This window comes from Ovis aries, chromosome 18, assembly GCF_016772045.2.
Source record: "Ovis aries strain OAR_USU_Benz2616 breed Rambouillet chromosome 18, ARS-UI_Ramb_v3.0, whole genome shotgun sequence".
NCBI classification, from domain to species: domain Eukaryota; kingdom Metazoa; phylum Chordata; class Mammalia; order Artiodactyla; family Bovidae; genus Ovis; species Ovis aries.
In genome coordinates, this window is record NC_056071.1 from 25134789 (window position 1) to 25423146 (window position 288358).

Consider the following 288358-nt stretch of genomic DNA (forward strand, 5'->3'; position numbering starts at 1 on the left):
GATTATAAAGACCAAATTCTGATTATCAAAAGAAAGTTAAAAGGGAGGGATAAATGAAGAGTTTTGATTAATATATAAACACTAATATTTATCAAACAGAGAATCTAATAGGACCTACTGAATAGAGAAGGGAACTCTATTGAAAAAACTGTAATGGCCTATATGAGGAAAAAAATGGAAAAAAGAATAGATATACTTCTATATAAAATCGAATCAAGTTCCTATACACATAAAACCAATGAAACAATGGAAATCAACTCTAGTCCACTATAAAATAAAAATTAAATTACAAAGAAATTAGCTGAGCTTGGTGAAGGGGAAATCAGATAGTAGTGACACTATGAATTAGACATGTGATATGCTATGATATTAATATGACACCTCCAAAGGTTTTCACTCAGCAGAACACACAGCAGCAACCCACTAAGGTGCCTGACCTCATGAATGCAACAAGATGAAGAAAAAGGACCACAGGTTAATCAGGGCAACACCCTCAATTCAGATGTTGGGAATATCAGAGGGGACAGGACACACTGCAGATAAAGACCAGATATGTGGTCTCAGGTACAGGATCTTGTCCCATGTGGAGGGGGTAAGACCACACAATCCCCAGACTCTGCACCTGGTGTCCCACGACCCTTGGTTAGGACACCAGGTCTCTGCTTGTTGGGCCCCTAAGGTGAAAACAAGTGGGCTCCTGTAACCTCCTGGGAAGACGTAAAGTAGTGTAGAGTCAATCTCCTCTCCCCACGCTTGTCCCAGGGAAGACCTCCTCTTTTCCTTTTGGTTCTATATGATATTCACTGTTTTTATGGCTGTCATGATAACGTTGAACACACTGCTTTGTTTCTGGCAGGCTCAGTCCTTTCTTGTTCTACTGAGGTGTTGAGAAGACAAACACGAGGTGCAGGGCTGGAAGACGAGGGGTAAGTCTGGTCTCTGCTGAATAGGGATGGCCGATTGGAAGGAGATCACAGCAGCAACCTCACCTGCTGCCCATTGACTTTTTGCCTGATCCGTGCGCCCTGGGATCAATTCACCAGGTGAACCTGCCTCCCTACTCAACCTGAATGTGCTGGAACATTGGAATGATTACCAGGTAGCCCACCTGAGGGGTCTCCAGGAGGTGAACCCTGCAGGGGACAGACTAGGAGCCCGACTGCAGCACTGACCCTCGGGAGGGCCAGGGAAGCCCACTGAGGAGGGCACAGTTCCCAGAGAAGCCCACCCAGCCCCAGAGTCCAGACATCTGAGCACTGACGCTCAGACGCAGGCACGGAGTTTCCCAGACAGAGACTAGGCCTGCACCCGGGTCTCCACGTCCCAGCGCACACAGAACAGTCAGGCCTAAATGTTCTCATTGTAAAAAGTGCATGGTCAAGTCTCAACATCATCAGTGTAGACTTAGAGAGGTCTAAACCTACCATAGAGAAGGAAATGGCAACCCACTCCAGTATTCTTGCCTGGAGAATCCCAGGGATGGGTGAGCCTGGTGGGCCGCCATCTATGAGGTCACACAGAGTCGGACACAACTGAAGCGGCTTAGCAGTAGCAAACCTACCATGTAGATGGAACTTGGTCAGGTTCAAACTAGTTTAGGGCTGGTCTCCCAGGAGGCACAGGTCACACACATGCAGGGTCTCTCATCATTGGAGAGGGGGCTTACCTTCTTGTGGGAACTAGGATGTACATTTCTTGAAGAAGAAATCATCACGAGGCTCCACACTTCACCCACACCAGGAAAGAAAGAATCTTGTCATTAAACATCTCAACAGGCAAAACAACATTACCAATTTCTCTAGACACATGATGGTCAGGATCCAGGGGAGATCCAGGAATTTCTTAGAGTGCAGCCCAGTGTCCTGTAAAGACAGACAGGAAGTGACCTGATTCCAGCATCCCAGGCTTCCAGCAGGAGGCGACCACACTAGAAGCCTCTGAAAAAGTATATTCTTTATCAGAATAAAAATATATTGTTGAAATTGCAAGCATACTAATTATTATTTGCAAACCTAAAATATTGTTAAGAGCTTGGCACCCTAATCATTGCAGTTCTCATTGGTTCCTTTGTATTCAGATTTTCTGGGTAGAAACAAGCCATCATTTCAATAATTTGAAATTTCTTCTTATTCTGTTATTTGTTGTTATATGAATGAAAGGTAAAATTTGAAAAAAAAATTAGAATTTTTCTGCAAAAAGTACTGACTCAATGAGCCCATAAGCTGCATGTACTTTGCCTTCTAATAGTTTCATTTTCCTCCCTGAAGAAACCTGAACAAATAGCCCTCCTGATTTTGTTAAAATTTATTTATTTTTTAATTGAAGGATAATTGCTTTACAGAATTTCGTTGTTTTCTGTCAACTATCAACATGAATCAGCCATAGGTATTCATATGTCCCCTCCCTCTTGAACCTCCCTCCTACCCCCCTCCCCTACCTCTCTAGGTTGTTACAAAGACCCTGTTTGAGTTCCCTGAATCATACAGCAAATTCCCATTGGCTATCTGTTTTACATATGGTATTGCAAGGTTCCATGTTACTCTCTTCATACATCTCACCCCTGATATTTTTGCTTCTCTGTTCAAACTGAGCTAAAATGAAACTGATATACCTATCAACAATTAAGAGTTTTTCAGTTTTGAGATGTCATACCAGGGTAACAGGGACTGGAGAAAATGGAACGCTCCTACGCTACTGGTAAGCAAACCACATTGTTAAAATAAACTTTTGGGTGTTGGTTCAAGTACATACCAGAATATTGTCTGAAATGTTAGTCACTTAGTCGTGTCCAACTCTTTGTGACCCCCATGGACTGTAGCCCTCCAGGCTCATCTGTCCATGGGATTCTCCAAGCAGGAATCTTGGAGTGGGTAGCCATTCCCTTCTCCAGGGGATCTTCCAAACTCAGAGATTAAGCCCAGGTCTCGTGCATTCCAGGCATATTCTTTACCGTCTGAGCCACCAGAGAAGCCCAGAATATTGTACAGACCCCAATTAAAACTGTCTAAAATTCTCACTGACAGGGTCACCACCTTTGGGCATAAGGATGTCCTGCAGTCTTCTGGAAATTCCCCACAGCAGCAACCTTAAAGGTTTTGCTTCTGAATACTTAATATTCACAAAAATTGCTGGGCTCTAAATGACACTTGATATCAAGAAGTCTCCAGAGCTAAAGAATAAAAGATGCAAAAAAGGTCAAACTATCAGAAGAAAATACCAAGAGGTAAATACAGTCTATAAGTTTTTCTTAAGAAAGCACAGAAAAAGGTTCTCAGGTGAATAATTAGACACAGGAAAATCAAAATGACAACAATGTATGGCCGTAGAGAAGTCCAAAAGATCACTCTCAAAAATTCTAGAGACAAAGAACGTGAGAGTCAGGTGAAGAAAAAAGACCCTTAGATAGTGCTGGTGAATGTTTACTGGTAATGTTCATTGGAGGACATATGTAGATGTGCATTTTTAACAGCTGAGACAGACAGACCCTATAATCTGGCAGCCCAACTGCTGAGAGTGTATGTGGAGAAAACCAGACTTTAGAAAACTTGTGCACACAAGCACACACTGCAGCAGTTCACAAAATAGCCCAGATATGGAAGTAAGCAAATGTACATGGACAGACGAATGGATAAAGAAAAAGGAATACACGCATGCAAAGAAATACGGTTCTGACTTAAAAAAATGAGATAATGTCAACTGCAGGGACACAGATAAATCTAGAGGCAATATCATTAGGTAAAGTCAGTTAGATGGAGAGAGGGAATTATTATATGATGTCATGTACAGGAAATAGGTACTCACTGCATGCATGCATGCTAAGGTGCTTCAGTACTATGAGCTTATTGACATGTGAAATAAACAGTCTTAGGCAATAAACTTATGGTCACCCATGGGGAATGGTGGGAAAAAAGGCATAAATTAGGAGGGAGAAAATAATTCATACCCACAAATACATAAAAAATAAGTGATCAACATGGGCCTACTTGAGAAAGTGTTGGACTAAACACACTGTAATAACCTACATGATTTTTTAAAAAAACCCAAAAGATGAATATATACAGAAATAAGTATAACTGAACAAGATTTTGTACACCTATAACACAACCTTGTAAGTCATTTTTAGTCCAATTAAAAATACATATTATTAGGGGAAACAAAAGTATTAAAGAGACCCAAGCTTTGGGTGGCTTCTTCTCACATATTCCACTCTAGTTTACAACTGGGCTCTAAGACTACAGCTCAGGCCTTGGATCCCATAGTAATAAAACTTGGGCATGAAGGTGTTCCTCTGCCTTGTGTCCATTTTTCAAAACAGCAACCTAAAAATACTGCTCTAAGTTACTTCATATTCACAAGCAGTGCTGGGATCTAAATGATACATGACCTTAAAAAATTTTCAAGGGAATCCCATCAAAACAAGTTAAAAGTTGGCAGACTTTCAAGAAAAATACTTTCAACTGTAAATTCTCGTCATACTGTTTTAAAAAATACCCAAGTTGCTGAACATCGTGATCTATGAGAGATGTGTGAGCCAAGAGCATAATGAGGGATCATTCTGCACCAGTGTGAAAGGCCATTGTGAACATTCTGCAGAGAAGAAACAGTGAAAAGGCAGAGACTATGGAACCCATTTATGGTGCTTGTAGCAGGTAAAAGATAAAAACAGCATAGAGATGAAAATGGAACTGCCTTAAAAAAATAAAGCTACTATCAGATCCTGCAGAAGCACTCCAAGGAATATTTGAGAAGAAGACAACATTTTGAAATGCACATGCAACCGAGTTTGCACTGGACTACACTTTACAATAGCCAAAAAAATGGAAATAAACATATTGTCAACGGGGAGATAAACGGATAAAGAAAAAGAGACCCATGTACACAATGGAACATAACTCTGCCAGAAGAAAATGAAATAATGTAATTTTCAAGGACACTGAATTTGTTCAGACACATGTCCACTGAGTCGGTGATGCTATCTAACCATCTCTTCTACAGTTACCCCTTCTCCTTTCACCTTTGATATTTCCCAGCATCAGGGTCTTTTCCAATGAGTCGCTCTTCGCATCAGGCGGCCAAAGTAATGGAGCTTCAGCTTCAGCAACAGTCCTTCCAGTAAATGATCAGGTTTGATCTCCTTGCTGTCCAAGGGACTCTCAAGAGTCTTCTCCAGAACCACAATTCAAAAACATCAGTTCTTCAGTGCTCTGCCTTCTTTATCATCCAGTTCTCACATCTGTACATGACTACTGGAAAGACCATAGCCTTAACTATACAGACCTTTGCCGGCAAAGTGATGTCTTTGTTTTTTAACACACTGTCTAGGTTTGTCATCGCTTTCCTGCCAAGAAGCAACAGTCTTCTAATTTCATGGCTGCAGTCACCATCCACAGAGATTTCAGAGCCCAACAAGAGGAAATCTGTCACTGCTACCACCTTTTCCCCTTCTACTTGCCATGACGTGATGGGACTGGATACCATGGTCTTAGTGTTTTTAATGTTAAATTTTAAGCCGGCTTTTTCACTGTCCTCCTTTGCCCTCATCAGGAGGGTCTTAAGTTCTTCTTCACTTCCTGCCATTAGAGTGGTATCATCTACATATCGGAAGTTGTTGAAATTTCTCCTGGCAATCTTTATTTCAGCTTATAACTCATCCAACCTGGCATTTCTCATGATGTGCTCTGCATATAAGTTAAATAAACAGGGTGACAACAAAAATAGCCTTGCCATACTCCTTTCTCAGTCCTGAACCAGTCAGTTGTTTCATACAAGGTTTTAACTGTTGGCTCTTAACCCGCATACAGGTTTCTCTGTATGTGGAGACAGGTTAGATAGTCTGGTATTTCCATCTCTTTAAATAAGAGTTTTCCACAGTATGTTGTGATCCACATAGTCAAAGGCTTTAGCATAGTCAATGAAACATAAGCAGACGTTTTTCTGGAATTCCCTTGCTTTCTCTATGATCCAGCGAATGTTGGCAATTTGATCTCGGGTTTCTCTGCCTTTTCTAAATCCAGCTTGAATATCTGGAAGTTCTTCACATAATGCTGAAGCCTAGTTTGGAGGGTTTTGAGCATAACCTTACTAGCATGGGTGTGTGTGAAGTTGTTCAGTCGTGTCCAACTCTTTGCGACCCTGTGGACTGTAGCCCACCAGGCTCCTGTGTCCATGGGATTCTCCAGGCAAGAATACTGGAGTGGGTGGCCATTTCCTTATCCAGGTGATCTTTCCAACCCAGGGATCGAACCCAGGTCTCCTGCATTGCAGGCAGATGCTTTATCCTTTGAGCCACCAGGGAAGCCAGGAGATGAGTACAATTGTCGGGTGGTTTTTGAACATTCTTTAGTGCTGACCTTCTTGGGGACTGGGATGAGGATTGACCTTTTCCAATCCTGTGGCCACTGCTGGGTTTTCCAAACTTGGTAATATTTTGAGTGCAGTACTTTAATAGCATCTTTTAGGATTCTAAACAACTCTGCTGGAATTTCATCCCCTCCACTAAGCTTTATTGGCTAAAAATAAAGTGCTTAGTGCTTCCTAAGGCCCACTTGTTGACTTCACAATCCAGGATGACTGGCTCTGAGTGAGAGACTACACCATTGTGGTTATAGGGGGTCATTAAGATCTTTTTTGTACAGTTCTTCAGGGTATTCTTTCTATCTCTTCTTGATCTCTTCTGCTTCTATTAGGTCATTATCACTTCTGTCCTTTACTGTGCCCATCTTTGGATGAAATATTTCTTTGATATTTCCAATTTTCTGTGTCTACTGACTAAAAAAAAATCACCTATCTATGTACCCACTAGATTAGGCACCAAGTTTGCCACAAAACTTCCTGTTTATAATCTAGCACTAGCCCCCAAAATAAAGAGCTTGTGAACATGCACTGCTACAGAAGAACAAAATTCTGAGCTCAACACTCTTTTTCCCTTAAACAGTTTGCTCTAAAAAAATTCTCTATAGCATCCTTAGGAAGCCCTTTGTCCCAGATATATAGCCATGTGGCTGTCAGGTGTCCTCTCTGCCTCTATCCTGCCCCCCTTTCCACACAGCAGACACACTGTACTCAACCCCATTTCAGAACAGGAATAATTTATTTCTATGAATATGACTTTAATAGTATTCCATAAGTATTCAGTAGTCAAAGTTTTCTGCAAATCAAGAAAAAAGAATCCAACATAATCAGCAAATATTTTGTGTGTGTATACATGTATATACACACATATAATTTTAAAAATCTCTTTCCGTAATTTAGTTCTGACTTCTAAGTGACAGAAGCAGTGAAGGACTCGATGTTGAAGCATCCTGTGATAAGGCTTTTTCAGGATGATCAGTTTCTTGTGAATTATTCATCAGGCTTGCTCCAATTCCACAAGGACTCCACCACAGTCACCAGGATGCAGAAAGATCACTGGTTTTCCATGTGCTCCTATTTTGGCCTCTTCACTTAAAATACGAATCTTCTTTTCTTTCAAATCCATCACAGCCACATTTATATTATCCACCTCGAGAAAAGGAAATAAACAAGAACACATTTGAGATCATAAAAATACCAATCTATAGTATCTTAAGACATAGAAGAAACTTTGCAAACGTGTGTCTAACTCCTCTGCCATTGGGCAGAACCATTCTTTTACCATCACAAAAATAAGAGTTTGCTAAATTTTCCTAGGTGAGCAACCACAGTGCTTAAGCATTTTCTCCATTAGTAAACATTTCTCCTTAGGACCTAAATGATGTCTGCTTCACTTCATAGCATATTCTTGTTGCAGCACTATTGATGATTCTTCACAGGTTATTTTTCCTAAGAGTCTTGGCTTCCTCATTTACAAGAGAGAGATGAGGTCCACCATATATATAGCTAAGAATTCAAAATGAGATAACAGATGAGAAGCTGAGCACAGTTTGTAAAAGGTACTCAACAGATATGAGTGCCTCCCTGATCTCCAAACCTCCCATCTGCCTAACTGTCTGGTTATTACTTTTATTTTGGCCATGCAGTATGACATGTGGGATCTTAGTCCCACGACCAGGGATCAAACCTGCGCCCCTTGCACTGGAAGGGGGATTCTTAACCGTTGGACTACTAAGGAAATCACTGGTTATTACTTTTGAGATCAGAACTTCATATACATGAAAATCACTATTAAACTGTCACCAAAATATCTTTCACCATTCTTGAAAAATCCAGACATGTATAATTTTGCAACTCTCTTCTAAGCCATTTCTATTTTCTTCATATTTATTGGTAGTCTAGAAAGGAGCAAATATGTCTCTAAATACTTGATGCAAGAGTGATTTTTCTCATTTCTGAGGGCTTTTCAGGTGGTTTTAGTAAAAAGAACCCACCTGCCAATGCAGGAGACATAAGAGACACAGGTTTGATCCTTGCGTCAGGAAGATCCCCTGGAGGAGGACATGACAACCTACTCCAGCATTCTTGCCTGGAGAAGGTCATGGACAGAGGGTCCTGGAGGACTACAGTCCATAGGGTCACAAAGAGTCAGACACAATAGAGCAACTTAACACGTACCTGTCTTGGAAAGTCATCCTCCTAGACTGGGAACCCAGTAAGTGGATAGAAAGGGATAGTAAGAACCCCTACATTCTGAGGCAGTCCTATCACCCTGGAGTTTAATGATCTAATAGCTTCACAAACAATTAAAAAAAAATACAAAACCCCAGAGAGGATAAAATCCATGTATCCAAATATAGACTTAACAAATGTTCACATTTATACACACTTATTTTCAAAGAGCCAAGGATTACATACTGCCTTTAACTGGTTGAACATGAATGAGGATACCAAATGTTACTAAAAATAAACTATAATTTCTTTAAACAGATTACATTCTTTCTGAACACAAGCACTCAGTAGAGGATACGCAGTAGGTTCTCTAATATGTTTGCAATGTGAACTGAATAAATACTTGTGTTCACGCTGGAATCCAAACCCCCTCTTTCCTGGACTGAGAGTGGAGCCTAGCTATTAATTATGTCATTTTTTTAAAATCAAGGGACCTATCCTACCAAAATAATGTAAATCAAAGCATAATTAATACTGCTGATATTCCAAAAACAAGTTTTCAAAACATGAACATTTATGGATAAAGCCTCTCTAAAGAGACTATTCTTGTCTAACATTTTTTTTCCCAGAAATTGTTAGCAGATGCAACTAAGAAGATGTGAGAAATCACAGTTGGTAACTGAAAATGTATTGCCTTTGTAATAAGGGTCAAGTTATTAAAACTTTAAAGACAGAAAATAATTATAATACTTAGCATCTATATGGAAATTCTTACTTTATAAAGTCTTGTCACTTGCTTCTTCTAATTGCCTTGTGAAAAGGAAAACAGTGTATTCCTACTGCACAGAAGGTGCACATGATCAGTAAATACCATAGCAAAAACGCAAATCTGCTTTGGCCAACTTCAGCAGATACTGACAGTTAAATCCAAACTTCAGTGAGACATATTTTCATTATGATTTGCAGTTTTCTAGAGGGAAAGAGACTATATCTATAGATCCATCTTTGAAGAGGACCAATATTACTATGATTTTTTCCAGTACTCATGTACAGACATGAGAGTTGGACCATAAAGAAGGCTAAATGCTGAAGAATTGATGCTTTCGAACTTGGATGCTGGAAAAGACTCTTGAGAGTCCCATGGACTGCAAGGAGATCAAACCAAATTGAAGAAATTTAAAAAACATAAAAGATATTTTAAAAGAGAAATTTACACCACCAAGGATTAAAGTAACTAAATACCTCAATGCAGACATGGTGCATCCCTCCAGCCTTGTTTTTCTTTAGGAATCCTGCAATTGGACTGTCACTTCCCAGTGGATGCAACAGCTCCATCTTGGTGTTTCCCAGGTTGACAAAAACGACGGACACTCCATGCTCTGGAAGAGGGACTGGCTCACCCACCTCGGCCCCCAGAACATTTTTATAAAATGCTCTGGCCTTTTCCAAGTCTGGCACTGCGATTGCAACATGGTTGAGTCGACCCAGGTTCCATACAGGGCCAGCCCCTGGATGCGAGGACAGCGACGCGGAAGTTCTTACTGTTGAAACTGGAGTCCGAAGTCTGAGGAAAAGCCCTGAAAAATTGAACTGCCATTGACATCCCTCTTCTGAGAACTGATGTCTTTCTAAAATTAATTTTTAAAAATACATGTAAAAATTATTTACTCATTCTTTTTAATTAGGGAAATTAAATCAGAGGAGATAAATGAAAAACACACATCAGAATTATTCATCCTGCTCTGAAATAACTGTCTGGAATTAAAAGGCTAATTCTGAACTTTTTATTTGCTGTTGCTTTGTTTTTGGCTGCACCATGCGGCTTTTGGGATCTTAGATCCCTGACTGGGGACTGAACTCACACTCTTGGCAGTGAAAGCAGAGAGTCCTAACCACTGGACCACCAGGGAATTCCCTTCTGTGCTTTTTAGATTCAGGACAAAGGATGACATTTTTCATACTAACATATTTATCAATAACACTTAAAGGAAAGCTGCACATCACGAAGAATCATTCATTACTCTCTGTATTTCATAAAGCATAAGTTTGAATGTGACAGTGAAATGACATGCATTTAATGATGCGAGCAAGGAATTTTCTTCTCTACCTACAACCAATTTTTTTGTCTTATATTCTGTAGTAAGTTAATGAAAGTCATAACTATAAGTACCTTTTAATGTGTACTTTATTTGGATGATTATCAACTAAAGAAAATAATCTCATTAGGGGAAAAAACAGGCAAAGATCAAGAGGGTACTTAAACCTATGAGAACTTTCTCTGAGTGAGTTTATGCCAGGGTCCAGCCCCGGTGGATCCAGGGAATTCGAAGGGTGGACGGCGTTGGCGTGGAAAGACTTGTTTATTTATTAATGAAAGATTAGATTAAGAAACTATAGTGTAGTAAGAAGATTAAGTGGAGGAAGAGGGCTGAATAGCTTGGTTTACGCGGAAGGCCAATAAAATTCCAGACAAGGAATTTGCACCATCTACGTTGGACCACCGGCGCCCGCTTGAATATCTAAGGGTGCCTCGCCTTAAGCTCCCTTTCTCGCGGATCTTAACAGCCGGGGCAAGTAAGTAGACCTGGTGAGCCTCCGCGCTCCAGGTGGAAATTCAACCCGAAATTAAAGTAAAGAGCAGAGAGAGGGAAAGAGAGAGGAGAAGAAAGAGAGAGACACGGGGGGAGCCAGAGTGCCAAGAAACCAGGCCGGGAGACTAGTTAGAGAAGCTGGTCCAAGAAGCTGGCCCCCGGCCCCAGAAGCTGGCCCCATCCTTTATTGTTCAGAAGGCCTTTTATACTTTTGATAAAACACAGAGATCAATGGGTAACACAAGATTATGTAGCGTTCACAGCTCAGGTTCTTTCTATACATCATTTGGTATACAAAAGGTCTCAGGTGATTTACATTATCTTCTGGCCAAGAGGCTTGTTAACACTTTTGGCTCTCTTCCTTAATGAATGTTAATCTTGTTTCCCCTGAAGTGTTTTTCTTTAATCTACATCTCCTTAAAGCATTAACATTAAAGTTACATCTCTATAGAACAAAGGTGCAGTGGGATATAACAAAGAAGGTACTTAACTCAAAGATCTAATGTTGCTAATACAAGGTCTACTACTTGTTATTCTAACTATATCTACAACTAAAGGATGTGAAAATTTGGCAGCAAATATTGACTCAACAAATGAAACCTTTAATCAGTCCTAAAAAGATTTTGACTCCTCGGAAGCTCCTACATTCCTAGGATGTTTTAAGCTTCCTGTGCCTCCTGCGGTCAGGAGGCCTCAAACAATCACACCCGCAGCTGTACGAGTCCTGCAGGCAGGCTAGAAAGCCATCAGAGGGTTTTTTGGATTGAAACACTCTTTCAAATGCAGAAGACTAAAGCCCTGAATTGACTTTTTCCAGAAAATGTCAGAAGAGTGGAAAAGCAGAGCACAAAAGCCGGCAGATTTTTGTTGGGGTACATGCTTAGGAATTTCCAGAGGGGTCCCTGAAGTCTGAGCACGCCTTGCGTATGTCAGCTTCCTTCCTCATGACCTTGTCACGGGCGGGATTCCTCACACTGGCTCCCGGCAAGTTTAATTGTTCTTTTTATAATTTTGAAAGACTAGAAGCAGAAATGCCTCTAAATGTGAAGAAACTTTGCAACTGGAAACAGAAGCAGCCTGCAATGTGTTCTTCCCAAAACACTGGACTTTAAGAACTGGACTCCCCCCAAGAATGAAAATCACATATAAGTATGAGGTCTAAATATAATCTTGCAAAACTACATCACTTAATAAACAAGTATGAAATAGCAAATTGAAGAACACATATTTTATTTTTATTTACTAGGCTGAGCCAGGTCTTAGTTACAGCATGCAGGACCTTTCGTAGTTGCAGCATGTGGGATCTAGTTCTCAGACCAGGGTTCAAACCTGGGCTCTTTGCATTGGAAGCTTGGAGTCTTAGCCACTGGACCACCAGGGAAATCCCAAGAACACATAACTTAAACAAAGGGTTGTTAGTTTTTAATGAAAAACACTTTAAATAGTACCTAGTATCACAGAGCTTCGGCTAACCTAAAATTATTAATAATTTCCCTTTACTAAAATTTTTGATTAACAGGGAAATTAAAGTGGCACCATTTGATTTGATTGAGGACTGTACGGTCTTCCTAGTCAGGAAGGCAGTCTCCTCAGCCGCAGGGGGAGGGGCCTGGGCCTGGAACACTTCACCAAGAGACACAGAGCCCACAGCCTGAGTCACTCATATCACCTTGTGGGGCCTCTCCCTCACTCAGGATCCATGACTGCTCCTTTGTACCTGCTTAAAGCGTGACTGTCACACCTGTCCTCCGCAGGGAGGGGACAAGGTTCCTTGCACTGTGGCACTGTGGCAAAGGGGAGCGTGTACAGGCAAAGTGTCCTGCCCTAGCCATAGGGAGATAGACCTGCTGGCCGTGGGGGACAGACATCCACTATTGATGTCATCTTGCTGTGTCTTCTCCACACACTGTCCCAACTGGTGCTTGTGTTCTCCTTGGCGACTCCAGTTCTTTGGACTCAGTGTATCACCATGAAATTTAATTGTGCTCCAAGCCAGTACACACATAAATATACCATTTAAAGCAAATTTCATAAAAAGAATACCTAATCCTTACTAGATGGGATGTGTTCTAATGTTTTCTCTTCTATTTTATTTTAATTAAAAAAGAAATACTGGTCCTACCCGCTAAATATCTGCCTTGCTAGTTTCTTGTAAAAATTAGGTATTTGATGTAAAAAAATATACTACTACAGTGCAAGACATATATAACTGGCAAACAATAAATTTGGCCATTCTTACTGTTAATGACACACAGTGACTGCTGGTTCAGTGGCAAGCAGGGTTCTGTGGAGACCAAGAAGCCACATGAAGGGCACAGTGAATTTTAAAAATGCTAACAACCAAGAAAATCATCGGTCAGACTGCAGAAACGGCCCAGTCTCTACACCTTCTCCACACCGCTGGGATCTTTCACCCATGGAGGACAGATCCCATGGTGTAACACCTCACTCATTTGACCTTTCTCCCAATAAAGACCTACAAGTTATCTTAACATTAGAGTTATGCAACAATACTACCACACAATCTTGCTTATGCAAACTGTGATCACGAATTCTGAAACGGGAGCGCACCGTGAGGTGGTCCAGCTCTGCCTATTAGTTTTGATGGCCATAAATTAGAGAGAATAGTCATAGTTCAAGGGAGTACTTTAATAATCTTCCCACTTAGAGGGGGAAAAAAAAAACTGGTCTGATTTTCTTCCAGGTCACAATGAGTGGCAAAGCTGGGTCTCAAGTCCAGGTCTGTCTGACAACAAAGTTGATGTTGTTCAACCATGATGTTTAATTTTCCCATTCTACTAACATTATGTACCTTTTTTTTTTTAGCTGAGCTGTATGGCATGTGGGATGCTAGTTCCCCAACTAGGACTCAAACTCATGACCCCTGCATTGGGAGCATGAAGACTTAACCACTGGACCACCAGGGAAGTCCTTCTTTACCATTCTTCGATTCTCAGTTTTTAATATCTTTAGGGTAAATCCTATGAATAATATCTATTTTCTAAGAAATAGCTTTCTACGAGATGAGATGACTGTTTTGTGAGTATTTTTTCATGTATATATCACCTCTTTAAACTGATCCAGGGCTGAGACAGTTACAACTATTACGGTGCACTTTGTATAGGGCCCATCACTTAGATTTGGTGACTTGCAATGATAGATGTATAAGACATTTTCTGACTGTAAGAAAGACTATGTTGTTGTTGTTTAGACGCTAAGTAAGTCATGTCTGACTCTTTGCAACCCCATAGACTGTAGCCTGCCAGGCTCCTCTGTCCATGGAATTCTCCAGGCAAGAATACTGGGGTGGGTTGCCCTTTCCTTCTCCAAGGGATCTTCCGAACCCAGGGATGGAACCTGTGACTCCTGCTTGGCAGGCAGATTCTTCACCACTGAGCCACCTGGGAGCCAAAAACAGTGATCAATAAAGTACTTGTTCAGTTAGAGAGAGGACTTTAAAGGACTTCAACTGTAAGTTTCAAGACAGCATTTTCTAGGAGAAAAAACTAACATTATTTAGGGTTCATGCCTTTGAACACTTTTTGAAGGTGCTCAGCTTAAGTATTTGTCACGAATGTTCAGGAGTAACTCTGAGATATCACCACTTGGCAACTCGTTCTTATCAGGGAATTTCAGATTAAGAGAAATAGTTACCCCTGATGAAGGATGAAGAAAAAAGAAAGAGGAGAAAGTAGATGAACTGGGATGTCAGAGAACTTGAGGGGTTTTGCTTCTTTTTTAATGGTGGTGTAGAGAACTCAAGAAACCTTCCACATCCGTCTGCTGCTTTCTTCCCTGGCTTTATACAAGACCATGAATATCTTAGAGTACGTGGGAAGAAGACACACAGCTTCCATATTCTTTACACAACTGACCTTCCAGAGTGGGCCGGAGTTCAGCCTGCGTTTTCAGTGCTTCTTCTGGTTCCTCCCCCGTCTCTCACTGTCCCTCTGCCATTTACCATATTTGGGTCTGGCTCGGCCTGGCTGCCCCTTAGCCGGACGACCCCGCCTCCAGGGCCACACAGAGAATTGCTGACCATCAGATGCAAACACAGAAGGAAATCCCCAGGCTAACCCGAGGAGTCCCTGGGAAGCTCTAAGGGCTCTGACAGCAGCCAAGGAACGCGCCTCGGGAGCAGACCGTAGCAGACTCAAGTGTGCTGACCACACGCGGCCTCTTCACGCCCCGGCCTCCCTTCCCGCGGGTCCCACCCCTCGGACAGCCCCGATCCCGGAGTATTCACCTGCGGCGCTCGCGGCCGCCACCTTCAGCACTCGTGCCATTTTGGGAAGCATCAGCTGTTTCCAGACTTGCAGTTCCGTGGGAGGGGCGACTGTGCCGCACGGGGCGGGACAATCGTGTTAGGGGCGGTGCGAGAGGCCGAAAGGGCGGAGCAAACGGGGCTAGGGGCGGGGTGAGAGCCCGGAGGGGCGGGACAACCTGGCTAGGGGCGGGGCGGGAGACTGAAAGGGAGGAGCAGACGAGACTAGGGGCGGGGCAAGAGCCCGGAGGGGCGGGACAGACGAGGCTAAGAGCCGAACAAAAACTCCGAGGGGCGGGGCAGAAGAGGCTGGGGTCTGGCGAGTGTGCAGCGTTTGTGTGTGTGAGGGGGAGCAGGCCCTCTGTTTTACAGCACAACGTACTGAAGTCACCTAGAGTGCATCTAAAGCAGAAACTTTAGGAGGACTCGACACCTCCTGTGGGCCCCTCGGGAATACAAAGCAAAAAGTTTGGAGACGTTTCATCGAGCTGACCAAAGGCTACTTTCGGTTTCCAGCCCCACCCCCATGCGCAAAACGGGTTAAAGTTCTCGGGCCGTCATTGGCTGAGGCTGGAGGTGGATCCGGAACCTGTGCGCCGCGGAACCTTCGTTTCCTGGCTTCAGTCGCGCGGGGGCGAATCTTTGAGGCCTGGTTTCCGGGCGGTGGCTCACTTCCTTTGCATGCGGCACTGTCCCGAGCGGCAGTCAGCCATGGCCCGGCCAGCCTGGCGTCGGCGGACTCTGGAGCGGTGCCTGAAGGAGGTCGGTAAAGCCACCGACAGCCCAGAGTGCTTCCTCACGTAAGTGCCCAGATCTCGGGCTCTGGTGTGGCGCAGGACTCGCGTGAGCGCGGGCTGCGGGCTCCCGGCAAGTTCCAGATTAGGAGAAGGGAAGAGCTCTTTTCCTTACTTTTCCGGTAGTTTGCGCTGTCCTGGCCTGTCACACTTCTTTAGATAGTTAAGAGCTGTGTTCTGTGGGTCTCCCAGTTCTGTGCTGCTGAACTCAAACTAACCTGGGTTATTACAGTCTCGAGGTCTTCATGCCCTCGTCCTTCGCACAGACGCACCTGGTGGCGTGCTCTTTTTCACATCTGTTCCCACAGCACCCAGTGCTTACTTACTCATCATCAGACTTTATTGAAAGTACTAAGTTGCTTATCTATCCACCCCACGACTGAGCCTCTTGAAAATTAGAATTGTCTTTAATCTCTTCCCAGCACAAGCTCTTGGTGTTTTTGTTCGAAGACGTATAGAGATCTTGTATTTCACGCCCGACCTTTCCCTTGAACTCCAGGCTCACAGTCAACTAAAGCCGTACACTCAGCATCTTAGATTCAGTCTGTCCAAAATAAACTGTTGCTGTGTTTGCTTCCTATCCTCTGCCCTCCCTGAGATCCTTTCCCCATCCTTTCCACCTGCCTTCCATATCACATTGTATCTTTACAGTTTTTCAGATGCAAACCAAGCCACTTCCTCAGTGTCTTCCTTTTTCTCGATTCTACGTCCAGTTCGTTAGCAAATCTTGTCAGTTACATCTCCAAACCATATTCTGAATTTGATTATTTGTCACCATTTCTGCAGCTCTGATCCCAGCACAGTTGTGCATCCTTTGTCTGCTTCAGTCTCCTGATCACCTTCATTTCATTCCTTCTTCTTGGCAGGCCATCTCTCCAAGCATAAGTCAGGTCATTTTGCTTCTCTGCTTTAAAGCCTTAATTTTTTTTTAAGATTTTAAAATATTTGTACTGTTTCATTTATTTACTTTTAATATTTAGTGATTTATTTGGCTGCACCAGGTCTTAGTTGCAGCACTCGGAATCTTTAGTTGCTACATGTGAATTCCTAGTTGCTGCATGTGGGATCAATTCCCTGACCAGGGATCAAACCCAGGCCCTGTACATTGGAAGTGTGGAGTCTTAGCAAGTGGACCACCAGGGAAGTACCCAAAACCTTCGCTTATGAAAATGACAGCCTCTTATCTCTGAGGCCTGCATGATCTGGCTCCCACCCAGCTCTCTAACCTTCTCTTCTGCCTCCTTCACCACACTCAAGCCAAGCTGGCCTTTCTGCTCCTCAGAATCACCAGCCTCATTTCTGTCTTAGGAAGTTTGTTCTTGCTGTTTCTTCTGCCTGAAATATGTGTCTCCAGATTTTTTGTCAGACTGTGATCTTATAGATAGGTATCAGCTCAGGTATCACAGCTATTCTATGACCACTTTTGCCACAGCAGGTGGACTGACTAAATGGAGAGGCCTGTGATATAGCAGAGTTGAGAATTTAAGGCTAAGATACACTCCATCCATGCTCAGTCATGCCTGACTCTTTTGTAACGCTATGGACTGTAACCCGCCAGGCTTCTCTGTCCATGGGACTCCAGGCAAGAACACTGGAGTGGGTTGCCATTTCCTCATCCAGAAGATTCACTCTTTATCTTAAGGCAAAGAGGTTTGTAATGGGTTCCCTGCCTGAAATCTAGCAGATTCAGAGATACTGGGTTGTCACCTTTTATATACTAATGTAACTCTTGGGCAAGACAGTACACTCTTGGGGGCCAGAATCTATACTTAAAATGGAGATTTCATTGTGCTATGTGCCGCAGCCTGGAAGGACCTAGAGAATATTATGCCTGTTGCAGTCAGTCATAGAAAGACAATTGCTGTATGTTATCATTTACGTGTGGAATTTTAAAAGAAATATAGATGAATGTATATAGTAGAACAGAAACAGACTCACAAATATACATAACCAAAAAAGTGTTGCTGGGGGTGGGGGGCCAGGGCAGAGGATGAAATAGGACTGTGGGATTAAGAGATACCAACTACCATGTGTAAACTAGATGAGCAACAAGGATATATTGTACGGCAGTGGAACATTCTTGGCCATTAGCTTCTAATAACTTAATGGCGTATAATCAAAAATACTGAATCACTGAAATTAATATATTTAAAGCAGTACTTCAACTTTTAAAAATTTTGATTTTGCGCAAGAGTTGGGCCTTTTTTTTCCTTTCATTTCTGAGTGCTGTGAACTTGTTAACTATAACTATAAATCTCATAAATCTCATTTAACTCCTTCTCCCTGCCTCTTAACAGCATTCAAGGTGAACTGGCATCAAAGTTTACTTCTTTAACAAAAGTACTTTATGATTTTAATAAAGTACTAGAGAATGACAGGAAACATGGGAGTCCTTTAGAAAAATTGATGATAAATAATTTCGATGATGAGCAGATTTGGCAACAATTGGAACTACAAAATGAACCAATTTTACAGCACTTCCAGAGTACAGTTAGTGAAACCATTGAAGATGAAGACATCAGTCTTCTCCCAGAGAGTGAAGAGCAGGAGTGTGAAGAAGATGTGATGGAGCTGGAGGCTGCTGGCCAGGAGGACCTGGAACAAGATTTAGAGGAGGAGGTGGAGGAAGCAGAGGAAGAGGAAGTGTCAGACCTGAGTGCTGATGATCCTGAAGCAGATGAGAGAGCCAAAAACTCAAGCAAATTGGATCTGAGGAAAAGCCTAGATTTCAGCGATGAGGACTCTGATCTTGATTTTGATATCAGCAAACTGGAACGTCAGAGCAAGGTGCAAAGCAGAGTGCCTAGGAAACCAACAGAAAAGTCCATAGTAGATGATAAATTCTTCAAGCTCTCTGAGATGGAGACCTTTTTAGAAAACATGGAAAAGGAAGAGGAACACAGAGATGACCAAGAGGAAGATGATATTGATTTTTTTGAAGATGTGGATTCCGATGAAGATGAAGGAGGACTGTTTGGAGGCCAGGATCTTAAGGTAAAGTTTGGGGAGAGGACAGAGTGTTCTTTCTGCTTCATCACATGAGATGGGGTTCTGTTTCTCCAGAAGAGGGTTAAAAGACTTCAAAATTCACCAGAGGATCAGTGAAATATTTAGATCAGTTTTTTTTTTTAAAAAAAGAAAGGGACTGGAGAAATTAAAGCAAAGCCATCATTTCCTTATCATGAAACACTCCTTTGTAGCTTCAGAATCACAGTCATCCATGTTACGGAGATTCAGAATTTTCCCTCAAACATGGATTTTCACCAAGCACTAAGAATAAGAATGAAAGAAGATATTTGTATACTTTATGTAGTCAGGGATGTTTTGGAATTACTTGTAGTTAGAAGATTTTGAGAGAAGATTGTGGTGCTCTGTCTTACCAGTTATAAATGAATCTGTGCTTCTGTTCAGTTTGCTGTGGTCTAATAGTTCTTAGGGTTTTGTAGTAGTGTTATTGTTGCCGACTTCCCCTATACAGTATGCATACACATTTATGCGTGATTTAATGTATTTTTCTATCCTTGATTAAAGGTTTTAAAAGTATTTTTGTTTTAGTCAGGTAAAAGTTCCAGAAACCTGAAATACAAAGATTTCTTTGATCCAGTTGAAAGTGATGAAGATGTAGCAAGTGTCCACGATGATGGGAGTGAACTGGCTTCAGATAAAGAGGAAGAGATTGCTGAAGAAGGAGAAGAAAGCATTTCTGAGACGTGAGTATTTTGAGTCCTTTACGCTGTAAGCTGGAGCTGCCCAGTCATCTGTGTACTACTAATCATCAGATGTGATTGTCCTTAGAAGTGGGATTCTCTAAGGTCAGACAGTCTCAGAATAGCCAGAGGAAGTCTCCAAATTTGAAGGGACGTCAGAGACGACCTAGTGCAAATCAGTGTGACTGGCAGTAGCAGGCAGACCTTCCTTACCAGGAGCTCTGATATGTTTTCTGTGCCAATAAAAATACCCTGTTGTTACTTAGGTGAGATAAGTCTGTATTATAGATTGATAAATAATTTGTTTTCTAGATATTGGATACTTTGTTCTATTTTACCTAAATACTGGAAGTTCTTAGTATTTAATTGCATTGTCTACAAAAGAAATTTAACTGCTAAGTTTGTTTCTTTTTGATATTCTAATGAAAACTGGTATGCTTCCTTTCATAAGTGTTTTGGTCTCATAGGGATGAAGATGATGACCTTGAAGAAAGTGGAGACAGTAAACAACATAAAGAAACCTCGAAAAGAGTGACCTTTGCTCTGCCCAATGATGAGGACACTGAAGATACAAATGTCTTAAATGTACAGAAAGACTATGATGAAGTCAAATCCTCTTTTGAAAAAAGACAAGAAAAGGTAATAATTAGCAAATTTAAGGGACTTTTAAATTATGTTTAACAGTGACTGTTGAACTCAGACTACCAACTAATCTGCCCTGGTTTTCTGTGTGTGTGGATGGCAGGGGGCTTGTTTTTTTTGATGGTACACCTAATTATCCTTTAAAAAAAAAATCTTGTTGCTCTCTGTGGCAGTGCTTCCACGTGGGAAGCAGCCAATTTACAAAATTCAGTGCTGCCTTTCCCCACCTGTCGCTTTCAGTATGGAGCCCATGTGTAAAACTTGTTTCTCTGGCCTTGCTGTCTTTATACCTGAGACAGGTTTTTTCCTAACTGGCTGTCCTATGAGCCTCTCCTGGTAACCGCTTCAATTGCTTGTATCGGAGAAGGCAATGGCAACCCACTCCAGTACTCTTGCCTGGAAAATCCCATGAATGGAGGAGCCTGGTAGGCTGCAGTCCATATGGTCGCACAGAGTCGGACATGACTGACAGGACTTAGCAGCAGCAGTGAGGTGCCGTGCAGCCAGAATTCTAATTAATAACATCTCAAACACATTTTCCAAAGTTGATAAAAATTATTTCCTTATGACATGCTGTCAGACAAACAAAATGTTGTTTGAAAATAATAGATATAGCCTGGCTCCAGACATTGTGCTTTATCATTTAACTGTCTTAAAATTATATCACACAGCTTGAAATGAGAATAAGTAAATAACCAAAGATATCAAGGATATCAAGAACATTATTTTAAAAAGAGAATCTGAGTTAAACCTATGATTATCAGATTGTTCCTGAAGAGAAAGTCTTTAAGGGGAAAAAAGTGAAAGAAAATGAGAAATTTGTCCTTGAATTAGTGACCTTCCCTTCTTACACTGCCACAAAAAAAATAAATAAAGTGGCTTTAGTTTACTGGGGAATTGTATCTGGCCTTCAAGAAGTGGATAATTTAGTACTGTTTGATCATTTCCCTCATATGAAGAGTGAAGCTTCCAAATTGTCTTCTTGTGAAACTATGATTACATGAATACCCAAACCTGACAGGTAACCTTGTAACACGCACAGTCTCATTTGTGAATAGTGATGTAGAAACGCAAAATAGTGCAATGAAAGAGTAACGTTACCACAGCTGTGTGGGCCTCATCCTCTTGATTCAGGATTAGGAAATCTATTAATGTAACTTAATACTTGTTACAGTGGGTTAAGGAGAAAAATCATGTAGTCACCTCCATATGTGTCAAAAAAAAAGACATTTAGTAAAATTCAATATTCATTCCTAATTTTTTTTTTTTTACTTTTAGTGAAATATAAGCGTATCTAGCCAAAATCTGCCATCCTGCTTACTGGTAGAATTCTAGGAACGTCCCTTTAAAATCAAGAGTTAGACTTATTTCCATTACCACTGTTACTATTTCCACTGTTACTTAAGATTCTTATAGAAGTGTTACTCAGCCAGGGCAACTATGAAAGAAAACACTAATAAGAGATGAGAAAACCGAAATGAAAGCTTTCATATTTGGAGAGAGAACTAGAAAAACCAAGCAGGTGAACTAGAAAGCTATTAGGAAAAATAATTTGGTATGGTTACTGAAAATGCTATCTTCTTGTACACAATTAAGTCATTATAGATGCCACCTCTTTAGACATTAGAGATAATTTGGATTGTGGGTGTGGATCAAGGGGGTAGTATATACGTGCTCAGTCGTGTGTGACTCTTTTGCCACCCCCTGGACTGCAGCCCGCCAGGCTCCTCTGTTCATGGCATTTCCCAGGCAAGAATGCTGGAGTGGGTTACCATTTCCTCCTCCAGGGGATCTTCTCAACCCAGAAACTGACAGGTGGATTCTTTACCACTGAGCCACCTGGAAAGCCTGGAATCAGAAGGTTCAGGCTCCATCAGATACTGATGCTTTGATAAAAAATTACTTAGTCTTGGAATGCCCTAATAATTAAGTTGATAGTGGCTTGTGAATAAATAAAATAGGTCAGTTTCACTAGAATAGAGCCCAGAAATACACCCAGATGCTTCTGGGAGAAGTGAGTAAATACTAAACATAACATTTCAAATGAGTGCGGAAAAGAGGTCATTTACAGCTCCTTATCCTACCTCCGGATAGGTGTAGAAGTCACTATTGCCATCCTTAAAAAATGCAAAGACAAAGCGGGATTTTTTTCAGAAACAATGCATTTCTTGCTCTCCCGCTAGTAAAAATATTAGTTGCTTTTACTCACCTGTATGTCTGTTTCCAAATGTGTGGTAACTCTTCCTGTCTCTTTCTCAGATGAATGAAAAAATTGCATCTTTGGAAAAAGAGTTGTTGGAGAAGAAACCTTGGCAGCTTCAAGGAGAAGTGACAGCGCAGAAGCGGCCCGAGAACAGCCTCCTGGAAGAGACCCTGCACTTTGACCACGCCGTGCGCATGGGTGCGTGTGCCCACTGGGCTTCCATGGGTGTTCACGTACCCTTTTCAGTGGTCTTCATAGATTTGGAGTAATATTTATTTCCCCCAAACTTTTTATTTTAAAAACTTGCAAACATACAGAAAATTTGAAAACTAGTACAGTGGACAAATGTGTGCCATTCTCCTGGGTTTGCCGATTGTTAACCTTTGGCCATGTTTGCTTTCTCCCCCTGTTCATGTGTGGCTGTGTGTGTGTGCTTTTTTCCCCCTGAATCATTTGAAAGTAAGTACCCAGGATCATGACACTTTGGTCTCGAGTACTTTTACTATTTTTTGAGAACTAGAACATTCTCCCGTACAGCCACAATGCCACTGATCCATCAGAGAGTTACTACTGTACTGGTGATGCCTAATGTGTCACCCATAATTAGAGTCCTGCTGCTGATGTGTTTACAGTGCCAGCTGTTACTGTCCAGTGATTAAATTGTGACTCCAGCCAAAATCCCTGACCATCTCATTGAATTCTTTCTTATACCCATTACATCAGAACAAATTTTCATTGTATTTAGTGCAAAAAGGAGTGCATCCCCAGGTGCACAGGTTAAAAGTGTTAGCATTTATCACTGTGTGTACTTTGTAGCTTTGTGGTTCTCAAATTGCAGGGAACATCAGAAAAGTTAGCTAACACACACATTAGTGTCCCTTTCCCCCCATTTCTGATATGGGAGGTGTGGGGTGGCCCAAGAATTCACAAAACCACGGGTTCATTTCTATCTACCTAACAATACACGTTCTGTATCCTTTAGCACCTGTGATCACAGAGGAAACCACTCTCCAACTAGAGGATATCATTAAGCAGAGGATAAGAGATCAGGTCAGTAAGAATGAAATTTAACTTAATTCAGAGTTCACTGGCATTTTTAGAAATAGAATATTTTGGGAGTAGGAATAACACTCTGTTTTCCTAGAATATTTGTTCCTATCAAGTTTTTGTTTAAAAGCCCTAAGTCTACCCCAAAGGTATCCTTGACCTTTGTTGTGTGAGGTACTGTCCTTGCTAGCACCCCAGAAAGAAGGGTGTCCTTCCGAGGAGAGCAAAGTAGCCAGAGCCCCTGCCATCCCCCGCAACCCCCAGCCTTGCTAACCTTTCATGTGGTGTGGGATGAAGCTCTGGAGGGCGACTGGGGTCTGGTTTGACATGCTCACACCCAGGACCCTTGGTCTAGGCACCGTGTCTAGTGTGACATATGAAGGGTCTAGTTTTCAAGTGTATAAAACCTACCAAAGAGTTTTTGTTTAAAAACTGATCTTATTTTGTAAACTTAGAGTAAAACTTGGGTATGGGGCATGTATAGCAAGAGATGACTTTGTAAGATGTGTATGTTTAAAATAGGAATGGTTTGAGGGATGGGTATGATACACAGAGGATCTTTTCCTTTGAACTCTTGTCTTGACTATTGGACAAACCACCATGGGGAACTGTGGAATTCAAATTGGTAACCAGCATTTAAAACAAAAAAGGACACTTGAGTGATGCCTTCTCTGCTTTGAGAAAATGCCTTCCTTTTGGCTGCAGTTTGCTTACTCTGTGATGATAATTGGTATTCCAGAGGAAGAGGCCTAAGGGACCCTAGAAAGAAGTTACAGATTTTGTCTGTCAATTTATGTTCCATGTGCCTTTCCTGTTTCAGGCTTGGGATGATGTCGTACGCAAAGAAAAGCCTAAAGAGGATGCATTTGAGTATAAAAAGCGTTTAACACTGGACCACGAAAAGAGTAAACTGAGCCTTGCTGAAATTTACGAACAGGAGTACATCAAACTCAACCAGGTGAGGAGGCCAGTATGGCAAAGCCATTGCCGTTCAGGGAGGAGATGTAGAGAACAAGTTCTGTGGGTTCTACCTACTGCTCGAGAGGTGAGAGAGACAGAAGTCCTGAGCTGGGGTCACATTGTGTAGTGTGAGGCAGCGTGGCTATAGGAGCAGAGGGTAGGTGCTCCCACGGAGTATCACTGGCTAGGGGTGGTTTGCAGTCACTCTTGGTCCCCTGGTACTCTCACAACTAATTATTAACTTTCCAGCAATTATTACAGCTGAATAATGCTCTGTTGTATGTGTGCCACAATTTATGGATCCAGTTTCAACAGTTGATGAGTATTTGGGCTGTTTTTGCCTTTTGTGAATAGTGTGTCCGTGGACATACATGTATATGTACTTAAATAAGTGTATGAGTGAGTACCTCCTTTAATTCTCTTGGGCATATATGTAAAAGTGGAGCTGCCAGGTCCTGTGGTGATACTCTGTTTAACTTCTGGAGGCACAGGCAGACGTGTTCCTACTGTGACTGCACCATTTTACATTCCCGCCAACAATGCCTAACTATTAAGGGCACTAAATTGTAAGTTCTAAATGTTAGCAGTTCGGTCCTGACAGTGACCTTACCTTGGGAAGTGTCTTTTAGCTGAAGTCTGACGACGAGAAATTGGTGATGCCCTCATGGGCCTTGAGTGTTTTGTCCTGTGTCGCCGCTTTAGTCTGATGATGTTGAACTGATTTTCTCAGCAAAAAACAGCAGAGGAAGAAAATCCAGAGCATGTAGAAATCCAGAAGATGATGGACTCCCTCTTCTTAAAGTTGGATGCGCTCTCAAACTTCCACTTTATCCCCAAGCCAGTAAGTGTGTGACATCTCGGGGAGTAGATGACAGATGAGAGACTCACTGTTTGTTTGGGTTCAGAATGCACACCTGCAGGGTTTACCATGAACCACACATTGGGCCTCCCATGGGGAAGGCTCGTGTCTGGTCCCAGGACGGATCTGGACCCCCCAGCTGGTCCAGCCTGACTTCCATCTCCTTGGCGGTCCCTGCCAGACCCTCAGTCTTAGCCACAGGCTCTCCTCCTTTCCCACCCTCCTCTCTGTCTGGTCTCTGGTTGTGTTTTCACTGTGTGATGGACTTGGGGGTGTGGGTGGTGTCTGTGCCTGGCATGCGTCACTGCCTGCTACCTGTCGGGTTAGATCCTTCATGTGCACTAGCTCAGCCAACAGACTTCGCATCTCACATCTTTAATAATCTCCGTGAAGTATGTTATACTTCTTTAGGTTCACAATTTAAGTGTTTTACATGAGGACCACTTCTTACTTCCTATCAAATGTGTTGTCTCTTTCCTAGCCTGTTCCAGAGATTAAAGTGGTATCAAATCTGCCCGCTGTCACCATGGAGGAGGTTGCCCCCGTGAGTGTCAGTGACGCAGCCCTCCTGGCCCCAGAGGAGGTCAAGGTGAGAAGCCAGTGTCAAAGTGTCTGTTTATAAATTGGTCGTTTATAGTCAGATCTCTATTTAACATCATTTTCTTTGAGCTTATAGTGTTTATTCTAACATATCTGAGCAGTTCCCACCTATAATCAAATTAATAATATTATAGAATATTCAAATACAAGTTTGCTATAATCAGGTATTATTATGAGATGTAGGTTTGAGAAATATTGTAAATGCTGATTACAAATATCTAGCATCAGTATCTTGTTATAATTCAGGTTGAATATTAGAAGTTTGAGGTTGTTAGATGTTTGCTAAGATGTTAGACTTGAAACAAATTGCATATTATTTAGCAGTGCTTTGATATTAGCATTTTTCCCTTTTGCTGTATCCAGGTAAGGCTTATCAGTCCTGGAACCATGGTCTAGAACAGAGTGTGTGGGTCTAGGAAGAGCTGGGCATACCACACACAGGACACCCCTGCCTTGTGTACTTGGGAACCCTCGCCTGGCGCAGGGGTGGTGGTTTCTGCCAGGGCCTCATCCCTCCGGCAGCCTGGCAGCAGAGCCCTCCATTTTTGTGCTCACTTGCTTTGCTCCACCCATACCCCCCCTTCAGAGCCTCTTCCTCCTACCCTAGGCTGGGCTGGAGTGAAGGAGAAAAGAGAAAGTGGACCTTCACCAGCTAGATTTCCTGCCCTCAGCGGCTCAGAGCTGGGCAGCCGTAGGCAGGTCCCTGGAGCCTAGGATGGGGTCTGCCTGCCTCTCCAAGAGGGGAAGCCTCACACCCATGCTCTCCAGGCCACCTTCGTGAAGCAGTATGCAGACCGAACTGTTACCGTCAGAGCGCACGTCACAGGTCTTATAGTGTATCCCGGGTCTTACACCGCTTCCCAGCTCTTACATTGCTGAGTGGCCAGAGCCCCTCAGAGCCCGCGTGTGCTCGGGCTGCTTCTCACACTTGGGCCACAGTCCGTGCAGTTGCTTCTCTTACAGTTTCCGAAGTCATTAGGTTAGATTAATGAGTGTGTTGGTGGTGGTTTTTCAATAGGAGAAAAATAAAGCTGGAGATATAAAAACAGCTGCTGAGAAAACAGCTACAGACAAGAAACGAGAAAGGAGGAAAAAGAAATATCAAAAGCATTTGAAAATAAAGGAGAAAGAAAAGCGGAGAAGACTTCTTGAAAAGAATAACCCAGACCAGGCAGGGAGATACACCAAAGCAGCAGCCTCTGAGAAGCTGAAACAGCTGACCAAGACGGGCAAAGCCTCTCTGCTAAAGGTGAGGATGGGGAGGAGAGCTGTCAGGAGGCTTGAATACAGGGCCGATGGCACTTTAGGTGACCTGGGTGTCTAGTGACCAAGCTCACCCACAAAGGGAAAGGGAAGGGAGGAGAGGGGAGAGGCCGTGGGCACTGGCTGTGTTACAGCCTAAACCTTGGGTTTCAAGTGCAGGGGCTCATGGTCACCTGACATTGTGAGACCAGTGTAGTCGTATAAAATGTGTATAATACTTCTGCTCTAATTGGTGCAAGCTGTCATAATTCTGTCTAGTTCTTTTCCACATTTACACTGTGATGCCCTGTTGTAGTCATTTGGTTTTGTTCATCTGTAAGCATAATACCTTACAGCATGACTTTGTGTTATTTCTAATTGCAGGATGAAGGTAAAGACAAAGCCTTAAAATCATCTCAGGCATTCTTTTCTAAACTACAAGATCAAGTGAAAATGCAAATCAGCAATGCAAAGAAAACAGACAAGAAAAAGAAGAAAAACCAGGATATATCGGTTCATAAATTAAAGCTGTAATATATTTTGCATATAATGTAAATACTATTTACATGTGTAAGCTTATATTCTGTCATGGTTCAGTTTTGTAATAAAATGTTTGAGAACTTTTCTTCACACAGACTACAGATGTTTGAGAATAGCAAGCCTTCCTCTGGGTGTGTGAGGGCACCTCTCTTCCCAGCGACCCCGCACAGTAGGCCTGGCCAGGGAAGGGGCCAGTCTGTCACAGCCAGCTACCCACAGCAGAGGTCCTCGCTTGTCTTAAGAGGGCCTTGGTTTTCTTCTCCCACAGCCCTGCCATCCTTCCACAGGACAATGGGGTTTCCATGCGTGTATCTTACATCCTTCTCCTTGGGAAGTGATCTCGTGTTGCGTGAGCAGAGGCTTATGAAGGCTGGGGAGTCCCATCCCCATTCAGGTGGGAGGAGGTGGGTGATATGGCTAGGAGAGAAGTGAGTGTGTCGGGAGGGCAGACTGGTGGCCCTCAGAGCCTTCCATGACCACTATGGTGCTCCCTGTCTTGACCTCCCATCCAAGGAAGACAGTCTTTCATCTGTTAGGGCCTCACATTACCCTTTTGGGAGTAGAGAATGAGAACAAAGCTGACACTGAAGCAGCAATGAGCAGTGTAGGAGGGTTCCTCTTTCTCCATACCCTTTCCAGCATTTGTTTAGTAACAACACTCTTAACCCCACTTAACCCCTCAGTTCTGCCTCATCTCTCTGCTCTTCACAACTAAACCTCTTGAAAGAGCCGTCTAGATTTTTAGGTTTAGTCCCTGAGGGCTGTGAATTAAACTGACAATAGAAGACAGATTAACAGGAGAAAGTATTCATGTATTGTAGTATTACAAAAGAAGCAGCTGGGTAAATGGTTAGAGATTTATACACCTAACTTGTCAGGGAAAAGAAAAGCAGGTAGGGGTCTAGAAGAACAAATGGGAGATAAGTTTGTGATAATGTTTGCAAATTCAGGTGCCAGGGGTCTTTCCATCTTCATAGCCATAAAATGCCCCCAGAGAGGGAATTTATGGGAGGTTTACTCTTGGTCTCCTTCCTGGTAGGAAAAGCTGCCCCAAAGAGGGAATTCCTGGCAGCCTTCTTCCCCTCTGACAACTGTCACCTGTTAGAGGTCAAGGCACAATTACATATGGTTTTGAGACACAGATCTGTACATTAAATGCTGTATCATTGACAGTTTACACATCTAGATTTATGCATGAGAGGGAAGTGGGTCATGGACCATCATGATTGAGAAGGAAGCTTATCTCCTAAGGACTTGAGAAAAAAGGTCTGATTAATGCTGATACAGAACACACAACACTAATGCAGAAGCCCAAACTGGGAAAGACATGTTTAAACTTTTCTCATCTTGCCATAAAACAGGAATTTCATTTAATCTGTACTTGCCTTTTAAACTCTCTATAATTTATGTATATTTTTGTTTTTTCCTCTATCTTCCTTCATCAGAATGTATTTGCCACAAAGGCAGGATTTTTTCCCCCTCATTTCTCCATTTGTTCTGTTCACAGCATCAAGGGCTTTACCAGGCATGAGGTTGGCACTCAATGCCATTCAATTTGTCAGTGAATTCCCTGTTCACGTCCCTTTTCTCTTTATTTATTCATGCATTAATTCTGCACACATTTATGGAGTAATCACACAGTGCTGGCTGCTGCTGTAGGCAATGGTAAGGGACCACAGACAGGCGCCCCATTCTCAGAAAGTTTACGTTTGGGTCTCTTGGGGTGTTAGAACCAGCTGATATCAGCACTCAGTTCAGTTCAGTTCAGTTGCTCAGTCGGGTCCAACTCATTGAATCCATGAATCGCAGCACGCCAGGCCTCCCTGTCCATCACCAACTGCCAGTCTACCCAAACCCATGTCAGTTGAATCAGTGACCTCATCCAACCATCTCATCCTCTGTCATTCCCTTCTCTTCCTGCCCTCAATCTTTGCCAGCATCAGGGTCTTTTCAAATGAGTCAGCTCTTTGCATCAGATGGCCAAAATACTGGAGCTTCAGCTTCAATATCAGTCCTTCCAATGAACACCCAAGACTGATCTCCTTTAGGATGGACTGGTTGGATCTCCTTGCAGTCCAAGGGACTCTCAAGAGTCTTCTCCAACATCACAGTTCAAAAACATCAATTCTTCTGTGCTTAGCTTTCTTTATAGTCCAACTCTCACATCCATACATGACTACTGAAAAAACCATAACCTTGACTAGACAGACCTTTGTTGGCAAAGTACTGTCTCTGCTTTTTAATATGCTGTCTAGGTTGGTCATAACTTTCCTTCCAAGGAGTAAGCGTCTTAATTTCATGGCTGCAATCACCATCTGTAGTGATTTTGGAGCCCCCAAAAATAAAGTCAGCCACTGCTTCCCCATCTATTTCCCATGAATTGATGGGACCGGATGCCATGATCTTAGCTTTCTGAATGCTGAGCTTTAAGCCAACTTTTTCACTCTCCTCTTTCACTTTCATCAAGAGGCTCTTTAGTTCTTCACTTTCTGCTATAAGGATATCTGCACTCAAGGGCTGGCTGATAAACTTTCAGTAATTGTGTTGTTGTTACACATAGCCATTATGTTAAATTATGTAATCTCATTATATTAAACTATTAGCACAAAGAAAAACTACATTTACAAACTACATTTTAATGTAAAAAATATGCAAACTCACCATTCCCTATTACCTATCAATACATTTATTCTTTTACCTTTTTTAATTGAAGTATAGTTGATTTACAATATTTCAGGTGAACAGCAAAGTGATTTATAGATACAGATATATATGTGTGTGTGTATATATATATACTTTTTCAGATTCTTGTCTATCGTAGGGTATCTCAAGGTATTGAATATAGTTCCATGTGCTACAAAGTAGGTCCTTGTTGATCTACTATTCTTTTGCTCTTGATGAGATGGGGTGCGTTCAGTTCAAGGTGGTATGGCCCTGGACTCCTGTGCTCCTGAGGTTTTGGCATCTCTTGCATCCGGCAGCAAACAGCATCTCTTCCAGGAACCTCAGCACACGCTTGCTGGCCAAGTGGAGTCTTCGCCTGTCTCCTCCCAGGAGGCGGCTTCCTTGGTCAACGAATGCTCCGAAAACAGCAACTTGCCCACCTTCCCGCCCGCCGCCTCCACCAGGTTGTGAAAGGCAGGAGGTGGGGAATCTGGGCAGACCTCCTCTGGCTCAGCCCCTCAGAACCGCTGGATGCCTTTAAAGTTAGAGGGAAGACCGATTGATTGCTCGAACCTCCTCTGGCCTAGTCTGTGACGGCCGAGCCCTCGGGAATCGGCTGGGAATGCCTGGCGCGCGTAGCCCGTAGGAGGCGTGGAGCTGTCGGGCCGGGGTTGTGGGCTATGAGAGGAGAGCTGGCTGCTGGCGCCGGCAGGGCCAGAAGAGCGAGTTGGGGGGACAGAAGGAAGGGAGGGAGAAGGGCGGCCTGGGTGACGGCGCAGCCCCAGGAGCACCTCCCAGGTGCGTATCCCAGGTGTGCACACGATCCCAGGGGAGGGCTGGCCTGGCAGAGCTTTAGCCTCAGGAGGTTCGGCGGCCAGAGCTGCGGGATCGCGGGGAGGCGGGGCAGAGGGTGGACAGATGTCCGCGACTCCCGGAGGCGCTTCTCAGTAAAGGCCTGTGCCGGCGGGATGGGCGTTCTCTGCCCGGGAGAAGTTCCTCGTGCAGCGGTTTTAAACGAAGACCTCGCGTAGTCAGATGTCCCTTTTTAGGGTGGCTGATTTAGATCTTACAGAAGAGTCTTAGAACTTATCCCCGCGGCTGAGGGACACCCTGGGGTCGCGTGGACAGCCGGAGGATGGCCTTAGGCTTTTCTTTCCAAGGCCAGGGTCTATACAGGGCCGCATCCCGTGAGATACTATCGTTGATCGTTTCCCGCCTCTGTTGTTGAATTCATAAATAAGTTCTTAATCCACGTTTTGTTTCATAGGAAGAAGAAACTAAATGAATAACATGAAGTCCAATAGGATCCCATTTTTTATGATTTCGAACCAGGGAAGTAAAAGTAAACGACTGGTATCTTTCCCAGGTCTTACCCTGTGTTTTACTACTTAAAACAACACCCAATTTTGCTTTTTTTTTTTTTCTTCTTGGCTGCCCATTGGGGCATGCAGGGGCTCGCAGTTCCCAGACCAGGGATCAAACTCGGGCCCCTTGCAGTGGAAGTACAGAATCTCAACCACTGGACACCAGGGAAGTCCCCACCCAGCTTTCCTAATAATACTCATGATGTCTGTAGGCAAATCCTCAAAAAAAAGGCCTCGTACAAGTTTATCAAGTAGCAAAACTAAAAAAAATGAATCTAACTCTATTATTTCGTTTTTTAACAATGCACCCCCTGCTAAACTTGCCTGCCCAATTTGTAGTAAGATGGTGCCAAGATATGACCTGAACCGGCATCTTGATGAAATGTGTGCTGACCACAATGACGTGAGTCCAGGTGGCCCCGGGCACGTTGGCTTAAGTTCAAACGTGCCCACCATAGATTTGACCAGTATTGCCTTAGAAGATATAACGCCAGAGAGGTCATCACCATCAACGATAAATTTAACCCCTGGCCAAAGTGATTCAGCAAAAATGGGCAAAAAAAAGCAGACCAGCCCCTACTTTAAAAATAAAGGTGACTCGGTGTGCAAAAATCAAGACGAGCTGAGACATCATAATGTAAAAGTCATTTCTCTCGGAAGCCTGTCCTCTAAATTGTCCAGAAGATACATAAAGGCTAAAAGATCCCTGAATCAGAATGAGGGGTTCACTTACCAGAGTCTACAGAGGTCCTCATACACAAGGGTTAAGAGCCTGGTTGATCATTTGGAGGTGGAGGGCCAGGATCCACTTTTGGAGAACAGCTCTCAAAAGGAGAACGTGTTTACTGGTGATTCTCAGGAGGAGCTGAGCACCCCAGCACATACAGTGGAAGGCACTAAGGTGGAAGAAGCTGAAGGCCAGACAGCTGCCCAGGAATGTGAGCAATCAACCCTAACTCCTGCCTTCACAGGTGATGCACCTATGTTGTTTTCATCAGATTTAATTCTCGGGCATAGAAAGTCTGCTTCTGGGGACCATGTTGCAAAGCAGGAGAGTGTCAAAGGAGTAGATGGTGAAGTTACTGAAAAATGTGAGACAAGTCATTGCGAAGAAGTGAAGATGACTATTGTTTCAGAAGTGACAAATCAGGGCTCACATGGGGAGGCAAAACCTCCAAGTTCTACACTTGGTGCTTCTATACAGACCAACAGCCAAACACTTCCTCCAGAGCCTGACAGTGGCTTAGAGGATGAAATCACTCATCAGACGCCTTTGGAGAAGAGGTCAAGCTGTGATGTGTCCTGGGCCACAAGTCCAGAACTGTCGGACCATCCTTACTACCTTCGGAGTTTCCTGGTGGTGCTGAAAGCTGTGTTCGAGAATGAAGAAGACAGGATGCTCTTTGATGAACACGAGAAGGGCATTGTAACTAAGTTTCATCAGTTATCAGGTATTTTGAGCCTGTTTGCTTTCGAGGCTTTGTTTGCCATTTGCTGCCCTGAGTTGGTCTGGGATGTGATGGGCAGAAACCTGATGACCCCGAGGAGTCAGTGGTTTGGGGAGCCCCCTGGGAGTACTCAGGGGAATCAGAGCCAGTGATGGTGTTCAGCTCAACAATGATGTGCCTTTAAAAAGAGATAAGATTTGGGGCCAGGTGATGCCTGCTTCTGCACTGTCATCCTTATAAACTGTACTTTGCTTGTAATGGAAGCAGTTGTTTGTCCTTTTTATGTTTATTTGATGGTTGTAAAACAGCCTTTCCCAGATTAGGGGAAAAAAATAGTGTGACTTAGAAAAGTGTACCTTGCATTTCAGGCATGTAATCAAGCTTGCTGTTGTATTTGGTGGATTTGTTGTTTTTGCGGGCCATTTCCTCAAAAATGAAAATAAAATACAAGCAAATAAACAAACCAAGGGGTACTGAGGCATATTTTTTTTCTCCAATAACATTTTAGTTGCCTGAGCTCTGCCTTTTAAAGTAAAGGTGTGCAGGAAATGGAAGCTTTCAAGCTAAATGGGTACATTAATTTTTTTCTTTTTTAAGTTTGTGAATTGGTACATTTAAAAGCATACCTAAATTCCTTGGCAGCCAGCTGTGTGGCCCAAAGCAAATAGCACAGGTTTAGAGCAAGAGCTGCGCACTCCCCCGCCCACCCCATCTCCACCTGCCATCAGCTGCTCATCCAAAGGACCCTGATGGCTATGTGCACATGAGTCCCTCTCAAGCAGGAAAAGCTTCCTTGGGAGCCATGCTGACCACTAGTAATAGTAGCAGGTCTGACTCCTGGTCCAGTTACAAAAAAGAAATCCTGAACATTACCAATAATGGGTAAGAGAAGGAATTCAGTTTTACGTTCACACAGTGTAACTATGGCCCTGCCTGTGTGAATGACACCCCATCGACTCTTGTATCCAGGGTGGTCCCAGATCTTTGGTTGGTGTACGAGCGTTTATTAAAGGAGTTAGTAACCCTGAGCTGTGGTGTGATTGAGAAGTAGGAACAGTCTCCTAGTGTAAGCTCTGCAGATTCTTGCGGGCTGCCCTCCACAGAGAATCATCTTTAGTGTCTGTTGTGAAAATAGCTACTGTGAATCGATTTTGCCTCTTTCAAGAGAAAAGGGAAATAACTGTAGAAAATTTAATAAATAAGGTCATATCATTTTATTTTTCTAAATTTTTGGCCATACCATGCAGCATACAAGATCTCAGATCCCTGACTAAAGATGGAATCAGTGCCTCCTGCATTGGGAGAGCAGAGTCCTAACCACTGGATGGCCAGGGAAGTCCCGATACCACTCTAGAATTGGAAATTGAAGGATAATTTTAGGAAAACCTGAGACCAGGTTAATTAAATAGCTTGGTGGAGATCACTGAGTTAGAGATGGCCATTCTACCAAAGCCAGACTTTTTTTGAAAAATCCTTTTCAGATGATTTTCAGCCTAAAATAGAATATTGCATATGAAACCAAAAGCAGAGAACAGAATAACTGGAACTCTCGGTGAGGGGGTAGGATGTGTCTCTATTGAGGGACTAGAAATGTTGGTTAGAAAGTGGGGAACCTGGATCTTACACTTTTATTTTTTAAAGATATATATTTAAATAGATGGTGTTATTTCTCTGTTTATTTATTTAATTTTGGCTGCACCACACAAGCATGTGGGATCTTAGTTCTCTGACTAGGGACCCTGCGGTGGATGGGCAGATTCATAACCACTGGACCACCAGGAAAGAAAGTCCTTTAGGTTTTTAAATGGCTACTAATCATTACCAATTTTGGAACGGTTTATACACTCATCTCATTTAATCTTTTCACAGGTTTTGGGAGGATGGTGTTACTGGCCCCCACTCCCACTTTTCATAACAGAAGAGAAGAGGGAGGCTTAGTTCCAAAGCCTGTCACAAAGGCTTTGTGTCCTCTTGCTCCTCCTGTCCTGCACACAGGCCAAGGAGACATTCCTATGGGACTTTGTATTTGAAATAAGTTCTGTCTTCCAAAGGAAGAAAATGATAGTCTTGGAAGATCAGTTGAGTCCGCCTGTGTGTATTTGTAACACAGCATGTTTTACTCCCTTTGGTTTACAAAGGAAGTGATAGCGTATGTGGTTTTCGAGAAGAAATAGAATGTTTTTCACTGATATCTTAATTTTGTCACAGCCAATGGTCAAAAGTTGTATGTAAGACTTTTTCAACGTAAATTCAGCTGGATTAAGGTGAACAAGCTGGACTATGAAGAGATCTCTGCTGACTTAACCCCCGTGGTTGGAGAGCTGACACAGGCAGGCTTCTTGCAGACAGGTACGGTTCATCCAGGGGAACCAAAGTGGAAACAGGTTGAAGGGAGTTTCTGCAAAATGAGGGTGGTGCTGGTTTCGTGTCATCTCCTGATTGGTGCCTGAGAAATAGTGATTGTGTGTGCATCTTTTAAATTGTTTTGTTTTTGTTTTTGTTTTAAATTTATTTGGCTGTGTTGGGTCTTTGTTGTGGCATGTAAGGTCTTTGTTCCCTGATGAGGGATCAAACCCAGGCCACCTGCACTGGGAGCTCAGAGTTAACCACTGAACCACCAGGAAAATCCCTAAATTGAGTTCTTAATCTTAGGACAACAAATAAACTTTCTTCTTAAAGTATCAATCAAACTGGAAAATAATAAACTTATTTAAAGTACTTTTTTTAAATTTTTTAATATTTCAGAATCTGAGTTGCAGGAGCTCCCTGAGGTGCTGGATCTCCTTTCTGCTCCGGAACTGAAAGCCCTGGCAAAGACCTTCCACCTGGCGAGTGCCCATGGGCAGAAGCAGCAGCTGGTGGATGCGTTCCTCAGATTGGCCAAGCAGCCTTCAGTCTGTACTTGGGGCCGGAACCAGCCTGGCATTGGCGCAGTGATCCTGAAAAGGTTTTGTGGATCTTTTTTTTCAATCATTTTATTTATGTATTTATCAACACCAAAAACATTTTGCATTGGGGTGTGGTCAGTTAACAGTGTTATGGTAGTCTCAGGTGAACAGAGAAGGAACTTGTTACAGTAAGAACATTTGAGTTGTTGGTTGGGCTTCCGTGGTGGCTCAGTGGTAAAGAATCTGCCTACAATGCAAGAGACCTGGGTTCCATCCCTGGGTCAGGAAGATCCTCTGGAGAAGGAAATGGCAAATCACTCCAGTATTCATACCTGGAGAATTCCATGGATAGAGGAGCCTGGCAGGCTACAGTCCGTGGGGGTCACAAAGAGCTGGACATGACTGAAGGACTAACACACACACACACACACAGCACATACTAAGGTCTTAAAACGAATGGTACGTGTTTCCAGATTGTGATTGTTTTTGCAATTGCTGTCAGACTGAAAAGGCAGAGAACCTTAATGATCAGGTCTGGATTCTTTCTTGGGTTAGCTTTCATAATTCTTGTCATATCACACTGATTTCTAGGACAAGAAAAACCAAGAGGCAAGAGGTTAGGGGCACTGGGCCCTTGGCATATTCTAGTATTTTATTACTCAAGAAAAATGCAGTTTTAACTACTCTCCTTAACGAGAGTTAAACATGAACTATCCAGCCAAATTTTTATTTCAGTAGACTTTTTATTGAAACATAATCTGTCAGCAATAATATGCAATTTCTCTTGAGTTGAAACATAAAAATTTACCAAAAGCTGTGGATAGTTTCTTTTGTCCTTATAAAAGTTCCTGAACAGTTTCAGGTTGGGAAAGATCATAAAAATCTCAGAATTTATTTCTTCTGCCTATGTTATGTCTAAAGTATAACTATATCAGCCTTAGTCTGGGAATCCACTTTCCAGAGTTATTGAAAATGAGATGAGATAATGCTTTTGGCAAACAGTTTAAAGCAACATCATTGTTTTTATATAATGTGTGTGTGTGTGTGTGTGTGTGTGTGTGTGTGTGTGTGTGTAACTTTGAGCTGTTAATGTGCCAAGAGCCCATCCTCATTGAGAAGATACTACAAATATTAATCTTGGTAAAACACAGGAATAAATAAGGCATACATTATTAAGAAAAATGTCACTGTCAACACTTCAAAAAGTTTATACTGTAGATTTTCCAAAAGTATTTAACTAGATTATGTATTTATAGTTAATTGATTTAGGGGTATAAGATCCTCATCCCTGTGGTTAAATGTCTTCTAAGTCTTTAATTTTATTTCTTAACTATTTCATGGTATTCATGTGTGTAATATTTTAAAAGTAAGTGAACACTAAATTAGCTGTTTCTTAGTGTAAGCACTGAGCATGTAGGAACAGAAATGGAAGAATTAAGATGAACATTTTTTATCACTGACATGAGAATTATAGAAAAATGAGAATCTTAAGACTATTTGTATATATATAATTTTATTTATTTATTTATTTTTGGCTGTGCTGGGTCTTTGTTGCTGTGCAGACTTCTCTCCACTTGTGGTGAGCTGCTGCTGCTGCTGCTAAGTTGCTTCAGCCGTGTCCGATTCTGTGCGACCCCATAAGACGGCAGCCCACCAGGCTCTGCCGTCCCTGGGATTCTCCAGGCAAGGACACTGGAGTGGGTTGCCATTTTCTTCTCCAATGCATGAAAGCGAAAAGTGGTCCTCATGTACATGGTGGTGAGGTGGGAACCCTACCCCTGTGTCTTCGAGACTGTACTGGGGGCATTGATCTCTGGACTCCCCAGGGAGCCAGCTCTGCTTTTGGTTTCATAGCTTCTGGGCTGGTAGGAAGGGTGAGGTCCTCCACTGGACTCCAGCTCTCCCTGGGGGACCTTGACCTCCAGGCATGCCTGGCATCATCTGGAGGCATTCTTGTTGTGACTGAGGTGGGTAGTGGGTGCCACTGACATTTAGTGAGTGGAGGCTAGGGACACAGCTGAGCATTGTCTAATGCACAGAATGGGCACCTTGCCCCTACCCCAGCCCCCAGAAAAGAAATCACAGCCCAGATGTCAATAGAGAAACCCTGTCGTGCATGGTGCCCAGGTTGTTAGAGCCAGAAAGCCCTGGTTGTGACCTGCTGCCTGACCAAGAGCCTTTGATAATGACATTCTAAATAAATACCTGTGGGGCTTCCCTGGTGGCTCAGTGGTAAAGAATCCATGTGCCAATGTAGGAGATGTGGTTTCAATCCCTGCTCTGGGAGGATCCCACATGCTGCCAGCAACTAAGCCCATGTGCCACAACTGTGGAGCCTGTGCTCTAGAGCCCAGGAGCTGCAACTACTGAGCCCACTCACCCTAGAGCCTGTGTCCCCCAACAAGAGAAGCCACTGTAATGAGAAGCCTGTGCACCACAACTAGAGAATAGCACCCACTTGCTGCAACTAGAGAAAAGCCTGCACACAGCAACAAAGGCCCAGCACCGCCATAAATAAATAAATAAATAAAGTTATTTTAAATAAATAAATATCTGTTAGTTAATCTAAATTGTCACTGGAGTCGAGAATTGGGAGTTGCTAATGTCAAACAGATAACACTTTGAGTTTCTCTGGTATTTCACGTGTTTGGGACCAGCATAAACCTTATCCTGCTCTTTTACTGAGGCAAACACTATGTGAAATCGTCTGCAGGTTTAATTTCATCGAATCTTCACAGTGTTCCAAAGTGGGGCTCTGAGCTCCAGAGAGGTTAACAAATGCTTTAACATCACACAGCTAGAGGCCAGAGGTTTGCTTCAGGCTTGGAATAATGAATGCTGTTTAGCTTGAAATAATCTATGAAATCTGATGTCCAAATGCTTACAGACCAGCAAGTCTCATCCATAGTGTGTATTTTTCAGAGCTAAAGACGTGGCGGGACGTTCCCTGAGGGTCTCTCGAGGCCCTCGGGCAGTATTTTCCCGGGCCCTGCTGCTCTTCTCATTGAGCGACATGGTGGAAGATGAGGAGGCTGCCTGTGGGGGCCAGGGTCAGCTCTCCACTGTGCTGCTGGTCAACCTGGGCCGCTTGGAGTTCCCCAGGTACACCATCAATCGAAAGACCCCGATCTTCCAGGACAGGGATGATCTCATTAGGTAAGAGAGTGATTGCTCACTATAACATCTGTGTATTTATAAATTTATGCAGAAGGATCTATTATTGTTTTTTGCCATCCACAAGAGAAATATCTGCTCAAAACCATTTTTTAGGTTTTTGCTTCTTGTTTAGTTTTTTGCTCACTTTTATACTTTTCCAGGACTGTGAGGAGAATGTAGAAATGCAGTTTGATTAAGGTTGCCAAAACCCCCTAGTTTTGAGTTAGAGCTACACAGTTTTCCCCTGGTTTATATTCCCAAATAGCTTTGGCAGGGGGAGCATTTTTAAAATATAGACATTTGAACAAACCTGCCTTGTGAGTATGTTGTTGGCATGAACAAGGCTGAATATCTTCCTGGTAATGATGCTTTAAATAAAGCTAGTAACTGATTTGTGGACCATATACCAGAATCATGCAGCCAATAGAAGTTTTCATGAATCTATATTGATGCATGGATTTAGCCAGTGTTTAGCAAAAGTGGATTTTGATTTTTAAAAAATTGCATAGATGTTGCAGGTTTGTGTTTCAAAGTTAGCTGAAATGGCTTCTGATATTTGATTTTAGAAAAGATGTTTAAGTGTTGTCTAGTATGTGCTTTAAAAAATAAGCTATTGAAATGACTGGATCAAAACAGAGTCAGTATAAACTGATTTTAGCCCTTTTTGCCAATGGCAACCCACTCCAGTACTCTAGCCTAGAGAATCCCAGGGATGGCAGAGCCCGGTGGGCTGCCGTCTATGGGGTCGCACAGAGTCAGACACAACTGAAGCGACTTAGCAGCAGTAGCAGCAGCCTTAGTTATTAGGAAGGTCAATATCTTATTTGTATTCAATAGGAATAACTTTTTCAGTCAGATCTTCTAATTAGAATGTTTTCTCCAATTCCATTTTTCATTGCCTTAGAGCTGTCCAGTTGAGTATTAAAAGAGAGCTAGATGGAAGCATGTATGAGAAAATTTTTACACTTAGGGGGCTCTGTTTTTCGCTTATTTGACAGTTTCTGCACACAGTGCCAGTGTGTGCTCTTCTCTCAAGGGTGAGTCCAGAGCACAGTGTTACAGAACACGTACAGCACTCAGTGTTACAGAACTATGGGCCCATGTCTTTGTTTTGGTATCTAAAGACATGCTGAGAAGCTGTCTCTCTTCAGTTACATGGGTTCAGAACATTTTAGCATCGCCATCTCCCAGATACTGTCCCTGAAGTTGTTTTTGAAAATCCCAAATAATTCTCTTACCTTGGGCAGTATCCCTCTGGCCATCTCTGACTTAGTGATTAAATGACCAAACCTACACTTCCATATAATCCTGAGATTGGTTACATGTTGTCATAGTTGCTCCTAGATTGTTGAATGGATGAATGAGTGACTGGGCACCGGAGGTCAGGGAGGAAGAGTTGGTCAGTGTTGCATCATGTAATGTGACGTGTGATATGATGGTAAGGTGTGTGTATCTTCATCTTTCTTGCTGGGAGGCCTGTATGAATACTTACTTCTAGGCCATTCATGGAGTAATAGTCAAATGATTACTGAGATAAAACGTAACCCTTGTATTTTCAAAAGCAGATCTGAATGTGTTGGGTGGGATGTGAGGATGTGAGGTTCTATACGTCAGTGCTCATCCCCCACTGAAACCTGAATGTTGTGGCTTCCCGCCTGTCCCCCCACAGGTACGCGGTGGCCGCGCACACGCTGAATGACATCTCCACGGCGATGGCCAGTGGGGCCTGGGAGCAGGCTAGGGAGCTCGCTCGGTGTGCAAAGCAGGACTGGGATGGACTGAAAGACCACCCGTCCTTGAGGTGAGGTGGTTCTCTGGTGCCTGTGAGGGTTACCGACTGACCTAGTTGTTCTAACTGCGTAAGATCATCTTTTTCATGAGGAACATGCTCCTTTGGTTCTGTGGTGAGGTCATCGTGTGTAGTTGAAATTCCTCCTCGCTTTGCATGGAGTCAAAAGTACCGGGTGAGTAGCAGGGAGTATCTGAAAGTTTGGAGTGATTTTTATACCCCCGGTCCGTCTGTGGCAGACAGTGGCTTGCCACCTGCAGGGGGACTGGCCCCTCTGTGGTTTGGTCAGTTGAATTACAACCACGGGAGAAGCCTGGCCGCAGGACAGAAGCTGTCTTCTGGTGGAAATTCTAGGGGCTGTTGTTTTGAACAAGAAAATGAATCATACCTTAAAAAAAAAAAGAAAATTAAATTGAACATTTACTTCAAGAGTTCAAGTACACAGCACATGATCCTTCATTATTTTTGGTTTAATAAATGTTCAGCATGTTCCATAGGGTTAAGAAACTTTTTCCTTCCTTAGTACAAAGTGATGAAAAAAATCAGTAGTATTGGATATATCTTTCAGAAAAACATTTAGGACAAAAGTCTACACAGAAATAATACAAACTTAAAAACCATAGCCAGAAAAATAGCCTTTACTGTTAAGAAAAACAACTGAATATTTTCTCCATGTTTTGTTTGGGAGTAGACAGAGTGAGGCATTTACTTACGGGTCTTTGTAGGAAGGAGACAACCAGTGTTTACAATGAGTGTTAGTCCGTGATGTGCATGGACCCTGGAGGATTGTCTTTAAGTAATTGGGCAAATTTGTAAACATTTCTCAGACTAGACAGGAAAGCAAACGGTTAAAACAAGTTAATGGATAATTTTCTTGGTTAAAAAAAAAGATAAGACCTCATGGACTGGAAGTTGGGTTCCTATAGGACAGAGATCAGTAGCCTCTTGGGTGGAGGCCTAGTGGGGCAGCAGTCAGGCTCTGCCAGCGAATGGGTGGAACTGTCCCAGTGCAGGCGTGTTCTCTGACACCAAAATGTATGTTTCTTGTAATTTTCATGTGCCACACAGTTTTTCTCCTTTTGACTTCTTTTAGCCATTTATAAACATGGAAACCACACTGGACTCGTATTAAAATCAGGTGGAGGTCCTGAGTCCAGCCTGGGGGCTGGCGTCTGCTGACCTCTGGCTCTCATTTCACATTGCCTTCTGGTGACTTTAAGCAGGTGGCCATGAGAACATAGATTTGTGGTATAAAAAACTGCACATGACAGGCAGTGTTCAGAATGTATCTTCTTAGGAGAAAGCAATTCAGTCTGCTTTGTCACCTCTTCAGTTCAGTTCAGTCGCTCAGCCGTGTCTGACTCTTTGCAACCCCATGGACTGCAGCACTCCACGCTTCCCTGTCCATCACCAACTCCAGGAGCTTGCTCAAACTCATGTCCATTGAGTCAGCGATGCCATCCAACCATCTCATTCTCTGTTGTCCCTTTCTCCTTCTGCCTTCAATCTTGCCCAGCATCAGGGTCTTTTCCACTGAGTCAGTTCTTCCTATCAGGTGGCCAAAGTATTGGAGCTTCAGCTTCAGCATCAGTCCTTCCAATGAATATTCAGGACTTATTTTCTTTAAGATTGACTGGTTGGATCTCCTTGCAGTCCAAGGGACTCTCAAGAGTCTTCTCTAACACCACAGTTCAAAAGCATTGAATCTTCAGCGCTCAGCTTTCTTTATGATCCAACTCTGACACCCACACATGACTGCTAGAAAAAACATAGCTTTGACTAGACAGACCTTTGTTGGGAAAGTATTGTCTCCGCTTTTTAATATGCTGCCTAGGTTGGTCATAGCTTTTCTTCCAAAGAGCAGGTGTCCTTTAATTTCATGGCTGCAGTCACCATCTGCAGTGGTTTCGGAATCCAAGAAAATAGTCTCTCACTGTTTTTCATTGTTTCCCCATCTATTTGCCATGAAGTGATGGAACCGGATGCCATGATCTTCGTTCTTTGAATGTTGAGCTTTAAGCCAACTTTTTCACTCTCCTCTTTCAGTTTCATCAAGAGGTTCTTTAGTTCTTTTTCACTTTCTGCCATAAGGGTAATGTCATCTGTGTATCTGAGGTTATTGATATTTCTCCTGGCAATCTTGATTCCAACTTGTGCTTCATCCAGCCCTGCATTTTGTGTGATGTACTCTGCATATAAGTTAAATAAGCAGGGTGACAATGTACAGGCTTGACGTACACCTTTCACAATTCGGAACCAGTCTGTTGTTCCACATCCAGTTCTAAATGTTACTTCTTGACCTGCATACAGATTTCTCAAGAGGCAGGTAAGGTAGTCTGGTATTCCCATCTCTTAAGAATTTTCCACAGTTTTTTGTGATCCACACAGTCAAAGGCTTTAGTGTAGTCAATGAAGCAAAAGTAGATGTTTTTCTGGAATTCTCTTGCTTTTTCTATGGTCCAACAGATGTTGGCAATTTGATCTCTGGTTCCTCTGCCTTTTCTAAATCACCTCTTAGGATTGTCTTATAGTAAACACACCGAACCAGTAAACTGCTGGTGGATGTCTTCGTTTTAGGTACCACGAGAATTTACCACTCTTCCTCCGTTGTTTTACCGTTGGGTGGGTTTACACGAGGATTTTGTCCCGAAACGTTGAAATACTGCAGAGACTTCACCTGTACGAGGTGAGTGCACCAGCCCTCTGCCCCTGGTTCTTGACTTCTCCCACCAACGTGGTCTGCAGCCAGACCTGAGCTTCGACCCCGTGTGATGGGGAGCGTCTCCCCACATCCCTGAGGTGGAAGCCTCGCCTCTGCTCAAGTTCCCAGGACAGCAGTCACGGACAGTCTGGAAGTAACCTACAATCAGGAGTGAGGGCTCTGGTCATGCTCCTGCTCATACTCGGAACTGTGAGGTTGCCAGGCTCAGCTTCTGCTGTGCAGACAATTCTGGATTGAAACTCGGCATCTTACAAAGAGGCTATGCTAGAGCAGGGCTTCCTCACCTGGGTCCATGGACCCTGGGCAGCTCCGTGGGACTGGCTTCAACAGAGTCTGTGGACCTGCAAGTGCATCTCTGGGATTTGTGCATTTTTCTCAGGAGAATCATTAGATTCTTCAAAAAGATTCAGGGACCACAAAATATGAGCATGAGACATGAGCCATGAACGTGGACCACAAAGTCCGCCTGTTGAGGTGGGGCCTTTGAGTGGAGACATTGCCTTATACCTGTCCAGCCCCCTCCCCAGTTCCTCGCACCCTTGGCCATGTGGCCAGCTGGGTTCCCAGAAGCATGTGGACCTGGAGCCCAGCTGCTGCTCCTGCCCAGAGCCTGGCCCCGTGTGGCCAGTGCTGCTGACCTGGTGCACAGAGAGTGCCATGCGGTGTCACAGCTGCATCCACATGAGGTGGCAGGGGCCCTGCTGAGAAGTGGGGGTGCCTCTGGAGCTCAGGCCACTCTCGGGGGATGTCCCAGGGCCCCCTCCTGGCATTCCCGGGCCCTGGGCCTTATTTTTGAGTGGCAAGGATGCTGATACCCTTCGCCAGTTTTGCTGACAACTCAGTGTAACAGCAGCCTTAGTGTGCAAGAGTCTAATGCATGTTCTTTCTTGTTGCTGCTGCAGGAAGCTGTGAAAGAGCTTGAAAACCTCTTGTCCCAGGACGTGTACTGTCCCGACAGCAGGGGCCGGTGGTGGGACCGGCTGGCCCTTAACTTACACCAGCACCTGAAGCGCCTGGAGCCAGTATGTAGCTTCTAGGGCCACCAACCTTTCTTCAGCTTTACGTACATTTAAACAGTAAAGCAAACTGTTAATACCTTAAGAGTCTAACTGTCGTTAGGATGTTGATCTCTTTCTTTCTTTTTAAGTTTATATTTTATATTGGACTATAGTTGATTTAAAGCATTGATTTCTTAAACATCCCTCTTTCTCTGTGTTCTGCCAACCACACAAATAGGAGGGGTGTGAGCACAGGGTGACTGTGGGTCAGCAGGTGGATCATGTCGGGAGCTGGAGGGTTAGGTGTCCCCCACCTTCACACAGGTGCGCTCTCTGGTTGGGAAACGGTGATTTTATTCACTCACTGCCCAGGGCCTCCTGGTAGGAAGATGGGTGAAGACGTGGCACCTGGCTCCACAGGGTGGCCACCATCCCATCTGGGCGCTGCCCTGTCTGTCAGGGACTTTGAGTCTGAGAACACTGTCAGCTGCCAGCCACTGTGGCCAGCAGGGCAGGGCCTCGCAAGGCAGCAACAGTGGCCCTCTGTGTGGCTGCCTATGGTCCCCATCCCTGCCAACCCCATGTCTGCGTCCAGCAGAGGGCACTGGTGCCCTGGGAGCTTTTATTCTTCCAGTGGCAGGTCACATGAATCCGGTGATGGAGCGTTGGAAAAATTGACTCTGGGCCTGGACAGTGACACACTCCATTTACTGCCTGAAACTAAAAGGCGCCTTGTCACCTCAAGTGTTTCGAGCCAGGGAAAATTGTTCTCCTGGAGGTGAGCATGGCACTCCCTGCCCAGCATCAGGAGTGGCCCCCGCTGGCCCCCACCCAGTGTGGACAGAGGGCGTGTGCACACTGCCTCTCTCTCTCCCCGAAATAAAACTTCAGAGGAGTTTATAGACTTTCCCATCATTTGGGTCTGCTGAGAGGAGTGTTCTTTAATGCTCAGAGGTTATTTTTGACGTTGATGGAGCGTCCTGGTTTTTTTTAGCCTTTTCCTAGAGGTCTTCCTGGCCACTCATAACCTGTGACTTTGTCAACATTCCTTCCCTCTGTATGTCAGTTTCTAGAGCAGGCAACGGCCAGCCTAGCAGAGGCTCATGTCCACAGTTGCCCAGCAGCCAGTCTGGCCAGGCCGAGCCCAGGGCTACCCCTCCCTACAGCCAGCCTGGCTCCATTAGGGCTGCAGAGTGGCCAGCAGGGCCTCATTCTCTCTGCTGGATTCCTCTGGGCTGCTACACTCTGATGGTCTGATCTTCACTGACTTCTGGGCTTTTTTTTTGTTGTTGTTACTTTTTATTTATTGTAGTAATTATATATAACAACCAAAAAAAAAACTTTGCCATTTTAACCATCTCTAGTTCAGTGGCATTAATTATATAGCTGACCCTAGACTAACTCAGAGGTTAGGGGTTCTGACCATCCCCTCACCCCGACATGGTCAAAAATCCACATATAATTTTGCAGTTGGCCTGAGCACCCCTTGGGGCCCCAAGCGCCCTACCCCAGGTCCCTATCTCCAGTCTCCTCTGTCTCCTGAGGCAGTGTGTCCACACGTGTGACCAGGACGTGGTGTTGGGAACATGACTGCTTCTGCCCCACACCTTTGCCTCAGGGTCTGTGCTTCATCTATGCGCTGAATGTGTCTGCGTGAGATGTACAGGAATAATGTCCTTGTCCCTGGAGGGCAGCTTTGCCCACCGCTGATTAGCAAAAGGAATGATTAATTAATGATGGGGTTTCCCATCCCATGAAATGGGGGTGCCGCTGTCTGGGCCTTACTGACACTGACAGTGCCATGCTCTCCACAGGCTGTCCAGTGCATCGCTGCAGGGCTTGCGGATCCTCACGTCCGGACAGGCCACCGCTTGGCACTGTACCAAAGAGCCACGCGCCTGCGGGCCTCTCCCAGTGGCCAGAAGTACATGCACGTCCTCCGCCAGCTCCCAGAGTTCACCGTGGAGGACGTCAGACATGTGCGTGAATATTCTGGGGGCACTGTGGGTGCATTTCAAGGGTTTTTCCTGAACGCAGCCTAAGAGCAGTTTCCAGCACACATTTCTCATAGACTCAGAAAGCCCTCTGGTTTGCTGTGGGCAGCGACCCACCTTTGCTCCGACCTCAGCCTGGCATCGAGGTATCAAAGAGACCTGGTCAGCAGGGGCTGTGACTCTACCCCTGAGTCAGCAGCTCACAACCCTGCCAGGCCTCCTGCCCGCAGCCCAGTCAGGACCCTGGAGAGCAGCTCGGAACAGCGCTCCTGGGGGCCAGGCGATGACCTGCCCACATCCTCACAGACCAGCCCGGTGCTACGCTAAGGACAGGTGGCCTTTCGAGGGCAGAGGAGAGTTTGTCTGGGGCTTCAGGGCTAGAGCAGGAGTGGGGCTAATGGGCTGTTCCTCTCCCCACCCACCCACCCAGGTGACCGTCACAGGCCGGCTGTGCCCGCAGCGTGGATCAGGGAAGTCTGTCTTCGTGCTGGAGGCTGGGGGGGACACCCCCACCACTGTCCTGTGCTCTGTGGAGGAGCTGGCGCTGGCCCATTATAGACACTGTGGCTTTGACCAGGGTAACTTGGCCATGTGGCCACACTAGGGGGTGTTGTCACTCTATCCTGTCCCTGTGGGAGGCCCTAGAGGGCACAGGAGAGAATTTTATCACTCCAGTTCATCAGGGCTGTGTGCTTCCTCGTGGCCAGTGTTCACACCTGCCACCATGAGAGTGGCGTGTTCTGGTAGGGACATGAGGAGCAAGGGTGGCTGGATTGCTCTTGGAGATCTTGGGTCAGGCAGGTGGACAGGATTGGAGAGGACCACAAGATGCTGCCCATAGCCAGCTGCTCAGAGGTACTGCAGTGTGTGGAGGAGCGCCGGGGTCTCGGGTCGGGGCATCAGGTGTGCCAAAGGGCCAAGAGGGGCCCACTCAGAGAGGCCCCAGCCCTGGGGACCCTGCTTCACTGTTCACACGGCCTGGAACTGGGCTGGGCCTCTCTGAGGTCACCACCCCATCTTGTGGTCTGGATGTGGGGTGGGGATAGGGGGCCTGGACTGGGTGGTCTCTGATGTGGAAGTTTTCTGTAAAACCCCAAGTCTTAAAAACCCCGGCCCTATGTGGTGTCCAGGTCGAGGCAGAGGAGTGCTGTGGAAGGAGGCGAATGGGGTCAGAAGGCAAAGGCTCCTGGGCGTTCACCCTCCCCCGTCAGACTATTTGTTTTTAAACATGTCCCTTAGGTTTTTCCACTCTGAAACATGCATTTGAATTTTGTCATAATTACTAAGACTTTCATCCTTAAGCAAGGCTTCTGTATATAAGCAATCTAATGTTAAGAAAATGAGCAGGGGATGGCACAAAAACAGCCTTTGCCTTTGAATCTAAAATATTTTTGCTAGTTTCTTCCATTTGAGCTGGCAGTAGGATATGGTGGTGTCTTTGGAGAACAGAAGAGATGGATTTTTCTCGTGTGTGCCTTGTCTCAGGGATCCATGGGGAGGGGTCCACCTTCAGCACCCTGTTTGGCCTTCTGCTGTGGGACATCATCTTCATGGACGGGGTGCCGGACGCCTTCAGAAATGCCTATCAGGTAACCCTGGCCGTGTTCAGGCTGCAGAGATTGCACACACACGTGAGTCACTCCTACCCTGGGACCCTGAGGTTGCTGCCCCAGAAACCTGCCCCCAGTTATACTCTTCTGGATCCTAGTGCTAATTTCACTGTAAGAATGGCTTTTAATTTTTAAATCTGATTCATAGAATTTAAAATGTAAGCTACTTTACTGGAATCATTCCTCTTGAAACCTTTAGTGTCAGTGTCTAAAACAGCTTCACCCTGGTGGGGCCCATGTACATTCCTGTGCTTAGTCATACATGTCTGCTAACAGCTCCACTGTGTGGTGCATGTTCAGTCGCTCAGTCCTGTCCAACTCTCTGTGTCCCCATGGACGGTAGCCTGCCATGGAATTTTCCAGGCAAGAATACTGGCGTCTGTTGCCATTCTTTCCTTCAGGGGATCTTCCTGACCCAGGGATCGAACCTGTTTCCTACATTGGCAGGTGGATTCTTTACTACGGCACCACCTGGAAAGTCCAAGAGCTCCACCAGTTTAACCTAAGAACTCTTTTAGCAAATTGTGCTTGTCTTTGCAAATTAGTTCTCTAAAAAACCAGTGTCATAAATTGCTTTTATATCAGATTACTTGGGTGATTTTTATATATCTTTTGAGAAAAAGCCTGAGTCCACTTCATCAGAGTGGCCAGTTTCCAGATTTGATGGGCATTGGCTCCTCTGATGACCCCAGCCTCCCAGGCTTAGTGTGCGCTTGTTCTCCCTGCACACAGGCGGCCCCGCTGGACCTCTGCACAGACAGTTTCTATGAGAGCAGGGCACCGGCCATGGAAGCCCGGCTGCAGCAGATTCACAGCGCCCCTGAGGAGAGCCTGCGGGCCTGGGTGGCAGCCGCGTGGCAGGCCCAGGAAGGCAGGGTGTCCTCCCTGGTCAGCTGGGATCGCTTCTCTTCTCTGCAGCAAGCCCAGGTGAGAGTCTGCAGGCGGGGTTTGCTCAGGAAGTGCCTCCAGTGTGGGTTTCCTTTTGGCAATTATAACAGAAGACACGTGTGCACACATTCACATATATGTGTGCATGTGTGTATGCACACACCCATGTACCTGTGTGTACCTGTCCATGTATATATGCAAGCACACACATACACATGTGCATGTGCTTGTCGTACCCCTGCCCACAGGCCTCTGTTCCTGAAGGGACAGTCCCAAGTGTGAACAAGCCCCAGTTATGCCTTCTGCCCATTTGGTTGGCAGCCTCCTTGGCCTGGCCTGTCGCCCCTGGAGGGAAGACACTCTCCCTGTCCTGTGACCATTGGCCTCCATGGTCCACTGTCTCATCCTAAGTGCTCACCCCAAATCCTCTCTTTTTAGCTGCTCCCTGGATGTTCCCGAACGGGTGAAAACTTAGTAACTGACCAAGGAGAACGCATCCCCAGAGGCCAGGGTGCCAGCACCAGGGGCAGAAGGGTGCTTGGTGTCCTAGGACCCCATCTTTGCTGAGTGACACTTGGGATCTCCCCCGTCTCACCATTACTGGGGGCTCCAGGGTCTCCATCCCAGGGGAGGGCTGACCATCTCTGTCTCCTGTCCAGGATCTTGTGTCCTGCCTGGGGGGTTCCATCCTCAGTGGCGTGTGCCGGCGCCTGGCTGTGGACTTCCGGCACTGCCGAGGGGGCCTCCCTGACCTGGTTGTGTGGAGCTCCCAGAGTCATCATGTCAAGGTCAGTTGAGCTAGAGCGGAAAGTCATGTTTGTAATTTTATGATCAACTGAAGGCCGCAATCCAGGCATTTCTTGCTTGGTGATTGACAAGATTGAATCCCTCAAGAGTTGCTGGACTGAGGGCTAGGATTGTTCGGTGGCTGCTGGTAGGGGCATCCACGGTGCTGACACCTGGGCCTCTCCCCACGCGGCAGCCTATTTCATCCGAGCAAGTGAGGGAGAAGGGCCAGGCTGTAAGCAGGACGGAAGTCAGTCTCTTTTTATAGCTTGGCAGCGACGAGCCATTGCTTGTGCTGTGTCCACTGTCGGAAGCAGGTCAAGGGCAGGGACTCAGCAGGTGTGAGCACCAAGAGCCTGGGATGGCTGGGGGTGATTTTTCTAAGCTCTGAGAGTGAGCGCCTGCTCATGTGCTGTAGGCTGGCCACCACCCTTTCCTCACCTGGTCTCATCCTGCCTGTCACAGGCTGGTGGTTTTCTTAAACTACTGAATTTTGAGATGAAAAGAAAAATTATGGTACAGGTTCTTTATCAGATACATTTCATTCAGTGTGTGACTTGACTTTTCATTGTCTAAATATTGTATTGAACAGTTGAAGTGTTAAGTTTTGATAAAGTCCAGCTCATCTCTTCTCTCTGGGTCATGCTTCTGGTGTCATGTGACACCTCTGACTACAGTTGTGGATCTGGGTATTTTTCCTTTCAGTTTTATCAATGTCTGCTTTATATATATTGTGAAACTTTATTATTCAACATATAAACTTAGGATTTTCATGTCTCTAAACTTGCTTTTGTTTTTATATTTGAGTTTCTTACATTCTGTAGGCAGCATATATATAGGTCTTACTTTTAATCTAATCTGACAATGTGTGCTCTAGTATTTGGAATATTACATTTAATGTGATTATTCATGTTTGGCTTTACACCTTCTGTTTTTTTTCTCAGTTCTTCATTTTGTCTGAGGTCGCATTTTATCCTCTGTTGGCTTGTTAGCTCTCACTCTTCATGTGTTTTAAGTGGTTGGAGTGGTGTTTACAGCGTGTACTTAAACTTATCTACTTTCAAGTGATGTTGTACCAGTCCACATAGAATATAAAGAACCCTACAACAGTATATCTCCTCTCTCAGCCCTTGTGCTGTGTTCATACATTATGCCTCAACATGTTATAAACCCTGTAACACATTATTTTGCTTTCTACAGTGGACTAATGAGCCTTTATAGTTATTCATATAGATACAAATTCTAATGGTTAGTCCTTTATATAGATTCAGATTTCCATGTACTATCATTCTCTTCCTGACAGAACTTCCTTTCACATTTCTTGCAATGGCAGTGTGCTAATAATGAATTATTTAGGTTTTATATATTTTAAGACTTTTAGTCTTCTTTTTTGAAAGATAGCTTTTCCTAAGCAAAGAACTTTTTTTTCAATGCCTTAAAGTATTTGTCCACTGTCATCTAGCTTGTATTGTTTCTGGTGAAAGTCTGTAGTGTCTCCCCTCTGGCTTTTGACAATTCTGGCAGATTCCCCCCGCCCTGCCTTTTTTTTCTTTTTCAAACTTATATGTAATTTGTTTCTTAGAGTCATGTTCTTTAGGGGTTCACCAAGCTTCTTTTGGTTCACCAACTTCTTTTGGAGTTCACCAAGCTTCTTGGATCTTTGGGTTTATAATTTCCATCAACTTTGAAAATTTTTTTAGCCATTATCCAAATATTTTTTTCTCTCTGTTCTGCCTTTTGGGATCTCTGTTAAGATCTCTCTAACTCCTGTTAGGCTGTGTAAATGCTTTATTAATTAAAAAAAAATTTTGTAGTTCATGTTGGTAGTCTCCATCGCTGTTTTGAATTTTGGTGCTCTGTAGTAGACAACACTGACACAGTTCTGGTTCCATGGAGCTGATGTGTGATGAGCAGTTTTATCTTACGATACGTACAGTAAACAAGTACACAGGCAAGAGAAGGACCCTCCTAGAAATGAATCTGAGCTGAGCTTTGAGGGGGAAGGTGTCAGACATGTGAAGAGCAGGGAGACATGTCCTAGGCAGTGGGACTGGCAAGCATGGTCAAGGGCCCTGCTTGCGCAGGGAAGACACCAGGCCACACAGTTTTGTGGGTCCTGGCAAGGAGCTTGGGTTGAATTGCAGACACAACAAAAAAGTGATTGAGGGGTGTTGAGCAGGAGAGTAACAGTGCTATGTGTGGTGGAAAACTATTTCAGCTGCCATATTACGTATGAATCCATTTCCTAATTCTCTGTGGAGGACAGTCTGATTTCTACAGAATAGGGGACTTTCTCACTGAATTCATATGTACATGTTTAGTTGCTATAGACATCTAAGTACAGCAGTGCAGCTGGACAAGCCTTCTAAATAAATGGTCGTTATTGGGAACTGCCACAGCCCACCTGAATAGCCCTTCTGTCTCCCAGCTGGTGGAAGTGAAGGGACCCCACGACCGGCTGTCGCAGAAGCAGATGATCTGGCTGGACGAGCTGCGCCAGCTGGGGGCGGACGTGGAGGTTTGCCATGTGGCTGCAGTCGGGGCCAGGAGCAAGGGTCCCGACTGAGAGCTGAGGGCTCAGAAGCATCTAAGACCATCAGAGCATAGAATGTCACTACGTCCTATTTAATTTTGGTCTTGTTGTTGTCACAATAAACCTGGCACCTTAAGAACTCATCATCGTACAGTGTCTGTATCACGAACCTCAGTGATTGGCTTCAGGACACTTACTGATCCCACACATTAGTAAAGAACTTCCAAAAAGATCAGAACCTTGGTGGCTATTTCAGGAGCTGGATGCATTATGTTATTAAGTTATATTTACAGAAAACTGGAATACTGCAGAACGAGATGATTCACAGCTTTCAGTCTTTTATGAAAGTAGCATACACAATGTTTCTTTCTAAAAAATAGAAACAGATTCTTGAATTTGTTTTCTGATTTCTCTGATTTCTTTAGGAATTAAGAAACACATTGTCATCAAGTGCCTTGTTATTTCTGTCAACACTTGCTCCAGTTGGGCCTGTATCACCATGGGGAGGGACACTCTCTACCAAAGGCATTTAGCTGTCCCTTTCCGTCTTGACCCTTGGGGATGTCCCCGATGACTGAGGCAGTCTCCCACACTGGCAGAACTCGCTTTAGTGCAAGAACACACTGGCAGAACTCGCTTTAGCACTACTGTGTAGATCCAAGGTCTGGGGCAGCCCTGGGTCGGGCAGGTCTGTCAGCACCATCCTTCCAGCAGTGCTCACTTTGGGTCTTGGTCACATTCCAGTGATTCTCACAGATTTCAGACTTCTCTGTTGTTGTATTTGTTATGGTTTGACTTGCAGAAGGTTCAGATGATGGTTAGTATATTTCAGCAGGAAAGTATTTTAAAATACTTAAAAGGTGTGTACACTTCTTTTAGATATAATGCACATTTAATAGACTATAGTGTACCAGAAGCATCACTTCTAAATGTACTCAGAAACCAGAAAATTCACATGACTTGCAGACTGTGATGACACTCACTTTACTGTGGTTATGTGGAACCAACCTGCAGTGTCTCCAAGGTGTGCAGGGCCCTGGGCAGGGTGGGGAGGGTTTGGACACAGGAGGGGACTGATCAGGATGGGAGGCCTGGGCAGCTCGGCCAGGATCCTGCTCCCACAGACCTGCTCCCTGATCTTAAGGAAACATCACTCCCCAGCTTTTTAATGTATACAGTGCAAGGCCGAGTTAGGGCCTGGTCCATGAACCCCCATGGCTGTGATGACAGCCAGTTGAGAACTGAGGTTTAGAGCAGGCAGAGCAGCAGGGATGAGACACAAGCATAGCTAGAAGAAAACATCTCACCTCTCACATCAATAACAAAGGCAACCATTTCTAGGACATTTTATTAGCACTCAGCACTTCCTTCACATTCATCACTCTGGAAAACAGAATCTCTCACCTTCCTACCCATCCTACTTTAATGCAAGTCACAATCAATTTTAGGCACAAAGGTTTTCATTTTCTTTCAAAATCAAGTTTCAGCTACTCGAGGTTACTGCTATAGCAAGAAGAGTTTGTTGAAGTATGTGTTGAACAGTTTTCACCTTCTGTTAGCACAAATTAATATACTTTCTTAAATAAAGTTAGACACTTTTGGTTTTAAAGTTGGTTTCCATCACGAACAACAGTAAGACGCTTTACACCTTGAAGTCCGATCCGAGAGTCTGCCCGCGTGGCCCTGTCAGCAGAAGCTGGGCATCCATGTCCGGTGCTGCCCTCGGACCCTGTCCCCACATCCTCGGCCAGCAACGGGCCGGTGGCTCTGCAGGGGCCAGAACTTAATGCTGGGATAGTTGTTGTTCATATTATGCACGATAAACTGTGGCACAATAATCATGATAAAACAACTGTTCAGCAAAAATAAAACACTGTATTACATTTACATTTGATTCTCATACAAAAATATGCACATTTTCTACTTTAAAACAGCATTTAACAGTACCTAATCATTTTAAAACTTGCAAGTTAAAAACATTTACTAAAACGGTTGAAATAAATGTGATAGGGAAGAAAGTTATAGAGAAATAAATGCTCAACCCGAAAAAACAGTAACAAATTAAGACAATTTGTAATAATTAAAAAGCAGCCTAATGGAAAATGGGGAAGAACTGTTACATTTTCAGTGGCAAGATGGGATTTGGGGTTTTCAGGGGGCTGGAACTGGTTCCAGTCAAGGACTATAAAAGTCCTTGTGGCAACAGTGCTACTTACATAAACTTATATAAACTAAAAAAGCCCTTATTTTCTAGGCAGGTTGGGAGAAAACACTGAGTTTACCACAAGATGGATTTCCTTAGACACTGCATAGGAGTTTCCATCCTTTTAAATCTAGAGACATTATCCAACAATTTTTAAAGGCAAGTAATTCAAACAGAAATACCTATTTGTTACATATGAAGGTAAAGCACTGTTTTGAAAAAAATTTGTTTTAGAAAAAGACATAATCTAACTGCACACTTTAAACATGTTTTGAAAAGCATAAGATGGCAGTTTAAGACGATATGACAGTCACATTTCAAACATCCATCCTTTCCCAAAAGTGAAGTGTGTGATGACTCTGACCGGCACAGCTTTGGTGCAGCTCCCATGACACACGCGCCATCAGGAGCTCAGACAAGAGCACACCTGTCTTCGTCTCCTCAGCGCTGCTGTCACAGGCAGGGCGGGGCAGGTGCTCGTGGTTAAAATGGCAATATCCTGAGAGAAGTCCACCTCTACTCACCTGTCCTCCCTCCCCAAGTGCCAGGCACTCTGTCCTTCCCTGCAGGTGACCTGACTCCTGAGCTCACCACCCCTTTTCATGGGCAGGTGCCCAGAGTGGCTGGGTCTCGGTAATACTGCCAATGCTGGCTCTGCTCCCCGCCCCTCCCCAGACCTGGGGTGTCCAGGTGACTCTCAGCTGGAGGCTTCGTGACTAGCCTCCTTCTGATGTGTGGTAGGACTCTGATATCCTAACTCAAATTGTTTTACTCTGAGTTATTCATATCTTAATAGTTAATAATCAAAGGCACTTCTAAGTTTAATTATATTATCTACAGCAAATGCTTTTGAAGTCAACAGTGCACACCATTTTAAAGTTAGCCCTAAGCAAACTCATGATTTTAAAACACAGTGATCTACGGTCCCAGACAGCAATCTATAATAAATTACAGTGTGGGAACACACAGCTCTCAGGTGAGTTCAACTAGAGATAATGAAAGTGACCAGAAAAATGCACAAATACCCCTGAATACCCACTGGGGTCTGCTGGATGCTTCTTGAAAATACACCAGACACTAGTTCTTGACTCCCCTGATGGTTGGTGCTCAGGCTGCTAATCCAACCAAGGATCAGGGAAGCTTTAGTAGGTGGTTAGAAAGACAAACACCACACACAAAACCTGATTAGTCTGATCACAGTAATAAAATCATGGGAATGTCTGCCTGCAAATGACCTAAAAATGAGCCAGATCCAGCATGACAGAAAGAGAACATAAATAACAAAGGTTAGGCCTGTCTTTTAAAAAACCGTGAAGGAAACAATTCAACATGTTTTTAAGAATTAGTGCAAATTTCAGTTGTTACAGATAAATGATGAGTGTGTCCGACGTCTAGGGCAGCAGTTCTGCTCACCCCTCAGGACGTGCAGGAAGACCCCTTTGGTCTCCACATGTGAGGGTCTCAGTGGATAGCCATATCTTGGCCCCACGTGGGTCAGCAGTCCCGCTCGTCCCTTAGGATGGTCAGTCTTCATTGGCGAGGGTCTCAGTGGACAGCCATATCTTGGCCCCACTGAGAAACTTGCTCAGCGGTGTCCCCGAAATGCTCCGCCTGCACAGATTGCCCACTGGGGAGAAGGGGAAGGAGGATGAGAGGAAGTCCGGAGTGCCTGGGGCGTCGTGTGGGCCGCAGGCACGGAAGTACAGCCTGCTTGGGGCCAGCTCGGGGCCGGAGGCTGGCATGGGGCCACCCCGGGGCTGTCGCAGTGCCCTGCTCAAAACGTCCACCTCGTCAGCCAGCAGCGAGAGCTTGTGGAAGACCGTAATGAAGCCCCCATGCTGGATCTGGGCCTCGGGGACCCAGCGGAAGTAGCAGAGTTTCCACAGCTTGATGTGCGCCCCTGAGAGATGTGGCAGGATGGTCCCGTGCAGGTCAGCCGGCCTGGAGGCCCATTCTCGGAAGAACTGCTCCGCGTCCCAGTCCTGGCTGTCCCTCGGCTCCAGAGACGCTGGCTTCACCTGCAGGATTAGTGAGTTTCTCCTTGGCCGTAACTCCTCCTCACTGATGATGCCGTTCTTTAAGGAGGCTGGCATTCCTCTCAGTGTGGAGCTGTAGCTTTTCTGTACAGAGAGATTCTAGCATTATTCTCCTGGAGCTTCCCCTTTCAGAGAGATGGTAAAAGTGTGATGGTGAACATACACTCGGGTAGAATTTCAACCTTAAAGGACATTTTGTCCCTCCCTTGGTAATACTTGCTCCAATCCTCCTCCACTGCGAGTTGGACACTTGGGCCTTGACTTTGACAGGCTGTGGCCTGTATGAGGGTGGAGCTGATATATTCTATCCATCATAGGCAGACCTCTGGGAGACAGTGGATTCGTGATGAAGAAAGTCACATCAGGTTTTTGGTTTCCCGGCACAAATAAGTTATGTTTCCAGTATACGGTAATTTCTTAAGTGTGCAACAGAATTATGTCTAAAAAGACAATGTGCACACCTTAAATAGTTTACTGCTAAAAATGCTAACCCTTGTCTAAGGCCTAAGCAAGCTGTAATCTTTCTGCAATACTGACATCAGAGATCACAGATCACCATCACAAATATAATGATAATGAAAAAAACTTTGTGTGACTAAGACTCCTCCCACTCATTGCCAAGGGTACAGGTTCAGTCCCTGGTTAGGGAACTAAGATCTCTTGAGCTGCACGGCACAGCCATAAAAGAAAGAAACAAAGCAAATGACCCCTCAAACTTGCATTAGCAATGCTGTCATGGGACGTGCCTGGACTTTCAATACTCTGTTCTGAAAAAGATGTTTTTGGTTATGTGTGTGCAAACACCAGGTTTCCACCATTAGTGTGTTTTTATAGTTTACCTTTGGCCTTTTAAAGGACTTCACAGAACCATTTTGTACACAAGGCGTGTTCTTTCCAATGTAGAAGGGGTTGTGGAAAAGAGTGCGATCCTTTGGTGTAAACTGGAGAGACCAGTCCCAAACGGAGGGGAATTTTAAACCCTTCTCATCACCCAGCTGGATATTTTTGCTTATAGCAAATTCCTGCAAAATAAAATATTTGAACATTTGTGAAAAATGCCAAACTCAAGATTTTCTCATGATAACTTCCTTTTTGATGAGTTGTTCATCATTATACAAGTGAAATGTTCTGAATGAGGGCGATTCCCACCCCTCTGGAGCAACATACTCTGCTCCCCAGAACAGACGTTGCTGGCACCCGGCACGAGGAGGGCATGGCCCTTGCGTGAGGAGGAGGGGGGCCCTGGGCAGTGAGCATGTTCTTGAGTGTGAACTCATGGCGGGAGCTCACCCTAGCACAGTGGCCTGAACAAACCCTCTCCTTACATGCTCACACCCACAGTCTTGAACAGCATGTGTCTTCAGGACGCTCAGCTACTGGTTTGAGGCAGCAGCTTCACAGATGAGGAACTCAGACTCAGCAGAATCCCAGCCCTGGCTAGGACCACAGCTCACCATGAAGGCAGCCCCTCCTGCAGTCTTCCTGAAGGCCCATGAGAGCGTCCTTCTGGGCACTGCAGCCTCTGTGGCTACACCCACTTCTCCAGATATGGATAAGACAGAACTCGTGGTTCCAGAAGGCTCCACCAGGGCAACCAGAAGCTGGTTTCAAGTCTGGCTTGAGACCCTCCCTAGTCATGGTTATTCCTCTGGGTTAAGAGTTGGGCCTGGAATCTGACAGGCCGACGTAAAAGTGACTTGCCCCATGGCATCAGGGTCTGAGGACACCTGGGAAGCAGTGCCCAGCAAGAGTTCCAGTCTTGCATCATGCCTGTGTTTCCTCTCAAATTCCTTCCCCATAGAATTCTCGAAGAAAAGTCATTTGCTTTATACCCCTTTTATTCTACTGTCCTAGGAAATAAATGTTTTCAAACAGGATCTTACCAATTACCCATTCAGACAGCTCAAAGGTGAACATATAAATACAAAAGTACAACATTTACGGTGGTTAAAATAAGCTGCATCTTTCAATAAATGTCAGAGAGAAAGACCTAGGATGCTCACTCATACAAATGCAACAGGTTCAAGTTCCTGGACTGTTATCCATCTGAAACTACAGCTTAAAAAGGTATTCATAACTGAGACAGTTTAACAGGAACACAGCTACTGCACGCTGCCATAGTGGTGCTCACCGTGCTCTGTTGCACACGCTGGTGCGGAGAGTTAAACAGGAAGGTGCCAAACAGGGCCACACGGGTGCTGTCGTGCAGCACCGCCAGGTAAGTCTCAGAGAACTCAAAGGCCGCTGGGCACTGCTCCAGCAGCTGCCACGTAGTGTCCAGGAAGAGCAGGAACACGGGAGCCTGGCAGACACATGAGGAAATGAGATTACTCAGTGCTGGTCCACAGGGCTCACGTCTACCCCCAAACTTCTCACTGACATGAAGGAAGAGATTAGTAGACAGTGAAGCCTGTGTGCGTGGCCCCGAAGCTGAGCTCAGTGTACATGAGTAGACTAGACGGCCATGGCACCCTCAGACCGAGGCTGCCCTGGGACGTGTCTCAGCACCTCTCTGCCCAAGTCCACCACGGTGAAGTGGCAAACTAGACAGACAGGCAGGGAATCGCCCTGTGAAGGGGGAACAGGGAAATAAGTGTTTAAGCCAAACCTGGAAACAGTTCTTCAGAACATTTAAAACAAAAAACCTCCAAACCAAAAAGAAGCTTCTGTAACAACTTTTGGCTGACCCTGCAGTCAGCATCCAGAGACGTTCCTGGGTTTCAGAGACTGGCTGGTGTGGCCTCGGGGTCCCAGGGCACACCCTCAATGCAGCAGCTGGCAGCAGCCCCTGCATCCACCCAGTGTGTCTTGATGAGTCAGAGTCAACACGGGAAGCATTCACTGCTGGGGCTTCCTCAGATGGCAGGGACTGTTACACAGGACAGCGAGTCAGCAGTGCTCTTAAGAGCCTCCCTGACATGGGACACTGCAGGGCTCTCACAGCCCCACAAGGACCCGAGGCCATGCCAGCCTCGCAGCTCTTACGTGTGCCCCCCAGCCTCCCTCAACACACGTACCCCATTTTAAGAAACTATGATACTCCAAAGCTGGTTTTCCAAAATACCTAACGTGCCTATTGTCTGCTTACAGAAGACCTGCCGTATTAATGGCATTTCTTCAAGCAGTTTTCAACTAAGAGAAACTCAACAGATTACTTTTTAGAGTGTCGCCTATCATACAGTTATGATAGTCTTCATAAACACCTCAACTTGAACTCTATCCATGGGTCAGTCTTGGACTAAGATAGGATGTAGTGAAGGCAATGTTTTAAAAGCCTCCTTGTCCCCTTCTGCACAGAATATCTCTCCCCATGATGATGGGGTTTTACCCTGTGCATGCTGAAGGGCTGATGATAAGCATGAAGGTTTTGTTACCTCCTTCTCCGATCTCTTCAGGTGGTTGCATCTGTCCAGGAACGGATATCCAGCCATGACCCACTCTTTCTGTATCAGACTCTGAAACCCAGTGATGGTCCTGAAATAGGGGTCCAGCATCACTTGGACCAGAGAAGCTATGATGCAGCTCAGGTCTCTTCCCTCCTCCTCTGTCAGTGAAATGGAAAGACAACGCTCAGTACACAGCAGAATGCTCAGAGAAGGACGGAAGGGGAGATAGAGCATACACTTCAGTGTTCTGTGTGCGGCGGCCTTTGAGATCATCTGTGTTAGGACATTTCATTCAGGCTAGCAACTCTAAATATTGCCTACAGATCATTTACACTCATGTTTAATGGAGAGATGGACTTTTACATATGAATGTTTTCTAGGTATCAGAAGTGTAGCCCTCACTCTTTTTACATTTCAATGATCTGTGGCAAAAATCTCCCAGGAGTCCATTCTATTCCTGTTTTGGCAACAGTATTAAATATCCCACAATCTTTCCACTGATAGCTCGACAGGGTGACTCAGAGGTGAACGAGAGAAAGGGAACTATCCACCATCATCTGACAAGGTGGCAAATGCTTCCCTCCCATCTTTCATATCTGATGTCCTTTAATAATAAGACCAGGAATACTCTGATAGCAAAGCCAGCCACAAAAATCAGAAGAAAACTATCATATAGTATCCATTTTATGTAATGTCATCAACAAAGTATAAACAAACCAAATTATCTCAGGAATGCAAGAATTTATCCTAGAAATGCAAGGTTGGTTTAACACCTGACAAAGTAACACACCATAATAAAAAATAAAAGGACAAAAATTACATGATCATCTCATTAGATATATAGAAAGCATCTGTCTGATTAAAATTCAACATTTATTCTGGATAAAAACCCTCAGCAATCTAAGAAGAGAAGGGAATTTCAACCTGACAAGTGGAATCCACAAAAACCTACAACTAACATCACTCTTGCCAGTGAAATCCTGGACACTTTCCTCCTAAGATGGGCAACAGGACAAGGATGTCTGTTCTGTCACTTCTACTGAATAGTGTCCAGGAAGCTCTACACAAGAAGTCAGGCAAGAGAGAGAAATCCAAGGCATTTCAAACTGGAGAGGAACAAGCAATAACTATATTTGCAGACAATGAGTGTCCATATGTAAAATAAAACCCCTGCAGAATCCATAAACAACTACTAAAACTAATGAATGAGTTTAGTAAGGTTGCAGGAATTTTATACACAATGAGTACACAGTACATCTGAAAATGAAATTTAAAAAGCAACTATTCACAACAACATCAAAAATAAAGATTTAACAAAATAAGTGCAAGGGTTCTACACTAAAAACTATAAAGCTGACATGACATGAGAGAAAACCCATATAAATGGAGAGACATTCATTTCATGGATCGGTGGATTCCACGTTAAGACAGTATTCTCCCCAGTCTCCAGTTCAACATAGTCCTTTCCAAAACCCAGTAGGCTTTTTGCTGATCCTAAAAGTTATACAGAAATGCAAAGGACCTAGAATAAACAAGACAATTTTGGTAACAAGGTTGGAGGACTTACATGTCTTAATTTCAAAGTGTACCCTAAAGCTACAGCACCCAAGATACTGTGGCCCAGGGACCACGGTGGTCAGGAGTGGTTACCTTGTAGCACTACAGACAGACGTTTGCTCTCTAGCACGTACACGAGTTCTGCTGCATGTTTAAGAAATGCCCTGGAAACAGAAAGGGAAACACAATGTTAAAAACTAAACTTCCATTACAGATATACTGTTTAAAGTACTTGAAGTCAAGCAAATCTAATCTCTCACCATACCCATTTGTAGTCTCTGTAACCTTTCGGAGTTTCTTCAGTATTTATATGAACACAGTTTGGTTTTTGTTTCAGGGAAATTCATTAACCTTTGCTGATTTACATGACCTTGAAATCACCCAACTACAGAGATGAAGAAGAGATGAGTGGCTCCCAGGGGGCAGGGGTGGAGCTGTAGGGGATGGGGGCGCAGCCCTCCAGGGGTGGCAGGAGGGAGATGTAGTGATGGGGCAGTCTGCATCCTGACTTTGTTGGTGGTCACGTGGGTCTACAAATGTGATGAAACCACACAGAAACACATGAGAACACCTGATTATAAATGCTGAACAGGGCCTAGCTTATACCACTGTCAGCTTCTCCGCTCCACAGCCATCATCCAGTTGTGTGAGCTGTTACCACTGGGAAGCAGGTGAGGAGTGCTTGGCTCTGTAATATTTTTGCACCTCCTGCAGATATATAATTTCAAAATAAAGAGTTAGGAGAAAAAGAAAACAGTTGTACAAACCTTACGTATTCCAACCACCGTGTATTCTCCAGTGAAGAAAGCCATTTCTCTTCAGTTTCTTCAAACGGTTCTGCAATTAATATAATAACATATGTAATTCTATACACTCGTATATATATTCAATATAACAATTTTTGGCTTCTTAACATGATCAAATTGAGAGTTAGATGAAACATCACAGTTTCTAATACTTAAAAGTTGGCTTCAAGAAGTGCAATACATTTGCATTTAATAATAAAAACATTTAAGAAGTCATACTACAGTTCTATAAGGAATGGAACCAAGCACTCCCCAGGCCTCCGTCTCCTCTCTGGCTCTTCCGAGGAAATCTCAGAGACTCCAACCACCTCTGCCTCCTAGAGCTGCTGACCTGGCCTTCCCGGACTCTGGCCTTCCCTCCCCAGCCTCCCCACCACCGGCCTAGCCCTCCCTGCCTCCCACCCCTCTCTTCTGCCAGTGCCTGGCTGACATGGCCTTGGTGGCAACCCCTGCAGGGAAGGGGGCAGCTTCCTGGCAGGGCCTGTCCTGGCTCATCTCAAGGTGCCCCTCGCCTCACAAACCCTATCCCTGCCACCCCGAGTACTGGACGGCTGAAAGATACAGTTGCCGTGTTCACAAACACACATCCCCGGCTCCACCCAGCTTGCCTTCCAGTCCTGCTGCCTCTCCACCGCCCAGTGACAAGGGGCTCTCTGCGCATCCTTCACACCAAGGGCCCTTTCCTGTGAGTCAGCCACCCAGGGGCACATCGAAGCACCCCGTGAGCGTGTGCTCCAGCAAACATACGCGAACTCTGAGGCCGCACACATTTTCATGTGACTCAAGACATAACTCAGCACATTACAGTCTTTGTCTGTGAGGTCGCACACTGTTCTACTAGCAGACACTTTTCCTCCAAAACTAAACGCAGCTTAAACTTCATTTTCTAAGAGCTTCTGACATTCTCATATAATAATAATTTGTACAGGTATATTAATGAGCCTCTACTTATTAACTATTTCTAAATTTTTAAGTAATGTCATTTTTCCTGACATGCCTCGTACAATGCCTCATAGAATCACCCAGTCATTGTTTACATAAGTATATATATATATATATATATAATGAAAATAAAATTACCATTAACACAAAGTTGTTTAAGTTTTACAAAAGCCACCTGAATATCTTGGATGTTGGGTAAGGTCTTGTCCAAATCTGACTTGTAGACATCACTTCTCTGTGGATGACTTTTAGTTATTGCATTACAAATCCTAATAAAGACAAAACCTTTGAGTCACTATTCATTCTTTTATTCAACATATACGTTTTGAGCACCTATATGAGCTAACTATGCCACCGTCTTAGTTGGTGTGACTTGATAAACCTAAGACGCACTGAACTATAAGAAAAACCTGATTCATTCTGCAGTGTCTTGACCAGGAATCACTGCACTCTGAAAGTTCTTTAGAAGCAACACTACAGCAAGGTGTCAGCAACATAAGATCCTTGTATGCCAAAGAACTAAACTACGTTTAGTATAACCTGAGAGTTCACATCCTCTCCACAGTGGTAATGCTTGTATGAAGTACATGATGCCTTCTGACTCTCTAGCTAGAACAACAAAGATACCCCAGGCTCTGAGGGTGGTGGCCCACTCACCTCTGCTCAATCTTCCTCTGCTGCAGCACGTCTCTTATGAGGGCTGTGCGCACGAGGGCACTGCCGTTCGAGTGGCTCCAGCACCAGAACTAGGAGAGAAGCAAGATCTTTACTTAACCGGCTGGAAAGTGGAACACAGTATTGGAGAGACCCAGCAGGCCTCACTTACTGGCATCCGTCTTCCAACAAAAGAATGGGAGAAGACCTTCAGGTCTTGATCTGCTAGCGAGCTCGGCACCACGAAGTACTCTGGAAGGCTGCAGATGAAAACACAAATCATGACGTGAGAGCTTGGCTTCCAGTGGGACAAGCATGCTCTGCAGACCCCACTTTAACTAATGTGCACCCCACCTGGTGAGCACTGTGGGTACACTGAGGAGCCTAGATACAGTTGAAAACAGATGTGACATGGTCAGTTATCCCAAAAGCTGTATTATAGCAGAGGAAGAATCCAAAGGAAGCATTTGAAATACTGTCTAGAATGACTATTAATCAAACATGTATGCAATTTCTCAAAAAAAAAACCAAAATCCACCCTGGTCCTCTTAACAAGCTATGGGATAGGAAACACCAGTCACACCAACCCAACCTGACCCTCAAGTCTACCGAGAAGCATCGAATCCTTCTCTCTCCCTCTTGTCTGTTTCCCATCCAGTTACCAATGACGGCAGAGTCTGACGACTACCCCTAGAAGCACCCCGGCAGTGAGCACCCTGCCAGAGCGAACTCACCACGTGGAGATCATGTAGCCCTCGTTGATGGAGCAGACCCTCCAGCCCAAGGCACCCGTCCTCTTCACCTCCCTGTCCCAGTCTGAGTACGTCTCGAACAGTGGCGTCTTCTGGCTGCTGCTGCCCCCAGCTCCCAAGGGTGCTCCATTAGCTTTGCTGGCTACAAGAAAAAGCAACAGTGTTAAGCCAGCTCTGAATCCCCTCTCCTGCCTCCTGTCGCCAACACACTGCGATGTAGCATCCCTGTTTGTCTCCGGTCTCTCCAAGACCACCTCACCTGTCCTGGCCTGTCCCCACCTGTCCTGGCCAAGAGGCAGCCCCCTCCTCTCTCAGGACATGCCCCGCGTCCACTCCTGCAGCACCTCCATGCCCTGTCCAACCACTAGCTCTGCCTGCAGCACCTTCTGGCACTAGAGAAGGCTCTCACATGGCCACCTGGACCACTCTCACTCTACATCACACACTGCCTGTTACATTCACTGACTACCTTCTCAGGGCATGAACGATGCTGCTCCCACATTTCCTCTCCAGTCATCTCCTCCTGAACTTTCAACTGTTTGTGGTCACTCTTAACCCCTTGCCCCAAGCTGAAGCATGAACCCAGGTCACTGCTGGTTTTGCCTAGAGAGAGAATGCATCCACCAGCGCCTGCACTCCTGAGCCGTCTGGACCTTTCATCTCTCCGCTACTGACTTCTCAGCCCTTTCCTACTGTGACTTACTGTGACACTCTTGGTCTCTACTCAGCTTTCCTCTGATGATAAGCTCACGTGGACTCCTCACACTCCACTAGAGGGCTGGTGCAATGGAGGGTTACAGAGGCCAGGACCTGACCTTCCCAAGCAAGGAAGCTTTCCACTTGAGAAGTGGGGGGCATGTGCACAGCCTCAGGAGGGCCTCAAAGGGACCAGAGGGAAAGAAGGGTCCACTCTGGGTGACAGAGGGTACCCCTCTCAGCCTGGGCTCTCCCTACTTGAGCTGCACTCAGCCCAGCCAATTGCTGCCACAAGACACCCTACCTGAGAAACAGGCTTTCAGGATGCTGCCCTTGCCCCAACGTCTCCAACTGCATTCTCTTGAAGTACCCTCGCAAGCCTGCCCTGACCCTTGTTGCCCAGTGCTCTCCAACTTCCATCCTCCTGTAGCTGTGAAGACCCTTCTCCATCTGGTGAACATGACGCGCCCGTTCCCATGGACTACTTACTAAACCTGCTGTAAAACAGGTATTTACTGAGACGTGACCACAGGCTAAGGCCTGAAAATGGACAAACGAGTAAGATTTCACCCCTACTTCAAGGTGCTTGTCAGTGCACTGGGTGGACGTGAGTGATGAGGAGCAGGAAGCCCTGCGCTGTTGCTGGGGCCACAGGCTGGGTGGGGGAGGAAGGCTTCTGACCCGAGATGCTCTGAGCAGAGTCCTAAGGAACCAGCCAAAGCAAGCGCTGCCCAGTGGCTGATGAGAAGGAGAAAGGCGTGCTGGGCAGAGCTGGACTTAAGAAATGTGGCCGATTTGTACACCATTGAGTAGTGAACTACCTTAAGTGCAGTAAGGGTGCCAGAGGTGGCGGCAGGGAGGTTGGGGAATGCTCAGACGCACAGGTGTGCTGTACCAAAGAGCAAGCACCAGCCACACGTGTTCTTTATATTTCAAATGAAATTTAAGTTTAACTGAGATTTTAAATTCAGTTCCTCAGCTGCATCAGGCACATTCCAGTGCTCAACAGCTACATACGGCCAGCGACTTCTCTACTAGACAATGCAGGGCACACGACACGCCACCACTGGACAGCACTCATGACTCTAGATCGGGAAGGGTCTCAGGTGCCAAGCTAGGAATTTAGGATTTTCTCCTTTAAGTGGCATCAAAATTATGATGATCATGATTCTAACAGAGCCTGTTAAAAGTTAAAATGCTCCTTCTAAGCCCACATTCTGGCATGGTGCTCCGTCTCAGCACCTGCTCTTAGAGTGACCTGCTCTTAGAGAACATTCTGGGAAACCTGGGACCCGTGATTGCTCTAGAACTCAGAACCCACATGGAACTCCCAGGCAATTCCCGCTTTACCCAGTGTTCCAAAACACCGAAATCCACAGCAAGCTAGCCAGTATTAGAAAACCTAAGAATTTCATCTTATGACCAAATTAAAGGGGGACAAACCCTTTCAAGAACAGAAAAACATTTGACAGAGTTCAACAGAGCTCGTGATGTAAAAAATAGCAAATTTTAGCAAATTAGGAATAAAAGGGGATTTCCTTAACTCGATAAAGGCTATTTGTCAGAAACAAACACCAAACATCATCCACATTCAAACCAAGAAAAGAAACGCTGCCTTTACCACCACCGCACAGAGGTGCCCGCCACGCACTGAGACCACCACCAGAGAGGAGCTGAAAGAACACCACGGACTTTCGCCAGAAGCTTGTAAACACTCTGGCAGCTCTGCCCTAGTGGGTAGCCAGGACTGCATGCTTCTCAGTGTCCTGAGGTCGAAGACTAGGAAGCTGGGCTGAGAACACACTCACTGTTTATGAGACTGCTCTTCTGGCAAAAATATATAAAATCTCAAAATCAGAGGATAAAGAGATGGCTTTTTCTGAACATGAAGCGAAGGCACCTAACAGGGTCTTGCACTGTGTGCTATTCCACAGGTTCTGCCTGTTCAGAACCCATCCATGTCTCAGCCGCCAGGATCAGGGATCTTGAACACTCAACATCTTCTCCAGCGAGAGCTTATTATGGTATGTGCAGCAGGTACTCAGTCTGTCACTAGCGAGTCTGGCAATTTTTATGCTTTCCAGGAAGTCCTAAGGCCTGAAGCCCATGCCTGTATACGGGTACCCAGGGAAGGCTGGCTGGGCTGGTCCTCTAGAAGAGCCGGCCACCCTGACATTGCTGACTTAGGTCTCAGGATAGCCGTCCTCAGCCAGCTGACAGGGACAGGACAGGGAGCAATCTTGACCTTCACACCTTCACTGTGACACAGTTCACAGGTCTTATCCCAGACTCCAGCCCTACAGAGTTTTCATGTAACCAGCCCCTCCATAGTCAGAATGGCCTCAAGCAACAGTAAAGACCACAAAGCAGTCAACACAGGAAAACAAAGCCCATCACTTCAATGACACTGCAGAAATCAGAGTCACACAGAGGGCAAGGAAGGGAAGAACAGAACTGTGATCATGAAGAAGTTCCAGAGAGCTGAGTCAACAAAGTGGTTTAGATGCAACATTCAGACCTCATGGGCTGGGTGGTGCCACTGTTACTGTCTTTTAAAAGCTCTCCTAACAGGGATTCTGGTATATAGGCTGACGCACTCCTACTGCAGAGACAGAGCACCAGTCACAACCATTCACAGCTACATGAGAATGTTAGAAGAACTGACAAACAATAAACTAAAACTTTCTACAGTTTTGAATGGAGTTCGTTCTCAGCAAGTGGTTTTCCAATAAGCACCTAAAGGAACATCCAATGCTTACAAAAGGAGGATAAAATTGCAAAACAAAATGACGTCACTGACTTGACTTTCTTGCAGAGTTTACACTGCACCCCGAGATCTTGTTGCCCCATCTGTAAGCAGGGGTCTATCACAGGGTGGAGCTGCTGATCCTGGGCCTGTCAGGAACCCGAGGTTTTCACTCTTTAGTCCAGAAGCACAATCTGACCTCTTGTCAATTTCATAACAAAGATGGACCTATATCTTTTGGACGTTATTTGTCCAATAATACACTGACTGGTGAAAACAGCATCCTCATGGTTGCCTTCAGGTTAAAAGAGGAAAAACAGAACTATTGTTTCTGTTTGTCCCTATGCCTGCCGAGGTGTCAGCGTGGGGGTTGTCCCACCCCGCGGGTACCAGGCATCTTCCCAAATATCAGGATCCTCCCAGAAGTATTCAAGTGATGCTGAACACAAGAGAAAACCTCAGAATGACTAAGGCCAGCTAAAAGGCTCTTAGATAACTGCTGGCCACATCCTCCTGCTGCTCGTCCCGGCTGTGAAAACAGCTTTGTCGCCTGCCTGCCTGTAGTAAGAGCTTCTTTAATCCAGCCGCTGAATCAAGGTGTCATCCTGAAGGTCAAGGGTGGGTTACTGGGTCTTCCAATCAGTTTCAGAATCAGTTTAATGGATTCTGACTGCAGTGTGTGGAAATTTCAGGCCTCCTTTGATCTTACAAATGCAGTGTACCTTCAGGGAGGGTATGAAAGGATGTTACCCTACGAGGAACCTTACCAGAACTCTGGCTGAGCACTACATGTACGAAGTGCCTGCCCAGGAGGAGGAGTCTGAAGGATGCAATATAAAGTGCTCCTAGATATTTTACATGTTAATCGTCAATCATTACTTTCTCGACAAGCCACAGTGAGAAGATACAGAAGAGATGGATGGGAATAAGGAAACCCAGTGGTAGAAGGGCTATGGACTGAATAAACTATTTAAAATATTAACATCCCAGAGATGCCACAGTTGATGGAGACAACCGTGAGCAGTCAGGGAATCAGGCCTCGGGTCACCAAATGCATCAGACAGTTCACTGTCCTGGCTGAGTTCCAGGCATCACACTGTGCAGAACTTGCAGGTCTCTACAATGGACTCGTTCCTACCAGAAAAAAGGCAGCTGGTCTATATCATGAACAGTGGGAATCAAAGGCCCTCCTAGGAGAGGTGAGAGTGTGATTGAGGATCGCATCTGCAGCCTGATGATGTGCCAGAGGGCCATCTGTCCACCTCCTAGTGCAGACTTACAGCACCTCATCTTCAGACAATAAGTGGATTTGCTTTATGTTAAGAAATGAAAAAATTATTTGTATTGTTCAAGCCTAAGTTACAAACAGTTATATTCTGATACGAAAAATTAAATTACAAACATTTTGTTATCCGATTTCTTCAAGTATAGTACCATAAGACAAAAACTATGACTTCCACCTGTCATATCTGCAGTGTTTAGGAGCATCGTCTAAAGCAGTGAAGTACACTGACACCACACGCATCTGTGGGTGCTATATGCTGCTGCTGCGTCTTAATGCACTTACAACATAATGATACTGGAATACACTTCTATTACACACGTTACTTAGATTACTATACATGTTCTAACAAAATATAAAAGGCCAGTAAAATTAGTAACTTACAAGCTCCCCATTAGGACCATGCTGGCTAGGTGAAGGGACCTTTCACTACAAACATGCAGCTGATTCATCCTGCTCCCTTGAAGACAGGGCAAGCATGAGATTCAGCAAGCAACAGACAGGTGTTCACTAACCTATGAGGGGGGGAAGTGACAAATGACCTCACTGATTTTCCTCTAGCCTTTTATGAGGTTAAAAAAAGGAAACCGGTTGATCAAAATTACATTTGTATATAAAAGAACTCAGAATTATATGATCACTTGCAATTTTCTTTGGTGGCGTCATCACTGACATCTATGTGAACAGAACTATTCACTTTTGTAAAAACGGTTTAAAATACATTGTTTTTTGTCTTTCAGATGAATGCTCATCTTCCTTTCATGAATCTTATTCATAATTATAAAGTCAATATTTTGACTTAATGAAGTCCATTAAAGAGTTCAGCCACTTCAGCTTTTGCATGAAATCACACCTTTCCAAAAAAGATTACGAATTTCAGATGTTGTTTAATTTCCTCCAGTTTTCTTAAAAGGTGAGATTACTTTAACTCAAGCTACCAATTAATGGTGGAGAGGGAGAGTTATCTTCCTTCATCATAAAATACAAGCCACTGACTGCAGGTAAAATACTTGACACGCTTCCCATAAGCCTTTCGTTACAGTTGCTTATAGGTTCTTCACTTTTAAAGGAAATAATCTGACAAATATTATCTCTTTTAGCACAGAGTGCTTAATTCTCTAATAGTTATGAAGGTAATAATTAATTCAACAATCATTAAGGCTCAGGTACTTGGAGGCTTCTCATAAAACATAAGAATAAAATTTAAGACAATGTAAAGTTAGTCACAGTAGTTAATATTTTCATATTTACCTGAATTGTGGTATTTTTTCCCAACATATTCAAATGCAAAGAGTAGCTGGAGGTCTGTTGGCTGGGAATAATGAGCTATTGCAAGGCATACCTAGGAAAAATTCTACATTTAGAATTGATTTCAACACACGTGGTTAAATGAAACGTACAACGAGGCCTTGGGTGTGGGGAGCATCATCTGGGGCAAGGTCTATGGACACTTGTTTCCATGTTTTTCTGCTGACCTAGAGCTGGAATGGGCTCTCTCAGGCCAGGGATCTCATTCACTGCTGTGCCCCCAGACACTGGTCAATCTTTAGTGACTACACGCTAAGTGTTCAGTACATGTTTGCTGAGCTGAATTTTAACAGGGAAATAATTTTACTCAGATAAACAAAACTTGGAAAGTAAATGAAGCATTCTCAAAAAAGGCAGTGACATATCCACTCCTTAAAAAAAGGAGAAATTTTCATTTTTTAAGGACGATAATTATTTAATACCAGCAATTCGGAAGGCTCAGTATAAGGGATGCTCTTTTAATGTTCATAACTCATTTTAGATTTCAGAAAGATCTAAAAATAGAAGAGCTACAATTCTTTTCTTACAAAAAATAAAAATTAGTAAGAAACCCAAAAGTCCATGGGTGGTTAAAAGAGATACATTAAAAAAAAAAAAAAAAAAAACCTGTTTAAGTAAAATGGTTGAGACTCTGCCTGTGCTGGGAAAAGCATGGTCTTTGTAATCCAATGATCAGGGCTTGGATCATTGGATCACCCAGCCCCACCAAGCACCTGCCAGGAACCTGCGTGAAGTCAACTCATTGCCTGGAGCCTCAGTCTGGGCATGTGAATCATGAAGATGAAATTGAGGCTGCACTAAGGATGGGCAACTCAACCACACACCAGCCTCGAGAGCAGCTGCACACAGGGGGATATGGCTGCGATAAACCTCAACTGCTGCTGGACTGAAGGATGGTATTCCAGCTTACAGAGCCCCGGACTAGTGACGGGAGATGGGAGAAACAATCTCACACAAGCAGACAGAGGAAAATGAAGACAGACGCAAGAAGAGAACAACAGACCAACTTTTTACTTAAAAAGTTATCCTTTAAAAGAAAAAGCATTAAGTCAGAATGATATGCTTTTGACAGTGAGCAAGCAAGTTTAGTTAATTGTTAGTCCTTGTCAAATTAGCCATGTCTGCAGTGGGCTGATGCAGATTTTATTCACTGGTAAGTATGTGTCAGTTGTTAGAAATATATTTTAGAAGCCTTCTACAGAATAAATGCTTCCTGTCTTACTAAATTAAAACATAAAACTAGGAGAATGGTTATCATTAGTTTCAGTTTTGACAAAAAACAATGACAATAATAATGGCTCCTTGAAACTTACAAAATACCTTGCTATTCTTAATGCCTGTGGGAGAGCCTTCTCTTAGAGTCCATCCCACTTGGGAAGTTTAGGAGACAGTGACCTGCATGTCCATCCCCTGCCTGCTCACCAGTGCTTAGAGCACTTCTTCTAGGAGCAAACTACAGAATCTACACCTTGAAAAAGTCCTTCTCACTTCCTACTCCTCTGGGCACCATGTTTAGTTTATAAGCTTTGTTGCAATTTTCTCAAGGTTCTTTTTTCATTTTTGTCCCATTTTTCAGCACTACCAGAGCCACAATCTTAAGCCATACCTGCCTTATGGCATCTCTGTGGGCTTCCCTATATTCTAAAAAAATTAATAACACTTACGGATTCTCTTCTAAAGATGAACTTTTGAGCAATGACTCTGTTCTCTGGATTATCTGCTGCAATTACCAGATACCTGCATCCTGAATTAAATCTTCTCCACCAGGCAAGCTCTACCAGCCCTCCCGTACCTACCCCCACCCCCGACCCCATCCCTCAGCAGTCTCTGATCTGGATGCACCTGTCTGAATATGGTCCATCTGACTCAGTCCCAGCCACCTCCTTCTCCACACTCTGTTCAAGAAGCCCTTCCCCACTGATCAACCAACCATTCTTTCTCTGAAGCTGTCATTTCTGGTCAGTGCTCTGTAGTTAACTGAGCTTGCTCTGTAGTTAAAGGAGCGGTCCTTTCCAGGGCTTCACATACTAGTCATGAGCATGAATAAGGAGGAGGATACCGGGTTCTCTGTTTTACTTCTACTATGAAGTTCAATTGCTCCAGGGCAGATACCAGGTCTCCTCCCTTCAACAGGTACTTTCAGAGCAGTCACCTGTCCTAAGCCCCAGGCACTCAGAATGAACAAAACAAACACAAACCCTGTGCTCACCCTGAGCTTACATTCTAGTGGGGAAGAAAGACACTGAACCAGATCAACAGGAAAGTCTATAGTAAGAGACAAGTGTGAGTGCTAAAAGGGAAAGTAAAACGAGCAGGGAAGAGGATGTGAGGTGACAGAGTGAGGGAAGGAGAGAGCACGTTAGTTCTTTAGAAGACAAGACCAGGCAAGGCCTCTGCGCACATCTGAGGAAGCCCAGGAGACTCTGCACTTCTGCCATCTCCTTAGTACTTTCTGGGGGCGCTCTGCACTTCAGAACAGCTGCACTGAAAATACTAGTTTACAGAATGAGTTCCTAATGCAGTCAGGAAGTAATCCAAGCCCATCATACTAGTTATCACTTTGTCTGAGAACTTCAGAAAGCAGTCAGGGGCCGTGTTTACACAAAAGAAATCCACAGATCACTGATGATGGAAAATGTTTTTTGTGGCCACCAAGCCTATCTGGCTAGGCAAAACCCAGCACAGCCCATTTCTAAAATGCCCTTAAAAATAGCACATCACATTTACAAAGGTTAGGAAACAAGCCTTTAAAAGCATTCACATTTAAAGAAGACTACAAAAATAATCCTGTGACACTGACTCAGTTTAATCTCCTGCACTACAGTTGATTCTGGGGGAAGGAGACAGTCGGATCTAAGCTGTTGGTCAGCACTGTAACCACAAGTGCACATGACTCCGCTCAGGTAACCTCAGTCCGGGCTACCTTTGGAAACCCAGACAAAGGCACACACAACTGTGTCACACTCCCACTGTCACTGCAGGACACTCAGAAGAGCAGGAAAGCCAGGAGTCCTCTTCCTTCAGCCTTTCCACACACACTACCTAAAAGGACTATGTCCACATTCCTAGGTTCTATCACTAAGAGTGTAATAAGAGACTTTAAAAGTAGGTCTCATTTTCATGTACACTTATTCCAATCTTGTAATGTATTCCCTAAGCATGAAAAAATGTTCAGAAAAACTCTACACCTTTGAAAACTGCTTCTGAAATAGTTCATTTGCCCTGGCTATTGTAGGAAATTGTAATTTTTTGTAATACTATTGATTGATATTTAGGCAATAACAAAATAGACTACCAGAAGGCTTTGGAGCAATATTTAACAATATGTAAACCAATTTAACATTTCAAGATTTTGTAATTCAAATACGAATATAACTGCTGTATTTCCAAAAATTATCAATGGTTCACACATCAGAGAACTGTGAACACACATCTGGTCATTTTAAAACAATTTACAAAAATCAGAGTACTTCCAGAGAAAACAGTATTCAAAGTTTCCAGAGGCAGAATCAAGCTGTAACTTCCCAACTGTGCCCTAGTTTCAAACGAAAATTTTCACATGAAATAAAAGAGTATACTAGAATTTTTGTTTTAAATTCATGAAGACATTAAGCTTTGGCAGCCATACATGATTTAACCTGTGTTTGAAGATATGTAAATCAGGGAAAAAATTCTCCACTTGTATTTTTTTTTTCTGGCCATACCACATAGCATGTGAGTCCCTGACCAGGGATGAACCTGAGTCCCCTGCAGTGAAAGCACGGAGTCTTAACTGCTGGACTGCTAGGGAAGTCCCTCCATTTATATTCTTAATGCCTATGTTTCTTTCCTGTATTTCCCCTCTTATGATTATACAAAGACAAAAACAGTATTTCTTTTGGGTGTGAGGTAACTGCTTTTTATATTTTAAGACAGTGTGGAAAGGATTTTTGCCAGCAATCTGGTCTGCAGAAAGGGCATAAAAAACTGGAGCCGCCTGGTCAGTTTTGTGTAGATGGTTCAGTGAGGCCCCTGAAGCACTTGCAAGCAGCAACAACAGGTAAGGGATATTCTGAATTTCTGTTTCATTCATTTGGAAACTAATCATTTATGTGGAAATATCTTTCATGCTTCTACTTTGTACTGTTAAATTTAATTTTCCTTGGTTCACGCTTTATCGCCTCAATTATACTTAACAACAAGTATCCTAGATGGTGCAAGAAGGAGTCAGATAATTATGATTTTCAATGACTGACACAGTGTCATCCGAAACACAGAATAGAGGATGGGAGAAAGGTAAACTTCCTGGAAGACTGTTGGGCCACTGTATCAATTTCTTACTTAAAATTTAAAAAAAAAAAAAATCCTGTTTTAACTCCATTCCCTCAGTTCCAATGGTGTCCCTACTCTTGACATGCTATACATACTGAAGGTAATGTTTCCATAAGCAGATTCCCGGTGCTTTGATTAAACAACAACTATAGTGGAATTTTAAAAATTAACTTGGTTCAATTATTTTATATGCAATCTACCACCTAATCAATTCTGAAGTCTTTCTACATAAGAACAGGTACCTCAAACTAGTAAAATGCCAAAATCACAAACTGCAGAACTGAATGGCTAACAGCAGCCATAAAAGTTCTCTGGCTGAATTTCCCATCCTGCAGCATGCAGAAAGATGGTCTTAACACACTCTCTCTGAAAACTGGTCAGCTACAGACCCACCACCACTTCTGCTACCTAATCGAGCTGCAATGGCCAGGCATCTTCAGATATTCAATTCATGTTTGCCCTCCTGTAAAGAAGCTATTGACTCTGGTTCTAAAAATAAACTGATCACCTCCCCACCAAAGTACATGAAGACAGCTGCCATAATGTTTTTCCTATAGCCTTACTGATATCAACAGAAAATTAACTGCAGTAAGTTTACTGACCATGGAGAACAAATGCACCCATTTCTCATGGCCCAAAACTCCCTCATCGCTCCTCTATTCTCAATACAAGAGGGCAAGGCTCCCCTGGAGATTCTGTTAGTAGACTCTGCACTTGCTGCACCACAGACTAGCCGGGGTGGGAGGTTGCTTAAGACCAGCTTTACTCCTCTACTAAAGCCAAAATATGGACTCAAACAAGGAATTTCTGCCCTTGAATCTCACTCCATGAGTTTGCAATAAACATTTCCTGGAAGGCAGGGGAAAAACAAGGCAATTAAAAAGCCCTTAGCTTTTACTTGCCCCTGTGGAATATCATTTAAATTAATTCATTAAAATTTCTTTATTGTACTAATATTTATTAGACCCCTCTTATAACTACATATTTACCTAACCTTATATAACCTCAATCAAGCTTTTAGTTTGATAATAAAGCTCTGAGGTTCTGAATTAAAAGTCTTACCAAACCTCAATTACAATATAGCATCATCTTTTCAATCTTTTTAACGAGAAAAAAACCAGCTGGTAATGATCTTAATGTAAAAGGTACATGATAGTTTTTTGTATTTTAGAAGTTGATAAAAAAAAATTATGTAGAATAGCTTAAAGTAGCCATAAACTAGTCCAAGGAAAGAGTTCTAGAAACATTCCTGACTTTAACTTTACATAGGGAGACATCTAATAACTTCCCCTAAAAAAAAAAAAAAAACCTGAGCAGCTGAGAAATGAGAATTTCCGTAAGGAACTGTAACTGGTGAACACAGTGCAAAAGTTGTGACAGAACTTAACAGGATTACCTTTTTGGCACTTTCAGGACCGGATTCATCAAAGCGAAATCTGACAATTCTGAAATCTTTACAGTAAATAATTAACTCTGTTGGATTAAATTTCAGCTTCTGGTTTGGACCCAGGACTTTCTGCTTCCTCTTGTGGTCATTTACTGCAAAGGAAAAACATTTCTTTCTTGATACTTACTCTTTAGTAGACTTTAACAAACTCTTGCTGAGAACAACTGGAAGATCGCCCACCACTTGGGTACTGCTTCTCTGGAATCTTTCCTGTTCAAATATGATTCTGAGAACTTTGGGGAGTCAGTTTTAACCCTGCTTCTGATGATAGCAAAGAGATCTCTTTACACAAAATCACTACCATCTATACTTAATGATTAAAGTTTTAATTAAAAAGAGGACAAATACCAGAAAATATAAAAAGCCATATATTTTATATCTCTATTTTAAAATAATTTACTGATTACTTTTTAATTAATTTTCCTGGGACCCAAAATATAAAAATAAAAAAGGAAAAAACCTACAGAAATAAAATTCCAACCAAAGTACTTGAGGGATATAATTCTTCAAGTGAGAATTTAGCAACTGAGTGAAGAATAATACATACGTGTGACTATTTGCTCAATACACGTTAAAGGCACATCATGTTCGCCAAGTAGAAGGTTTCTGTAATGGAATTTCTGAAATAAAAAAGTACGTTCATGTTAATTCTGTTAGCAATCACTTCCCAATGGTAATAACAAGCCTTACTGTTAGGTGTGATCAGAAGCTGCAAGGACGCTCTCTGAAAAGAACAGAAAGCTCTTGCCTGTGTGTAGCTATGACATTTGAGAAGGCAATGGCACCCCACTCCAGTACTCTTGCCTGGAAAATCTCATGGACAGAGGAGCCTGATAGGCTGCAGTCCATGGGGTCGGTAGGAGTCGGACACGACTGAGTGACTTCACTTTCACTTTCCACTTTCATGCATTGGAGAAGGAAATGGCAACCCACTCCAGTATTCTTGCCTGGAGAATCCCAGGGACGGGGGAGCCTGGTGGGCTGCCGTCTATGGGGTCGCACAGAGTCGGACACGACTGACGTGACTTAGCAGCAGCAGCTATGACAGTGCTGGCACTGTGGCAGCACAGAATGCATTCCAGTAGGAATCAGGGGAGGAAGAGAGACATGACATGCCTGCTTCGATCACATTCTCTCCACCTTTCTCCCACACTTTAAACAATAAAATTAGGGCAGATTACACACTACAGTGTCACTATAACTTACAGGATATGTTACAGTATCCCGTCAATCACTTTACAGCAAACACGTGCATGTCTAGTTCAGGTAAAACTGTCACTAAAATAGTAAAGAAATGGGCCTTCAAAGTCATCAGATTTTAATGGGTAAAGTCATGGCCTGATTTTCACAATGGAGATTTTAGAGCAGAAAGTCTACCAGAAATACACATCTTTAGTCAAACTACTGCTTGTTTGTTAAACTCACTTTTTAAGCACACTTTCAGACTAAAGACATAGCTGATGCTATTAACCTTCTGTTGGTGGGGCACTGGCTAATTTTGTTCTATGAGTGGTACTGGATTTAAGCTCTTCCAGGTATATTGGTCTCATTTACAGTGAAATCTGGGGCCAAAGATAGAAATAAAGCTAAAAACAAAAGGAAAAACCCAAGTTTACAGTCTAATAAGCTAGTGTCTCTACGTAGTAGGTATATCTAAATGCCTTAAATTTAAATATACCTACACACTGCAATAGATTGAAATATACTTATCCATAGTCACACACTTCAGTCAAAAGTTTAGAATTACATCCAAATATAACTATCACAAATAAAGGTCTAGGGGGTAAAGTATATAACACTTTGCAAATCAAAATAGAAAATGAGAATTGAGGAAAAGTCCAGAATTATTAAGTTAGTCAAATGACTTAACTTTTGAGAACTCAAATTATATGGAGCTACTCTTATCCAGTTAGAAAATAAAATAGCAAGAGGTTATTAAGGAAAAACTTCATCAATATTTTTCTTCATTCTTACTAGAAATTTGAAATAAGAATTTGACTTTTTTTGAAAAATGCCAGTTAAAGATACTATGAAATACATAAAACATGCAGCATTTATGAGATTATTTGCTGTATACTTTTTTCTCTTTATCACCAGTCAAAAAGGATCTCTTTGTTTTTATATGTAGGTTAAAAGATTTAGAAGGAAATAATAGCTCCCTTATTAAAAAGGTTACATAAGCAAAGATCACAGAGGATAAATATAGCAATGTGACTTAAAACCATCTCACCAACTATACCCGCCTCAACATTCTCCATAAACTTTACTTTGGATTTTAATATAATACATTCCTAACCTTACATTCAGTTCAGTTCAGTTCATTCACTCAATTGTGTCTGACTCTTTGCAGCTCCATGGACTGCAGCACACAAGGCTTCCCTGTCTATCACCAACCCCTGGAGCTTGCTCAAACTCATGTCCATTGAGTGAGTTGGTGACACCATCCAACCATCTCATCCTCTGTCATCCCCTTCTCCTCCTGCCTTCAATCTTTCCCAGAATCAGGGTCTTTTCCAATGATTTGGTTCTTCACATCATGTGGCCAAAGTATTGGAGTTTCAGCTTCAGCATTAGTCCTTCCAATGAATATTCAAGACTGATTTTCTTAGAATGGACTGGTTGGATCTCCTTGTAGTCCAAGGGACTCTCAAGAGTCAGAGTCTCCAACACCACAGTTCAAAAGGATCAATTCTTTGGTGCTCAGCTTTCTTTTATGGATGTGAGAGTTGGACTCTAAAGAAAGCTGAGCAACGAAGAATTGATCCTTTTGAACTGTGGTGTTGGAGAAGACTCTTGAAAGTCCCTTGGACTGCAAGAAGATCCAAAAGTGAAGTCACTCAGTCATGTCTGACTCTTTGTGACTCCATGGACTGTAGCCTACCAGGTTCCTCCATCCACAGGATTTTCCAGGCAAGAGTATTGGAGTGGGTTGCCGTATCCTTCTCCAGGTATAAGGTATAAGGGTATAAAGCCTTGATATAATTAAACAGCATACAAATCAAACGCACCTGTAATGGCATTGGATCATCCGTAATGAAGGAAATTTTGAAGTTACTGCATATCAGTTTTCCCCACAAATCATACTGGCTTGTGTCCGATGCGATGCATTTTCTCACAAAATTGACTTCATTTACAACAATTTCTCCTTTACAAAAAGAAACATATCATTGTGCAAACTACAAACACACCATAAAATGTCAACAGTTGCTTTGTGACCTAGAAGGAAAATTTCCTGATGACAGTAAGAAGAAACACTGAGCCAGGACTTCACAACAGTAACAGCCGCAGTGGGGTGCTGTGCTCCATTTGTGAGATACAGAACCTGAGGCACAAAGACCTTGGGGTCTGAGATGTTCCACCAGAGGGGCTGAGCTGGAGTCTGCACTGTCTACTGTGCTACACTGCCTCTCATTATTTACCAAAAGGCATCCCAGAGAAGAAATGACCTGCCCTGTCTCCTGCAGAGTATTACTTGATGGTATAGTTGTGTTCTATTAACACGTGACTTGATCTCCAAAGCCCATGTCTTCGATTCCTTTCATAAGGGATGAGAAACAGTTCAGTGTTAATCTCAAGATTAAGAATGCAATCTATTTATCCTAAAATGTTAGTCGCTCAGTCGTGTTCAACTCTCTGCGACCTCACAGGCTGTAGCCTGCCAAGCTCCTCTGTCCATAGGTTTTCTCCAGGCAAGAATAATGGAGTGGGTTGCTACTTCCTTCTCCAGGGGATCTTCTACACCCAGGGATCGAACCTGGGTCTCCTGCATGGCAGGCAGATTCTCTACTGCCTGAGCCAGCAGGGAAGCCCAATTTAACCTAAAATAAACCCACAAAGCCAAATCGAGTTTCCCTTTGCACTCACATAATAACTTAGTTGGCAACAAAACTTTAAAACCTCAGAGACCTCCAGGACAATATTAAACGCTCCAACATTCGAATCATAGGAGTCCCAGAAGAAGACAAAAAGAAAGACCATGAGAAAATACATGAGGAGATAACAGTTGAAAACTTCCCTAAAATGGGGAAGGAAATAATCACCCAAGTCCAAGAAACCCAAGAGAGTCCCAAACAGGATAAACCCAAGGCGAAACACCCCAAGACACACATTAATCAAATTAACAAAGATCAAACACAAAGAACAAATATTAAAAGCATCAAGGGAAAAACAACAAATAACACACAAGGGTATTCCCATAAAGGATAACAGCTGATCTTTCAATAGAAACTCTTCAGGCCAGGAGGGAATGGCAAGACATACTTAAAGTAATGAAAGAAAATAACCTACAGCCCAGATTACTGTACCCAGCAAGGATCTCATTCAAATACGAAGAAGAAATCAAAAGCTTTACAGACAAGCAAAAGCTGAGAGAATTCAGCACCACCAAACCAGCTCTCCAACAAATGCTAAAGGATATTCTCTAGACAGGAAACACAAAAAGGGTGTATAAACCCGAACTGAAAACAACAAAGTAAATGGCAATGGGATCATACTTATCAATAATTACCTTAAACGAAAATGGGTTGAATGCCCCCAAAAGACAAAGACTGGCTGAATGGATACAAAAACAAGACCCCTATATATGATGTCTACAAGAGACCCACCTCAAAACAAGGGACACATAAAGACTGAAAGTGAAGGGCTGGAAAAAGATATTCCATGCAAATAGAGACCAAAAGAAAGCAGGAGTAGCAATACTCGTGTCAGATAAAATAGACTTTAAAACAAAGGCTGTGAAAAGAGACAAAGAAGGACACTACATAACGATCAAAGGATCAATCCAAGAAGAAGATATAACAATTATAAATATATATGTACCCAACATAGGAGCACTGCAATATGTAAGACAAATGCTAACAAGTATGAAAGGGGAAATTAACAATAACACAATAATAATGGGAGACTTTAATACCCCACTTACACCTATGGATAGATCAACTAAACAGAAAATTAACAAACACAAATTTTAAATGATACAATAGACCAGTTAGACCTAATTGATATCTATAGGACATTTCACCCCAAAACAATGAATTTCACCTTTTCTCAAGTGCTCACGGAACCTTCTCCAGGACAGATCACATCCTGGGCCATAAATCTAGCCTTGGTAAATTCAAAAAAATTGAAATCATTCCAAGCATCTTTTCTGACCACAATGCAGTAAAATTAGATCTCAATTACAGGAGAAAAACTATTAAAAATTCCAACATATGGAGGATGAACAACACGCTTCTGAATAACCAACAAATCACAGAAGAAATCAAAAAAGGAATTAAAATATGCATGGAAATGAATGAAAATGAAAACACAACAACCCAAAACCTGTGGGACACTGTAAAAGCAGTGCTAAGGCAAAAGTTCATAGCAATAGAGGCATACCTCAAGAAACAAGAAAAAGGTCAAATAAATAACCTAACTCTACACCTAAAGCAACTAGAAAAGGAAGAAATGGAGAACCCCAGGGTTAGTAGAAGGAAAGAAATCTTAAAAATTAGGGCAGAAATAAATGCAAAAGAAAAGAGACCATAGCAAAAATCAACAAAGCCAAAAGCTGGTTCTTTGAAAGGATAAATAAATTTGACAAACCATTCGCCAGACTCATCAAGAAACAAAGGGAGAAAAATCAAATCAATAAAATTAGAAATGAAAATGGAGAGATCACAACAGACAACACAGAAATACAAAGGATCATTAAAGACTACTATCAGCAATTATATGCCAATAAAATGGAAAATGAGGAACAAATGGACAAATTCTTAGAAAAGTACAACTTTCCAAAACTGAACTAGGAAGAAATAGAAAATCTTAACAGACCCATCACAAGCACAGAAATTGAAACTGTAATCAGAAATCTTCCAGCAAACAAAAGCCCAGGTCCAGACGGCTTCACAGCTGAATTCTACCAAAAATTTAGAGAAGAGCTAACACCTATCCTCCTCAAACTCTTCCAGAAAATTGCAGAGGAAGGTAAACTTCCAAACTCATTCTATGAGGCCACCATCACCCTAATACCAAAACCTGACAAAGATGCCACAAAAACAGAAAACTACAGGCCAATATCACTGACGAACATAGAGGCAAAAATCCTGAACAAAATTCTAGCAATCAGAATCCAACAACACATTAAAAAGATCATACATCATGACCAAGTGGGCTTTATCCCAGGGATGCAAGGATTCTTCAATATCTGCAAATCAATCAATGTAATACACCATATTAACAAATTGAAAAATAAAAACCATATGATTATCTCCATAGATGCAGAGAAGGCCTTTGACAAAATTCAACATCCATTTATGATAAAAACTCTCCAGAAAGCAGGAATAGAAGGAACATACCTCAACATAATAAAAGCTATGTATGACAAACCCACAGCAAACATTATCCTCAACGGTGAAAAATTGAAAGCATTTCCCCTAAAGTCAGGACAAGACAAGGGTGCCCACTTTTACCACTACTATTCAACATAGTTCTGGAAGTTTTGGCCACAGCAATCAGAGCAGAAAAAGAAATACAAGGAATCCAAACTGGAAAAGAAGAAGTAAAACTCTCACTGTTTGCAGATGACATGATCCTCTACATAGAAAACCCTAAAGACTCCACCAGAAAATTACTAGAGCTAATCAATGAATATAGTAAAGTTGTAGGATATAACATCAACACATAGAAATCCCTTGCATTCCTATACACTAATAGTGAGAAAACAGAAAAAGAAATTAAGGAAACAATTCCATTCACCACTGCAACAAAAAAGATAAAATACTTAGGAATATATCTACCAAAGAAAGTAAAGACCTATATATAGAAAACTATAAAACACTGGTGAAAGAAATCAAAGAGGACACTAATAGATGGAGAAATATACCATGTTCATGGATCAGAAGAATCAATATAGTGAAGGTGAGTATACTACCCAAAGCAATCTATAGATTCAATGCAATCCCTATCAAGCTACCAGCGGTATTTTTCACAGAGCTAGAACAAATAATTTCACAATTTGTATGGAAATACAAAAACATCTTGAATAGCCAAAGCAATCTTGAGAAAGACTGGAACTGGAGGAATCAACCTGCCTGACTTCAGGCTCTACTACAAAGCCACAGTCAACAAGACAGTATGGTACTGGCACAAAGACAGAAATATAGATCAATGGAACAAAACAGAAAGCCCAGAGATAAATCCACACACCTATGGACACCTTATCTTTGACAAGGAGGCAAGAATATACAATGGATTAAAGACAATCTCTTTAACAAGTGGTGCTGGGAAAACTGGTCAACTGCTTGTCAAAGAATGAAACTAGAACACTTTCTAACACCATACACAAAAATAAACTCAAAATGGATTAGAGATCTAAATGTAAGATCAGAAACTATAAAACTCCTAGAGGAGAACATAAGCAAAACTCTCTCCGACATAAATCGCAGCAGGATCCTCTATGACCCACCTCCCAGAATACTGGAAATAAAAGCAAAAATAAACAAATGGGACCTAATTAAAATTTAAAACTTCTGCACAACAAAGGAAACTATAAGCAAAGTGAAAAGATAGCCTTCAGAATGGGAGAAAATTATAGCAAATGAAGCAACTGACAACTAATCTCAAAAATATACAAGCAACTCCTGCAGCTCAATTCCAGAAAAATAAACGACCCAATCAAAAATGGGCCAAAGAACTAAATAGACATTTCTCCAAAGAAGACATACAGATGGCTAACAAACACATGAAAAGATCCTCAACATCACTCACTATCAGAGAAATGCAAATCAAGACCACAATGAGGTACCATTTCACGCCAGTTAGAATGGCTGAGATCCAAAAGGGAACCCTCTTACACTGTTGGTGGCAATGCAAACTAGTACAGCCATTATGGAGAAGAGTGTGGAGATTCCTTAAAAAACTGGAAATAGAACTGCCTTATGACCCAGCAATCCCACTGCTGGGCGTACACATTGAGGAAACCAGAATTGAAAGAGACACCTGTACCCCAATGTTCATTGCAGCACTGTTTATAATAGCCAGGACATGGAAGCAACCTAGATGTCCATCAGCAGATGAATGGATAAGAAAGCTGTGGTACATATACACAATGGAGTATTACTCAGCCATTAAAAAGAATACATTTGAATCAGTTCTAATGAGGTGGATGAAACTGGAGCCGATTATACAGAGTGAAGTAAGCCAGAAAGAAAAACACCAATACAGTATACTAACGCATATATATGGAATTTAGAAAGATGGTAACAGTAACCCTGTATGCGAGACAGCAAAAGAGACACAGATGTATCCAACAGTCTTTTGGACTCTGTGGAAGAGAGGGTGGGATGATTTGGGAGAATGGCATTGAAACATGTATAATATCATATAAGAAACGAATCACCAGTCCAGGTTCGATGCAGGATACAGGATGCTTGGGGCTGGGGCACTGGGATGACCCAGAGGGATGGTATGGGGAGGGAGGTGGGAGAGGGATTCAGGATTGGGAACACGTGTACACCCGTGGCAGATTCATGCTGATGTATGGCAAAACCAATACAATATTGTAAAGTAAAAAAAATAAAATAAAATCTGAAAAAAATAAAATATAAAATATAGCTTTTGAATTAAAAGTGTTAAAAGAAATTAAGAAACCAAAACAAAAGTTATAACGTTCTTTGAAAAGAGTGATTTTCTGTAACTGATTTAAACCATGGTCATCATTAATCCTTCAAGTTCTAAAATACAATCAGACCCAGGGATATCTTTAAGTAATCCGTGTCTAGAGTCCTTGGTGGAAGGGTTGGGGTGCTGATCCACTTTGTCTGATAAACCCTCTAACAGTGATGGACAGAAGTGTTTGCTGACAAGACCCAAACACCCACCAATTCACAGAGCACAGTGTGTCTCAAAACAATCTTCTCTCTTAAATAAATTTGAATTGCAAAGACAACTTTCAAAATTCTTAAAATGTGCAAGACCAGTTTTAAGAACATAACCCTAACATTTACTTGAGGATTAAATTTAAATGTGCTCATGTCCAATTCTTGGCTTGGACCAGTGGAGTAACTGTTCCTTCTAAGCAGACAAACCTCTTCCTTGTGGCCTGCCAGGTCCCTCGTGTCCCCACATTGTCCTCATACCCTCCCTCCTCTCCAGCCTCAGTGAGCTTCTAGTCACTCTCAGGGGCTGGACTACTTTCATCCATGGGGTCTTCGTACCCTGTGCCCATACTCTTTCCTTCTCCATCAGTCCAATCGCTTTCTCAGGAATGCCTGAGAAAAACCTCTATAGAGATTAACTCCCTCAATCACAGCATCATCTACTTGTAATTCTCAGCTCTGATCACAGCTACTGCACAATGACGTACACTCTACATAAAGTCAGTCAGTGCCTATCCCACCCTCAGGACCACATGCCCCTGGAGGTAGAGCACAGATTGATTTTTCTCCACTGCTGACAGTGTAGTTGTGAGGTGAAGACTGAGCACGGGGCTGGGGCCCAGTCAATGAGTCCTAATACACAAGTGAATGAACCATTTCACTGCTCTGGGTTCACCAGACCAGCACCACCAATGGGGTAGGCATGGTTCCAGCCAGACAGAAACCAGTGATGTAATCGGGCCATGCACCAAGAGGGTCAGGAGATAAGTGCTAGCAGTAACCACAAATTCGGAAAACCGCCCCAGGCCGTCCTGCTCGCCTGCCACACCACAGAGAGCTGCAAAATCCTCTGGTGGGAGGTTCACAATGTTTTCCTATGTGGTTCTCTCAGCAACTCATCAGCTGAGAGAGTCAGATGAGGGACCTGGACTGAGAGAGAGACCAAGATCTTAAGTAAGCAGTATACTTGGAACTTACAAGCAAGTGTTCTGATTTCAACTTGTTTCTTTATGAAAAGTATTAGTCGATCATTCATGTCTGACTCTTTGCAACCCCATGGACTACAGCCTGCCACGCTCCTCTGTCCACAGAATTCTCCAGGCAAGAATACTGGAGTAGGTAGCTGTTCCCTTCTCTAGGAAGATCTCCCCAACCCAGGGATCAAACCCAGGTCTCCTGCATTGCAGGCTGATTCGTTACTGTCTGCTGCTGCTGCTGCTAAGTTGCTTCAGTCATGTCCAACTCTGTGCGACCCCATAGACGGCAGCCCACTAGGCTCCTTTGTCCCTGGGATTCTCCAGGCAAGAACACTGGAGTGGGTTGCCATTTCCTTCTCCAATGCATGAAAGCGAAAAGTGAAAGTGACGTCTCTCAGTCGAGTCTGACTTAGCGACCCCATGACTGCAGCCTACCAGGCTCCTCCATCCATGGGATTTTCCAGGGAAGAGTACTGGAATGGGTTGCCATTGCCTTGCTTTACTGTCTGACACAGAATTAAATGCTCTGTATCAAGACACAGCAGGAGGCACCAAACAGAACTACAGATTCAAAGTGCTAGCCATCAATACACATTGATTCTCACCAAATAACTCAAATACATAAAATTTAAATCTTCCATAACCCCCTGGACACAATGTTTACCAAATGCCATATCAGAATCTGGCAATGGAACACTCAACCTTTTCTCTCCACTAGAAAATCATAGCTACCAATCATAAGAGGGCAATTAACTTGGAGGGGAAAAAAAACCCCGAAACTACAAGAGTCATTTCCAGCTCAGACAGTTCGAGGTGGCACTCCTGTAACATTGAGCTCTTTACACAAACTCCTGGCTCACTAAGCAGAGCCCACACCACTTCATGCTCTACCACTTTCCTCAAGGAGCCAATTTACCCAGAGTGTCAAAACAATGCTTCAAAAACACCTGGTTAACACACATAATTCATACACATTTTGGGGGTATGTTATACTTAGATAAAAGTATGCTTTAAAAAAAAAGCCTCACTGCAGGATTTCAAGATCCTGGGAAGCGGAGCAGGGATGATCACGGAAAGGAAGGGATGGTGGGCCTGTGGGACAGGACATGCGACCACAGTAGTGCTGCTAGCCAACCGTGCTGATGACATCTGCATGCGGGCAGCCCTCCCCCACCAGCTGAACTCTCCTACCATGGGCACAAATACAACAGATGCAGTCCACCAAGGCACCAAAAATGAGACAAACATGAAGGGAGCAGAAGGCCTTTAATGGGTTCAAGGTGGGCCAACCCAGAAGGCAGCCCCCTGTTTTTGTAAATAAAGTTTTATTGAAATGTAGCCATGTTCATTCATGTGTGTACTATCAGGACTGCTTCCACAGGACAAAGGCAGAGCTAAGTACTTGCAACCAGAGACCTCATGGCTTGCAAAATCTCAGACCTCATGGCTTACAAAGTCTCAAACACTGAAATTTCACAGAAGATGCTTGCCCAGCTCTGTGCTAGAGATAGTCACTAAAGCGACAACTCTTAACATTAGTGAAATGAGGCTTGAAAAAAGCACTTGGGCACGTCCCGTCGGAAGACAGGCACTTTCAACCTGCAATGGTGCAGTGACCTCAGGGGGCTCAGGAAGCCCACTAAGCAGTGCTGAAGATCTACAACTTCCCTTGGATGTGTCTGCCACAGCTGGGAGTGGGGGTGTGGGGTGGGCAGGGAACAGAGGGAGGGAGAGAAAGAGGGGGAGAGAGAGGGAGAGGAAGGAGAGAGAGGATATTTCAAAAGGACACAGGAGCCAAGATGAAAGAATTCATGATCCATCAGTGAAGATGGAGAAATGGTCACAGACTGAAGTTAGGGAGCCAGGATAACTAAGTCCACTATGGTGTCCTGACTAGAACTCTAAAACAGATAATAGCCATTAGTGGGGAAAAAAAAAAAAAAAAACCTAGGGAAATGTGAATAAAACTTGCAGCTTAGTTAATAGTGCTGTTAATTTCTTGGTTGGTTGCTAAGTCATGTCCAACTCTTTGCAATCCCATAGACTGTAGCCTTGCAAGGCTCCTCTGTCCATGGGATTTCCCAGGGCAGAATAATGGAGTGGGTTGCCATTTCCTTCTCCAAGGTTATCTTCCTGACCCAGGGATCAAACCTGCATCTCTCGCATTGCAGGCAGATTTTTACCACTGAGCTACCTGGCTGACTAATTAGCTTAATTTCTTAGTTCAGCTAAATTTATTGAGGTTATAAGATAGTAACATTAGGGGATGCTGGGTGAAGACTATGTGTTAACTACCTGTACTCTTTTACAACAACGTTTACTTTAAAATAAAACTACCAAAGAAAAGAAAATAGACAAGAAATATACAATACAAACCAAAAAATAAAAAAATAAAAAAAATAAACAGGGATCTGCTGGGCTGTGGTCTTTCAAGGAAAACTGTTGCACAACTTTTCAAGCGTGGAGTGGAAATGAGCCCCTGGCAGAAAAGGCAGGAGGGCTGGAGGGAGGTAGAAGAAGAGGAGGGCACTTTCACGGGGAGATGCAGAGTAGGAGCTTCTTCTTGTGAGCACGTCACTAAATAAGCACCAAGTTAACCTGGCTAGAGGCTTAGCTGATAACACCAAGTTCTGTTCACATAGAACCAGGCTTTATAGTACAAGGATCACACAGCCAGCTCTCTGCTCGCAGAATAGTCTTCTGCTCACACTTTATAAACAAGAGGGGACCCTGGGTAGGAGCTATCCTCAGTGGCTGCCAGCCACGTCCTGCAGCTGTAGGCCAGGAAACCAGCTCACAGACGGGAGAGAAATAGGGGATATCTATATCTATATCTATATCCCAGAGGGGATAGATACAGACACACAAGAGCCACGAGACTGTTCTCACTACATTTTAAATTAGTGACCTTGAAGAGGAAACTCACAACAAAAGCTTCAAAGCTCCTGAGAACCTCCATGGTTTCCCAGAGACTGTCCTCCTGGGCTTTCCCTGAGGAGCGAGGCCTGAGTGCTGCCAGCCATGTGGGAGGATCCTTGGCCTCAGGCACTTGCCAGCACACCACGGGCAGGAAGCTACAGGGGCCGCAGCAAAGAAAAAGTAGGAAATGAGCTTCGGTGCAGGGTATGCGAAAGCACCAGAGAAAAATCTGAACTAGAAGATGACACGCCAAGACGTTCTACTGCAACCTGGTAAGAGATCAAGAAATCATCAAAGTTTGTTTTCTCAAGACGTTTTCATCTGTAAAGATAAATAAGGAAATATAATTAAAATTAGTAAGTCTCCAAATGGTACAGCTAGGAAAGCTTTTAACTCCGAGAACCAAAAAATCATGTCACATTATCTTTCATAATATCTTACATGTTTAGAAAGTCAATACATAGTTGATGAATTAAAATAATTTTCCCATAAATTTTAGTTTGAAAAATAGCTTAAGACAAAGCCTCACTATACACAGAAGCTAATTAACCTATGGAATGTGCAGAGGCCCAAAGCATAACTCAGTCGTGGCCTTACATCTGGTGAGTGACTGTTCCAGATGGCCTGGGGCTGAGGATCCCTGGGTGTGGGACTTTCAACACTAAAGCCAGGACCCTCAGGTCCTGGAATTTTGCAGAGAAATTCAGGTCCTGGAATTAAAGTGGCCCACCAGTTACAAAGGAAAGCTGAAACTCTGCACCAGCCATCTGAGGCTGCCCCTGGTTCTCACAGGGTCACACATGACACAAACAAGCACAGAATCAAGCGCCAGGCCAAGCAAGCGCTGCCCATGATGGGGGTTGGAGAAGGGCAGCAGGGCAGGCCTCAGGAAGAGGCAAATCTTGACGGCAGATGACAGTCAAGACAGAGAGAACACCTGATCACAGTAACCAAGGCCTGGATAAGGAAAAAGTCATCTGGGTTGGAGAGAGACAGGTATCAACACTGGGAAGCAGAGCAGCGGTCAGCAAATTACAGAGATTAAAGACTTGGGATGGTCTCCTGCTTGAGCAGGACTTTTCTTGTGGAAGTTCATGAAGAGTTTCTAAGCAGGAGCCGCAGGGTCAGGAGTGCCAAGGTGGCCTGAGGTCCTGCAGAAGGAGCCGAGGAGTGGCCGGGTCCAAATCCTCAGGAGGCTGTCCCAGTGAGGAACAGACCCAACAAGACACTGCAGCTCATTACGCTGCTTATGGTTCCAAGAACAATTAAAGGCCTTTGTCTCTCAAAAGTAGGGTATCTAAAAATTAAAATACTATGAAATTCAGTCTATAATGACCTCTAAATCCTAGCTACAACAAAACAAAACAAATGACACCTGAAACAGACAGTCTTTGCTTTAAGGGATTCACAATTCGATAGAGAAAATAATACCTACAGTGAGGCAATACATGAACAGTCCAAGCAGTGAATATGTTAAAAAAAAAAAAAATGCAAGTAAACCAGACAGCTGTCCAAAAATGGCTATTTTCATTTCCGGATGGCCTAAGGTTGTACCCTTTTCTGATCTGATTATAAAGGACTCTGACAATCCATGCATTCATTATCGACCTACTGGTTAATCTTCTAGTGGAAGTGCTGCTGGCACTGCAGAGAGAAGGGGTAGTGGAGCTGATCCCCGGCCTATGCACAGAGCACGTGCTCTCCCAACCCCAGGCCTCCCCAGTCCAGCTCAGGTGCCCTTCCTCTGAGCCCCCACCACCTCCACTCCCTTCACTGAAGCACCCCCTCAGTGGACTGAGGCTTAGGGCAGGACCCTCTCTGCTTGGTCCTCCCCTGTAGGAAGCACACATGCAGTACCGGCTCCACAGTCCACTCCCTGCTGAGGGCCACACACTTCAGGCTTTCCTCGTTCCCAGTCTGCAGATCCTTAGAAAGACCACGTCTCAGACACAGAGAAGAGAGAACTCACCAAGAACCACTCCTTTCAATCACCTCCCACAATGAAACCGATGGTGCTTCACCAGCTTCAGCTCAGCTCATCCAGCAACAGGAAAGATGCTTGTCAAGGTGGCTCAAAATCAGTCACGCCAGCAAGGGCAGAGCTGAGGACAGAGCTCTTTATACCTCACCAGAGCATTCCCCCTAGGACAACATCCAAGCCTAGATCATAAATCTGGAACTTGGTGTTAGCAGCTCAGTCGGACAGGTCCCGCTGCTTAGTGGTTATGGCACAGCCTGGAGTCCGGCTCGTCACCCTGACTTTATTCTTGCTGGCATCACTGGGCAAGTTACTTAACCTCCACAACTTGCGGAGTTTTCTCATCGGTCGAAGGAAGAGAAGTTGGTGCCTTTCTGACGGGATGGCTCTGAGGAGCAACCTGCAGGCTACATTATGTATCAGTTAAGGATCTTAATCGAAACTGTCAGAAACAAGCCTGGAACTGGCTTGGCAAGAAGAAGAATTCTGTCTCTGGTGTCGGCTGGACTTCAAGGAGAAGGGAACCACCAGACTGCCCCTCTCCCCCACCTTGGTGCTCTGCCTCTGCAGTTCTCGATGTGACATCACTCTTTCATGCAGGTCCTCTGTAGCCTCGGCTACAGTCGGCACGACCAAAAGGGAGGTCTTCCCTAAGTGCCCATCTGAAGATACCCAGAGGCAAACCTGTGCTCCTGCCAGCCAGTCTAGGGTTGGAGTATCACCCTCACTGGCCACACAAGAACGCTGGGCTGGGTGGAGTTGCGGAAGGAGAATTTGTCAAAAGAGAAAAGGTATGTTTTTCAGAAGATGGTGGAAAGACTCCAGGCAGACAAAGTAAGAGATGTCCTTTGGGTGAAAGGGAAGTCGCTCAGTCGTGTCCAACTCTTCGCACCCCATGGACTGCAGCCTACCAGGCTCCTCCGTCCATGGGATTTTCCAGGCAAGAGTACTGGAGTGGGGTGCCATTGCCTTTGGGTGAGTGCTCATTAAACTGTACCTTTAACATAACAATAATTTTACAGAATGATCTCCAGTTCAGATTCCACAAAACAGGTACACTACAAAAATAATTTGGGGAAGTGACATAAGAGCTAACTTAAACACTCAAAAAAATTAAAGTGACAGCTGCTAACAGAAGAACATATCTACACCAAAGAAGCTGGAAAGACATAATCTCAGAATAAAGGACAATCCTTTTAATCACATCAATTTAGCTTTATGGAAAAAAGCCCCATTTTCCCTCATCGTCTCAGTTTGACCAAGGGTGGATAAAAATTCCATCCAGATGTGATGCCAGTCAGGCCCTGATGAGAATCTGGGAACCACTGGCCCAGGTCATCTTCGGCCTTGTCCACAGGCTGTGTGGAACTCACCCCATGCCCACTCCTCCCCCATCACTGCAGCCTGGATGCCTGGCTCCCAAGAAGAGCTCAGAGAGGGCATCCACCAGCAACTACGAAACAGACACAACCTTATATATGCTGGAACACACACACAAGCACACATGCAATTTAAAATTTATTCCCTGTTTTCAAAAGATTGGGGTAATTTTACACACACAATACAGTCATTAAGGATGCTGCTGCTGCTGCTGCTAAGTTACTTCAGTTGTGTCCAACTCTGTGCGACGCCATAGATGGCAGCCCACCAGGCTCCCCCGTCCCTGGGATTCTCCAAGCAAGAACACTAGAGTGTGTTGCCACTGCCTTCTCCGCATTAGGGATGAGATTCAGGTAATGTCAATCTGGACATCGGGGCCACAAAGCTGAGTTAGGTATACAATCTTCACCTCAAGGAGTTTCATAAACTGGGCAAGCTGGGAATTGCTGATATAAATCACCATCTAAATTAAATTTCTAGTCAATTTCTTCTGTTTCCTATGCTTAATAAAAGCAAGATCATTTCAGTATAGCCTCATTAAGTTCAACAGAGTACTAGGTAACTACACACAAATAAACAATTGATTGTGTGTTCCAATTTTCATCTGCTTATTGAATTAAAAGTTCAAACTTTGGGCAGCTAAAGTAGGATATCCTTGAACCCAAGGCACCACGCCAAAGCGTAATGTCCAATACTACATCTCTGAACAATTACTTCCTTGTTTCGTGTGCCTATGCAAAGCCACAGGTGACTTGGCCAAGTTTCCTTTTTTAAACTATAATGAAGGCTAGAACTGTATTATTAAGCTCTCTCAGTAAAAGCCCTAAGCTAGCCCAGGTCTTTAGATCACCAATGCTGCAGTTACTTTCCACGTGTCTCCCACGATTCACAGGTGGAAGGCAGGGGGCTGCAGGCCAGAAACAGAGCCGCAGAGGTTCTAGCGGGAGTCAGAGATGCAACCTGAGAGGTGGAAGGCCAGGAGAAGGTATGAACAGGAGGGGGAAGGAGGGCGAAAGACATGCTAATTTAGGACTAAGTGTTCTGTGAGGAACAGGTTAGGTGCAGACAGAATGCTGGGTGTCAAGCCATCATGTGTGCACACACAGAGCCAAAGAAAAAATGCTACTATGGCTAAGAGGATCCAGATTGAGCCGTGATCTCTAAGACAAGTAAACCACTGACAGTTAGGAAACAGGTTTCCATCTTCCCCAGAAAACTCTGACTTTTTAACAGAAAGGTAAGTCTCTTGGACTACAAGGAGCTTAAATCACTCAATCCTAAAGGAAATCAACCCTGAATATTCACTGGAAGGACTGATGCTGGCTGAAGCTCCAATACTATGGCCACCTGATGCGAAGAGCCAACTCATTGGAAAAGACTCTGATTCTGGGAAAGATTGAGGGCAGGAGGAGAAGGGGACAACAGAGGATGAGATGGTTGGATGGCATCACCAACTCAACGGACATGAGTTTGAGCAAGCTCCAGGAGTTGGTGATGGACAGGGAAGCCTGGTGTGCTGCAATCCATAGAGTCGTAAAGAGCTGGACAAAACTTAGCAACTGAACCAGTTTTTAGTTGAACTCAGCTGGTAAAGAATCCTCCTGCAATGCAGGAGACCCCAGTTCGATTCCTGGGTTGGGAAGTTCCCCTGGAGAAGGGATAGACTACCCACTCCAGTATTCTTGGGCTTCTCTGGTAGTTCAGACAGTAAAGAATCTGCCTGAAATGCAGGAGACCTGGGTTTGATGCCTGGGTTGGGAAGATTTCCTGGAGGAGGGCATGGCAACCCACTCCAATATTCTTGCCTGGAAAATGCCCATGGACAGAGAAGCCTGGCAGGCTACAGTCCATGGGGTCACAAAAGAGTTGCACACAACTGAGTGACTAAGCACACAAAGTTCTTAGAGCTTACTGATATGTATCAACACTTTCACAAGCATATCTTAAACACAGAAGTTAATTACTGAAAATCAAGCTGTATCATTTGTAGCTAAGACCATGTGGTTTATTAGTGTCAAATCAAATCAAGTATTGGAAGCAGGGAATCAAAGAACAGGGCCTGCTCAGTCAGAGCAAAAGGAGCCAAAGTTCAGTAGCTCACAGGCTCTCATTCAGGATGAGCACTGCTTGCCGCAGGGACATTTAAAAGACCAGAGTGACTAAAGCCAAAACAGATCACGCACAAGGAGCAAAGGTTACTTATTAATTCTATTCTTCACTCTGGGGACAAGTGCAAAGGATTATTTAGTACATGCAGTTTGGCTAAAAAGCATTAACAAAATAAAGAGAAAACATTTATAACTAACTTCCATAATTAAGTTGAAACAATTTTAAAAGTTAACATCTGTAACATGGAACCAAAGGTTGATGTTTTAAATTTGTTTGTTCTACTTAACATTGTGGCTCAGCTGGTAAAGAATTCGCCTGCAATGTGGGAGATCTGGGTTCGATCCCTGAGTTGGCAAGATCACCTGGAGAAGGGAAAGGCAACCCACTCCAGTATTCTGGCCTGGAAAATTCCATGGACTGTATAGTCCATGGGGTCGCAAAGAGTCGGACACGACTGAGCAACGTTCACTTTCACTTTTCACTTAACATTTAAAATTTTACAACACAAAATTTAAAGTTTCCATATTTGTTCAGTTACTACTTATAGAGCTCTAGTCATTTTACCAGATTTAGAATTAAGTAATGACTGAGATTTTAAAATGTTGATAGTAGCCACACAGACTGGTATTTGATTGCATTTCAGGTTTAAAATGGGCTTTTCTGGTTACTTTCCCCAATAATCGAGTTAAACAACTGACTTTTCCTAACTATCATATAATTACTATACAATTCAAACTACCAGTCAAACAAATATCTTATATGCATTAAAACTAAAGCATATAACAATTTACCATCAATTCTTACTGATACCTCTAAGGTCATTTAAGGTCAATTTTGTTCTAAACCAGTGCTTCTCCACAGAGAGAAAGTTTTGCACTAAGAGTTCCCCTGACAAAACAGTTTGGCAAGACATTCTGGTTCTCACAAAAGGTAGAGGAGGGGGTGCTCCTAGCATCTGGGGGTAAAGGCCAGGAATGATGCTGAATAGCATGCAATACACAAGACAACCCTAAAACAAAGAATGACCAGGCCCAAAATGTCTGGAGTGTCTCGGTTGGAAAACTCCATTCTAAATTGAAACAAGGAGATCTGCAAACACAGCCAGCTGACACCTTCAAAAAAACAATTGCCAAGTAAGTGATTCAAAGTACACTAAGTTTTGTTATTAGTACAGAGACTCAGACATAATAAAAGTTGCTTTTCATACTATTGAAATGATCTATTAACCACAAACACATGAAGTTGCAGATGGGTATGAAGGACAGTGTCCTCTCACTACCTAAGCAATTCATGAGTGCTTAAAAAAAGAACATTTCAGGAGACAAAAAGAAAATGAGGTAATGACATTCTTGACAGTTTTCTATGATACTTCAATTTTCAAGGACAAACATCAATTAATCATTACTTTTTGTTGCTGTCCTTTAGTTCTAACCAACTTTTCCCCCCTCCACAGTTGTTAGGTGTTTAACTCGCTGAAGTTTAAAGTAAATGAGTAAAGTTAACCACATGATACTAGTTGGTAAAATAATCTTAGGCCAGTATCTGTCAAATAAAATATCTGCCAGAACTCTCATGCTTACCTGGCAAAAGAACGGGCTCCAGTTTTTTAATTTTCGGTTCCGAATTAATCTTATCGTCAGTCTGAAACACATTAGCAAAACAAATCAAAATAAAAATTCCCCCCTACTCCGTGAGAGAAGGCAAATTTTTTTCCTAAGTGATCACACGCGACAGGCACGTATCCCCCCCCTTAAATTCTTTCACATTTTTACTAAACTCCTGTTCGTGAAGGTATTGGGAGTCGGACCTAAAAAACAATATTGTACAACCGCCTGAGGTGCCTCAAGGTGTTCACATTTACGACAGGTAGGTGACCCCTCCCTCCAGAAGCCCGCAGGCGATGCAATCCCGCCGGCGGTCACAGCGTGGACAGCCGCTGGGCAAAGGGCTAAATAAATCCAGGTTCGATCGCTCCCTGGGGTTCCGTCTCCGAGCCGACAACGGCTTCGGCGGAGTTTTGCAAGTTTCCCCCGAGATGGTGGGGATCGCTGGAGCGTGGCTTCCCCGCAACGGAATCCGGGGCCGGAGTCTGGAGTCCGGGACAGCCTCCCGGGCCGGCCCGCGCGCGGCTCCCCGGAAGCGCGATAAGAGGGCGCAGCGGGGAGACGACTGTTTACCTGGGGCGGCGGCAGGAGGTAGGACCTGAAGGTGGGTCTGGGCGGCTTGAGCGAGAACATGATGCGGCCGCCTGCTCGGCCCGGCCCGGTCGCAGCCCGGGACCCGCCTCCCGACGCCCGCGGGCTGAGAGCTCCTGGTGCGACTGCCCGGGCTCGGTCTGCAGCCAGCCGGACCGGGCGGGCTGACGGGCGGGGACACGGCGGAGCGCCCGCCCGAGCGGGGAGGAGCCCGGGCCCATCCCCGGAAGGGGCCCGGCGCCCCGCCCCGCCCCGCCCCGCGAAACGGCGCGCGCAGGGCCGGCGGCCGGCAGCTCCTAGCCTCTAGGCTGCGCCGGCGTCGGAACGCGAGGCTTGTGCCGAGCGCCGCTGCCCTGCCCTCAGTGAGTGGGCCGGGGGGCAGTGAGGCCCGGGAGCCATCTTGAGAGCGCGGCCCGGGCGGGAGTGGGGGCGCTCCTACGGCGGCCGGCAGGGTCCACGGCGGCCTAGGGGACGTACGGCGGCCGCCTGGGGTCACGGGGGCTACCCGCGGGGGTCACTGCGGCTCGCGGGGACGTACGGCGGCCGGCGTGTGAAACGGAGGCCATCCGTGGGGGTCATGGGGACGTACGGAGGCCGGCGGGGATCACGACAGGTCCCTGGACGCCGCTCGCTACTTCCCCAGCTCGCGCGATCGGTGTTTTCCGTAGTCAGGAGGAGCCCAGAGCGGGGAAAGGGGATCCTGTAGCCCGAGATGGACCGGTCACGCAGTCTGCGGCCAGCCTGTGAGGATCGGGCACCGGGGAAGCGGCCCGGGGCAGCGGGCAGTGACCGGGATCAGACGGTCAGCGCGGTGCCTTCCATCACCCAGTGTGTCTGTCCGTGCACGGAGCCATGAGACTCAGGTGTCCTGCTGAATTGCGTGGGATACTGAGGCTGTTGACAGAGAACGTTGCCAGGCAACCTGAACGCCTCTGTTTACTTTAACTTCTACCCTCTTTATTAAACTCCATATTAAGCAAGTTATCTTCCTTTCTTTTCTTGGCTATCCTCACGTGTAAAAATACCAGTGAGCAGATAAATGATCAAAAAGGCCAGCGAGAGGCAGACCTTAACTGTTTGGACCAAATAGGCTATGGACGAAATAATTGCAAAGAATCAGCTACCTTCAGCTTATGAAGCCCAGGGCATTTCTGAACTCTAGCATGTTTCCGAACTGGAGCCGCCTTGGGTGGAAGGGGACTGGTGATGTTAGATTTTGGTAAATTATTAATTGAAACTAGGTTTTTCTTATGTTTTAAAGAATAAATCTCTAATTAGCATTTTATAATTAATGCCATAGGGAAGCTCCAGTGAGGCCATCTGAGTCACAATCTTTCTGACAAGTGTCCCTAATGGAAACACTGAAAAATTTAAAGGGCTTCCCTTGTGGCTCAAATGTCTGTATAGTAAAAGCTATGGTTTTTACAATAGTCATGCACTGGATGTGAGAGTTGAACCATAAAAAAGGCTGAGTGTGAAGAACTGATGTTTTCAAGTTTTGGATGTGGGAGAAGACTCTTGAGAGTCACTTGAAGAGCAAATCAGTCAATCCTAAAGGAAATCAACCAACCCAGAATATTCACTGGAGGGACTGATGCTGAAGCTGAAGTTCTAATACTTTGGCTCCCTGATGGGAAAAGACAACTCATTGGAAAAGACCCTGATGCTGGAAAAGATTGAGGGCAAGAGGAGGTGGTGGTGACAGGATGTGATGGTTGGATGGCATCACCGACTTCATGGACATTAGTTTGAGCAAACTCAGGGAGATAATGCAGAACAGGGAAGCCTGGTATGGCAAATAGTTGGGCGCGACTTAGCAACTGAACAACAACCTGGTGGGTCAGTAGTAAAGAATCCATCTGTGATGCAGGAAATGTGGGTTCAATCCCTGGGTCCGGACGATCCCCTGGAGAAGAAAGTGCTACCTACTCTGATATTCTTAGCTGGGAAATCCCATGGAGAGAGGAGCCTGGTGGGCCACAGTCCATGGAGTCGAAAAGAACTTGACAGACTTATTGACTAAACAACAAAATTTAAATAAGACTTCAAAATTTACCTTTTTTAAAAAAAAATTTTATCTTGGATCCAGAACCCCAATGATCTTTCTGGTTAACTTGTTTGAGTGACATATGATTCCATTTTGCTCGGGTTCTACAACTGTACTTTAAAATATCAAGTCCATTGAGTTATAGGTATTACATATACTGCTGTACACATACATTTAACACCTTTTTATGAATTGTCTGTGATTCGTCCGCATTAAATAGATTTAAAAAAAAAAACATTAAACTCAGAAAAAAAGAGATCATATTTGCGGTTCCCAGAGGCAGGAAGTGGGAGAGAGGAACTGGAGAGAAGTGGTTAAAAGCTACACACTTCCAGTTATAAGAAAAGTAAGTACTAGGGAAATAATGTAATACTGCTATATGTTATATGGGAAAGTTAAGGGAGTAAATCCTAAGAATTCTCATCACAACGGGAAAAACTGGTTTTTTCTCTTTCTTTACTGTATTTATGTAAGATGATGAATGCCAGTTAAATTCACTGCAGTAATCATTCTACAATATATGCAAGTCAAATCATTAAACTGTACACCTTAAACTTGTGCAGTGATATATGTCAATTATACTTTAATAAAACTGGACAAAATGGATTGTTTTCCCACACACGCTTTGCAAGGAATGTATGGATCTTTATGCTGAAATGGCTTACTGTGACTTGGGCTTTGCCATACAAGTTTTAGGATCTACAACTCTATTAAGTGACCATACAATTAAAAAACTGAAAAACTGATTTCCAGATTTGTCTTGACCTACCCTAAATGTTAGGACTTTTTCAGATACCTAATTGTGTTAGTGTGCTTGGGTTGCCATAAGAAAACATCACAGACTGGGTGGCTTAAACAGCAGTTTATTTCTCACAGCTCTGGAGGCTGGGAAGCCCAAGATCAAGTAGGAAAGATAGAATTCTGGTGAGAGCACTCTGGGCTTGCAGACAATGAAGAGAGCTGAGCAGTGGGAGATGGGTGGTGGGTGGGTGCAGGGTGTCAGAACTCACTCTGGTGCCTCTTCTTTATTCAAGTTAATTTTTTATTGGGGGGTATAGTTGCTTTACAATGTGTTGGTTTATGCTGCACATGAATCAAATCAGCCATATGTTTACGTATATCCCCTCCCTGTTGCCTCCTGCCCACCTTCCCCATCCTACCCCCTAAGTCATCACAGAGCACTGAGCTGAGCTCCCTGTGCTACACAACAGCTCCCCACTAGCTATCTGCTTTACACACTGTAGTATATATGCGGGCTGCCATCTATGGGGTCGCACAGAGTCGGACACGACTGAAGCGACGCAGCAGCAGCAGCCGCAGCAGCAGCAGCAGCAGTATATATGTGTCAGTGCTACCCTCCCAATGCAGCCACCCCTCCATTGTGTCCACATGTCCATTTTCTATGTCTGCGTCTCTATTCCTGCCCTGCAATGGGTTCATCTGTACCATCTTTCTATATTCCACATATATGCATTAATATACAATGTTGGTTTTTCTGACTTACTTCACTCTATAACAGACCCTAGGTCCATCCACATCTGCAAATGACCTAATTTTGTTCCTGGTGCCTCATTTTATAGGGGCATTCATTAATCCTGTTGGATTAGGATCCCAGCCTTTATGAACTCATTTAACATTAATTACCTCGCAAAGAGGTATCTCCTATCTCCAAATACACTCACTGATTTTCAGCTTTAGTGTCTGAATTTTGGGAGAATCAGTGCAATTCCAAGCATTAGTCTTGGTCTCCTTGATACTCTGTACCTTTGAAATAGCTGCCTATCTCCTTCTTTGTCTCTAATGTCACTCTTTTGTCCTCCTGTTTTTCTGACTCTGTTTCTTGTATTGGTTCTTCTATTGTGCGGGATAGGAGGATAGAGGGCAAGAAAAGAGGGTGACAGTGGATGAGAAGGTTGGATGGCATCATTGACTCAATGGACTTGAATTTGAGCAAATTCCAGAAGATAATGAAAGACAGGGAAGCCTGGCATGCTGCAGTCTATGGGGTCGCAAAGAGTTGAATATGACTGAGTGACTGAACAAAAATGGTGGGGGATAGTGGTATTCCCTGCAGACCATTTCCTTTTCCCTGTGAAGAGGGGAAGAAAAAGCGCTAACACTTTTTGAATACCTATTATGTGCTAGGTAATGTATATATTCATTCAGTCAGTTACCAAATTTGTATTGATTGCTATATATGGATGCACTTTAGTCACTCAGTCATGTCTGACTCTTTTGACCCCATGGGCTGTAGTCTGCCAGACTCCTCTGTCTGTGGGATTTCCCAGGCAAGTGGGGTGCCATTCCCTTCTCCAGGGGATCTTCCCAACCCAGGGATCAAACCTGGGTCTCCTGCATTGGCTGGCAGATTCTCTATCATCTGAGCTATCAGGGAAGCCCTATTGATTGCTAACTCTGTGTTAAAAACTACTTGGGTCACTAAGAAGACAGTTTCTACTTTCCTGGCACTTTCATTACAGGTGGAAAGATACACAAAATTAATGTATAACAAGTGCCATGAATTGAAAAATATGGGAAGAGGATGAGGGCTTTTTTTAAATGGGAGATAGAGTGTGATCAGGGAAGTCTTTCTGATCAGATGACATTTGAGCAGACAGAAACTGAAGGGAGTGAAGGAGCAACCCAGGTGGAAATCAGGAGGAAGAGGAGAGAGTCATGCAAATGCCTGGGGTTGAGATCTTGTCTGGTGTGTTCAGAGCAGCCTAATCCAGTGGGAGAAGAGGTCAGAGAAAATCAACAAGCCAGATCACATAGGTTCTGAAAGTTCAGGTGCTTTTGTGATGCTTTGAGTTGAGAATGACTTGATCTGACATTTAAAAATACACACACACACACACACACACACACACCCCCCACTGTAGAGGTACGTAATGATAGAAGCTGTGAGACTGAATAGAACAGGACCCTACATTGCTTCTCCCCCACCTCCCATGCCCTAAACCTGCCTCCTGCCTGTCAAAAAACTTGAGTCAAAGAATATATTTAATCAGAGAAGTGAGAAAATTCAGAAGCAAAGGAAAACAGTCAAACAGGACAAAATAATAACAGTTTAGTCATTAAGCACAGTCAAGGACCTTTAGTTCCTCCTCAGGGGCTATAGATGATACTCTGAGCCATATCCCGTGAACTGTCTTCAGTTAGTCAGTTCAGTCACTCAGTCGTGTCCGACTCTTTGTGACCCCCATGGACTGCAGCATGCCAGGCTTCCCTGTCCATCACTAACTCCTGGAGCTTGCTCAAACCCATGAACTGTCTTACAGGTACTGAAACCCCCACCAGGCAGAAGAGGTTAACTATCAATACATGACAACCAGACTGTATTCATGACCTAAGCTGCCACAATTCTGAGAATTGTCCTCAAAGAAATGGGAACAAACCAACACCAGGACTGAAGATTGATTGTACTCAAAATTATCAAGATGACACTGGTCAGACCACTGATGACCGATTTCAAGATGACTGTCAGAGCTGCCTGTACTGTTTCTGCATGAAGCCCCCTCCTGCCTAGAAAAGCCCTTGTCCACTAATTGTCAGTGGTGGGAGTCAGCCTTTGAACAGGAGTCTCCTCTCCCCCTGACCCCCTGCAACATTGCCAGCTTCTGAAATAAAGCAAACTTCCCACCAACCTTGCCCCTTTACTGACGTTAGAGCAGCCAGCAGCCAGACCCCACTTTCCGTAACAATACTAGTTGGGGACTATTAGAAGAGTCCAGATAACAGAAAGTGATGATGGAAGCAGTCGGGGAGAGGTAGTTTTATGATGGTTATGTACAAGGAAATGGCAACACACCCATTATTTTTGCCTGGGAAATCCCATGGGCAGAGGAGCCTGGTGGGCTATAGTCCATGGAGTCGCAAAGAGTCAGAACATGACTGAGCAACTAAACAACAACAACATCTACAAAACTATGCCATTACCTGAGTATATAGCCCTTGAAGATAACTATTAAGACATTTAAAACATCTTTTTCCTGAGGGGGAATTCTGGGAAGATGACAACAGCAGCATAATTTTTCAGTTTCCCCAGGAAAACAGACAAAGGAACTATAAAGCAAAACCGAAGCCCCATGGACAACATTCACCACAAATCTAAGTGAACTAGTTTCCCCAAGATTTCCAAAATATAGGTAAGTAGGAGCAAACCACAGCACTTAGAAGATTTTTGTGATATCAGCAAAGGGAATCAATGAGGCATCTGGAGAATTCCCAAATAGCCAGAAGGTATTTACTGGCCTGGCCAGTCAAGTGGAGAAGAGCAAGTGAAGTAGAGAATGGTGTTTGGGAGCGCAAGGGCTCCTGGTGAGGTCTGAGGGGTAGAACTTTGGAAGCTGCTAGAGGAACTCTTGAAACTGACCTACCTGTGCTTCCTTTAAAGAAAGGGAGCCACACCAAGAACAGACTGCTGAGCATGGAAACAAAATGAGCCAAGTCAAGACAAAGGAAAGGGAAGGTCCAAATAAAGATGGAGGACCAGGAATCTCTGAAAATAAGCTGACTTTACAATTTTTTTTTGTTGTTTGCAGGGCATCTTAGTTCCCTGACCAAGGACTGAACCTGTGCCCTGTGCAGTGGAAGCATGGACTCTTAACCACAGGCCCACGAGGGAAGTCCCCTGGCTTTTACAAAATTTTAATGCCAGACTGTGAAAATAAAGAAGGTTCTCTTGTGAAGTTAGAAAAGCTATCCTGACAACTGCCGTCTTCAAAAAGTTTGAGAAAACCTATTTCACATAACAATAATCAAGGGAAAGCATGGAAGTCAAATCCCATAGACAAGTATTGTAATAAAACAAAGAAGATCAGAATAGCATTCCTACAGACGGTAAAAGCACATCAGGAAGACATACCCTTCATACAGATCAAAAAACAACACCCAGCATTTCATGGAGCTAAAGACACAAAGAAAATGATAGGAAACATGAATAAATTAGGTAAACCAGAATTAGAAATATTGCTTCCCAGGTGGCTCAGATGGTAAAGAATCCACGTGTAATGTGGGAGACCTGGATTCAATCCCTGGGTCAGGAAGATCCCTAGAGAAGGGAATAGCTACCCTTTCCAGTATGTCAACAGGAGACTCAGTGAGACTCCTGGGGATAGATTCAGGCCCCACACCTGAGGCAAGGTAGGAGGGACCTAGAAAGGCGACAGGTGTAATGAGTGGACAGGTGGAGAATTCTGATGAGAAGCTTTGCCTTCTTCAAACCTGTTCTCTAGGGCTGTCAGAGGTTCTCCAGCTTATTCTGAGAAACACTTTTTATTTTAGGGTGTGGCAAAGGGCCTAAGAATTTATGTTTTTGAACTATGTTGGAGAAGACTCTTGAGAGTCCCTTGGACTGCAAGGAGAGCCAACCAGTCCACCCTAAAGGAAATCAGTCCTGAATATTCATTCGAAGGACTGATGCTGAAGCTGAAACTCCAACACTGGAGACTGAACTGAACTGAACTGAAAGGGCTGAAAATTTTCTGGGCATCCAACGCAGAGAATTAGGAATGAGGCCAAATAGAATGGGTTTATCCTTGGGTCAAATAACACAGGGAGCAGGATTGATTGAATAATCTCGATGTAGCAATAGATAAGCAATTGTTTTCTTTATTAAATAAATGTTATCATTTATTAAATGTCAAAGTCCCATCATCCATGCAATGGTGTAGCAGTGCTTTCTGGTAAATCCAGCCCAGTTCAGGGATTCTTATCTGTGCATGAACTTCTTCAGCCTCCAGAGTCTCTCTGATCAGTACCTTTGGCACAACGGCACTGTGTCTCTCTCTCTACCTCTCTCCCCAACTCTTTGCCACTTTATGGCAATGTTATGTCTGAAATTCCAAATTGAGCCTTACCTTCTGTTTTTAGCTGTGACTCATCTTTGACACTCTTGAGAACTCCCACCTCAAACATGGATCCTTTAGATTTTAGCCACAGCTTTACACAGACCATTGCAATAGACAGAAGTACAATTAATTTGTATTTGGCATCCAGGACTATATGACAACAAGAAGATTCATATGGGACACTATTTTTACACATTAACAAAACTATTGGTCACCTTACCCTATTACAGTGTGACCTCTGATATAATCGTGGCCTTTTCTTCTTATTGTGTAATTTTAAAACATGAAAACATAAAACAAAAACCCATAAAGAAGATATGATACTTAAGTCCCCTTTCCAGTCCTCCCTTCTTGCACCTCTTAGTTTGTTTTCTCTTCCACCCCTCATTTTCTCATGTTTGCTTTTTCTTTCATTTCTCTTTCTCACATAGCTGCTTACTCCCTTAAATAAACTATTGGTGACACCCAAAAGCATGTCTTTGTCTGTTTTTGGTTGCCCTCAGAAATAGAGATTGTTGTAACTGTTGTTTAGATGCTATGTCATGATGGACTCTTTTGTGACCCCCAAGGACTGCAGACCCCCGGCTCCTCTGTCCGTGGGATTTCCCAGGCAGGAATACAGGAGTGGGTTGTCATTTTCTTCTCCAGGGGATCTTTGTGGCCCATGGATTGAACCTGGGTCTCCCTTTAGTGGCATGTGGATTCTTTACCTCTGAGCCACGTGGGAAGCCCCAAAGAGCTCATAGGCTCTTGCCTATTGATTAAGCAATTGGAGTCTTCACTTTTCTTGATCCTATTCCAACTAAAAAAAAAAAAAAACTAAGTTTATTAACATATGCTACCAAACTATTACTTAAAGTTTAGTGCCTTTACATTTTAAATTAATCAAAATGTAAATTAAATTAATGGTCAAAGATCTCTCATGAAAATGTTTTCAGAAACTGATGCTGTCTAGATGACCAAGATGGAGCTCATCTGTGGTCCTGATGTAAAAACCAAAGAAACAAAACACACTAGCACTCTGTTTCTGAGGAAGTCTTCTCTTGCTGAACCTTGGGGTCTTCCACTGTAATTCCAGACACAACTACTAAGTTACTTACACTGCTGGCATGTCCAGGTCTGTGTAAGTTGCCCTGGAGGGCTTTCACACTCCTAGGACGGCTGTGTAAACTTTTTGACCTTGAAGATGGGAATCCCAAAGTTTGGTGTGTTTTCACAGACAGTAAGTTTTCCTTGTCAGTTCTGTCAGTAAAAGACAAGCAAGAGATCTGAGGGGCTGTTTTAAAAACACAGTTTTCATCTTCCTTGTCTGTGAAATGTCCACAATGCTCAGCCTGCAGTGCAGCTTCGGACGAAAAGGAAGGTATTTCCGTGCTCCGAGAACGCATAATCTTTTGAACTTCATACTTCCATTCCGTGGTCCACTGCTGAACTGTCGAGGGGCATGTTGGGTCCCCGGCTGCACCCCAATTGTTAGCCCCGCCAACCACCTTTCTTCCCCGGGAATACACAAAGCTTCTGGACTTTAGCGTTTTACAAGCGCTGAACGTCTCATCAGGGTAATAGCGGCTTGGCTTTGTTTCTTCCAGGGGATAAGAAATGATGCCTTCTATCTTTGTGGTTTCCACTGTCAGCTGAGTGCTTTTTTGAAAATCCGACTTGTTTTCTCCGTGTATAGCATCTGTTTGACTTAAACGTGGGGAAGTCATTTCTTCTTTTTTAGGGACTACCTGCCTTTCATCATTTTCAGCGGAAATCCCAGTATCTGAACCTGACTTCGGTTCCGAGCTGCTCTTGCCGTTGTCGGAGGCAAGCTGACCTCGGTCTGGGGATGCTGGCGCGCCGGTACTGGGTGGCAGGCGAAGGCTGCCCTGGCGCTCTGGGGCCAGGTACGTCCTTTGGTCCTTCTCTTCCTTCCCACGGAAGGAACCGGCTTTCTTCCTGTTCGCTGCCCCCGGGGGCATGCAGAAGGAGGTATCCTCATACAACAGCTCGTCCCCGTTGAAATGGTACCTATACAGGCTGTAGCCATCGGCGCTGCTGATGCTGCTCCGCCTGAGAAGGAACGTGGCATCACATTCCGAGGAGGCCCGGGACCGCGTCTGTATCAGGTCAGACTTGTCGATTCCCGCCAGGTTTTCCAGCGCGTTCACCATTCTGTTAGATAGTTCTTCCAGTTGGGAGAGGCGAAGGTCCACAGTTTGTAGGGAAGTTTTCATAAAGTTTTCTCTTTCGTTGATTTCCTCCAACCTCATGGACATGTTTTCAACTCTAGTAAATACAAAGGGACAGGTGTATTACCCCGAGATGAACTAAAGATTAAAACCAAAAATTAATGTTATTGTTGTTGTATGATTTTTTCAGGCTTTGGGGAATCATGGGACTCGGACATATTTTTAAACGTCACACACTCCTAATATAACCACTGAAAATTACCCTGAGGAACATCAGGAAACAACAGAAGTACAGTTAACACATACGGTGCTCTTTACCATTCAAAGCACTGCTGCTGCTGCTGCTGCTGCTAAGTCACTTCAGTCGGGTCCAACTCTGTGTGACCCCACAGACGGCAGCCCACCAGGCTCCCCTGTCCCTGGGATTCTCCAGGCAAGAACACTGGAGTGGGTTGCCATTTCCTTTTCCAATGCATGATAGTGAAAAGTGAAAGTGAAGTCACTCAGTCGTGTCCGACTCTTAGTGACCCCATAGACTGCAGCCTACCAGGCTCCTCCGTCCATGGGATTTTCCAGGCAAGAGTACTGGAGTGGGGTGCCATTGCCTTCTCTGTTCATCACACTAAGTACCTTATATATGTATTAATACGTACTCACCAAGGTCCTACTCTAGGCTTGTTTAATCTCACAGCAGCCCTATGAGGCAGGCAGTCTTTCCAACACCCCCGTTTTATTGATGGGGCTTCCCAGGTGGCTCAGTGATAAAGAAACTGCCTGCCAATGTAGAAAGACGCAGATTTGATCCCTGTGTTAGGAAGATTCCCTGGAGAAGGAAATGGCAACCCACACCAGTATTCTTATCTGGGAAATCCCATGGACAGAGGAGTCTAGCAGCTGCAGTCCATTGGATTGCTGAAGTGTTAGTGACTGAAGAACAACAACATTTTACCCATGAAGAAACAGAGTCAAGGAGAGGGTAAATAATCTGCCTAAGGATGAACAGCTGGCAGACACTGGGGCTCCAACATGATCTCCAGCTCTGCTGTCTTAGCTGGCCCATCACACTGCCTCTGATGATAAAGGAAGACACTAGCACTTAGGTTTGAGAGATTTGAGTATAGCTGTCAGCAAGGAATGGTTACAATGACAAAATAAATACATTCAAATCCTTATTTGAAATTCAGGGGATTCAGAAAATACATTGTTAATAGTTAAGTTTAGGTTTATCACAAATTATTGGAGGAATGCAAATCAAAACTACAATGAGCTATCACTTTACACCAGACAATATATCCCTCATCAAAAAGTATACAAATAACAAATGCTGTAGAGGGGTGTGGAGAAAAGGAAACTTCCTACACTGTCAATGGGAATGTAAGTTGGTGCAGCCACTATGGAGAAGAGTATGGAGGTTCCTTAAGAAACTAAAAATAGAGTTGCAATATAACCCAGCAATCCCACTCCTGGGCATATATTCAGAGAAAACCATAATTCAAAAATATACATGAACTTCTGTGTTTATAACAGCACTAAAATAGCCAGGACATGAAAGCAACCTAAGTGTCCATCAACAGATGAATGGATAAAGAAGATGTGGTATGTATAGACAAAGAAATATTACTCAGCCATAAAAGAGAATGAAATAATGGCATTTGCAGCAACATGGATGGACTTAGAGAATATCAGACTAAGTGAACTAAGTCATATGGAGAAAGACAAATACCAAATGATATCACTTATATGTGTAATCTAAAATACGACACAAATGAACCTATCTATGAAATGGAAACAGACTCATAGACTTAGAGAACAGACCTTGTGGTTACCAAGGTGGGGAGAGAGTGGGGAGGGAAGGTTTGGGAGTTTCTGATTAACAGATGCAAACTAGTATATGTAGGATGTATAAACAATTAAGGTCCTACTGTATAGCACAGAGAATTATATTCAATATCCTGGGTAAGCCATAATGGAAAAGAATATGAAAAATAATATAGATATGTATGTAACTAAATCACTTTGAAGCAGAAATTAATACAATATTATACATCAATTATACTTCAATGAAATAATTTTTAATGCAAAAATAATTAAGTTCAGATTATCAGATATTTTACTTCAGGGACAAGTAGTCATTTAGCTATCTGAGAAATACCAATGAACTTAAATTGTTAACTATATTTAATAATTGGTATTCCCTTATGGGATTGTAAGGAAGATCATGGTAGATTATAAATACCTGCTTTTGGATTTTCTTCTAATTCTTAGATGATCAGGCAACAGCCTGTGAAATCATAACGTTGCCTGAACTAAAACCTGCTAAGGTTCTACTGTTGGCCGCATTGAACAGCTGTGCTCTGATGTGTGGGAGGGTCCTTGGATTCTATTCTTAATTTTTTTCGTGAGGAGAGAACTATTTTTATGCCCCTTAGGAAACCACATCATTTGAGCAGGAAGGATCTGGCTTCCTGGAAGTTTGCCACCAGGAGGACCGATTTCACCAAATTCACCATGTATGAGAAGATGTGACTTCCTCCTTTAGAAGCTTCCCTACAGGGATTAACACACACACTAGTATATATGAAATAGATGATCAAGATAAACCTACTGTGTAACACCAGGAACTCTACTCAATATTTTACAATAATCTCTATAGGAAAAGAATCTGAAAAATATATATATATATAAAACTGAATCATTTTGCTGTACACTTGAAACTAACACAACATTGTGAATCAACTATGCTTCAATAAGTAAATATGAAAAAAAAAAAAAACCAAGCTTCCCTACCATTGGGCTTCCCTGGTGACTCGGTGGTAAAGAACCCACCTGCCAAGCAGGAGACGTGGGTTCCATCCCTGGGTCAGGAAGATCCCCTAGAGAAGAAAGTGGCTACTCACTCTAGTATTCTTGCCTAGGAAACCCCATGGACAGAGGAGCCTGGTAGGATACAATCCATGAGGTGGCAAAGAGCTGGACACAACTTAGTGACTAAACAACCACAACAACCAGAGGGAGCCCGACTGCAGTTTCTAAGGGTTCTTTCTCCTCCTGCATTTCAGGGACCAACAGAAGAACTTTTCACTCCTAATTTTCCATGACTTCAAGTCCAACTTAATTTTCTCTGTTAAATGTCATGTCTTCTCACGCCCTTCAAATCCATTGCCACGAGGATTCATTCTTTTTGTATTAGAAATCACATTGCCTCTGGAACAGACTTGAGATCCTTGAACAAACACAGAATTTTGAGATGAAGCAGCTGTGCAAACTTTTTTAAAAATAAATAAGCTGGTAAAATAGAGATAAGTATCTTCTCAAATCTTTTCTAATTCTCTGCCTGACTTATCCCTTGTGTGACCTAATCCAGAAGACAGCATCACCAGCCACTCAGAAAAGGGAGACCTCAGACTCATCTGATCCTGTCACCCTGACATCTCCCTAACCGTCCCTCCTCCCCTGTGATGACTAGATAACCCCACTGTGCGTAAGAAGCCTCTTTAGGTGTCTCAGAAATGCCCCATCCCTACTGTAGCCACTCCCTTAACTGAAGCTGTGGAGGAAATAAAGCTTCAAGATGTGGTTTAAGTTAAGAATATTATTTCAAAATAGATAACTGTCAAGAACCTACTGTACAGCTCAGGGCACTCTACTCAGGCTCTGCAGTGACCTAAATGGGAAGGAAATCCAGAAAAGAGGTGATATGTGTATACATATAGTTGATGTGCTTTGCTGTACAGCAGAAATAAATACAACGTTGTATAGCAACTATACTCCAATAAAAAAGTAACTAAATAGAATGTTATTTCAAGCTCATTTTTAAATAGCTACAGCATGGAGACAGAACATTTTATGCCAAATCAAGGAAAGTTGTATTGAGTTTTTAGAGCATGTGTGAAAGAAGGAAGAAAGAACCAGGTACCATTCACTTCTCTCTGAAATGATTTAACAGAAAGGACACTAGGAAAACTATTTCCCCTTCCAGCCTTGACTTGTAACTTTTATAACATGATGACTTAAGTGTGTTTCACAAATCTTGACATCCATATATGGAAATCAAAGGAGGGGTTTCCATTTCAGGAGGGGAAAGAGAAGGGACGGAGGAAACCGTTGGGAAAGGGTCCCATCTCTACACACTGAATGGCAGGAAAGCATATAAGAGAAATCCATCGTTTATAACAGAACTCACAGTGAGATACGGACTTTCCTGACTTTTGACATCTTAATTCTGTTTTCTTTTCAGCACAGAACAAAAAACTGTTCTAGGTCCACAGCCTACCCATGAAATAAATTCGATTTCCTCTCGAAGACATATTTCCAATAATGTCGTAATCCTAAGGTCATGTTTTCTCTTTAAAGCTATCATACAGTTAGTTGACTACTTTTTCTTTTGGTGTATGGTTCTTTTTTTTTTTTTAATGTTTATTTATTTATTTGGCTGCACCAGGTCTTGTTTGTGGCATGCGATATCCCTGCACCCCCTGCATTAGAATTGCGGTTTCTTAACCACTGAACTACCAGGGAAGTTGCTGACCCATTTTTCATTGGATCATTTCCCCCTTATTATTGAGTTTTGAGAGTTCTTTAGATATCCTGTACACTAGCCCTACAGCAGATATGTGATTTGCATGTGTTTCCTCCCAGTCTGTGCCTCATTTTTCATTGTCATAGCAGTGTCTTTTGTAGAGCAAAAGATTTTTCTTTTGATGAAATCCAGTCTATTACTTTTTCTTTTCTTTTATAGATGCTTTCTGTGGGTTGTACTTGCAGTTTCAGTTTAGTTTTAAAAACTTTCAGTGAAAGGATTCCCTGAACTCTAGGTGCTGAACAGGTATAGAATGACATGACCATACGGGTAGAGGTGGCTCGGTTCAGTTCAGTTCAGTTCAGTTGCTCAGTTGTGTCCAACTCTTTGCGGCCCCATGAATTGCAGCACTTCAGGCCTCCCTATCCATCACCAACTCCTGGAGTCTACCCAGACCCATGTCCATCGAGTTGGTGATGCCATCCAGCCATCTCATCCTCTGGCATCCCCTTCTCCACCTGCCCCCAATCCTTCCCAGCATTAGGGTCTTTTCCAAAGAGTCAGCTCTTCACATGAGGTGGCCAAAGTATTGGAATTTCAGCTTCAACATCAGTCCTTCCAGTGAACACCCAGGACTGATCTCCTTTAGGATGGACTTGTTGGATCTCCTTACAGTCCAAGGGACTCCCAAGAGTCTTCTCCAACACCACAGTTCAAAAGCATCAATTCTTTGGCACTTAGCTTTCTTCACCATCCAACTCTCACATCCATACATGACTACTGGAAAAACCATAGCCTTGACTAGACGGACCATTGTTGGCAAAGTAGTGTCTCTGCTTTTAAATATGCTATTTAGGTTGGTCATAATGGTTACAGATCTTCAAATATTTTTGTCCGTGTCTCAGTATATCTAATACCTAGAGGATTTAAATTTGAATCTTATACCACTAAACCTGAAAGTAGTTTAACCAAAATGCATTTTTGTTAAGGTTCTGTGAATAATGTTTTCCATTCCATTCACATAATAGGCACAACAATCTATAAATCACTGGAACTTTTGTAGTAACTTGGGCTTCCCAGGTGGCACTAGTGGTAAAGAATCCACCTGCCAATGCAAGAGACAAGAGATGCAGGTTCACTCCCCGGGTTGAGAAGATCCCCTGGAGAAGGAAACAGCAACCCATTCCAGTATTCATGCCTGGAGAATCCCATGGACAGAGGAGCCTGGAGGGCTACAGACCATGGGGTTGAAAAGAGTCGGACTTGACTGAAACGACTTAGCATGCACCAAGAGAATATACGCCTAAGTAGGGCATAACTTTATTGACTTTCATAGACTCTTATCTATTAAATATAACGTCCAGGCTAGTGAGAAGTAGCTGTATAGCACAGGGAGTTCAGCCTGGTGCTCTGTGATGGCCTAGTGGGGTGGGATGGGAGGTGGGAGGGAGGCTTAAGAGGGAGGGGATATATGTATACTTATAACTAATTCACTTTGTTCTACAGCAGAAACCAGCACAACACTATAAAGTAATTATCCTCCAATTAAAAATAAAAATTAAAAAAAAATGAGGTCCAAATTCACATTCTCATGGTAAGAGTCCTGTGTGTCTTTGCAAAGGACAGAACACAGACATTGGGAGCTCTGTAGTAAGCCAGTTATTAAAACTCATTTTTTGTACAGTCATTGTTTTATGTGAAACAATCACCCTTTACCTGCAAGGCATCTCACAAATTATATGGGAACGTTTCCTTAATGATAGAGTTAAAAGGTAACATAAAAACATAATGTTAGTGGAGCAACCAGGTCCGGTTCCTACTTGACAAGACCCATGTTTCAAGATTGCATGGTCATCTATGTTGAGTTCTAAGACTATTCCTACCCTGTCATTTCATTCCAGGTCTATAGATCATAGAGTTGTCTCATCCAGCCAAAATTCAGCTATTTTAATTCCCATCTGCTTCTTCGTATGGGGCTGCCTTTTAAGTTTAGTAATTGTAGGGAGAACACCCAGGGTGGCACCTGGTTGTGCTTACTTATGGAGTTTTTATATGTGAAAGACTAAACAAAGAACAATACTTGAGTCTTCAATCTTCTGTACTCATTCTTTTCAGTCAGCAAAAGACTTAGTAATCACTGAAGAATATTAAGTTCTCCGGGATTCTGTCTCCATGCCACATCATTTATACACAGCAGCTTGGCCAGGCACACCTCAAACCTTGGATTCTAGAATTCAGGTCATCTAAATCATTAACCTTTCCTGACTCTGTTCTCTGCTCTGGCCAGACTCTGGTCAGGCCCTCAGAGAAGCTCTTATTGATACCCTAGGTTGTTTCTCCCTTACTTCCAACATAGTAGTGACTGTCCCTAAGCCTTCATCCATCATGACCAGGACTACAGGGCTGGACAGGGATAAACAGGGCTGGAGGTGATGTAATATGTTTTGCTGCCATTTGTGAACCCTGACATCACCATGGAACCTGCACTGACTGGTTCTCAGCAGCCCAGGCCACCATCAGCCTCCCTTTTGCTGTACCCCAAGCATCATTCACTTTCTGCATCCTTGCCATCAGGTTGAGAGGCATGGAGCCACATTGACTTGACACAATACAGAGTCACAACTGGGTTGTCACTACTGCCACCAGGCAACCTCTTGGTTAATGACATTCCTACTGTATTTCCCCTCAAGGTGAACTCAGATCCTCCTTCTGGCTTCAAGTCTGTAATGTTGCTGGGTCATTCTTTCTCCCCATTCCTACTGCTTCTTCTTACAATTCGAATTTTCCATTTGTATAAAACTCTTGGCCTCTCTCTAGCCTTTCATTTACTCTTGACAAAAACTGATTTTCTGGAGTGGGGACCAGGATATGAGTGTACTTCTCTCACTCTCTCTCTCTCTCTCTCTGGGAGCCTACTGCTTGCAGGGAGTGTGGGTTCTCATTTTGTCAGAGTCATGGAGTAAGCTTAGCAGGGGAGAAGACGGCGTGGGCTGTGGGCTCCTGGAGCTGCCTGTGCCTGGGTGAGGACAGGAGTGTGTATTTGGCAAGACCTGATCCACATCCTCTAGCACAAAATGTATTACTAATAAAGCTGATGTTTTTAATCTCAGTCCAATGTCTGCAATGATCTCCGATTTGGCTCTCAAAGTCACATAAGGAGCGAGATTGTCATTTACCAGACGCAGTGAAACTCCACCACTTCATCCCACTCCTCTTCTATCATCTAAGCATCCTTGACTCTAATGAATTTATAAAATTAAGACTTTCAGGTAAGCTCTTCCCCCACCTTCCCCACTTCTATGTGGACGGCATTCTCTCCATCAGAGGAATTACCACCTCCTTTCTAAGACTGATCATTCTTTCAGGTCTTTTTGCAGTTACTGTCTTGTTTCTCTTCGTTATGTCTTTGTTAGAAGCATCTTTCTTACCAGCATCTTCTCTTCCTGGTACTTGGGAAGAGGATACCAAAGATCACCAAAAGATCAATTGCTGATTTCTCATTAAGCCGACAGGAAACCCAAGACCTTCACAAGATCCTCCTCCCACATTGCTCCCCAGTCCTGGTTAAGGGTGAAGGAAAGCCACTTTCTCCTGGACCCCCTCCTCTTTCTGTCTCTGGAATCTACCTGTGATTCAGCCAAGAAAGCGTCAACAAAGGGAAGTGGAGGGGCAGGAATGTGCTCCCGTCACCCTGAGAACACAGCCAAGGGAAATGGAAAGCATTGTGTTTTTACTACCTTCCCACCCGCTGCCACCAGCCCCAGCACACTTTCATTCCTCTTACGTGTGCAAGGAGCCCCAAGAGGAAAATGCAATTTGGCAGCAACCTGATAATCACATTCCTGGAGCCTTGATCCAAGAATGGTAAAAATCCAAACAATGCTGGGAAAGGGAGAGGGGGCCAGGCAGGGTGAAAGAGCACTGTTCCCATGGTAAATCACCGCCTGTGATTACAGTCAAGTTAACGTATAACTAAAACGTGGAGATTAGGTTATAAGATGAGGCACCTTATCCTTCTCATACAGAAACCATTTTTTATCATCTTGAAAGGTTAGTGATTACTAGTAAAATAGCAAAGAAGTGTCTCAAAGTTTTATTGAAAAGTATTAAGGCCAAAAGTTGGTGTAGATAACCCTTGAGTTTGGCTGGTAGAATTATTAATACAAGGTGACTAGGTGTATGAGTGGGGAGGGGACAGAACCCTGCAGCTGCCTGAGGCACCATCCCTCCTGTGGCCTGGGGCAGAGTCGGTGGCCTAAACACACACCAGGAAGACTTCATTGTGTATCATGTATTCTCTTGTAATTGCTGGGGCCCCTGATTGGGAATTATGTGCTGACATATTCTTTTGACATTGTACCATGTTTTTAAGTTTCTCGGTACACACATGTATATCAGACATGAAATACATGGTTTCAGAAAACTTTAATGCTCAAGACTCCAGGGTAGAAGGGGACTTCCCCAGTGGTCCAGTGGCTAAAACTCTGCTCTCCCAATGGAAGGGGCCCAGGTTTGATCCGTCGTCAGGGAACTAGATCCCACGTGCCTTGACTAAGAGTTCTCATGCTGCAACTAAAGATCCTGCATGCTGCAATGAAGATCGAAGCTCCCCAGTGCCACAACTAAGACCTGTTACAGCCAAAATAAAATAAATAAAATTTAAAAAGAATGATGCTCCAGAATCCCCTTAGGCACGGCTCCCTCGCTATGCTCATCCTTCAAGTCTTTGGAATGATGTCTTATCAATTCTCATGCACTTTAACAAGCTTCAGTTGCTTTTATGAAGTGATCAAGGTTCTTAAAGATTATAAAATGCGGAAAAAAAAATGTCCATAGTGTGGGTTGATTGTTCTTGTCCACCTTTGCTAGTTGCTCTGTGGTGTGCTGCTGCAGGAAGTGCAATACTACAAAGCATAGAACAAGTCCCTCTCTGTCCCTCCCAGACCTGCCTTCCTCTAATTGACTGACTCCCAAGCTACAGTTCATGTAGCTTGTAAGTGATGATGCTGATCTTGATGGGTAGCCAGGACAGATGACTGCCCTTCCTGTACCTCTGTTCCCTGAGGGTGGAAAGGTGATGGGAAGGAGCAAGGAGGGCACAGTCAGGATGAGGAAGTCAACCTGGGGACAGACCACCCTTGGCTAAGGCAACAGCATTTGTCAAGAGCGGGGAGAAACGTCCCCAACAGTTACACGGCCCTGCAGCTGATGGTTCTCCCCATGTATTGAATTGTAAAGGCACCCATTTCGGGGCTGGGGAAGAACTGTCACAGTTTTGTTTGTTTTGGTTTGGTTTTGGCCTGGGATATTTGCGATAGATGTCATCATTCACTTCTTTATACAATGTATAAGCATCATTTGGAACATTCACACTATTTTAGGGAGGGAAACGCATTAAAAAGCCAAAGTTGGGTCAATAGGAGAACTGCAAGTGAATGTTAAATCGAACTCGATGTCCCCCTCGGCCCTGATGCCCCGCTCCCCCGGTGGCCATGCCCCAGGTGCACCTCTCGCAGGTTACACGGATGCGTTCCTCGCTGGAAGACTGCTGCTCATCCTCCTTCTCCTGGAAGTGCTCCCGGACGCACTGCTCCTCAAACTCGTGCAGCCTCTTCAGCTCCTCGTCGCTGAGAAACAGCTCTATGCATAAGCAGAAGAGGTTACCACGTGAGACATCAGCCAGGTAGATGCGTCCTAGTGATTTTCACAGGCCGCCTTTAATCAAGCTCATTTCCCTATCCCTTGCAGGCAGCACCCTGCCTCCTGGACTGGTTATCACACAAAGACTCTGTAATATCAGTGATCATCTTTCCATTGGAGATGAACAGCTCACTTTTAATAAAAATTTTTATTGAGGTATGCATGCTAAGTCACTTTAGTCCTGTCTGATTCTTTGCGATCCTATGGACTGTAACCTGCTAGATTCCTCTGTCCAGGGAATTCTCCTGGCAAGAATATTGGAGTGGGTTGCCACTCCTCCAGAGTATTGAGGTATAATTGATTTATAATACTGTGTTAATTTCTGCTGTACAGCAGAGTGACTCAGTTATACACACATTTTTTTCATATTCTTTTCTATTATGGTTTATCACAGGGTATTAAATATAGTTTCCTGTGCTCTACCGTAGGATCTTATTGTTTTTCTATCCTATATATACCAGTTTGCATCTGCTAATCCCAAGCTCCCAACTGGTTCCTTTAACTGAAATTTCAAATTTCAAGCACAGAGCGTCTGGCTGCGTCTGCTGGGTTGCATGACACCTAAACAGCTCACTTTTTAACACAACTCAAATTGCTGCTATTTGGAATGTGAAACCAAGCATTTTCTGGAAAATGTTTTCCATATATCTTATGGATAGAGGCAAGGTGGCAGGAATATTTTCCCATTCTCCTTAAGTGTAACACAGTAAAACATTTGGAAAGGAACAATGGGTTTATAGAGAAAAGTTATTTTCAAGAACTCTCTCAATTTTTCATCCCCTCAGGAGTGGACTTTCAGTGATATTAATTAGTAATAAACTAACGGGTATCCAATTGTAACTCCTTAGAAACTCGCCCAGGATAGCACATACTCAATCCACGATCCTGTTCGTCTTGGTCCCCTTCTCGTTTCTTCCTGCAGCGACGGCTGAGACGCATGATGATAATGTAGATGTGGCTTAAAATGATCATTGGTGGAGGCAGGACAGGCCGGTCATGAAATGTCATGATTAGCTGATAACGCTGGAATTTCCACACTTGGTTAGATATTGACTTCACTTCAAAGAAGGTATTGCTTTAAAAAGATTACAGGTTTAGTTAGCTAGATTACTTAAAAAAATTTTTTTTATCGTGACAAAAGTCACATAATATAACCATATGGTCATATAGTAAACAAAAGTCATGTAATATAATCATATTGGACCTAGAGTGTGTCATACAGAATTAAATAAGTCAAGAAGAAAAACAAATACTGTGTATTTATGCATATATGTAGAATCTAGAAAAATGGTACAGAGGAACCTATTTGCAAAGTTGTATTACTTTTTTAGCACTAGAATAAGTATTTTAATTTTTAATTTTTAAAATTGGAGTATAATTGCTTTACAATGTTATGTATACATGTAGCTGATTCACATTGCTGTACAGCAGAAAATAACACAAAGTTGTAAAGCCATTGTATTACTTTTGATTGTGATTTCCCAGAACAATCAGAGTTACTCACACTGAATTGAAAATATGCAATAAAATGGCCTTTTGGTTCCATTCTAGGAATTAGGGCTGACTTCTAGATGACTTGTCTTTTGGTTTGTCTATCAGTGTGGCTTGTCTACATTGAAGGGCATTTTACTTGTATAAATAATTAAGAATGAAGGGTATTGAGATTGTTATCCCCTACTTTCTTGAAAAACCACACCCTAGTCTACAGACTGCTCCAGATATTTTATTTCATATAGTTAAAGATATGAGCCATTCAGCTAGGCATTTTGAAGTATTTAAACTTTCAATTCAGTCATAAAACTAGTTGACTACAGTTTTTTGGAACTGAGTTCATTAATTATTGAACATTTTTTATTGAAGGTGCATTATTTTGGATATTCAGTTCACTTCAGTCACTCAGTCGTGTCTGACTCTTTGCAACCCCATGAATCGCAGCATGCCAGGCCTCCCTGTTCATCACCATCTCCCGGAGTTCACCCAGACTCACGTCCATTAAGTCTGTGATGCGATCCAGCCATCTCATCCTCAGTCGTCCCCTTCTCCTCCTGCCCCCAATCCCTCCCAGCATCAGAGTTTTTTCCAGTGAGTCAACTCTTCTCATGAGGTGGCCAAAGTACTGGAGTTTCAGCTTTAGCATCATTCTTTCCAAAGAAATCCCAGGGTTGATCTTCAGAATGGACTGGTTGGATCTCCTTGCAGTCCAAGGGACTCTCAAGAGTCTTCTCCAACACCACAGTTCAAAAGCATCAATTCTTCAGCACTCAGCCTTCTTCACAGTCCAACTGTCCCATCCATACATGACCACAGGAAAACCATAGCCTTGACTAGACAGACCTTAGTTGGCAAAGTAATGTCTCTGCTTTTTAATATGCTACCTAGGTTGACAGAACCTGGTCCACTGGAGAAGGGAATGGCAAGCCACTTCAGTGTTCTTGCCTTGAGAACCCCATGAACAGTATGAAAAGGCAATATGATAGGATACCAAAAGAGGAACTCCCCAGGTCATTAGGTGCCCAATATGCTACTGGAGATCAGAGGAGAAATAACTACAGAAAGAATGAAGGGATGGAGCCAAAGCAAAAACAATACCCAGTTGTGGATGTGACTGGTGATAGAAGCAAGATCCGATGCTGTAAAGAGCAATATTGCATAGGAACCTGGAATGTCAGGTCCATGAATCAAGGCAAATTGGAAGTGGTCAAACTAGAGATGGCAAGGGTGAACGTCGACATTCTAGGAATCAGCAAACTAAAATGGACTGGAATGGGTGAATTTAACTCAGATGACCATTATATCTACTACTGTGGGCAGGAATCCCTCAGAAGAAATGGAGTAGCCATCATGGTCAACAAAAGAGTCTGAAATGCAGTACTTGGATGCAGTCTCAAAAACGACAGAATGATCTCTGTTCGTCTCCAAGGCAAACCATTCAATATCACAGTTATCCAAGTCTATGCCCCAACCAGTAATGCTAGAGAAGCTGAATTTGAATGGTTTTATGAAGACCTACAAGACCTTTTAGAACTAACACCCAAAAAAGATGTCCTTTTCATTATAGGGGACTGCAATGCAAAAGTAGGAAGTCAAGAAACACCTGGAGTAACAGGCAAATTTGGCCTTGGAATGCAGAATGAAGCAGGGCAAAGACTAATAGAGTTTTGCCAAGAGAATGCACTGGTCATAGCAAACACCCTCTTCCAACAACACAAGAAAAGACTCTACACATGGACATCACCAGATGGTCAACACTGAAATCAGATTGATTATATTCTCTGCAGCCAAAGATGGAGACGCTCTATACAGTCAACAAAAACAAGACCGGGAGCTGACTGTGGCTCGGATCATGAACTCCTTATTACCAAATTCAGACTTAAATTGAAGAAAGTAGGGAAAACCGCTAGACCATTCAGGTATGACCTAAATCAAATTTTGGATATTAGGTTGGTACAATCTTTGTCTTCTTTTAGCTTCCAGCAGAAGGCAGTAAACCTACAATTGTTGGAATCCTGATCAAGTGTGTGGTCTACACGAGGTCCTTAGAAAAGCCAGCTAACCTCTGTCAACCTTCATTTTCTCATCTGTTAAGTCAGGAGTGTAACCATATTCTCTCCAGTGCCTTGGTCAGCTCTGAGAGTCTCTATTTCTGTGAGGGATTTTTCTCTCATATTTTTCATCTTAGAAGCTAAAATAGTTTTTTCAACATTTATTAAACATGGTCACATCCTCAATGCATCATGCCAAGAGGGGCAAGTTTTACAAGAAACTGGACTGTGAATTTTAAGCCATTTCTTTCCTAGGTCACTTTATCTTCTATTCAGTAAATTATAAGAAAAATATTTCATGTAATAAATAGTACAGTAATTGTCATGGTTGTTCATTGGCTAAGTCGTGTCTGACTCTTTGTGACCCCATGGACTGCAGCATGCCAGGCTTCCCTGTCCTCCACTATCTTCTGGAGTTTGCTCAGGTTAGTATCCAGTGTTTGCCACAGCCTATAAAATTAGCTTTGCTTTTGTGCCTCTGATCATAAATTCAAGACTCAACTTGATAAATCTTTCTATCTCAAGAGACTTTCATCTGAGGAAATACTTTCATTAGATTAAAATTCATACCAAAGTGTTAAAATACAAACTAAGATTGAATGTAAATATATTTAGGTGTCAACTCTTTATTTAGGAATGTATGAAGTCTGACTGTGGTTGAACAAAAAGGACTGCAAAAAAAAATTTGTATACATTTGAAAGCCCTAGTGGATTCCATGTAAACACCAGGCAGCCTCAGAGGTTTCTGAGGTTAGACTGAAAATCTGTAAAGTAGTAAATAGTAAGCACACGGTCATCAGCTGTGACACGCACTTGAAAACAGCGATGAGCAGGTTCACAAGCAGGATGTTGGCCACTAGCAGGTAGCAGGCCATGATGGCAGGCGTGAGCCAGGCACCCGGGATGCAAGGGGGGAGCCGCTTGCCTTCCTCATCGTACTGGTTGTCACCACAAGGAGCTGAAATGAGAGTTTGTCTTTTTGTGCTTGATTTTCACATAGAATGGAAAGATTAATAACTGACCTATGCTATTAAAGGACCTATTTCTTTTTTACTGTGATTTTTTTTCTGATTTCCTAATCAGTAATTTTCCATGTGAAAGATATCGACTCATACAAAGGAGATAAGAAACTCATTTCTGCACTCAGAGTTAGTCTTAACTTGTCATATTTATAAATATTTTCTCATTTCTGCATTATGTTTTTCAATCTACAGTGAAGATATATAATGAAAAAATGTGTTCTTCATCTTTAAGCAGACACATCTGTCTTTATGGGTTGTTTTTTTTTTTTTCACTGTTAACCATTAGAAAGTGATTGGGTCTTCTAATTATGTAATATTAACTTACGTTGTCTTCTTGATCATTAACTTTGAAAATGATTTTATTATGAGGTAGGAGGTAAGTATCCTCTCTAGGCTCAAATTCATTAATTGACTATTCTGTGCTCTGAAAAACAATCTATTTTCTCTCTGCTTATATGAAATGCTACTTTGATCCTATGGGACTTATTTTCTGAAGAAAAAGATAGGATGATCCTAAGAGTCATTAATGACGTAATATCCATGAATTCACAGTCTACTTATTTTTCACTTCCTATTTTAAAAAAGCACTGATACCAGAAAACAAGTATTTGAAACCAGCATACAACTCTGGGTAATTAGCTGAGGAAGAGACTTTAATTAATACACACATTCCATAGACTAGAGTCATCAATTATGTGTAAACTTACGATTAATTTCCATGGCGTAGACTATAGAGTGATTGGATAGCAGCATTTTATTTTTTTAGTTTTGACAGGAAGGAAGAAAAGAAAATAAGACAGTTGAGAGAAATGTCAAACAAATGATGAGTAATATAAGAACTGTTTTGCTGTCAAGAAATGCAAAGTATTCAAGGGAATTACACATTCACACTTGGAAACAGTGATCTACTTAGGAGAATTGTGCACATTATTAGTTCTAGGAAATATATGTATATATATTTCATGAATATTTATTTTATGATGTCATAAGCAATAGCTAAAGCTCACTAGTTTAAAAGACTGTGAAAAAGACGTGAGGCTACTGACAGATGATCATTTTAATGTGTAGGTTGACCAATCAAACATCCCCTGTATGCCAACCCAAATACCTCATAAGCACAAATAAATACAAAATTACTATGAAGTAATCAGATCAAGAATTGAAAATCTACATTTCCCACTGTTACTGAAAATAGCCTCAAGTTTGCCTCTTCATTTTCTGTTTTACCCAATTTAATTAAAAAATATTACAACTTACATCTAGATCCAGGGGACTTTTTCCACATTTATGTATGTTTACTGAAGCTAATATTCTTTTGAAACCAAATTAGATTTTTATGTTCTGGTTTACCAAGCTACAAACACATCCACTAATTGACTCTGAGATAATCATGATAAAAATGTGGTCTGAATCACATGACGAAATGCAGTAGGTGGAAGGCATTTGTGTGAACTGGTTATCAGTCTCACCTAGTGAAGATACACTGAACAACCCTGCATCTCCTACAACGCAAGGATATTCAAAACCTTCTAGTCTAAAGAAGCTTCTGCTTCTACTGGAAGTAGTAGCCATGGTACTGTACCTGGCGCTTTTTGACAGAACACAATATGCAAATTGAAATATGCAGTGTGAATATGAATATGGGTCTGAAGCTACTTGTTCACTGATAATGCAGTAACTGTCCAGGTGAAATCATGTAAGCTCATTTGAACTTCACTTCCCTATAACACAAGAGACACTGTGACCTACCAATTCAGCTTGGGCAGAGCTGGGGCCTGCATTCCCCAGAAATCCATGTAAGATTGCAGCTCATCTCCTCTGCTAACATCCATATTACTGTTGATAATACAAAAATAGCACCTCAGGAGTGAGGAGGAGATGCACAGCTACATGGAAAAGGAACTGTGAAGCCTGAACAGGATGACACAAGGCACTAATCACCTTCATGCTCACTGTCTCATTTGGCTGAAATAACACCACGAGCTCTATCTTGGGGCAGAAAGAGATTTAGGTTGAAGAAAAATTAGGATGTTGGCATTGGGACCACATTCATGTGTAGAATGTGCTCAAGGGATGTGAGACTCAGAATTCCAGGGAATGGTTCTCAGAGTAGAAGATTGGCATCTCAGAAAATCTGTATTTCATAATCTGTACTGATTTCTTCATAAAATAATTGGACGCCTATGACAGAATAAAAAATACTTTACTCCCAAATTAACACAGCTTCTTCCATTAATTTGGAACTGATCATCTGCCTCAGGAAGCAGGGAAGAGAATCTTACTATGAATTCTATTCTTACGGTCTATCTGGTCTGCAAACACCTCCCCGTAGATCATCCAGTAGGGCATGTAGAAGATGTTCCGGGCCAGTTTCCAAGAAGGTTCTTCATCTGGATGCAAGATGGCTTGACGGGCTACTCCAAAACTCATCAGCACCACTAGCATGATGACCACGAAATACAGCATGTCAATCATCTGAGGAGAGAGGAAATGGGCCAAGTCCACCTGGTTCATTACTGTGTGCTCCCCTCAGAGACTTCATGAGTGCTTAATTAGGATGGAGGAAGCTTCTTTCCCCCTCTCCCTGCCATCCATGGGCTACTAGTTCTTGTATTCCATGCAACACATACACCTTATTCTAGAACACTGCCACTCCCATCTCCTGCTCTCAATCTTTCTTCTCCTCGCTTGTGTATGTGTTAGTTGCTCAGTCATGTCTGACTCTTTGCAACCCCATAGACTGTACCCCACCAGGCTTCTCTGTTCTTGGAATTCTCCAGGCAAGAATACTTGAATGGGTAGTCATTCCCTTCTCCAGGGGATCTTCCCAACACACAGGGATCAAACTCAGGTCTCTAGCATTGCACGTGGCTTCTCTACCATCTGAGCCACCAGTGAAGCCCCTCCTCTCTTGTTACCCATAACAAATTCCTCTAGTAACTACGACTGCAAGTAGAGAAAGAGAACCATTATGGGAAAACAGGAATTTGTAAGGGAAACTCAGGGGTAAGAAGAGGAGATGTCTAAGGGGGTATAAGATGGTGAGTTGAGAGTGTATACTAATGTTCGTTCATTATACAAACGGTGAGTTGTTACAGTGAGTAATGCTCTGGCTCCTATGGATACTGGCCTTGTGTAATTCTTAATTTTGAACATCCCTGAAGATGAGAGCCCTGACTGGGATCACCTAGACTATATGTTCCTTCCCTCAAAACCACTTGCCATACAAAGAGTTATTCCTAAGCTTGAAAGATGTCCTGTCCTTTAGGACCAGTCCTAACCCTGAGACTATTTTAAGTGATATAAGGATGGTTCATTCTTAGTTGCATATTCTATAGCCTCTTCTGGATAAATGTTGCCATGGATTTGTCTTGACTTCATCCCCTGCATTGCCTGTGTCCACTCGGTGAGGAATCTGCCTACAACGCAGGAGATGTGGAATGCAGGAGACGCAGATTCAATCCCTAGGTTAAGAAAATACCCTGGAGAAGGAAATGGCCACCCACTCCAGTATTCTTGCCTGGAAAATTCCACAGACAGAGGAGCCTGGCGGGCTACAGTCCATGGGATTGCAGTCAACCAGGACTGACTGAGCACTGAGCAAGTGATATGTTACTCCAGTCTAGAGTGTGTGATCTGAAAACTGTCTGGAGTTGCGGTGGAGGAGTGACTGCACCCACCTGTTTGTCTCTGGCTTCTACAACATGTTAGGAGACTAACCATTGGGTTATCGACAGAAATACATATACATACAGTAGGCCCTTAACTCTTGTTTGTCAACTGGATTTAATTAAGTGATCAATATGTAGAAGAGCTTAAAGCAAAGAACATTTCCTGTAAGAAACCAATTGCTGGGGAAAGATCAAATGAAACGTCACAGAGTCACGCCTGAGGCCTGACCCCAGGTCCTAACCAACAGCCTTGTGCTTGCAGTTCCTCATGGGCCATCAGCACTAACCATCTTTCCGATCATCATCACGTAGGGTCCCAGGTACTTGTTGACACCAAAGATGTCCAGGACACGGATGTACCAGAAGATGATGTCCACACAGTAGATCACGCGGCCGTAGCCCATGTAAGGCTGCTTCTGGAGGCGAAGGATGGCTCCAATCATGAACATGGAAATGGCCACAAGGTCTGTGATATTCCAATACTCCTGCAGCCAAACTTTTATTTTCTGGCTTAGTTTACCCGGTTCTGACATGAGGATCTGAAAAGAAATGCCAAACAACAACAACAACAAAAAAAGACAACAGGGAGAGTGGTTTTGGAAGCTTAACCTTAGAATCCTGGGTATGGAGGGCTGGAGCAGCATTCCAGGGGCTTCCCCTGAACCGCAGTGGCTCAGACAGTAAAGAATCTGCCTGCAATGTGGGCAAACTGGGTTCGATCCCTGGGTTGGGAAGATCCCCTGGAGGAAGGCATGGCAATCTGCTCCAGTATTCTTGCCTGGAGAATCCAACAGACAGAAGAGCCTGGTGGGCTACAGTCCATGGGGTCATAAAGAGTCAGACATGACTGAGCACCTAAGCACAGCACAGCAGCATTCCAGGGCACCTGGTCCCCCTTCCTGCTCGAGATTTCTAAGTACTCATCTTCTCAGTCAGATAAAATATCTAGAAAGGGAAATTCCACAAGACGCCTTTAGATTCCTAGTTTCACAAACTCTCAGGAAATGCCTTCTGAGTTATGTCCCTCTGGCCATAATGAAAGCAGCTGCCTTTTGACCCCTTTTCCAATTTTCTGGACACGTGCCGGTGAGCCCATGTTCCAGAGTTGGTCCAGGAAGAAAACCCCAGAGCAGAGATAAACCTATGTGCTCCCACAGAGGGGCATCCATCCACAGGAAACGGAGGGACTGGGATAGGACGGGTAAATCAGCCCAAATTCCTTTGTAACTCGGAGATGAGAAGTCAGGGGAAAGCTGAGCTTCATTTTCTCCTGCTTGAGATCTTACCCTTTCAAAGTTACCACAGCTTAAAAGAACACTTTCTCAGAGGCTTTCCTAGTGGCCCAAAGGATAAAGAATATGCCTGCAATGCAGGAGACCCAGGTTCAATCCCTGGGTTGGGAAGATCTCTTGGAGAAAGGAATGGCAACCCACTCTAGGACGCTTGCCTGGAGAATTCCATGGACAGGGGAGCCTGGTAGGCTACAGTCCATGGGGTCATAAGGAGTTGGACATGACTGAGTGACTAACACACACACACATCTTTGTCGGCAAAGTGATGTCTCTCCTCAGAGTAGAACTGAAAATATTTAACAAGCAGCATGCAGGGGCACACACAAAGCAAACATAGATGTAGCTATGGTGTGCAGCAGGGTGGAGTCTTTAAAGGTGGTGCCCCTTTAGCTATGGAGTTTCTTGATAGGTCCTGGGGACCCCAGGGGTGGAATGGGGTGGGAGCTATTCATAATCCAACTCAGAAGGCATTCACTAGTTTGAGAACTCATGCACTCTGACTTATGCCTGCTGCTCTCTTTCCTATAACTGAGGGTGGGGGGCAAGGACAATGGGCTCTTTGCAGTAAAGAACAATGTCTTAGCATAGGGCTGGTGCTCAGTGAGCTCACAGTAGCACTAGAGATGGCACGCAGGCCACTTGGGAAGTCCCTGTTGTAGCATGCACAGAGTTTGAATGAAGCCCAGGTAGAAAAGAAAGAAGTGTAGGAGATGGGTCGTAACATTTTAGACCTGGCACTTTTCATTTGGGGCTGTCATCAGACTGACAGCATGTAATTAGCTCTCCTGGGAAGAAGTTGCCAGTAATAATTTTTCAGTTCAGTGAAAGGGTCAATACAAAAAATATATTGCAAAATAAATAATACTGCTTCTCTTTCAGTGGGAGAAAGAATACGAAATTCTGCTGTGTGTTATCTCAAGTTCATTTCTTCTTGGGTTCAGTTCAGTTCAGTCGCTCAGTCGTGTCCGACTCTTTGTGACCCCATGAATCGCAGCACGCCAGGCCTCCCTATCCATCACCAACTCCCGGAGTTCACTCAAACTCATGTCCATCGAGTCAGTGATGCCATCCAGCCATCTCATCCTCTGTCGTCCCCTTCTCCTCCTGCCCCCAATCCCTCCCAGCATCAGAGTCTTTTCCCATGAGTCAACTCTTTGCATGAGGTGGCCAAAGTACTGGAGTTTCAGCTTTAGCATCATTCCTTCCAAAGAACACCCAGGCCTGATCTCCTTTAGAATGGACTAGTTGGATCTCCTTGCAGTCCAAGGGACTCTCAAGAGTCTTCTCCAATGCCACAGTTCAAAAGCATCAATTCTTTGGCGCTCCCCTTTCTTCACAGTCCAACTCTCACATCCATACATGACCACTGGAAAAACCATAGCCTTGACTAGGCGGACCTTTGTTGTTGCTATTTAGTCTTGCAGTTATGTCCAACTCTTTGCGACCCCATGGACTGTAGCCTGCCAGGCTCCTCTGTCCATGGAATTTCCCAGGCAAGAATACTGGAGTGGATTGCCATTTCCTTGGATGTAAGCTTTCCCTTTATAAGCTGATATAATGAGCTGAAACCTGTAGGTGATATTAGAAAGAAAAGGACCTGGCCCACACTTTTTCTGCCACCTGCAAAGACTGCCCTCTCAGATATGTGAGTTTCAAGTCCCCGTGATATGAGCCGTGCATGAACTGGTGTCCTTTTTCAACACTTCATTGAAAACCTTGTTTCCTGTGTTTGCAGCAGATGTGCTGGAAGCCTACCCAGAGGTGCTGGAGGCTTCCTCTGGGTGGGGGTGCCCAGCCCCCACCTGCTGCAAGGGCCACTGTTCCCTCCCACTTGCCCCCTTGGGCAATGGGAGCCCTTACCCAGAAGCCCCGCTGGCTGACTCATGTGGGTATGAAACTCAGGTCCCTTTGGTCAAGATGGAACAGACTCTACAGTACTGAATACACTCAGAGTCCCCTGCCAATGAGGCCAGGGACAGATTGCACTGAAGCCACACCTCCCTCAGCCCTGTCCCCTCTCCGGCCTGACCACCCTGCTCCTTCTCCCCGCTCTCCTGGAAGCTCTCCTTTAATAAACCACTTGCACAAAAATCCCCACCTCAGATGGAGGAAGACCCAGCTAGTACAGGGTGGTTCAAAGTCCTAAGTTACAAGAAAAATGTCGTCTCCTACATCTCCCTGTCTACGTTCAACTCCCAGAAAATGGAGCCCCAATTTGTACCCAGTTGGAGTCATGGGTTTATCTTAGGTACCTGGCAGAATTCCTGCTGCTTTTACAGGCCCTGAGACTTGTTTTTTTTTTTTATCACTAAACACCATCTACTCTACTTTGTGTTCTGATTTCCAAGTTCAGTTTCAGTTTGAAACAGAAGGCATATAAATCTGCGAGGGAACAGAATCAATTTGGGATTGTGACACCTGGAAAGAAAACATCCAGGGCACTTGGGATTTACATGACTCATTTTTGCAATAAGAAGCAACTTATGAGGACTTCTCTGGTGATCCAGCGATTAGGACACTGTATTTTCATTGTAGGGGGCACAGGTTCAATTCCTGCCGGGTAACTAAGATCCTGCATGCCTTGTGGCCAAAAAGAATTTAAATAAATAAATAAATAATCTACATCTGAATTGAAGTCACTGGTGGGTGGGGCTGGGACAGGTCTTCAGAGCATCACCTCCCGAATCTTCTCCAAGGCCAGGCTCAGGATGTAGGAGATGACGATCCACTCCTGGAGGCAGGGCCAGCGCTCCATACGCACCAGGATGACGTAGTTGAACAGCAGTAGGTACCCCAGGTAGGATATCTGAAAGACAGAGATGGACAGCAGTGTCTGGGGTAGGGGGTGGGAATCAGAGCCCGGAAAAGCTCTGAAACTCTGTTTCCAGGGGGACAAATCTTCTAAAACAAATTTTCATTTTTAGGTGCACTGAGTCTATTAGAGGAAACCTTCTACTCACATCACAGGTGCAGTAAGAACCTTGAGGCAGATTGGGAGGCATTTTGTACTTTAGCATAATATGCACATTGAAAGTCCATTCTCTAAATGAAAGTATATCTGTTGCTAGTGTCAGCTTCATGGGACTTCCCTTATGGCTCAGCAGTAAAAAATCTGCTTGCCAATGCAAGAGATGCAGGAGACTCATGTTTGATCCCTGGGTCGGGAAGATCCGCTGGAAGAGGAAATGGACAGAGGAGCCTGGTGGGCTACAGTCCAAAGGGTCACAAAGAGTCATACATGTACGCATGCATGCACATCAGCTTCATGGGGAAATTATGAAGTTGCACAAAATTATGATAAATAGAGAAACACTGAATAGCATACTGGTATGCCTTCTACATTCCTGGAAATTGGAAAATGTTACTGACTCCTCCCTGCATTGCTAATTTCCTTCTTCAATCTTCCCACTGCTGATGCACAGGGGAGTTTCAAAAGTGGGGAGGGTAACAATGGGGAATCTGCCCAGCCCTCCCAGCAGTCCTGAGGCCCCTTAATTAGCATCCATATGTCTGTGGTGTGCTGCACCCACAACAGGGTCCCTATCTTTGAGGCATGTAGAGCTGAGTGATACAGGAGTGAGGTATGAGGTTGAGGAAGGTGATCTGAAGATGAGTGAGGTTGATTCACTCCAAACATGAAGAATCTTCAGCTCTAGCCCCTACCCCTCTGGTCTAGGCCCCTTCTAAAGTTTTGGTGGTGTGGGTAAGGTGTGTGCTAGCAACTGATCATTTGTGATTCCCAGTCTTTTTTTTTAATGGCCCCTTCCTGATTGTTTTTTTTTTTTTAATCAGGATACAGGCAGCATCCCATGTCTAGTCTTTGCAGGAGGTTAGAGCGAGAGTTCTCAAAGTTGGGTTGCATTGGGAACCCCTTGTGCTCAGTCATGTCAGTTGTGTTCAACTCTTTGCAACCTCATGGACTCTAGCCTTGCAGGCTCTTCTGCCCATGAGATTCTCCAGGAGAAGAATACTAGAGTGGGTTGCCATTTCCTTTTCCAGGGGCTCTTCCCAGCCCAGGAATTGAACCTGCGTCTCCTGAGCTGTAAAAGCATGCAACCCCCCTCCCCTATATCTGCAGGCTGCATTTAGAGGCCCTGGGGAGACACCCAAGGCTTGTCAGCCTCTTGGCTCCACCCTCTTTATCTACTTGAGCTCAGGTTCTGGGCCTGGGCTCAGAACCACCTGGGCCTCAGCTGGTTCTGACCAGAACAGATGGACAGCTGTGGCTTCAGGTATGGCTGCCAAGAGGTCGGGTGTCCAGGCTCTCACTGGCCTGGGTCCCCATGTAGCCCTGAGGGTGCTGTGCCCTGGAGCTCCGCCTCCACCTTCTGCCTACCCACATCCATCGCCCTGTCCATGGCCTTGGACCTGGCTCCTCACTTTCCATCACCTGCTCATGCCCAGTCACTAATGGAACCACTAATGGCCAGGATCTGCCTGAGATGGGCTGTGCCCTGGTACCTGGGGCTTCACAACCCTCCTGAAGACTGCAGTGATTTCAGGAGGCACAGTGTGCCCACCACCCCTGCTGGGACCACCCACAACCAGCCCAGTTTCCTTCAGAACCTTCCAAACTGCTCCAGTCTCTTTGCCCCACTTCTCCTGCCCATCTGCATGTGTAAGACTGGACAATTCTTACTTCAGGTGCAGTGCCCTCCTAGAGCAATCCAGACAGTGGCCACAGATAGGGCTGTATGAGAGTATGTGGCCACAGTTTGGAGGTCTTGATTCATTCCTCAAATACAGGACTTCATGCTTTGGATTCAACTCTACTCTGAGTGATCCCATCAGTCTTCTGAAAAATAGCATTTGTGAACTTGCTGTCTCAATATGAGTCATCTTTGTTCATTGTTGGACTAGAACTGTATTTTCCTAAGTGTGTATTACTATAAGACATTTGAAAATCCTTCTTCTTAAGGAAATAGGATATGATTATTTGGCTTTATGAAATGGTATATTTAGTCTAGAATGATCACATTCCTGTATATAAATATTATCTATCTAGGTCCAATTTTAGTTGAAGATCTGAGTTAGTCCTACTTCATGTGCATAATTCATTTTAATCCACTGATTTTTTTAACTTTTCATTTTACATTGGAGTGTAGCTGATTAATAATGTTGTGATAGTTTCAGGTAGACATCAAAGGGACTTGGCCATATATATACATGTATCCATGCTCCTCCAAACTCCCCTTCTATCCAGGCTGCCACGTAAAATTTAGCAGAATTTTCCCTGTGCTATACAGTAGGTCTTTGTTGGTTATTCATTTTAAATATAGCAGTGTGTATATGTCCATCCCAAACTATCCCTTACCCCCATCCTCCCCCTCTGGTAACCATAAGTCAGTTTTTTAAGTCTGTGGATCTCTTTCTGTTTTGTCAGTAAGCTCATTTGTATCACTTCTTTTTAGATTCTGCATTTAAGGGATGTTATATAATTTAATTGAGGATCTGAGTTAGTCTCACTTCTATTTGCATAATTCATCTTAATCCATTGAATTTTTTTTTTAAAGCACTTTTTTGAAGAAAAAGAATCATTCTTCTTGATTCTCACACATCTAAAACATGCTAAGGGAGGCCTTACTGTGTAAAACCAGAACTTGACGATGGGGGCATTGTAGAATTCACAGATCTTGGTCCCAATGGGGACACTTCGTTGCTTTTTGTGTTCGTTCTCCTCGTCCCCCTTTCTGGAGCTGACATCTGCATTTGCATCCTGAAAACAGAGCAGAGCACATGGCAAGCAGGCTGCCAGATGGGAAACTCCTGGGACCCTAGCCTCACAGTCAACAGTCAGGCACCTTCCCAAATCAAGGATTATAAAAGTGTTCTGTATTCTTTTTCTTTTGACATACTATTGTGATTTATTAACAACTGAATTTTTCCAATGGCTAATGACAGAAGACAACAAAATTCTGTAAAGCAATTATCCTTCAATAAAAAATAAATTAAAAAAAAGAAAAGGAGTAAAAGATTTGAATAGGCATTTCACCAATGAAGGTATAAGGAAAACAAATAAATACATTAATGATGTTCAACCTCAAATATTCTGTGTTCCTGCAGTGTCTAAATTCACGACAAGAGAAATAGCAACCATTTTGAAGATGAGGGTTGATGGTCGGGGGCATCACTGACCATATTCTCCTCTTCTTTTTCTTTGCCGTCCTCATTTTCCTTGGATGTCTGATAGGAGAAGTCATCATAGGTACGAAAATCCAAAAACAAGATGGTTGGGGGGAGAAGAATCCCCATGATAACCTAGGTGTGTTGAGAAAAGTGGATTTTTAAGCTATGAGAACTCTTGAAAATTTTCCCAGTATAGGTAAAATTTTAAATGATGAGCTTCAGCATTCCTCAGTAAGCTAGCAGCCCTGGAGTGGGTCTGTCTCTGCTCTGATGGTCTGTGGCTTATTTGGTTTGGTACATGGACAGAATTGCAGACACTGAGAAATGTGAACAACCACCACATTGTTCAAGATGAACAGCAAGCAGGATGGTGTGGAATCCTAACTTAAAAAGTGAAGATCTTACATTGAGTTTCAAAGCAGGTAATTTTTTAAAGTAAAATAGAGTAAATAAAAATCAATTAATTAGACCAAAATATTTTAAATAGAAATAACTTAGATGTAAATGTGAATATATGGGCCAAGAGTTGGAAGACGAATGTGACACCTCAAAGAAGGATTTGTGGATGTACTTAGTGCCATTGAGCTGTATAGTTAGATAAGGCTAAAATAGTATGTTTTATATTATGTGACTTTTATCACAATAATAAAAAACATAAAAAACAAAAAAAGAAGAAAAAAACTCAAAGTTTTTCTGAAGAAGTAGGAATTCTGCCTCAAGAATGTAGGATAGAAATCCTGATTTCTGTATTACAGATTCTGATTTACCAGTCCTCATACTCAATCATGTGTGTTGATTCTATAAAATAAATAAATTGGTTTTGTTCTTCTAGGAAAACAAGAAAGAAGAACTTAGCATGGGCTCAGCCTAGACAGCAAAAGGATGGCCTAACCTATAGATGGAGACCTCTGTCATTTTTTCAAAAAAACACGTTTCTGTTTTTATTTTTTAATTTTTTAGCCATGCTGGGCAGCATGTGGGTTTTTAGTTCTCTGGTCAGGGATCGAACCCCCAGCCCCTGTATTGGAACAGTGGAGTTTTGACAACAGGACTACCAAGGAAGTGCCACTCTTGCCATTTTTATCAGTGTTGTGCTGTGTACCTCCAATACTGAGCTGTTTCCAATGTTAAGTCCTAATTTTTAAAAAAACTTCCCCCTCAGCCATCCATTATTAAGAACAACACAAAGGGGCTATTTCTATCATATACTAAAAATTATATTATAAAACATTAATAATTAAAACAGTGTAGTACAAGTATATGAAGAGACCAAACAATGGAGCAGAATGGAAGGATCCAGAAAAAGATTCAAATACACAAAAGTCATTACTTGTGAGACAAACACCTCATCCAATGGGAGGAGTAAAGATGACTAATGCACGGCATTGAGAATCTGTGTGATCATCTATAAAATAATTAAGTTGAATCCATATCTCACACAGTCACTAGAATAACTGTCTAGCTCAATAATTTCATGAAAGAAAATAGGGGAGAGGGATGCATAGAAAGACAATTAAACAACTAAGAATCATCCCATGAGAATTCTTTCATAAATGGAGGAGAAAGCCTTTCTAATGATGCTCCCAAATGAAGACACAATCAAAGCAAAGATCAATAGATTTCATACTTAAATCACAAACTTCTGCACAGCAAAAACACATATCACAACCACAGTAAAAAAAAAAAAAAAAAAAAAACTCATGGGAAAATATACTTGCAGCTCTTGACACAGGCAAAGGACAAATCTTTCTAATTAGGAAAGATCTCCTAGACTTCAAGAAGGAAACTTCTAACAACCCAGCAAAAAAATGGGAAAAGCAGTGAACTTAGGGACATTTGTATTTACAGCAAATGGGTTTATTTTCACTCACAAGAGATATTCAGAGACTTTCAGGTAGTCCAGTGGTTTGATCCCTGGTCAGGGAACTAAGATCCCATGTGTAGTGTGGCCAAAAATAAAATAACAATAAAGAAACTGATAGCATCTTTAAAAAGGTGGGGGATGAGGTGGGGGAAAGACATTCAAAGAAACTAGGCAAAGATCTCATTTTTTACCATTAGATTGTAAAAATTCCAGTGTGTGCTCACACACCATATTGGTGGGATTGTGGGAAAACTCTCTGCACAGCGGCAGGGGGTACACTTCCACAGAAGGAAAGGCTATCAAATCAAAAGTCCATATCCCCATGGGACCAACAGCTCCCCTTCTGGATGTTCACCTAGCAGACATGTGAGGCACAATGTGTGTCCAAGAGCAGCCTTGGTGGCCATGAGTATAGCAACCCCAGGGGTGAGTGACTTGCACTGGGGACTGGCCTGAGCTGTGACAGTCCGGTGTAAAGGGAAACAGGGGAAGCAGGTAAGAATGAAGGAATGTTCTATGTCCTAATACAGAAAGAGTTCCCACAGAAGTGGAAAAAATGTACATAACAATGACTATGTCAACCTTGGTGAAAAAGAAAAACAGTAAGTATATTTAATTCACCAGGAAAAGAAAAGAGAGTATTCACATTCGCTTTACATATGGAAATATACATAAGAAACAAATATCAGTGGTTGCCACTGGGTGGAATAGGTCACATGGGGGACAGGAGTTAGCAGAGAGACCTGTTACAATGTTGCTTCTGTATTATGTTTTGGTTTTTGGGCCCAAAGGCATGTGGAATCTTAGCTCTTTAACCAGGGATGGAACCAGGGATTGAACTTTGAAAGGTGAAGTTTTAACCACTGGACTGCCAGGGAAGTCCCATAAACAGTTTTAATTTTTTCATATGTTCATATGATATGAACAAGTCAAAGAATTAAATTTAAAAAAACAATCCTGGCTTTATAATAATTACATATTTATATTGCAAATTAAAAATGCTTTGAAGGAAATTTGATGCTTACAAATATTCATACCCATGGATAGACATTATATCACAAAAAAAGCATTAGGTTAAAAAAAGAAAAGGAAGAGATTGCAAAACACCCACCAAATCTCAAAAACATAGTACAAAAAAAGAATATAGACTATCTCATTAATGATATTTTTCCTTTTGAAAACATTTTGTACCTACTGGTTTAAATCAATATATTATTAAAATTAACTTCAGGACTTCCCAGGTGGTCCAGTGGCTAAGACTCCGAGCTCCCAATGCAGGAGGCTCATGTTGTCTCCCTGGTCAGGGAACTAGATTCCATATGCTGCAACTAAAAGGTCCCACATGCCTCTGTGAAGACTGAAGATCCTGCAGGCTGAACTAAGACCCGGTGCTGCCAAATAAACAAATAAGTTTTAAAAGTTAACTTCAACTGTTTCTTTTTTACTTTTTACAATGTACTTGAAAAACTTTTCATAGCTATTAAAAATCTTTTTGTAATACAAATCTTTTTGTATTTAAAGTTTAAAGCACATATGTAATTTATTCTGTTGGACAGTGCTGCTGAAGACAATACAGTTTAATCTCACTCTTTAAATTCTGGCATGTTTAAAAATTACTTTTTAGTATATATATTCAACTACTTTTTTTTTTTTAGCTGTGCCAGGTAGCATGTGGGATCTTAGATCCCGACTGGGGATCGAACCAGTGCCCCCTGCATTGGGAGCCTAAAATCTTAACCCCTGGACCACCAGGGAAGTCCTGGTGAACTTTTAGTACACATGTACCCTGTTTGTTTGTGGGTTGAAGAGCTGGAACATATGGACCTGTAGACTTGATCACAGAATGGACTTGGGGGTGCTCCTCTGGCTTTCTTATTTTCTGCCACTTGGCAGCTGCATGCTGAGGCTGGACCAGACCTTGGTTGTTTTTTTTTTTTTAATTTTATTGAAGTATAGTTGATTAATTAATTAATTAATATTGGGTTTAATTTCTGCTGTACAGCAAATTGACTGTTATACATATATTCTTTTCCATCATGATTTATTACAGAATATTGAATATAGTTCCCTGAGCTATACAGTGGGACCTTGTTGCTTATACATACTATATAAGCTAGATTGCATCTGCTAATTCCAAACTCCCAATCCTTCCCTCACCCACCAACCCATCCCCCTTGGCAACCACAAGTCTGTTCTCTATGTCTGTGAATCTGTTTCTGGTTCGTAGATATGTTCAGTATAGAGGTTCCTCAATAAACTAAAAATAGAGTTGCCAAATGATTCAGCAGGCCCAGTCCTGACCATATATCTGAACAAAACTATAATTCAAAAAGATACATGCACCCCAATGTTTGTTCATTGCAGCGCTATTAACAATAGCCAGGACATGGAAGCAACATAAATATTCATCAACAAAAAAATGGATAAAGAAGATGTAGTACATATATACAATGGAATACTATTCAGCCATAAAAAAGAATGAAATAATGCCATTTACAGCAACATGAATGAACCTAGAGATTACATGGGCTGCTCTGGTGTCTCATCAGTAAAGAATCCGCCTGCAACACAGGAAACGTGGGTTTTATCCATGAGCTGGGAAAATCCAATGGTGAAGGAAATGGCAACCTACTCCAGTATTCTTGCCTGGGAAATCCTATGTACAGAGAAACCTGGTGAGCTACAGCCCATGGGGTCACAAAGAGTCAGATGCAACTAAGCCACTAAACAACAACGACAGGGATTATCATACTTAGTGAAGTTAGTCAGACAGATATCATACAAGGTCACTCACATGTAGAATCTAGAAAAAGAATACAAATGAACTTATTTACAAAACAGAAATAGACTCACAGACATAGAAAACAAACATATTTAATAAAGCCAAAGCAAGGAGGGATAAATTAGGAGTTTGGGATTAACAGATACAAACTATTATATTAAAATATTTTTAATATAATATTAAAACTATTATTACATAATAATTTTATGTAATATTACATAATACTATGTATAAAATAGATAATCAACAAGGACCTACTATATAGTACAGGGAACTATGTTCAAAAACCTATAATGGAAGAGGATGTAAAAAAGGAATATATATATATGTATATATATAACTGATTCAATTCGCTGTATACCTGAAACACAACATTGTAAATCAACTATATTTCAATGAAAATTAATAATAAAATGATAGCAAGTACTTTCAGAGTCATAAGGCAATCTATAGACACAGAGCTCAGGTGCCTGCCTTAGTGGTGGGTGGATGGTCAGGGGTGCACAACTCATTAGAGTGGACTCCATGCCCACAAGCTAGTCTTGCTGCAGGTTGGGCTCTGGTGTTAGACCACCCGTGTTCAGGTGCTGCCCTTCACCTTACAGCTGGGATCCTAGGCGAATCCCTTCATCTCAAAGGTTCAGGTTCTCCATCTGTAAGGCAGGGATTGCCACAGGGTCTCCCTCCCAGGGTTGTTCAGAGTCATGGATGAAATAATCCACAGAAAGCGTTTAGCTCAGCCGGGCAGAGAGTCAGAGCCCACAGGTGTCACTTGACACTACATAGCCACGTCACGGGTACCTTCAGGCCAGGGTTCTTCCTCATCCGCAGCCTCCCCATCCACATGTCCGTCAGCAGCATCTGGCTGCAGGTGTGGGCAATGAAGTCCCGGTGTTTGGCTGCCACAGCCAGTTTGAGGCAGGTCGAATTGCTCCAGTTTTTCAGCTCGTACGTCAGTAGTTTCATGGCGATCTGCTCATCATGCTTGTAGGACTGGTCCAGGAGCTCCACAGCCAGCTGGCCAAAGTCTCTGCCGAGACACAGATGGGAGCGGGTGAGGCAGTCATAGCCACATACTTTGTTAGAGAGCCGTGTCCATGGGGATATCATGGAGCCACAGGACACAGAGTCCTTGACTCCCTGTCCTCTCCCAGCAGGGAGCTCCCAGGTCAGCCAGGGGCAAGGGTCCGTGCTGAGCCATGTTGGAGGCTGACTTCCAGAGGCCCCGTGAGGACAAGTCGGCAGATTAATAAGTCTGGGGAGCCTTGGCTTAGAGAAAGAAGTGTGTCCACGCTTTCATTAGTTTTACCTCCAGGTGCCCCACCAAGTTCTCACAGGGAAGATGGGAGGAGAATCCCCTCATCCTTCCAGCCTGGGGAGGGTCCATTCTGAACTGTGCCCAGAGCACTCTGTTCTTCCTAACAAAGCCTGCCCTGGGAAAAACTAGTTAACCAGAGTTCAACCTATTGGTGTTTTATCAGAGCCTGACTGAGCTGAGGATAGGGAAATACCTAGCTCCAGCCCCCTGTAGCCATCCTGTCCTACCTAAGAGGTCCTTGGGAAGATCAAGTCCAAGGGCATAGGTTCACTAAGGCTGTACTCCTCTGAATGTGTGTTTCCTTATGAAAATCAGTTTTGTTGTCTTTGCATTTAAATTGTGTTTCCCAGAAAAAGAATCAAGGACATAGAGAACACAGCAGTGATTACCAACTGGAACTGAGGAAGGGAGGGGGTGGGTAGTTGAGGTTAGCAGACATAAGCTTTTTTATATAGGGTAGATAAATAACAAGGTCCTGCTGTATAGCACAGGGAACTATATTCAGTATCCAATGATAAAGTATAATAGAAAAGAATATAAAAAAGAATCATGTATATATGTATACACTGTTGTACAGCAGAAATTAACACATTGTAAATCAGCTATATTTCAATAAAGATATACTGTCTAAAATTGTTTTTTCACAAATATCAGGTATTAATGTATGTATGTGGAACCTAGAAAAATGGTATAGTTGATCTTATTTGCAAAGCAGAAATAGAGACACAGACATAGAGAAAAAATGTATGGATGCCAAGGAGGAAGGGAGGGTGAGATGAATCAGGAGATTGGGATTGACATATATGCACAACTAGGTATAAAATAGATAACTAATGAGAGCCTACTGTACAGCACAGGGAACTCTACTCAGGGCTCTATCGTGATGTGAATGGGAAGTAAATCCAAAAAAGAGGGGATACGCATATAAGCGTAACTGATTCTCTTTGTTATACAGCAGAAAGTAACACAACATTGTGAAGCAACTATGCTGCTGCTGCTGCTGCTAAGTCGCTTCAGTCATATCCGACTCCGTGTGACCCCATAGACAGCAGCCCACTAGGCTCCTCTGTCTCTGGGATTCTCCAGGCAAGAACACTGGAGTGGGTTGCCATTTCCTTCTCCAATGCATGAAAGTGAAAAGCAAAAATGAAGCCGCTTAGTCGTGCCCGACTCTTAGTGATCCCATGGACTGCAGCCTACCAGGCTCTTCCGTCCATGGGATTTTCCAGGCAAGGGTACTGGAGTGGGGTGTCATTGCCTTCTCCGGAAGCAACTATACTCATATAAAAATTAATTAATGAAAAATTGCATTTCCATAGTTTGCACAAGAAGACAGTCAACAAAAACAATGACGGTCCAGAAACGCCTCAGAAAGACAGAAGGAAAAATATTGACACAATGGACAAAGCATCTGATGAACAAGCTTTAAATATGATGATACTTAAGTATTTGCCACCCTTCCTGGAAAAGGAGTGGTTCTCAGAACAACCAGGTCTCCCTGAGCTCTACGTTCCCTCCAGACACTCACTTTGAGTTGTTGTCCAGGTCCTGGGAGATGTCGTCCACCAGCTCGCTCTCGGAGGACTCGTGGGCCATGGATTTGTAGAGCTTGCATGCCACCAGGGCCTTGGCCATGCTCTCCTCCCCCCGCTGCCAGAGGAAGACCGCCATCTTTTGGCGCTTCATCAGCACAGCCCACACCATCAGCTCGTGGAAGGGGTACTGGAATCGACTCACAGCCGGGTCGTCCACATCAATGTCCAACTCCTCCTCCTTTTTCTTTTTCTTCTTTTTCTTCCCTTTGGCTGGCGGTTCGTCATCCTGAGGGGAGAGAAACACCCTTACCGTGGCTCTGCCATAAACATGCAGTAAAGGGTTTCAGGACCAACTGGAAGAAGGGAAACCTCGCTGTCTGCGGGAACAGAGAGACTTCTTAAGTACATCTGTGTGTCCACCCATCTTATGAATTCTTTTGAAAAGGTGCACATGTTTATTATGAGAAGTAAACCATTGAAAATCAAATGAGCTGAAAAGGCATACTACTGTTTGAAGTTTATATTCCTGGGTTGGCAGGTTTGTTTGTTTGTTTGTTTGTTTTTTCCAGAAGCCTCTAAAAATTGAAGAGAAGCTGCAAAACTGAAAACAAAAAAAACCACTTCAATCCAAATCATCCTGTGGGAGAGATAAAGCCCAAAACTCATTTCCTGAGGGATGTCTTTAAATACCAACACTCTGAACCAGAGATAAATAGGAAAAATGTAGAAGGAGGTGGAGAAAAATATCTTGGTTTTCTACCAGTGGTTTGGGCTTCCCAGGTGGCTCAGTGGTAAAGAATCCACCTGCCAATGCAGGAGATGCAGGAGACAGGGGTTTGATCTTTGGATTGGGAAGATCCCCTGGAGGAGGAGATGGCAGCTCACTCCAGTATTCTTGGCTGGAGAATCCCATGGACAGAGGAGCCTGAAGGCCTACAGTCCATGTGATCTCAAAGAATCAGACATGACTGAGCATGCACACACATCTACCAATAGTTTAAGGAAGCAGGGGTTCTATTTTGAATGAGATTTGTCTTCTCATGGATGTGTTATAAGTGGAAGGCCAATGCTTTCCACTTCCAAGGGATTATGAGGGGTCATTCTAATAATAGAGCAGGATCCTAAAGGAAGGCATTCATGACTGGGAAAACTGGTGGTGAAACATGCATGTGGCATGGAATCATTCAGAAAACTAAGATCATGGCATCTGGTCCCATCACTTCATGGCAAATAGATGGGGAAATAATGGAAACAGTGACAGGCTTTATTTTGGGGGGTTCCAAAATCACTGCCGATGGTGACTGCATCCATGAAATTAAAAGACGCTTACTCCTTGGAAGAAAAGCTATGACCAACCTAGACAGCCTATTAAAAAGCAGAGACATTTGTTTGCCAACAAAGGTTCATCTAGTCAAAGCTATGGTTTTTCCAGTAGTCATGTGTGGATGTGAGAGTTGAATTATAAAGAAAGCTGAGCGCGTAAGAATTGATGATTTCAAACTGTGGTGTTGAAGACTCTTGGGAGTCCCTTGGACTGCAAGGAGATCCAACCAGTCAATCTTAAAGGAAATCAGTCCTGAATATTCATTGGAAAGACTGATGCTGAAGCTGAAACTCCAATACTCTGGCCACCTGATGCAAAGAACTGACTCATTTGAAAAGACCCTGATGGAAAAGATCGAGGGCAGGAGGAGAAGAAAACGACCAAGAATGAAATGGTTGGATGGCATCACTGACTTGATGGACATGAGTTTGAGTAAACTCTGGGAGTTGGTGATGGACAGGGAAGCCTGGTGTGCTGCAGTCCATGGGGTCGCAAAGAGTTGGACACGACTGAGTGACTGAACTGAACTGAACAGACTATTCCAGGCTGAGGATCCAGTACCCAATAGGATAACAAAAATGGATCTCTGCTCTTTTGCAAATAGCTTTCTCATCAGTGAGCTTCTTTTATTCTCACACTGATCCTGAGAGGTTGTTAATGTCTTCTAGTCAGTCAGATGAGGAAGTTGTGGCTTAAAGGCTGAATAATTTGCCCACGTTCACATGAATGGAGAAGCTGGGCATGGGGCGGGAAAGGGGGTGGAGCCTGAGTCATGACTAAACCAAGTTTTATAAGTTCATTATGAGGTGTTCTGATGTTTTTATTGAAAGTATGATATCTTGCCTTGAATTTAAATGTTTTTGTTCTAATTTGTCCCAGTAAAACTGCAGTTTCAGTCATTTAGGGAATATTGAAATTAAAAAAGAAATATAGCTTTATTTTCAAGATTATATCAAGTCAAATAAAAATCCACTAAGGACTAATGAAATACTGTAAAACAGAAAGCTTTTTTTTTTTTTTTGCTACACTACAAAACATGGAGGACCTTAGTTCCCTGACCAGGGATCAAACCTATGACCCCTGCAGTGGAAGCGCAGTCCTAACCAGTGGAGTCTGCCAGGGAAGGCCCAAACAGAAACCCCTCTAATCCTACCTTTCCATAGTATGTTACTAAAATATTAATTATATGCAACTTCTCATAAACTAATTTTAATATTGCTATAGACAGAAAATAACCAACAAAGGGTTCATTTCCCTAAAGTGCATGAACAGACACAAAGCAACAAGTGAAAGAGAAGCAACCCAATAAAATAACAAAACATATGAACTGGAAGTTAAGAAATGAATCCATCCACAATCACAAATCACAGTAAGAGCCTCTAAACACGCCTCAGTCAGAAATTAATTGGAAAAAACTAGTACATATAGAAGCAAATTGAATAATAAAATTACTAAGTTTGATCTGACAGCATGCTGAAAGCGAAAGTTGCTCAGTCCTGTCCAACTCTTTGTGATCCCATGGACTATATAGTCCAGGGAACTCTGGGCAGCCTTTCCCTTCTCCAGGTGATCTTCCCAACCCAGGGATCAAGCCCAGGTCTCCTACAGAGAAGTATATAATTGTGCCCAACAAACTGAGAAAATACATTTGTTCCAACACACTTGGATCATTAACAAAATTCCACCTGGCATTATTCCTCAGTTCTTTTGAGATTTTCAATCTCAACAAGTTCTAGATATTGGAAATCATACAGTCTACACCCAAAGAGTAATACTAGAGATCAATGAGACTAAGATAACCACAATAACAAAAGTCTGTATCTAGGCAACTTAAAATATGCTTATAAATAACTCTTGGATTAAGGAGGGAATTATAAACTGTTTAGAAATGAATATCAATAAAAGTTCTACTTACTGAAACCTGTAGGATACCATGAAAAACAATGCTCAGAGGAAAATGTATACTGTTCATGAATTTATTGAAATACAAAGAAGATTGAAAATGGGCAAACACTTTCAAATTGAGTCAATAAAAATAACACAATAACTCCATACAAACTATATGGAAGGAATGAATGCAAATTAAAATATATTAATAAAATAGAAAAAAGAAAAAAGAAAGTTGCTGGGTTAAACAAAAATACCAATGAAATCCAAAGACAGGTATGGTTAAGAAGAAAGGGAGAAGATATGAAAAAAAAAAAAAACAACTGGAACAAGAAATGGCACACAACTAAAGACACTGAGTAAATTGAAAAAATTAAAATACTCGGTAAAGGTTTATGGGGCTTCCCAGGTGGCTCAGTGGTAAAGAATCGCCCTGCCAATGCAGGAGACATGGTTTCAATCCCTGGGTCAGGAAGATCCCCTGGAGAAGAAAATGGCAACCCACCCCAGTATTCTTGTCCGGAAAATCTCATGGACAGAGGAGCCTGGCAGGCTACAATCCATGGGATCACAAAGAGTAGGACACAACTGAGAGACTAAACAACAACAAAGATTTACACCAGTGAACCTGAAAGTCTAGATAAAGTAAATTGTTTTCTATGAAAATATAACTGACCAAAGCTGACTCCAGAAAATAGAAAGCTTCGATGAACTCCTATTATAAACGTTATTACTACAGTGGTGAAAAAATGGGCCTCTAACAACAACACTGGACAGGCTATTATATAGGAGAGTTCCACCAAGGCTTCACTAAGCAGATAAACCCTACACGATACAACCAACCTGAGAGACTAAGGGATTGTGCAACACTGACTTTCATAACCCTGCTAGTTATGCTGAAAGTCGGTGTCAACTGTGAACAAGAAACAAAACCTCCTACCCTGAGTCCATACAGAAATTGGAATGCTACTTAACTCATGAATTTATTTGAGAAGAATCTTTACAATACTCAGTCTTAATATTGTGTTATGGTACTTCTTCTACTCGTTTATGTATTTTCATGTCTAGTGATTTGTTCTTAAGTTCACTTGTTAGGTTATTTCTGGATATTTTTGTCCCATTATGAGGAAACTTTGTTGATTTTCCTGGACTTTCTAGATACAAAATATTTTTCTGCCAATAATAATTTCTTCCTCCTTTTATATATTCTCCCTTTATTTATATTTTTATGTGGTAAAATTTTCAGAACACTTTTAAAAACCAGAGGGGATAATGATGCCAACAATAATGGGTGAGCTTGATTTGTTCTTGATTTTAATAAAAGTCAGCTGGGTGGCTTTTACCTTTTAAAAAAATATCTATGACCTTTGAATATAATCTGACTAAATCATCCAAGTAAATCTTGGTGTGTGGTGAAGTGGATTTATTCATGGAAAACAAATTCAATCAATTTTATGTTAAATACAAAATGAAGAGGCTCCATGATACCATGAAACCACTGGAAACAAGTCCTACTTACTTCCATTCCCAGAAGTTTGAGAGCTTTCGGCTGCATAATGAAAAGGGAGGGAAAAAAATTCAGTGGAATCAGATAACTGAAGTTACAATACTATGAGTTATACATTATTGATATCGCTAGTAGATTGATAATAGATTAAAAAGTACTTGGGGTAGGGAGGTTCAAGAGGGAGGGAACATATACATATACATATGGTGGATTCATGTTGATATATGGCAGAAACATTGTATTGTAATATTGTAAAGCAATTAATACTGTACAACACAATATTATAAAGTAATTATCCTCCAATTAAAAATAAAATTTTTAAAGCACTTTGTATAATTAACAATGAAGGACAAACCTAAGGAAAGCATTTGTCCTTCACAGTTAATGATATAAAGTACTCTTTTATCTATTAAAATCTATTTTCCTTTCCTCTGCTTCTGTCAGCGCAGGTCAAGTGAGGAGAGAGACGTGCAGACATGGGACCCCCACCCCAGGGAGAACAGAGAAGGTCACTCACAGAAACACAGACACAGAACTATGGGGCTCTGAGTAGGGCGAGAGGAGGGCTTCATGGGAGGTCTCACACATGAGCTGGGCATGGGATACACATGGGGTTTTGAAATGGGGAATGTGGCTGACACATTAGTAGAGTTTGTTCTGAAAGTGGTACATGATCACCCACAACAGGGTGCGGATAATGAGGGAGAGCCTTAGACGCTTTGATCATGAGCTTGACAGTGATTCCTCAGGCACTGGGGAGCCTTGGGAGTTTGTGGGCAAGGAATGCCCCAACAGGTTCCTCATTTTGGAGGATCAGGGTGGCTCGAGCGGTAGGATGCATGGAAGAAAACAGAGACAAAGGAGCCCAGGAGGAAGACAGTCGTGGACAAAGGAAGGGGCAGGTGCAAGTGCTGGGCTGTTGGCCCAATGTGTGGAGGAAGAAAGGATGCTTCACACCGAGAGCCACTGCAGGAGGATTGGAAGATGTGTGGGGGGATGGGGTGATGAGCTTGGCTTTGAATAGGCTGAGTTACTGTGGAGGTGAGCAAAGAACCATGTGTGGCCCTGGGAACCGCAGAAGACTGCGTGTCTCCTGAGCTCTACCCTCTTGGGTCCAAACAGGTTGTTGTAGAGGGTCCGGAAGCTCTTGCGCGTGTAGTTGCAGCGGTAGGCACCACCCATGAGGTACTCCAGTACGAGCCCAATGTCTATAAGGCTGATGTGGTAGTCAGGAGGAAGGTTGCCCTGTAAGGAAAGGAGCCATGTATCAGGCCCTGCGAGAAGCTCCTGCAGCCTGGACTGCATCACACACCTTGGCGTCGTGGCCATCCCTGCTGGTGATGTGGGTGTTAACAGAAGCAATGGGGCGTTGAACAATCTTCTGTTACCACAGGATGGAGGGAGATAAGAGGGTGAACCATGTTCCAGAAAATGGGTTAAATTTTCCCATGAGATGAGTTAGAAACCCGCAGGGCTATAGGGGAGAGGTCTGGGCTCGTCTGTGGGCTTGGACAGAATGATCAGTAATGTGCATTTAAACATAAAGGAAAGAGGGACCTTCCCAGTGGTCCAGAGGTTGAGACTCTGCCTTCCACTGCAGGAGGCGCCAGTTTATTCCCTGATCTGGAAACTGAGGTCCCACATGCAACAGAGTGAGGCCAAAAAATAAAAATAAAGAATATATATACATATTAAGAATGTATATGTATGTACAACTGCATCAGTTTGCTGTACAGCAGAAAATAACACAACATTATAAATCAACTATACTTCAACAAAAAATTGATTAAGGGAAAAAATCATTGGGAACAGATGGTGTAGCTAGTACAAGCCTTCCTTGATGTGAGTAGATTTGCCCTGTTGAGAAGGTGCTTTGACAGCTGCTTGCAGGGGAGAAGGTATCTTCAGGGGCTGGTGTCCAGATTTTCTATAGAAGGTGGGAGTGAGCGCATGATGGGCAGGAGGACTCTGTGGAAGGTAGGGGGAGGACGGGACACTCCTGGGACTGGGACCTTTCTGGAGAAATCTCCACATGGTGCCCCAGGATTTTCTGAGGGACCCCGAAGCTTTCAGTAAGAACACAAACTCCATGAGGTGGCTGGGAGTTGGTGAAGGGGCAGAGTTCTGCTGCAGAATGGATGAGGCTGTGTTAAGATGAAGGCAGGGTGTGGGCAGAAGGGAGAGGGACTGAGGGCATCCATGCACCTGTAAGCCAGTCACTCATGCCCCCGGGCAGCTGGCTGATCCAGGAGGCAGAGCCGACCCATCCGTTATAAGGGTGCTATACTATGTGCTATTTCTGGCTTAGTTAACTTCCTGCAGCTGAAATGATGGCGGAAACCTGGGGTCCATCCCATGGAGACTCTGTTGTCATTTAGTCACTAGTCATGTTTGACTCTTTGTGACTCCATGGACTGTAGCCCACCAGGCTTCTCTGTCCATAGGATTCTCCAGGCAAGAATACTGGAGTGGTTGCCATTTCCTTCTCCACTCATGGAGACTACACTTTTCGAATGTCCTCCTTGTGCACAGGGACCTCATCCTTCACTTAGGCTTTGCAAGTTTGTTCAGCCCTCATCGTGATCCTTGATCAAGTCAGGGATTTCACATGAGGGGACAAGATACATCTCTGCCTCGGTGAGCTTGTTGTTTGTGGCAGGGGAGGGGATTAAGGGCCAAGCCACCCAAATCTCGACACAGCAGCATGTTCAGACACCCACTCTGCCTGAGTGGGCAGGTGAGAAAGGGCTTCCTGGGGAGGGTGACACTGAGGCAGAGCAGGGGCTGCTGCAGCCGAGGGCAGAGAGTACCACAGATATGATCATTCTTGGCCCCAGGACAGAACACATGAGCGTGTGGTGGACCCCGTATGGTGGGCATGTGATGGGCCCAGTGGATGCAAGTGTCTTAGATGGAGCCTCAACTTCATGAGATGTAGGAGGCTTTGGCTTTCAAGTGATGGCATCCTGTGTCTGGGGAGGGCGGGAGGAGAATGATCGAAGCCACTTAGGTGAGACCTGGTTGGTTGGGTCTACACTTGAGTAGCAGTGGCTTTTGACTCTCAGTGCTTCCTTAATTAAGAAATCTGGGAAAGTGGGAAACAAGGGCAGGGCAGGGCAGTCCCTGGCTCCTCTTGGTTCCCAGACCTAATGATTCTGCTCTGATCCAATGAGCATTTGTGAGATAGGCTGGGACTGGGGACCCTTCAGTGCAATGCTTGCACCTGGACACATCTCTCCTTGAACAACAAAATACAAAGGAACTGTATGGGACTAAAAATAATCACATACATGTGCAGTTGGGGCAAATTCTGGACCCAAAAGATACAGGGAGACCAAACATTGCAACTGCCTCTTTTGAGAAGCCTGGGGCAAAAGCAGGGTACTGCCCCCTTCATATAGCACCATGGTTTTTCCAGTGGTCATGTATGGATGTGAGAGTTGGACTGTGAAGAAAGCTGAGCGCCAAAGAATTGATGCTTTTGAACTGTGATGTTGGAGAAGACTCTTGAGAGTCCCTTGGACTGCAAGGAGATCCAACCAGTCCATTCTAAAGGAGATCAGCCCTGGGATTTCTTTGGAAAGAATGATGCTAAAGCTGAAACTCCAGTACTTTGGCCACCTCATGTGAAGAGCTGACTCATTGGAAAAGACTCTGATGCTGGGAGGGATTGGGGGCAGCAGGAATAGAGGACGACAGAGGATAAGATGGCTGAATGGCATCACCGACTCGATGAATGTGAGTCTAAGTGAACTCCAGGAGATGGTGATGGACAGGGAGGCCTGGCGTGCTGCGATTCATGGGGTTGCAAAGAGTCGGACACGACTGAGCGATTGAACTGAACTGAACTGAAGAGGTGAACAAACCACCTAAGTCACCCTTCCAGCCCGACCCTGGACACACACCTACTCTCACTCCACTGCCTAAGGAATCTGCTTGCCCTTCCTCAGGGAGCAAGCAAGGGAAACTGTTGTTTGTTCTCACTCCCCATTGCTGCAGCAAGAACCCCAATAAAGCCTCACCTGAATTCCTTGTCTGGCCTCTAGTTAATCTCTATTGACTGGGGAAGGTCAAGAAGCCAGGTTGGTAACATGTGTAGTAAAAACCACATTCTCACATCAGTAGAATCAGATATCTGTTTGAAGCCTAAACAGTCTTTCTGGGACTCTGACTGAAGGCCCTTTTCTCCCGTATGAGTTGTTCCCTCCTGCTCAGAACACAAACACACATCCTGTACTCTGCATGCCAGGGGCTGGATTCTGGCCTCATGAATCATTCTCTGTTAACCTGGTCTGATCCTCCAGCCTGTGGTGGCCAACAGGACCCCAGAAACTCCACAACAGAACAGGGAGTAGACAGAATCCTACAAGACTGTAAGGAGCGGTAGTGCTGGAAAGGGTGATGGGGCTGTGGAGTGGAGGTGGCTATCACTGTCTAGTGAGGAAACAGGGCCAGGAAGAAGTGTTGCGTGGGACACGCAGAATGACATGAGGCCTGTCCTGCTAGGACTTCTGGAAAGAGGCACAGGGAAGGAGAGAGGGCAAATCTGAAACATGTAGAGCACGAGGGCCCTGGGCAGCAGAAAGGAACTTGCTGTCCTCCCCCACCTCCACCCCTGGCTGGGACCAACCTACCACCAAACGGTCATTTAGAGCAGGCCGATTGTGTGTGGGATAAACACCACACTTGAAGAAGATGACATTTGAAAAAAGTAAACTCTTTTTATGCAGAGAAGAATTCATGATTTCTTATGCCTCCAATAAAATGATACCACATTTGGAAATTTAAAAATTGCTTTAGAAAATGTCTTATTGAAAGAAGTCAACAGGTAAAGGACTAGAGAACAGCAGACTGGGACTTGCCTGCTGATCCAAGGGTTAAGACACTAAACTCCTGATGCAGAGGGCACAGGTTCAATCCCTCATCAGGGAACTAGACCCCACATGCTGCATGGCATGCAGCCAAAAATTAAATTTAAAAAAAAAAAACAAATAAACCTTGAAATAGCTCATTCAAAAAAAAATTATATATATAAACAAAAGCAAAGACAAAAAGAGAAGACTGACCTTTTTTACATCCCTCACCAGCAAATGAAGTGTATTGGGTGGACCCAGTCTCTGAAAGAGAAGCATTCAGCCATATTAAATATGTTTTTCTCTTCAACTCTTAGAGCAAAATCCAACTGTATAGAATTAATGAATTTGTGAAAGCTGGGATGTCATCCACTATCAGCCTATGTCTTTTACAACACAGGACTGGTCATGAGTAAGAAGTATCCTGTATGTTCAAAAATATGTTAAATACCGTTTATCAAATTATTTTAAAGAGAATCTCACAGGGCACCATATCGTCTTAAAAGTTCACCAAGTTTTACAAGCAACTGCTCAGGACCACCTCTAAGGCTTAAAATTTTAGAACAGGGCAGGGAATGTATATCTCAAAATTCATATGGTGAGAATACAAGCCAAGAAGATTTTATCCAAACACTGTGATTCTCATATCAGGAGCTCCTTGTTGTGCAAACTCAGTTTTCCATTTTTATCAAAGCCTCATAAAAAGTGGTAGTCCCCAGGAACAAATGACTGCTCACCCCGGGAACTTTTCACTCTGATAATGATTCTAAGAGCTGGACTCTTCCTTTGAAGAAACTTGTCCTCATGCACCATCCTTCAGTTAATGGTACAGATGGGGTGGGGGGCTGGGTAGCCTGGCAGAGGTAGGTGAGAAAGGGACCCTCGCCGAGCCACTGGTCAGGTGAGAACACTGGCCTTTAAAGATGCATGCTTAGACACTCCGTCATGTCTGACTCTTTGTAACCCCTAGGACTGTAGCCCACCATGCTCCTCTGTCCTTGGGATTCTTCAGGCAAGTCAAGTGGGTCGCCATTTCCCTCTCTCTTCCACTAAAGCCATGTTCTGATGGGGCCAGCTCCCCTCCACTCTCCCTCCTTCGTGATCACTCACTGTGTTATAAAGCTCTTCCAGCCTCGGGATGGTGAGAAAGTGTTGCATGTTGACTCCATTTTCAATCAGAAGCTTCACAAAGTCCACACGGTCTAAGACCAGTGCGTCCAGCATGGCCTGCTCCAGAGCATTCACCTGCGTGAGCCCAGGAGAGGGGCATGAGTACCTGGGGGGTGCTGGGTAGGGGCAAGTTCACAGGGCAGCTGAGGAGGCAGCGAGAACTGGACCTTCCCCTCGAAGAGGGTGACTGGCTCCGAGGAGTCCCTGTGAGCCCAGGAAAGGGACCAGAGCCGTCCCACCTACCCAGTTCAGCAGCTCAAGCTTCCGGGGGTCAGTTTCTTCCTCTACTTCCTCCTTCACCTTCCCTTTCTTCTTGCCTTTTCCTTTTCCTCTTCCCCCCTTGGTGGTCGCCGTGGGTGGCTTCTTCTCCTTCTCCGTGGCCTTGCTATCTGTCGGGGGTGCCAGGCTTCCCAGGGGCTGCAGTTCAAGCAGGCAGGGTTGGGAAAGGGATTAAAGCTTCCCCTTGTCCCAGGACCAGTGCCTCCCCTCTGCATGCACATGTGCACACACACGTGCACACACACACACGTCCAGATACACAGGAGCACACACATGCATGCACAGATACACAGGCACACACACAGGTGCAAGCATGAGCACACAGACAGACATGCACACAGGCAACACAGGCACACATACTTGTGAGCACACATGCACACGCATACACTTAGCTGTCACAGGCCAGGTTGTCTGGTGGCAAAGACCCTGATCTCGTGACCCTCTATTACTTATATGCTTGAAGTACATTCATGTACTTTAAGTGGCTGTTTCAGTTGATGTGTGTTGTTGTCCAAAGGAAAGGGTGCTGAGAGGTAAATTCAAAGGCACCAAAAAGAAGTGTCTGTGGAAAGTGATGGAAACGAGAGAAAACAGCTGTGCGGGGCCGGAGATGACAAGTGAAACCACAGATGCTTGTGTGGAGAGAAGCCTGGGCTGAGGTCTCCTGGGTGTAACTGACAGGCACATGTTTCCAGAGAAACAAGGACCTTTGAAAGATACTGTAAGAAAGGGAATTCCACTCAATGGACAGTAATAAAAGAATAGATAGTCTTGATGATGCAAGCAATATGCTAAGAAGAAAAGAGAGAATCAATTAGAAATGCAAGGGAGGGGCTTCCCAGGTGGCTCTGTGGTAAAGAATCTGCCTGCCAATGTAGGAGATACAGGTTTGATCCCTCGTCCAGGAAGATCCCTCATGCCCCAACTGCTGAGCCTGTGCTCACAGCCCGTCCTCCACAACAAGAGAAACCACTGTAGTGAGAAGCCTGTGCACCACAACTAGAGAGTAGCCCCCGCACGCTACAACTAGAGAAAGTCCACGTGCAGCAATGAAGACCCAACACACTCAACAATACTTACATAAATAAACTTATTCTTAAAAAAAGAAATGCAAGGGAAAGCAAACATCTATCTGTTCAAATAAGGCAAGGTCCAAATCTGAAGGAAACTCAAAGATCGCATAATTTAAACAATGGATGGACTGTACGAACCTTCATGCTTGTTGTGTTTTCCTTTGTATGGCCCCGGTTACTCACCCAGGGCTAGCTTTCTTTCTCTTTTGAGTTCAGCTACAATATTAGGCTCAGCTGTGAACAATCTGTACAGAATCACAGTAAAATCTGCTGGTTTTTCCATTTTTAGAATTAACATAAAGACCTAGTATGGAGGATGGAGGAGGGCGAAATGAATAAAGATTGTCGAAAGGTACAAACTCCCAGTTATAAAATAAATGCCATGGGATGTCATGTACAACATGGTGACTACAGTTGATAATTCTGTGTTGTGTATTTGAAAGTTGCTAAGACAGTAGATCTTAAGAGTTCTCATCACAAGAAAAAAAATTGTAACTGTATGTGGTGACATGGTAATTAGACACATTGTAGTGATTTCATAATATATACAAATATTGAATTGTTATATTGTATACCTGAAACTAATATGTCATATGTTAATTATATCTCAATTAAAAATAAAATATAAACAAGGACCTAATATACAGCACAGGGAACTATATTCAATGTCTTGTAATATGCATTAAATCTTCCCTGGTGGCTCAGCAGTAAAGAACCTGCCTGCCAATGCAGGAGATATGGGTTCAGTTGCTGGGGCAGGAAAATGCCCTGGAGAAGGAAATGGCAACCCACTCCAGTATTCTTGCCTGGGAAATCTCACGGACAGAGGAGCCTGATGGGCTATGGCCCATGGGGTCACACATAGTCAGACGTTACTGCGTGACTAAACAGCAACAAATAAGTATTAATGGAAAAGAATCTGAAGAAGAATAAATACAGATCTATACAAATGTACAACTGAATCACTTTGCTGTACACATGAAACTAACACAACATTGTAAATCAACCATACTTCAATTTAAACAATAAATGAAAAAAAAATATGTTTGTCTTAAATGAGAATTTCATTAGGAATTTGTTTGAAGCTTGTCCCTCCTTCATTGAGAATATAAAGTATATTTGATCATAAATAAATATATACCATAATGAGATACTACTACTTATCATTAAAGAAGCTAAAAATTTTTTAAAACCTGCCAATGCCAAGAAACCCTCTTACATTGCTCATGGGAATGTAAAATACTACAGCTTCCTTGGAAAGCAGACACGGGGACAATTGAGGGGCTTTCAGAGGTGGGCGTGAGGGCTCTGCTTTTCATGGCATGCTCTGATTTGTAATCTGCTTTTCAAACCATATTTATGCATTTACTGAATAACAGAAAGCAAAGAACACTAAGCAGCATGAAAATGGAAGTCAGAGAGAATTTAACGCCAACATAAGAGTGAAAAATGAAATTATAAAATATTGATAGTATTGCTGAATTTTTCTAGGGGGAGGTGGTCACGAGTGATTGTTTCCTTCATTTTGCTTGTCTGTATTTTCCACACTTTCTAGAAACCGCTTATTGCTTCTATAACAAGAAAGTGGGTGCAGACCATTACTTAAGGCCTGGCACCCTGTGTGTGTGATGTGTTCCCCAGGTCAGGCCCTTTCTGTAATCCTGAAAGCCTGGCTCTCTCGGTGTGGCTGATTCAGAGCTGTGTCTTCAGAAAGCTGCCCTTCAAAGAGAAAAACCAACCAAGGTCTGGGATTCCTCTTTCTGAGCAGACGGTCTCCAGAGCTCATGACACTGCCCTTCCTGCCAGCCCTGTCATGGAGCTCTTAGCTTCTCTGCCTCATCACCACTCATGGACCAGTCCACTTTGCTCGAAAATCCTTTGCGAAGAGCAGACAAACCGGGAGATTCAAAACGAAATTAAAATATGTAAGGTGTGATAGTGTTCTTTTAACTTGTGTGGTTCAATAAACAACACGCATAAACCACTCCCCAAACTTGTATCTTATTCCTTTAATACACTTCTCTGATTCCTTACCCCTGGAGGAAGAAATGGCAACCCACTCCAGTATTCTGGCCTAAAAAATTCCATGGACAGAGGAGCCTGATGGGCTACAGTCCATGGGGTTGCAGAAAGTTGGACATGACTGAAGCCACTGAGCACACATGCACACACTGATTGCTTGAATTCTTCACACTAATTGGATAAAAGATAACTGTGAAAATGAGATGTACTTTGAAGGTACATGCCAGGCCTGTTTTGAGAAATAAGGTTTTTAAAGTTTGACATGAACCCTCTAGATATTCCAAACCTGCATTTGAAGCAGCAGAGCCCTAATTCTGCAAAGAAAAATTTTCCCCAAGTCCCAATACACAAAACCTATCAAAGAAGCTGCTTTAAAAAAAAAAAAAATAATTTAAAAAAATTGAAGTATAGTTGATTTACAATGTTCTGCTAATTTCTGCTGCTGCTGCTGCTAAGTCGCTTCAGTTGTGTCTGATTCTGTGCAATCCCGTAGATGGTAGCCCACCAGGCTCCTCTGTCCCTGGGATTCTGCTATACAGCAAAGTGATTCAGTTATAAATAAACACATGTATTACATTTTAAAAATTCTTTTCCATTATGATTTATCCCAGGAGACTGAATAGAATTCCCTGTGCTGTACAGTAGGACCTTGCTGTTTATCCATCCTAGATATAGCAGTTTGCATCTGCTAATCCCAAACTCCCAGTCCATCCTTCCTCTACTCCTCTCCCACTTGGTAACCACAAGTTGTAAAGAAGCTGCTTTGATTGAAGGAGCAGGAGGCTGCTGGGAGTTGTTCATCATGCCTGCTCATATCTGTACATACATGCCCCCACACCACACCCATGTACAACCACACACACACACACACACACATACACAGATCCCGCAGACATATGCTGCATGCACGGTAAACCACACCACACATCCACACATACATTTCACACCCTACACACATACTGCACATAGATACACGTATACAATACACCAAACCACATACAAACATACCACGCCCCAAAGACTACACACAAAGGTCAAACACATAGTCCCCTAGCCCTCTGGGGTTTCATAGAACATAGTTTAAAAATCAATGCTTTCAATGCAATCATTGTATTTCATTTTAATGGGCAATCTTCTTTCTTCTTCTTAAAAGTGTAAAAACCCATGTTCACCAGCAATGATAAAATATTTAGTGCTCTTTATTCAAGAGCACTGGTTTGAATCTGAAGTTAGTGCCAGGAGCTCTTATTTCTTGCTGATTCTTTGAAATGACACAGCAACATCTCCTAATAATCCTAACAACTAGACATTGTTGGTGTTAGTTGCTTAGTCGCGTCCGACTCTGAAACACCATGGACTGTAGCCTGCCAGGCTCCTCTGTTCATAGGATTCTCCAGGCAAGAAAAACTGGAGTGAGTTGCCGTGCCCTCCTCCAGGGGATCTTCCTGATCCAGGGATCAAATCACATCTTGTGCATCACAGGCAGATTCTTTACCATCTGAGCCACCAGGGAAGCGACCAGACATTGGGTCATCAGAAACCCCAGAAGATTTTCTGAGATCCACAGCACAAGGGAGCTTGTACTAATACACCCTCTGTACAAAGTCATGACAAACAGTATAGATTGAAAACACTTAGTTTCACCGGCCAGCGGGGCCCAAAGACAAAGATCTGACTCCGAGCTATGTCCACACGGTTCCAAGCCAGGGCCAAGCTCAGCTGGTCCGGAGCCGATGCATTTGTTCCTGGAAGGCAAGAGACGGGGCAGTTCTCACCTCATGCCTGGACTGTGGCAGGTTGTGGGGGAAGGGGCTGGGTGGGGAGCATGGGCTTCCACAGACTGGCTCAGCATCTCACCCTTTTCTCTGGCCCCTAAATGACTCAGTATTTTCTAAGAGCTGGCTGGGAGGAGGATGGAGGCAACCTCTTTCCATGTCAGGAAAGAGGTTTCTGTCCCTGGGGGGAACAGAGGAGGAAGCCAGCGACCCCATTTTCCTATTCTGCAAGAGGGCAGGAGCCCTGGGGCCACCCAGACACCTGCCAGGCTAGGTCAAGGGGCATTGCTCCTCCAGATCAAAGGGGAGCACAGTCCAGGGTACCAGCCCCTACTGCAGGGAGACCAGCTCAGTACCACCAGGAGGCTGGCCCAATGGGGACCCCTGCCCCTCTCTCCTCCAGCACCCTCCCCTTCGCAGTGGAGGAGGGAGGTGACTCCTCAAGCAGCCAGGTGGCAGCCTATCGTTAGGAGAGTCTGGGAAAATTGACAAAGTGCAGTGAGACGCAGGGATCACAAATGAAAAGTTGTTTCATGCTTACCCTCTCTGAGCTGAAACCTGTCATGAGCTAGCTGTCAATGGAAACTGGTTCTTAGCCATCAAGAACCAGTGATCCATTGCTCCCTCCTCCCAGAAGGAGCCTCATCATGTTACCACAGCTTTAGACTATAATAACTCTAGGCAGCCTGGCCAGCTCAGGGTTCCATCCCCAGCAGACACATTTCCTGGCGGGAGGAGGTTGCAGGGGGAGGGTTTCCTGGCCAAGAGTGGGGCCTGGAGAGGCCAGCATGGAAAGGACAGGAGGAGCCATTTCCGAGAGCTCACCTTTCAGCAGGGCAGTTAAAATCGCCATCTCGATGTCTTGCTGACCCTCAGAACCCATCCTAAACACAGTGACCTGAAAATAGATTAATCGTGAAAAGACTGAGTAAAGCAAAGTGGAAATTGAGAAGGAGAATTAGAGTGTTGCTTAAAAAAAGGACCTCAGAGGCCAATGTTAATACAACCATCCCTAGAGCAAGGGGATTTTCCATCAGGGCCTTCTGATTTCCAGAAGGGACAGCATTTTGTGTCCTCACCAGGACCTTATTTTATTCTTCACCCCACGTGGAGCTGAGGGAGCCCATGCAAGACATGCATGCTAATATCTAAATGGCTACTGAAAGTGACAAAGGCATCTCTACTCAGATTTGATACATTTGTAGGAAATTTGTCGATTTAGAATTTTGAAGAATGCCTGTGTAGCAAGAGTGCGTTTTCCTTATGAGTATACTTAAGGAGGTAAAAGTCTTCCCTGGTAGCTCAGACTGTAAAGAATCTGCCTGCAAAGTGGGAGACACAGGTTCTATCCCTGGGATGGGAAGATCCCCTGGAGAAGGGAATGGCAACCCATTGCAATATTCTTGCCTGGAGAATCCTACGGACACAAGAGCCTGGAGGGCTACAGTCCAGGGGTCGCAAAGAGTCAGACACAACTGAGTGACTAACACTTTCACTTTCCCCTGAAGGAGGCAAAGGGTAGAAAATAATGAGGGTATTTGGTAGAATTTTCCAAGCACACCTGAAAGCATGGTGTGTGTCACTCCTCAGTGCTTTATTTATTTAATTTTTTAAAAAACTTTTTGGCTGCACTACACAGCATGTGGGGTCTTAGTTCCCTGACTAGGGATCGAATCCAACCAAGCCCCCTGCAGTGGAAGTATAAAGTCTTAAGCATAGGGGCCACAAGGGAAATCCCTGTGACTCCAACACTTTAAATCTCATTGATGACATCAGCCTCAGAACTGGTGGGATGCGGCCCGAGGTGCCCTGACACACACAAGATCCTATGCACCTGTATCCCTACCCTGAGGAGAACCTGCCTATGCTTTACCTGCTTCCCTCACACGGACAGAATCGCCAGCTGGGTCAGGGTCTGTAAACTGCCTCTTGGAAAAGCCTGAATGGAAATAGGAACAACTTCATCCTGCACACATAGGCAGCATCAGAAAGGAAACAATTCTCTCTGTGGAGCTGCCTAGAGAACCCACTCAAGACACTTACCAGTTCTTTCTTCTTCATGCACTCCATGATCAGTGCAAACAGCTGATGTGATTGTGTCTTGTTGTAATTAAATGTTTTTTGGATGGTGACTATAAGCTGATCCCTGAGGGAGTCATTGATTATCCTGTTTGAAGGAGATGGGAGAAAGAAGAAAACACAGGTGAAATCCATGTGAATAAATCTATATGAGTCAGAGGTCCCCAGCTTCCAAGATCTAATAATGCCTGATGATCTGAGGTGGAGCTGATGTAATAATAAAGGGCACAATCAACGTGATGTGCTTGAATCATCCCAAAACCATCCCTCTGTCCCCTGTCCATGGAAAACTGTCTTCCACAAAACTGATCTCAGGTGCTAAAAAGGTTGAGGACTGCTGAATGTGATAATGTCTGGTATCTTTGGTTTGAAAATTAACCATTGGAGGATATTCCAGGATACCAGGATAGGAGTCCAAAAGGGACCACAGTCAACAGCTGCATTTACACTTGTCCCAAATTTCAGGCTGTGTGAGTGCCTAGTCGCTAAGTTGTGTCTGACTCTTTGTGACCCCATGGACTCTAGCCCACCAGGCTCCTCTGTCCATGGGATTGCCCAAGCAAGAATACCGGAGTGGGTTGCCTTTTCCTACTCCAGGGGATTTTCCTGACCCAGAAATTGAACCTGAGTCTCCTGCATTGGCAGGCAGATTCTTTACTGCTGAGCCAGCTGGGAAGCTCCAAATTTCAGGCTATTAGGTTGAAAACCTTAGAAGGGAAAATGAAGTTGAGAGAGAATGTATACCCTCCCCCTGCCCAAGAAAGAATCCATAAGAAACATTGCTTCTGAGAGCACCCTCACCTACTGACCCTGGGAAGTGGGAGAGTAGAGCTAGAAAAACTTCCTTCTCTTATATTTTTGGGCTGGCTATCCATACCACGACTCCTTCTGGGCCTCACAAGAGGCAATTCAAACCCCACCCTTCCTAACACGTCAGAGTTCCTACCCTCCTTCCTCCGAGTACTTGTGGGCAAAGGACAGGATGTCTGAGGCCCGGCCGCTGCCATCGCAGACCACCACGGGGACCGGCGGATCTTCTCGGAGATATTCCAGAACGATGGAAACCACGTTAGGGCCCCCTTCCACCACAAGGCCCACGAGGGGCACGCCCTGCCCCAGCCCTGCAACACATACCACATCCAAGTTCAGACCACTGTCAAGGCCCCATCTGACCCCTTGCTCTGACTCCTGAAACATGGGGAAGAAGGAAACCCTTAGGCCTGGACGTGCGCTTACAGAGGGTTAGTTTTCACTGGGAGAGTTGAAGGCCCTCAGAATGTGGTGGCTGCTCACGTTCTTTTATTCAAAGCCCACATCATAGCCTTATTGGAAAAAACAGAGCCTTAAAATGACGAACTTGACAACACGTATGTGGTTCAACTGTATGTATCACTCACATGGCTTACGAGATGCTTCAAGGTGAGATGCGAGAAACATGGAAGATTCTTCTTGCTAAAAGAATACTTCCCTGCTGCCCTGTCCTGGGTGATGTTCCCACTCTGGATGGCTGTCCCTTCAAGAATGACACTGCAGATGGTGTCTGGACCAGTGCTAGGAAAGCTCCATTCTATAATACCAGCCTCATGTGAATTAGCCTTATGACATGGGGCCAGTCACCAGGCCACCCTGAACTGCAGCAGACCATCAGTAAGAGGTGAATCACCCCAGGGCCTCCTCTGCCTCCTGAAGGAGCAACGGATGTAAAGTATAAGAAACTGTGAGGCTGTCAAGTCAAGGCGGTCTGTCAACCTCAAGCGGTGCTTTGAATGTGCAGTGTTGTTATAGTAGGTATAGTAGCTATTGATTAGCCTCCAGTGCCTGGAATAGGCAGTGAGTTATCTAAGAGGGCAAAGGCATGGACCATCATTAGCTTGCCAGTTAATAACTTGTTCCCATAAAGAATCATATATAAATATGTGTGTGTATATATATATATATACACACACACACTTTGTTGTACAGCAGAAATTAACACAACATTGTGAATCAGCTATATTTCAATAAAAATATACTGATTAAAATTGTGTTTCCACAAACATCATATATATATGTGGAATCTAGAAAATTGGTACAGATGATCTTATTTGCAAAGCAGAAATAGAGACACAGATGTAGAGAAAAACCAAGAGGCGGGGGAGTAGGATGAATTGACAGATTGGGGTTGACATATATATACAACCAGGTATAAAATAAGTAACTAACAAGAACCTATTGTACAGCACAGGGGACTCTACTCAGTGCTCTGTGGTGATCTGAATGGGAAGGAAATCCAAAACCAGAGGGGATACATGTATACATATAGCTGCTTCACTGTGCTGTACAGAAGAAACTAACACAACCTTGTAAAGCAACTTTACTCTCATAAAAATTAATTTTAAAAATATTAACTTCCCCCAGAGTCCTCCCTCTGCCTCTATGAGATGACAGGACTCTTCTGAACATGGTAGGACAAGCCAACTCTGGTGGCAGAACCAGAAGGTAGGCTCTGGGAAGCAGGTGGTAACAGGTGTGCCTCAAGAACCCAGGATTCTGGGTGGGAGGGGAGATAGTGGGAGTGAAGGAGCAGCAGAGACCCATTTTCCTACTTCACAATTTTACCCTCAAACTGGCCAGGACAGACTATGTTCTGAGCATGTTTCCCCAGTGTCTGTTTGTTGTGATGGGAGTTATCTGATCTTGGTGAATAAGGTAGTGAATAGAAGACATGTCCTTGGTCTCATGGTTCTGAAGGACTTTGGATAGGAACTGCCAGCACAGCTGGGAGAAGGTCTAAGAACTTCAAGCAGGGGAATTGAGAGGTTCTGGTTTGCTTCCACAATGCATTTCTATAGTCAGTAACTCTTAAATATTTTGAACTTTTTTTTTTTTTTTTTTGCCTGCACTTCAAGACATGCAGGATCCTACTTCCCTGACCAGGGCTAGAACCCATGTCTCCTGCAATGGAGGCATGGAGTCCTAACTGCTGGACTGACATGGAAGTCCCATTGTGAACAGCTTTGCAGTCTCCTACCAGAGTAATCTCAGTAATATTCATTTCAGAAGCTATGTGTTGAGGGTCTGGTATGTACCAGGCAGGCTCTCTAGCCAAGAGATGCTGGAGAAATGGACCAACCAAGAGATGCTGGAGAAATGAATCAACCAAGAGATGCTGAAGAAATGGACCAAGACTATGCGGACTTGCCCTTGAGATTTTCAACCTCTGCAAGGCTTGACATTTGAGATCTTCAGGACTTCAGGGACCTGATCACCTTCTTTTCTAAAAACAGAGGAAAGCTGGTTCTTCATGGTTCAGGCTGGACTACTGAAGCTCCGTGCTGTGGGAGGTGACGACTGAGCACCCCTTTGCTGTCCCTGCCCCACTCAGAACCCTGGGCAAAGGATGACAAAGGGAAGCCCACAGGTCACATGGGCAGGGGAGGCTAGGCGGTGTGAACATGCACGTGGCCAGAACAGCAAAAATGTGAGAGCCATCAGCCAGGCAGCTGCTGCTTGGAAATCCACAACTTTTCATAGCACGCTGTCTCATTCCAACTACACTGCAACCCTACAGACCCTTTAATTATCATTTACAATGACCATTTCCCAGGTCTAGAATGTCTTTTGCAATCTTACCAATAATGGTTACAACAAAATACCCTTTAAGATCGTTTGACCATTGTTTGACATTAAGAATCACTGGAGTTTGAACCGTCACTTTGCTGTACAGAAGGAATTAACTTAGCATTGTAAATCAAATATACTCCAATAAAAATTATTTTAAAGTAACGACAGTCATTACAAGAAATGAGAACCACTGTCAACATGGTGGGGAATGCCATCACCATGACAACGGCTGCAGGGCTGTTTCTCGGGTCTGCACGCCTCGTGAACTTGGGGAAAAGCATCCTAGTGCAGCTCGAGGAGTGGGATTTGGTCGGTGGCCACGGGAAAGGGTCTTGCTATGGTCGAGTAGGAGTCGGGGGAAGGCTGTAAATGCCCGCGGGCAGTCTCTTCTCCAGCCTGTTTTGTAGGACAGCCCCGACCCATGGAACAACTTACTCGTGTTGATCTTCTGCAAAGAAATGTGCTTCTCTAGCTGCCGTCTCAGCATCACCTCGGCCCCATACTTGCCCAGGGTGCCATTGTCAGCCAGGATGAAGTGTGTGTGAGAGTTGTTGAGCACGGAGAGCTTACTCAGGGGGTTGGACATGGTCTGGTACACCCGTGTCACCTGATGAAATGCACAGCACAGTTCAGAGCTGCAGAACTTCGACAGTAAGACTAACAGGAGAAACAAAAACACTCAGATGTGGAGCTACGGCTTCATCTAATTGTGCACTTCAACCTGCTCTGCCTTCCCTAGCCTCTCTATTGAAAGTTTTTTTTTGTTTGTTTGTTTGTTTCTAAGTTTTATATTAAATTAGAAAAAATACTTTCGTCATGACAACCCAGTATCTTAATTTTGCAATTAAAAACATTTTTTTCATATTTTGGCCAAACCTCATGGGATGCGGGATCTTAGTTCCCTGACCGGGGATTGAACCCACATCCCCGGCAATGGAAGCATGGAGTGTTAACCACTGAAGCAACAGGGAAGTCCCAACATCCCAACATTTTAGATCATGCCCTTCTTCAGGGGATCTTCCCTACCCAGGGATAGAACCTTCATCTCCTGCACTGGCAGGCAGGTTCTTTACTGCTGAGGCACTGGGGGGGTCAGTATCCTGCTTGAAGTCTTGTATCATCATTTTGCAAGATGTTACTGCTAAGGAAAGGGAAAAGGCTACATGAAACCTCTCTTTATTATTTCCTACAACTGCAGGTGAAATCTACAATGACATCAAAATAAAGGCTTCAGTTTTTAAAAATTGCACACCTCTGGGGAGAAAATACTTACATCCCTTCCTATCAGGTCTTCCTTGTTCTCCACAATGCCCCAGGGAGCAATTCCTATAGCACAGACCCGGCCTCTGGACTTGGAGGAGTGGTCCTTCAAGGCATCCCCCACGTGGCTGATGACACCTGTGAGCAACAGTAAGTCATATTTGCAGGCCCTTTACCTCCCATCAAATCACTCTTCAGGAACTTTGGGGATCCCTGCTCTGAGCTGCTCCACTTCCTGCAGAACAGGGTTGAATCACTGAAAGTCTGAGCTCATAAAAACTAGTCATCCTGCATTAGCTCCTAGGAAAGGGAAAATAAAAACCAAAGCAACTGTACAGGAATTTTCTTTACAAGTTTCCAAGACCTAAGGATGGATGAAGCAAGGGTCTCCCTTTGTCTGCATTCAGCTAAAGCTGAGAGTCAGATGGCCAGGTGTGTTTCTCAACCTCTCTGGGCCTCAGTGACGGGAAAAGAATTGTCAGAAGCCTCAGTGAAAATGAGGCCTTGTCCAGTGCTCACGTCAAAGAATAGCATATAGTAGGTGCCAGAGATGTTGACCATTATCATGATCATACCAAAATAAATACCAAGATACCACATAAAATTTCACTTCTGCCATAAATATTATTGTTACCAACCAGGGTTCTTGGCCTTCCCCCATCAATAGAGATCGCCTAGAGGCCAGACAAGATTCTGGCAAGACTTTATTGGGGTCCCTGCTGCTGCAGGAGGGGTAGTGAGAACAAAAAACAGGTGCTCTTGCTTGCTCCCCAAGGTGGGGTGAGCTGGTTCCTTACATGGAGTGAGGATCAGGAGTGTGTCCAGGGGTGAGTCTGGAGGGGTGGCTTAGGTGTTTTGCCCACCTATTAGGTGGTGCTGTGTGCAGGGGGCATGCACAATACCCTGTTTTTCTCCTGATCCCCTGCTTTTGCTCCAGGCTCTTCAGAAGTGGCAGTTATTTTTTTGTTTTCAGTCTCTTTGTAACTTTGGGTCCAGAACTTGTCCTAACTGTGCATACACATAGATATTTTTTAGTCCCATAAAAATAACTTTATGAGACTCTCTCTTTTAGTTACTTTGATTTTGTATCTCAAGGAGAGGTGTGTCCAGGTGCCAGTGCGGCAGCGAAGGGTCTCAGGACCCAGCCTGTCTCAATCTCAGGATGTAGCATGTTTTGTTTCTTGATCTTAATTATCCCAAAGCTTCTAGGGAACCACAGTGATCTCAGGGTCTCCACATTCACAGCCAGGGAGAGGGCCGACACTTACCCGTGCTGACGCCCCCGGTGAAGATCCAGGCCCCAGTGGTCATGGCAGCCTTGATCAGGCCTTTCCCGAAGACCTGCTTCAGCTTGGGCTGCATCTCAAAGTTCTGAAGGCCCCCATGCACGGATATTAAGAGCTTGGGGAGCTCCAGCTGCCAGTCTCTCACCATGAGATGAAGCAGCGAGTCTGGCTTGGTGTCGTGGGAGACCCGGATATACTGCAAAAGACGGTGTGGCCCTCAGCACCCTTTCTTGGGTCTGACGCTCGTGTCACTGTCACTCCGGTTCAAGTGACAGCTTCCTGCCTTTCTCTCTGGCAGGGATCTGGGGCCCTCTGTGCAAGTCCGTGGCCACACAATGGGAAGGAACACTGGAGGGCTGCCAGATTCGGCAAGTAAAAATATAGAATGCATAGCTAAACTTGAATTTTACATGAACAATGGAACATGTTTTAGTATAAGCATACTTCCTGCAATATTTGGGGCATCCTTAAAAATTACATGTTATTGATCTGAAATTCAAATGTAATTGGGGGTATTGTATTTTACCTGGCAAACCTTATCTTTTATTTTTTCATTGCCTTGTGTTGTGTGAGTGTTAGTCATGTCAGACTCTTTGTGACCCCCTAGACTGTAGCCCACCAGGCTCCTCTGTCCACGGCATTCTCCAGGCAAGAATACTGGAGTGGGTTGCATTTTTCATTGCCTTAGGATGATTTATTTTGTCAAAGTTCTCAGCCAATTTTCCTAGTATCAGAACTTCTATAATGACAATAATTAATACTGAGAGTAAAAGGAATCCTGAAAGTGTCCAATACTGAAAGATATTACTATTAGCAAAGATTTATTTTTAATTATTTAACTAGCTTGTTAAAAATTATGTGCATTGCAAATAGGTTCATCTGTACTGTTTTTCTAGATTCCGCACATATGCATTAATATGTGACATTCGTTTTTCTGTTTCTGACTTATAGCAGAAAATAACACAATATTGTAAAGCAACTATACTCCAAAAAAAAATATTTTTAAAGTAAATAATCCCCCCAAAATTAAGTACTGTCACATACATGCACAAATGTCTGCAAATTAACAAATTTATCAGAAATTTTGTAGAAACAAATTTGTAGAAAATGAAACCAAAGTTCAAAGGAAACACATTCTAAAATTTCAAAGCAAAGACCATTTATAGTTCTAAACAACAATTGAAATACTTCTTCACTGTGTCTAGCATTCATAGGAGCACAGAAATTACTCCAGATTGATTTTATTTCTGGATACTTTTTGTTCATTGGAAACTTCTAAGAAATATGCCTGTTAGGTTTACAAAAATTTTAGAGCAATTTAGGAATTTATCTACTTTATGTAAAGCTTTTTAACAATTGGTCATTGTTGGGCTATATTTCATGTGCTCATGATCTGCTGCTAAATTGCATTGTTCAAGCCAGGGATTCCTCCAAGCCCATGGAAGAAAGCGAAATCCAGTCAAATCCAGGGATAGTCAACTCAATCCCCCTCTCCTTCCACCCACCCAAATCCCAAATCTCAGTTTTCCTGGACATCTCTCTTTTACTATTGAATCAAAAACATTTATAACAGGTCAAAGCTGACTGCGGTAAAGCTCTGTGCATGCTTACATGCTCAGTCACTCAGTCGTGTCCAACTCTTTGCAACCCCATGGACTGTAGCCCACCAGGCTCCTCTGTCCATGGGATTTCCTAGGCAAGAATATTGGAGTGGGTTGTCATTTCCTTCTCCAGGAGGTCTTCTCAACCCAGGAATCTAACTTGAGTCTCCTGTATTGCAGGCAGATCCTTTACCACTGAGTCACCAGGGAAGCCTATAGAACCCAAGGTGTGGAGGAGGGATAAACTGGGAAATTCCGGTTGACATTTACACACGGTACTATACATATAATAGAGAACTAATAAGGACCTCCTGTATAACACAGGGAACTTGCTCATGGTCTGTATGGGGAAAGACTATAAAAGATTGGATATATGTATATGTATAGCTGATTCACTTTGCTGTACACCAGAAACTAACACAACATTGAAAATCAACTGTAGTCCAATAAAAAATTTTTTAAAAAAGGTCCCAAGCTGGCTCAGCTGGAATGTGGCTCCAGATGCTGGACAGGATGTCTTAGAGGGAATGGGTGCTGGAAATGGGGGTTGTAACTGATCTTGGGGCTGGACCTTTCCCTTAAGGTGAAGAAGAGGTTAATGAGTCCATGCACTGGCCCCTGTAAAATGCCTCTTTGTGTCCTGGCCAGTAGGCAGGGCGCCCTTCTGGAGGACCCAGTGCTATGGTATTTCCTTGGAACACTTCTGAATTTTATCTGAACAATGATGTTGGGTCAGTGAAATAGAATAAAATAGCAAAAATGGCCTGACAGGGACCGTGGGAGTATTATTTAGAATGGGCTGAAAGGGATCCCAGTACTGCCGCCTCCCCTTTCTGTCAGGGCTCCTCAGAAAGGCAGAGGGCACTCCCTGTTTACATGCAAATGTGAAAGGCCGCCGTCTTCTTGTCTTCTCGGACCAGCTGAATGCCTGCCAAGGGAGGCTGGGCTTGGACTTCAGAGAGAAATATTTCCAGGCGCTCCTCACCCATTTAAGGGTGGCTCAATGCCCGCAGTTATTTAATAGAAAAGACAAAACAAAGCCCCAAACAACCCTAAAAACCAAATGACATAATTCGTCTCTTATCCCTGGAGATGGAACAGTATCTTTGTAGAGTCTGGCTGGACTGTGATTCTTAGTATAGATTTTATTGTGTTTCCCTGGTGGCTTAGTGATAAAGAACCTGCTTGGCAATGCAGGAGATGCATGTTCGATCCCTGATTCAGAAAGATGCCCTGGAGAAGGAAATGACAACCCACTCCAGTATTCTTGCCTGGCAAATTCCATGGAAAGAGGAGCCTGGAGGGCTAAAGTCCAGGGAATTGCAAAGAGTCAAACACAACTGAGCACAGCACAGCATGTGCTCTTCATCATAGTGCCCAGTTTCCAAATCTCACGGCTAAAATTGGAGTGTGCAGATATATTTCTTGTCTTTACAATGAAAACTCTAGGAAGATTGCATCACACCCTTGAAAGAAGACCCAGGTGTCTACGGTCTCAGAGTCTGGGAGGCTGGGCCTCTGCTGGAGGCTGTGGCTTTGTGACACCCCTTCCCAAGGCCTCTCTTACCATGGCTTTGTTGGAGTATCCGCCACCCTGAAATTCGAGAATCCCATAGGAATCTGTGGGGTAGCTCTGGGTGTGTTTGCCAACAGACCATTTTTCAGGTTGAACTTCCGCCAGCTTGTTTTCCTCTCCATTTTTGCTGGCTGTTACACTTGGCAGAGGGGGAATGTGTTGGTTGGTGAGCTGGCCACAGCAACACCTGAAAACAAAGACAAAGCTTGGTCTTTCTAGAACATTCTCCTTCTTACACTGCATTAACCTGAATAAAAGCAGACTAACACTTTCCTCATCCAGTTTTACTGGGGACAGAAATACCCCTTATGGTATCCTTTTCCAGATAATCAGTGCAAATCTATTTCCACACCAGACTATTTTAAACACATTGGATGACTGCCCTTCCTTACTGAACACATCTTAATTCTTTTTCTTTTAAGAATTGTTGTATTTATTTTAAAATTTTTATTTAAAAATTTATTTATTTATTTGTTTTTGGCTGTATTGCGTCTTCGTTGTTGCATCCGGGCTTTCTCTAGTTGCAGTGAGTGGGGGTACTCTATAGTTAAGTTGAAGACTTTTCATTGCAGTGACTTCTCCTGTTGTAGAGCAAGGGCTCCAGAGCGCAGGCTCAGTAGTTGTAGCACAGGGATTTAGTTGTCTCACGGATGTGAGATCTTCCCAGACCAGGGATTGAACCTGTGTCCCCTGCAGTTGGCAGGCAGATTCTTAACCACTGGACCACCAGGGAAGTTCTTTAATTCTTTTTGGTGTTTTGACAACATGATTATGGCCACCAATCACTGAAATTCTGTGACAAAGGACACTCACTCTCCACCACCCCCCACATATAGAATTGACCCTCAAGGATTGTTCAATATTGCTAAATTCTTCCATTGCTTTAGTAAAACGTTTCTCTACACAAGTTAACATTGAAAGTGTATTTGTTTTGCCGCTCATACTTTTGGTGTCAATTCAAAGAATCATTTGCCAAATCCAAGGTCATGAAGATTAACTTCTACGTTTTTGTCCAAGAACTTTATAGATTTAGCCCTTATATCTGATATGTGATAGATTTGGAGTTAATTTTTATATGTGGTGTGAGGTAGGGGCTTAAAGCCATTCCTTTGTACCTTGATATCCAGTTGTTTCAGCATCATTTGATGAAGAAACTAATCTTCCCCCATCAGGTTAGGTAACCTTGCCAAAAAATCATAGACAAGTCATAGACAAGTGGGTTTCTTTCTGGACTCTCAGTTCTATTACATTGGTCTTTATGTCTACCCTTATTCCAGTACTACACTACCTTGATTAGTGTAGAACTGTAGAAAGTATTGAAACCAGGTAACATGAGCCCTTCTACTTTGTTCTTTTTTATAAGATTGTTTTGGTTATTTTGGATCCCTTGCAATTCCATGCCAATCAGCTTGTTGATTTCTATAAAGAAGTCACCCAGAACTCTGATAGGGATTACATTGAATCTGTAGGTCATTTTGGCTGTCTGCATCCTGACGGAGGAGTTTATAGCCCAAGTGACTCTCTGCTTAATGACTCACATGGAGAATAAGTTCTGGGCATCCTTGACTCCTCCTCCCTTTCCCTCAAACACCAGAATAGTTGCTGGCAGCTGGTGGACAAGGGCTATTTTGAATAACATCTTAATTATGGCTTCCAATTTACCTGTTTGGGTCTTTAGTGCTGGGAATGACAAAGATACATTCTCGTTTGCAAAAAGTTTTTTCTATCCAAGCTTTCTGTCCCTAGAAGAGGAAAAAAGTGGACATTAGACTGAGATATTCCCAAACCAACCTCAGAATTCATTATTTTACTTTTATAAAATGAATAGTAACAGGGAATCTGCCCAAAACATCTGAATAAACACCTCCAAGAATGGTGAATGCAAGCCTTTCAGGATCTTAGCTCTGGTTCCTTTTAAGAGAAATGGCTCAGAAATATGCTTTTGTGGTTTCCGTAGGGCTAGGAAACCTGTGCTTTGCATGAAAATCAGAGTCTACAGAAGGGGAATGTTGGTGCCCCTAGAGACAGCCAGTGCCCTGTGGAGCCTGGTGTGGACCTGAGTTATTGGAAAAGCTGACAAAATTGTCAGTCTCTGATCAGGTCTTTGTTTTGTTTTGTTTTTCCTTAAGATGTGTGAGTGTGTGTGTGTGGACCATTTTTAAAGTCTTTACTGAATTTGCTACAATATTGTTTCCATTCATGTTTTGTTATTTTGGCCACAAGGCATGTGGGATCTTAGCCCCTGGATCAGAGATGGAACCCATGTCTGTTGCATTGGGAGGCAAAGTCTTAACCACTGGACCAACAAGGAAGTCATTCTGATCAGGTCTCCAATTTGCTGACAAGAACCTGGTCTTCTCTAGACTCCCGGGCCCCATTGCACTATAGTCATTTTATAAGTAATGTTTCTAACTGGTGCTCAGATTCACCAACTGTTACTTTTATAATTAAAAATATTGAAGATTGTGAAAAACTGGGGCCTCATGTAACATTGATGCTGGGGCTGGAAATTGGTACATTTACCATCAGGGGTTATTTGGCAATCATTTGTTGTAGTTACAAAGCTTATATGTTTTCACTTGCCATTTTTTAGGATTTTATTCTACAAATATGCCTGAACAAGCTGACACAGGCCCAAAGCTATTTACTGCATCACTGTCTGTGATATCAAAAGGCTGGGAGTCACCTACTGCTTATCAGTAGGGGATTGTTACCCAAATCATGGAATTGGTCATCAATGCAATTATTTGACAAAACAAACAACATTTTTGAAAGAGAATAGGATGTTCTTGTTCTATCGATAGGGGAAAATCACTGAGCTATGGTAAGTGAAAAAGCAAGCCACAGGATAATTTCTAGAAAATGGACACCATGTATGGGAATGATACCCCAGGAGCAGCTGGCAGTGGGTCCCTCAGAGGGAGACCTAGAGGCCTCAGGGACCTGGGTGGAGAGGAGGTGCCCATAGCCTGGGGCCCTGCTTAGTTTTTTAAAGATTTTATTTTTTGTCAAGCTTAGTGAAGTAAGCCATAAAGAAAGACAAATATCATATGATATTGCTTTTATGTGGAATCTAAAAATGTGATACAAACAAACTTATTTACAAGACAGAAATGGACTCACAGACACAGAAAACAAATTTATGGTTACCAAAGGGGAAAGGTTGGGGGGAAGGGATAAATTAGGACCTTGGGATTATCAGATGCACACCACTATATATAAAACAGATAAATGATAAGGACCTACTGTATAGCACACGGAACTACACTGAATATCTTGTAATAATCTATAAAGGAAAAGAATCTGAAAAAGAATATGTGGGAATTCCCTGGTGGTCCAGTGGTTAGGACTTAGTGCTGTCACTGTGGGACCTGGGTTCAATTCCTGGTCGGGGGCTAAGATCCCACACACTGCACAATGTGGCCAAAGATACATAGAAGTAGATACAGGTACAGATAACTGAATCATTCTGCTGTACACCTGAAACTAACACAACATTGTAAATCAACTACACTTCAATTTTAAAAAATTTTTAAATTAAGACTTTATTTTTTTAGAGCCATTTTAGGTTTACAACAAAACTGAAAGGGTGGTACAGAGATTTCCCATAAACTCCCTGCCCTCCATCCTTATCAACATTCTCCACCAGGGAAGTGTATTTTTTACCAAAGTCGAACCTACATTGACAAATCATTACCACCCAAAGTTGATAGTGTGTGTTATTTCACTCTTGGCATTGTACAGTCTATGGTTTGACAAATTAAAATGACTTCTATCCACCATTATAGTATCATACACAGTGTTTTCTGCCCCAAAAATCTTCTGTGCTCTGCCTATTCATCCCTCCCTCCTCCTACTCTCTGGAAACCACTGAATTTTTACTATCTCCATAGTTGCACCTTTTCTACGTTGTTGTATAGTTGGAATCACCCACTCTAAAGTCCTTTTAGGCTGGCTTCTTTCACTTGCAAGCATGCTAAGTCACTTCAGTTGTGTCTGACTCTGTGCAATGCTATGGACTATAGCCCTTCAAGCTCCTGAATCCATGGGATTCTCCAGGCAAGAATACTGGAGTAGGTTGCCATGCCTCCTCCAGCGGATCTTCCTGACCCAGGAATCAAACCTGTGTCTCTTATGTCTCCTGGATTGGCAGGCAGGTTCTTTACCAAGCAGTGTCACCTGGAAGCCCCTTCTTTCACTTGGTTGTATGCCTTTAAGCTTCTACCATGCCTTTCTGACAGATAACTCTTTTTTAGTGCTGAATAATATTCCATGGTCTGGATGTACCACAGATTGTTTACCCATCTACCCTCTGAAGTTAGTTGCATCTAAATTGTGTCAATTCCAAATAAAGATGCCATAAGCATCTGTGTGCGGTTTTCCATGCGGGTGTAAGTTTTCCCATTTAAAAATCTGAATGATGTGAATGTATGACCTTGGTGTGTGGCCATCCCTCAAGTTTGCCATAGACCCTCCAGGACCTGTGGCTAATAAATCTTATTCCTCCAAGTTCCCTTGGTCTTGTCTTAAGTGTATTTTGCAATCAGAATAAGAACCACAAGGGCTAGGGCAGCCACATCAGTCCTAGAGGGGTGATGTCTGTGGGGCTCCCTGCAGTGAGGCCTGGGTGAATGCCCTGGGCATGCCTAGCCAGGAGCTTCATTTTCCACAGGCTGAGACCAACATGGTTATACAAAGCACAGAGCTCAGGAGACTGGGGATCATCGGCCGACCACACATATACATGTATGTATATATATTTCCTGGTTCCATCCACCAAAAGGGGCTAAAAACACTCTGACAGAATTGAATATACTTAGTGTGCAAATATTTGTTTCTAAACAACATTCTCCACTAAAAAAAGCCAGGGCTCCTAGGACAAATGACTGAATCCAGATCTGGGGCAGAGAAAGTACAAGAAGAGCTTGGAACATCTTGTGCCAGAAAGTAAGGAAGTGTTTACTTTCCAGTTGGGAACTTGTCAGAAAACACACAACCCTCTTTGAAAGGGCTCTCATTGGCTTTATCTGAGATGTGAGCATGAAACTAAATGATCACAATAAAGAACTGTAACCCTTTGGCTGAAATAAGGATCCATGAACTCACAGTGGCATAAATTTATACAGAAATAAATATATAGGGGAGATGGGAAAGCTCTTTCTTGCATTTTTTAGTCACCCTCCCAATGTAGCAGGCCCAGGTTCCACCCCTGGTCAGGGAACTAGATTCCGCATGCCACAACTAAGACCCAGTACGGCCACATAAATAAATATTTAAAAAATAAAGAAAATAAAGAAAACCAACATTTGGTAACCGTCAAGAATCTTTGTTGAAATCTACATGCCATAGGTAAAGGATTGGCGAGGAACAGTACACTTACATAATCTCAAGGCATCTCCCACAGATATTTCTTAATCACAAAGGGGAAATGAGAACCTGACAGGTTGGAGAAATCTGGTGAATACCACCTAAAATAAAGTGAGCTGTCACCAGCAGTGAAACCAATATTCACCATGAGCCTCTAGATGAAATGCAGAGAAGAAAAACTACCTAAAATGCAAAATCTGAATCTAATAAGGAGGAAACTTTCGACAACCAAATTGAGGAGCATCCTGGAAAACAACGGAAATCACTGACCTTCAAAACTCCAAAGGCCATGAATAGCAAGTAAAGGCTGGGTAACAGTCACAGGAGCTATAGAGACCTGACCCTGGAACACCCTTCAGTTTTTTGCCTCATCTTTGGCCCTGCCCCCCAGTCCCGCCCACCCTTTCGGCTCCCACCCTCTGATCCCTCTCCAGGCCCCACTCCCTCTAATGGCTCACTGACCCTTCCTCCCAGTGCCTCCACCCCACCCCTGCATAAGAAACTAACAAGTGGGCCCCTCACAGAAAACTGTTAATAACCAGGTGTGGGAAATCAGGGAAGCTTCCCAGGTGGCACAGTGATAAAGAATCCACCTGCTAACGCAGAAGACTCAGGTTCGATCCCTGGGTTGGGAAGATCCCCTGGAGGAAGAAACAGCAACCCACTCCAGTGTTCTTGCCTGGGAAATCCCATGGACAGAGGAGACTGGTGGGCTACAGTCCATGGGGTCCCAAAGAGAGGGATACAACTTAGCGGCAGGGCACACATGCACGTGGGAAATCAGAAAGCCAGGGTCTAGCCCCTTGGGAAACTAGGCTCAGGCCCCTGTCATCACAAGGGGGACAAGCCATCTGCCCTGCAGGGTCTCAAGTGCTAAGGTGGGTAAGGAGCAGGGCCGGCAGTAACATGCCTCAGACATAGTCACATCTATTCCATCACAGGCAGTATTCAAACGCTCCCAGGCACCCTTCCTGCTGGTGCAGGGCATCTGTGGGTCTCCAGGGCCATCAGCCTGGCATCTGCTCCCCCAACTCAGGAGGGGGCTTTTCAAGGCGCCCAGCACTGACTCTGCTTGTAGCCATGGGCAAGGGCAGCAGCTGGTATCCACACAGCTCCAGGCTCAACCCACTTCCCTCTGCTTCACCAAAAATCCATTCTTTTTCTAATGAAAAAGCTAATATGTGATTACCATACTTTCCCTGAGGAAAGAAAGGCTTTGCATTAGTACTAACTCTGAATTTTTCTTATTCTGTTTTTAGTTTAGTTAGGAAGAATCCAGGTCCAAAATTCCAGTTACTGCTTGTTGTTGTTATTCAGTCACTCAGTTGTATTCGACTGTTTACCACCCCATGGACTACTGCAGCATTCCAGGCTCCCCTGTCCTTCACTATCTCCTGGAGTTTACTGCAGGCACTCCTGCAGGGGACCGAGCAGGACTGTGGCTCCTGTGATTTTTGTGGGAGATTCATATCCATCAAGTCTGTGGTACTATGTTACTGGTTAGTCTCCAGAAATGCTCTAGAATCTTCTGAGGATGAACAAGAGGTCCCGGAAATCGCTCACTCTATGCCTGCAGTCATGGTTCACAGGGTCTATTTTCTGTCAAGAGGCCCAGCAGGGAGGCTCTCTGGCTCCCTGCTCCCCAGCCCCTCCGGCAGGCTATTCCTACACACCCTCCCTCTCTCATCTGACCCTTTTCCTCCCACAAGAATCTCAGAAGCCACAGCCCTGTTAGGTCTCCTGTAGAAGTGCCTCGTGGAAGGGTGGTGCTCACTGTCCCCTGGTGACTAAGGGGTGATTCAGAAGCCCAGGTGGAGTGTGGCCAGGGATGCGGGCAGCAGCCCACCCCTAGGCCCCTGAGGGCAGCTGGGCACACGGAGCAGGGAGTCACCCAAGTCAGCTGACGTGGGGCGAGCTCAGTCTCAGAGGCAAATTCAGGTGAGAGGCGATGGGTGGAGGGCCCCTTGGTAAACAGTCCGCCCAGCCCTCCAGAGGATGCCCCAGGGCTGAGTCAGGCCAAGGGATTAAGGAAGGGCATGTGGACTGAGATGAAAGAAAGCAGAGCCTCCTGGGGTTCATTCATAAACCCTCCAAGTCCCCCCAGCCCCTAGGCTAAATCCCGCTCACTCATTTGAAGTAGTCTCTTCCACCACAAATATTTATATTATTTTATTTTGTTAACAGAAATTGAGAAGCATTTTATTTTTTTCAGGGAAGAAGTGGTTATTTGAAATGCCTTGGGGCAGGGTAATAGGACCCCTGTCCTGGGGATTAGGCTCGCATCTGAAAGAGTGCAGGAAGCTGAGTAGGGGAAGGTGGGAGCACTGCCCACCACACTGAGCTGCAACTTTCCTGTCTCTGAAAGGGACACTGCTTTGCATAGTTCTGAGCTTCAACTGAGATGATACTAGTGCCATATTTGGGAAGTGCTACAGGAGACGTGGATTCAATCCCTGGATTCAGTCCCTGGTTCAGGAAGATCCCCTGGAGAAGGAAATGGCAACCTACTACAGTATTCTTGCCTGGAGAATTCCATGGACAGAGGAGCCTGGTAGGCTACAGTCCATGGGGTCACAAAATAGTCGCACATGACCAAGCAACTACGCAGGCACACACACACATTTAAATGGAAATCTTAGTCATTCCAACAGCTCCCCTCCTTTATCTACAGAAGTTACATGCTAGGACCCCCCAGCTGATGCCCAAAACCCAGATAGGACCAAATTCGAGATATACTATGCCTTCTCTCATACGTACATACCTATGATAAAGTTTAATTTATAAATTAGGCATAGTAAAAGATTAACAATAACTAATAATAGAATAATAACTAATAATAAAATAACACAAATGAACAGCAATTCCTAATAATGAAAGAAAAAGCCTTGCCTGGTCTGGCCTCTAGTCAATTTCTCTTACTTGGGCAAGAAGGTTCAGTAGCAGGCAGATGGGATATTTGGTGATGCTGTTGGGGCTGGGAAAGGACCTGATGTTGATGGGGATGGAGGGACGGGAGGGGCCTAATCACGAACCTAGGTTTCTGGCTGGTGGAGCTGGATGGCTGGGGGTGAAATTTATGGAGGTGGGGGCCACGCAGGCCCAGGCTTGAGGAAGACAATCCAGCCCCCTGCAGTGAACACCTCAGGCTCCAGGCACCCACTGGACCTGCAGGGAGGGAAAGGGGTCAGCTGGTTGCATGAATGAGACCCAGGGTATAGCGATATCTAGATAACTCTAGATAATGGGAATCAGAGAGATTGCTGATGGAGAGACGGCAGGAAGTAGAGAGGAAGGTGTCTGGCACTGAGTCCCCAGGAGCAGGGGAGAGGGCTGGGGACACAAGGTCTGGGAGGTGGAGGACAGACACAGTGTCTCAGGAGCCTGCTAAGGATTGTGTGTCCTTGATGGACTAGCCAGGTTTGCGGGAGGAGGGTCACAGTGAAGTGGGCTGATGGCCCTGCCAGCTCGTTTTTTGTTTTATTTTCAAAGAAAGAAAGAAAAAAAAAGAAGTATCTGCTATTAACAATAAAAAGCCCTAGGTAACCTTTATACAACCTGGGGAGTAACCACCAGATCTCGTGATCAGGTCATTTGCTGGACTTTCATGTGGATTTAGAGCTAAGTCCTGAGGAGCTGTAGACAGCCAGCCTCACCCCCCACCCCCACCCCCGTTCAGAATAGGGGTGGCATCAGGACCTTCTGGAATGGGTTCATGTGGATGGGGAGGGGCCTCTGGGGAGGTGTGGGTGGGGGGTGCCCAGGGAAGGTGGGGAGGGTGGGGCTGGGGCAACAGGGCAGCCTGGTCTGGGCCTCAGGAAGTGGCTTCGGAACTAAGAGCTGGTTTGCTGCTGGGTGAGTCTCTGTTTACTCAGTGGCCCTGCTTCTTGGGCCAAAATTAACAGCAAAGGCCACAGTGAAATGGTGATTTGTGGACCAATTTAGCCAAAAGAAACCGCTGGTCTCATGTGTCTATTTAGAGCAGACGTCTTGCGCTCTCATCCAGGGCTGCATGGGGCCCACACGTGGACCTGGTTTGACCCTTGTATCAGGAGAATTTGCTGCTGTTATTAACTGCAATAGAGGTCCCTATGTGAAAACCTTGACCTCTGGCTGCCCTGCACTGCCCTGGGGATGTGGGAACTCGGGCTGACAGACCTCCTGCACGGCTGAGGCTGTGAGTACCACCACACAGGAGAAATGAGAAAAGTGCTCTTGAAGAGGGGACAGCAGAACAGGGAAGAATGCCAGGACTCCCTTCTCTGCTGTGATGGGCACAGTGAGGCCCGCTCAAACCTGGATGCATTTGGGGTGGGGGCCATGCAGAGACCATGGGCTCCCTCACTGTGATTTCACAGATGAGGAAACAGACAGTGGAGGGGTTAGGACTTTGGTAGGAGCTCTGGGAGGTGATGGTTGGATGGCATCACTGACTCAATGGACATGAGTTTGAACAAACTCTGAGAGAGAGTGGTGGACAGAGAAGCCTGGCATGCTGCAGTTTATGGGGTCGCAAACAGTTTGACACGACTGAGTGACTGAACAACAACTGGGAAGTTAGGGGGCATCGAGACATAAGACACAGTGACATGGTGAAGCCACTAGCTTGGCCAGTCTCATGGCCAGGTGGCCGGGCTGACTCCCCTGCATGGCTCTGTCCCTCATCTCACATCTGTCTTCTGTGGCAGATTCAAAAAATTTTCTCCAAAATGGGCAGATGCTTTTGAGGTCCTCCCTGTAAGGAGGATAGAGAACAGAACTATCTCTATTTTGAATTTAAAAAAAAAAGTTGTAATAAGATTTTTCTGGCATGATCTAGCTGTGCAAGAACCACCCTTGAGGTGTAAATGTCGCGTTCACCATGGCAGCCATAGGTAGCTTATGGAGCATCTTAAATCTGGGTGGTCTGAGTTGGGATATGCTGTGAATTTACATGTAAAACAGCAAGTTATCATTTGCCATGACTAACACTGGACCTTAGGAAGAAAAGTGGGGACTTCCCTGAAGGTCCAGTGATTAAAACTTCACCTTCCAATGAAGGGATGTGGATCTGATCTCTGTTTGGGGAGCTAAGATCCTATGTGCTTTGAAGTACTGTCACCCCACTCCTCCCACCCCTAAAAAGAAAGAAAGAAAGAAAAGAAAAAGTGTTTGGGAGGATTTTTCCCAGGTGGCTCAGTGGTGAAGAATCTGCTTGCCATTGCAGGAGATGCAGGAGAAGTGGGTTTGATTCCTGAGAAAATCCCCTAGAGAAGGGAATGGCAACCCACTTCAGTATTCTTGCCTAGAGAATCCCATGGACAGAGGAGCCTTGTGTCTGTGGACACAACAGTCAGACACAACTGAGCTAATAGGTGCGAACGCATTAAAAAACTAATACAATTTTTATGTTGACCACATTTTGAAATGATCATATTGGGGATATATTGAGTTAAATACATTTTTATATTTCACTAACTTTTTTAACATGACTTATTTTTGTTTGGATACAGCTACTCTACAATGTACATTGATGTCTAGGGACAGATCTCTCTGCATATTAATGCATCCCTGGTGACTGTCTTTTTAATGGAGATGTTTAAATACTGAATGCCATTAATCTCTAGGTCAGGGACTAGGTCTCATTAGTCCTCTGGATGAGGGCTTCTATTTTCCCAGATCTAGAACTTTAACACACACACACACAAATGTGCACACGCGCACACAAAATTGTAGAACATCTTTAAAACATTTTCAAACAAAGCAAGAGAGAATTTTCTAAGAATACCTAGTGCTCCAAGTCAAGAGGACTGTAAGTTAATAGAAAGTCTGCTTTGTTTTCACTTAGTTCAGAATGAAGACCAACCACTTAAATGCCTGCACATCTTTCTATGCCTTGTACTTATCAACTTCGCAAAACAAATAAATGAAGTTTCGAAGGAGCCAAACCCAACACAAGCCCTGACTTCTGCTGAAAAATAACTAATAAAACATAAACCATGACAGCAAATACCCTCGGCACTGGTTGACATTTCCAGTTACATTTTCTGGGGCCTAAAATACAAGGCAGGGAATGATCACTTTATGGGACAAATATCACTGCAAATGCCATGAATCAAAACTGCTGCTTGAAGGGCTTCCCTGGGGGTTCAGTGGTAAAGAATCCTCCTGCCAACACAGAAGACATGGATTCGATCCCTGATTCGGAAAGATCCCACATGCTATGGAGCAACGAAGCCTGTGCTCTAGAGCCCGGAAGCCACAATTACTGAAGTCTGTGTGCCCTAGAGTCCATGCTCTGCAATAAGAGAAGCCTGAGCACCACAACTAGAGAGCAGCCCCCACTGGCCACAGCTAGAGTGATGCCCGCACAGCAATGAACAGCTATCACAGCCATGAAGAGCTATCACAGCCATAAATAAACAAATCAAATTATATATATATATATATTTTTAAATGTTGCTCAATAGTTTGCAAAATGTAATTTGGTGAACATTCCCAAAGACAACCCTTTCCCAAAATCAGACCTGTATTAATAAGGTCCTCTCCCAGAGAGGCCGATTGTCCCTCTTATTTCCTCCATAAATACTTACTTTAGGCTCAGCAAATCTGTCTTGTCTTTTTCCTCCCGACCTCTCTCCCTTTTTTTATTCCCGTCTCCTACCTCTGGTCAACCGAGAACAAATCCTGTGAATATTTTCAACATTCCCCACATTCCCACTATTTTTGCTAATATTTGCTAAAGTTTACAATTTTTCTGGTAACAAAAGGAAAATGTATTTCTTATTGAATATTGTTAAAGTAAAAGAAAAAGAAATGTACAAAGGAATAAATAAACATCACACAAACTAACTGCATTTAAAATAATGACTAGCATTTCAACGTATTCCTTGGCTCTTTCCTATGAATAGATAAGATACGTGTGTGTGTGCACGCGTGTGTAATGAAAACTATGATTATCCTGCTTTGTCATTATTCATTCTTCTCTGTCGTTTAAAAAGTTAATACATTACAAAGACTTCCCTGGTGGTCCAGTGGTTAAGACTTCACTTTCCTGTGCTAGAGAGGAGAGTTTTATCCCTGGTCAGGGAGCTAAAATCCTTGATGGCTCAAGGCCCAAAACCCAAAACATACAACAGAAGCAGTATTGTAACAAATTAAGTAAAGATTTTAAAAATGGTCCACATCGAAAAAAAAAAAAAAGACTACATTTCACCTTGCAGATAGACCACGATTATGTGTCCAGTCCTCTATTTCAGGATTTGGATTGTCCCCTGTGTTTTACTGTAGTAAACAGTGCTCTATAAATGTTGGCTTATATTTACATTAATCCATCAGGATTATTTCCTTAGGACATATCCTTAGTTGTGCAGTTGTTGGACTTGGGCGTATGTGCATGCTAAGTTGTGTCCAACTCTTTGTGACCCCATGGACTGTAGCCTGCCAGTCTCCTCTGTCCATGGGATTTCCCAGGCAAGAACACTGGAGTGGGTTGCCATGACCTGTTCCAGGGGGCATGCCCTTCTCCAGGGATCAAACCCACATCTCCTGGATCTCCTGCACTGGCAGGTGAACTGCCTTCTAGAAGCCAGCTACTGTTTCCCACCCCCCGCCCCCTAGCAGTGAGACGGAATCTCCATCTTCCTTCACAGCCAATCAGTCTTTCCACCGAGGTTTTAACTAACAGCTAAAAAGTCAGCTGATAAAGGCTTACAGGGACATCCCGGCCAAGAGGAAGACTCACAGATGCACATTCTGCAGGAAGCAGGGGACCAAGTTAAGATGCTAGGGAGTGAAGGCCAGGAGGCCAAGCCCTGGAGCTGGCTCTTCTCAGCAGAACCCCAGCATCTGCATTTAGACAATGAAGCCTGGTGGTGGCCAGTTCCATAGTCTTGTCCCTTCAGGAAACATGGATTCACTGGCCCTTCCCACATGACCTTGTCCAGCCAGGCTCCACAGGAGAGGAGCTGGAGGCCCCAGGAAGCTGAGTCCTACCTCCAACACTCCCCCACACCTGAGCTTACCTGCCCCAGCACAGGGCCAAGAGGGTGCAGCTGGCCTCTTTCCGCCTCCTCCTCTGGCCAGGCAGGAGGCTGGCCGAGGAGCGCCCACCCTTTAAGAGGAGGTATCCACATGAGGAGCACGTGAGCCCCCATACTGAGCTCTCATGATCCCCATGAGGCTTGTGACCTCGCTTCCAGGCCCAAAAAGGAAGCCAAAGCCCAGCCCACCAGGCTGTTCAATGTCCATGACACAAAAGCAGCCTTGGGGTCTGGGGAGGCTGGAGGAGGGGAGTGAGAACTTTCCCTTTGAAGTGACCCTTCCCCCAGCAGCCCTTCCCAGCTAAAAATGTCAGCACTGTTTGAATAATTGAGACAATTGGACATAACTGGCTCTTTTAGCAGCCTCTTAGCTTGAAGGCAGTGCCCTAATTACCCTAATCCTTTCATATCATCTGAGGCTGGGCCAGAGGTCGAGGTGGATGTGAGTCCCATGTGACTGTCAGCCTTGTCTTGGTGCTCCTGAGCCCTGGGTCCCCACTCCAACCACAGCCCGAGTGACCTATGTCCACAGTCACCCCACAACTACCCTGATGAGAGCTTCTGAGGTTTGCTGTAATGATTAGTCCAGTGATCAAGGAGATCAAACAGGTCAGTCTTAAAGGAAATCAACCCTGAATATTCATTGGAAGGACTGATGCTGAAGCTCCAATACTTTGGCCACCTGATGGGAAGAGCTGACTCATTGGAAAAGACCCTGATGGGGGAAAGATTGAGGGCAAAAGGAGAACGGGGCAGGAAAGGATGAGATGGTTAAATAACATTGCCAATTCAATGGACATGAATGAGGAAAGAAGAAACCTGAGCCCTGAAATTCTCCCACCCATGGCCTTCCACTCAAGGAATGCCTCCCCAGCAGAGGAGGGTGCAATTCTCCTCAGCCTGGGTTCCCTCTGTCATCTAGAGGAACCAACAGAGATGCAGGCAGACTGGACCCCAGGGGCATTGGGGGAGTTTCCATTTTACAGATGAGGAGACTGAGGATCATGTGAGTCAAGAGGCTGTTTGCCCAGACATTGTGAGAGGCGGGCAGGACTCTAACTGGCCCAGGCTGTCAGGTCCACCCTGTAGAGCTCCCGGGACTGCAGGCCAAGCCTGGGACCAGCCCCCACCACCAGCTGCAGGAGGACGTACCTACACCTGGGGGATGCCCAGAGGCTTGGGGAGCCTCTGAAGTTTGGAGGTGGATGCAGGATTGTGCAGGGGGCCTGGGGAGGAGAGGTCTATCCTTTGCTTTCAGCAGCTTGTCTCAGGTCTCTGCCCACTAGAGGGCAGAGACATCTTTGACATCTTTGTCCCAGCAAGGGTGCTGGGGTCGGGTAAAGTGTGACTCCTGCCAAGCTTTGCCCATGCACACAGCCTGGAGTGAGTCGGCAGTGCCTACCCTGAAGCAGCTCTGGCCTGGCAGCAGGGTTGTATGCCCTGTAGACCACATCCCTGATGGGCTCACAGGTTTTAGCAGGAGTCTTTCTGGGCAGAGGGGAGGCTGCAGGTGGCTGTAGGTCTGACTGCATGGCTTGAGGGAAAATTATGGGTGCTGGGTGCTTCTGGGGCATCAGGAATTAGACTGGAGCAATGAGGGAGGCCTCCCGCCTTCCCTGCGGCTGCCTCTATGGCCAGGCCCACCATGGCTGCAGAACACGAAGCCTGGTGGTCAGTGCCAAGGACCAACCCCATCCCAGCCAGCCAGTAAGTGGCTCTCCAGTCAGTGGACATGACTGTCACTGGTTATTTAGGCCCTTCTCAGGGTCAGATAAGATGGAGAGAATGGGATACCCAGACCTCTGCAAGCCAATGCCCATCCTCCCCGGGGCCAGCATGCTGAGCCCAGTCCCCTGGGACTGCCACGTGCAACACGGTGGCTCCAGCCCCATCTGCCTGCTGACTGAGAACATGAAACATGCCCCGTTGAATCTGAGATGAAGTCTATGCATAAAACACATGAAATGGCCAAGACTGGTGATCATATTTTTTACTGATTGCATGTTAAAATGATATTTTGGATGTTTGCAGTTGAATAAAACATTATTTTTAAAATATTATTAATATTTTAATATATTCTATTTTAATTTTCAATATAATTAATCCTAGGAGGAAAATATGAGTAAATTTTATGTACAGTTTGATTCCAACTGTAAAAATATACTTAGAGAAAAAAGGACCAGAAAGGAACATGATATGCTAACAGGTTATATTAGTAAAAATAAATGTGATTTTTATCACATATATTAATTTATATAATATACATAAAAGAAAATTCATCATGAGTTCGTACTGATGATTTCCCATTCACATTTAGAAACAGTGATTTTCTTTAAAGTCCTTGATTTTATATTTATGTCTCTTTTTCTTTATGCTCTCTTATATTCAGGTCATTGACACAGTTTCTCTTTTGCTTAAACTTAGGTAAAGTTTCAGAGCAACAGTATTACTGTGACTCATAAATTACTGAAAGCAGTTTAAAATGTTGTTTTATTTTTCTTTTTGGTCTGAGGTATATCCCATCAAGGACTTCCCAGGTGGCTCAAGTGCTAAAGAACTCACCTGCCAATGTGGGAGACGGAAGAGACATCAGATCTATCCTGGGTCAGGAAGATCCCTTGGAGAATGGCCTGGCAACCCACTCCACACAGTATTTTGCCTAGAGAATCTCATGGACAGAGGAACCTGGCTGGCTATAGTCTATGGGGTCACAAACAGTTGGACCCAACTGAAGAGACTTAGGGTTTTCACATCACTTAAAAATGATTCTGCCTTGTGTGGCTACTTGGCAAAAATGATACATAGTTGGATTCACATAAGGAATTTTCCCCTAGGTTTTTAGAAATTGGCTTCTCAATTTAATATAATTACATAAGATAGGATTGGGGGCAGGAGGAGAAGGGGACGACAGAGTATGAGATGGCAGGATGGAATCGCTGACTCGATGGACATGAGTTTGGGTAAACTCCAGGAGTTGGTGACGGACAGGGAGGCCTGGCGTGCTGCAATTCATGGTGTCACAAAGAGTCAGACAGGACTGAGTACTGAACTGAACTGAAAATGATTACATTATTGCAAACTCAAACCTGCAAAGAAGGTTTTTTCAGAAGTGTCTGGCTACTATATCTATTTCCTCCTAAAGTTTATTTACTTTAAAGTGTAAGGTTTAAAATATTTTTTGTTTAATCTTTCTCCTTTTGAGTATTGGTATATAATATTAATTCTGTGTCTATATAGACACATGCATTTTTTTCATGGAACTGATAGAGGACTTTATACACTTTTTCCCACCTTGCTTTTTGTACTTATCTTCTCCACTTTGGGGAGGCGTTGCTTAGGCGTGTCTCATTTCTGTTTTGTAGCTGTGTATCCTGAATCCTTGAGTGAATGCATGAAAATTCATTCAACCAGACAGACACTTGGGTGAGTTTTGGTCTTTACAAATCACTGAGCAGCAAAAAGCCTTGCCGCGTGTCCTTTTGTCTTTGCCAGTCATCTCTAGGCTAGTTTCCTAGAAGTGAGATTATTGGAATTAAGGGTATATACACACATAATTTTGCTAACATTGCAAAGTTTTCCTTCCATCTGTGCGACCCCATAGATGGCAGCCCACCAGGCTCTTGCTGGGATTCTCCAGGCAAGAACACTGGAGTGGGTTGCCATTGCCTTCTCCTTAATAGAGGTTGCACCATCTTGCATTTCCACCAATATTTTATGAGAATTGTTTCCCCGCAGCTGTGTCTATAGAATGTGTTATTAAACTTTTGGATTTTTTTGTCCATCTTATTAAGAAATGATGTCTTAATAAGTATAGTTTTCATTTCTTGCAATGCTCTTGTCCAGTTTTATTGTTTGTTTGCTTGTTTTTTAATCAGGATAATCCTGGCTTCACAGAATGACCTGGGAAATGTTTCACCTTCTATTTTCTATAAGAGTTGGTGAAAAGTTAGTATTAATTCTTCTTTACAAGTTTGATCGAATTTACAAGTGAAAACATCTGAGCCTGGGGTTTTCTTTGTGGGAAGTTTTAAAGTTAATAGTTCAAGCTCTTTGCTTTTCATAGATCTACTCAGACTTTTTTGTTTCTTCTGGAGACAGTCTCAATAATTTGAATCTTTTCAGGAATTTGTTCATTACATCTGGGTTTTTAGTTGTTATACACTACAACTACACTGGCATGTAGTTGCTTATGGTTTTCCCTTAAAATTATCCTTTTTATTTCCAGAAGATCAGTGGTGGTATCCTGTCTTTCACTCTTGATTTTACTAACTTGAGTCTTCTTTTTTTTTTTTTTTTCTTGGTTCGTTAACTAATTTATCAATGGTGTTTATCTTTCCAAGAAAACAGCTTTTGGTTTCATTGATTTCTTCTATTGTTCTCCTATTCTCTATTATATTTCTTTCTACTCTAGTCTTATTTCCTTCCCTCTGCTTGATTCAGGTTTCAGTTCAGTTCAGTTCAGTTCAGTCACTCAGTCGTGTCTGACTCTTTGCGACCCCATGAACTGCAGCATGCCAGGCCTCCCTGTCCATCAGCATCTCCCGGAGTTCACTCAGATTCACATCCATCGAGTCTGTGATGCCATCCAGCCATCTCATCCTCTGTCGTCCCCTTCTCCTCCTGCCCCCAATCTCTCCCAGCATCAGAGTCTTTTCCAATGAGTCAACTCTTCGCATGAGGTGTCCAAAGTACTGGAGCTTCAGCTTTAGCATCATTCCTTCCAAAGAAATCCCAGGGTTGATCTCCATCAGAATGGACTGGTTGGATCTCCTTGCAGTCCAAGGGACTCTCAAGAATCTTCTCCAACACCACAGTTCAAACGCATCAATTCTTCGGCTCTCAGCCTTCTTCACAGTCCAACTCTTGCTCGTTTTTTTTTTTTTTTTTAGTGTTCCAAGGCTGAAGATTTGGAGAAGGAAACGGCAACCCACTCCAGTGTTCTTGCCTGGAAAATCCCAGGGACAGAGGAGCCTGGTGGGCTGCCGTCTATGGGGTCGCACAGAGTCAGATACGACTGAAGCGACTTAGCAGCAGCAGCAGCAAGGCTGAAGATTAGATTATTGACTTGAGGTCTTTCATTATTAATACAGGTGTCCAGGGAGGGATGAAAAAGCCCTGGGGAGTGCCAAGTGCTCGGGCCAGCACTGGCCATTTGTGAATCCTGACCTAGAGCTCTGTCCCAAAGGCCTTCTTCTGAAAGTCTCATTTGATGCAGGACTTGTACCTGCTCGACAGATTATGCTGCTCCTGGAAATGGCTGCAGGAGTGAGCATCCACTTTCAATATTTCTGAATTATTTACATACATTTTAAAACCAAGTAGTGTTGACTTATGGCCTATGACCCTTTGCAGAATCTTTGAAACAAAGCTGAAATGGTAGATTTATCAAACAAATATATTGGCTTTGTACATTAAAATTCACATGTCATCAAATAATGCCTGTATACATGAGGAAGGTCAGAGTGGACTTGAAGGCCTTTGATACTGAGATCAAGGATAGTCATAAAAATAAATGGAAAACTCGATCAGGCAGAGACTGACAGGTCCATCAAAACCTTTGATCACCATAAACTCTGACTCCATAGCTCTGGAAATCCTCCACCGACTGACAGAAGAACAAGGAAGGTTTTTCTACTTTGGGGAAAGAAGATCCTCAAACATCTGGGACACAGGACTGGGAAGCTCACCCCTCTCCGTCTGAAAAGCAGAGGGTCTTTCTGGTGAATCTCATGGGCCACATAGACCAAAATGCATAGGTCATTCTCCAAAGGGTGCTTCTCCGATCAATAGTTGAATATTGGCAGCAGCCTTTTCACATTCCCTCCCCCTCTCCACATGGCTCTAGACAGGTGAAGACAGAGCTCTGGTCATTCTTCAGAGGAGGACACAGGCCAAGAGAGTCCAAATGGACAACAGCTTCCTATCTAATCCTGGGCGCTTTCTCTTCATTTTTCCTTTTTCTCTTCTCTTTATTTATTTTGGCTTCTCAATGGGTTATGTTGCAATGCTGGCAGATGATATGTCCTGGAATCACAAGCACATGGGCAAAAAACGAAAACATAACCAAACATTGACTATATTTTAGTTTCCAGAATAATCTCTGCAGTAAAAAGAAAGCTGGTGATTTTATTGTGGAAATGACCAACTGCCTCAGAGCTTTGTAGGAGCCTCACACTGGTGTGGTTGTTGTTGTTCAGTTGCTAAGTTCTGTCCAACTCTTTTCAACCCCATGAACTGCAGCACGCCAGGCTTACCTGTCCTTCGCTATCTCCTGGAGTTTGCTCAAATTCATGTCCATTGAGTTGGTGATGTTATCAATCCATCTCATCCTCATCTGCCCCCTTCTCCTTTTGCCTTCAATATTTTCCAATGAGTCAGCTCTTCGCATCAGGTGGCCAAAGTATTGGAGCTTCAACTTCATCATCAGTCCTTCCAATGACTATTCAGGGTTGATATCCTTTAGGATTGGCTAGTTTGATCTCCTTGCAGCCCAACGGGCCCTCAAGAGTCTTCTCCAGCACCACAATTTGAAAGCATCGATATTTTTAAAAATTTTAATTGGAGGCTAATTACAATACTGTAGTTGTTTTTGTCATACATTGACATGAATCAACCATGGGCGTACATGTGTTCCCCATTCTGAACCCCCTCCCATCTCCCTCCCTATCCCATCCATCAGGGTCATCCCAGTACACCAGCCCTGAGCACCCTGTCTCATGCATCGAACCTGAAATGATGATCTATTTTACATATGGTAATATACACGTTTCAGTGTTATTCTCTCAAATCATCCCACCCTTGCCTTCTCCCACAGAGTCCAAAAGTCTGCTCTTTACATCTGTGTCTATTTTGCTATCTCGTGTATAGGATCATTGTTACCATCTTTCTAAATTCCATATATATACATTAATATACTGTATTGGTGTTTTTCTTTCTGACTTACTTCACTCTGTATAATAGGCTCCAGTTTCATCCACCTCATTAGAACTGACTCAAATGCATTCTTTTTAATAGCTGAGTAATATTCCATTGTGTATATGTTCCACAGCTTTCTTATCCATTCGTCTGCTGATGGACATCTAAGTTGCTTCCATGTCCTAGCTATTGTAAACAGTGCTGCAATGAACATTGGGGTACACATATCTCTTTCAATTCTGGTTTTCTCAGTGTGTATGCCCAGTAGTGGGATTGCTGGGTCGTATGGCAGTTCTATTTCCAGTTTTTTAAGGAATCTCCACACTGTTCTTCATAGTGGCTGTACTAGTTTACATTCCCACCAACAGTGTAAGAGGGTTCCCTTTTCTCAGCACACTCTCAAAAGCGTCAATTCTTTGCACTCAGCCTTCTTTATGGACCAATTCTCACATCTGTACGTGACTGCTTTGACTATACGGACCTTGTTGGCAGTGATGTCTCTGCTTTTTAATATGCTGTCTAGGTTTGTCATAGCTTTCCTTCCAAGGAGGAAGCGTCTTCTAATTTCATGGCTGCAGTCACTATCCATAAATTCCAGGAACTGGGGTGGCCAGTCTGGGCACAGGGGAGTGTGTACGTTGTCCTTCTGGGGGCTGGCCTGCTCATGGCTGGAGCTTCTGGGAGTCCCCAGGAGAGAACATTTTTCTGAGGTGGCTTTTCTTCTCATCAACTTCCTGACATCTAGTTAATCTGCAAACTAGTCAACTACCTGTAAGAGGACCCACCGCGTCTCGGTGGTGGAACCGCCAGACATCTAATTCCACGATGTCATCTTCTGCTCTCTGATGGGACTGAGGAGGGCCCTTCTTACAAATTCTGAGCACTGGTGGTTAATGCTTCTTCAGCCTTCACTCTGGAACAGTGGCACATCTCCCAAAATGTGGGTCCAATTATGTGGAAGTCACTATGACCTTGTCTTCCTTTCAGATGTCTGTGTTTCAGAGGAGACGTTTGGGCAGGAACCATGCAAGAAGTTGTTTTGCCTCTGTCTGACTTTGTTTATAGTAGCTGACTGCAACAGCACAGACTCGCTGGGAGATAAAAGGAGGAACTTCAGCCTCAGGAAGCCAGCTGTGCCTCCTCACTGCTGGGCCCTGAAAGGTGCCGTGGAACACAGACACATTCTACACACGGGGCTTCCCCTGGCCACCTGGCACCTCGGTTGTTTCTACCTCACACCTTGTTGGAAAGGGAGTGCTCATAATGGTCTTCATCAGCGTATCTCCTACCAGCCTCATCTCTTCTGAGCAATGCTTCACAGCTACTAAAATTTGGGTTTCACCCGTTTTAGTTGCAATAATCAATGAAGAAAAAAAATACACCAAAATAAAAATTTAGGCATATCCTGCAAATCTCAGTAAGGCTTCAAACAAAACATTCTGGGAATCAAGTACTCAATGTCACTTGAATCATGTTTCCGTTAACAGTGACTCTTTGATTTTTAATCATTTGATGAAAATCTCCCAAAAATATCTGAAAAACAGGCCCAGGCAGGGTGCTCTGGAGGAAGGTGGCCAGTGTGAGAGCACAGAGCTTATGGTCTGTAAGGTTCAGTTCTAGAAACAGCAAGAAAGATTCTGGCATTTTACTTTTTAAAAAATTTTTAAATTGAAAGTGAAAGTGAAGTCACTCAGTTGTGTCTGACTCTTTGTGACCCTGTGGACTGCAGCCTACCAAGCTCCTCTGTCCATGGGATCCTCCAGGCAAGAGTACTAGAGTGGGTTGCCATTTAAAAATTAAAAAAAATTTTAAGTAGACTTTAATTTTAAAAACAGTTTTAGATTTATAGAAAAATTGAGAAGACAGTATACCCTGGACACGACTGAAGTGACTTAGCAGCAGCAGCAGCATACCCTGGATGAGAGGGGGACTGGGGGAGAATGCTGCTGCTAAGACACTTCAGTCGTGTCCGACTCTGTGTGACCCCATAGACGGCAGCCCACCAGGCTCCCCGTCCCTGGGATTCTCCAGGCAAGAACAGTGGAGTGGGTTGCCATTTCCTTCTCCACTGGGGGAGAATGGATACATGTATATGTATGGCTGAGTCCCTTCACTGTTCACCTGAAGCTATCACAACATTGTTAATTGGCTATACCCAATACAAAATGTTTTTGGTGTTAAAGAAAATAAAACGTAAAATAAATAAAAATAAAAAGAGAAAGACAGTATAGATAGTTTCCATCTCCCCTATACTCTTTAATAGTATAAACATATTATTATGGTCCATTTATACTAGAATATAAATGTATATATGTTGTATATACTGTTGTTGTTGTTTGTTTAATTGCTAAGTCCTGTCTGGCTCTGTGTGACCCCTTGGACTGTATCCCGCCAGGCTCCTCTGTCCATGAGATTTCCCAGGCAAGCATACTGGAGTGGGTTGCCATTTCCTTCTCCAATACATTATTCTGGTAGCATATATACAACTTAATGGCTGAACAACAACAACATATACTATGGTGCGTGTGTGTGTGAACAGTCACTCAGTTATGTCCAACTCTTTGTGACCCCACGAACTGCAGCCCACCATGTTCCTCTATCCATGAGATTTTCCAGGCAAAAATACTGGAATGGGTTGCCATTTCCTTCTCCAGGGGTTCTTCCCAACCCAGTGATCAAAGCTGTGTCTCCTGCATTGGCAGGTGGATTCTTTAAAATTGCGCCACCTGGGAAAGCCCCATATACTGTGGTATATTGTTATGGTTAATGAGCCAATATCGACATATTATCACTAACTAAAGATTATGTTTTATTCAGATTTCCTTAGTTTTTTTATTTTAATTTATTTTCATTGGAATATAATTTCTTTACAATGTTGTGTTAGTTTCTGCTGTACAACAGCGTGAATCAGCCTTATGTCTATATATATCCCCTCCCTATTGATTCTCCCTCTCACCCCACCCCCTCTTCCCACTCCTCTAGTCATCACAGAGTACCAAGCTGAGTCCCCTGTGCAAAAATACCAAACAAGCCAATCAAAAAATGGGCAGAAGACCTAAATAGACATATCTCTAAAGAAGACATACAGATGGCCAAGAGGCACATGAAAAGATGCTCAATATAACTTAATATTAGAGAGATGCAAATCAAAACTACAATGAGGTATTACCTCACACCAGTCAGAATGGTCATTATCAAAAAATCTACAAACAATGAATTCTGGAGAGGGTGTGGAGAAAAGGGAACCCTCCTACACGATGGGTGTGAATGTAAATTGATACAGCCAGGCTGTGTGGGGCCACCCAAGATGGCTGGATCATGGTGGAGAGGTCTGACAGAATGTGGTCCACTGGAGAAGGGCATGGCAAACCACTTCAGTATTCTTGCCTTGAGAACCCCATGAACAGTATGAAAAGGCAAAAAGATAAGGACACTGAAAGAGGAACTCCCCAGGTCAGTAGGTGCTATTGGAGATCAGTGGAGAAATAACTCCAGAAAGAATGAAGGGATGATGGCATCACCGACTCGATGGACATGGGTTTGGGTAGACTCCGGGAGTTGGAGATGGACAGGGAGGCCTGGCGTGCTGTGGTTCATGGGGTTTCAAAGAGTCGGACACGACTGAGCGACTGAACTGAACTATAGAGAACAGTATGGAGTTCCCTTAAAAAACTAAACTTAGGTTCTTTTATCTAATTCCTTTCTCTGTTCCAAGGTCTCATGTTATGTTTATTTTTTCCAACTTTATTGAAATAATTAACACACAACATCATGTAAGTAAGTGTTGATCTGATACATTTATAAATTGCAAAATGATTACCACAATAGTATTAGCTATCATCTCCACCCTCTTCTTCTCTCTTTTTTTTTTCGTGGTGACACCACTTAAGGTCTATTTTCTTCCCAATACGCAGGCATGTGACTCAGTCTTTCTTTATCTGACTTATTTCAATTATTTCACTTAGGGCAATGCCCTCCAGGTCCAGGGGCTGGGGGGCGAGGTTGGGAGGGGGGAAATCACGGGATTTCCTTCTTCTCAGGACTGAATCACTCTATTTTTTTTCAGGTTACCAGTACTCTCCCAGTTGATTCAGAAAAAAAGCAAACAACAAACAACACTGGCTATGAGATTGTTAGCAATGAGTCCGGAATTTCCCCTAGTGCTGGGAAAATTTGCTAGCTGAGATTTCTCTCCCCATCACACCCAGTTCCCTCCTCCCAAGGTACCAATTAAACTTTTTTTTAAGCCCCTGAGATGAAGAGGAATATCTCTGCTGTGAGGAGTTCCTAATTCAGTGATGCTGTTCCTTAGAGAATCAAGTCTGCCCAGGAACAACATTTCCTAAACTTCTAAACTGGGCTCCTCCGAGACTGGACATTCTCAAAAAATGGTCCCATATGAACTAACTGAGACCATTTTGCAGATTGTATTTTCCTTTTAGAGATTCACATGTTAGGATATGGAAAGGCTCTGAGAAGTCCTACAATCAATAAACGTCTTTAATTTTACATAACCCAGTGTTCTCCAAACTCATTGGCCCTTAACCCCCCTTTTTCTTCTGAAGTACCTCCAAGTGTATCTCAGATCCAAAGTCACAAGGAAGGGTTTGGGAAGCCCCCTCCCCAAGTACCAGGAGCTTAACCATCTGAGGGGCTGATGACTGTTCTGAGGCAAACTGCCCCCTGCCCAGGTCCATCTGAAGGTCTGGAGATGGGATGCTAAGGATCCCTATAGAAACCTCCTTGGCTTTGGTGAGATGGGATCATCTCCCAGTGTGCATTCTGTCTGAATCACTCCCACTGTCACCCACCTTCAGCTGGGTGACAAGAATGGTACCTGATGAAAGTGTCCCAGCTAAACAAGCTGGAAATGGAGGCAGACCCCTGCTCTCTCAGACTCCAGGGTCTGCCCCCTGAACCCCTTGCCAGACAGGACCTGGAGAGTCAGGGGCAAGAGGGTGGTCTGGTGACTGTCCTGTGGCCAGTTGTCATGCTCAGCATTCTGTGCAACCCTGCCTCTGTGGTCCTGCTCCCACCCCATTAGACCAGGCAACTCTGCCCTCTCTTTGCAGGGCTCTAAAGCTTTCCCTCCTTCCCTCCTTCTCTTTCTTGCCTTTGACATTTTATCCAGCACATTTGTGGAGCACAGGCCCCACTTTCTGTCCCAAGCTCCACAAAGGGCCAACTTCTCCAGCAGGACAAACTCCTTCCTGGGTGGTCCAGCCTGGGGACTCTGTGTCCTTCTTGGCTCCCTAGCACCTTCCATCCCACCTGGGATGGGAGCGACTGTGCACAGGCCTGTGCTCCCTGCCAGACATGACTCCTCGGCCTGGGACATCATCATAGCGCAGGAGTCCCCGTGGGCCTGATAGAAGTTCTCCTGAGTGTTAAATGCCCTGCGGGCCCCCACAGGGGCTACCAGCTCTACGCCATGGCTGTGCTCTGGGCTCCTATTTCTCTGCTGCGCCCGCACTGCTGCAGCCCCTCCTGGAGTTCCCTCCCCAGGGCCCTACTCTGGTTGTGCTCTTGGGGTCTCTATCCACACCCGGCAGCCTTGCGCCAAAGCTCTTCTGAGGCCCCTGCCTGGTTCCATTGCCTCTGCTCCACTGCGGGCTACCCTCACCTGCCTCTGGGTCCCCATCTCTGCCCCTCTGGGGAGCTGCAGGAGGCCTGGGGTGTTTCCCCTTCTCCCCCTCATCTGTGTTGCCGAAAACACCAAACCAAGTGAAGACACCAGTCCCCAGATGCAGAGTTGATAGCATCCAATTAATGTCTGTTGTTTTTAAAGAATACACATAAAATCCTTTTATTTGTTGTTCAGTTGCTAAGTCATGGCAGACTCTGCAACCCCATGTACTGCAGCATGTCAGGCTTCCCTGTCCTTCACTATCTCCCAGAGTTTGCGCAGACTCATGCACATTGAGTTGGTGATGTCATCCAACCATCTCATCCTCTATTGCCCCCTTCTCTACCTGCCCTAAACTATATATATATAACATAAAATTTATAATTTTAACCTCCTCCAGTCTTCTTGTCTTGTGTAAGTGGGAGGAGAAAGCTGAGACACACTTGTGAAGGTTGGAGCCCAGGGCACAGGCACACTAAGACTGAGACCTGATCTTAGGGTAACAGAATGCTTCTGTTACACCCACTGGCCCTCATATCTTCCCACCCACCACAACAGAGCTCCTGTGGAATAGAAGGGCTACAGCTGGGTGGATCACAAGGCTCAGATGCTAAGGACTCTCAAAGGAACTCAAAGACCAAAAAAAAAAAAATAGACGAAAGTAAAAAATACACCAGATGAAAGTAAAGCCTCAGACATCTACAACCACAGTAAAGAGCAAACACAGTGTAACTGCTAGCCAAATAAATATAAAACCTCCAACTAAAGTCATATGAACCTCAGTTCTCATTATCCAATATAACATGTCTTGCTTTCAACAATTACATGGAGTGCTGAAAGACAAGGAAAAACAGTCTGAAGAGACAAAAGAAACAACAGAACCAGACTCAGATTCAGCAGAGATTTTGGAATCATCAGACCAAGAATTTTAAATAATTACGATTTTACACTAAAGGGTCTAATGTGAAAAAAGATGACAAGCAAAAATAGAGGGGAAATACATGCAAAGAGATGAAAGCTCTAAAAAAGAATAAAAAGGAAATAAAATCAAACACACTATAATAGCAATGAACAATGCCTTTGATGGGCTCACTGGCAGACTAGACACTGGAGACTCAGTGATTCTGGAGATGTGAAAGGAAACTTTCAGTGGGGGGATTTCCCCAGCGGTCCAGTGGCTAGGACTTTACCTTCCAATGCAGGGGCTTTGGGTTCAATCCCTGGTCAGGAACTAAGTTCCCACATACAGCAACTAAAGATCCTTCATGCTGAAACTAAGACCCAGTGCAGCCAAATAAAAATAAATAAATAAATCTTTTTTAAAGTTACAAATACATGATAAGGAGAACACTTGAACACACAAAGGGAGAGCTGTGTCTAGAGTGGGTTCTGCAGCAATGGCCTGAGTCCACCCCACTGGTCTGTTTCCCCTTGGGAATGTGAACCAGGGCAGAGGCAGCTGTGATCCATTCTGCGCAGTCACAGTAGGGTCCCTGTGATTTGCATTTTCTCCAGTCATCCCACAGGCCTGGTGTTTGTGCTTCTGTGGGCGCCCAGAAGATGGGCTGAACTGGCATGTTATTCAAGGGGACCTAGATTAGAGGTAAATGTATACTGCTGGACTAGAAGTGGGCCACAGAGGATGAGATGGTTGGATGGCATCACCGACTCAATGGACATGAGTTTGAGCAAGCTCTGGGACTTGGTGAAGGACCGGGAAGCCTGGCATGTTGCAGTTCAAGGGGTCACAAAGACTCAAACACGACTCAACGACAAAACAAGGCAAAATCTGTGGGATGCAGCAAAAGCAGTGCCGAGGTGGAAATATATAGCCTTGATGCATTTATAATTAAAAAGAAGGAATATAAAGAATGAATAGTCTAAGCTTCCACCTTAGGAAACCAGAGAAAGAACAAATTAAGCCTAATACAAGGGCAAGTAAAGAAATAATAAAAATTTGAAAGGAAACCAATTAAATGAAAAACAGAGAATCAACAGAGAAAATAAATAAAACCAAAAGCTGGCTGCCGGAGCCAGTGGTTCCCTGCTTCCAGAGCCTTGGAGCCACCGCAGAGATGGATATGGAAGGCAGCTGCCCCCTCCGGAAACCCCACGTGGGACAGGATTAGGGCTCAAGAAGAGGCCAGAGGCGGCTGGCTTCTTGCACCAGCCCCAGCCGCACATGTGGACCAGAGCTGTGCCGCCTCAGCTCTCTGCTGCCCTCTCCTGGCCGCCTCTACAGCCCATCTGACCACAGTCGGAGATCTGTGTGGCTCTAAATTGCCAACTCCCTGAAGCAACATGAAATTGCCGCTAGTTGGCTGGTTTGACCCATACAAATGGCAAATTTTCAGTGGTCCAACCTCATACCATGGATTAGCAGGGTCTTACAAAAAGGAATGGAGGGACATGGGTAAAAATGTAGGGTAAAAGACATGGGTATAAAGAACAATCCTACAGGGGATGGAGGGAGGGATAAATTGAGAGATTAGAACTGACATATGCACACTACAATGTATAAAACAGACAGCAAACGAGAACCTGCTGTACAGCACTAGGAACTCTACTCAATACTCTGTAATGACCTATATGGGGAAAGAGCCTTTTTAAAAACAGTGGGTATATGTGTATGTATAACTGATTCACTTTGCTGTACACTGAACACAACGTTGTAAATCAACTATACTCCAAAAAAATCTTGAACATCTTCCTCCCCCTAAAAAAAAAAAACCAAACAGAACAATCATGAAGTACAGCTTTAGCACTTGCTCAGGAGAGGCCCGGAGTTTGTCAGCTCTCTGTGGTCGCTCTGGGGGCAGTTCAGACATTGGCATAGAAACTGACTGCCTGTGGGGAGTGAATGGTTGTGAGAACAACACTCACCTCCCTCCCCCGAGGACCAGGAGGGGGGAAGAGGGAGGGTGTGCTCAGTGAGGGCAGCAGCCAGGCACCCCTGGGCAAAGACAGGCAGCTCACTGTTCTTGGGAGAGAAACAGCGGCTCCTCCTGTGAGGACAGGTGGGCGGGAACAGTTAACTTCTGGGTGGGGCGCCTCTCCAGGCCCAGAGGTTAACCAACATTGGAGGATGAGTGACAGCTGCCTTGGGGCAACGAGCCTTGGTTGCAGCGGGCCAATTTGGCAGAAAGGAAAGGACATGCCAAATGCAGTCAGTGCCTGGTCTGATAGGAACACTGGATGGTGCCAAAGTCCAGAGCCCTCTGAGCTTGAGTATTTTCACCTGTGATTTTAGGAACCAAGCACCTGCCTCCTGCACAGGCAGGTGGTCACAGGCAGGGCTGGGCTTCAGCAGGAATGCACTTTCAGATGGGAAAACATCAGGATGCCTCTATACATGTTAGGAAATAGCCATTGTCCAGAGCTGCCCAGGCACCCGAGTGCCTCCCCTGGGACCCTGGACTCTTCTCTATGACCCAGCAGCTGAAGGGTTAATGCTGGGCATACCTGAGACCGCGGGGACCTGCCTAATGCCCTGCCTGGCACCTGATTTGTCTGCACCGATCCTGCTGTTTACAGGGTACTGGTGAAGTGCAAATGGATCACATGCAGAGGAAAGACACGTAGATGATTCAGAGGCAGAATGCTCCTGGTGTTACCACTGGTGTGGCCGGGAGCCGTCCAGGTGGGGCAGAAGACCTGTGAGCCCAGGCAGGAGGCAGTGAGAGGGTACTTGGGGCCCCAGCACCAGGCTCCCTCGTGGCCTTCTTTCTGCTCTCTCCGTGAGTTCAGAGCCCTACCTCTGTTATTAGCCAGCTTTTAGTATTTCTCAGATGATGACTTGGCCACTGTCCTCAAACAGTTGTGCTAAAATGTAAATGGATGGAATACTCCCTGCTCCCAGCATAACCCAAAGTGATGCTCGCAGCCAGGCTTAGCTGTGGCACCCGCTTTCCCAGGCTCAAGGGTTTATCCACAGCCATTAATCACACGAAAGCAGATACTAAGGAGCATTAGCCCTCCAGCTGCCACCCTGCTTCCCAGGCCATTACTTGGATTACCCTTGAACTGTACCCTGCCCCCATCTGGGGATTGCTGGGATCCCGCAGCCCCCCAGGTGGGTCCATGATCCCCACCACCCACAGCTGCCTGGCCTCCTTCGTGCTCACCCTTCCTCCCATGGCCAATGAGGCTTCACACAGTATTAGAATGGCCACTGGGCAGCAAATGAGCACTCCCAAATCTACAGCCTCTGCCCCCTTTGCTATTAACCACGACCAGCAGTATTAAAAAGCACATATTCTTCCATGGGCCTGAGGGGATAGGAGACCCTGGGAAAGGAGGCATGACTGGTTGTAGCACATAGCTTTCCAGGAGAGATCTCTGGCTTCTCAGGTTCCTCCCAGTGGCCAAGGGGATTCAAGTCTGGATATATTTTGCTCCTTTTTGGCTACAAAAAGAGGCAAGGAGGGGACTTCTCTGGTCTAGAAGTTAAGACTTCACCTTCCAGTTCGGGTGTGCAGGTTCAATCCCTCCTCAGGGAGCTAAGATCTCACATGACTTGCAGCCAAAACACCAAAGCATTAAACAGAAGCAACATTGTAACAAATTCAATAAAGACTTTTTTAAATGGCCCACATTTTTTTAAAAAAGATAACTTTTAAAAAAAGGCACTGAAAGAAAAGAATACCAAGGAGTACAGTGTAAAGTCAGACCCCATGAAGGGCTCGTCTTCCACCACAGGCCCAGGGAGACCCCCTCACCACGCAGGCTGCAGTTTTGCGGAGCTAGGACACCTAGGTGGATGGAGCCCTGCTCTCTGGAGCAGTCACTCTAGTCAGACTGAATGTGAATAAACCAGCAGATTCATCATGTAAAGAGGGAAAATTAAAGGCATGGCTGCCACAGATGGGGTGTCTGAGGGAATTCATAAGTAAGTCTTCTGGGAAGGGCAGCCCAGGGGAGTGGACAGCCAGTGCAAAGCCCTCAGGTGGCAGGACCAGTGGGCCGGAGGAGAGGAGCACTGTGTGTGGCTGGAGAGCTGAGGGGGATGGGGTGGGGCTGGGTCTTAGGGGGCAAGGGAAGCCCAGCCAAGTCCAGTCCTAGGTCACCTTTTCTGGACCTACATTTCCTCAAATTATTTGGGCTGATGTCAAGAGTTTTAAATCACCTACGTCCCCAAAGACAAAGAAACATGTTCTTTTTGATTCCATCTTTAGAAGCAGACATTGACAAAACCCCAAGATACGTGTATTTGTTCTGTGTCCACAGACTCTACTGTCTGTTCATTGGAGCACAGTGATCATGATGCCGTGTTACACACACGTAGCGAGTAGACAGGGAAGAAGAGGGGATAAAAATGAAAGACCCCATTACGGGTACACATATATGGATGAAATACCCAGAAATGCTTGATAGACTTAGCTCTAGATCAGCTGGCTTACAGGAATGCTGCTGAAAGAGTACATGGGCCGCTAAAGGTGTGAGTGATGAGAACTATGGAATTCTGTTTGAGTAAAAATGGCTTCCCTGGTGGCTCAGATGGTAAAGAATCTGCCTGCAATGCAGGAGACCCGGGTTTGATTCCTGGGTCGGGAAGATCCCCTGGAGAAGGAAATGGCAACCCACTCCAGTATTCTTCCCTGAAAAATCTCAAGCACAGGGGAACCTGACGGGCTATAGTCCAAAGGGTAGCAAAGAGTTGGACACGACTGAGCAGACACACACACACAAAGATGATTCCATCTACTAACCCCTCCATGTGTGTGTACTTTCCAGTCTGAATGTGTAGAAGCCAGTGGGGTACAAACCACCTGCCAATTATCTCCAGAGGATGGGAGGGAGCGGGGGCTTACACTGCTTCCTCCGGATGTGGGGTGAGGGAGGATGGGCAGCAGGGGGCTTGTGGGTGCTGACAGACTCTAGGATGTTCAGGGGAGCAGGCGGCCCCAGTGACTGCGACACTGGCTCTGTTTCCCTATGTGTTCTCCTAGCCTGCCAGGGGAACATACTGTCAACAGTATGAAATACATGTCACAGCACCATGTAAAATTAGAAGACACTGAAGCACTGCATTGTTCAAGCCAGGGGTTCTTCCAAGCCCATGGAAGAATGTGAAATCCAGTCTAATCCAGTGAGAGGCAACTCAATCCCCCTCCACTTCCCCCCTGCCCAAATCCCAACTCTCAGTCTTCTGGACCATCTTTCTTTTACTGTTGAATCGAACACCTTCATCACAGGTCAAAGCTGACTGCAGTAAAGTTATGTGCATGTATGTGCGCTTGGTCACTCAGTCGTTTCCGACTCTTTGTGACCCCATGGACTGTAGCCCACCAGGTTCCTCTGTCCATAGGATTTCTCAGGCAAGAATACTGGAGTAGGTTGCTGTTTCCTCCCAGGGATAGAACTCAGATTTCCTGCATTGCAGGCAGATTCTTTACCGTCTGAGCCACCTGTCCTTCAGGCCTTGCTCAGTGCCTCCTTCCCTGGGGCCAACATAGAATTGGAGCCCCTGCCCTGAGGCTCTGCCCCTCCTGCTGCTGCCATGCTTTCATTAGCTCGCACCTTATCCAGATGACCCTGTTGGCAGTGTTGTTTTCTGATTTGCCATCACTGGTTCCTGAGCTCCAAGAGGTCTCGGCAGCATGCAGCAGGGCTAAGATGTGCTTGCTAGGGAAGGATGGCATGCACCTGGCTTTACTAAAACACCACAGTGGGTTTGCAGAGAACAAAGAATCATGACATACTTGCACCAGCAACTTCCTAGCTGATCATAATGGGGTTTTGTTTGCCTTTCAGCCAGTGTTCTAAAAATTAAACCTGTGACATGTTACAAATTGTTGTTGTTGTTGTTGTTAATGGCATAAAACATATAGAAAGTAAGAAATTTTCTAGAAAAGTCCCATGCAAAACCAGCTCATCTTACTGATGAGGAAACCAAGGCCCAGAGAGGTTAAGTGGCTTCTCTGTGGCCACACAACAGAACTAGGATTTGCACTGAGGCCTTCCCAGCTCCAGGCTCTTTTCTAGCATTCTAGGCTGCTCTAGAGCTGAAGGTCAAGCCTGCCAGCGAGGCCCACGGTTATACCATGTGATACCTACTGCTCAGGGTCACGTGCACCTTTTCCAGACACTTACTTGCATTCAAAAGAGGAAATGTGTCCCAAGACACAGAGGGGCTGATGTGGGGAAAAGTATGACTTTTCTTAGCAGCTGAAAATCTCTTGGGGAGGATATTTTGAAAGGGGCCAGGGAGGAGGGGCCTTGGTTCCAGGAGGTGGGGGTCACCTGAGCTGCCTTCTAGGGATGGGGGTTCTGATGAAGGGCTTGGTTTGTGGCTTGATCTGCTGTGTGCAGTGAAGCACAGGCCAAAGGGTAAGGTGAGGTCAGAGGTCACAGGGCTGCCTTTGCGTCCCCAGCCTTCCCCCTGAACTGCTCCAAAAATGGTGACATGAAAAGGGTTTTGGTGGGGTGCTCTGAGTTAAATGGAAGTTTCTTTCATGCAAGACTTATCAGAACCTTTAATATGGTGGTGTGCACTGTGAATCTCTAACAAGGGACTCCTTGGTCCCTCTGGTTTGGGGGCTCCTGTCTCCAGGCTGTTCTTGATGTTAGGCTTCACAGGGTCCTCTTGGGGGTCCTAAAGCAACAGGACATCTTGGTTGCCTACAGCCCCTCCCAACCCATCAGAGATTTTGACTCAACCTTGTGATGGCTTTCCTTCGTTCTCAGGCCAACTCAACAAAGCAACCAAATGTTTCCTCTCCGGCCCAGCCAAACTCCTCCTGGAATTGTACAGGGGTGCCTTCCTTGGAATGCCTTCCAAGAGTCTTTTGTTTGGCATCCCCTTTACACTGGGGTGGGGGTTGGCCTGCCAGGGTCATACCTCCCCCTGAGTATTTGCCCAAAGCAAGGGCGGCAGGCTGGTTGGACAACACAGCAGTCGTGGTGGGCTCTGGCCAGGTCTCAGCCCAGGGGTGCCCCTCAGCCCAGCCTGGACCCAACATCAGCCCTGGGGGCCTGTGAGTTATTGGGCAATGTTAGATCTGCTCGCCCCTCCCGTACTCCCCCTCCAACTTCCTCAAACACAGACCCTGAAGCCCAACCCACTCCCTTTGGCTCCTGTCACCCTGGCAGCTTCTTTCTGGGGCCCTTTCTCCGATAATGTGGGGAGGAAGAGAGGCAGGGGGAAGAGGGAGCAATATCCTTTGAGCAAGTGACTCTGAGTCCATTCCCTGCTCTCTCCCGCCCCCAGGGTTGGATGGCATCACCGACTCAATGGACATGAATTTGGGCAAACTCTGGGAAGCCTGGCATGCTGCAGTCCATGGTGTTGTCAAGTCAGACACTACTTAGCGACTGAATAACAACTCCCCCACCCTGGCCTCTCAGAGTGGAAGAAGCAGGCCTTGACCTTTCTGCCCCTGGGCTAAACGTGAGGGCTACCGAAGGTGTGAGCAATTCAAATGAACCAGAAACTAGGACCTGCAGGCAAGTGGGTGACCCCACAGACCCCAGAGAGGGCCTGGACCCATTGTCCCTGGGAACACCTGTTGTCACATAGGTGAAGGGTGACTGGACTGTCCACAGGCTGGGGGCCCCTGTGGCACCTTCTCCCAAACTCAAGGGCTCTTTCCACATCACCCAGGCCCTTCTCCCATGGGTGGCTGCCTGGGGAACTCTGCTCAGGTTTGAACATGGAGTCTGGGGCCTGTTCCTGGGCATGGGGATCCCCAAAGCTCCATATTCACATAAAAGGGAGCTCCCCTGCCCAGTTCAGATGCTAGAGAATCAGGCACCACAGTGCCTGGGGAAAGACAGGGCCCAGATTTAGTCTCCCCTGGCTCAGCTCTGCTCTGAGAAACTTCCTCAGCCTCAAAGGGGACCACAGCCCCTGCTCCCTGGGGTAGTGGCAGGGAGCAAAGGAGTCGTGTAGTCTCCTGGCCCCTTGTATTCATAGTGTGCCCTGAGCATGGGGCTGTAGACTGTAAGGGCTGCCATGAGGGCCATGCCAGTGCAGCAATTTGAAGGAATCAATGGATGTCTGTTCCAGTTAATAATTGTTTAAAACCTTAAGGCTTGAATTTTGTATCTCTTTTAAAAATTTCATCTTCTAACAATTCATTTGTATTGCATCCTATGAAAGTATCAGTCTATAATGGGTTGAAGATGTAACAACAATTGGCTATTCACAACAGTCAGATTTCAGGTTTTGTCCCACAGATGTTGGGGCAACCGTGGAAAGACAGGTCATGGTGGGAGTCTGTTACCTCTATGGCCTTCGTGACAGAGTAGGGAGCTGGGCCCCTCCTGCTTGGGGACGGGGATGGTTTGGATTTACATATGGAATTCTGCTGGAGGAGGAAATGGCAACCAATGGCAACCCACTCCAGTATTCTTGCCTGGAGAATCCCATGGACAGAGGAGCCTGGTGGGCTACAGTCCATAGGGTTGCAAAGAGTCTAACACAACTGAGCAACTGAAGACACACACACCTGGAATTCTGTAAGTGGATTCCAAATGCAGGCTATGTGGGTATGCATGACACCCAAGGTTCTAGCAATGCCCTCTGAGAAGCAGGGGAGGCAGAACCCCGTGGGGCCCTGAATCTGGTCATACTGCCAAAGGCCTGCCGCCGCTGCTGCAAGAGGAGGGGCAGTGGGACTGCAGGAGGTGAGACTGGCGGCGGTGACCCCAGCCTGCATGCTGACCTCGAGAAGGAGGCTCAGACAATCCTGGGGGCGGCTTTACAGGAGTCTTTTCTCAGCCCGCTTTGTAATGTGCTTTGCCCTCACTCACAATTCATCCTCCATTCGCACAGCTGGTTAACCCCAGGTCAGGACACCCTGTGAGGCAGTGACAGTTTACCCTCACTGCCTCTGTGGCTTACTTTAAAGGTATTAGCACATTTTTTGGTTCCCTTTTGCCTGGAATGTTCTCTCAGCTCTTTGAATAGCTGAATCCTTCTGAAACCGAAGGCATGAGTATAAATGCCAGCTATTTAGACACTATCTGTAAATTGGATGGCCACCTACCCAACCCTATCTTTCTCTATCCTACCCCTGTTTACTTCCTACCACATTCTGTTATACTTCATCTCCTCCACTGAAATATCAGCTTCACAAAATCTAAGTCTTTGTCTATTCACAAGGCCTCACACAGTGTCTGGCATGGACTAAGCTTCAGTGAACATTTGAAAGAATTAATGAAATAAAATCCTATGTTGTGACATTGGGAGAAGGCAATGGCACCCCACTCCAGTACTCTTGCCTGGAAAATCCCATGGATGGGGAAGCCTGATGGGCTGCCGCCTATGGGGTCTCACAGAGTCAGACACGACTGAAGCGACTTAGCAGCAGCAGCAGTAGCAGTTGTGACATTAAAAAGCAAAGTATCAGCACATTTTTAAAAAAATCATTAAAACATGCCTCTGGTTTCAATATCAGAGACACAGCTAATACAACAGATAAGCACAGACCCACAGTCCTGCTGTTATAGGTGTTTCAAATTTCCATATATGGGTCGTATTTTTTTATTATCTTTAAAAAGAGGGAAGGAGGGGGCGGGAGAGCACACTACAGATACAGCTAACCACCTCCACACTAAAGAAATATGTGTATTTATGTGGAATTTTCCTGTGTTCTAGAATTTCAATAAAGAGTGCGCTTTCAGGGTTTGCTTTTTTATTCAGTGCATCCATGCTGAGATAACTGGCTTGGTTATTCAAGTGCTGTAGAGTATTCCATTGTGTGAATAAACAGAAGCTGATCCTTACCCTCCTAAAGGGACTGCTTGATTCTTTTTGATTTTCTGCAGCACGCAACGCTGACACAAGCATTGTGTAGCTTCTCTTGAGTACATGGACTACAGTTTTTCAAGGTTGACTCTAAGATATAATCACTGGGCCAGACTATTATTTAGTTGTGTTTAAGACCTTGGCTGTGGACTCTAAATGTCCTCTGCATCTTTTAGCTAAATAAAATGTAGACAGAGACGAAAGTACAGACAAGGAGTCGCACACAGACATATTTTCTATCTCCCTTGTGAACACTCGAGGCTTTTTCTGGAAGACAGACCGTTCTGCCAGGCAGCTGAGGATGGAGCTCCAGGGGCCCCAAAGTCCACTGAGTTTGGTTTATCGCCCAGGACTGCGTGCCGGCCATCCCTGTCTGTCTAAGACCGTAGGAAGAGCCTTAGAGGTGAGAAGAGCTGGCCAGACAAGGACTAAAGGCCAAATTTGCCTTTGGCAATGGAAGGTTCGGATGAGAGGACCCCAGGGAGGTTGTGCGTGCTATACCTTGTGTTAGTCTTTTTCCCTTTGGGACACCTGGTGTGTTTCAGTGAACACCAGGCAGAAGAATGTGGATTTGGGTTACGAAATAGGGACCTGGCCTTGAGCTAGTGATGTCAAAGGAGGGCCAAGCATGTAAAAAAATAGAATGGGCACAGCCCACTATCTGCCTGTGTGATTTGGGGGGTGTTTCCTAGCACCGCTTTAAAGAGTGGCTTCCTTAAAGCCAGAGCTATTGTCGTTCATTCTTCTATCAGCAAGAGCACTTCTCAGTTCCAGGGCTGAGGGCTGTAAATAGGGCAAACAATGACATTAAGACTTTTTACCTTATGCAGCTTTTCTATGAGTTTGGCACCATCTGCTCAGAAATGAGAAGTGGGGCTGAGACCTTTGTTCTTGGAATTGTCACCGATGGCATGTCGCCTACAGCGAAGGTTGTGAGTGTGTCTATATTAGTGAGGTGTTTTTCAATCTTGAACAAAAGATGAGCACTTCCCCCTCCTCCCCTCTTGCCCAATTCCCTGAGTCCAGACCCCATCTGGCACCATTTGGGACTTCCCCTGCTCCCATTCCCTCTCCAGTGTCAGGCACAGGTCAAGAGGAAATATCATGTTCAAGAACAACAAAAGCCTGTTCCTTTTCAGAGTTTATCAGTGAGAACAGAGTGGACGCTTGGTTTGGGAAGAAGGGATCACGTGGTCCCAGGCTGCACATGGGTCTCATTCCTGCCAAATGCTGTGGTGGGTTTTTGGATGTTGATTTTGCACAAGACATGGGTGCGTACTGTCCCCGCCAAGAACACTGACTCATACACGCATAAAAGCAGAGAGATGCCCCCACAGAGCCCCCAAAGGATGGATCTTTTCTATTTCTGAGACAGGTGAATTTCAACTCTTTATTTAGAAGAGAAAGCCTTTCATTTGTTCCATCTGAATCTTCAGGCTCATGGGATGTGAGAAACTGGTCCATACCTGCCCACCCAGTTTGCAGCTGGGAGCCTGAAGCCTGGGGAGCCCCAAGATGACCCCTCTGCTTCCAGCCCAGGGGAAAGGCCTTTCCTGGCTCAAGTCCCAGGCCCTGGAGTCCGCCTGCATGTGGGTGCTGGCGAGGGCTTGTGGGAGAGGGGTGTCCTCGCCGCCCACACAGGGCAGGCCCCTGTTTGTGCACTGTGGCACCTCTGCTGCCTCCCCTACTCCCTTCCCTCAGTGGGCATCCCCAGGGAAGACAGAGATTCCCCCTCCCTGAGCCTCTGGGTTGAGATGTCCAGAGGCCCCCAGAGTGGCCCAGGCTGGGTTCCTGGCTGGATCTCACCACCCTCTGAATGGTAAGGGTTAAGTGCTGGCCTGTCCAGGTCCCCTGAGTTCAGAGAATCATTTAAGACCCTAGGTGCTCAGACCCCCAAGTCCAGTCACCTGGGAAAAGCACAGGTAGGGTTCAAGTCAGCACACCTCTTTGCAAGGCGCTGTACAGGGCCCAGGGGCAGGGGCATTACAACCTCTTTCCATCAGTCTGCTTTGAGTCCCAGGAGCCCCCTGGCCCTCCCGGGACCCTCTGAGGCATCTCTGATCTTCACTGAGGGTTCCCCAAAGTCCTCACAGTTATCCTGCAGACATGTGATGAGGAACAAAGGTGAACTTTGAGGCAAGACCCCGAGAGCTAAGGGGGTGACACTACAGTGGAGGTATGGAATGTGAGACTCACACTATGTGCACGGCTCACGCCCCTAGTAGCCTTCTAGAGAGCTGTGGGGGATATGCGCATGGTGGGGGCAGCTGGGAGGGGTGGGCGTTAGATATACTGGCATGAAGGGTGAGGAGCAGTCCTGACACAGGAGCTCTAGTCTCGGACGCCCACCTCCACCACCCAGGCACTCTGAAAGAGGGCAGCGGGAGACCAGCATCCCCTCCCCGCAGGCCCTCTGCCTGCCCACTCACCTTCTGTGACCCTGACGTGGAGCTCTTGAGTGAACCCCTCTTGAAGGAGCTGCTCATCTTCCTCACGGAGCCCATGAGCCTGCTTTTTGTGTCCTGGGGTGGGTGGAGACACAGTCCCTGTGGGGGCCTCCGAAGGGCTGGTCGAAGGGGTCCAGAGCCTGATCAGCCCAGGAAGAGCAGGTGCAGGTTCCAGCTGCCCTCTTTCCAGACTCCCGCCTTGGGGCTCCGGGGTGCTTCTATAACATCTGTAATCAGGCTTAATCCCTCCATCCCCTCAAGGTTTAGAGGGGGCAGATTTAGCAAATGGCGATTGAAATTAAATCCACTTTGAGAAAGTGGTGGCTGCAAAGGGTGGTCACACGGGAGGGATTTGAGCGTGCGGAGCGGAAAGGCGCAGATGGGGGCAGACAGCCCACAGCTACAGGGTGGGCCACCCCCACCAAGGGCGGCACCCAGATTCCCCAGTCTGGAAGGAAGACCAGCACCAAGGCCTGGCCCCTTGGGTCACAGCTCCTTCCCCCGCCTAAGGCACACTCTCTCTCCACTGTTAACCTGCTGTAGTGGCCTGTTACAGACATCCTTGTTGATGGTCTGTCCAGTCTGGGTTGGGGCTCACAGTGTTCTGTGAGTCCCTCTCTGTCATGGCTGTTTCAGGGGTGCCGGTCTGGCCCCACACAAAAGGGCTCAGTTTCTTAAGGGAGGTGGGGCTGTAGGTTCTGGCCCAGGGCTCCAGGTGGGCATGTGGTGGGTGTCCCCCATGGGGTGCTCTGTGTCAGCATCGTTACCCACCTGGCTCTCGCCTCTGTGGGCACAGGTGTCATCACTCCCTGCAGACGTGGACAGTCTGTCCTCTTGAACCCAGAGACTGAGCCTCAGAGGACAGTGACGTATTCCCAAGGTGAATTTTTTAAGGACAGACAGGCTTTAGCTCAATAAATAAATGGTAGCTGCTGGAGTCTGCATAGCACTCTAAGCTGGACTCTCTGCTTTGGCATTTCCTTTTCCTATTAACCTCAACATGTGTGTCTTAGTCACTCAGTTATGTCCCATTCTTTGCTACCCCATGGACTATAGCCTGCCGGGCTTCTCTGTCCATTGGATTCTCCAGGCAAAACTACTGAAACAGGTAGCTATTCCCTTCTCCAGGGGATCTTCCTGACCCATGGATCAAACCCATGTCTCCTGCATTACGGGCGGATTCTTTACCATCTGAGCCACCAGGGAAGCCCTAACCTTGTTAACTTTTAGTCAACTGTGAGCTGCTGCAATTACTGCTGAAATCTGAGATTCACTCATCCTGACCCTTCTCTGGATTCCCCTTGAGAAGGAATCCTGGAGCAGGACCACCTCAAATACCAGAGGATAGAAGGGAGATAAGGAGGGGGGCTGCAGGAAAAAAAGGGGATGGGTAGAGAGAATGAGGAACAGGCTAGTGTGTTGAGTCAGACTCCTGGGGGGTCACACACTCCTTCTTGCCCCAGGAGGTTGCTTGACCTCGGAGACAGGACCTCTTCCTCTTAGGGGGCTTAGGAGCTTGGAGAGGCCCAACTCTGCCATCTCTTCAACACACTCCCCACTCTCTCAGTGTGGACAAAGCTCCCAGGAAAGGGATGGTCTAAGCCGTACAGGAATGTGGGAGAAGGCTCCAGGCCAAGGGAGCAGTCGGGAAGAGGGGGTGGAGGGGGGAAGGGGGTGTATGTGGGGGGATGTCTGGAAAGAGGAAGAGCCAGGAAGCACAGGTTGCTGGAAGTGGGGTCAATGTGCAGTGGGGATCATGGAGGCCCTGCAAGCCGTCCTAAGGAGCCATAGCGTTCGCTGAGCCATGTGGCCTGATTTGCAGTTGAAAAGGACCCCTGTGGTCCCTGGGAGGGCTAGCTGGATGGGCCAGGGCAGAAGGGGAGCCCAGTCATTGAGAAGGCAGGAGCAGGGTGGTGAGTGGTGGTCTGACCCTGAAGATACAGTGACAGCAGAGCTGAGGGGCTGTGTGAAGGACCAGGCCTGGGGATGACAGGGCGGGGAAGGGGTAGAGAAAAGTCAGTGCGCAGCAGGCTCAGGACCACAGCTATTGGAAGGATGGAGTTGCCCTGGGTGACACAGAGAAGCCTGTGGGCGAAATGGTTTTGGAGAGACAATCCAGGACTTGGTGTTTCTAAGCCCTAGCCCTTTTTTTTCCCTTCAGCTGTGCCTTGCATCATGTGGGATCTTAGTTCTCTGACCACGGATAAAATCCAGACCCCCTGCATTGGAAGCACAGAGTCTTAACCACTGGACCTACCAGGGAAGTCCCCCAGTAGCATTTTCAGTTCTAATTCTCCCTAGTCTTGCAGAAGCATTGGGTGCCACATCCCTGTATTGCCCAAGAGTTCCGCCTCGTGCATGTGTGCTAAGTCGCTCAGTCATGTCCAACTCTTTTCAACCCTATGGACTGCAGCCCACCAGACTCCTCTGTCCATGGGATTCTCCAGGCGAGAATACTGGAGTAGATTGCCATTTATTTCTCCAGGGGATCTTCCCAACCCAAGGATCGAACCCACATCCCTTATGTCTCCAGCATTGGCAGGTGGGTTCTTTGCCACTAGCACCAAGTAGGAAGCCCCAGTGAGAAAAAAAATCCCCATCAAATTGCTAAAGAAATAACAAAACACCCATCAATAAACCTAGCAACAAGTCTGTAAGTTCAACGTGAGGAAACGATAGAATTTTACTGAAGAACGTGAAAGGAGATCTTGATGAAATGTATATTCTCATTCATTGCTGCAGTACTTTTTGGAAGTCAAACTAGCTATACTATTCAAATAAATAAATAAAATACATTTAATATATTATTTTAAAAGTACACTTACTTGTTGACTAGTAACTCCTCTATGGGCTCTATCTCACAGAAATTGAAGCTCTATGTAATGTAAAGATATATATATATATATATATATATATATATACATCTTTTTTTTGCAGCTTCATTCTGACTCTTAGCTAAGAATAATCAGTTTCCATTCAAGGGAGGGGCAAGGGTATGATTCTGGTAACACCAGCATCTGTGTATCTTTTCTACATGTATATGTATGGGCTTCCCTGGTGGCTCAGACAGTAAAGAATCTGCCTGCAATGCAGGAGACCCTTGTTCAATCCCTGTGTCGGGAGGGCTTGGCAACCCGCTCCAGTATTCTTGCCTGGAGAACTCCATGGACAGAGGAGCCTGGAGGGCTATAGTCCATGGGGTTGCAAAGAGTCAGACACAACTGAGCAAATGACACTTTCTTATATATATATATATATACACATATGTATACATAGTATATATATATATCTGTATGCATATTAAATACACATATATGTGTATATAAGGGGCTTCCCTGGTGGCTCAGAGGTTAAAGCATCTGCCTGCAATGCAGGAGACCTGGGTTCAATCCCTGAGTCGGGAAGATCACTTGGGGAAGGAAATGGCAACCCACCCCAGTATTCTTGCCTGGAGAATCCCATGGAGCGAGGAGCCTGGTGGGCTACAGTCCACGGGGTCGCAAAGAGTTGGACATGACTGAGCTACTTCACTTTCACTTTCATGTGTATATAAATGTATATATATATATATTTAAAGATGTTAACTACAGCATTTTTGGTAGTAGCAAAAGAGCTGGAAACAAAATCAGTGTCATTCAAAGGAGAAATAAGTAAATCATGGTACAATATGCATACCATCATTAAAATAACCTTTGTATGGGCTTTTCTGGTTGTTGTTATGGCAACTGTCAACTGCCTTGGGCTGGTGGGTGTGTCCTTTAGCGAATGTGTCACAGTGAGCCTATGATGAGGTTCAAGATCTACTGCAGGTTGCCGTCTTGGACCTAGTTGGTTCCAACCAGCTTTTATTTTCATTTTGGGGGGTTTTTTTGCAGCTTCATTCTGACTCTTAGCTAAGAGTAATTAGTTTCAATTCAAGGGAGGGGCTGGGGTATGATTCTGGTAACACCAGCGTCTGTGTATCTTTCCTATAAAGTAAATCTTGCAAAGAGAAGCCCTTTAGCCTCTGACTTGGGTGGATGAGCTTGACCCCTAAGCTTCCCTGAGCCATGGGAGGAGAGGTCTGGAGTATTTCACATCCCCTGTGTCCTGGGTCCAGAATGGATCTTGTACCCTGGACTGTGCCTGGGGTTCCCACATCCATGGGGCTCATGGTTTCAACCTCTCCAGACAGCAACTTCACTGAAACCATGCAACCCAAATTGGTCTCTTAACTGAGATCACACACCTGGCCTCAAGACATAATGGAACTCAGGTCCTTGATGTCTCTGCAGAATTCAATGAGAGACACAGTGGTAGGTAAGAAGTGCATTTATTTAGAGAGAAACACACTCCACAGAAAGAGTGTGGGCTATCTCTAAAGAGGAGAACAGCCCTTGGGTACTGGGTTGTCAGTTTTTATAGGAGTGGTTAATTTCACAGGCTAATGAATGGGAGGACTATTCCAGCTATTTGGAGGAAGGGGTGGGGATTTCCAGAAATTGGTCCACTGCCCATTTTTTTACCTTAATGGTTGGCCTTGGGAATGTCACAGCATCTGTGCATATATCATTTAGCTAATGTGTTACAGTGAGCATATACTGAGGCTTAAGGTCTAGTAGAGTTGACCCATTTGCCATCTTTGACCTTGTTCTTGTTCAGTCTCTTAGGACACGTCCAACTCTTTGCGACCCCATGGACTATAGCACACCAGATTTCCCTATCCTTCACTCTCTCCTGGAGTTTGCTCAAACTCATATCCACTGAGTTGGTGATGTTTGTTTCTAATCAGTTTTATGTTGTGTCCTTGGGCTATGTCATTGTTTTAAAGGTTGTACCCTGTCCCCCTTCCCTCCTGTTTTACTATTAGGAGAGGGACGGGAAGTCACTTGAGGGGTGAAGGAGACAACCTGGAGATGCAGTTGCTTCTTAGGCTGACTTGCAACTGCTGCTGATTTCATATTTTCCCAAAGGATCTCAGATGCCCCCCAATACTGACATTCCCGGGGTCATTGGGGGCAAATCAGCCTGTGTGCTTCCAACTGAAGGCAGCTAGGTTTCAGCTTCCCCAGCCCTGCTGAATCAAGGTCAGCAGTCAACCCAGCTGTTTCCCTGCTTCCCAAATGTCCCGGGCATTTCTCAAGGGCTGTCCAACATTCTGCTGAGCTCTTTGTCATTTAGGGATAATGCCTTTGTCATCCATTTACTGTCATTTTAGCTGAGTTTGGGGAGGGAACAGAGGTTAATGCAACTTTCAATTCAGCATGTTTAACCAGAGGTCCATATTAGATTAAAAAAGATTAGGGAGGTGGGGAATTGGAAAAGAGAAAGTCGGAAGGAAACACTTAGAGGATACCTAAGTTTTTTATAATAATAAATGCTGAAGAGACGCCACTAATGTAAACATGTGTGTCTGTGTGTATGGGTAAGAAATGATAATACTCATTATCTCAGATTCTTGAGATTTCAGGTGCTATTTATTTTCTTTTTTAAAGATTTTTGGAGGGGAAAAAAATTTACATAGGCAAAGAAATTTGTTTGGTACAGAAAGCCAATGACTGCTTCTATGAATCCTCAAAATCCACTTCTTGGCCATCTACCTTCAAGGCACATTTGTCCACATGGACACAAAGGTCTGAGTAAGATTCTCAGAGCAGTTCTCTCAGGGTTACTTGAAATGCTGCCTTCCGGGTTTGAAGTCTTAAAACTTCCTGCTGAATGAAACATAAGTCCCAACTTTTAGGTTTTGAATATTTTTTAAGTCAGCAGTGTGTTCCTTGGCTTGTCAGGACTCAGAAAGTCTTCGCTGGCTTGGGGCCAATGAAGGAAAATGTCTCCTCATGGCAGCGCCCAAAGGATGGTCAAGGCTGTGAGTTTAGCAAGACAGTTCTTTCCAGGTGGGAGCAGCCTGAGAATGGCCGGGAAACCTGCTGCTAACACAGAGCCTGGTAGAGCCCGTGTCCTTACATGTGCCCGGAGATACCTGTGCTTTCCGAGATCTCCAGACCCCAAAGAGTGGAGAGAATTAACTTCCCTCTAAGCCCAAATGTTATTAATCCTGCCCCATTCACCAGGCTTAAGCATCCTGCATTGGGGTGCATCCTAAATCAGGATTAAAGGCAAGAGTGCAGGGCCAGGCAAAGCTGAGACCCTAAACAGAAGCCCAGATGATCACCTGTATTGAGAGTGCAGCCCAGGACAGTGGGGTGACTTTTGTCCTCCCTGTGGCCCATCTGGCCATCCTCCTGCCCATGTGTCACAGGAAAGACAGGTGATCCTGCCCTCTGCCAAAGCCTGGCTGCTTCTTGACAGGAGACCTGCCAGCTGTGAGCCTTTGGGAATGTTTATTTCCCACAGCAGGAAAAGCCCCCGCAGTTCCCAGTCCCTTGTAAATGGCAGAATGCTCCACCATGTAGGGCCTGAGTTCTGGCTGCTGCGATGGGGTTTTTAGTGTGACGAGTGGGGACCACAATCACCCATAAACACAGCGTCCTTCACTCTGCTGTTTTCAACATCTATTTGTTGGGCATCTGAAATCTGCAAAGGATTGAGCACATTTGCCATTTGCTGGTAATGAGTAGAAAGCAGAGGGGAAGAACAAGGTGAATTTAAAAGTGTCCCCAAAGCCAATGACAGTATAGTGTGGACAGGGCTGACGTTTATGAACAAGACAGGAAAGGACCAGTCAAGGGGTCTGGAGGGACCCCTGGGAGCAGCAGAGGTGAAGCTGCAGACAGAACTCTGTGTTGGGGTCCTTGTCCTCTGTTGGGCCCATGGGGTTACTGTGATGTATCTTTCTGTTGGGAAGGGAATGCTGCCCAAGGGGCCATTGGTGCAGAACTAACAGATGAGGCCCCTGGATGGCCTCAGTTACAGGCCAGGGGAGGGGGGTGGGGTGGGGCAGGGTAGGGGTGTCCCAACGTGTCAAAAGATCATCCAGGAACTAGAAAAATCTGCTATGGCCGAATTTAGGGTTGTGGGAAAAGGCTGAGCAGCCTGGAGAGACATCCAGAGTTCAAGGTCTGTATGAATTCCTTAACTGACAAATTCAAAGATGATCATTGGACTTATTTCTGGGAGGTGGAGTTGCTGGTAGAACTTTCTCTTTTGTATCTTGATATGCTTTGGCCACCTTATGTGAAGAGCTGACTCATTGGAAAAGACCCTGATGCTGGGAGGGATTGGGGGCAGGAGGGGAAGGGGACAACAGAGGATGAGATGGCTGGATGGAGTCACCAACTCGATGAACACGAGTTTGGGTAACTCTGGGAGTTGGTGATGGACAGGGAGGCCTGGCGTGCTGCAATTCATGGGGTCGCAAAGAGTCGGACATGACTGAGCAACTGAACTGAACTGAACTTATACTTCTACATGGGCTTCCCTGGTGGCTCAGCAGTAAAGAATCTGCTTGCAGTGCAGGAGACTCTGGTTCGATCCCTGGATTGGGAAGATACCCCGGAAGAGGGCATGGCATCCCACTTCAGTTTTCTTTCCTGGAGAATCCCTTGGACAGAGAAGCCTGGTGGGCTACAGTCCATGAGTCCCAAAGAGTTGGACACAACTGAAGCGACTTGGCACACATGCACGCGTGCTTCTAAATGTTTACAATAAATGTGTGTGTTTTTTTAAAGTAAGAACAACTCATAAACATGATAAACCATCAAACATCAAGGAAGGATTTAAATTGGAAAGGACCCCTCCCTCGAGGCACCCACTGTGTCCATCTGTGCGTGAATCCTTCGGGGATGTTTGCCGCTTATGCAAGCTTCTTGTTTGTAGAGCTGCCTGGACAGGATTAAGAGCTCCCAGGTGAAGCCAGCTTTCTTCACTTATCCAGATTGTTCTGACATCTTCACCCTGTCAGTCAACATAATTGTGCAATTCTCTTTAATTACATGTGCAATGATATTTTTGCAATTTTCACACTTTGGTGGCCCTTTTCACTGTGCTCTTTGAAAGAATGTTTAAACTACCGCACTATTGCACTCATCTCACACACTAGCAAAGTAATGCTCAAAATTCTCCAAGCTAGGCTTCAACACCTGGCTACATGAACCATGAACTTCCAGGTGTTCAAGCTGGATTTAGAAAAGCCAGAAGACCCTGAGACCAAATTGCCAACATCTGCTGGATCATCGAAAAAGCAAGAGAGTTCCAGAAAAACATCTATTTCTGCTTTACTGACTATGCCAAAGCCTTTGACTGTGTGGATCACAACAAAAGTGAAAGTAAAAGTGAAGTCACTTTCAGTCGTGTCTGACTCTTTGCGACCCCGTGGACTGTAGCCTACCAAGCTCCTCTGTCCATGGGATTCTCCAGGCAAGAGTACTAGAGTGGGTTGCCATTTCCTTCTCCAGGGGATCTTCCCAACCCAGAGACTGAACCTGGGTTTCCGGCATTGGAGGCAGACACTTTAACCTCTGAGCCACCAGGGAAGCCCACAATAAACTGTAGAAAATTCTTAAATAAATGGGATTACCGGACCACCTGACCTGCCTCATGAGAAATCTGTATGCAGATCAAGAAGCAACAGTTAGAACTGGACATGGAACAATAGACTGGTTCCAAATCGGGAAAGGAGTACATCAAGGCTGTATATTGTCACCCTGCTTATTTAACTTAGATGAAGAGTACATCATGTGAAATGCTGGGCTGGATGAAGCACAAGCTGGAATCAAGATTGCCAGGAGAAATATTAATAACCTCAGATATGCAGATGACACCACCCTTATGGCAGAAAGTGAAGAGGCACTAAAAAGCCTCTTGATGAAAGTGAAAGAGGAGAGTGAAAAAGTTGGCTTAAAGCTCAACATTCAGAAAGCGAAGATCGTGGCATCCGGTCCATCACCTCATGGCAAACAGATGGGGAAACAGTGGAAAGAGTGACTGACTTTATTTTGGGGGGCTCCAAAATCACTGCAGATGGTGACTGCAGCCATGAAATTAAAAAGACGCTTGCTCCTTGGAAGAAAAGCTAGGACCAAATTAGACAGCATATTAAAAAGCAGAGACATTACTTTGCCAACAAAGGTCCTTCTAGTCAAAGCTATGGTTTTTCCAGTAGTCATGTATGGATGTGAGAGTTGGACTATAAAGAAAGCTGAGCACTGAAGAATCGATGCTTTTAAACTGTAGTGTTGGAGAAGACTCTTGAGAGTCCCTTGGACTGCAAGGAGATCCAATGTTAATCCTAAAGGAAATCAATCCTGAATATTCATTGAAAGGACTGATGCTGAAACTGAAGCTCCAATACTTTGCCCATCTGATGGGAAGAACTCACTCAATGGAAAAGACCCTGATGCTGGGAAAGATTAAAGGTAGGAAGAGAAGGGGATGACAAAGGATGAGTTGGTTGGATGGCATCACTGACTTGATGGACACGAAATGAGTAAGCTCCAGGAGTTGGTGATGGACAGGGAAGCCTGGCGTGCTGCAGTCCATGGGGTTGCAAAGAGTTGGACACGACTGAGCAACTAAACTGAACTGAACTTCGAAAGAGTTCACCAGTTCACAGGGACCAACATGTTCTCGTCTAAAGAGATAAGTTGTTGTTGCTGCTGTGTTGTTTTAGTCGCTAAGTCATGTCCAACTCTTTGGGACCCCATGGACTGTGGCCCACCAGGCGCCTCTGTCCATGGCATTTCCCAGGCAAGAATACTGCAGTGGGTTGCCATTTCCTCCTCCAGAGGATCTTCCTGATGAGGTCTGCCAATTTCTTTCTCAGGAGCTTGTAGTGTTGGTCCCTCTGGTGTCTGCCTGTAGTACTGCAAGTTCTCTGGAGCAGTGTCAAGCTGCTGAGCTTTCTTTGGGGCCCCCGGCATCTGAGCTCTCCTAGTTCTATCACTGCTTTGAGTCAGCAAAGACAGAAACCAGTCTCTTGGGCAGCCCCTTGAAAAGTTGAAACATTGGACGTATGTTCTGCTCTCTTCCTCTCAAAGGAGAAGCTGGGAGCTGCACTTTCTCCTGATAGCAAGCTGTGCCTGCTTGGGGAAAGGGTTGATGCGGTTTAAATGAAATGGATTTTTCTTCCTTGTTTCAACGCAGCTATTCTTAGCTTTCACCTTCCTGGGATGTTATGACTTCCTAACTGGCTTATGGAGTTCTCTGAAACACTTTTTTGGACTATTTATTGTTGTTAATCTCTGTATTTGTGTCTTCCTATTACACCATCTTGCTGTCACTTCCTGGGTTGGCACCCGTTTACATAAATAAAGTTTTATTGGAACATAGTCATGTTTCTTTATTTGCGCATCATCTAAAACAGCTTCCATGCTGCAGTGGCAGAGCTGAGTAGTCGTGACAGACACCCTATGGCCATGAAGCCTGATGTATTTACTGACAGGTCTTTTACAGGAGAAGTTAGCTGATCTCTGTGCTATATAACAGAGATTAATCATCTTTTAGGGCCTCCCTGGTGGCTCAGATGGTAGAGTCTGCCTGCAGCGTGGGAGACCTGGGTTTGATCTCTGGTAGGGAAGATCCCCTGGAGAAGGAAATGGCAACCCATTTCAGTATTCTTGTCTGGGAAATCTCACGGACAGAGGAGCCTGACAGGCTTATAGTCCATGGGGTCGCAAAGAGTCGGACACAACTGAGCGACTTCGCTTTCACTTTCTAATCATTTTTTAAACACTTTATAAAAATATATGACAAAAAACTACCATATAAGAAAGTCTAGCCAAAAATGTAGAAAAACAAGTACTATATAATTATGTCAGGAAGTTAATATTTTTAAATGTTATGTTATATTTCTGGACTTACAGTATTTGGGGCATTTTTCAGCCCTTTAAAGTTTCTGATTTGTTGTGATTTATTTTGTCATTCTAAATATTCACTTTTATACCTAACTTGGTTTTTGCAACATCTAATTCTTACAGGAGTCTCACAAGTCTGTAATCTTCAGACCTCACAGAATCCAGATCCACCCTGTCTAAATGGCTGTTAAGACCTAAGAGTATACAGTTACATTTTAGAGAATAATACCTATATTGCATTAAGGAAAATTGTGTATTTCAACTGATCTTGCTTGCAAGGACTTGAGTGTCTTATTACTGCACTAATGACAGCAACTGAGAGATTTAAAGTTGGTGAAATGTGAAAGTAGCTGTTCAAGTGACAATGAATGACAATAAAACCATAGTGTGGCTGCTCAGACCCAAGCAAAAAGTCCTCAGAACTGTTACAAATGCTCTTCATTCCTTGAGAACTCTGTCCCCTCTGCTACTGACAAAATGACCAACCTTTGGGTTTGTAAAACATTTTTAATAACAGAGATATATTTTATGCTATAAGAGTGCACACAGTCATAAAAAACTTAACAGCAGTTACACACAAACAATACTCCATTTTATTTTGTTTTCCACTGTGGCTGCACCATATTATTTACCAGTTCTGCCCAAAAGGTCCCATTTCTCCACATTTATGTGAAAATGGGGGAACTCTGGATATCGTACATATCAAAGATTTGTAGTCAATTTGGTAGGCTTTCATAACAGAATTGTGGTTATATTAAAAAGGCAAAGGGCTTAAGTTTTAGGAATATATCTTTATGGTTCAGTTCAGTTCAGTTCAGTTGCTCAGTCATGTCCGACTCTTTGTGACCCCATGAACCGCAGCACGCCAGGCCTCCTGTCCAACACCAACTCCCGGAGCCCACCCAAAAGTCGGTGATGCCATTCAACCATCTCATCCTCTGTCATCCCCTGCTCCTCCTGCCCTCAAACTTTCCCAGCATCAGAGTCTTTTCAAATGAGTCAACTCTTTGCATCAGATGGCCAAAGTGTTGGAGTTTCAGCTTCAACATCAGACCCTCCAATGAACACCCGGGACTGATCTCCTTTAGGATGGACTGGTTGGATCTCCTTGCAGTCCAAGGGACTCTTAAGAGTCTTCTTCAACACCACAGTTCAAAAGCACCAATTCTTCAGCGCTCTGCTTTCTTTATAGTCCAGTTCTCACATCCACACATGACCACTGGAAAAACCATAGCCTTGACTAGACGGACCTTTGTTGGCAAAGTAATGTCTCTGCTTTTTAATATGCTATCTAGGTTGGTCATAACTTTCCTTCCAAGGAGTAAGCGTCTTTTAATTTCTTGGCTGCAATCACCATCTGCAGTGATTTTGGAGCTCCAAAAAATAAAGTCAGTCACTCTTTCCACTGTTTCCCCATCTGTTTGCCATGAGGTGATGGGACCGGATGCCACGATCTTAGTTTTCTGAATGTTGAATTTTAAGCCAACTTTTTCACTCTCTTCTTTCACTTTCATCAAGAGGCTTTTTAGTGCCTCTTCACTTTCTGCCATAAGGGTGGTGTCATCTGCATATCTGAGGTTATTGATATTTCTCCCAGCAATCTTGATTCCAGCTGTGATTCCTTCAGCCCAGAGTTTCTCATGATGTACTCTTCATCTAAGTTAAATAAGCAGGGTGACAATATACAGCCTTGACATACTCCTTTTCGTATTTGGAACCAGTCTGTTTTTCCATATCCAGTTTTAACTGTTGCTTCCTGACCTGCATACAGGTTTTTCAAGAGGCAGGTCAGGTGGTCCGGTATGCCCATCTCTTTCAGAATTTTCCACAGTTTATTGTGATCCACACAGTCAAAGGCATTGGCATAGTCAATAAAGCAGAAATAGATGTTTTTCTGGAACTCTCTTGCTTATTCAATGATCCAGCAGATGTTGGCAATTTGATCTCTGGTTCCTCTGCCTTTTCTAAAGCCAGCTTGAACATCTGGAAGTTCACAGTTCACATATTGCTGAAGCCTGGCTTGGAGAATTTTAAGTATTACTTTACTAGCGTGTGAGTTGAGTGCAATTGTGCGGTAGTTTGAGCACTCCTTGGCATTGCCTTTCTTTGGGATTGGAATGAAAACTGACATTTTCCAGTCCTGTGGCCACTGCTGAGTTTTCCAAATTTGCTGGCATATTGAGTGCAACACTTTCACAGCATTATCTTTCAGGATTTGAAATAGCTTAACTGGAATTCCATCACCTCCACTAGCTTTGTTTGTAGTGATGGTTTCTAAGGCCCACTTGACTTCACATTCCAGGATGTCTGGCTCTAGGTGAGTGATCACACCATCATGATTAACTGGGTTGTGAAGATCTTTTTTGTACAGTTCTTCTCTTCCCTGGTGGCTCAGAGTTTAAAGTGTCTGCCTCAAATGCGGGAAACCTGGGTTCGATCCCTGGGTCGAGCTTGGTAGCCTACAGTCCACGGGGTCTCAAAGAGTTGGACACGACTGAGTGACTTCACTTTCACTCTGTGTATTCTTGCCACCTCTTCTTAATATCTTTTGCTTCTGTTAGGTCCATACCATTTCTGTCCTTTATTGAGTCCATCTTTGCATGAAATGTTCCCTTGGTATCTCTAATTTTTTTGAAGAGATCTCTAGTCTTCCCCATTTTATTGTTTTCCTCTATTTCTTTGCAGTGATTGCTGAGAAAGACTTTCTTATCTCTCCTTGCTATTCTTTAGAACTCTGCATTCAAATGGGTATATCTTTCCTTTTCTCCTTTGCTTTTTGCTTCTCTTCTTTTCACAGTTATTTGTAGGGCCTCCTCAGACAGCCATTTTGCTTTTTTTAATTTCTTTTTCTGGGGATGGTTTTGATCCCTTATTGCTGCAATAACAGCCCCCAGTAAATTACTTCCCCTGTTTCTCCCTCCTTGTACATCTCTCTTCCCCTTCGGTGTTGATTCTGGGCAGGGCTACACAAGACCTGTTTTGCCAAATGGGACTTTAGCAAACATGACACAAGCAGTAGGCTTGGAAAGTAACTTCCCATTGAAGTTTGCCTTCTCTTGCCGTTGGAAACTCACGGAACGCTGCCACCATGACACAAGCCCGAGCTAGCCTAATTGGAGGAGCCACATGGACAATGGAGGCACCTAGGCCAGCTGTCAGACGCATAAAGCCATCACAGACTGTGTGGCCACAAGCAAGACACCAGCTAACTACTTTTATATGAGAGAACCAGGCAGCATCAACAGAAGAACAGTCCAGTTGGTCCCAGCCAAAACTGTCAAGCCAGAGCATCTTAATCTAATAGAGTAGTGCTGTTTCAAGCAACCAGATTGCAGCGATAAATCAGACAATCCTGAAACATATATAGATGAAATTACTGATGTTTAGGGATTTGTTTCCCAATAAGCTGGAGGGTACGGAAGCCCCAGTGGTTCATAGGTAAAGAACCCGCCTGTCAATGTAGGAGACATGGGCTTGAATCCTGGGTGGGGAAGATCCCCTGGAAGAGGAAATGATAACCCACTCCAGTATTCTTGTCTGGAGAATCCCATGGGCAGAAGAGCCTGGCAGGCTACCATCCATGGGGTGGTAAAGAGTCAGAAATGACTGAGTGACTGAACACGCATGCGCAAGCTGGGGGTCAGGGGTTGAGTGGAAGCAAAGATGAAACAAGATGTGTTCTATGATAGTCACTGTTGAAGCTGGTGAGGGGGTACATGACGGCTTCTTATTTATTCACTGTTCTCTCTACAATTGGTTATCTTTGAAATGGAAAGTTTCCATAATAAAAAATCACAGGAGGACTTTCCCCATGCTCCAGTGGTTGGGAATCCTCCTTCCAGTGAAAGGGATACAAGTTCAATTTTTGGTCTGGGAAGATCCCACATGCCGAGGGGCAACTAAGCCCATGTGCTGCAACTACTGAGCCTGCATGCCCTAGAACCTGGGCTCCACAACAAGAGAAGCCAATGCAATGAGAAGCCCAAGCACTATAACAAGAGAGTAGCCCCCACTCACTAGAGAAAGTTTGTGCAGCAATAACAAGGACCCAGTGCAGCCAAGAAAACCCAGAAACAAACAAACCCCCAAAATATGGAAAACAAGGAAGGGGAGGGAAAGAGAAAGAGAGGGAGGAAGGGAGATTACTCTCTTGTCTATACACATATAATGCAATTGAGACCAGAGAAGGGCAGTGATTTCTGCAACATAACACAGCCAGCTCACAGCCAAATTCATCACTGAACAGACTCCTGACTCCTCAGCCAGGCTCTTTCCATTCTCCCCATAGAGTCAGAGGCAGGAAAGTTCCATAGGAGAAGCAGTACAGGTAGGCATATTTTCTCCTTTTACTTGAGAAAAAAAGCCTTGTGGAAGGTCCAAAACATTAGTCACACTGAGATCTTTAATGACAAAGGATCCTCATTTATGGTATATGTTGTTTATCTAGTGTTTGAGGAAGAAATATGTCCTGCTGTTGTGTGTAACGTTACATATAAGGCAGGCTGGGAATACCTCCCTCCATGCCCCATTGTACCGTCTGGCACCAAAAATCTGTTCTGTTTTCAAAGATGTATTGTAACCATTGCAGGGGCAACCCACACTGTATCACACTCTCAGGACAGCAACACCAAGTTTTCAAATCCAAATACTAACATCGTCTCTTTCCCACACGTACAAAATGAGCAAAGCTTTCCTTAATCATCACATGGGAAAACGAAGCACTGCAATTATGTGTCTCTCGCCCCGGGACATGTTGGGCATTTAATCAGACGTTGCTATGTGGAGCCAGAGATGGAGCCCGGCAGTAAACAGACATGAAAGGAGGGTTACTTCATGAAGAAAAAAAAAAAAGCCCCTTCCAAGTTTTATTAACCAGTGTCTGTTCCCCTGAGAACTGCAGAGCCTCAGAACTCAGCGGGAGTTGATGGGAAGGAAGATCCTCAACGATGATAACCTGCCTGTGACCAAAGCTTCAAATAAAAACAAAACTAAACTGAATCCAAATCTGTTTCCTAACTGAGTGGGCAGGGCCCACCCTGGCTTTTCCTGAACGCTGTTTACCAAGAGATCCACAGGGCTCCACAGATGATTTGTCTGAAGGTGGTACAGTGGTAAAGAACCTGCCTGACAATGCAGCAGACAGAGGTTCCATCCCTGGGTCTGGAAGATGCCCTGGAGAAGGAAATAGCATCCCACTCCAGGATTCTTGCCTGGAGAATCCCATGGACAGAGCAACCTAGCGGGCTATAGTCCTTGGGGTTGAAAAGAGTTTGACATGACTGAGGACGCCAGGCAGTCTTTCAAACCTGGAGCCCTGTGAGGGCAGGGGGGTGGGGGGTGGGTGTGGAGTCAGGGTGGATGGACTCTGGCAGCCTCTGACTTGAGCAGGCCTCCTGCTTCCTATATGAGAAGTTCATCTTGCTGGGGTTCACAGACACCAGCCTCCCCGACAGGCCAGCGCTCAGCCTGGTCTCTGATAGACGCAAATTGTGGATCCCGGGAACCAGGGCAGGAAGCAGTATTCTGGCTAGAGGGTTTGGAATGGTTCTGGGCTAAGGTGACCCACTGGTCAGGTGAACAAGGGGTAGGGCTTTCCAGGATCAGGCTTAAGTCCAGGAGGAATCCAAGGCCTAGGCTGGAGAGAGCTCAGAATGAGTGTACTAGGAGGTGGTAGAGCTGCGATGCCCACCCGAGAAGTCCCAGGGCAGTACAGGAGGCAGCGAGGCCCAGGGTGGGCTGATGCCTGGGAGGCCAGGTCATCTCCATGGTCCCATAGCTGGTCCCTGCCGCAGGCCAGAGACCTGGATCTGCAACGGGACTTCGGGATGCTGGGCTAGGATGCGGCTGGACAGCGCTCAGCCGGGCTACAGGCGGGAGCACCGCCCGGGATAGAGGCGAGAGGGCCGCTTCGGGGCTTCCCCACAGAGCAGACCCAGGGCCCCGCACACCTGGGCAGAAGGGCCGGGGTCTGGGGGAGTCAGACAGACGCTCACAAGGGCGTGCATCCAGGGCTGGGCTCCAGCCTGCGCAGTCCGGGGGCTGACACTAGGGGGCAGCGTGGGGTAGCGGGAACCAAGTCCTGGAGGGGAGACCCTCCGACCCGCCAGATGAAGTGCAGGCGCGCTGGGCGCAGCGGCCTGGGCATCACGGAGGGAAGCAGCCTCCCGCGGGCCAGGGGGCGAGGAGGGGCCAGCGGGCCCGCATCCTCGGCTACGCAAGCGGCCGCCTGAGGCTCCCGCCCCGGCAGAGGTCCCGGGTCCCCCGTCTGCTCCCAAACACAGGCGCAGCGGCTCCGCGTTGACCCACATTCCCTCCAGCCGCGGAGCCGGGGGCGGGGAATCCACGCGGCCGCAGAGCAGGTGCGAGCACAGGGCGGGGCCCGAGCCTGGGGCCACCCAGCCCGCCCGCCTCTGCTTGGGGGCAGGGCGCGGGGGGTGGGGACAGGAGATGGGGGAGGATAAAAGATAAAGGCGAAGGAGGGTCGGGGAGAGGAGAGGGAAGAGGGTTGGGGGGGAGAAGAAGCAAGGGGACAGGAGCGGGGAGTGGGGAGGAGAAGAAAGGAACCTGAAGGGAAATGAGAGGGAGGGAGGGTTGGGAAGGGCAGGAGGGGGAAGGGAAGAGCAGGAGGAAGATGGAGGTCGCAGGCCGCACCCCTGCCTCTTCCCCGGAGCCCTAGGCTAGCCCTGCAGGGAACTATGAAATGAATGAACTGTGTACCTGCCTTCCAGGTCTAAGGGGTGCAGGGTACAGGCTGTACCACCCTCCTCGTGCCTTGACCCCCGTCCCCCGCCTGGGGTCAGCCAGCTCCTGTCTCAAACAGTGCCTACATGCTCCTCCCACTAAGCTGGGACCCTAGACCTTCAGGAAGGCTGTGCGTTTTCTGATGAGATCACTGTCCACTCACTGACTGTGTCCACTGGGGGGCTTAAGCCGTGGGACGTGGTGGATCGAAGAGCGGGGCAGAAAGGAGAGTGGTGATGATGAATATCATGGCCTGGCTCTGTGCAGTGCCCCTTCTCCAGGGTCCACCCCCCAGCTCCGCCCTACCCACTCCCATCCCATTCCTGAGTGCCTCTCAGGGACCTGGAGAGGCCTCAGGTCCCAGGGCTCTACCTGCGTTGTCCTGTTACATCCATTTGAGTATTTGCCATCTGTATACTTGCCTACCTACAGGAGTTAGTACTTTTTAGAGGAAGTTGAAGGGATTTATCCATTGACCATAGACCAATAGACACCATATTTGTTAGGGGAAGCACACTGACTGAAACCGCCCACCCTGGTCAGGCCCTTTAGTAACCATTTGCATGAGCTGTTTTATGACAGGAGATCCTGATAAGGAATATGGAACTAATAAGCCACCACCAACCAGAAGAGTTCGGGAAAGGTCGAAAGGAGACACTGCGTGTCTGTCCACTTCCCAGAATCCCTCTCGCTAGCATCCATCTTGGCTGAGCGATGCGTGCACCACCAGGAAAGACTCTGAATTAGAATGCTTGGCCAAAGACCACCCGGAAACTAATCCCACCACCATAAAACCCGAGACTGTGAGCCACATGGCAGAGCAGTTCTCCTGGGTTCCCTTACCCTACTGCTCTCCACCCGGGTGCCCTTTCCCAATAAAATCTCTTGCTTTGTCAGCACATGTGTCTCCTTGGACAATTCATTTCTGAGTGTTTGACAAAAGCCCAGTTTCAGGCCCTGGAAGGGGTCCCCCTTCATGCAACAAATGGCGACTCTGGCAGGACTCTTCACTGCAACTGACATCCTAACCACTTGAGGTACTCAGGGGCCAGCTTGCCTGCCAATGAACCAGACCCAGCGGCCGAAACTGGGACCTTTTTGTCCCTGGTCTCCTCGTGACACGGACAATTCGCCAGAGTGCCCCAACAGGTAAGGAGCAAGAGACTTTACTGACCTCTCTCCCCTTCGTTCTCTCCTTCCTCTCCTTAACCCTTCCTATCCTTCTCCTTTTTTCTAGTTCTCCGGTCGTGGACACAGGAATCTGGTCGAAGGGCCTCAGCCTGAGCTGAGGATTGAAGATTGATCACCTCATCTTGGTAGAGAACTCGAATTCTGGTTCTGTTCTGGTCTGGTTTCTGGTAGGGCCAAGTTCCAGTCCTCCCTTCTCTGGAGGCCGAGGGTGAAAGTGAAAGTGAAATCATGTCTGACTCTTTGCGACCCCATGGACTGTAGCCTACCAGGCTCCTCTGTACATGGGGTTTTCCAGGCAATAGTACTGGAGTAGATTGCCATTTCCTTCTCCAGGGAATCTTCCCGACCCAGGAATCAAACCCAAGTCTCCTGCATTGTAGACAAATGCTTTACCATCTGAGCCACCAGGGAAAGAAAGTGAAAGTGAAAGTGAAGTCACTCAGTCGTGTCTGACTCTTTGTGACCCCATAGACTGTAGCCTACCAGGCTTCTCTGTCCATGGGATTTTCCAGGCAAGGATACTGGAGTGGGCTGCCATTTCCTTCTCCAGGGGAAACTTCTTGACCTAGGGATTGAACCCGGGTCTCCCGCATTGCAGGCAGATGCTTTACCCTCTGAGCCACCAGGGAAGTCCAGGGTAAAGTCCCATAATTCCTGGGTATCTGCAGGTGGCAGGAGACATCTGTAAGGCCGCCCTTTTTACCCCTCTCTCCCACCTCCTCCCCCTTCTTCTTTCAACCTGGCTTCCTTTCCTCCCTTTGAAATCTTTGAAGACCTGAGATATTTTCCTTAAAGTGTTAGTACTTGGATCTGAAGTTCTGTGTCTCTATAGGAGGTTTTCTGAGAGACTGTATTCTTATATTTAAGAAAGTGTCTGACGAGGACTGCCAGGTTTATATGTGTGTGTACTTCAACTCTGTGTTCTGTGTTGTGATTTTTGATGGCCATTTTGCTTTGTCTGGCCACCATTTGGTTTAGACCTGCCACCATTTTGTTAGAACTTGATTTTCTTTCCCTGTGCCCTGAGACCAGGGCTCTCAGGAACACTTATCTAGACCATCTCTAACCCTGACACTGAGTAAAAATGGAAAGAAAAGTTTTATTTCTTCCGACTGTTTTTTTATAAACTAGTAAAATTTATATTGTAATATCTAATTCATGACTAAACTTAGAAAATGTTCTTTAGGAATATCTGTCTAAAATAGTCTCTCCAGATTGGCGTAACTTGAATTTCTATGGGTTATGCTAAGTGTGCTAAGTGTTAGAAGTCTATTAAATAGTTAGGCCATTATCCAAATAAAATAAGGTTTTGACACATTTGCTACTAAACACTAATTTCCTTTTGCAGAGAAACAAAGAAATTTGGGACTATAAGTAAATAATGTTTGGAGCCATCCTAAAATGTTCTAAAAATGCAAGGGTTTTAGAAATTATCACTGGGATTTATGCTCACCAATCTATAAAATGTTGATATAAAAGTTAGTTCTTGGTTGCTAAAGAAAAGTAGGAAGTGTGTCTTCAGTTAAAAAAAAAGTTATGAAAAATACTAAAAAGAGTTTTGCATGATCAGGATTTTCTAAAATTGGATTACAATTAGTTAGATAAATGGATTTTGTTAGAAATAACACAGCCATAAGAAAACTGGTTAGAGCCAATTAGGTCCAAGATGGCGGAGCTGATTTCACTAGACCTTGAGCCTTGGTTCAGTTCAGTTCAGTCGCTCAGTCATGTCCGACTCTTTGCGACCCCTTGAATCACAGCACGCCAGGCCTCCCTGTCCATCACCAACTCCCAGAGTTCACTCAGATTCACATCCATCGAGTCAGTGATGCCATCCAGCCATCTCATCCTCTGTTGTGCCCTCCTCCTCCTGCCCCCAATCCATCCCAGCATCAGAGTCTTTTCCAATGAGTCAACTCTTTGCATGAGGTGGCCAAAGTACTGGAGCTTCAGCTTTAGCATCATTCCTTCCAAAGAAATCCCAGGGCTGATCTCCTTCAGAATGGACTGGCTGGATCTCCTTGCAGTCCAAGGGACTCTCAAGAGTCTTCTCCAACACCACAGTTCAAAAGCATCAATTCATCGGCGCTCAGCCTTCTTCACAGTCCAACTCTCACATCCATACATGACTACTGGAAAACCATAGCCTTGACTAGACGACCTTTGTTGGCAAAGTAATGTCTCTGCTTTTGAATATGCTATCTAGATTGGTCATAGCTTTTCTTCCAAGGAGTAAGCGTCTTTTAATTTCATGGCTGCAGTCACCATCTACAGTGATTTTGGAGCCCCAAAAAATAAAGTCTGACACTGTTTCCACTGTTTCCCCATCTATTTCCCATGAAGTGATGGGACCGGATGCCATGATCTTCATTTTCTGAATGTTGAGCTTTAAGCCAACTTTTTCACTCTCCTCTTTCACTTTCATCAAGAGGCTTTTTAGTTCCTCTTCACTTTCTGCCATAAGGGTGGTGTTATCTGCATATCTGAGGTCATTGATATTTCTCCCGGCAATCTTGATTCCAGTTTGTGTTTCTTCCAGTCCAGCATTCCTCATGATGTACTCTGCATATAAGTTAAATAAGCAGGGTGACAATATACAGCCTTGACGTACTCCTTTTCCTTTTTGGAAACAGTCTGTTTTTCCATATCCAGTTCTAACTGTTGCTTCCTGACCTACGTACAGATTTCTCAAGAAGCAGGTTAGGTGGTCTGGTATTCCCTTCTCTTTCAGAATTTTCCACAGTTTATTGTGATCCACACAGTCAAAGGCTTTGGCATAGTCAATAAAGCAGAAATAGATGTTTTTCTGGAACTCTCTTGCTTTTTCCATGATCCAGCAGATGTTGGCAATTTGATCTCTGGTTCCTCTGCCTTTTCTAAAACCAGCTTGAACATCTGGAAGTTCACAGTTCATGTATTGCTGAAGCCTGGCTTGGAGAATTTTGAGCATTATTTTACTAGCGTGTGAGATGAGTGCAATTGTGCAGTAGCTTGAGCCTTCTTTGGCATTGCCTTTCTTTGGGATTGGAATGAAAACTGACCTTTTCCAGTCCTGCAGCCACTGCTGAGTTTTCCAAATTTGCTGGCATGTTGAGTGCAACACTTTCACAGCATCATCTTTCAGAATTTGAAATATCTCAACTGGAATTCCATCACCTCCACTAGCTTTGTTCGTAGTGATGCTTTCCAAGGCCCACTTGACTTCACATCCCAGGATGTCTGGCTCTAGATGAGTGATCACACCATCGTGATTAACTGGGTCGTGAAGATCTTTTTTGTACAGTTCTTCTGTGTATTCTTGCCACCTCTTCTTAATATCTTCTGCTTCTTTTAGGTCCATACCATTTCTGTCCTTTATCAAGCCCATCTTTGCATGAAATGTTCCCTTGGTATCTCTAATTTTCTAGAGGAGATCTCTAGTCTTTCCCATTCTGTTGTTTTCCTCTATTTCTTTGCATTGATCGCTGAAGAAGGCTTTCTTATCTCTTCTTGCTATTCTCTGGAACTCTGCATTCAGATGCTTGTATCTTTCCTTTTCTTCTTTGCTTTTCACTTCTCTTCTTTTCATAGCTATTTGTAAGGCTTCCCCAGACAGCCATTTTGCTTTTTTGCCTTTCTTTTCCATGGGGATGGTCTTGATCCCTGTCTCCTGTACAATGTCACGAACCTCAGTCCATAGTTCATCAGGCATTCTATCTATCAGGTCTAGGCCCTTAAATCTATTTCTCACTTCCACTGTATAATCATAAGGGATTTGATTTAGGTCATACCTGAATGGTCTAACAGTTTTCCCTACTTTTCTTCAATTTCAGTCTGAATTTGGCAATAAGGAGTTCATGATCTGAGCCACAGTCAGCTCCTGGTCCTGTTTTTGTTGACTATATAGAGCTTCTCCATCTTTGGCTGCAAAGAATATAATCAATCTGATATCGGTTTTTACCATCTGGTGATGTCCATGTGTAGAGTCTTCTCTTGTGTTGTTGGAAGAGGGTGTTTGCTATGACCAGTGCATTTTCTTGGCAAAGCCCATTGTGACATATCAACAAGCTAAATTATACACCCATCAACTAAATCTGATCAAATGTTCTAAATCCTTTTAATTGATCTTTTCGATAAAACTTCCTAAATCGAATTCTTTTTAAGTTCTTTTGACCTCTAGCTAACTTTGAGGTGCTTCAGAGGGCCGCTGAAACAAAGTGAGATTTGTGTTTATTTGGTTGGTTAAATTACATGAAAAAGATTATCAGATGAGTAATAAATCCGCTCTCATTATAATATATGATAAAATTACTAATACAGATACCCTAGAAATTATATGGAGTTCTTAACATTCTGCTATGTCCTGGTATTATAATGGAAAACCTGATGACTTCACAAAAGTTAACAAAAATGTTAGGGGAAGCACATTGACTGAAACTGCCCACCCTGGTCAGGCCCTTTAGTAACCATTTGCATGAGCTGTTTTATGACAGGAGATCCTGATAAGGAATATGGAACTAATAAGCCACCACCAACCAGAAGAGTTCGGGAAAGGTCGAAAGGAGACACTGGGTGTCTGTCCACTTCCCAGAATCCCTCTCGCTAGCATCCATCTTGGCTGAGCGATGCGTGCACCACCAGGAAAGACTCTGAATTAGAATGCTTGGCCAAAGACCACCCGGAAACTAATCCCATCACCATAAAACCCGAGACTGTGAGCCACTTGGCAAAGCAGTTCTCCTGGGTTCCCTTACCCTACTGCTCTCCACCCGGGTGCCCTTTCCCAATAAAATCTCTTGCTTTGTCAGCACGTGTGTCTCCTTGGACAATTCATTTCTGAGTGTTAGACAAGAGCCCAGTTTCAGGCCCTGGAAGGGGTCCCCCTTCCTGCAACAAAAAGACTGAATGAACCAGCAAGTATGCTTATAACTTTTATGGTTTCTGTCTGAAAAATTATGGGTTTGAATCATGTTTTCCAGGAGTAGGGAAAACCTTCCTCTCAAACTAATTATGACAATACTTTGGTGAAATTATACATTATAAACAATTCAATTATATTTTCTCTCTGACTCCTCCAGAAATTGGAAACTCTTAGGTTTCCAGTAAGTTTATCAAATTAATTAGGAAGGTTATCTGACTAACAGGTACAAAAATCTCAAGGAATTTTGAGACCTTAAAAAGGGAAAAATTCACTTAGATTTGTTAGGCAAAATCTGTGATAAGCCTTTGGTGTGAGTTTCCCAGCCCTGTTTTATTTTAAAAGGTCAATCTGAGACTATAAATGTTTCAGCAAAATAAAAAGTCTATGATCAATTATGGTTATATAAATCATCAGACCAAAATTAGAACAGACCTATTTTGCAAACAAGCTAGCCTTAATTTGGTTATATTTGATAAAAATTAGGGTAATTTTAGGGAGAAAAAGATGTTTCAATAAATGCTAAATCCCAGTTTGTTAATGGAGGTCTACCAATGGAGGTAGTAAGACTCATTTCTTGGATAGTTCTTTGCTGTTATATAATATTAATATAAAATTTAATTGAATTCTTAAAGAACACCCTAAGTTTGTTTCTGAAGCTTATCTCAGTAATCTGTCTTTGGATGAAGATCAGATGCCTCATGACCTGCAACCAGGACTGGAAAAAGACATAATTTAAGGGACTATCTCCAACCTGGATGGAAGGACTTTTTTATCAGGTACTGTTAACTAGCTCATGCACAATGAAACTGAAGGGAAATTAACTCTTAGACTAATTCCCACTTCCAAAGGCCCCTACACTGGATTGGTCTATAAAAAAGATAGCTGACCTGATCTCACCTTAAAACGATCCTCAAACAGAGGAGAAACTACATTACAACAGGATGAGAAGATGACATCCGAGGTAGACAGCTTGCCCAAGATGCTGGACCTGATTTGTATGATCATTTATAATGTTTCCTTGACTTCTTGGACCTTTGCATATAAATCAAATGCTTTTCTGTCATAGGCCTGACACTATGCTAGTTTTAGAAATCAATCCAATTGTTGGGTTTGTGGCCAATTACCTGTGTCTAGTTCAATGGCACCCCACTCCAGTACTCTTGCCTGGAAAATCCCATGGACAGAGGAGCCTGATAGGCTGCAGTCCATGGGGTCGCTAAGAGTCAGACACGACTGAGCTACTTCACTTTCACTTTCATGCATTGGAGAAGGAAACGGCAACCCATTCCAGTGTTCTTGCCTGGAGAATCTGGTGGGAGGCCATCTATGGGGTTGCACAGAGTTGGACATAACTGAAGCAATTTAGCAGCAGCAGCAGCAGTTCTGGGTTACCTTTGTAAATTTCTCTACTACAAGACTCTAACTGGTTGGCCCTGAGAAAAATTACTTAAAAAAAAATTATAGTCATATTCAGGTGACTATGATATTTTTAGATGGGATCCCCTCATTGGGCCAATTAATAATGTCTTCTCTGACTCTGGCCATAAATTTGAGCTTTCTTCTATTACTCAAGCTCAATCAGAGCAACAAGCAAAGTTTCAGCAAAGGAGGAAAAAAATCTCCCACAATTATGAGATGGATTTATATAGATAACACCATGCTATGGTAATTTAGGTTTAAAGTCACCTCTGTGTTGGAAACAATTAAATCATACTATGGACTGTGAAGAAGGCTGAGCGCCGATGAATTGATGCTTTTGAACTGTGGTGTTGGAGAAGACTCTTGAGAGTCCCTTGGACTGCAAGGAGATCCAGCCAGTCCATTCTGAAGGAGATCAGCCCTGGGATTTCTTTGGAAGGAATGATGCTAAAGCTGAAACTCCAGTACTTTGGCCACCTCATGCAAAGAGTTGACTCATTGGAAAAGACTCTGATGCTGGGAGGGATTGGGGGCAGGAGGAGAAGGGGACGACAGAGGATGAGATGGCTGGATGGCATCACCGACTCTATGGACATGAGTTTGAGTGAACTCCAGGAGTTGGTGATGGACAGGGAGGCCTGGCGTGCTGTGATTCAAGGGGTTGCAAAGAGTCGGACACGACTGAGCGACTGAACTGAACTGAAGGATAATCAGTCTAGTAACACTAGAAAACTGGTCTATGTACCTTATAGATGGTGCCAATATATAATTTCTCTGGAAGATAAAGATTCTACAGAGCAGACTAAGTCAGATGACTTGAGATATACTGGGCTACATCTAAGGGAAGCTCTTAACTTAAGTCTTACTTGTGACTTTACTAATACTGCTGGCTATGTTATTTGTATCTCACCTGTTTTACAAAATTGCTGTTTCTTCCACTGCCAAATGTGTGACTGAGGCCTCTGATAGAATAATATATAGTTCCATATGAGATTGATGATGATAACAGTGTAACTCAAGATATGGGAAGAAGCAACAAGAAAAAATATTTTCCTGGACCAAGAGGCTAGTAAGACAGGTGGTCCAGAAAATTTTGGATACTGTTTTATGGCCTAGTCCAGTAAATGGCAGCCCACTCCAGTACTCTTGCCTGGAGAATCCCATGGATGGAGGAGCTCGGTGGGCTACAGTCCACGGGTCGCAAAGAGTCAGACACAACTGAGCGACTTCACTTTCATTTTCACTTTCCAGTAACAGCACATTGAGTGGCCTAACAACAAAGTCTTTGCCAAACCTGAAAATGGACATTCTCAGCACCATGGGATAATATGGTCATGAAATGCCCCCCTCAAAATCATGGTCAAGTTTATGAGCAAAAGGGGCTCTGCCAACTGAAAACTGATGCTTGCCATCTACGTCTACAAATATTAAGTTATGGCCACTGCAACTGCTGACTTTCAACGCCCCTGAAAGGAGTTCAGGGTGAAAATCAGAAATGAGATACTCTGTGCTCTGGGAAAAACTGGCAGAACAGGCATTCAGTTAGATCCTCTCAAGAAAAGATTTTATGAGTTCCAATTTTTGCATCTTCTCATACCTAGAGAAACACTGAGGTCATTAACGGTGACATCTGCTTTGGCTATTAAGGAAAATTTTACAGTTAAAAAGTCAAAATAGAGTGGCTATGGTTCAGACATACTGAGAAATAACTAGGTGACACTATGGTGTAATTTCTGATTAGACATTGTATTGCTAACACTGGAGTTTTCTGAGTTGTGTCAGGTTTAGATGCCACCATTCTCAAAACAATGTCTGCTGGAAGCGAGTAATTGCAACCTTACTTTTTATAAAATTAGGCAACTGGCTACCTGGCTACAAGTCTCCCCGAAGTGCCAGGTCCAAACTGAGTTTCAAGCCTATTCTTTTAAAAAGAAATGAGATTTATTTTGTCTATTAAAATTCCAGTTATCCCTCCTCTGGCTACCTCTAATTGGGTCTGTTACAACAAAATGACAGACCAAGGGATTGAGATTTTAATCATAGAAGGCTCAGATGTAGGACTTGGAACTCAGAAATGCTTCCATTTCAGTGTCTCTTCTCCAAGCTGAGGCAGTCCTATGCCCCATTTTGACAGGAAGTTATCACAGTCATAGTTGCCCTGTTCCCTAAATTAAAACTAAGCAGGACTCTTTGGGGCTCTGGAGTACAGATCTGTTCTGTGTCCTCCATTTCTTGTCTGTAAGATACAGGCTTCATTCAGCCTCCTTTACTTTCCCTGAGTTCCAAAGGGTAGATTCAAACGATTGCTAATCAGGGAAGGGAGGGGATACAGAAACAAGAGAAACAATCAAAGGTTGGTACAGCCTCCAGACAGGGTCCTAGTTCCTACTCAAAGAAATATGCACAACAATGTCTTTGAGTTCTTTTACAGAACTGGAGCCCCCACCCAGGTGGAGGATGGTAACTTCAGCTCTGTTGCCTCACCACCAACCAATCAAAAAGGGTCACAAACCCCGCAACCCTCACCCCAAATGTTGCCTTCTGTTTCCAGGGACCAGAGATGACCATCCTGTTAGGTCTCCTGTTTGGCCCCTGTCTATTTCATCTCTGAGAGGGGCCAACAATTTCTAACTAAATTGCTGTTATTACAAGGGTGAATGCTGGTTTCAGGCAAAAAAATACCTTGACTTAGATCAGGTAAAGAGAGACTTCTGCTCTAGTAGGCAGGCCTATGCCCATGCACAGCAGAAAGAAGTTACAGAAGAAAGAGACCTCCACCTCAATTCCCAAGAAGTGTCTTGAGTATGAAGTCTCTCAGGGGGAGTTGCTAGGGAAGCACACTGACTGAAACCGCCCACCCTGGTCAGGCCCTTTAGTAACCATTCGCATGAGTTGTTTTATGACAGGAGATCCTGATAAGGAATATGGAACTAATAAGCCACCACCAACCAGAAGAGTTCGGGAAAGGTTGAAAGGAGACACTGCGTGTCCGTCCACTTCCCAGAATCCCTCTCGCTAGCATCCATCTTGGCTGAGCGATGCGTGCACCACCAGGAAAGACTCTGAATTAGAATGATTGGCCAAAGACCACCTGGAAACTAATCCCACCACCATAAAACCCGAGACTGTGAGCCACATGGCAGAGCAGTTCTCCTGGGTTCCCTTACCCTACTGCTCTCCACCCGGGTGCCCTTTCCCAATAAAATCTCTTGCTTTGTCAGCACGTGTGTCTCCTTGGACAATTCATTTCTGAGTGTTAGACAAGAGGCCAGTTTCAGGCCCTGGAAGGGGTCCCCCTTCCTGCAACATATTGACCCCCTTTCTCCCACCTCACTCCCACTTCAGGTAACCACTGTTCATGGCCAAGGATGTACAGCTGGATCAATCGGCCTTGATGTGTTTTAATGTGCTTGGTGTAGAAATGAGATCAGGATAGTAAAAGACCTACTGGGCAGTGACTTGTACCCAAATGCCAAGCATTGCTCTGAGCGTTTTGCATGCAGTAACTCATTTGATCCTGTAGACTTAAAAAATACTCACAACATAAAGTTTGACGGTTATGTTTTATTTGGTGGGAATTTTTAGGACTTTAAGCCAGAGAGACAGTGTTTCAAGTGACCCTGAGAGAACTGCTTCCAGGAGGTGAGTGGGGGAGGAGTCAGGTTATATAGAAGTTTTGCAACAAAGGGCAGGTGGTCTGAACATCAAGAAAGTAGCTCAGTGATGTCTTTTGACCCCATGGACTATAGAATTCTCCAGGCCAGAATACTGGAGTGGATAGCCTTTCACTTCTCCAGCGGATCTTCCCAACCCAGGAATCAAGAACTGGGGTCTCCTGCATTGTAGGTGGATTCTTTACCAGTTGAGCTACCAGGGAAGCCCTGAACATCAAAAGATATTGTTAATTAAAGAAAACCAGATATCCCAAGTTAAGGAATTTGGCGCTTTACTGTGTTTGGGAAGATATGCAAAAGTCTGGGCTCACTGAAATCATTCCTTTGATGTCCACCTTAGCTACCTGGGGCCAGCAACCTGCGTTTTCTTTTTCTAGGGGGGAGGGGCGGACCTATAGAGTCTTCATCCGGGGTGAGAAGGGCTAGGAGAGGAGCTACCCTTCCTTTCTGGCTGCATCCCCCACCCCTAAGGGCCATGCCTTGAGGTAGCCTGGTGGGGCGGCTCTAGGCTGTGGATCTCCCACAGAAGCTTCTCTCAGACCAACACATGGGAGCCAGAATGCTGGGAGGGGGCCACTTTGAAGAGACAAAGCCTCAAACCTTTTGTTCCCACTCTGAGGAGGCCTCTGATGCAGGGACAATCTGCCTCTCATTTTGCTACAGTTAAGAGACAGTGGCCCTTCTCCCTCTCTGGGGTGCCCCTTGCAGCCCCCTGTCCTATTGTAAAGCTGTCTTCTTGTTTTGTTACTGTTGACTTTTGGCTGCGCTGGGTCTTCATTGCTGCTTGGGCTTTTCTCTAGTTGTGGCAAGCTGGGGCTACTTTTCATTGTGATGCTTGGTCTTGTTGCGAAGGGCTTGTTGCTGAGCATGGGCTCTAGGCACGGGCTTCAGTAGTTGCAGCATGAAAGCTCAATCAATAGTTTTGGCGCATCTTCCATGGTGACTCAGAGGGTAAAGTGTCTCCCTGTAATGCGGGAGACCCAGGTTTGATCCCTGGGTTGAGAAGATCCCCTGGAGAAGGAAGTGGCAATCCACTCCGGTACTCTTGCCTAGAAAATCCCATGGATGGAGAAGCCTGGTAGGCTACAGTCCATGTGGTCGCAAAGAGTCAGACACGACTGAGCAAATTCACTTTGACTTTCACAGGCTTGGTCGCCTTGCAGCTTGTGAAATCTTCCCAGACCAGGGATTAAGCCTCTGTTCACCCCCATTGATAAGAAGATTCTTATCCAATTATGTCATATCTTATGCCTCCAGGGAAGTCTCTAAAACTGTCTTCTGACTTTATCCCCCAGGCAAACAGGAAACCAGCTTCACTGCCTGGGTGGCCTTTCAGGTAACTCTCCCCATAGAGGTTCATGGCCCTGCACCCCTCCTCCCTCTCAGAAGGTGGTCCAGCCTTGTGGGTCCTCAGGGATGTTGGGTTTCACCACTAGTCTGACCTCTTCTGCTTTGTCTCTTCTGTGAAATCTCCCATATTCTGGTCTACTGGTGGCACTTTTTCTAGTTTTCCACGGCATCTGGGTGGTTTTTTTCTTATTTTTATTGGAGTGCAGTTGCTTTACAATATTGTATCGGTTTCTGCTTTAGACTAGAATGAATCAGCTATATGCATACATATATCTCTTTTTTGGATTTCCCTCCCATTCAGGGAACCACAGAGCAATGAGTAGAGTTCCCTGTGCTATGCTGTAGGTTCTCCTTAATTATCTACTTTACACATAAAGGAAGTGAAGTGAAGTCTCACAGTCGTGTCCGACTCCTTGCGAACCCATGGACTATAGCCTACCAGACTTCTCCGTCCATGGGATTCTCCTGGCAAGAATACTAGAGTGGGTTACCATTTCCTTCTCCAGGAGATCTTCCCAATCCAGGGATCGAACCCAGTCTCCAGCACTGGAGGCAGACGCTTTAACTTCTGAGCCACCTAGTAATGTATATATGTCAATCCTAATCTCCCAGTTCATCCCACCCCTCTCCCCCTTTGGTGTCCATGTTTGCTCTCTACTCCTGTGTCTCTAATTCTGTTTTGTAAATAAGATCGTCTATTCAAAACCAGAGACATTACCTTGCCGACTAAGGTCCGTCTAGTCAAGGCTATGGTTTTTCCTGTGGTCATGTATGGATGTGAGAGTTGGACTGTGAAGAAGGCTGAGGGCCGATGAATTGATGCTTTTGAACTGTGGTGTTGGAGAAGACTCTTGAGAGTCCCTTGGACTGCAAGGAGATCCAGCCAGTCCATTCTGAAGGAGATCAGCCCTGGGATTTCTTTGGAAGGAATGATGCTAAAGCTGAAACTCCAGTACTTTGGCCACCTCATGCGAAGAGTTGACTCATTGGAAAAGACTCTGATGCTGGGAGGGATTGGGGGCAGGAGGAGAAGGGGATGACAGAGGATGAGATGGCTGGATGGCATCACTGACTCGATGGACGTGAGTCTGAGTGAACTCTGGGAGTTGGTGATGGACAGGGAGGCCTGGTGTGCTGCGATTCATGGGGTCGCAAAGAGTCGGACACGACTGAGCGACTGAACTGAACTGAACTGAGATACAAAGTGTTAGGGGAAGCACACTGACTGAAACCGCCCACCCTGGCCAGGCACCATAGTAACCATTTGCATGAGCTGTTTTATGACAGGAGATCCTGATAAGGAATATGGAACTAATAAGCCACCACCAACCAGAAGAGTTCGGGAAAGGTCGAAAGGAGACACTGCGTGTCCGTCCACTTCCCAGAATCCCTCTCGCTAGCATCCATCTTGGCTGAGCGATGCGTGCACCACCAGGAAAGACTCTGAATTAGAATGATTGGCCAAAGACCACCCGGAAACTAATCCCATCACCATAAAACCCAAGACTGTGAGCCACACGGCAGAGCAGTTCTCCTGGGTTCCCTTACCCTACTGCTCTCCACCTGGGTGCCCTTTCCCAATAAAATCTCTTGCTTTGTCAACACATGTGTCTCCTCAGACAATTCATTGCTGAGTGTTAGACAAGAGCCCAGTTTCAGGCCCTGGAAGGGGTCCCCCTTCCTGCAACAAAAGGATTTGTTTTTATATTTATCCTGCTATTTCAGAGGGTCTGAGGAGGGAGAGTTGGATGTTGAATGAGTCATCTTGAGCCCAATGCATGAATGAATGAATGAGCAAGGGCTCCTGGAGGAGTGGGAGGGTCAAGGAGGGCCAAGGTCTGTGCAGACACTCCTCTGAGGCAAGGATGCCATGAGGGTCAGAGGGCATGTGGTTTGGATAGGAAGTCCCACCTGTGTAAGAGCACCTGTACCTCAGGTGAGGCCAGGGTGTGCCCTGACCCTGTTGTCATCCAGGAGCTCAGCGATTGGTGGAAATGCTACAGGTCCCTGGGGCGGGGGGGGGGGGGGGGGGCGGTGTCAGCACACAGACGGCCCCTCCCTTTGGGCTTAATTTAGAAGATGTGTTTAAGCCAGGGGAGGGCAGAAATAATCTTTAGAAGGAAAGGAAAGGTGATTCCCATAGGAGATGGTGAAGGACAGGGAAGCCTGGCATGCTACAGTCCATAGCGTGGCAAGGAGCTGGACATGACTGAGCGACTGAACAGGAACACCTTGGTTTCGGTCCAGACTCTTCAGGAAAGGTCTGGCTGTGTCTCTTGGGTGCCAGGCCCAACATGAAGAAGGAAGATAGAGAAAGCTGGGGGCAGGCCAGCGACCCATCTGACCACATGCGGGATGCTGAGTGGAGGCTGGGAGCAGCGCCCCGCCCCGCCCCAACATACACTCAGACACCCACCCTGGGCCTGATTGCTTGTTAACACCCAGTGGGTCCCAGCTGCCTCCTCAGGAAAAACAAACCTTTAAAGATGTGATCCCGGCAGCTGCAGGGGGCCATGGTGTCCACGGAGCAGATCAGGGAAGGAACCTTAGATCGGCTCATGTTTTATTTGAAACAAAACACTTTCCTCCTGAAGCCAGAGAGCTCCGTGCCTTGGCAAACTCATAAAACCAAAGTTAACGCTGTGAGGCTTCATGGGGGAGTCTGGCCACACCCTCCGGATACGGGAAAGGCTTTCTTCTTTATTTCAAATGACCTTGTTTTGCCTCTTTTAGATGCAAATGTTTATTTGGTCTGACTTTGAAATACCTCGGTGCAGCTGAAATAATTCGAGGCAGCCCTGTGAAAAGGACCACTTCCTGATCTCCTAAATACTGACTCTTTGCAAGGTCCACAGAGGGGCCTGGCGAGACACCAGAGGGGCAGCACCAGCCACCTCCCATCCCGTCTCAGCAAACACAGAGGTCATTGAGTGCCTCGTGCAGTTGTGCTCTCCTGCAGGCAAGCAGTTTCAGTCCCAAGGGAGCCAGGATTTGTCAGGAACTCGATACACTTGTGTGTGTCACCACCTCTAGGAAAGGGGCAAGGGACTCACCTTGGTGAACAGGTGCAATCTGACTTTTACCCCTAGGCCTAGAGCATCCTCCAGGAGTGGGGGCACTTGGTTCCTGGTGGCCCAGGTAAATTGTGGAGGTTCAGTTGTTCAGTTTCAGTCATGTCCGATTCTTTGCGACCCCATGGACTGCAGCACGCCAGGCTCTTCTGTCCTTCACTATTTCCCAGAGTTTGCTCAAACTCATGCCCATTGAATTGGTGATGCCATCCAACTATCTCATCCTCTGTTGCCTCCTTCTCCTCTTGCCCTCAGTCTTTCCCAGTATAGATGCTAGCTGTGCTGAAATCTGTGATGGAGAGTTTCTCCGTTTGCAGAGAAAATGTGATCCTGGATGAGTGTGTGTGGGAGGGGTGTGCACTACTGGGCTGGTGAGTGGGATCAGCTCTGCCCTTCAACTACACTCACTGAGCAGTGCTCACAGATCCAAGGATTCACATGGGTCACTCCTCACCCATCTCAGGGGTTGCCATAGCATTACGTGCTCTTTGTAGATGAGAAAACTGATAATCAGCGCTAAGTCAGAATCAGAGGCTGAGCTGCCAGCCTGCAGAGCCTGGCCAGTCCCCAAAGGCATTGGGGTCACTGAGGTCCTGGATAGGCACTGCCCTCTGGGTTGGTGGGGCATCCCTACTAGTCTCACCAGGGGCTGTGGGAGTGCCTCCAGCTTGGTTTGGCTGGGGGGTGTTGACCCTATGGGGTCTCTGCAGTGTGTCCACAGTGGGGAGCAGCCTGGGCTCTGGTCCCCGGGTCTGGCTTCATCTGCTGCCACCTGCCTCCTGTCAGCTTTCCCTCCCAGATTCCGGGCAGCACTCAGTGCAGGCCGCTGCTTCCCCCAGCTAAGCGGACCACCAATCTCCACAGTGCAATCGTCTCAGCCCCCAGGGCAGGCTCTGACACAAAGAAGTGGCTCACTACAGTGTTTGGCGGTGTCCCGTGGAGAAGGATGGAGAATGCTGGGCAGGAAAGGCCAGGGACGGGTAGCTGGGGTGGCCGTGGACACTTCCAGCCTAGGTGGAGAGTGTATGGGACCCACCCACCTGGCCTCCCACCTCTCCCTCTGCCTTGGGCCTTTCTTCCTCAGCTGCAGGGGTGCTTGAAGCTGGCCTGGACCCCTGCTCTGAGACAGTCACACCATGATGGGAAGTGGTGCGGATGCTGCCACGTGGATCAGACACTTTTCTATGTGGCAACTTTCCCATCTTAGGGACACCACTTCACAAGGATACACTGGCCACCGCCATGTCTTGAAAGGGGCTCCTGGGCTTGGAGGCTTATGTTACAAAACCCTAGGCCATGAATCACATCATAGATACCAGATAAGAGCCAGATATTTCTGCTTGGCAGAAAACATGTGATTAAAGTAGAAAGGCAACTTTCAACTAAGAATAAAATAATGGGTCTTTCCTAGAATGGAATTATTATACAGTCATTAAATGAACAAAGTATAGTTCTGTCTGTAATATGAAAACAGTATCATCTGCATAATAATATATGCAATTTATGTCACAAGCACGGGAATGCTGTAAATCAATACCAAAAAAAAAAAAAAAAAAGCCAGGGAAGGAATTGAAAAATGGATAGAAATCCCTCACAGGAAGGGAAAAGGCTTCTACACCTTTGAAAAGAGGTTCAATCTCACAGTAAAAGAGATGCAGACTGAAACACCTGGGAACCTTACTGTAGACCTAAATCAGACTGGCCAAGCTCCAGAAACTTTGATAACTGCAATGCCGGAGGGACAGGACCTGGAAGGTTTGGGCCTTTATGTCGGAACCACCAGCCCAGCAAGCTCGCTTTCAGACTTTGTTCCGTGTGTTCTCAAGTACCTCTGCAAGGATGTTGATCACAGGCTCATGGAAGCACTGCTTATGATTGCAAAAGGGTGGAAACACCTCGTTATGGTTCAGCCACTCAGTCATGTCCGACTCTACATCCCCATGGACTGCAGCACACCAGGCTTCTCTGTCCTTCACTATCTCCCGGAGTTTGTTCAAATTCATATCCATTGAGTTAGTGATGCTATCTAACCATCTCATTTTCCTCATTTAGAAAAGAACCTGTTGCTACTGCTACTGCTAAGTCACTTCAGTCATGTCCGACTCTGTGCGACCCCACAGACGGCAGCTCACCAGGCTCCCGTCCCTGGGATTCTCCAGGCAACAATACTGGAGTGGGTTGCCATTTTCTTCTCCAGTGCATGAAAGTGAAAAGTGAAAGTGAAGTCGCTCAGTCGTGTATCCAACTCTTTGCGACCCCATGGACTTTAGCCTACCAGACTCCTCTGTCCATGGGATTTCCCAGGCAAGAGTACTGGAGTGGGTTGCCATTCCCTAAATACTAGCAATAGTAATATTAATGAAATTATTGCACATCCATAGTATGGAATTATCAGGGTTTGTTTTTTTTTAAGATGTGTATATAGCCTAGCATGCTGCTGTCTATGGGGTCACAAAGTTAGACATGACTTAGTGACAACAACAGCAAATAGATAGGTCTGTGATATGGACCAGTCTTCAAAGCATATAAAAGTATACTCATGAAAAAGAGGAAGCTAGAAAGAGTGTGAGTAGAATCCTTTCATGTGTGTGTGTGTATGTCTGTGTAGAAGGATAGAAATTAATTCCTGGAAGGATACATAAAACATGGACACAGGCATCATGGGTTTCTCTGATGTCTGGCTAATCATTTTTGCCCCACTCTCCCACTCATATACTGAAATCCTAACTCACCAGTGTGAAAGTGAAAGTGTTAGTCACTCAGTAGTGTCCAACTCTTTGTGACCCCATGGATTGGAGCCCTCCAGGCTCCTCTGTCCATGGGGATTCTCCAGGCAAGAATACTGGAGTGGATTGCCATGTTCTCCTCTAAGGAATCTTCCCAACGCAGGGATCAAACCCAGGTCTCCTGCATTGGCAGGCAGGTTCTTTACCACTGAGCCACCAGGGAACCTCCTGCCTTAGGAGGAGGGCATCACAACTAGCAAATGCTTTTCTTCTACCAGCTGATGTAGGTTAAGTTTGTATTTTCCTAAATTAGCCTCTGACAACGTCCAGGTCATCAAACGAATGACCTCAAAGCCTAATGACTTCCCTGAAATACACGTGTGCACTGTGACCACATACTAGGGCACAAGACAAGCTTGTCCATGTGTCTGGCCAGGCCTCCAGGCATCAAAGGCTCCAGGCAAGGCTTCCTGCCTCAATAGTCCCGGTCAGGGATGGGAGGCAGGCCAACCTGGGTCACTGGAGCAGACCCAACCTGAAACACCCTGTGTCACCACCCCCTAGTGCCCGTGCTCTGCCAGGAGCCTGCTGCAGCAGACAGGTTAGACCTCCACAGAACAGAACTAGGACTGCTCTGCAAGCTTGCCTCACCCTGCAGGGGAGGGACACACATCTTTCCCACTCTGGCAATCACTCTTCCTAAAGTCAGACACCATTTCGAAGGTGGGTGAAGGTAATTTGAGGAGTAGGTGGGCAGATGGCACAAAGCTGGCTCATTCTTCTTTCAGACCGTCATTAGCCATGCAGGTCTCAGCTGCCAGCTCATGTTCTTGTCATGGTGACTTTGCACTTGTTCACATTTCTGTCTGTGGGTGTGGAGGGAGGGGGCTGAAAGGAGGCTTTGGGGAGGCTGTGAAACAGCCAACGTAGCATCATTGGATGGCACACTTGGCTGGAGGCCGGTCCTGCATGGATGGGTGGGGATGGGGGCATATGAAGGGGGCAGTTTTCCTGGCTCTGTGCTTCCCATGGTCCCTACCTGTGACTCCTCTTCATGGGCCTGTGTGGGAGAAACACAGTGTGCACCAGGGACAGAGCTCACTTGAGGGGCTGCCATCATGGTCATGGTGTTTGTAGGAAGGGAGACCCCTTCCAAGATCTGAGAGGGGGGCTCTTGGCTTTCACTCAGAAATGAATTGTCCAAGGAGACACACATGCTGACTAAGCAAGAGACTTTATTGGAAAGGGTGGAGAGCAGCAGGGTAAGAGAACCCAGGAGGACTGCTCTGCCATTCGGCCTACAGCCTCAGTTTTATGGTGATGGGGTGAGTTTTCAGGTTGTCTCTGGCCAGTCGTCTGACCCACGGTCCTTGCTGGTGCTGCGTGCATCACTCAGCCAAGATGGATGCCAGCGAGAAGGATTCTGGGAGGTGGCAGGACACATGGCGTCTCCTTTTGACTTCCCCAAATTCTTCCAGTTGGTGGTGGCCTGTTAGTTCCTCATTCTTTACCAGGACCTCCTGTTGTAAAATAACTCACGCAAACAGTTGCTATGGTGCCTGGCCAGGGTGGGCTCTTTCAGTCAGTATGCTTCCCCTAACAATGGCACCATGGTGACCTCATTTCTGCCTTGCAACAGCATAGGGGAGGGATCCACAGCTACCTCCGCTTTCCCGATGAGTAGGCTGAAATGTGAGGGGGTAGGATGGAGAGGAGGTAGGCTAAGATGGAGAAGAGGAAGCCAGGACCTAAGGATCTGTAGGGGTGGGGTGGAGTCCACTGCCAAGGATCAGGTCTGTCCACTCTGGAACCCGGGAGCCTGGACAGCGGGTAGCAGCTGGCATCACAAGAGGCAGATGATGTAAGGGTGGTCAAGGTAAGAAAAAAAGGGAGGGGTTCATTCAGACTCTGTCCAGGAAGCAGGTGGGACCCCGGGTTTCCTCCTCTGCAGTCTCCAGACAAGCCTGAGGTTTTGCTCTTTGGAGAAAGTGGAGAGGGGTGGCTCTGGTCTCAGGGACTCCAGGGCCAGAAGGAGGTGGGAGTGGGATTCTGGACTGAGAAGGGCGAGGGTAGAAGAAGAAAGATTTCACACTAAGAGAACTCACAAAGCACCTTCCCAGCTCTGCACCCAGGAAGATGGCAGCAGGACCTCTGTGCTTCAGGGAGAGCACCATCCCTAGAGAAGAGACCTGGAAACACTCACCTATGAGGTTACCCAACAAGAAATTTGCTCTTCCCACCAGCATAAAGCCTCCTCCCCACAAGAAATCTTCAGAGAGCCCTTTAGTGCTATTCTTTTGATTCTGAACAGATTGCCCAGAATCCCTGACCGTGTGAATGAATGTGCCAGTGTGGAACCAAACAGAAAACAGGCATCACAGGACTTAGAGACAAAGGAGCAGAAGAGAGGCCCTTAATGAAACTGTCATTAATATTCTCAGGGATGTGAGAGAGGATATTGCACCCAAGAGACAAGGAAAAGGTCATCCAAGCACTTGGATTCCTAATAGATGAGGTAGAAGACAAGGTGGAGGAAATGTCTAGACGGAGAGAAAATGTCTATGACAGAGAGAAAAGACGACTAGAAGGTTGGTCCAAACAATTCAGTATCCTACTCTTGTAGTTGCAAAAGGAGAGAACAGAGAAAGGAGAGACATTTGCAAAGAAATAAGACAAGAATATTGCTGGCAGAAGAGTGGAAGCTTCCAACTGGAAAGGACTCATCAAGTGCCCACCAAGGAGCTCTGAAAATTCCACTCCAAGCTGTGTGCCCAGGGGCAGCAGTCCTGGCCTGGGCAGCCAGTGGGAAGTCTTCTCTTCTCTTTTCTGCAGGGACTCTCAGCAAATGATGGCAGTTGATGGTGGAATATAGCTTCCCGAGGAATACTGGTCTCTGGTGCTGGGACACAGGGAAGAGATCAGGACTGAACCAGGAAAGTGATGGTCCTTGGGCAGTTTGGAAAAGGAAGTGGCTGCTTGGCTCCTCTGCAGTCGGATCAGCAGGATGGAGGGGAAGAGATTTCGGTGTCTGGAAGAGCTAAGTAAGCCATGTGGGCAGAGAGGAGAAGGTCAAGTTTCCTTCTCAGGCCAGGGGTCAGGACTTTGAGGTTCCCTGGTTTCCCTGAGCCTTGCCCTTCCTTCTGTTATGGTTGGTGCTGGCCCTCATTGGTGACTCTTGCTGACCCAGGGCCAGGGGGCTGGAGGGAGGTAGAGGCTGATGAGGAAAAGGAAGTGGGAGTACCCTGCTGGGAGGGGACACAGCTCCCAGCTGACAGAGCAGAGTCAGGAGTTAGAGGTGCAGTCAGCTGGTATATGAATGAATCACCATTGCCATGTTAAAAATGACCACATACCTGAACAGCATAAAACAACAAACGTGCATCATGGCCCATCGGTTCTGGGAGTGAGGAATCTGAGAGCAACTTCCTGTGTGTTGCGGTTCAAGGACCCTCGTGAGGTTGCAGTTGAGCTGTTGCCCTGGGCATCTGTCTCTGAGGGCTTGACTGGGGCTGGAAGATTCACTTTTCAGGTTGCTCAATCACGGGACTATTGGCAAGGAGGCCTCAGCTCCTCACCATGTGGGCATCTCTAGAGGGCTGTTCACAACCTGGCCTCTCCCAGAGTGAGTGATCTCAGACAGAGACACAGAGACATAAAGAGACAGAGCTCAAACATGGAATGCGCTGCAGAGGCTTTAAAAAAATTTTTATTGGAGTTTAGTTGCTTTACAATGTTGTGTAGGTTTCTGCTGTACAGCAAAGTGAATCAGCGACACGTATACATATTTCTCCTTTCTTTTGGATTTCTTTCCTATTTAGGTCACCACAGAGCACTGAGTAGAGTTCCCTGAGCTGTACAGTGAGTTCTCATTAGTTATCTGTTTTATACATAGTAGTGTGTATATGTCAATCCCTATCTTTCAATTCGTCCCACCTCTCTACCCACCTTGGTATCCATACATTTGTTCTCTACATCTGGATCTCTATTTCCACTTTGAAAATAGGCTCATATCTACACCTCTTTTCATATCGATACCAACAAAGGTCCGTCTAGTCAAGGCTATGGTTTTTCCAGTAGTCATGTATGGATGTGAGAGTTGGACTGTAAAGAAAGCTAAATGCCGAAGAATTGATGCTTTTGAACTATGGTGTTTCAGAAGACTCTTGAGAGTCCCTTGGACTGCAAGGAGATCCAACCAGTCCATCCTAAAGGAAGTCAGTCCTGAATATTCACTGGAAGGACTGATGTTGAAGCTGAAACTCCAATACTTTGGCCACCTAATGTGAAGAGCTGACTCATTTGAAAAGACCCTGATGCTAGGAAAGATTGAAGGCAGGAGGAGGAGGGGCCGACAGAGGATGAGATGGTTGGATGGCATCACTGACTCAATGCACATGAGTTTGAGCAAACTCTGGGAGTCGGTGATGGACGGCGACGCCTGGCATGCTGCAGTCCATGGGGTTGCTAAGAGTCGGACACGACTGAGTGACTGAACAGAACTGAACTGATACCACTTTTCTATATTCAACACATATGCAATAATACCCAATATTTGTTTTCTCTTTCTGGATTACTTTATTCTATGTGATGGACTCAAGGTCCATCCATATCTCTGCAAATGGTACGATTTCATCTTTTTCTTGACTCATATTCCATTGCATTCCATATGTGCCACATCTTTTTTATCCATTCCTCTGTTGATGGATATTCAGCACAGTGCTTTTTATGACATTTTCTTGGAACCTTTATACCCTCACTTCTGCTGTGTTCTGTTGGTCCTGGCACAGTGCAAGTGGATCCCACATAAGGGTATGACCACCAGGGAAGGGACCCTGAGGGCCATCTCAGAGGCTGCTCCCATGGGCAGTCATGAGCACCTACTGGACGGGAGACCCTGAGCTTCGGGTTGTGGCTATGACCAGGTCTTGAAGGGGACACCAGCTCCCAGGAAACTGACACTTAGTTTCTGATTTCCTCTCTCCCTGCCCCAACCCTAGTTTCAATAGTAGGATCACCAGCTCATATCACCTTCTCTCTTTTCAGGCTTACCTCATTCACATCCCATACTAAAGTCTCACGATGCTCCTGCCCAAGCTGGTTAGATTTGTAAATTGCTTGTCACTGTGCAAAGAGGACTTCCCAGGTGGTGCTAGTGGTAAACAACCCAAATGCCAATGCAGGAGACATAAGAGATGCAGGTTCGATCCCTAGATTAGGAAGATCCCCTGGAGGAGAGCGTGGCAACACACTCCAGTATTCTTGCTTGGAGAATCCCATGGACAGAGGAGCCTGGTGGGTTACAGTCCATAGGGTTGCAAAGAGTCAGACACGACTGAAGTGGCTTAGCACATACACATGCACTCACAGAGAAGTCCATGCAGTGAGCCTGTAGATTGGGGACAGTGAGCAGAGCTGGGGGTGTGGGTTCCCCACACACCTGACTCTGATGGTGACATTTCACTGATGTCACCATTGTAGGCTCCGGGGACAGGGCAAAGAGCTACAGTCCCTTCTAAGTGGAGCTTATGGTGCAACAGAGGGACAGACGTTAGTCCAAGTGCCTCAGAGATAAATTCGAGGTCACAAATGACAGACACTGATATGAGAGAGACTTCGGGGTGGAAGGAGGTAAGGAGCCGTGCTTGGCTGGGGGCCCAGGAAGTACCTCTGAGGAGGAGGGCAGGGCTGTGAGGGATAATTCCTGGTTGTCAGCAGGATCACAGAACAAAAGAGGGCCCAACCCTCTCATTTATGCTCCAGCTAATATTAGCTTGAGAGACAGGCAAATAATTTACTTTTTCTCAGAAATGCTATGAATCCTTAAGGGTAAAGAGTAAAAGATGGAGCCCCTAGTTGAACAATAAAGACAACCCTCAGGGCTGCGTTTCTGCAGCAGGCGTGGTGTCTTCTCTTGGGAAGAGCAAAATCACCCAGAAACAAGCGTCTAATTATAGCAATGCCTTCTGCAGCACCAAAATAGGGGCGATCGTCAACACTATCTTTCAGGGTTTTCACTAAGTCAGAACAATTTACTAAAAATAATCTGTACTGTATCCGCAACGCCCCCAAACAGTGTGTGTTTTCCCATCACCGCCGCAGGCCCACTGCTCCCCAAGGGCCTGGGCCCAGGGAAGGAAGACGCCACTGACAGCCATGTCCTTTGATTGGCTGGCTTTCGCCCCAGGCATGGCCACTGGGGCAGTGGACTAGGGGGTGGATGGGGTGGACGGAAGTTAAGACTGGGTCACAACCAGCAAGAGAGAGTCACTCAGACACTAGGATAGCAGGAGGACTTGGCAGGAGGGAGCTGGTGCTTCTCCCAAGGGCCTGCGGGGGCTTCAGGGCCTAGGGTCAGTCCTCAGTTCCTGAAATCTTACTGGGTTCAGGAAGGCCGACCCTCTCCCCCAAAACACACACTTAAGGGCTACAAGTATAGTGAGTAGTGAAAGTGGCTCAGTCGTGTCCGATTCTTTGCCACCCCATGGACTGTAGCCTGCCAAGTTCCTCTGTCCATGGGATTCTCCAGGCAAGAATACTGCAATGGGTTGCCACGCACTCCTTCAGGGGATCTTCCCAACCCAGGGATTGAACTCAGGTCTCCTGCACTGCAGGCAAGCTTTTCACCATCTGAGCCACCAGGTAAGAGCCCGAGGGATATAAGTCAGACACCAATTCACTTGTCCATGGGGAGGTTCCCTTCTAGGTCTCCGTGCCTCTTCCCCAGATTTTCTTGCTCCTGGTCAGTCCAATCACACCTCTTACCACCAGCCCTGGCTGCCCTTCTGACGACAGCCACCACCCAGCTTCTTAAGTAGGCCAGTGCCTCCTCTCTTGCCATGAATTCCTTACCATCTTAGCAAGTATGCTCCAGACCTTCCGAGGAGCAGAGTCATATGCTGGGTTTTCCAGTCTTATAAAGCAGGCCAATTCTTTTTTCTTTTTATTAAAGCATAATTGATTTACAATGTTGTATTAGTTTCAGGCGTACAACAAAGTGATTCTGTTACACACACATGCAAATATATATATATATATATTGTTTTTCAGATTCTTTTTCATTATAGGTTATTAGAAGATATTGAATATAGCCCCCTGTGCTATAGAGTAGATCCTTGTCTACTGTTTTATATATAATTGTGTATATCTGTTAATCCAAAACTACCCCCCTCCCTGCCCCCCTCCGCCTCTTTGGTGACCGCAAGATTGTTTTGTGTGTCTGTGAGTCCTACAGGCTGCTTCTCTGAGGCACTGATATTTCCTCCACAGTCTGCTTTGCAAGTTCCGGCATTCCTTTTCTGATTGCCGTTCTCTTAAAAAACTAGGCCATTCACTGCTTTTTTTCAAGCTTCCAAGAGCCACCCAAGAAGGAATCCTCCTGGGACACGTTCCAGGATGCTGAGTTCTGTGTGAGGACAGAATACCCGCATAGCAACAGGTCTCTCTTACCTGCCTACACATCTGTCCCCCTTGGCTGGAGCCCCGGGTCTGTACTAGGCAGGTCCAATGGCAACTTGGGTATGGAATTTCTCTCCTTCCCATGCAGGCCAGCAAACCTCAAGGCCCAGTTCAGGAAGGGCAGCCTCGGATGGGGAGATTGGGCCTTGAGAGCTTTGAGCCCCAGGACTCCTGAGCCCTTCCAGAGCTCCCTCAGGTTTCACTCCCTCTCATTGAAGACAGAGCCCCCATCCACTGCTTGAAGACTGCATGCACCTCGCAAGTGCCTTCTAAGATTAGGCTGGCTTCCTGGAGACCAGCCCCATCTCCCTTCCTGGGCATCAGACAAATAGAGAGCCAGGCAGCAGGAAACACAGACCAACTAGGATGACTCAGCAGAAAGGGCCTTAACTTGAAGGACACCAGGCAGCAGAGCCAAGCTTGGAAACCACCCAGGAGCCAAGAGAGTACAGGGGAGGCACACGTGTGTAGCTGAATCTCCAGCACCAGCCAGTCAGGGAGCTGCCGCTGCTCTAAGTTCAGGGCAGCCACTGCCCTCCCAGGTGGGAAATCTAGCCATCCCTTCTCACTGCCTCCTCTCATGGGAGCCCAGGAGCATCCGTCAGGTCACAGGCCCATGCTGGGTGGGTGGACTGCTGAGGAAGGACAGTCTTGGTACTTTAGCTTCAAAAGCCATGTCTCATCAAACTCTCACCATGGGGGTTCCCTGCCAGTGCAGGAGATTTGGGTCATGGTTAGGTAAAGACAGATGTTCCTTACCAAAGGTTAGGTGTATGCATCTTCCCATACATAGAAAATTGATAGATTCCTTACTTGAACTATCCAGTTTTCTTTAATTAGTAGTAATCTTTTGATAAAGAAAATGAAAATATGAACACCGAGGAATTGATGCTTTTGAACTGTAGTGTTGGAGAAGACTCTTGAGAGTCCCTTGGACAGCAAGGAGATCCAACCAGTCCATCCTACAGGAAATCAGTCCTGAATATTCATTGGAAGGACTGATACTGAAGCTGAAACTCAATACTTTGGCCACCTGATGCGAAAAACTGACTCATTTGAAAAGACCCTGATTGGGGAAAGATTGAAGGCGGAAGAAGGGGACGACAGAGGATGAGATGGTTGGATGGCATCACCGACTCTAAGGACAAGAGTTTGAGTAAGCTCCAGGAGTTGGTAATGGACAGGGAAGCCTGGCATGCTGCAGTCCATGGGATTGCAAAGAGTCGGACACAACTGAGCAACTGAACTGAACTGACTGAATCTTTTGATGTTCTGACTACCTGATCTTTTTAAAAATTTTTTTTATTTGTGATTGGCTATGTTGGGTCTTCATTGCTCTGTGAGAGCTCTCTCTAGTTGAAGCAAGCAGGGGCTACTCTTCGTGTCAGTGCACAGGCTTCTCATTGCAGTGGCTTCTCTTGTAGGGCACAGGCTGTCTCCTAGGGAGCTCAGGCTTCAGTAGTTTAGGCACACAGGCTCAGTAGTTGTAGCACACAGGAATGTGGAATCTTCCCAGACCAGGGATCAAACCTGTGTCCCATACATTGGCAGGCAGATTCTTATCCATTATGCTACCAGGGAAGACCCTGACTACCTAATGTTTGTTGCAAAAACTCTGCTATATCCTGGCTCTGTCCCACCCCACCCTTGCATCTCTGGAGCAATCCTCTCAGAGCTGTCTGAGATACTGTGTCCTAGGCTTATATCCTCAGTTTTGTCTGCCGAATGACACATTACTTTTAAGTCATGAATACAATTTTAGTCGACAACACTAAAGTCTTCTCAGCACCTGGAATCACGCCACAGTTGGTGGGGTGGAAGGGAACTGCTTATCCTCTTTGAGCTTGAGGCTGGTCCCTCTGGACACTTGGCCATTGGGTTAAATGTAAGCAGACACACACTACCCTTGGGGGCTCCTGCAGCTGGGGGTTCAAGAACACATCTATGTGGGGTGTCCAGATGCATCACCTTTGCTTTTGGTGTCAGATGAAATCAGCCAGGTGTCAGCTGGAGTAGGAGATGTCTTCACCTGTGTGCCTCTGACTGTATACTTTGCATTTGTGTACTTTTCTGTGTTTCTGTTATGATTTAACAACAGAGTAGGCTGGAGACTGAAGCTTTATACTGGGTGGATAGAAACTTTTCTCTAGGTTAGTAAAGTGAAGGTGGCAACATCCATTGAAATTTAGGGAAGGAGTGTCTGCCTTCAAGATGCCACCAACCCCCAGCACTGTGGGCTTTGCTGGGGAAGCATCAACAGGGCAGCAGTTCCTGCATCCTAGAGGAACACTGGATTCTGTCTCTGAAATCTCCTCCCTGCACAACTGACAGATCTGCACTAAGGCTGCTCCAGGCTCTCTCGGAGAATGATTGAGGAGAAGACAGGCTGGGAGCTCACATCCTCTGACTCCCTTCAGAGCCTGTGTCCGCCCCACCACGCTGAGAAGGATAAGGTGATTTTCACTCTGTCCAGTGCTTTGTATGATTGGCTGGCGTCACCAACTCAATGGACATGAGTTTGAGCAAACTCTGGGAGACGGTAGAAGACAGGGAAGACTGGCGCGCTGCAGTCCATGAGGTCACAAAGAGTTGGACATGACTGAGTGACTGAACAACAACAACATTTACTTTAAACTTATAACTACATTAATAATCCAAACAACACATCCTGCCTGGAGCACACTGAGCCTGTTGGGATCTTGCTGAACTTGATCGTCCATGACATGCGACGCGGCCTCCTCTGAGAACCCATGGATGGGCTCCTGCACAATCTTGCCTGCTTGGGTCAGGTTTCCTCTCCATCCTTTCCCTAATAAAGGGACTAAACATGGCACTACTAGGCTGGCAGAAGGTAGACTGGTTCCCAGAAGGCTGCCTGATGCTTGCTTTGTGGGAGCCAGAGGTGTGCTTGTTCAGTGAGTGTCTGGGGTACCCACTAAGGCTGCAGCTGGGAGGCAGGGGGTGTGCTCTGCTGAGGAAGTTGGCAAAATGAGGTCCTCAGGAGAAATGAAGAGAGTGGAGTACAGAAGGCCTTTGTGCCCCCAGTTGTCCCCTCCTCATCTGCTGCTTAGTTGCCCTGCCAGACTTCTAAGGGAGGCCTTTCTCCCCACTCCTTCATCACCACCCCTCCTTACCCTTGCCTGGTCCTACCCCAAACACCCCAGCATGTGTGCTCAGACACTTCAGTCGTGTCCGACTCTGTGTGACCCCATGGACTGCAGCTCGCCAGGCTCCTCTGTCCATGGGATTCTTCAGGCAAGAATACTGGAGCAGGTTGCCATGCCCTCCTCCAGAGGCTCTGACCGACTCAGGGATCAAACTCTCATCTTTTGTGTCTCCTGCATTGGCAGGCAGGCTATTTACCACTAGTGTCACCTGGGAAGCCCCTCCTCCCCTGAGTACTCCAAGAAAAGCACCAAACAGTGTGCTGAGTAGAGAAGCTTCTGGAATCCTCACCTGCCCTTCACCATTCCAAACTGACCTTGCATGGCCAGGCAGAGGCACAGGCTGGCTGCACCTGGGCTGCTCTTTTATAGCCCCTATCGTCTGTAAATTAGCTAAAAATCAGATATTTCCATATTTAAGAAAATTGACTTTCTAGGCTGTCTAGAAAAACTGGAAAATTTGGCGTTCCCTCGGGCAGCCACTGGCAGAAACCCCAGAACAGAAGTCCCAGATTCATCAGCAGAGTAACTGATATTTTGAATTTTATGCAGCTGTTTTGAGGTGGTTTATTATGTGGTGATAAATAAATGTTACAACCACCAAAGCTGTCTAGAACTGTCTTCCCCCAGTTTCTTGGCAGGTCAGGGGTGATCCCTCAAATTGCCCCATTCGTGTTGGGGTCTGCCCAACTCCCCACGCAGCAAAGAAGCAAGGACAGCGTCTACCCTGTGATCTACCGGCCGAGATGGAAGGAGATCAGGGAATACGGTTCCCAAGCAGAGTCCTGGCTACTGCTGGGCTTCTAACTGGGCATGGGTCCCTGCCCTCCTGTGTGCGGGCTCTGGCAGTCAGTAACCCAGGACCACTCACACCCTTTCTCTCTCCCTTCCCCCAAGCCTGCTTTGCCAGTTCGGAACGGGGCTCCTGTGTTTGATCCAGTTCCAGGGGCCAGCAGGCACTCTCCTGTCTCTCCTTCCCGTCTGTGATCACTTCTCTAGCAGCACCATCAAGCCCTGCTACCCAAGCCCTTGGCAGTTTCCTGGCCCTAAATTGATCTTAGGAGGATTTGGTCCAAAGACCTTTCGGTTTTGCTGTACTGCCCCCTGCTGGAGAGTCTTGTGTGGCCAGCCCACCAGCTGAAGGGATGTGGTGAAAATCAGCAGAGCCCAGTGTGTGGGTTCTGAGGTCCGGATGCTGGACTCATTGGGCCTTTTTTGGACCGGTGCTTCGTTCCCTCTGATTCCAGCAAGCGCTGCACCTGCGGGACTCATGGGTCTGGTGTGCATCCAATGAGAGAGATTGTGCTTAGTCGCTCAGTCATGTCAGACTCTTTGCGACCCCACGGACTGTAGCCCACCAGGCTCCTCTGTCCATGGGATTTTACCAGGCAAGAATACTGGAGTGGGTTGCCATTTCCTTCTCCAGAAACAGAGCTTAGAGGACACCAAGAAGTGAGCACCAGTCAATGGCCTTCACATCCCTCTTGTCCTGCAATGACTGGCAGCAAATATTCTCCCCCAGCCCCAGCTTCTCCCCTAGCCTCAGCTTCTCCTCCATCCCATCGAGTTGAGTGAAGATCCTACCTTACAGTATAGCCTTCATGAGGCCATGCTCATATTCAAAATCGGCGAAGTTCTTTAGTAGAGGTAGTTACTTTTGGAGGGAGTGGGCCTAGGCAAAGTGTCTGGGGTGCTGGCCATGTTCTGTGTCTTTTAAAAAAATTAATTTTTATTGAAGTAAAGTTGATTTACAGTGTTGTTAGTTTCAGGTGTATGGCAAAGTAAGTCAATCGTACATACAATATACATTCAAAATAGATCTTTTTTTTCAGATTTTTTTCCCTTTTGACAAGTTTTTACAAAATACTGAGTGTAGTTCCCTGTGCTATAGCATAGGTCCTTGTTCATTTTATACATAGTAGTGTATATCTGTTAGTCCCAAGCTCCAAATTCATCCTTTCCTAACATGTTCTGTGTCTTGATCTGGGTGTGGATACACAGACGTCTTCACCTGTGTGCCTCTGACTGTACACTTTGCATTTGTGCACTTTTCTGTGTTTCTGTTATAATTCAATAACAAGTTTATCAACATTTTTGAAGTAGGGAAGGCAAGGGGGCAAATAGCCTATACACAGCAAATATTAATGAGAAAGAATATGTGAGTAGATTTTAATTTCTATAACTAGTCCTGAGACCTGTGGCCAATTAGGACCACCCCTCAGGGCTCTGAAGCCGCCCAGATCCACATGGCAGCTGATGGGGCCCTTCACCCAGGAAGGCTTGTCTCCTGCTATGGTTGTTGTTGGACTTTCTCCCTGACTCTGTGGTTGGACAGGAGGCCCTTAGAGGTGCCCCTGCCCCAGACCAGTCTTGTCCACCTCTGTGTGTAGAGCTCCCAGCCTCCCCTTGGTGATGGGAGTGGACGACCTCAGAGAGTAGCAAGTCCCCTCTTTTTCCCATTGTATCAGGAGCCTGAGGAATCCAACACAGTAGTTAGCGTCAGTCTCCATTTCCACTCAAGAGAACTCTGGTCCTCCACCTTGGAGGGGGAGTCCCCTCGCCCCCAGGGACCAAGACTATCAAACCAATGATGATCCAAATTGCAGGGGTGGGCCGCAGACACTTGGTAGGGTGGGTGTTTCTGGCTTTACACTTTAAGGAGGCCTCCTCCCATGCCCATTCCCACTCTGAGTCCTGGACTCAGTGGAGAAGCAGGAGTATATTAATACACCAGTTGCAGGGTACCTCAGGACAGACGTGTGCTCCTGCTGGTGCCAAAATTATGTCTTTGTAAGGCTGTCACCATTCTTCCTGGCCAGCAGCTTCTGGAGTTTTCTCTGCATTTGCCTGGCACTTTCTTTCAGTAGTCATGACCCCCAGGAACCCTCTCAGTCCCAGCAGACCAGATGGACAGTCACCCCAGACATCTTCCAGCCAGAGTCCCCCAGAGGTAGGACCAGATCTCAGCGGTCTCTGTATGCCCCTCAGCTGGCCCAGTGAAGGCGCCCAGGCTCCAAACTGCAGCAGAGCAGCTCAGCCGCAGGCTCTGAAGAGTTGGGTGGACCCCCACTGATGCGACCCCAAGAAGTGGCAGCCATAATGCATGTCTTTGCAGGACTCACAAAGCTGGGCACCATCCACCTCTCAGGTTTCATAGTCATATTCTATGCATTTTGCTAACTTGAGTGGCTGCTCTAACAGGGTGGGCCCTCGAGTGGGATGAATATTTGAAAGATGATCTGCAGACTAGGCTCAGTGGTAAAGAATCTGCCTGCAATTCAGGAGACCTGGGTTCCATCCCTGGGTTGGGAAGATCCCCGGAGGAGGGCATGGCAACCCACTCCAGTATTCTTGCCTGGGAAATCTCATGGACAGAGGAACTTGGCGGGCTACAGTCCGTGGGGGGTCGCAAAGAGTCGGACATGACTGAAAGACAAACATTTCTTTTATAGACTTTTTAGGGCTTTCCTCGGCATTGTCTGGTTGGCTGTCACCCAGCTCTGTGAGACTAGCAGTGTTGAGGCCAAGAAGGGTGACTCAGTCTTCCCAAGGACCCCGAAGCCCCTGGTGTTGGAACATGCTCCAACCTCTTCTCCCAGCCTTGGCCCAGAGCCCTTCCCCACCTTTTGTCCCCCAGGGTCCTGCACACAGACCTTCTAAATACCTTTCTGTGTACAAGTCCACCAGGGCTGCCATAACAACGTGCCACAGGCTGGGTGGATTCACCAACAGAAATTTATTTTCTCACAATTTTGGAGGCCAGAAGTTAAGGTTAAAGTGTCAGAAGGGTTGGTTTCCTTGGCTTCTCAGAGATGGCCTGTCATCTCCCTGCGTCTTCACATGGTCATCCCGCTGCATGTGTCTGTGTCCTAATCTCTCCTCCTCATAAGGACACGAGTCAGAGTGGATAAGGCCCACTGCAGTGACCTCATTTAACCTTAATTTCTGCCGATGGCTCAGTGGTTAAGGATCTGCCTTCCAATGCAGGAGATGCAGGAGACTCAAGTTCAATCCCCTGGGTCAGAAAGATCCCCTGGAGGAGGAAATGGCAACCGACTCGAGTATTCTTGCCTAGGAAATCCCATGGATGGAGAAGCCTGGTGGGCTACAGACTATAGGACTGCAGTCAGACACGTCTGAGTTACTAAGCACACAGGTCCTGTTAAAAGTCCCCATTCTCAAACACAATCATGTCCTGAGGTCCTGGGGGTTGGGACTTCAACTTCAACAGATGAATTGGGAGGGCACATAGTTCGGCCCAGCACAACTCATTTGGCCTGTAACAGGCCTGGGTACCAGGCAAGCTCAGAGGAAGTAGGCACAGCTGGAGTGGCAGAGGGGCAAGGGTCCTCTGGGAAGAGGAGAGACTAGGCACTTGGGTCTTAGGGGGAGTTCATCTTGGGGTGGTGGGGAGGGATGAGCTCAGTGTAAGGGCATGTCCCATGCAGAACTGACTCACCTGTGAAGATAGTAGGTAGGCCCTCGACAAGCAGCACAGACATGGCATCCGGAGCCCAGCCTCTCTGCCTAGGTGTGTGGCATTTTTGCACAGCAAAAGGGCTCTTGTAGGATTCCCAGGAGCTAGAGACATGGTTAGAATTGGCTAAACTGGAGGACTTGCTCAACTGTGAGAACCTGGAGACCATGGATGAGACCCAGGGCTTGGATCTCCCACTGACCACCCACAATTCATGCTGCTCTGGATGGGGTGTTGCAGAAACTGAGGGCATTAGAGTCTTTTTTGTTAAGTTGCTAAACTGTGTCCGACTCATTTGAGACCCCCGTGGACTATAGCCCTGTCCATGGGATTTCCCAGGTAAGTATTCTAGAGTGGGTTGCCATGCCCTCCTTCTAGGGTATCTTCCCAACCCAGAGATCAAGCCCATATCTCCTGCATTGGTAGGTGGATTCCTTACCACTGAGCCACCAGGGAAACCTATTAGAGTCTTGGGCATCTGGTTTAAATGTCCTGCTCAGCAGTCTACCAGCTGTGTGACCCTAAGGACTTGACCAGCTCCAGGCTCTGGCCTCTTGGTTCATAAAGATGCTGATTATTATAGGGATTCTTTGGTTAATGTAAGTGAGCTGACACATACCAGAAGCACTGGTCCCATTTGCCTTCTTTTCCTTTTGCTTCTCTGTAAGTTATTTCCTCGGTCAAACTGCTGGAACGTAAGAAGACCTGCATGGGCCAGAGATGGTGGGAAACCAGGAGGACTGTGGTCTGTGCAGCTGGTCCAGGGAGGGACGAGCTCTAGGCCCCCAACCTGCATGGGTCCAGGCAGAAGGAGGCTTCTGGCAGGGACAGGATTGGAGGTGCTGTGAGCTATCATGGTGGGCATGCCCTTGACCCCAGTCATCACCAGCCCCTTCATGTGCCTCCCACAGCTGCCATTTCCAAGCCCCTGCTCCTGATACTTAAGATCCTTGCAGACCCCAGGGAGGCTGGGGTGCCTCCTGGGACCCAGGAGACATGTGTTGTTGAGAAAGAGGTGGTGGCAGCTGGGGCAGGAGGGAGGAAAAGCTCTCATGGGAACAGGCAGAACTGTTTATTTCTCAAACGGGCTCTGAAGGTTTATTCAGGATTCATGGAGGGAAGGAGGTGAGCATGGTGGACCCTGAACTCCCAGAGGCCATCTGCCTGCTGTTTCCAAGCATGCCCCTGGCATATTTAGAGTTTCAGGTTAGGATTTTGTTTCAAGGATGAAAATAGTTCTGCTGTGAAGACAGTAACATCCCCTACTGTACAGCACAGGGAACTATGCTCAATGTTATGTGGCAGCCTGCATGGGAGGGAAGTTGCAGGGAGAATGAATACATGTATATGTATGGCTGAGCCCCTTTTCTGTCCACCTGAAACTATCACAGCATTGTTAATTGGTTATACCCCAATACAAAATAAAAAGTTAGAACAAAAAAATATATATATAGTAATGTCCCCAGGGTGCCTTTGTCCCCGCACCAGCCATACTGATTGGCCTGGGGACAGGTGCTGGACCCAAGCCAGGATGTAGACATGAAGGTGGTCATTTTTCATGGTGGGATGTGGGCAGCCCACACCGTTGCAAAGAGATCCCAGAAGGAGTGAAGGGACCCTGTACCACACAATGCTCCAGGCCCGAGTCCAGAGCCCACCACACCCTGTCCTCGGGCTCTTAAAAACTCCAGTGCTGCTTTCCTGTTCTGAATTCCTCTTTTTTGTGTGTAAAGCCAGATAGAATTGATTGTTTGCAAAAGACCCAAATCAAGCAGACTTTTTTGCAGAATTTCTCTTGCTCTGGAAAACCTGGCCTAAGCACAAAGACCCCTGGGCTGTAGAAATGTTTACCCTGAAGCACATTCTAGAGTGTCGGCTATATTCCTCACCCAGCAAGCGTAAAAGCCTGGGACTGCATTCCTACCTCTCTCTGAGCTGACTGTCCTTCCTGGATCTCTTCATGCAACTCCACACTGACTCCACCACTCAGAAGGGTCATGTGAATCCCCCTAGTAGGCAATCCCACCTTCAGCTCCTTGCTTCCATGTGCTGGCTATTGTAGTGAACATAGGGGTGCATGTTTCTGAGAGAGTCCATTTGTACATAATGCTCAGACTCCTGCCCTGCACCCTCTGAGCTGCATCCCTGCCTGCCTCACCCTCTGTACTCTCCCTCATTCCCTCCCAAGGCCATGGAAGCCTTGGCCCCCAGAACCTCCCTGTGCCCTCAGCCCCCAGCTGACGGGCACACTGGGGATCCAGGGAACCATTGCATCCTAGCAGCATCAGGCTCCCGTTCCTCTTGGCACCTCCCCAGGGTGAGCAATGTCCTGGCACTGAGCCGGGGTTCCCTAAATGCTAACTGAACTGAAACCTCACTGCGGTTGCTGGTTCCAAGTCCCTGTCATGGGCAGGGGCGGAGGGTGCCCAGGCTCCCTTGATGGTGGCCCAGGCAGAGTCCTCCCAGAGGGGTCCATCTGGGCAGCCCTCTCTGGGCCCACTCCCATGGCTGCCTTAGGAACCATGCATGCGCCTGAAGCTTAAATTCTGTTGTGGGCTTAGGATCACAGGAAGAACCCTGAGCAGGAGGACCCAGAACACAGCTTTGAGAAGGAAGGTGGGCGTGGCTGTGAGGTCCGGAGCTTGAGGCCACCTAGGGAGGGAGTGCTGAGACTTCAGGAAGCCCCTCTCACTGTCCCCAGCCTCCAGCAGGGGCACCCCACCCTGGATGGAGCACTTGGTGGGGCCTCTGAGTGCTGCAGCGCAGCAGGGAGAAGCCTCTGGGTGACCCTGGGGGAGGGGAACCCGTTCAGGAAGTGCCCTGCACTTTGATGTGTTGTGCTTACTCTCTCAGTCATGTCCGACTCTTTGCCACCCCATGCACTGTAGCCCGCCAGGCTCCTCTGTCCATGGGATTCTCCAGGCAGAAATAAATACTGGAGAGGATTGCCACGCCCTTCTCCAGGGGATCTTCCCTACCCAGAGATGAAACCTAGGTCTTCCACATTGCAGGTGGATTCTTTACCAGCTGAGCTCCCAAGGAAGCCCAGCCTGTGCTGTACCAATCCTGAAAACTCCAGCCCCGCTGACTGCTACAGACCCACCAGAAGCCCAGATCCTGTCTGTTCTCTCCCTTACTTTGTAGACTCTGGGCCAGAGGGGTTGACAGGGAGTGGGTGGCAAAGGGGCTGTCAGAGGCCCGCATAGTCTCAGAGAAGACCCTGCTCAGATCACAGCCGGTGGGCTGTTCACACCCTCAGGAGGGAAATGCATTCTTGAGGGCTTGGGAGCAGGGGAGCAGAGTTAGGGGACCCAGGCCCTCTACTCTGCACTCCTGGGGCTCTAAGTAGTCAATACAGCATCACCTGCAAGGACAGATGACCTGGCCGAGGCTAAGGGATGTTGTTTACCTCGTAAAAGGAGGCAGAGGTAGGCACCATGGCAGTGGTCCAGGCTTCCAGTTTCTGAGCATCCCCAGGCCTTCCTCGCCCACCAGTGAGGGCTCCAGAACAGGCCCCCAGTTGAGAAGTAATGGAGGGGTCAGGACTGGTCAGCTGCAAGGTTCTGGTTCTATCAGGAGAGCAAAAGACCACAGAGTCTGGGCTTAGGGTCCCAGGGCCACCCGCTATAGGGGAGGCTGGGAAATTGGAACCACTCTGAGCCTGGCTACCCCCAAACAATGCCTGGCCAAGGGCCAGGATGCTGGGGGCACAGCCAGGCAGGGAGGGGTCTGGTCATGGAGCTGGAGGACCTAGAGAGAGCTAGGGACCTGCGGTGGCAGATGGGGAGGACTAGGGCAGCCTCAGGGAGCCTGTTTGAAGGCTGGGTCAAGGTCAGGAGATGCCTCTCGGGCTAAGGGGCACACTCTCCTGGTGTGGGGGCCCCGAGGGCCAGCAGGGGTGCAGGAGTCCAGGGCCATCCTCAGACGATGCCAGGATGCTCATCACCTCTGGGCAACGGTCCCTCTTCACGGCTTCCCATCGCCCTGCAGTGACCTCCTCAGTCTCAGAAATGAGTCTACAGGTTGGGGGAGCATCTGGCACCTGGAGGGCCTCCCTGAGGACCCTCAAGGAGGGGGTAGATTGAAGGATGAAAAGAGGAATGGGGCAGGGCTGACTTCCAGAAAACCAGGATGGGGTCCCAGGCAACCCAGCCAGGCTGGAAGAGAGGGGCTGTCCACTCAGAGCTGGGGGACCTTCTTTCATCAAGGTGCTGGTCTCTCCCAGGAGTGCTGGCGCTGTGTTTGGCATTCACTGTGTCCTAATCTTTCTAGAACATACCCTCGGCAGCCTCTCCCTCCACTCAGAGGCTTCGAAGGACAACTGGGGGTCTCTCATTCCTTCACCGTGAACAGGCTCAGAGAAGCCCGGAGACCCAAGGGCTGGTGCAGAAACCCAAGGGCTGGTGCGGAGCCCCTCCCTCTTCCCCATCAGACTGTGTTGATACTGCAGAGAGAGAGGCCCCCGGTCGGTTGTGCCGAGAAATGAAACATTGCTTAACCCCAAGGAGAAACCGCAAGAAGAGAAAAACACCTCTCAGCTGCAGCTGGGCCTGACGCTTCACCCTTCATCTCGCTTACTGCCTGCACAGCGGGTTTGTTTACATTACAGGCCAGGAGGGAAGGTTTGCCAGAGTGGGACTGCCTTGCAAGTCCCCAAAGACCCCTCTGACAGAGAGGAATGTGGTTTAGGGACTGTGGCTGGGCCAACACCTGTGCTGAAGCCAGAGCTGGGTGGGGGGCAGAGCAGCCCCCGGGGCGGGCTGCTGCCGTTTTACCACAGGGTTTATGGGTGCACTGGGAACCCAAGGCTGCTGTTCTTGAGGGCAGACCAGGGCTCCCAAGAGACAGGAGAGACCCCGCTGGTGGGGAGGTGGGTGAGGTGACTGCAGAGGGAGCTCCAGAATTCACAGGGTCTCAGAAGGAGCTGCTGGTACTTCCGCAGACATGCCTATTTTGTGTTTGTCATTTGTAGTGGGGAGCCCCCAGGACAAGTACTCATTACATTGTCAGAAACACTATCTACCATCAGTGATGAGTTCCTCTTATAAAATACTGTTCTTTTTCTAAAGGCATAGTGGTGGAGGCACATTCTGGGGACTGGAGCTGCTTGACACAGCAGGCCAAGGCAGCAAACACAGTACAGTGGACAGCACTGACATGCGTAGGACACTGCAGAATGCCAGTTTCTGAAATGGTCCCCAACATTCCTGAGCCTTTCCTGTCTTTTACCCTGGAGGTCCATAGGTTTCCACTGTTGGGGTCAGTGGGCCAGGCCTCCTATCACAGGCTCAGGTCTGGCTCCCCTTCCTCTAGGAGAAGGCCTTCTGGCCCACCCCCCTGCCCACTCCCACCCTTAACCCCAGGCATGGATTTCTCCGCAGGAGGCAACGTTTCAGGAAGCAGGGCCACTGGTAGGGTGGGTGCTGCAGGTGCGCTGAGGGCCCGCCTCTGCCAGAACCAGGAGGTCACCCCAGCCTCTCAGGGAGGAGCAAGACCTCTAGAAGGCCCCCGCCCCCACGGCTCCTCAGACCTCTCAGAGATGTCAGAGCAGCTGTCCCCATTCCCACGGCCCTGTCCACAGTTACCTCTCCTCTCTCAGCCTCACCCAGATCCCTGAGACCGGCAGCCACCTGCCAGGCATAAGCTACCCAGCCCCCCAACGTGAATGTCCGTGTAACTGCACACACAGGCACACACATGCCAACATGCGTACACCCAATATGCACACACATGTCTGCACATACCCACACACCGGGGCTTTCCCTCCTCAGAACTGCCTATGCCACCCCACAGGAGATGGGGCTGCATCCTTGCTTCCATAATGAGCGTCTCGTGTCCACAGTCACTTAAGCTCACGGTCCCTGAGAGTGGTGGCCACCAGGTTTCCACCCAAGTTTGATCAGATTGACCCCCTGCTCTTGACCCCAGGTCCCATCTCCACTGGGCATCTTCAGGATGAAGCCCAGGAAGTGGGGTTGGGGGCAGTGAGGACCTGTCTACTCAGGTCTTAGACATCCTGGCCCCAAATCCAGCTGCCTTGCATATATGAAGGTGGCCCTGGCCTAAACCCATGCCTTGAGCAACAGGCCTGGGAAAACCACACCAGTTCAGGAGAATCTGGTCAAATTTCTGCTTCATGCCCGTTTTGTGCCTAGAGGGGTGGAGTCCAGTCCTAAAGAAGGTTTCCTTTGGGAAAAAAAAAAAGTCAAAGGAAAAGTTGCATTTTAATTTCAGAAGCATTTTGCAAGTGCACAAGGGTCCTGCGGTCTGAGCCTCACTGCACTTCCCTGGGCTGTGCCGGGGAAGCTTTCAGTTCTGTGACCCACAGTGATGACAAAGCAGAGTTCTATGTGTCACTAACCCATGTGCAGAGGTGCCTTAAAGATGAGCCCAAGGGACACCCTTAGGACAAGTGCAAGAAACAGTGTGAGCAAGACCCCAGCCCCAGCATCCAGCAAAGATAAACGAAGCCAGAGACCAGCCAAAGTCTAGGCATGGACAGACTGTATTCAGGAGTAACTATTGCTAGAACATCCCTGGTGGTCCAGTGGTTAAGGATTTGCACTTCTAATGCAGGGAGTGTAGGTTCAGTCTCTGGCTGGGAAACTAAGATCCCACATGCCACACTGCAAGCTCCCCCCCCCCAAAAAAAGAATAACCATTGCAGAAGACAAGAGGACTCAGTGCAAATTCAACTCAACTTTGAAGAGACTGTGTAAAGGCCAGAGGGTGCTGGGCGGGGGGTGCTCAGGCCACTGGGTTTGTCAGCTGGTGCTTCTGTGAACAGGAAAGGATCTCTTGTGTCTTCAGGAGGGAGAGGCAGTTAGAGCAAAGTGACCATCCACTGCCCTTACCCTCCCAGGGTGGGGGCCTGGCTGGGTGAGGAAGGACTCCCAGAATGCTTGCATTTCCAAGAGACTGCTCCCAGGTCCTCGAGGGTACAGTCCTGGGTGGTGGGTGATAGACATCTCAAAGGGCAGAGGATGTTCTGAAGTAACTGGTCTCACAGAGTTAAGGGCCTTTCTGCCTGTCAGCAGGGTTTGACCTGGAGAGACAGATTCTCCCAGGGACGCTGAACGAAAGCTGGAACTTGCGACTTCATCTTAGGGTTGCAGCCTTGAGCTGTTAGGAACTAGTTGAGGTTTAGTCAAGACTCCCTCTCTCTCTCTTTTTTAAAAACATATTTATTTATTTATTTGGCTCTGCTGGGCCTTAGTTGCAGCACATGGGATGCTAGATGTTCGTTGCACCATGTGGGATCTTTAGCTGTGGCATACAGAGTCTTGTGTTGGGACATGAACTTGGTGTGGACTGAAAGCTGGAAGACACTAAAACCATTTAAGTCTTGGGAGTCGATCTTCAGAAATAGAGCATATTTAAGAACTCAAAACTGAAGCTGAAGCTCCAATATTTTGGCCACCTGATGCCAACAGCTGACTCATTGGAAAAGACACTGGTGCTGGGAAAGATTGGAGGCAGAAGAAGAGGGTGACAGGGGATGAGATGGTTGGATGGCATCACCAACTCAATGGACATAAACTTACGCAAACTCTGGGAGATAGTGAGGGATAGGGAAGCCTGGTGTGCTACAGTTCATGGGGTTGCAAAGAGTCAAACATGACTGAGTAACTAAACGACAACAAAGGACTCTAAGGTCCTTAATTTTTGGGAGAGTAGGCTGCTGAGAAAATGAGCAAGTGATCTGGGCAAGGCTGAGGCATGGCTCAGGTGGACGGTTCAGCACCACGCAAGGCTGTCCCCAGATCAAAGGCAGCAGGTAGCTGTCCAGGGTGTCCAGCAGGGCTGGTGCTGATGCTAGCCTTAGGGTCCTGGGAAAGAGGCAGGCAAGCTGGTTCTAGATGGGACCAGATGCTTCATCCACCGGGGCTATCCAGGGCTGAGGCCTGGATGCATTCCTCCTGTTGATGGTCTGATTCATGGGTATTAAAGCACCGCCGCTTGCCTGGCCCTGGCATCTGCCCTAAGGCAGGGGTGGGGGTGAAGATATGCTCTTAAGAACACCTGGCTCCAGTCTGTAGGTCCAGATATGGCTGGGCTGGCCCAAGAACAAGGGGATGGTGAGCTGCTCACCTGTTCCACCCGCCCAGGTTTCAATCCAGCTCTGGTGTTCCTAGGTTTTTGCTTCTGCTTTAGAAACCCCAATGGCAAAATGGAGCTACTAACACGCCAAGGCCAGTTTGGAGGACAAAATGGCCTATGGGCCCTGATGGGGACTCCACAGCAGTGGCCAGGGCTTGAGGGGTTTGGGCCATATCAGTAACCCCCATTCTCAGCAGAGGGTGGGAGCAGGAGGGCCTCCCAGTACAGAGACAGGCCAGCTCCAAGACTGGGAAAGGAGCAGGAAGAAGGGAGCTCTGCTTGCCAGTTGCTGCAGCCCATTTGGTTTGGCAGAGCCAGGGAGGCCCAGGTTCTAGAAGGGACCTGGCTGCCAGGCCAAGGACTTTGTACTTGCAGCTATAAAGTGCAGTCTTCAGGAGGACTCCACCAAGGGCTGCACCGTGACTAGCAACTGAAAGAAAAAATTAAACCCCAGTGCTGGAGAGGGTGTGGCTTTTGATAGAAGTCCAGGCAGGATTCAGACAGTGGGGCCACCCACCGGGTGTGTCCAGGCAACAAGAGCCCAGTACATCCCTCCCCAGGGCCTCCTCCCTCCCTCCCAGGCCCTGGACTCCAGCTCAGAGGTTTCCAGCGATGCCCCACGGCCCCCAAGGGAGCCCTGCCCTCCCTGGTAGAGGAGCTCAGAGCCCCATGTGGCTCTGTCTAGGAACCCGGGGGCACATAGAGGGGCCTCAATGCTGTTCCCCTCCAAGGGAATGACACCCTCTGGGGTTAAGAACCAGTCTGAGGGAGCCTCTGTAGTCACCCTGGAGCTCCATCTGCTCCAGGAGGCCCTGCAGGCCCCGCCCTGCCTCCTACTGCCCAGTCAGATGGTCCCTAGAGCCCAAGCACTGGCTGGGGAGGCCTCCTGGGGAAGCCTCTGGGCTCCCTGGCCGGCGCTCTACCCAGACGGAGCTCTCCTCCTGGGCTGGGAGCCTTGGTTTTGTTATCCTGCCGCCTCCTTAAAAAGGCTTCTCTGGTATCTCAGATGGTAAAGAATCTGCCTGCAATGTAGGAGACCCAGATCTGATCCATGGGTCAGGCAGATCCCCTGGAGAAGGAAATGGCAATCCACTCTGCTATTCTTATCTGGGAAATCCCATAGACAGAGGAGATTGGTGTGCTACAGTCCATGGGGTTGCTAAGAGTCAGACCCAACTGAATGACTTTCACTTCACTTTCCTCCTTACAAAACCCTGGGGTGTACATATGGGTTCTTATCCCATTTCCTAAATCAGGAAGCTTCAGTGCGCAGAGCTTACCCCCACTGCTCCAGCTCATGGAGCCAGTTAGGCAAGGTATGAGGATCTGGAGCCAGGCCTCTCTGCCCAGACCCCATCCTCAGCTTCCAGCATAAGAACTGCCTCCCGGGCCTGATGGAATCCAGGACACCTCAGGAGAAGTGAGCAAGCAGACCCAAAGCCCAAAGCAGATGCTCGCAGAGCAGGTAGAGAACCCTCCTCCAACGCCCTGACCACTGGGCCCAGGACCCATGCTGTTCACCCTCCTCTGCTGCAGGTCCTGCCTGCCTCGCACATCTGTGAGCTGCTTATCTGTCCTTAGTGCACAAGCAAACGCTCTGTGATGCCTCCAGAGACCCTAATTCCATCCCCAGGGCCACTCTAGCCAAGGGATCCTCCCCTGCAAACCTGGGGTGTGTGAAGCTCCCTCCTGTTTGGGGCTATTCCTTCATCCCTCCATCCCTCCAGCTGCTCAGGCCATGTGGGCTTGTCCATCCCATGACCTGGGATATTCTTTCCAGGATGTGGTCACTCTGAGCCTTAAGTGTCCAGGACACCGTGGAGAAAATGCTCAGTAGAGCCTCCTGAAGCTTTTGGACAAAATGAACTTGACACCGATGTGTGAAAGAGTAAGAGCTGGAAGTTCCCTGGTGGCCTGTTGGTTAGGATTCAGCGCTTTCACTGCCACAGTCTGGGTTCAGTTCCTGGTTGAGGAACTGAGATCCCCCATGCAACTAAAATAAAACAAAATAAATAAATTTTTTTTAAAAAAGGTAAAAGCTGAAATCAAGGGAACATGCATCAATTCGTTCTCTTAATGTTTACTCTTAATTTCAAAAGATCACCTTCTAAAACATACAACAGAAAGGTATCCTGGGTGTGGGCCTGCTCCAGGGGTCCTGGAGCCAGGAACCCTCCCCTTGCTTCTCCCCTTGCTGAGCCACTGAAGGTTCCAGAATCACCCTGGCTTGACCTCTGACTCCTTGGTGTCTCCTGGTCCCCGGCGGCCAGAGGCCCTGCAGACTCCACTAGAGCACTGAGACAGGAGGTCAGTGCCCCCTGGGGCCAAGGTTGAGACAGCTGGGTGCTTTCTATACCTCACTCTAATTACACCATATGAGACTGGTGACAGTCAGAGACCTGGCAGGAAGCTGGGGGCCTGGAGAGCACACTGGAGACTGGAGAGGGGGTCCAGAGAACATCCGCAGCTGGGGTGAGGGAACCAACGTCCGTGCAGCTGCCAGTCAGAGATGATGTGATTGCATGTAGCCCCTCCCCCCTTGGCACCTCCTGTCAGTGAGGGGGGCCCATTGAGGGGGGAGGAGGTTCCAGAGCAGGTAGAGAAGGAACTCCTCTGCCGTGAGCCTCATCACCTCTCCCCTCCCACTTCTCAGAGCCACCGTGAGGCCTGGAGGCTGGTACAGGCCCATGGGCCCACCAAAGGGCCGGACACTTCACTGTCTCTTGCTCTGTTCCCAAAAGAAAGAGATAGAAACACATTTATTATCCTAATATCTGGCTCTGGAATTCCCCACTGGAAGATGCAAAGGCTGGATGAGCCCCAGGCTGCAAGGTGGCAGCTGGGCCAGGCTCCTGGCTGCTCTGAGCCACCTGCAGAGTACTTGTGTTGGGGAGGGTGGGTGAAGGAGAGGCTGTGCCCCAACCCCGTCCCAAAGACCCAGGACACAGACAGGTGGGGCTAGGAGGCTGGGAGCCTAGGCAGGGATAGGCAGAATTGCTGAGCAGGTCTATCATACCCACCCCACCTGGGGCTGTCATGTGAGTGCTTGCAGAGCAGAGGGGCTGCAGTGACAAGACAGCAGAGACAAGGCTGGGCTGTCCGCAGAGGCCCCTCAGAACAGGGCCCAAGAACCTCAGGAATGCTTCAGAGTCAGCAGTGCCCTTGTGGGGGTGCTCCTGGTGTGGATCCTGGGAGCCACTGTACTAGTTGAATCCTACAAGGATTCTGCCTTTGGGGTCTGTGCTCTGAGATCAAGCTCTGGGCGTGGGGTTCCGTCCAGGCTTCCCCACTCAGACCTGTCCACAGATCCCCCAGACTCTGCCCAGTGGGTGTGCAAAGTGATCCCACCTGTGCTCAGGCCTGGACCAACACCTGCTTGCTCCCTGGCCCTGCCCACCATGGGTGCCCTGTCTTCAGACCCTCGCCTGGGGATCCTCTCCAGTCCCGCCATCAACCCCACCCCTCCAACGCAGCCTCTCTCCCAACCTGAGGCAGCTTTCCTGTCACCGCCTTCAGTGAGCAGGCCACCTAGACCCCCTCTCCCTTTCTGCAGTCCCAGCACTCCTCCCCCCTCTGCCAGCTCCCACCCACCTCGGAGCATGAGTGATTCTTACCCGTTTTTTAGATTAGCCAAGAATGACCAAGTCTGTGACCAACCTGGAGGACAAGTCGTTTGTGGAAGAACTTAATGTATATGGATTGTCTGTTCATGACCAGACAGTCCAAGCCTCTTTGAATAAATGTGTGATGCTGTGGTGGAGCTAATGGTAAAGAACGTGCCAAAGCAGGAGCCGTAGGAGACTCAGGTTCAATCCCTGGGTTGGAAAGATACCCTGGATGAGGGCATGGAGATCCACTCCAGTATTCTTGCCTGGAGAATCCCATGGACAGAGGAGCCTGGAGGGCTACGGTCCATGTGGTCGCAAAGAGTCAGACACATCTGAAGTGACTGAGCACACACACACACACTGTCCACCCAACACAAATGCAAACTGTCTCTAAGCCCCCTCAACAGGGATGGAAAGGACTACCTTCCAGGTACTTGAACCATGTCAGTCTGCTCTGTATGAAATGGGGCGTCTGACCTGCCACTGCTTAAAGAAGTTGATGTGGTACACTACTCCGGCTGCCCTAACAGAATGGCACAGACTCTTGGCTTAAACAAGAGCAACGTGTGGTCTCACATTCCAGAGGCTGGAAGTCTAAGATCAAGGTGCTGCTGGGTTGGTTTCCCTTGAGGCTCCTGGGCTTGCAGGCGGCTCCTGGCATCATTGACTCAATGCAAGAGTCTGAACAAACTCCAGTAGATAGTGGAGGACAGGGAAGTGTGGCTGTACTGTAGTCCATAGGGTCGCAAAGAGTCGGACACAATAGAGCCACTGAACAGCAACAACAACCCTTCTCACTGGGCCTTCCCAGGTGGTAAAGTGGTAAAGAACCTGCCTACCAATGCAGGTTCCATCCCTGGGTGAGGAAGATCCCCTGGAGGAGGGCATGGCAACCCACTCCAGTATTCTTGCCTGGAGAATCCCATAAACAGAGGAGCCTGGCAGGCTACAGTCCATGGGGTCACAAGAGGCAGACACGAATGAGCGAGTGAACATACACAGATGTGCACCTTCTCACTCAGTCCCACAAGGCCCTGCTCTGAGCACAAGCAGAGACAGAGAAACTGCTGGTGCCTCTTATAAAAATACCAGCCCTCGTTCAACCTCGACTCCCTTCTTAAAGGGCCCTCTCCAAGCAGTCACATGGTGGTTAGGGCTTCTATACATGAAGTTGGGTGGGGGGACACAATTTAGTCCTTAATATGGCAATAACCTGCCATCAGATTTAGTTTTCCTAGGCTCAAGATCTATGAACTAATGGGGATATGATGGGACCCCCACCCCTGGGTTACTGGATGATTCATCTCTGCCATCCCCTTGGGATGGGGTGTTGTTTTTGATCTCGTATCCTGACCAGGGAAGGGCAAGGGCCAGATGCTTCTGCTTGGCCCTCTCCTGTCTTGTAGCTCTTTCCCGAGAGGTTAAGGAGCCCATGTGGAGATTCTGCTGACAGCCAAGAGGCTCCATCCCAATGACCCCATTGGAAAGTGGGACACAGGTCACTGACATGGGAGCCAGACCTGATCCTTGATCCCACCTGCTCCTCCCCACTAGGGGGCTGTGGTGACCCCTGGGTTCCACTTATTAGTATCAATTCAGAGACTATGTCCAGTAGTCCTGAAAAGTCTCCATGTCCCCCTCCCCTGTATGGAGTCCCCCAGTGAAAGGCCGAGCTTCCTTCCAGGAGACCTACACCCACCATGGGGTGGCCGGGCCCCCCACTCAGAGCTGGTGTCTGAGTCTGACTGCTGGCTCAGTTATCATGATGTGGCTACTCCCAGCCTCTTGATCTTCTGCCCCCAGTGTTATTTACTCTAGAAATGAATCAGGACCCTGGCTGACTGCCCATCTTGCTGGCCTCAATGGATCCAGGTCCCAGAAGCCATCTACTTGACAGACAGGCCCCCAGCTGCCACTGTGATCTTGGAATCACTGAGATCACTGCCTTCCCCTTGCTCTGACCCCACCATCTGTCCTCAGTTCCACGGAGACCCTGCTGTTCCCATTGCTATAGAGTCCTGTAGCAGCCTCCACCACCAGCCCTGACCTGCCAGGAACACACAGAGAAATGCACTGTGCCCCTTGCCATCTGTGTCATGTGGATAAGCAGGGCTCCGTCAGCCCTTCCTGGGTTTCCCAGCCTCTATCTGAGCCTCTGATCCCTTGGTCATCTTCCTTCCCTCCCCGCCTTCTAAGAGCCAGACCGAGGGCACAAGGTAGCACCGGTCTTCTGGATGGTCCCCCCAGGGTGTGAAATGTAAATCACAGACAATATGCCCGCATGGACAGCTCTCCTTATCTGAGTTCTGCCCTCCTCACTCCCGCATCCTCAGGACCCAGTCCTGCCAAGTCCCACCTGAGCCCAACTTTGGCAGAAAGCCCCTTCCACCCGTTCTGACACCGGCTCCAAAACAGGTGAATCTGGAAGACCTCATGCTTAGCAGAGATAACCCAGGCACAAAAGGACAAACCGCGTCTGCTTCCACTTTATGCGAGGTCTCTAGAGCAGTCGAATTTATAGCAGAGAGTAGCTGGTGGTTTCCAGGGGCCGAGTGCGGGGGTGGGGAGCTGGTGTTTGATGGGGGCAGGGTTTTCGGTTTTGCAAGATGAAAAGTGTTCTGCAGAGGGCGGTGGTGACAGTTTCACAACAGTGTGAACCTACATCACATGGCTGAATTACACACTTAAGGATGGTTCAGATGGTAACTTTGTGCTGTATGTGTTTTACCACAATAAAAAAACAACAATTTAAAGGCTCTCCCCTCCCTCAGCAGGTCCACGCCTCCCCAGCCGGCTGGGCTGGGATTTAACGCCAGTCTGGCTGCCAGAGGGAGGCAGGGAGGGTGGACGTGGGTCCCCAGGGAGCCACTGTCTGGTTAGACACCTGCCACACAGTGTGAGCCTCAAAGCAGGATGCAGGTGGGGGACCACTAGAGCCTGTAAGGGGAGCGGTCATCCACACAGTCCTTTAAGTTCACGGGATCTGAAGTTCCAAGTTCTCATCTGCATCTACCCAGACCTCCGCCACGCCCCTCATCAGGGTCCCCACCCTTTCAGGGCCCTGACCTTGTGGAAGTCTCCCTCCAAGGCCAAGAGCTCCACCACTCCTAGGGGAAAAAAAACCAGCCTCATTTACCCCTCCTTTATCCTCCAAACCTCACCACCCACCAGAGATCAGGGCTCTTGAGATGCCCCAGGGAGGCCTGCTGGCCTTCACCTCTTGGGCTGAATTTGTCTGTCGTGTCTCTTTTCCACAACCAGCAATCTCAGAGCAGCCAGCCCCCACCCCGATCCTAGGTCCCTGACATCTCCCCTAGGCAGTCTCCAGGTCCCTTGTCTATCCGCTGTGTCTGGGCTCAACCTCGGTGAAAAAGCTGAGCCCCCCTCGGCTATGTCATATTCCACCCACTGCCTGTGCTCAGACCCTCTGTGCCAGCCAGTGGCAAGCAATTCCATGCAAGGGACACACCCCAAAAGTGTCAGGAAGGGAAGAGGGCAGGACAAGACAGGGGGGGAGGGACCCAGGATGTCACTGCCTCCCTCTGAGGCCTCGGCTGGCCTCTGGAGTCGTCCTAGAACAGAAGGGTGCCAGCTTCCGTACCCATGTGGCAGCAGGTCTTTGGTGGGGTGGAGGGCGCACATGGTCTTGGGTGGTCTTTTTCACAGGGGGTGGGTGGAGGTAGGGGCTCTCCAGAAGGGATCTGAACAGAACTCTCTGCTGTCTGTTTCCAGGTCAGCACAGCTTTCTCTCTGCCTTGAACTTGACTCTCCTTGCTGGTGTGGCTGCCTCGGGCTGCCTGGGGGGAAGGCTTGACCCAGACCCCCCCAGTTCTGCAGTGGTTCCCCAGGCAGGACTTCCAGCACTCTTAGTCTTAGAAAGGCCCCATTAGACAGAGCCAGTTGGGTTTGTGCCACCCCTGCATGGGCCCAGAGCTCAGAAGGGGCACGCAAATTTCTGCAGTCATCTTCTTGAAATCCTTAACAGTTTTATTCTTGAATTTGTGTTTTATGAGTGAAGTCAGTGGAGGATGTCAGGTGCTCACGCCCTGGGGGGCCCAGGTGGGGTGTGGGGAGGGTGAGGCACACACACCCCACACACAGATGTGCAGAGTCAGGGCACCTATGAGGGTCTGCACTCCTCCCACAAGTGCAAAGTCTGAGGGAAACCAATATTAAAGAGAAAATGCTTAACCATGACAGGGTGACAGAGGGACCGTGGAAGAGTGGAAAACACATTTTCCACCGCTTTTTGAACAAAGGGCCTGCTCTTGGTGGTGGTGGTTGTTTTTGTGTGTGTTCTGTTGTGTTTTTTTTTTTTTTTACATTTCCACCTAGGTACCAATTACTTATTAGGTCGATACATTTTTGTTTTAAATTGGAGTATAGTTGCTTTACAATGTCATGTTGGTTTCTGTTGTACAAGGAAGTGAATCAACTATGTGTATATACGTATATCCTCTCCCTCCCTCCCATCCTTCCATTCCACACTCTAGGTCATCACAGAGCACTGAGCTGAGCTCCCTGTGTTATAGAGCAGCTTCCCACTAGCCATCTACTTTATACATGGTAGTGCATGTATGTCAATCCTAATCTCCAGTTCATCCCACTCTCACCTACCCACACCGTACCCACATGTCCATTCTCAGGGCCTGCACTTTGATTTCTCACTGGCAATTTCTCGCTGGTCCCTGCTCTGAGCTCTGCACCCAGGTCTGGAAGCCCACACAGCCTTCCTCACCACCCAGGCTGGGTCTACCAGAGGCAGCCAGCACAGCCCCCACACCTGGCCAGAGAACCTCACCTTCTTTCCAGGATGTTCTCTTCTTCATCAAGAAAATGTACGGAGCATGTTTATCCTCTGAGCCCCAAACTTACTAAAATGATTCCAGGACCCCATGCTCTTCACCTGGGAGTGTGGGGCTTAACTTGGGCTCACCAAGGATTTCTGCACTTTTCTGATATTAATAGTACAGATGACTGATCTGGGAAAAGTTGCAGGGAACCCAGCCACATCCCACCCCACCAGTCCCGTTCCTGCAGCTTCAATGGTGACCAGATCATCACTGATGCACACATGTACATCAACACCCACGTGCAAACCCCACCCTTACCCCAGCCCAGACGTGCTGTCAGGGCCATGAATGCCAGCTCACAAAAGGTCTGTCACTGGTTCCCTGCTCTTAGAACAGTGTGTTTGGAGTTCATTGACTGTAGGTTTTCCTTCAGGGTGTGACAAATGAAACGTAGCCCCCAGTACCAGAAGTTCAAACAGGGTTGGACTGGGGGCTCAGCGGGTCCTGAGGATGCCCCACCTCTCCCCCGTGTACTCAGAACCCCTGGGGCCCTATGTTTGTTTGGGTGAGAACTCTGTGTTTGTCAGGCGGTGCAACAGCTCTGAGCAGAGAAGGCAGTGCCAAGCGGGTAGCCAGCAACAGCTGGGCACACGCTCCAGATGACACACGCCAGGCGGGGGTGGGGGCGGGAAGCCCTCCCCTGCCGCCGTCCTGTCCTGGGGGAGCCGCCTCCCTGATAATCCCTCCCGCGGCTCCCCCGGGAGGTGGGAGAACACAGGACGATTGTCACAGATCATGTGCTGGGGAGAGAGCCATGCAGACCTGAGGCGGGAGAAAGGGGGTGATGAAAACAGCCTTTGTCCTGTGCCCGTTCCCTGCACACTGGGCTTGTGTTTCTTGCTTTATGACAATTGGGTGAAACATTAGACCCAGGCATCAATTATTCAGATTTCACCGCGAGGTCAGAACAGCAGCCCTGTCCTGCCCCCTACTCAGAGTGATGGGATGGGAAAGCACAGGCGACTGGTTCCAGGAGGGAGGCTGTGGGGCTTCAGATAGACTCAGGCTAAGGGCCTGAGCCCCTGCACCCCCAGGTCTCAGCTGGCCACCCCTATCCCATCTAACCCTCTTCTGCCAACTCCAGTCAAACTGCCAGTCAGGCTTTTCTATGCATCTGGGTGGCAGTGAACTCCAGAAAGCATGACTCCATCCTCAGACGCCAAGGGCTCAGGCCCACTCCCACCCCTGCCCACCACCAGGAACCGGCTCACCTCTCTGGTTCCTCTATTTGCTCAGGACCCTCCGTGTTGAACCCCTCACTCTGCCCAACCTGTGTCATTCTTACCCTCTCCCAAAGTTTCAGGAATACAGGTGTCACCCACCCATCTCCTTTCTTTTTTAAACTTTTTAATTTAATTTTTTTGGCTGTGCCCTTTGGCAAGTGGGATCTTAGTTCCTCAACCAGAGACTGAACCCTCGCTCCCTGCAGTGGAGGCATGGAGTCTCAACCACTGGACCACCAGGGAAGTCCCCACCTGTCTCCTTTCTAATACAAGTCTTTAAAGCCCTCAGTTTCCCTCAAAACACTATTTATCTGTCTCCTAAGATTTTTGATCAATTGTGTTTTCACTATCCTGCTATCCAAATGACTTTTTAATCCTCTTATTCCTTCTTTTTCTGGTGGAAATTTTAGGAGTGTCCTGTGAAACTTTCAAATTTGGGAACTATCCAGACCCTTTCAAGTCATTGATTTCTAGCTGAATTCCACTGTGGTCAGAGTACTGCTAGTACTACCTTACTATTTCCAGCTTTTGTTAATGTACTGAGATCTGGTTCATGACCCAAAACACCATCTCTTTTGGTGAATGTCCCATGAGCACACGAAAATAATGTGCCTTCTCCAGTCGAATGATTAAATGTCAATTAGGTCAAGTAGGTCAATAGTGTTGTTCATGTGTTCTGTATCTTTAATGCTTTTCTGTGCAGGTGGTGATGAAATCTCCCACAAATAAGAGATTTGTCTGTCTCTCTTTTCAGTTCTCAGAGAAGGAAATGGCAACCCACTCCAGTGTTCTTGCCTGGAGAATCCCAGGGACAGGGGAGCCTGGTGGGCTGCCCTCTATGGGGTCACACAGAGTCAGATGTGACTGAAGCGACTTAGCAGCAGCAGCAGCTTTTCAGTTCTATATTTGTTTGTCTAGTATAGTTTGAGTCACTCAGAATGTGCATATGCATTGAAGTCTGCCTTAGTCTGCTGGGGCTGCATCACAAAAAGCACAGACTTGGTGCCTTAAACAATAGACATTAAATCTGGAGGCTGGAAAGGCCAAGGTCAAACTTCATCAGGGTTTGGTTTCTGGCAAAGACTCTGCTCAGTCATGTCCAACTCCTTGTGACCCCATGGTCTGTAGCCCACCAGACTCCTCTGTCCATGGGATTTCCCAGGTGGGAATCTGGAGTGGGCTGCCATTCCCCTTCTCCAGGCTCTCCTCCTGACCCAGGAATCGAACCCATGTCTCCTGAAAGTCTCCCACATTGCAGGAGGATTCTTTACTGCTGAGCTACTGGGGAAGCCCAAAGACTCTATCCTAGGTAGTCTTCCCTCTGGGCACATGAAGATAGAGAGAGAGTCCTGGTCTCCTCCCCTTCTTACAAGGTCCAGTGGGATCAGGGCCCCATGGTTATGACCTCACTGAAACATTTTTTAAGGATTTTTTTGATGTCAACAGTTAAGGTCTTTATTAAATTTATATTATTGTTTTTGCTTTATATTTTGATTTTTTGGCCACAGGGCATATGAAATCTTAACTCCCCGACCAGGGATTGAACCTTCAGTCCTTGCATTGGAAGGAAAAGTTTTAACCACCGGACTGCCAGAGAAGTCCCATGACTTCATTGAAATTTAATTGCCTCCTAAAGACAATCTCCAGATACAGTCACACTGGGGGTTAAGGCTTCGATTTATCCATAGTAGATGATTATATCTTTTTTGGTGAATGGATATTTTTATTAACATGAAATGTTCTTCCTTATTTTTAGTACTATTTTTTTGTATTCCACTTTATCTCATATTAAGGAAGCAATTCAAATGATCTATGATCAGTGTTTGCATAATATATATCTCTTTGCCTTTCTGGGATTTATATTAAAAGTCTATCTCTTATAGATAACACATTATTTGGGTGTTTTTAAAAATTCAATACAATATTCTCTGCCTTTTAATTTAGTTCATTTATTTTTTAAATTACTGATATGGCTGGCTTTAAATTTTTCATCTTGCTATTTGCTTTCCTCTTGTCTACCTGTTCAGGGTTTTTGTTTCTACATTTTTAGATTTGTATTTCTAAATATTCTATTTAATCTCCTGTGTTGGCTCATTGTTGTTGTGGTTTTATTGTTGTTTAGTCATATGACTCTTTTACAACCCCATGGACTATAGCTCACCAGGCTCCTCTGTCCACGGGATTTCCCAGGCAACAATGCTGGAGTAGGTTGCCATTTTCTTCTCCAGGGGATCTCCCCACCCAGGGATTGAACCCATGTCTCCTGCATTGCAGGCAGATTCTTTACCACTGAGCCACCAGGGAAGCCCTTGTTGGCTAATTAGCTATGCCTATTATCTTTATCCTTTTACTAGTTGCTTTAGATTTATAGTGTCCATTGCTAACTTTCAAGTAACATTCTACTTGCTCAAGTAAGATGTAAACCTAAAGGACTTCCCTGGTGGTCCAGTAGTTAAGACTCCATCCTTCCAATGCAGGAGAAGAAGGTTTCATCTCTGGTCAGGAAACTAAGATCCCATGTGCCATGAGGCTCAAAAAATAAAAAGAGAGAGAGAGAGAAAACTAAAAATCACAGGCTTTCATCTCCCTCTTCCACCCTTTGTTATCAGATATATTACATTTATATAAGTAACAAATCCCATAATACATTGATATTATTGTTGTAAATTGTCAACTTCTTCTGAAGAATTTTTTTCTATGTTCCCTGGCCCCCAGCACTTTAAAGACATTCATTTGACTGTCCTCTACTGTGCCTTTATTCTGATGAGCATTGTTAACTTTGTTCTCCATACATAGTGTGTCTTTTATTCTTTGTTGATTTTAAGATTTTCTCATTATAGGTTTTTAGTGATTTGAATAAAATGATCTTTACTGTGACTTTCTTTGCACTGACTCTTCTCGGTTTTCATAGCACTCTTTAGCTTTGTGTGTTTATATTTTCCCTTCAGTGTCCTATTGTTGTCCAGACCCGCCCATCCTCCTTCATGCAGGTAACGCCCATCCACAGATGAACAGGGACCATGTGCAGGTTTCCAAATTTCTTTTCTGCCTAGATCCCTCCTACTCAGATCTCTACAAATTCCGGCTTCCTTAGCTTCCCCAAACTACAACCTTTGTCTCTTCAGCTCAATGGGACTGCTGTTCTCTGCTGGGGTCTCCTTTCTGCCCTAGTGTCCAGTAAGTGACTATAGGCAAGAAGCCAGGTAGATTATGTGACTCGTTTTATTTGTTTAGCATCTCTGAGGGATCACATTTCCTCTCTGCTTGTTGTTCAATGTATGCAAACACTGGTTTTATGGGTTCTCCCCTCCCCAGTTTTCACCTTGTTTATAGCAGGAGGGCTAGCCTGCTACCACACGCTCTGTTATATCTAGAAATGAAAGTCTATTTATTTTCAGTGGAATGATGGATTTATCTCACTGCTTTGATGCCACGTAGACAAAGCTCTCAACAGTTTTTTTTTGTTTTTATTTATTTATTTATTTATTTTTGGCTGCGCTGGGTCTTTATCGCTGTGCATGGACTTTCTCTAGCTGCAGAGATCTGGGCCTACTCTTCACTGACTACACCAAAGCCTTTGACTGTGTGGATCACAACAAACTGTAGAAAATGCTTAAAGAGATGGGAGTACCAGACCACCTTATCTGCCTCCTGGAAATCTATATGCAGGTCAAGAAGCAACAGTTAGAACCGGTCATGGAACAATGAACAGACTGTTTCTAAATTGGGAAAGGAGTACAACAAGGCTGTGTATTTAACTTGCTTATTTAACTTATACGCAGAGTACATCACATGAAATGCGAGACTGCATGAAGCGCAAACAGGAATCAAGATTGCTGAGGAATATCAATACCTCATATACGCAGATGACACCACCCTTACGGCAGAAAGTGAAGAGTAACAAAAAAGCTTCTTGATGAAAGTGGAAGAGGAGAGTGAAAAAGCTGGCTTAAAACTCAACAATCAAAAAATTAAGATCATGGCATACGGTCCCATCACTTCACTGCTCCAAAATCACTGCAGATGGTGATTGCAGCCATGAAGTTAAAAGACACTTGCTCCTTGGAAGGAAAGCTATGACAAACCTAGACTGCCTATTAAAAAGCACAGACATTACTTTGCCAACAAAGGTCCATCTAGTTAAAGCTATGGTTTTTCCAGTAGTCATGTATGGATGTGAGAGTTGGACTATAAAGAAAGCTGAGTGCCAAAGAATTGATGCTTTTGAACTGTGGTGTTGGAGAAGACTCCTGAGAGTCCCTTGCAGTGCAAGGAGATCAAACCAGTCAATTCAAAAGGAAATCAATCCTGAATATTATTCTGAAGCTAAAGCTCCAATACTTTGGCCACCTGATGCAAAGACCTGACTCATTAGAAAAGACCCTGATGCTGGGCAAGATTGAAGGCGGGAGGAGAAGGGGATGACAGAGGATGAGATGGTTGGATGGCATCACCAACTCAATGGACATGAGTTTGAGCAAGCTCTGAGAGTGGGATAGGGAAGCCTGGCGTGCTGCAGTCCATGGGGTCGCAAAGAGTTTGACACGACTGAGTAACTGAACTGAACTGAGGGTTACTCTCTAGTTGTGGTGCATGGGCTTCTCGTTGTGGTGACTCCTCTTTTTGAGGAGCAGTGGCTCTAGGCACATGGGCTCAGCAGTTGTGACATGCGGGCTTACTTGCCCCCTGGCATGAGGGATATTCCTGGATCAGGGATCAAACCCATGTCTCTTGCATTGCAAAGTGGATTCTCAACTACTGGGATACCAGGGGAGCCCCCTCAACAGCTCTTTTAAATGTTACCTAATGAAGGAGACAGTGTCAGAAATTTAACTGAAGTAATTTTTGTGCAGTTGGGTTCCACTGTAAGAGAAATTTCTGGCTTATCCACATGAAAGCGTCTTATGAAGACCAATGAAGCTTTTGGTTAGAAAAAGTTTGCCATGCCCTAAACAACTGCTCTGTAATAATAATATTTGCAAAGGGGATGAAGAAAAAACTTGTATTCCTTATTGTTATTACAAAAGTAATACTTATTCATCTCAGAAAATTTAATGGTAATCAAAAAATAAAAGAATCAGGACTTCTCTGATGGTGCAGTGGATAAGAATCTACTGCCAATGCAGGGGACGTGGGTTTGATCCCTGGTCTGGGAAAATTTCACACGCATAGGAACAACAAAGCCTGTGTGCCACAACTACTGAGTCAGCACTCTAGAGCCGAGGGCTGAAGCCCACTGCTGAAGCCATGTGCCCTACAGCCCATGATCCCCAACAAGAGAAGCCACCACAATGAGAAGCCCCAAACTGGAGAGTAGTCCCTGCTCTCTACAATTAGAGAAAAGCCCATGTGCAGCAAAGACCCCGCACAGGCAAAAATAAATACAATATCTAAAATTAAAAAATCATTCATAGTCCTCATCATTTAGCAACTGTCACCCTATTGTAACGAAGAAGCATGTGTACTCTTCATCTATATACCCATACAATTAGGTTTGGTTTTTGTTTTTTTGGCCACACTGTACATCATGTGGGATCTAGCCCCTGAACAGAGATCGAACCCGCTCCCGCTTGCACTGGAAGGCAGAGTCTTAACTGGATCGCCGGGGAAATCCCATCCACACAAATAGTTTTATATTAAAGTTGACTTCCTTTGTATGAACTGTGCAAATATTTTTGAGGTTTTCTAGCAAGACGGATCTGATGGAAGAACTAGGGAGAAGTTTGTCAGCAATGCCAATTTGCCAGCAAGTTATCGCACTGACTTGAAGTGGGTTGTGCCTTCATCTGGGTGGTGGCTGGATGCTTGTCAAGAGCGGAGGAGTTGACTGAAAAGCCACTAGGACTGAGGTCACTGGGGTGGCAGGGGAGTGTCTCTCCAGGGCGTGCGGCAAGGCACAGAGACACAATCCTTAATCATGTCAGCCCCACCCCCGTCCCCACCCGCCAGGAGGCAGGAGGGCAGACGGGGACACTTAGCGACCATCTGTCCCAGCAGTCTCTAGAACCCTCTGGATTCACTCATTTGTGATAAGTTTATACTCATTTTGCCTAAATAACAATGATATTAAGTAGGTGAAATTCAAATCAAAGACACAAATTCAAGAAAGCTATAGGGCACAGATAATTTTTTAAAGGCAAGTTGTAAGAAGACATAGGAAATAGCAGCTCACTCGTGTTCTTGCCTGGGAAATCTCATGGACAGAGGAGCCTGGAGGGCTACAGTCCATGAGGTCACAAAAGAATCAGACACTGACTGAGCAATTGAGCATATGCACATAAGAAGACAGGATAATTCTACTTGGAAACTTTACACAAAGACTAGCTGCTGTGAATAAGTATAATCACTTAAACCTGACCTTCTTGGCAACCAGGGCAAAAAAAGGAAAATAAAGCATATTACAAAGTTCCTGCTATTTATCACCTTCACTGCTGCTTATCAGAAGGCTTGGGGCAGAAAGCTTTTCTGAATTCAGAACATGTGAATTTTAGACCGGGAATTACATGCATATGCTCTATGTTAAGTTACACCCTTAAAAGATTTAAGACAGCAACCCATTATCAAGTGCATTTCTATATCTGTGGTGAAATGGGTAAATTCTCAGTCTAAGACATTAACAGACCTTAACGCCTGACCAGGGCAGGTTTTCCCACCAAATGAGTTGGCCACTAATTTATGAGGAAAGTCTTGATTTTTCAGGACTTTGAAACGGTGCATAAGAGACTATGGGCCTGTGATAGAAGCTGTTAATTAATCTCTAGAGAGAGAGAGGAATGTTTTTCCTAGCTCAGAATTCTAATTCCGCATGGATCTTAAGGATGTTACCCAACAAAACAGGCAAGTATGCCCATGGGTGTTTTACAAGAAATGCATCCTTCCAGCAAATGCTACTGAACACCTTGGAGGTGTTTGGCCTTCAGCCTGCACTTAGGGGGCAGGGGTGGGGGAAGGCAGGGCATGGAATAGGTGAGAGATGACCTCCACTCTAAGGGATGCATTGGGGAGGGCGGTGGGGCTGATCCTGGGAGGGGGCAGAGCTACTCGCAGAGTGTGCCCGGGTTGCAAGTGAACAAGACTCAAGCTGGAGAAAGTGGCCGGAGATGGACCATCTCATGGCAGGAAGTACAGGGAGAGGCAGGAGTAGCAATGAGCACCATATGCCAAGCCCAGTCCTCAAGTGTGGCTTCAGCCTCAGCTGGTAAGAGATGTGACATCCTGACATGGCAAGTTCTGTGAGGCTATTTTAGCAGAGAAGAAGCCTTCCCTGGGGACTCCCAAGAGATCTGTGCTCCTATCTTGCTGGCAGGACAGAAAGGGGCTGAGGGTAGGATGGCTGCCATGATCCTCAGGGCTGACCCCCGGGTCACCAGGGAGAGGAAGAGGACCCAGATCAAAACTGGTCTCAACTGGATGGTAGGCAATCCCTGTGCTCTCAAGGGTTGGGGAGGACCAAGAAGGAGGTCACTTCTAAAACTTGAGGACAGTGTGCAAAGGCCTGGGGTTAATGTGCCTGGAGGGCATGAGGCAGGTGCAGGAGCCGGCACCAGGCCGGAGCTGCTCCTTCCAAGTACAGAAGAAGCCTGGTCTGGCCTCAGTGTCAGCACCAGGGGAAGAGGGCTGGGGAGTGCAGCCCACAGCTCAGGCAGCAATGCCCAAGGGAGCGGATGGGCTTGCCAGGCAGAGAACCTAGCTAAGCCTGCCTGCTCTGCGTCCTAATGTGGAGAGTGACCAGTCAAGCTGGATACACGTTTTTCTGGTAGAGGTGGGGGTTATTTTTTAACTGTTTGGCCACTGAAATCTTAGTTCCCTGACCAGGGACAGAACCTGTGCCCCCTGCCATGGAAGTTCAGTTTTAACCACTGGACCACCAGGAAAGTCCCCAGACACACTGTTGATGAAACACCTTTTACTCACTCACCTTGACATAAAATTGCCTGGATGGCCAGGCCCAAAGGGAGCAAGCACCCTGGACACCCAGCTCAGCCCAGGGAAGCAGCCTGGCCTGGCCACACCTGCTTCTGATGGTCTGGCAGGGAACTTGAAGGTCCTGGTGCTCATTTACAGGGGTGCAGGCTCTGGGTGGATGTGTCCACCGCAGAGAGGGGCCCAGCTGGAGAAGAACTCAGGAACAGGGTCCTCCTGGGGTTCTGGGTGTATGAGGCACTGACCTTCATACAATGTGTGACAGAGCAAAGAACAAGAGGAGGAAGGGTGGGGGGCAGAGGAGGGTGCCCCAGGCCAGAAGGAGGTCAGTAGCCTCTTCACCAAGACAGGGTCTTCAGAGACATAGCTGGGGGTGTATGCTTTTCACATTGGTTTGTATTCGTTTGTAAGTGCTCTTTCAACAGTGTAATATTCCACGGTGAGAAGAGGTTTCAATACACCAGCTGTCCACTCGTCATACCAGAGTCTGGAAAGGGAAGGGCTGCTATGGCAGGCATACACACCCTTGGTTCTGGAGGAGCCTCTGCCTTTTGGTTGGGGTATTTGGGGTCCGTTTGCTTTTCAGATGGTGACCAGCCCAAGCGCTCTGGGGGCTCCCTGCAGGGGTCAGCAGACACAAGCCAAACTGTCTTGCTCTTTTCTGTTGTGTGGAAATCGCATTCCTGGGGGGTCATCTCTGAGGGGGCCCCGAGTTCAGGGGCTCTGTCTGCTGAACATGGCACAGGCTGGAGGCCCCGGGTCAGAACCCCTGTGCCCTGGGAATGGGCAGGCTTGTGCCCACAATGGACCCTTGGTGATCCCCAGTCCTGCTCTGTGCCTCAGGTCAAGTCTCTAAGGGTGTTAGACTCAGAGTCCCTCTCATGGAGAAGATTTCAGGGTCAGAGGCCAAAGGACAAGGCCCAGATAAAGTCCAGGTCCAGGTGCTGGGCACACCACAGGAAGAATCCCTGTTCAAAGACTCTGGACAGAGGCCCTCCCACAAGCACAACAACTCTGGGTTTTCTCCTGTCTCCATGGCCCCCGGCCAGGGCTCCTGTCTCGTGGGGTCAGATGCAAGGAATCAGGGCCCGGACCTGGAGAAAGGCCATGGGGCACAGCCGGAGGGCCCACCACCCACCCTCCACCGTCACGTGCTCGCCCACCAGGCAGAGGCCCACAATGCGGCTTTGTGTGGCAGCTGGCTCGGTACACAGGTTGCATGTCTGGGGCAGCCCTGGCCAGCAGGCGGTGCCAGCCTGAAGGCCAGAGATACCAGGCTAGGGAGGGAGGGTGTCTCCTGCTCAGTCCTCCAGGGTCCCAGGCCAGGTACCGTCCAAAATACACCTGGGCTGGGCCTCACTGCTTCCCTGGACCCCCCGGATCCTGGGACCCCAGGGCAGGGGGGCAGGTGTCAAGGTTTCGTCCAGGGAGTAGGCAACCACAGCAGAAGCCTGGTCATCAGTCCCACTACTGGCAGGGCCTGCAGGGCGCCCTGGCACCACCAGGCCAGCTCAGCCTGCCTTGGGGGCTCCCGACAGAGCTTCCTGGTCTTAGGGAAAGAGAAAACCAGGGCAGCCTGGTCAATTTTTATAAAGCTAAATGTATCTATTAAAAAAGAATTTTTTTTTGTTGTTGTTGTTAGATGTAAGAACATTCTTTTTTAAAAAAATCATCATGGTAGATAGAGGCTGTTTTTGGCACAATAACTTTAATTGACAACATAAGAAGTTGGCAAGGACTTCCCTAGCATTCCAGTGGTTAAGACTCTGCACTTTCACTGCTGAGGGCATGGGTTCAATCCCTGGCCGGGAACTAAGATCCTACATGCTGTGCAATGCAGCCTAAAAGAAGAAGAAAAAGACACTGATGACTATTTTCATGCCTTAAAAAAATAAGTTGGTTCACGGAGGCCCCAAATACTGACCCCACAGCACTGGCCAGACCTGGGTCTCCAGAACTGGTACTGGGGGAAGGGCGGGGGTCTCTTGGGGCCCCCACTTTTCTCCCCTCTTGACCAGGGAGAGGCTTGACTGTTGGGGTTCCTCAGTGACTACTGAATCTCTGGGCAGAGCCAGGTGTAGACAAAATGTGTACCCAGGGGAAACGGTGCCCACTCTGCTCCTGTCCCTGCCCTCACCGGCCTCCATCCTGTGTGGGGCAAGCCTGGGAGCCGGTCAGAGCCAGGGCCCAGATGTCCAGCCAGCCCAGCTCTCAGGAACATCCTGGGCAGGGGGACACCTTCTCAGTTCTCCCCTTGGAGGACAAAGGCAGTACTGGGGGGCTGCTCACATTGTTCCTCCTCCCCTCACTTTCCTGGCTTCCTCTTTAAGTGGAGCAGGGTTGGGGGGGCAGTAGGGAGATGCCTTGAGGCTGAGAAACAGCCTGGATCTGAGAAAAACAGCTGTCCCTTGTCCAGTGGGTCCCAACTGTCCCCCTGCCTGCTGGGTCTGAATCTGCAGGGACTTAATAGGACCAAACCCACTGCCCAAGACCTTCTCAGAGCTGGAGAGTGTCCCACTGGAGCAGGCCCTCAGGAGGGATGGTCAACAGTGCAGGGCTCTCCATAGAAAGCCTGACAGAAAAACGGCTTTTCATTCACTGAAACGTTCAGGAAAGAAATGCAGGGGCACGTCTGTTCTGGTTCCACCTCTCAAATGACATACTCATACATCAAACTTCATCCAAGAAGGAATACCCTCAGATGTTATTGGATTGCATTTGCAGCAAGCTTTTTTAAAAAATGCAAAAAAGGCCTTTCCACCTGGGCCTGAGTCTCCCAGAGATCTGAACTCATTTCAGTTCTGTGGATGCTTAGGAGGAGACTGGCTGCTGAGACAGACTTCCCCAGCCCTGAGGGCCCCTCTCCCTAACAGACACACACAGCACAGCATAGCAACCCCCCTAGTCAGGGTGAGGTTAAGTGGAGAACTGCCTCTGGGTTTGAGGCACCCCCACCCAGTCCAGACCATTCTGTGTGCCTGGCGAGGGGGTGGGGGCACTGTGGGGCTGAGGGAGCTGCCATGAGCCCTGAGCTGGGACCCCATGCCCAGCCCAGATCCCAGGAAGTCACAGCCTGGGAGGAAACCTGGGGAACAAATGAACAGAAGACACTAGAGCTTGAAAGTCACGGTGAGAGGAGTGGGCATAGAAGGCCCCAGAGCAGAAAAATATGCCCAGGTGTGCCATCCTTCCAGGCCAGGAGGAGAGTCCCTCATCCCTCACTGACCCAGCCAGGCTCCAACCCCCAGAGACTAGCCTCTGCAGAGCCGGGTTCCCTGGCTCCTCCCCGAGTGTGGAGAACCTGGGGGCCAGGGGAAGGGGGTGTAACCAGCAGGTCAGAAGCAGCCAGGGGTCCCCTCTCTGAGCCAATGTTCTCCTCTGTGCCATGGAGACCCCTGGAAGCAGTCACTGGGGTCTCTACTGGGAGGGAGGGGAGAGGTGTCATGCCCTCAGGACGTGAGTGGGAGGTCGGGGGCAGGAGAGAAGAGAAAGAAAATGAAAGAGATTCCCCTAGCCTGGGTGGAGGAGATGGACCTCCAGTGCCTAGCTGAGCTGGGGTCTGAGCCCACTCTCTGGAATCTCAGATAGGGACTGGTATGGCCCAGAGAGACAGAACACTCTTCCCAAGCTGCACAGGGTCACACTGCCCGGAGGCATTTAGAATGAAAGAAATATAATCTTTAAATAGGTTCAACTAAAATAGAGTCTTATCTCTAAATGACAGATACTTCAATACACAGTGTCTCTGTCATTCGCTCGCAGCAGATAGTCTCCTTTTGTTCAAGACCACAGGGATGTTTTGTGATTGCACACTGTAAAGGAAATCAATCCTGAATATTCACTGGAGGGACTGATCCTGAGGCTGAAACTCCAATGCTTTGGCCATCTCAGGCAAAGAGCCAATCCATTGGAAAAGACTCTGATGCTGGGAAAGATTGAAGGCAGGAGAAGGAGGTGACAGAGGATGAGACAGTTGAATGGCATCACTGATTCAATGGACATGAGTTTGAGCAAACTCCGGGAGATGGTGAAGGAGACGAAGCCTGGCATGCTGCAGTTCTTGGGGGTCACAAAGAGTCAAATACGATTGAGCGACTGAACAACAACAGTATAAAGGGACCACACCTGAAATATGTGGGCAGCCCTGGCCCAGAGCCAAGCGCATGGCAATCACCCCCACTCCAGGAGTGTGTTATGCCAACAGCCCAGAGCCCTGTGCCTCACCAGGGCCCACCTGGCTGGGAGAGGGGCATGGGGGTCTGCCTCCACCTAGGGGAGGGTACAGATTCGGGGACTTCAGGCTGCCCTAGTGGCCAAAGCCTGGTCATTCAAACCACTCTCCAGGCCAGAAACCCCTTTGAGAAGATAAAACTTTTCTTGCACTGATTGGGGATCATGTAGTAGTACAGGTGTCTGTCCATGTCCCACCTTGGAGGCGGGGGTGGGGAGGAGCAGCAGGGAGACTGTTATTCAAACCCATCCCCCACCAAGGGCATCCTGCAAAGCCACCCGCCCAAGGTGACCCTTGACCTAG

General features: G+C 45.6%; 5 protein-coding genes across 8 annotated transcripts; 2 read left to right on the forward strand and 3 right to left on the reverse strand.

Moving 5' to 3' along the window:
• Positions 1 to 7071: 7071 nt before the first annotated feature.
• Positions 7072 to 15423, reverse strand: MCEE (methylmalonyl-CoA epimerase). Its single transcript, XM_004017800.5, has 3 exons — positions 15361 to 15423; positions 9766 to 10100; positions 7072 to 7501 (listed from the first exon to the last, which is right to left on the reverse strand). Exons 1-3 carry the CDS (start codon positions 15410 to 15412, stop codon positions 7349 to 7351), a joined length of 540 nt encoding a protein of 179 aa, XP_004017849.2. The 5' UTR covers positions 15413 to 15423; the 3' UTR covers positions 7072 to 7348.
• Positions 15424 to 16057: 634 nt separating this feature from the next.
• Positions 16058 to 28062, forward strand: MPHOSPH10 (M-phase phosphoprotein 10). The gene is made up of 11 exons (XM_004017801.5): positions 16058 to 16178; positions 18470 to 19166; positions 19728 to 19882; positions 20347 to 20518; positions 22781 to 22922; positions 23707 to 23774; positions 24592 to 24729; positions 25462 to 25572; positions 26072 to 26179; positions 27209 to 27439; positions 27817 to 28062. The coding sequence occupies exons 1-11, from the start codon at positions 16060 to 16062 to the stop codon at positions 27964 to 27966; spliced, it is 2091 nt and encodes a 696-aa protein (XP_004017850.4). The 5' UTR covers positions 16058 to 16059; the 3' UTR covers positions 27967 to 28062.
• Positions 28063 to 31280: 3218 nt separating this feature from the next.
• On the forward strand, positions 31281 to 52955 carry FAN1 (FANCD2 and FANCI associated nuclease 1). 2 transcript variants are annotated; one of them, XM_042235154.1, is made up of 14 exons: positions 31281 to 31447; positions 31904 to 33451; positions 35657 to 35797; positions 36194 to 36395; positions 39259 to 39492; positions 41162 to 41293; positions 43859 to 43967; positions 44906 to 45025; positions 46816 to 46980; positions 47426 to 47573; positions 48481 to 48584; positions 49338 to 49532; positions 50153 to 50281; positions 52601 to 52955. In XM_042235154.1, exons 2-14 carry the CDS (start codon positions 32200 to 32202, stop codon positions 52607 to 52609), a joined length of 2940 nt encoding a protein of 979 aa, XP_042091088.1. In that variant the 5' UTR covers positions 31281 to 31447; positions 31904 to 32199; the 3' UTR covers positions 52610 to 52955. The 2 variants fall into 2 exon arrangements, with proteins under 2 accessions (XP_042091088.1, XP_042091087.1); XM_042235153.1 differs by having other exon boundaries at positions 52708 to 52955.
• Positions 52956 to 54142: 1187 nt separating this feature from the next.
• On the reverse strand, positions 54143 to 97779 carry MTMR10 (myotubularin related protein 10). Of its 3 annotated transcripts, none has more exons than XM_004017803.5 (16): positions 97337 to 97481; positions 96740 to 96800; positions 79947 to 80083; positions 77486 to 77558; positions 76888 to 77030; positions 71124 to 71214; positions 65131 to 65290; positions 64569 to 64656; positions 64400 to 64488; positions 63881 to 64011; positions 62762 to 62831; positions 62088 to 62158; positions 60426 to 60595; positions 59183 to 59353; positions 57891 to 58073; positions 54143 to 57135 (listed from the first exon to the last, which is right to left on the reverse strand). In XM_004017803.5, exons 1-16 carry the CDS (start codon positions 97394 to 97396, stop codon positions 56539 to 56541), a joined length of 2295 nt encoding a protein of 764 aa, XP_004017852.3. In that variant the 5' UTR covers positions 97397 to 97481; the 3' UTR covers positions 54143 to 56538. The 3 variants fall into 3 exon arrangements, with proteins under 3 accessions (XP_004017852.3, XP_042091090.1, XP_042091089.1); XM_042235156.2 differs by lacking the exon at positions 97337 to 97481 and adding an exon at positions 96967 to 97293; XM_042235155.1 differs by lacking the exon at positions 79947 to 80083 and having other exon boundaries at positions 97337 to 97779.
• A 7217-nt stretch (positions 97780 to 104996) lies between these two features.
• On the reverse strand, positions 104997 to 181604 carry TRPM1 (transient receptor potential cation channel subfamily M member 1). The gene is made up of 26 exons (XM_060401392.1): positions 181461 to 181604; positions 169756 to 169835; positions 168085 to 168280; positions 164899 to 165112; positions 163644 to 163768; positions 162806 to 162977; positions 159714 to 159888; positions 158732 to 158855; positions 157514 to 157586; positions 156558 to 156658; positions 151783 to 151956; positions 151480 to 151614; positions 150583 to 150633; positions 146621 to 146761; positions 145529 to 145558; positions 140792 to 141084; positions 138747 to 138975; positions 133309 to 133431; positions 132758 to 132889; positions 129851 to 129979; positions 126169 to 126420; positions 124511 to 124685; positions 122002 to 122146; positions 118519 to 118721; positions 117454 to 117586; positions 104997 to 107524 (listed from the first exon to the last, which is right to left on the reverse strand). Exons 1-26 carry the CDS (start codon positions 181590 to 181592, stop codon positions 106267 to 106269), a joined length of 4995 nt encoding a protein of 1664 aa, XP_060257375.1. The 5' UTR covers positions 181593 to 181604; the 3' UTR covers positions 104997 to 106266.
• Positions 181605 to 288358: the final 106754 nt, after the last annotated feature.

What these genes read in the sequence shown, in the direction of transcription:
- MCEE (XM_004017800.5), bottom strand. Translation starts at nt 15,412, where the DNA reads ATGCTTCCCAAAATGGCACGAGTGCTGAAGGTGGCGGCCGCGAGCGCC. An exon ending in GGCGGCCGCGAGCGCCGCAG is followed by an intron (nt 10,101 to 15,360) that starts GTGAATACTCCG and finishes TCAATTTTTCAG; the next exon opens with GGCTTTTCCTCAGACTTCGG. An exon ending in TGCACCATGTCTGCATTGAG is followed by an intron (nt 7,502 to 9,765) that starts GTATTTAGTTAC and finishes CCTTTTCTCGAG; the next exon opens with GTGGATAATATAAATGTGGC.
- MPHOSPH10 (XM_004017801.5), top strand. Translation starts at nt 16,060, where the DNA reads ATGCGGCACTGTCCCGAGCGGCAGTCAGCCATGGCCCGGCCAGCCTGG. An exon ending in TTGAAAAAAGACAAGAAAAG is followed by an intron (nt 20,519 to 22,780) that starts GTAATAATTAGC and finishes TCTCTTTCTCAG; the next exon opens with ATGAATGAAAAAATTGCATC. An exon ending in TGGCCCCAGAGGAGGTCAAG is followed by an intron (nt 26,180 to 27,208) that starts GTGAGAAGCCAG and finishes GTTTTTCAATAG; the next exon opens with GAGAAAAATAAAGCTGGAGA.
- FAN1 (XM_042235153.1), top strand. Translation starts at nt 32,200, where the DNA reads ATGATGTCTGTAGGCAAATCCTCAAAAAAAAGGCCTCGTACAAGTTTA. An exon ending in AAAGACCACCCGTCCTTGAG is followed by an intron (nt 41,294 to 43,858) that starts GTGAGGTGGTTC and finishes TCTTCGTTTTAG; the next exon opens with GTACCACGAGAATTTACCAC. An exon ending in CCGTGGAGGACGTCAGACAT is followed by an intron (nt 46,981 to 47,425) that starts GTGCGTGAATAT and finishes CCACCCACCCAG; the next exon opens with GTGACCGTCACAGGCCGGCT.
- MTMR10 (XM_042235155.1), bottom strand. Translation starts at nt 97,575, where the DNA reads ATGGGCCCGGGCTCCTCCCCGCTCGGGCGGGCGCTCCGCCGTGTCCCC. An exon ending in GGCTACATGATCTCCACGTG is followed by an intron (nt 64,657 to 65,130) that starts GTGAGTTCGCTC and finishes TTTCATCTGCAG; the next exon opens with CCTTCCAGAGTACTTCGTGG. An exon ending in TTGTTGGAAGACGGATGCCA is followed by an intron (nt 64,489 to 64,568) that starts GTAAGTGAGGCC and finishes CTTCTCTCCTAG; the next exon opens with TTCTGGTGCTGGAGCCACTC.
- TRPM1 (XM_060401392.1), bottom strand. Translation starts at nt 181,592, where the DNA reads ATGGGGGCTCACGTGCTCCTCATGTGGATACCTCCTCTTAAAGGGTGG. An exon ending in AAGTACTCGGAGGAAGGAGG is followed by an intron (nt 158,856 to 159,713) that starts GTAGGAACTCTG and finishes TCCTTCAAACAG; the next exon opens with GATAATCAATGACTCCCTCA. An exon ending in ACCTGTTTGGACCCAAGAGG is followed by an intron (nt 145,559 to 146,620) that starts GTAGAGCTCAGG and finishes TTCATTATGCAG; the next exon opens with CCGAAAGCTCTCAAACTTCT.